Here is a 202,620-nt window from a genome sequence, read left to right on the forward strand (position 1 = left end):
TAGCTCGGATGACCACCACTGCAAATACTTGATAACTGCCACAGAAAACGATTAAGTTATATACATAGTATCTTTTCCTATCTCATTGATTGGACAAAATTTATTCACGCTATTCATTCATATTGCATAAGAAAGTGCAATTGAACCTATCTTTCCCCCTAAAAGATCTTGACTTAGAAATTTATGCAAAATAGTAGTTAACATTAGTTAAATTTGGCTAAATTAAATATTTATTTAAAAAAGCAAGGCTGTACCTATTGCAAGATACTACAATGGGCCACGGTGCGTTGCTGTAGAAGTATCCATGTTGACTGTCAGCAAGCTACGGTTTTGAGGCACAACACATGCACATAACGTAAACACGAATGTTGTTGTCAAAATATACTTTGCAAGAGTTGTTGGTTTCTGCTTGAGATTCTTCCATTTTTGTTCCAGACCAGTTCCCCTGCTTTGGTGTACAGCAGGGGTCAGCAAACCTTTTCAGCAGGGGCCAGTCCACTGTCCCTCAGACCTTGTGGGGGGCCAGACTGTACTTTTTTGGGGGGAAATGAACGAATTCCTGTGCCCCACAAATAACCCAGAGATGCATTTTAAATAAAAGCACACATTCTACTTATGTAAAAACACGCTGATTCCCGGACCGTCCGCGAGCCAGATTGAGAAGGCGAATGGGCCGGATCCGGCCCCCGGGCCTTAGTTTGCCTACCCATGGTGTACAGCAATGTAACCCATTTCCAGTCAAATCATTTGTTACAATCAAATCTTAAGTCATGTTCAGAGAGGAAAAGGGGTAATATCCAGTTATCGTGGAAGGAAGTACTGCATATTTGCAATGTCAAAAGAGTTGTTTTCAACAGCAGAGTGGACAAGGACAGGATTCCACACTTTCATCAATTTTCCGCAAGCAAGATTTGTGTCAGCGTGGATTTGTGTGCATGTTGGAGCCCTTTTGAAATGACTGAATGTGTCTTTTGATGTAAATAAGATAAAGGTAAAGGGACCCCTGACCTTTAAGGCCAGTCATGACCGACTCTGGGGTTGCGGCGCTCATCTCGCTTTATTGGCCGAGGGAGCCGGCGTTTGTCCACAGACAGCTTCCGAGTCATGTGGTCAGCATGACCAAGCCGCTTCTGCCGAACCAGAGCAGCGCACAGAAACGCCGTTTACCTTCCCGCAGGAGTGGTACCAATTTATCTACTTGTACTTTGACGTGCTTTTGAACTGTTAGGTTGGCAGGAGCAGGGACCGAGCAACGGGAGCTCACCCCATCGTGGGGATTCGAACTGCCGACCTTCTGATCTGCAAGTCCTAGGCTCTGGTTTAACCCACAGTGCCACCCGCGTCCCTTTGATGTAAATGGGGATGTACAATTTCTAGGCACACCTGCTAAGGCATAGCAATTGCTCACAACAAAGGTCTATGGAGGTGCTTCACTTTACTGAAAGAGTTTGAGTTGGACTGAAATACTCCCAGCTTCCAGTCTCATCAAATCTTAGGCTGAGTAAGGAAATAAAACCAGCTGTGAAGTAAATATATAGGACAGAACGTGGCTGCACTTTGATGATCAAATGTTCAACATAGAATGGAGCATTTGGCCCTAAGAGGAGCACTGAATGGGCCACAGTTCTAGCTACATGGTTTTTACAATAGCCTTTTAGCATAAAATACAGTTTAGGATATATTATATTATATCTTAGCCGGTGAGATTAATCTGAGGCATGCATGATTGTTGCTAATTGAAAACTTGGGAAGGCTTTTAATTGAGGATTTATAATTGAAGACTTATAATTAATGAACTTACCCCGACGAGTAAGAAGGAAGATACCTTTTTAAGTACAGGATTCCTATTGTGTTAATATTATGCTAATTGGGTCACACTGCAATCCTATTGAAATTAGCTGGATAGGTCAGGCATCTCAAATTTAAATGATCTCAGTGGGACTAAAGCATAGTTAAGTTATTCTGGATCCATTTCACCATTAAAAAATTATATATAAAAAAACACCTTAAAATTTATCTAAAGTGACTCTCTAAATCAAATATGCACTTACTTTCATTTTGCCATAAAAGCTGATTTCTTCATCAAAGAGCCTGCATTTTTTGTTGCACAGCATCTCCAAAATGCCTCTTCAGAAATGCAGTTAGCAAATACCCATAAATTGTCTCTTTTACAGCAGTACCACTTTTATCCAAGTTTAGATCTCTAAATTTATCATTGTACCACACGAATATGGTGTTGACATGTGTTCGCAGTCAAAATAATTTACATCAGGAAGTAAACACTTATACAGCTGGAGAATATATTTCAATATGCAGGAAGGATATCTGTAAAAGAACTGAAGACCAAATAATTCTGAACATCCTCACCTATTACCTGCCTTGTGTACCACAGTGAAAGGTCGTGATTAGCGCTGTCAACTACTGGAAGACAAAAATCTGGTACCTGGGCAGGGCTCTAAGGTCAAAACTAGAGGTTAAGGAGCAGATAAAATCATCATTAGCAAAAGATTCCAATGGAAGAGGGGGAAGTAATCAGTGGTAGAATTACTGCTATGTGTAATTAGGGCACAAGTCTAGAGACTCTACCCCATAGAGTTTTTTGCTCTCATCCCCTGTCCCACTGACACAAATCAGAATTGTAGAGTTGGAAGGGACCCTGAGGATAATCTAGTCCAACCCCCTACAATGCAGGAATATGCAGCTGTACCATACAGGGATTGAACTTGCAACCTTGGCATTCTCAGCACCATCCTCTAACCAACGGAGTTATCCAAGCTATATGCGGGAGCTATCCAACCTATGGGAAGGAGATTGACCGCGCCGACAGGGCTTGCATAGTTCTTGACCCTACTTTGGACACGGAGGGACGCAGGTCAAGTCCCACATCCATAGTTGCTCCCCACATGGGTTGGAGTTTTCCACAAGGTTTCTACCATAGACCTTCCCTCGACCATAGTAGGGGATCCTTCAGGACCAAGGTCCTCTCTGCTAACGTGAGCACCAGCCCCAATTCCCAGGCAGCTTCTAGCCATTTGTAGTTTTGCAGCCTAAGATGAGAGACAAGCCACAATTCCCAGAATTCTTGGAGGATGTGTGTGCTTTAAATGTATGGTGTGTTCACTAGTGGGCAAAATGTTGGAAACCTTTTGGGGAAAGTGCATTTCCGAGGTTTGATGGCTCATAACACCACTTTTCTTGGAGTAATACCATAAAATTATATATCAGTGGAAAGATAATATATGAAGAATTTAATGCAACAAAGTTTGTTCAATTATCTGTATTTTGTCAATAACCAGAAAAAATATCAACCTTGCTTAGGTTGATACATGCAGTAGCTTTCCTTCATTTGAATGTAGCCAATGAGCATGAGTATTTAGAGAGCCAACCAGGTGGTGGTGGTGGTGTTGTTGTTTAGTCATTTAGTCATGTCCAACTCTTCGTGACCCCATGGACCAGAGCACGCCAGGCACTCCTGTTTTCCAGTTGGTCAAATTCATGCTGGTAGCTTCGAGAACACTATCCAACTATCTTGTCCTCTGTCATCCCCTTCTCCTTGTGCCCCCCATCTTTCCCAACATCAGGGTCTTTTCCAGAGAGTCTTCTCTTCTCATGAGGTGGCCAAAGTATTGGAGTCTCAGCTTCAGGATCTGCCCTTCCAGTGAGCACTCAGGGCTGATTTCCTTCAGAATGGATAGGTTTGATCTTCTTGCAGTCCATGGGATTCTCAAGAGTCTCCTCCAGCACCATAATTCAAAAGTTCTTCATCAATTCTTCATCATAATTCATCAATTCTTTGGCGATCAGCCTTCTTTATGGTCCCCTTCATGGATCACTGCCTTGCCGTGGTGAAGGGGCTTGAATAACTCAGAGAAGCTATGAGCTATGCCGTGCAGGGCCACCCAAGATGGATAGGTCATAGTGGAGAGTTTTGACCAAACGTGATCCACCTGGAGCAGGAACCGGCAAGCCACTCCAGTATCCCTGTCAAGAAAACTCCATGGACAAAGACAACCAGGTGTTATGACTATTAAACCTCGGAAATACATTTTCCCTAAAAGGTTTCCACAGTTTTGGCCACTAATGTATGCAGAGGCTGTGAGATTAGCCTTGTGACCTGTAAGCACACATGTTGGGTTTTCTAAAGGGTGAAGATCAACAGTTGCTTCCCTTTCCCCTTCTCCACTTTTAGTCCTCCTGTTCAGGCAGAACCCCTAAAGTGGACCAGAGCTGTCTAGCTGTCTAGGGATCTGGTCCGGCAATGGACTCTTAGGGGACGGTTTTTAGTCACCACTGCACCAATGAGTGGTTTTGCACTACAAATTTAAAGAGAAAAAACAGGATTTAGGAGAGGAAATAAAAGTCACTTGGGCAAAAATTGCGAATATATGAAATGAATTTGGTATGTTGTCTTTGTCCTGTAACTACAAACTACAAAGGAAAGGGGGGTTATCCTGAGGCACAGAATTTTGGAAAACTGCTGCTGCTTAACTGCATTGTTGTACATAGGCTATTGTGGGACATTGTTGTTCTTTAGTCATTTAGTCATGTCAGACTCTTCGTGACCCTATGGACCAGAGCACGCCAGGCACCTCTGTCCTCCACTACCTCTCGCAGTTTGGTCAAACTCATGCTGGTAACCTCGAAAACACTATCCAACCATCTCGTCCTCTATCGCCCCCTTCTCCTTGTGCCCTCCATCTTTCCCAACATCAGGGTCTTCTCCAGGGAGTCTTCTCTTCTCATGAGGTGGCCAAAGTATTGGAGCCTCAGCTTCAGGAGCTGTCCTTCCAGTGAGCACTCAGGGCTGATTTCCTTAAGAATGGATGCGTTTGATCTTCTTGCAGACCATGGGACTCTCAAGAGTCTTCTCCAGCACCATAATTCAAAAGCATCAATTCTTCGGCAATCAGCCTTCTTTATGGTCCAGCTCTCACTTCCATACATCACTACTGGGAAAACCATGGCTTTAAGTATACGGACCTTTGTTGGCAAGGTGACGTCTCTACTTCTCAAGATGCTGTCTAGGACTGTCATTGCCCTTCTCCCAAGAAGCAGGCGTCTTTTAATTTCGTGGCTGCTGTCATCATCTGCAGTGATTTAGGAAGAGCTTTATTGGATTGGATTCTCGGATGGTGACCTAAACAGTAGCAGACAAAATTAAGGTTACCTAAGGTTATGGATATGGGACGCAGGTGGCGCTCTGGCTCGCCAGAGCAGCGATGTCACGCTGGCCACATGACCCGGAAGTGTCTCCGGACAGCGCTGGCCCCCGGCCTCTTGAGTGAGATGGGCGCACAACCCTAGAGTCTGTCAAGACTGGCCCGTACGGGCAGGGGTACCTTTACCTTTGCCTAAGGTTATGGATAATTAAGGTTATCCATAAAGGTTGCCTTTATGGAAGTTCTGATACCCATACAGACATGAGATAAGAACTGGCGTCACTGTGCTGGTCCCAGGGGGGATAAGGTACTATTACCGTAGGCCAAGATCAACAGGGAGCCGGGCGGGGTAGCAGGAACGATGGTAGGGCAGAAGCAGGAAGCCAGGCGAGGAACAGGAACACTGGTAGGGCAGAAGCAGGAGTCCAGGCGAGGAACAGGAACACTGGTAAGGCAGAAGCAGGAATCCAGGCGAGGAACAGGTACACCGGAGAGTCAGAAACAGGAAGCCGGGCGAGGAACAGGCACACTGGGAGTGCCGAACAAGGACTGGGTAAAGCAGATACTTCACAACGACGTTGCTCCCGCAACCTGGGACCGGGCTGCCTGACCTTTATCTTCTTCTAAGGCCGGGGGCGGTCCCGGCCCCCAGAAGCCCCGCCTCTCTTGGCCTTAAGGCGAGCACTCCTCCTGGGAGACACCAGTTCCCTTCGCCTCTCTGCCCTAAGCCTCTGCAGATCAGGAGAGGCCGAAGGGTTACTGGGCCCCGGGGGAGGCTCACCTGTAGCCACTGAGTCTTCCAGCACCTCTGGGGCCTGAATGATTTCACCTGGTGCCTGCTCTTGAGTTTCCTCAGCATCTAGGCCTTGCCCCAGTTCAGCCGGCCCTGGAGGCGGGGACTCCTGTGCCGGCTGGGATTCCTCCGGATCGCTCTCAGACTCGGAATCCCAGGCCATCACACCATCCCCCCTCCCAGGCCCCCCCCTCACTTGAGGGTCCGGACCCGGCTTGCTGGGGTACGCTGCATGAAACTCCCGGATGCAGGCAGGTGCGTGGACGTTGACCGCTGGTTCCCAGGAACGGTCCTCTGGCCCATACCCCTTCCAGTCAATGAGATACTGCAGCCTCCCCCTGCGGTATCGGGAGTCCAGAATGCGTTCCACCTCGTACTCAGGCTCTCCCTGCACCAAAACTGGCTGCGGTCGGGGACGGTCCGGGTGGAACTCGTCGGGTGGGGCCACCGGACTCAGAAGGGACCTGTGGAATACCGGGTGAACCTTCAGGTTTGCTGGCAACCGGAGACGGAATGCCACAGGCGAGACCTGGTCCACGATAGGGAACGGGCCGGTGAACCGGGCGTCCAGCTTCCGCGAAGGTCGAGAAGGGTGGAGGTGGCGAGTGGAAAGCCATACCAAGTCACCGACGTGAAGTTCCGGCCCCACCTGGCGGTGGCGGTCGGCCTGGACCTTGTACGCCTCCTTGGCCTGGCGCAGCTGCTCCATCAACAGCTGTTGCTGGGACTGGAGCTCCTGAAGCCACTCTGTCACCGCAGGGACCGCAGATGCCGGCAGCACATCCGGAAACAATCGTGGATGAAGGCCATAACTGGCTTGGAACGGGGTCTGCTGGGTGGACGCATTCACCGCGTTGTTATAAGCGAACTCTGCCAATGCTAGGTGGTCGACCCAGTCGTCCTGCTGGTAGCTGCAGTAACACCGGAGGTACTGTTCCAGCACCGCGTTCGCCCGTTCCGTCTGGCCATCAGTCTGTGGGTGGTAAGCAGATGAGAGACAGACCTCTGTTCCGAGGGCCTGGTGCAAAGCATGCCAAAACCGGGACGTGAACTGAACGCCGCGGTCGGACACTACACGCTCAGGTAGGCCATGCAGGCGGAAGACATGCTGAAGGTACAGCTGCGCGGTTTCCTTAGCTGAGGGTATGGATGGGCAGGGGGCACAGTGCACCATCTTCGTGAAGTGGTCGGAGAAAACTAGAAGGCAGGTGCAGCCACGAGACGGGGGTAACTCCACTACAAAGTCTAGAGAAACTGTGTGCCAAGGACGTGGTGGAACCGGCAACGGCTGAAGAAGGCCGGGGGGTCGCCCGGTAGGCCCCTTGGCCCGCCTGCAGACGTCACAACCAGCGACGTAGCGAGCCACGTCAGCCTTCAAACGGGGCCACCAAAACTCACGGCTTACCAGATGGGTGGTCCGATACCGCCCAAAGTGCCCCGCCGCTGGAGCGTCATGGGTCATCCGGAGAACCTCAGCCCGCAGCGGCCCTGGTGGGATGTACAGGCGCCCGTGGTGCAGCAGAAGACCCTGATGCGAGACCAGCCCTGGATACTGAGGGCATGATCCTTCGGCCAGTTCCCGGAGTCGTTCCTGGGCCCAAGCGTCGACCCGCTGCTGTTCCCGCACCCGAGCCTGCAGTGGCTCAACCTCCTGGGTGGCCAGGAATGCAGCTGGTGGTAGGATCGTGGTGGGTGCTGCTTGCTGAACCGTGTCTGCGTTGTCTTCAGGTTTCCGGGACAGGGCATCCGCCTTCTGGTTTTGGGAGCTAGGGATGTAGCGGATCCGGAACTGGAACCGGGAAAAGAACAACGCCCACCGGATCTGCCTTTGGTTCAGCTTGCGGGTGGTCTGGAGGTATTCCAGGTTCCGGTGGTCGGTTCTCACCTCCACCGGGTGTCTTGCTCCTTCAAGATGGTGGCGCCAAACCTCAAAGGCCACCTTGATGGCCAGTAGTTCCCGCTCCCACACGGTATAGTTACGCTCCGCTGGAAGGAGCTGGCGGGAATAGAAGGCGCAGGGTAAGAGTGGCGCTTCCGGTTCGTGCTGCTGAGACAAGACGGCACCGAGAGCCGTACTGGAGGCGTCAGTCTCTACCACAAAGGGTCGAGAAGGATCCGGATGTTGCAAGATTGGCGCTCTCTGGAAACAGGCCTTCAACCCTTGAAATGCCTCCTCCGCCTCCTTGTCCCAGGAAAACGGCGTCTTGGGGCGCAGAAGCCGGGTCAACGGGGTGGTGCGGTGAGCATAATCCGCAATGAAGGTCCGGTAATAGTTGGCGAACCCCAGGAAACGCTGTAGGTCCTTGCGGTTCCGAGGTGCCGCCCATTCTCGAACCGCTGCCACCTTCCCAGGATCCATCTGCACCCCACCTGGTGAGAGTCGATGACCCAGGAAGTCCACTGACTGCTGATGGAACTCGCACTTGCTGAGCTTTGCATACAGACGATGCTCGCGCAAGCGCTGCAGCACGGTCCGGACATGGCCCTCGTGGCACGCCGGGTCACGGGAGTAAACCAGAATGTCATCCAAGTACACCACCACGTACTTGTCTAGCAAGTCCTGGAACACATGGTTGATGTACCGTTGGAACACAGCAGGCGCGTTGCACAAACCAAAGGGCATAACCAGGTATTCGAACTGTCCGTACCGGGTCCCGAATGCTGTCTTCCACTCATCCCCGGCGCGGATCCGAATCAAATTGTAGGCTCCCCGGAGGTCTAGCTTGGTGAACACCTGCGCCCCTTGCACCCGCTCCAGTAACTCCGAAATAAGGGGCAAGGGGTACCGGTCCGGGATGGTAATTTTGTTCAGGGCCCGGTAATCATGGCAAAGGCGGAGCTCCCCACATTTCTTTTTAACAAAGAGCACTGGCGCAGCAGTAGGCGAGGTAGAAGGTCTAATGAACCCACGCTCCAGGTTCTTGCGCAAGAAGTCCTGCAAAGCCTCGCGCTCTGGCTCTGTTAACGAGTATAAGCGACTCACCGGTAGAGGCGCTCCGGGCTGGAGGTCTATGCCGCAGTCAAAGGACCGATGCGGCGGCAGCTGGTCTGCCCCCCGTTCCTCGAACACGTCGCGATAGTCCCGGTACTCAGCGGGGAGCGTTGCAGCAGCCTCCTCAGTGGGCGCAGCTGCTAGCATCTCAGTCTCAGCAGGAGAACTGGGGTCTGGGAAGTGTACAGTCCGTTTGACCCAGTCAATCTGCACATTGTGAGCCTCTAGCCAGTCCATCCCAAGCACCAGGGGGAACCGGGGCATGGAGGCAATATCCAGAGTTCGCATCTCACGGTGCTGCTGGAGGCACAGGACCAGGGGCTGGGTCTCTTGAGTGACGGCGCCCGAACGCAGTGGCCGTCCGTCGATTGCCTCCACCTGTACCGGTTCTGGCTTGTTCCGAAGTGGCACCCGATGCTGGGCAGCAAAAGCAGCGTCCATATAAGAGCGGGTTGCCCCTGAATCCACCAGAGCATGGGTAAGAATCCATGGCCCTCCTGGAGGGTATAGATGTACCGGAACCATAAGGTGTTGTAATTCAATTGGTGCGGCCCCATTCTGTGCTGTTTGGGACCCCAGGTAGCCAGGGCCATCAGCTACTGGGGTTGGCGGTTTCTCAGGACAGGACCGTGCATAGTGTCCGCTTCCGCCACAATAGAGACATAGATTCCCCTCCCGACGCCGCGACTTCTCTGCGGGGGAGAGGCGTGGCCGCACTGCCCCAAGCTGCATGGGTTCCTCCAATGACTCAGCTGGGCCTGTGGGGCTGCTGGTAGACACTGGGGCCGAGAACTGGAGGTGCCGGCGGCCCCGAGCCTGACGCCGGTCCTCTAGCCGATCGTCTATCTGTAGACTCCGCTGAATAAGGGCGTCTAGCGTGGTGGGGCGTTCCATTGTGGCCAGCTGGTCCAGTATCTCATCTGAAAGCCCCTCGAGATACTGGTCCCGAAGAGCAGAGTCGTTCCAGGTCAAGTCCTGTGCCAGCAGCCGGAATTCTGTGGTGTATGCGGCCACCGTGGACTTGCCCTGTCTCAACCGCCGAATCGCCCGGTTGGCTTGACTCCCCTTCTGAGGGTTGCCGAACGCGGCCTCCAACAGATTGCAAAACCCCCCGTAGTCTGCCAGCAAGGGGGAGTCTTGCCTGAGCAGCGGCAACGCCCACTTGGCCGCCTGGTCCTTTAACAAACTAATCAAAAAATGCACCTTGGTGCGGTCGTCAGGGAAGTTCCGGGCGCGCCCCTGAATATACAGCTTGGCCTGGGCAAGGAACATGGGAAAGCTGGCCGGAGCCCCATCAAATTTCTCAGGCAAGGCCACTGGGTACTTGCCAGAAGCCGGGGCGTCGGCCCCAGGAGCCGGTAGGGCGTCCAAACGCTGCTGTAGTGCCGTAACCACGTTACTGAGCTGCTGCACGGTGTGCCTCAAGGCCTGGTTTTCCTGGGCTATTGCCAACAGTCTAGCCGCTTGGTCGGCCATGGCCTCTGACTCTTCCCGAACGCACCCCAACAAAGAGGGAGTGCGGGTGTGGCGGGAGCAAACTGTGCTGGTCCCAGGGGGGATAAGGTACTATTACCGTAGGCCAAGATCAACAGGGAGCCGGGCGGGGTAGCAGGAACGATGGTAGGGCAGAAGCAGGAAGCCAGGCGAGGAACAGGAACACTGGTAGGGCAGAAGCAGGAGTCCAGGCGAGGAACAGGAACACTGGTAAGGCAGAAGCAGGAATCCAGGCGAGGAACAGGTACACCGGAGAGTCAGAAACAGGAAGCCGGGCGAGGAACAGGCACACTGGGAGTGCCGAACAAGGACTGGGTAAAGCAGATACTTCACAACGACGTTGCTCCCGCAACCTGGGACCGGGCTGCCTGACCTTTATCTTCTTCTAAGGCCGGGGGCGGTCCCGGCCCCCAGAAGCCCCGCCTCTCTTGGCCTTAAGGCGAGCACTCCTCCTGGGAGACACCAGTTCCCTTCGCCTCTCTGCCCTAAGCCTCTGCAGATCAGGAGAGGCCGAAGGGTTACTGGGCCCCGGGGGAGGCTCACCTGTAGCCACTGAGTCTTCCAGCACCTCTGGGGCCTGAATGATTTCACCTGGTGCCTGCTCTTGAGTTTCCTCAGCATCTAGGCCTTGCCCCAGTTCAGCCGGCCCTGGAGGCGGGGACTCCTGTGCCGGCTGGGATTCCTCCGGATCGCTCTCAGACTCGGAATCCCAGGCCATCACAGTCACCCTCCTTCACAAACAATAGCTTACTTAAATCAGTTCTATGTCTTCAGCTAATAAGAGCTTGCATTATTGTCTTCTCATCGTCGCCCACAAGGAAGGGTGGTGGTGTACAAATATATGCCATAGTTTCAACTTGCCAACATCCAAAATGTGTGATATGAGCTTTTGGAGGATGTGTGAAGGAGAACAAAAGTGAAAGATACAAGAATAAACTAGAAATGAGTTGAGTTTAATTTCTGGAACCAAAAAGGACGTCCCTGTTTTCATCGGAGAAATGTTGGAGGGTATGGAATAGGGCGTCCCTATTTTCGGAGAAATGTTGTGGGGTATGTACTTCAACTAAGAAAATGATTGCTCAACTGAGCGATTTGTGACTGTGAATGTTAAAAATCCAGAAATGGAGAATTTCTGTGGTGTCCCTCTTTCCCTTGATGGCCCTAAAGGTAAAGGTAAAGGGACCCCTGACCGTTAGGTCCAGTCGTGGCCGACTCTGGGGTTGCGGCGCTCATCTCGCTTTACTGGCCGAAGGAGCCGGTGTACAGCTTCTGGGTCATGTGGCCAGCATGACTAAGCTGTTTCTGGCGAACCAGAGCAGCGCACGGAAATGCCATTTACCTTCCCACCTATTTATCTACTTGCACTTTGACTTGCTTTCAAACTGCTAGGTTGGCAGGAGCAGGGCCCGAGCAACGGGAGCTCACCCCATCGCGGGGATTTGAACCGCTGACCTTCTGATCGGCAAGTCCTAGGCTCTGTGGTTTAACCCACAGCACCACCCGATGGCCCTAAGCACGTGCTTATTTTTCTCAGTAGTTAATCCAGCCTTGCCAATGGCTCCCAGCAAACTCTGCTTAAGTTATAGCTGTGGGAAATTCAGATGAGGTAAGCATGAGCCTACTAACTCAGAGCAAACTACTAACTGCTGCCTCCAAAAAATGTATGTGAAGCCGGATAGAAGAACACTTTCTCTTGATGTCAACGTGATCTGAAAGTTCACACCCACGTTAGACCTGGTTTGCTTTCTCTTGTTATCATAAAACAATTCCACCTTTGTTGGCTCAAAACAGTCCTGCTGGAAGCCAGAAGCTTCAGTACCCAGCCGTGTCAAAATCTCTCTTCCTTCCTTCTCCACCTTCTTTGACTGGCTTATAGTTTCCTGTTCAAGCGGCAAGCCACACACAAACCCTGCCGGCATCATGGCAAGATGCAGCGCTGTTTCGTGGATACAACTCATCTGCTTCTCAAGCGTGCTTTGCAAAGGAGTTTTGTCCTTGGATCATGTGCCAATGCTGCTCTGGTCGACACACAGGTGAGACTTTCTGATAAGCCTCAGTACAGTCCATTTTAGATCGCTGCTCCTTACCTTTAAAAAAGGCCTAAAACCAAGAGGTGAGAAATTGTGGTCCTCAAGATGTTGCTGGATTCCAACCCAACAGCAGCCCCAGCTGGCATGCCCAATGGTCACAGGTGGTAGGAGTTGGAGACTAGCATCATGTAGAGCAGGGGTAGGCAACCTAAGGCCTGGGGGCCGGATGCGGCCCAATCACCTTCTCAATCTGGCCCGCGGATGGTCAAGGAATCAGCGTGTTTTTACATGTGTAGAATGAGTCCTTTTATTTAAAATGCATCTCTGGGTTATTTGTGGGGCATAGGTATTAGTTCATCCCCCCCCCCCAAAAAAAATAGTCTGGCCCCCTACAAGGTCTGAGGGACAGTGGACCGGCCCCCTGCTGAAAAAGGTTTCTGACCCCTGATGTAGAAGACCATAGGTTCCTTACCCCTAGCCTAAACTGTTTTAAGGCCAGGATATTTGAAGGTCTTAAATCCCTTCCTCTGTGCTTCTGCCTACCTCGACCATTCAGATCCTTAGCACTGTTTCATGTCAAAGGTTTGGTTGGTAGGTATGCAGGAGAGGGGCTCTGCAATGGCATGCAGTCTCTAAGGCTATGCTGAGGGGGAATCTGTTTGCCCCCCCACCTTGTGCTGATGGCCTTGTTCTAAGACATTTCTATTATGGCATGTTTGGTTCTTGAGCCCTGATAATTTAGTATCTGTTTTGGCCAGATGGCTGTCCCGCCTCCACCTCCATTATGATATGTGTGTGTGTGTGTGTGTGTGTGTGTGTGTTGATTTTAATCTGGCACTACTATTCAGTCACTATATGCACTGGTAAGGCATCAGGTTGGTACCTTGGGTTAAGAACTTAATTCGTTCCAGAGGTCCGTTCTTAATCTGGAACTGTTCTTAACCTGAGGTACCACTTTAGCTAATGGGGCCTCCCACCACCACCACACGATTTCTGTTCTCATCTTGAAGCAAAGTTCTTAACCCGAGGTACTATTTCTGGGTTAGCGGAGGCGTCTGTAACCTGAAGCGTCTGTAACCCGCGGTACCTCTGTATATATATATATATTGCCTTGGACCCCATTTGTGAGCCAAGTCCAGGAAATGGTCTGAGCTATAGGATGTCCATATTTTCGTCAGAGAAATGCAACAGAACTGGAAGAACTGAACATGTGATTCCTGGAGGTTCTCCATTCTTGCAGTTCTTTCAGTGTGGGCAAGAGGGGTTCTGGATGTCTCCCAGAGCTCTGAGGCCTGTAAGAAATAACTAGATGGGGACAAAATGCCATGAGGAAAGGAGTGTTTTGCTTCTTCTTTCTGCCTCTGAAGAAGGACGCTTCTCCTCTGTGGAGAGCTCAAGCACAGTGTGTGCTCGCAGAAGGATACGTTTTCTGGAAGAACGCTAATCAATGCTTCCTCAGGATTTGTGGGGTGAGGGGCTTGGGTCTGGCACCTTCCATGGGACCCCCTAAACCTGGAACACAGAGGGCATGGCAACATAATTTTATTAAGCTGTATTGACTTTCCTTCTGTGGCACGTTTGGCTGTTAACCAGAATCCCATCATCTTAGATAATTTTCTGCAAAATTGAAATATTAACAACTGTTTAGGGCAATGTGCCCTCTGCTGGTTTGGGGGCCCTGGAAAATGGCCTACTTTGCTACCTGATTGAGCCAGCCCAAAGTTTGTGTGTGTGTGTGTGTGTGTGTGTGTGTGCATGTGTGTGTGTGTGTGAGAGAGAGAGGGGGGGGGGCTAAGTGCATTTTTTAAAAAAACCTAAGTTCTGTAATTTTGAAAGCAAATAGACAGTTGGGAAAAACAATAATGTATTCTGAAATAACACTGCTTATTAAAAATGAAAATGCTTTCAAGTCCCCTTCGCCCTTTATCCTTATCTGATAATGGCTGCACCTGTTGTCACCACAAACAGGTGAAACAGGAGCTCTTCTCTGTAGAAATAAGATGACCTAGAATTAGAAAACTTCAGTTCATGCAGGTAATAAAGCCAGGCTTCTCCCTGTAGAACAGCCAGAAACTTGCTAGAAACTTGCTTCGTGCGGTTTCTTTCTCCCCGATTCCATATTAAAGCCGGTTTATGTTTGTAGTGTGATGCACTCAGGAATCCGTGAACTTTGAATTTCAAGAATCCAACAGCCTGACCTAGGAGACGTTTGACAACAGGAAGGGGGAGGGTGAAGAAGGGTGTGGTTGTCCTTGAAGTATCTCCTCTATTATGGTGTCAAGAAGCTCTGCTGAGATAGGAAATGACTGCTGTGGTTTGAACTGTGATTGTGCATTGCACAACCATTTCGTGCATAGTTTCGATGTGCCCATAATGCAGGTCTGGACAGAGGAAGTCCATATGTCCTATTTCTATTTGAAGACATTAATCAGAAGTGGCCTGTGGTCCTCCAGATTCTTTCGGACTCCAGCTCTCATTATCCCTGGCCCGCCTGAAACATCTGGAGAGCCACATGTTCCTCATCCCTGCTCTGTTTGAAAGGCCAGTCAGTCCTAAATCTGGTTCCCTAGTTGGTCAGGGGGCAGATTGGGGCAGAGAAATCTTGTTGGGTCAAGCAAGGGAAAAATCAAAGGTTGAAGACCTGCCAGATTCATGTATCTTTCCTCTCTTCTCCTTCCATCACAGTTTATTTTTTATTTTTTTTTTAAAAAAATGCCTTCCAACGCTTCTAATGGAAGGGGATATTGTTATGCCAGCTCCCCAGCTGTTTGGGGAATGTGGCAGGGAAATTAAATAAGCCATACCAACCCCCCCCCCTCAGAGCACACTCACCCACCCTTGCTGTTGGTGCACTAACAGCAGAGTGGCAATAGCTGCAAGTCCTTTTCATGCTACCTGGGCAGAGGGATTCTCCCTCTACTGCCATGGCCACAGAGATCCACAACATGTCATGGCCCCTGAGGGACCACAGAGCTGCACCCTTAATTCCTTTTTTGCAAGTACCTTTCAAAACCAGCAGAGAGCATGCACCACCTGAAAAGAGGGAGAAGAGGGAATGCCTTTATTATTATCTTGCATGGTGAAACAAACCTGGTCTGCCATCTAACACAACAATGCAGGCATCTCCAGAGGCAAATGTGTGCAAATTCAATCAAGCTAAAACTCATACGGTTCATTGACTAAGGTCCCCCCACCCCAGTTAGATAGCAGCTCTAAGAAATGCTCACTACCACCTCTTGCTCAACCTAAAAAAGGTCAGTTTGTTTATTTTTAAAAATGCTAGTTTGCTAGCAGGGGCGGAGGAAGGGGGGGTGAGGTGGGTGTGGCCCACGACAGGTGTCACCACTGAGGGGGGTGACAAAATGATGGGTGGTGCTCATTGCGGGGCCTGCCGCACGCCCAAGCCACGTGTCTCTCCTGGAATAGATGTGGAGGCTTGGGCGTGTGCAGGCGCCACACTGCCCAAGCGGTCCGCCTGCTGCCTCTCCCCCTGTCATGGTCCGGTTTACGGGCAGTCAAAGTCCTGGCGGAGGACATCGGGACTGGGGGCAAGACAGTGGAGTAGGAGCAGGAACAGGCGTCTGGAAGCCAGGAAGCCAAGGGTCTAAGAGCCGGAAGTCAAGAAGCCAAGGGTTCAAGGATCAAGAAGCCAAACGTAGCAAGGCAGGAAGCGTGTTGCTGTGGCAAAGAGCCAAAGGGAAATGCTGACCTTATATCCCTTCCCGGCTCTTGCAGCCAGGTGCTGTGAGTTACCAATCGGCCTCACCTGTGTGGCCGCGCCTTGTCTCTTGAGAACAAACGTAGGAAAGCCCCTGTCCTGCGAAGCCCTACCGGTCACAGGGCCTGGCTTCTGCACGTACTTCTGACACCCCCAGCCCTATGGGTGGCTTGCGCCACCCCTGGGTGTGCCGCCCCAGTTGCCCGAGCAGCTTCCTCCACCACTGTTTGCTAGCCACAGAGTAAAGGTAAAGAGACCCCTGACCATTAGGTCCAGTTGTGACCGACTCTGGGTTTGCGGCGCTCATCTCGCTTTATTGGCCGAGGTAGCCAGAGTATAGCTTCCGGGTCATGTGGCCAGCATGACTAAGCTGCTTCTGGTGACCCAGAGCAGTGCACAGAAACACCGTTTACCTTCCCACCAGAGTGGTACCTATTTATCTACTTGCACTTTGAAGTGCTTTCGAACTGCTAGGTTGGCAGTAGCAGGGACTGAGCAACGGGAGCTCACCCCGTGGCGGGGATTCGAACCGCCGTCCTTCTGATCGGCAAGTCCTAGGCTCTGTGGTTTAACCCACAGCGCCACCCGCGTCCCTCAGCCAGAGAGTAGGTAGGAGCAATTTCCCTTTGGCTCTTTGCCACAGAAGGCCACATGCCTGTTCTTTTGAAATATCCATAGCGTTCAATCAGAGGAAACCTTTGACAGTTTGTATAGTGAGGGCCTGCTTTTGTGCCCAGATTGGGAGCGAAAGAAGCTCATAAATGATTTCCCCCAATTTGACAGTGCCACTCTGACCAATATTTCCCTCTTCCTGTTTAAAAGAGAGATGCGGGCTGTTTTATTTGGCAGATGGAATGATCCTGTGAATACAAACAAGGTGAGCTATCTGACTGCATGGGCAAGAGATTTTTCTTTGAGGAATCAGACGTACTAAATTTGAAGATGACATTTCATATCAGACCATTGTTGGGTTGCCACTCCAAATAAAATTCCCTCGGCTAGAAGTGAATTGGGCTGTCACAGTCATATCACTCAGCGAGATGCTTCGGTACCTGTTTGAAATTCCACTAAAGCAGCCGCTGGTTTTAATTATGTAGCTCCAACTGCCGCCGTCGGCAACCAGAGTATCTTCCGTCGGTTTCTAGCAGCTGAATGCAGATCCTGAAATTGTTTTAATTGGGGCATCTGTTTACATGAGACCGGGCAGGAGAGGAGTCTTCTTGTTTGTTGGCCTCCTCCTGGTTGAAAACCATACCAAAAATGACCAAAACTCAACAAATCTGCCACTGTTTGGGCTGATAGATAACTTGTGGACTTGCAAGCTCTAAATGTTTGGTTGGCAAATTGTTTGGCCGGAAGTGACTATGGATGGTTGCAGAGTGGGATAGTGATGTTCCTTACCTTTCAGCAGTTTTCTAGATGCCAAGAATAGTATTCCTTCTCCTTTTCTCTCAACAAAAGCAGGTCTGCAACTATATAGATCAGCTTTCCTCATCCTGGTACTCTCCATGTCTGCCTACAACTCCCATCAACCCCAGCCAGTGAAGCTATGCTCTCAATAGCCTCACCATCGCATGCCCATGCTTGCAGTGGCTCTTGGGCGTTGTAGTCCACAGCATCTCTCAGGGGTGGACTTTAGTAATCTTTCATAATATGGAGCCATAATTATGGATCTTCTCAATTTTGTATCTTCTTGGCTGGGCACCCTGTGGGGGGAGATCACCTGCACCACCCAACATCTAGAGGGCACCAAGTTGAGAAAGGCTGACTTGGAAATAACAACATGGGGGGGGGGGATGTTGGTAGAAGATTGGCTTCCACCATTCGTCTCGAAAATGCAAAACAGTTCTGAATGAAAACCAATTGTTCTAAGAGAAGGATTCTAAATAGGCCATGAACCCACGAGAAGTAAAATGAGCTGCATTTTAACAATGAATCCTAGCTTTCCAAAAGTTTTCTGTGGTCATATCCCTTCGAATGTAATGTCATTTATTATTTTTGTTACATCTAATTAATTCTGATTCATGTTTCACATATTATTTTTAAATTAATAGCAGATTTTTTTAATTAAATAAAAAACCCTTGGAAAAATCCATCTGTGAGTATTTATTTCACACAAACTTGTGCTATTTTCACACATTATTTAAAACAAAATAGATGGGTGTTTGTTCTCCACAGAATCATTTTAGGTGGTGTTTATTTATTTCTCTGCTCTGATGTGAACCACGTAGATAATTTAACAAAGCCAAAAAATGCTACCATGGACCCAAAACACCAATGAGCCCTCAGAGATTCTACTAATTAAATTAAAGGAAGAACTTACCTTGATTTAGAGAGTTTATCAGATTTATAAAGCCACTTACAGAACCTGTAAAATATAATTATATTATTCTAAATTATATATTTGTAAGACATGCAGATAAACATAATCCCATGTAACCACATATAATTAGCTCCTTCAACCTGAAATCTTATACACATTTAGGAGTAGGGATGGCTGAACTAATTTCAGTTTGCCTCCGTTTTTTTTCATTTGTTCATTCTTCATTGCTGTTTGCCACATTTTTACAGCTGCTTATTTTATTTTATTTTTAAAAAGAAACCACACATTTTCCTGCACATTTCTCCTGCACATTTCTCTGTCACAGAGCAAGCTCGCCAGTAAACCACACCGTTCAAAACTAGCGCTGACTCTTTATTAGCGAAAAATGATCACCACAGACTTGGCTGAGTGTCAGGCCTAAGGAACACAGCACCTCATGCCCTGTAGGCCCTACGCCATGAAATCAGTTGCCAAGATTGAAGGTCCCTGCCTCTCCACAGCCATCTATGTCTCCTCCTCTCTTTCCAAGCAGTCGGAGAGTGTGCCTGCATGCCTGTCTATGCTCCTCGCATTTCATGCCTCTTCTGGTTCTGGGAGTCAGGCAAGGAGGGGAGCTTGTCATAGTGGGGTGTGGGGAGACACCCGTGACTCTTCACCAGCCTGACTCCTCTCTGCTTCTTAACCTCCCTCCTTCCACTCGCCTGCTTCAGCTTCTGCCTCTGATTCTGAACTTCTCTCTGCCACAGGCTCTCCCAGCTCACTAAGCCCCGTTACCCCTTCAAGCTTCCAACACCTCCTCTTCCTAGTCTTCTCCCTCTTCTCTCTTTGACTGCTCATGTGCTGAATTCTTCCGGGAACAATGCATGGAGAATCAATTCTTCTTTCTTTTTTCTTTAAAGTACTGAGTCAGTTTCCTAGGTGTGACCATTTCCACCAAAAATCCAAAGGGTCACGTACAACAGAACTGCATTGACACGATATATTGAAGGAAGTCTATCATACAGTCCATTTTTGAGTGAAGGCCAAGAACCAGTGTGGTGCAGTGGTTAAGAGCGATAGACACGTAATCTGGGGAACCGGGTTCGCGTCTCCACTCCTCCACATGCAGCTGCTGGGTGACCTTGGGCCAGTCACACTTCTTTGAAGTCTCTCAGCCCCACTCACCTCACAGAGTGTTTGTTGTGGGGGAGGAAGGGAAAGGAGAATGTTAGCCGCTTTGAGACTCCTTAAAGGGAGTGAAAGGCGGGATATCAAATCCAAACTCTTCTTCTTCTCTTCTTCCTTCTTCCTCCAGCCCCGGAAAACAGCAAACTATTAAAACCCAAAGGCTTTATGTGAGCAAGCACAGATGTGAAAGCTGAATGGATTGTAAAGAGGATTATTTCCAAAATGAGCCCAAGTGTGTTGACATTCAGTGGTATCTGTGAATAACAGGAAGAGGACTTTGTGTGTACCATGCTTCTGTTTGCTGCTTTGATGATTACTCGTAGCCACGTAAGATTGTCTTCCATGAACACGGTTTTAACATTGAGTCTATAAGTGACTGTGGAGGCCAATTCTGAATCCACACGTCCTTCCACAGTGGGGACATAGGTTTCCGGGTGGGAGTTGATCACAGTGTGGGTTTGCCGAACGTGCCTTCCTCTTAGCACATTTCTCCCTTTTGTCCTGAGTTGAAGCGTCTTCAAAGCCCATGACAGCTTTGGTAAAGGCTGTTCTCCAATTGGAGTGCTCACTTCTGGTTCCCTGTAGCTTCTCTTCTCTCCATGAGGGAACCACCAGAAGACCCTCGGAGCTGGATCTCAGCATCCGGGCTGAATAATAGGGGGTGGAGATGCTGTATCTATGAGCTGTATCCAATGCGAGTTTGCCGAACATGCCTTCCTCTTAGCACATTTATCCCTTTTGTCCTGAGTTCGAGCGTCTTCAAAGCCCATGACACCTTTGGTAAAGGCTGTTCCCTAATTGCAGCACTCGCAGGCCAGTGTTTCCCAGTTGTTGGTGTTTATACTACATTTTTAAAGATTTCCCTTGAGAGAGTCTTTAAACCTCTTTTATTGACCACCAGCATTACGCTTTCCATTTTTAAGTTCGGAATAGAGTAGTTGCTTTGGAAGACGATAATCAGGCAACCGCACAACATGACCAGTCCAATGAAGTTGATGTTGAAGAATCATTGCTTTGACACTGGTGATCTTTGCTTCTTCCAGTACACTGGCATTTGTTCACCTGTCTTCTCAAGTGATGTGAAAAAAATTTCGGAGACACCGTTGATGGAATTTTTGAGTTGAAGATGGCCTTTATAAGTGGTCCATGTTTCACTTTGTGTGTGCCATGCTTCTATATGCAGAGGAGACCAGACTGTGTTAGAACTGCAATGGGTTGAGAAAGTTTGACTCTTTCCCCCCTGTTGCGGTCCCCCCCCCCAAAATTGTGTGTATACACACCCCAAAGCTGCTATTTTAGTTGGGGGTGGAGCCTCCATTGGCACCATGCAGTTAGTTTAAGAACCCAAAGTCAGCATCTGGCTGCTTAGTAAATGGTGAGATCAACAGGGCTTGGCAGATTGTACTAGCTGAAAAATTAACATCATTTGGTAGTTTGATCAGAAGGTTAATGAAGAGAAATCAGTTCATGGCTAAACTGTTCCCATTCACCACATGTAAGGATGAAGGGACAACTGAATGTCAGCCACCAACTTCTTTTGGGACTGAGTTAAAACAAGAATATATTAACCAAACTTACATATTTAATACACAGAAATAATGGTGCAGCCACAGGAGCACCTGTTATAGGGATTTTGTTTTGTTTTGTTATATGTTGTTATTGCTCTCTGGGCTTTCATTTTATACAAAGCTTAATTTAAAAAATCAGCTTGCTTCAGTCTCAGATTTGCTTCAGAGATCAAGAGATTAACCTAGCCTTTGTCAACCTGGTATCGTCCACATGCTTTAGACTACAATTCCCATCAGCTCTTGCCACCACCTGCTGGCTGGGGTCTACAAGCATCTTATCCAGAGGGTGGCAACACAAGAATGGGCCTTTTCTTCAATGGCTCCCCTTCTGTGGAATGGTCTCCCCAGGGAAGTTCACCAGGCACCAGGCAAAAATGTTCCTTTTTAACCAGACCTTTGTTTGTTTGACATCCTATGCCCTTTTAAAATGTGTGTGTGTGTTTGTGTGTGTTTTATTGGGTTGTTTTTCGTTGTTGTTTAGATTATGCATTTTGTGGTTTCATATTCTGATTTTATCCTGTGAACTGCCCTGACACCTTTGGGTATAGGGCGGTATACAAATTTAATAAATCACCATCATCATAGAGATTCCTTGCATTTTCCTCTGTCACCAGTCACTTAACTATCTGAAGCTGCCTCAAGAGTGCAATGAAGGAATGTTTTCCTTCATCCTCGAAATGATGGATCAGGAAGAACGCACAATGACCGCTCCCCGCTTAAAACGGGGGGCGCCCTTTGCGTGGTCGCGTGCAGCCCCTAGATCTGGAGCGGCCCCATCAGCATAGGCTTGGCTTTGCCTTCCCTCAGGTGGGATACCTGGAGGTCTCTGTCTACCTCAGTCAGTTGTCCAATCCCACCTGGGGGAAGCGTTGCCAAGGAGACCAGGCCAGGTAGGGGAGGGATTACCTGCCCACACAATAGAGGGAGGATCTTACCTGGGAATCCTCACAATAGCTCTCTGCTAGCAAAGCCCTGGTGTATTTTCTCCTTGCTCTCCTGTGCATTGGGGGTCATCCTTATGCAAATAAAGCTAATATATGGTTTGTACATTGATTAAGCAAAATGTGCTTTGCAATACCAGTTGCATAATGTTCAACTGTTTCTTCCGTTAAGAACAGAGAGCAAACAATTCAGAATTCTGATGGCTTTCTCTGGTGAGATTTTACAGGTTTATTTATATCTTCTGCTCTGAACACTGTGTAGTAGATGTTTCTTTGTCTGCAAGTTCTAGACATAGCTCTGAAGTAATTTCTAATCTCATGGGCTATGTATGTGCCTATTTAATGTCACCTTCAAAACACAAATGAATTTGCAGACGGTAAATGGAACATGTTTTAAAATGCTTATGGAAGCAGCTCATGAGAAAAGAGCTTCACATTGTGTTACATAACTCCCCTTGCACCCTCACATTAAATGGCTGGAAATCATTTCATCAACAGAATCAAAAGAAGATTTACAAAATTATATGCATTCATGTTTTTTTAATATTAGTTTTTCAAATATATAAATAGTTCTCAGCTTATGCATTTGTTTTCATGGATCCTGCCACAAAACTAGCCTACTTTAAAGTTGCATGCTGTGTGTGAGAGAGGGCGAGACATTCCTGAGCAGAGATGGAGACATGGATTGTGTGATTGCGCACAAGTGATGAGAAATAGGGACATGTATGTGTGTCTGCAGCCTCTGTGTGTATGGTGAGTGCATGTGTGTGCTCTCTGTGTCTGCAGGGGAGTGTGTGGAAATAATAATAATAATAATAATAATAATAATAATAATAATAATAATAATTTATTTATATCCCACCCATCTGGGTTATGCTGGGTGCTCCTGAGAATTGTGGGAAATTTAACATGGTAGGTGGTTTTCCGCATTCAGTTCATGCTCTATTTGGAAAGCACCAACCTTGTGAACTGCCCTGAGATCTGTGGCTGTAGGCATACATCATCATCATCATCATCATCATCATCATCATTAAATATAAGAATAATAATTTATTATTTATACCCCACCCATCTGGCTGGGTATCCCTGAGTGGCTCCCAACAGAATATTAAAAACACGATAAAACATCGAACATTAAAAACTTCCAGAAACAGGGTTGCATTCAGATGTCTTCTAAAAGTCAGATAGTTCTTTATTTCCTTGACATCTGATGGGAGGGTATTCCTCAGGACGGGCACCACCACCGAGAAGGCCCTCTGCCTGGTTCCTTGTAACCTCACTTCTCGCAGGGAGGGAACTGCCAGAAGGCCCTCGGAGCTGGACCTCAGTGTCCGAGCTAAACAATGAGGGTGGAGACGCTCCTTCAGGTATACTGGACCGAGGCCATTTAGGGCTTTAAAGGTCAGCACCAACACTTTGAATTGTGCTTGGAAATGTACTGGGAGCCAATGTAGGTCTTTCAGGACTGATGTTATGTGGTCTTGGCGGCCACCCCCAGTCATCAGTCTAGCTGCCGCATTCTGGATTAATTGTAGTTTCCAGGTCACCTTCAAAGGTAGTCCCACGTAGAGCGCATTTCAGTAGTCCAAGATGGTTGGCCATCTTGTATATTTTCTTTGGTACCAGGAAATGCTCCCTGTTGTTAATAGGTGACAACAGCATCAGTATTTTGTGATTGTGAAGGCCTGCAGGACATAGTACTGACTTCCCATGGTAGTGGAGCTGTGGCAAGCACCAATGACTCCCTCATTTTGTGCAATGCTCTACCCCTGTGACAGACATTGTGTGCTAGGCCACACACTTCATGGTGGCCATTTTGTGACTGGGACCCTTGGCACCGGTCTCAATTTTTAAGTCTTTATAGCTCAAAGTGATAAACATCATCTCTAAAATGTTGTAAATAATATTTTTATTGTGTAGAATTCAGTAGAGAAGCGGAAGGGGCAGCGGTAAGAAAGCCATTTTCTAATTTATCAACATGCAAGCATCTGCACCGCTCTCTCTTTTACGAAAAGGAATACATACACACGCACTTCACAAACATCACACACACGTACAAACTGCTGTGCGAAATTTTCGATCCCGTTAAAAGAAAAGTAAACAGCCCTTTGAAAAATTAATTTCTTTCAGATCCTTCCAAGGCTTGGCATCCACTTTACATGAAGGGCATGTTATCTCAAAGCAGGAGCTGCACGCATTGCTGAAGCAAGCGCTGGCTTCTCCAGACCCCAGAAACGTCGCCTTGTTTCTTCAAGATGCGGTAGGTGTCTGCAATTTGTCTTGTCTCATAGCCAAGGAGTGCAGCTTGTGTCTAATGAGCCGAGATGTCCCCCTCAGCGACCTATGCTATCTTTTTATTGTTTTTCAGCTTAGTGTGGATGACTTCACACGTTACGCCGGCTCCTCTGGAAATGAGACACCGTTTCGCAATGTTCAGGCAAGCATAACTATCTCATATGGCGTCTCCCAGCAGTTTTCAAAAGCAAAACAAAACGACGCCTGAAAGGAATGACAGAGACATTGCAATTCTGGTAACAGGCTGAAGGCTCTTTCCAGCTGGAGAAATAGTCATAAAATAAACTTAAGCACCTGAAATTTTCAGGAAAGTGTTTGAAGTTACCCAAGACTTGCTGTTTCTTCTGTGTGTGGATCTTTGGCAATGTGGGAGTTTCTCAACTTCTGAGGGGTGGTTCAGTTAAGGAGATTCTGTCAGGTTCAGGGGAATATTTTGTGAACTAAATTATAGGTGATAACCAAAGGTCGTATTCAACTTAATTTTACTCACGGTAGACCCATTGAAATGAATGAATTTACTCTGAGTTGAATACCTACGTTTCCACTGGAGTTAAATGAATGATTGGTAGAAGAATTCTCATTCCAGCAATAGGGCATATTTTAAAAAACAAACAAACCTGGATGATAGGAAATCTAAATGCTTTAAGGAATGTAGTGATGCTAATTATCCATTGATTTGATGATGCTCACATAGCCATTACCTGAGAGGAAACAGATGGCTCTTTGATCTCCTTTTAACAAAGAGTACTAATGAGTCTGTGTTTTGGGAAATGAACAATGTACTGTAACTAAAATACTTATAATCAGGAATGGGGAACCCCAAGCCACAGCCAGATTTCTTAGGGATGTATGGATCCCCTCCTGGCCATCAGTTGTACAGTGGGGAGCAGATTAGAAAGGAAAGGATTTTGCTGTTGTAGAATCATAGGATTGTAGAGTTAAACGGGACCACAATGGCCTGCAATGCAAGAACCTTTCACCCAACATGGGAATTGAACCCATGGTCTTGAGATTAAGAGTCTCATGCTCTACCAAGTGAGCTATCCAGCAATTGTGGCTTCTTCCTCTATAAGAATATCAGCTGCGATAAATGTCTCAGAGGTCTTGTGTTCCTTGTAAATGTGGAAAATGTAGTCCGTGCATTTTGCAAGTGCATGCAATTGCATCATGAAGCAAGAGGCTTTAAATACAGTAAAATAGGACCTGGGCCAGAGAGATGTGGAGATCGGTGTTATCACCTGAACTGCAGGTCACTTCACTGCCTGACGACTGTAATAATCATCGTGAGAGAATTGCGTGGCGAGTGCCCGCCTCCCCCCTTGGAAAATAAAGACACAAGACACAGCATTTAAGTTAATGGGCGAAAAAAGGTCACAACTTTATTGATTGCAGGAATTGAGCGGTATTGGCTTAGGCATTGGTTCTATCGACTAACCGGCTTCAGCCTGATTGCTTGAAGGGTTAACCGCCAGCAGGGAGAGTCCTGCTGATGTACATCAACTAGGAGCTCCCCTGGGGTCACTGCTCGGGGGCGTGCCTTAGGCCCATACCTCCATAGGCTTCAGACAGGGCAACGCCCCCCAGAATCCTTTACCGGACTACCCTTTGATTTGGGGGAAGGTGATGGCGCTTCCTCCCCCCCATCTGCATAACAATACCCTTACCAATGCCTAACCGTCAATGCCGAGGAAGTTGTGACGATTTGCTACGAGGTAGGTGAAAAACCAAATGGCTGGTGCCAATTTGCCAAGTGGAAAAAAATCCTACCAGGCCCCTTGATGGCGACCAACTGAAGTCCATAGCAATGTCAGAGAGCCAAACCTAAGGGCGGGCGGGGTGGGAAACTGGAGCGAAGAAGAGAGGGAAATCCTCGGCTGCGCTGGCCCTAAATAGCCCAGGCCGATTGGCTGGCCAGGGAGATGACGCGTCCGAGGATTCCCCCAGTCTCGCGGGGGCTGTGATTCAGCCCCCGCGCACGTGGGGAGGGCGTGGAGCCCACAACCCCATCTCCTCTCCAGCTCGGAAGTGGCCTTGTGAGGCTTCCTTAAAACTGCTAGTATGCCACATCATAGGACAGGACCATTCGTAGTTCACACACACACACACACACACACACACACACACACACACTATTTTAAACACAAGGTTGACTTTTTCATCAACCTATAAACTGCTTGCAAAACAGCCAATTTTCACATGTACACACAGAGATTAATTAACCTCCCCCCCCCAATAAAAACATTCAGAAAATTGTGAACACTTGAACATTTTTTTTTTTGTTCAGCTTGATGATGATGATGATTATCGGGTTGTTTATATAATGAAATTGCATGTCAAATTCTTGTTGAGGATAACAGAGTTTATTTTGCATAATGGAGGCTCTAAAAGACTGTAATCAAGCCTATCAGAGTAAAAAAGAAAAAGAAAGCAATCATTCCTGCTTTAATCATCCAATTCATAATTAACTGTGCTTTGTGCTTACTGCAGGGACTTCTGAGGACTTCATCATCTTCTTTAGTCTTGCCAGCTGTGGACTGCCATGCCGTGAGTCACCTTTCAGGGTACCTCCAAGAAACACTGAACTGGGCCTTGGTAAATGTAGACGCCAAAGAAACATCCCAGCTGATGGTTAATGGATCCAAACCCAATGTGTTCGTGATAAAGCTACCAGTGACCAGCAGGTATGAGGTGCTGTAAAGGCTATTACTATTATTATTATTTATTAAATTTGTATGCCACCTGTGGAAATAAGGATGGATGACATGGGAGTTGAATGCATGTGACCTGTGTAGGAGCAAGCAAGCTGCCGGCTAGCTTTGCAGAGCCTCTTTTTATTAGCAGAAATCAAAAGTTGGAAACAGTAGTGAAACCACTCTGAACTTAACAAATTTCCAGCAAGGCACATTTCCAGCGTTAGCAATTGACATGTCAAACCAGGTGCTTCCCCCAAATGTTTCCCTGATACTTGATAACGGCTGCCTTCAGCCAGTTTGGTGTAGTGGTTAAGAGCGGTAGACTCGTAATCTGGTGAACTGGGTTCGCGTCTCCGCTCCTCCACATGCAGCTGCTGGGTGACCTTGGGCTAGTCACACTTCTCTGAAGTCTCTCAGCCCCACTCACCTCACAGAGTGTTTGTTGTGGGGGAGGGAGGGAAAGGAGAATGTTAGCCGCTTTGAGACTCCTTCAGGTAGTGATAAAGCGGGATATCAAATCCAAACACTTCTTCTTTTTCTTCTTCTTCTTCACTCGTCATGCTCCAGCCAAGTGGAACATTAAGCAAAGCTTTCTGCGAGGGAGGCCAAGGGCAGAGACTGGGCATGGCGGCTAGACACGCTGTGGCATGTCTTAAAATCAGGTGGGGGGTATGCCCCCATGCTGCATCTGCCATCCTCACACCACCCTTCATCCAGAAATCTCAGGGAGTTCACAGCACTCTTGCATGCATGTACAAAACTCTTGTGGCTTTTTACACAGGCCTTATGGTAAGAATCATACATATAGAAGACTCACTGAAATGAATGAAACTAAGTTAGTCACATCTATAGGCGTTTTCTGTGTAGGACTTGCATTGGATACAGCTCATAGATACAGCATCTCCACCCCCTATTGTTCAGCTGAGATCCAGCTCCAAGGGTCTTCTGGTGGTTCCCTCACGGAGAGAAGAGAAGCTACAGGGAACCAGAAGTGAGCACTCCAATTGGAGAGCAGACTTTACCAAAGGTGTCATGGACTTCGAAGATGCTCAAACTCAGGACAAAAGGGAGAAACATGCTAAGAGGAATGCACATTTGGCAAAACCTCACTGTGATCAACTCCTGCCCGGAAACCTGTGTCCCCACTGTGGAAGGACATGTGGATCCAGAATTGGCCTCCACAGTCACTTATGGAATCACTGTTAAGATTGTGTTCATGGAAGAAAATAATACTCGGTGATGAGTGATCGCCAGATAAGAAGAAAGACAAGGAACCAGGCACAGAGTCTTCTCAGTAGTGACACCCGCCCTGTGGAACACCCTCCCATCAGATGTCAAGGAGATGTGTAATTATATAACCTTTAGAAGACATCTAAAAGCCCAGTATACATGAAGGAGTGTCTCCACCCTCATCGTTCAACCCAGACACTTGAGGTCCAGCGCTGAGGGCCTTCTGTGGTTCCCTCACTGCGAGAAGCAAAGTTACAGGGAACAAGGCAGAGGACCTTCTCGGTAGTGGTGCCAGCCCTGTGGAACGCCCTCCCATCAAATGTCAAATAAATTAACAACTATCTGATGTTCAGAAGACATATGAAGGCAACCCTGTTTAGGGAAGTTTTTAATGATTGATGTTTTAATGTATTTTTACTCTTTTGTTGGAAGCTGCCCAGAGCGTCTGTGGCAACCCAGCCAGATGGGCAGGGTACTACTACTACTACTATTATTAATAGTAGTTGTTATGAAGATGAAAGGTTTTGACCACCAGGTACTGCCTCCTATGATGTTCTAAAAGTCCAAGACTGCCGCACGTTATGTTATCACTTCTTTAATTAATGCCAAGGCACTCTGGTTTCTATAGCCCGGGGTGGAGAACCTGTAGCCCTTCAGGTGAAGTTTGATTTCAACTTCCAACTCCCATCAGCCAGCGTGACCTCTGAGCCAGACAACTCCCATCATTCTTGACCATTGGCCATGCTGCCAGGGGCTGTTTAGAGGTGTAGTCCAAAACACCTGGACTACAAGTTGAAGAAAGCTGATCAAGGATTTTGTGAACCATAGTCCAACAAGTTCCAGAGAGTCACAGGCTCCTCCAGTCTGTGTTATGAATTTATGGTGTGGACATGACCTTTGAGAATCATCATTCCAAGCTTCCTGGAGATGATGGGTATTGAACCTGAGTCCTTCCACATGCAAAATTTATGTGCTATGATTGATCTATGGGCCTTTCCCTAAGGGAAGAACCCATACCACTGAGGAACCATGTTAGGAAAAACAACATGCCAAACACATTCCATATTATTAAATTTTCCAAGTGCATCATTTGAATAAAGCTGGGAGGCGAGTCATTCATCTTGACTCCTATTGCCCAACACAAGAAACAGGCAAAAATAAAATAGGTGACACATTTGTAAATGATAAATGGATTTATTTATTTTTTAAAAAGGAACCCTGAACAATTCTGCAAAATCCAGTATCATCTGAGTAAACAGAAAAAAAGATATTGATATAATAAAAATGTTTTAGATGTGCTGTGTCTCTTTCATTATTCGTAATCTCCTAAATTCTGTTCACCTGATTTACGCCATCATTTGTTGTATGTTAAAAGTTAGCATAGAGCGATTTTTCACCTTCATAGTAATATGGTGAACCTGCCTTCTGAATATTTTATCCTCTGGGACAACCACAGAAAAATGAATGCACTCCAACCGGCAGGTAAAATTATTGCCTTATCATGTAGCACCATATTCAGAAGACAATTTCATGTTTCGCATTTTCTTAGGCGGCTTTTTGGAATGACTCCTGAGAATTCACACACACATGCATATATGTATGCACACACACATATACACAACTCTGAATGGTTTGAGAGTGCTTCTTGTGATTTTTATCCAAATGCACCACCTTGCAGTGCAAAGCAATCGCTTAAAAACCTCACCTATGCAAGCAATTCCACAGGTATTGCCCTCTAGTATATCCCAATGCACACGACACGCAGATACCATACAGCCAGTTTCCTCCAGAGACACATGTGTATCTAACATGTGTGCTGGAATTCAACAACATCCTGTGAGTGCACAGCACAGGATCCTCACCTCTGGTGGCACAACTTGAGAGAACCAGGTGGCAATTTAATGCATCTTTAGCATGAGGTCAACTTGGCTAAAGTTTGGCAGTTTTGCTCCCCCAAGCAGCTTGGCTAGACCTGGCTAGTTTTGGAGGTATGCTTGGGGATAGTTGCATTGTCCCTTTTGAACCATTGCAAGAGTTGTTGGGAAATGCGGTCCTCTATCTAAAGTCCAAATATGGTTTAAATGTAGAGAACTATAAGACAGGAGAGCAGCAGGGGCCTTGAGGTTACGAATCAACAGCACACCTACCCAGGGGCGGAGGAAGCCTCTCAGGCACCTGGGGTGGTGTGCTCAGGAGCAGGGCACACCACCCATAGGGGCGGGGTGAACTGCCCATAAGGACGGGGCGCATGGCACCCGAAGAAGAAGAAGAAGAAGAAGAAGAAGAAGAAGAAGAAGAAGAAGAAGAAGAAGAAGAAGAATTTGGATTTGATATCCCGCTTTATCACTACCCGAAGGAGTCTCAAAGCACCTAACATTCTCCTTTCCCATCCTCCCCCACAACAAACACTCTGTGAGGTGAGTGAGGCTGAGAGACTTCAAAGAAGTGTGACTAGCCCAAGGTCACCCAGCAACTGCATGTGGAGGAGCGGAGATGCGAACCCGGTTCCCCAGATTACGAGTCTACCGCTCTTAACCACTACACCACACTGGCTTCCTCTCATAGGGAGGGACAGGATGGGCAGCACCCATAGGGACGTACGGGGCACACGGCGCCCATAAGGATGGGATGGGACGGGGGTGCGGCGCCCATAGGGACAGGGCGTGCCGTGGAGCCTTAGCCATCTGAAATATACTCAGAGTCGCAAAGTGATTTCATGCTCTTTATTCAGCTCATAGTGGTGAGGAGGAATGAATGAAAGTCCCCTCAAAGTATCTGCTTTATATATATTATTTACACAATGGGCTGCACATGATTGGCTAATTCCGGATTTCTACTGTAAGCCAATCAGGTTGTGGATTCACTTCTATCTGGAGCATGATTGGGTAGTTCCTGCCAACCAATCATACTGCTGCATTGTTCTAGGACCAATCAGACTGCTGCATTCTGAATCCTATTGTTCTAGGACCAATCAGACTGCTGCCTTTTGGATCCTATTGTTCTAGGACCAATCAGACTGCTGCAGTTTGGATCCTATTCAACTCAGTACATAACACCGTCCTACAGCTGGGGGGAAGAGGCAGTGGGCAGACAGCATAGAGTGTCACGGTTTGGTTGGCGGAGGACGTCCGGACTGGGGGCAAGATGGCGGGGTGGGAGCAAGAATGAGAATCCGGAAGCCAGGAGGCCGGAAGCCAAGGGTCAGAGAGCCGGGAGTCAAGAAGCCAAAGGTCCGAGGATCAGGAAACCAGGAGTCAAGAAGCCAAGGGTCTGAGGATCAGGAAGCAAGGAGTCAAGGAGCCAAACACAGCAAGGCAGGAAGCGTATTGCTGTGGCAAAGAGCCAAAGGGAAATGCTGACCTTATATCCCTTCCCGGCTCTTGCCACCAGGTGCTGTGAGTTACCAATCGGCCTCACCTATGCAGCTGCACCTTGCCTCTTGAGAACAAACTTAGGAAAGCCCTAGTCCTGTGAAAGCTCCTGCCCATGCCCTGACATAGAGCCTGTGGGCACTGGAGAATGCCGCCCGCCATTTTGTCACCCCCCTCAGTGGTGACACCTGGGGCAGACCGCACCTACCGCACCCCCTTGCTATGCCCCTACACCTATCTGTTCAAGGGCGACTTCATGGCCCCTATTTTTCTTGGACTAGATAAACTAAAATTACGTATTATGCAAGATACCTAGATTGCATTGAATGGCTCTGTTGGACTACCCTCAATGGACTTGTTAATCTAATACAGACATTTCTGCATCTCTGTCTTGCTCTTCAAACATGATCTCTCATTATAGGCTGTCCTATAGGTGTTGTCAATAGTCACATTACGTAAAGTCATTCAGTGGAGGCATAAATTATTGAGTCTGACAAGGATCTGATTATCTGTCTTATCCAATACCAGCTTGTTCTTCTGTCAGTTTACCCATCGTTGGATTTGTTTTTTAATCAGCTTTTCCTTACTCAACAGCAAATTACTCTGAAAACATTAGATCTCTTAGAAAGGCAATCATTGTTAATAACAAATCTAAGTTTTAAGGGGCCAGCCTAAACACAACACATTCATTGTTTTTCCCCATGGAAAGTTTTATTAAATTTTTAAACAATAAAACAAAAATTGCAAGGCAACCATTTCACCAAAAACAAGAAAGCTGCTATACACATTTACGTCCAGTTTATATAATTTATGGGTTTTGCAACTCTTTCTACAATATGTTATTCATAAGAGTTATCAATGTACATATCCTCTCCATAGGCTTTATTGAGATAAGGGGGGAGAAAAAGACCCCCCTTATTAACATATGCAAAAAAAGGGAAGCCATAAGTTGCCAAAATTGCCATTTTTGGTTATCCCTTTCCATACCTTCCAACCAAACATAAAACAAAGGAAAATCAGGATGCACCTTTTTGGGGGCCGTGCTCCTGTGTAAGTTGTGATTTTTTGAGAACGCACCTCCCCCAATTGCTCACATTTCGGGGCTGAGTTCTCGCGGGAGCCAGGTGACTTGTGTGAGAGCACGCTCCAGACCCCAAAACAGGCATCTTGGAGAGCTGTGCTTTAACAGGAGACAAAACAAGACATCCCAGGATCCAATCAGAAGCCATCCTGGCTTCTGTAATTCCAGGATGTCAAAGTGCGACAGTTGAGGAGCATGCCTTTCATAGCTCTTCTATGTCACAATGTGGCATGAGGGAAAAGGTTAGCCGCTCTTCCCAATGCTATGGTCCCAATCTGGATAACCCCCTCCCCTCACTACATAGCCTTGGGACCCTGATGTTGGGGGGCAGGGGTCATTAACCCTTTATCTCTTGCCACTGTCCAATTCCCATTTTGTATTCTCCATTTTGCAATCTCTACCCAAGACAACTGGCATCTTTCGGAATTAAATTAAACTGCTGATTGAAGATTAGATTTCCAGCTCTGGAGTTATCCTTGCATTCTATATGTGATCTGATTTTGCAGGCTCCCCCCCCCCCCTTCTGGAATACTGTTCCCTTACTGAGTCCCCTGAATGATTCAGTTTGGAACATGCCCTGTCTAGCAAAGCTAAAGAGTCAGTGTGGTGTAGTGGTTAAGAGCGGTAGACTCATAATCTGGTGAACTGGGTTCGCTTCCCCACCCCTCCACATGCAGCTGCTGGGTGACCTTGGGCCAGTCACACTTCTCTGAAGTCTCTCAGCCCCACTCACCTCACAGAGTGTTTGTTGTGGGGGAGGAAGGGAAAGGAGCATGTTAGCCGCTTTGAGACTCCTTCGGGTAGTGATAAAGCAGGATATCAAATCCAAACTCTTCTTCTAAAATCCTTAAAATAAAATTTAAAAAATCACAGAGCTAAGTTGTTCGGTTGTTATATTTCTGTGCTGTTCTTTTTTCTTTCCTGTGTTTTCATTATCAATCAAGTCATAGTAGTCTTGTTGCTTCAACTGCAAGTGGTAGGCCATGTCAGTATTCTTCCCCTTCCAACATTTTCATTTTCTTTCTATGTTTCCCATTTAGGACGAATGATCTATCCACTCAAAAGCAGCTCCTGGAAAATGGTAAGTGAAACAATCCACAAGTGATCCAGGTTGTTATTAACAATTAAGCATGAAAGATCAGCATTCAGAGGGGAAAGAGGCTTCCATGCGTATTCCCTTGCTAGAGAAGGAATAACGTGTACAAAGTGAACAGAAATCTAGTTGCAGTGGATCCACTGTGATCCGCACCTACTCTGTGGATATGTGTCCCATAGCTGTCAACGTTTCCCTTTTTTAAAGGGAAATTCCCTTATTCCGAATAGGATTCCTTGCAAGAAATGGCAAAATGATGTGTCCTTGGATACCATGGTTCTTATAAAAATCCACTAAGTTCTTCTTGGGGTCATTGGCCAGTTGAGTTCAATAATAAGCAATTGTACTTTTATTTCATTAATTAGTACAGCAATATCTCCATCATAGAACTCAAGGCATGAAACATCACAGTTTCCCCAAATTCATGGTCAATGGTCAGTGATGTCAGAAGTTGTAGACCAACAACATATGGAGGACAACATATGGAGGAATACAGATCTCCTCTTATTGTAAAGCAATTTTCACATGTCAACCAAAGTTCACATATCAACCAAATTCATATCTTAGCAAAAAATTGAGCTGCCTGAATAGTATTTGGGCAGTGCTGGTGGTCTGCCTACTTAATCTAATCTTTCCCTCACTTCAACTTACTTTTTAATCACTTTCAATAGTCACTAAGCCTCTGTACCTTTTCTGAAACATTGTTTTGATCGGGGAAACTTAGATGTCTTACTTTGCTTTTGTAATTTGTCAAGTACATTGTTTAACGGTTAATATTTCAATATAAATGAGCACGGACACATCTTTACTGCCTGAGAATTGTTGCCTTCCAAGATATCGTAGCAATTTTGGGTGAACTTAATGACATTGTTAAGCAGTTATAATAAATTTTATGTCTACAGACAAAATAATTGGAGAGTATACTAAGTCTTTGCAGCAACAAGGAATTGAGTCTGTGGCCATTTATACAGCAAGGCGACCTTCAAAGGTGAGTACTTTCCAGAGCCTAGAGTCCTCAAATGTTTGGCATGTGGCAAATTAGCAGATATAGTGTTTGATTTTTCCCCATTTCACAAGAGTGTTATGTTTGCTTGTATATTATTTTGCTTAGCAAATGGGGTGCGACTCTGTGCTTAAAGTCAAAGCAACCAAGGCTTCTAGCAAGAAACTTAGAATATGAATGTTACTAACAACGATGAACACTTTAAATATAGCACTAATGTTCTGCCATAAGGATTAGGCAACTGTTACGTTTTGGGTGAAGGGACAGTCCCCACGTCATAACTTCAAACAAGACACAAGATTTGGTAAGAAAAATGAAATAAAATGGGTTATGTTTTTACACTGGTAGGGTTATTGGCCCCTGGAGTGCTCTCAGACAGAAAAACAGATGGCTTCTAATGTGAACACACAGCTGTGTGGAAACAGAAGCTGCTCGTTCATTTAAATATTGTGGAGACAACCATTCACTCATCGCAGTATTGTAATGCGACATTTTATGAAGTTAATTGGTTAGGCCAAGGCTGGGCTCCCTGATGGATATCCTCCAAATATTGTTGGATCACAACTCCCATCCTTCTTTACCACTGATGATGATGAGAAGTAAAGTTCAACAACACTCGGAAGACCAAAGATCCTTCAGCCTTGGGCTGGGCCCTGATCCTACAGAGCTTCCTGTGCTCATTATAATCTGCAGCATTCATGGATTTAGCAACTCTCCCTCACCCCCTGTTTTTCACTTGTCCTTCTGCAAACCTGAAGGTTTCCCAAAGCCTGCTGCTACCTCCATTTTGTACATGGATGGTGCTGTTTCGTTTTTCTACATAAGGATACACACTCATAGTGAATTAACAATTTGTATACAGCAGCATTCTCCAACCCACTGCCCTCCAAATGTTGGATTACAACTCCTATCAGCCCTAGCCAACATGGCCAGGGGTCAAGGATGATGGGATTTGGAGTCCAACAAAACTTTGGAGTCCATCAGGTTGGTGAACTTCAAAACCTGCAATGGATAATCCAAAGTAACACACAGTATCTTGTTTCAGAGACCTAGCAGTTTCTTAGCAGAACTCTCTCAAAAAAGGTTTGTGGTCCTTAATTTAATTTAAGGGATACTGTAATGGACAGAAACCAGAACCTGCATTCATAATCCATCATTGATGTACATATTTTATTTCCCTTTCCGATAAAGGCATTGTTCAGTGCCTGAACAATTGGAAACGCAAACTTAAACTTCAAGTCTTTGGTTAAGTGATCTTTACTGAGCTTCACATAAGTTAACCTCACAAATTTTATGTGCAGCTGAGGTCAAGATGGGCATGAATAGTCTGATTCAAGGGTCAAAGATAATGGATTAATTCCAGAGTAACAGAGTAACATCATGGAGAGCTGGTGAGGTGACTCTCTGTAGGCTCTTTGCATATACTGCAAAGAGTTCTGCAGGCATATATCTGCTGCTGGTGATATTTTCCCCAGTAGTGTGATATGAAGGTGGCGCTGTGGGTTAAATCACAGAGCCTAGGACTTGCCGATCAGAAGGTTGGCGGTCTGAATCCCCACAATGGGGTGAGCTCGGTCCCTGCTCCTGCCAAACTAGCAGTTCAAAAGCACTTCAAAGTGCAAGTAGATAAATAGGTACCACTCCGACAGGAAGGTAAACAGTGTTTCCATGCGCTGCTCTGGTTCGCCAGAAGCAGCTTTGTCATGCTGGCCACATGACTCAGAAGCTGTACGCCGGCTCCTTTGGCCAATAAAGTGAGATGAGCGCCGCAACCGCAGAGTCGGCTACACTGGACCTAACGGTCAGGGGTCCCTTTACCTTTACCTTTAGTGTGATATGAGACACCCGAACAGAGCATTCTGAGGGTTGATTGAAGGGAGGGCAGAAGTGGCCTTGGACCCATGGGGTTTAAAGCTTCTTCATCTCTCCAACAGGCCCCAAGATTGGGCTTATCACCTACATCAACTTGTAGCTGTCATAGTTAATTTATTAGCTTCAGTGGGTGTGAAATTTTAAAAATGAGATCTGCAGGGGCAAATAAGAAAATCCGCACCTTCCATCCTGGTTAGCATGACAGACAATCTGCCACTTCCCTTCCCCATATACCCCTTTGGTTTTCTCTGCCCATCAGTATAATTTAGTTCCCATCCAAAGGTGGGTGGGGAATCCTGACTTCAGCCCCATTGATTTCAGTGGGAACTATGCGCTTACAATCCTAACCATGTCCACTAAGTCTTATTTATTTCAGTGGGGCTCATGCCCAAACAGGTGGGGTTAGGATTTCAGCCTTAGTTTGGCTCCAACAGATGCAAGGGTAATTCATCTACTGTCATTTTCAATGCATTACGAGTGCTGGAGGGGGGAAATGAATGCACAGGAGACAGACGGAAGGGAACAAGGCTTTTTTACTGTTTTCATCTGTTTTCCTCTCCATTTGAGCACTGCTTTACATTAAGAAACTAAATTTTAACTTGTAGCTGTAGACAATATACTTAATGATTTCCCAGCTGGGTCAGCCAGAATCCTACATGCAAAACAAAGCAGAGTTTAAAATAATTACAGCAGAACTGCTTCAAGCTGGCTGAAGCTAGCTGTGCGTTACTCTGGGGAAAGCAAACATCAGTTTGACTAGATAGTAGACAGAACGGCGCAGAGACTGTGAAATATGCTTGTTAGTAGTGTCTTGTTATTCATTCTGTGCGATAGTCCTATATTTGGTAAAAGGAAGAGCACTAGTTGCAGCACTGGAATTTTGTTGTTTGTTTTTCTGCCGGAAATGAAATAGCATCTCTTTTGATTTTGATAGTACCTTGGTTTTCTTACAGTGATAAAGGGGGATTTTATACCCATTATGCCACCGTACTCTTATGAAGGTTAGAGACAAAGTGTACACAAATGGATAGGCCAGCGATGACATTTGTTCTCATTTCCTAGCATGACACCCGAAAAAAATCCAGAGCAGATACTAAATTGGGGAATTTGTCACTATAGCAAGGAGAAGGTTAGAGACAAGGTCTGCTTCCAGATGAGGGGCTCTTAGTTGTAAGCTACACACAGGATTGCAATTGACTTTCAACACTTTCTTCAGGAGTGGGGAATCTTTTTCAGCTCGAGGTCCACATTCTCTTCCGGGACAGGAAAAGTGGACAGGAAAATGAATGTAAATTGGAGCAGTAGGCTAGTTTTACACATACTCAGACAGCCCTCTCTGTCCAGGGCTGCCTTCGGGCGTCTTCTGAAGGTTGGGTGGCTTCTAGCACATATAAAAAGCATAATAAAACGTCCAACATTAAAAATTTCCCGATACCGGGCTGCCTTCAGATGTCTTCTAAAAGTAGTGTGGTTCTTTATCTCCTTGACATCTGATGGGAGGGTGTTCCACAGGGTGGACACCACTGATGAGAAGGCCCTCTGCCTGGTTTGCTGTAACTTCACTTCTCACAGTGAGGGAACTGCGAGAAGACCTTTGGAGCTGGACCTCAGTGTCCGAGCTGAATGATGGTGGTGGAGACATGCCTTCAGGTATACTAGCCTGAGGGCTGAAAAGGTCAGCAGCAACTATTTGAATTGTGCTCAGAAACGTACTAGGAGCCAGTGAAGATCCTTTAGGACCAGTGTTATATGGTCCTGGCAGTCACTCCTAGTTACCAGTCTAGCTGACACATGCTGGATTAATTGTAGTTTCCGGGCCACCTTCAAAGGACATTGCACATTGCAGTAGTGCAAGCGGATGATAACCAGAGCATGCACCCCTCTGACGAAACAGTCTGCAGGCAGGCTGGTAGAAAGCTTCCTTGGAACTGGTAGACAGCTTCTGTGGACACAAGAATTGACCTTTGCCTCTCTGGACAGCTCTGAGTCTAAAATGACTCCCAGGTTGCGCACCTGGTCCTTCAGGGGAACAGTTACCCCATCAGAACCAAGGAGTCCCCCATACCTGCCACCCAAACAGTATTTCTGTCTTGTCAAATTCACCCTCAATCCATTGGGGGCTGGGGCTGCCACTGTGATTCCACTGTGAATGTACATGGTTGTCTGAACCAGGTTGCAAGGTATTCCTGAAAGAATAGTACGTGGTTGTTTGGCCAGCTCATAATAAGCATGCAGAACAAGAAAAACCCAGACTGGAATGCCTCCGGATTCCAGTATTGAAAAGAAAATGATGGCATTGCCTCATGACGCATGGTGGAACAAAACTCTGCAGCCAGGAGCTGAAAGGGCATCATTATTGTGAGGTGTTCACATATTAAATAACAATTCGATCACCTGTAGACAAAGATGACATTCTCACAATGCAAAATTGCTTGGAAAAGTCATCATGCTTTCTGCACGCCAAGATTAAAATCTTGAGCACGCTGGCTCATGAATAGGCCTTGTTGGAGGCAGCAGAACTTTCTTCTGCATAAACAAGCTTAGACTCAGGTCACCAAAGTTGTTGACACAAACCATGCTTCCCCCACAACCCCCCCCCCAGGGTATAAAGCATGAGCTTTCCCTCAATACCACACAAAATTCTGTTTTCAAGGAAGTGATGAGAGGCACTATGTGTAGGCATGGGTGAAAGGATGTACTTCCCAGATACCCCACCTGAGAAAAGTCGCACTCATTTATTACTGCAGCAGTTATTTTTTGCAGCTTTACACAGTTGCAAAGCATGTACAAGCCATAGCGTTAGCCAGAGAGGCATCTAATGATTTGTTACCGGCTGTGCTCAAAGTCATCCATGAATGTGAAAGAGTGCATTTTTCAGAAGGAGCACATTTCCTGAAAGTTTCATTTCATCTTTGTGAAAAGTCAAAGAGCCCCTTCCAGTTTCAACAAGTTAAGCTGAATCCTGTTTTGAAAATACGCTGCCTGCTGTGCACTTGTAAATGCAACCACTGCCTCAATTTTCTCTACTTTCTTCTTGTGAATAGGCTCTAATCTAATGCTCGCCAGCATCCTCCTGGCTCGTTGATCCATACAGACTGCTGCGATTTCATTTCCTTGTGGCTCAAGTCCTCTGCTTTTATGGATGTGCGCTCTCGCCTAAATGCTGATTCCTATACATTGCAACGCCAATCATGTCTTTCCATGCAACAATCTTTTTATAAAAGGGTATCTTCCGCAGAATCTGGAGTTTTTAAGGCTGCATATTGTTAGCTTTAAGACCATACGCACATTTTTTTGAAGGGAGATATCAATCTTTAATTATTATTTTCTTTCATATTTTGAATGCTCTTCAGGTTCGGCTGTTGATTTTAACGGTACAAAGAGGTAGCTTGTAGGAATAAGAAGACAAACTTTGCATTCTGTTTGGCTAAGCAAAAGGAAATTGCAAGTAACTCCCCGGAAGACATATCCCTCTCTCTGTTTTAGCTGTTCAGTTCCCTCACCACAGTAAGCCACAGTTAACTTATCTGGGATATTTTACTTCTTTCCACTGGTGCAAGGAGGAAACAAACCTGATCCCTGGATTAGTCTTATATCCAAAACCACTGGTTTTGATTTGTTTCACTTTAACCAACAACAATCAGTTACAAGCCCAAAACAAGTCTTGGCTCCAGATCATGGTTTGTTGGGAGAACAGCAAACCATGATTCCTGAATCAGACACAATGCCAAGCCACTTCCCGTTTCTTCCCGTCTCTTATGGGAAGGAGCCAGTTGCTTATGCAATATAAGTAGGGATTGGTGAATAGGTCAATATCTCCCAGTTTCTCCTTTTTCTAACCTTCACTTCTCCACGTTTCTGTATCAGCTTGCAGTTTTTGTTTTGGAAGGAAAAAGATCTCATGAACATTCACCAGCATTTTCGTGTGAATTTCTCCTACTGTACACATTTTTGCATGCAATTTCCCCAAATATACACATTTTTGCAAACCAATTTCCTCTAAATACATATTGCCCTTTTGTATGCCATTTTTAACTACCATTTATGTACACACTTTACCATAGCATATGCACTTTCCTACACATTACTTGGCTGGAGAACAGCATTGCAAAATTCAGATAAGTGTTTCGCATTCGGATAATAATTTTGAAGGCTATATGTGTGTTTCGAATTGCAAATTGTTTCAGAAAATGCAGACTTGGTAAGTTTACCTTTAAATATGAACAGAATCAAATTTCTTCCCCAACTCTAATGTGGTGACATGTCCTCGTGTTCAAAAATCGTCATATAAAAATTATCAGCCAATATCCCTCCTCATTTCCACTTCCAGCCTTTCTCATTTCCTAACTGTTCTTGTTTTGGCAATGTTTATTTTTTACAGAAAATTTTAAAAAGCCCTTTCATATACAATGCTTTGCAGAGGCATTCTTTTAGCAGAATTTAGTGCTATATTTCATTTTCTGGTTACCTATTAAATCACCTATCCACCTATAACCCCCAGACAATGTCATGGGGGCACATGTCTAGTAGTGCACGGCAGTTCTTGATTTTCTGCATATATTTCAAAGACATTAACTCCCATCCCCTAGTTTTTGCTTTCAGCTAGCTCCAAGTAACATCCAATAATTATATGCAGAGAGATGAGTAGGTATTAACATCAGTTTCCATGGAACTAAGTCAGAGACTTTTCCCCCCACATGCTTTTGTTGCCCATATTTTTCACTCCTGTGCAAAGCTGCCAATAGGCCTGAAAAGACATGTTCTTTTGTGAAATGTTTTGAAAGGTTTTGTAACGTATAAATCTCCAGTTGTCATTCCATTTATTCTGACAATCTCCAGTCTTTGAAAGATAGGCTACATATAATTTGGCCATCTTTAACTATGCCCTCTCTCAATTTTAATTTGCGTGGCAAGTTCCCTCCCCCATGTGAAATGAAGACACTGGACACATTATTTAAGGTTAATGGGCATAAAAAGGCCACAACTTTATTGATTACAGAATTGAAAGGTATTGGCCTTAGGCATTGGTTCCGATCGACTACCCAGCATGGAGACTGGGAAGGGTTATCCACAAGCCGTGGGAGTCCTGTTGAAGTACGCCAACTAAGATCCCACGGGTGTCACCGCTCGGGGGCGTGCCAGAGGCCCTCACCTCCCTAGGTTTTGGACAAGGCAACGCCCCCCGGAGTCCTCTACCGGACTATCCTTTTCATTGGGGGAAGGTGATGGCGCTTCCTTCCCCCCATTCATTTGCATAACAATTACCCCTGCCAATGCCTAACCGCCAATACCACGGAAGTTGTGACGTTTGCTACGAGGTAGGCGAAAAAACCAAAAGGCTAGAAGTGCGCCAAATTGGAAAAATTCCTACCAGGCCCCTTGCGGCGACCAACCGGAGTCCATAGCAAGGTCATAGCTAGCTAAGCCTAAAGGGTGGGTGGGATGGGAAAACCGTTCAGCTGGAAAGGGGAAAGAGGGCGGTCCCCGGGCATGCCTGGCCTTAAATAGGCTAGGCCCCACCTCCCCAGCCCGCCGATTGGCGGGCAGGGTCGAAGGCACGCCCGGGGATTCCCTGTTCTTGCAGGGGCAAAAGGCCAGCCCCCGCGTGTGTGGGAGGGGGTAGCCCGCAACCCCCTCTCCTCCCAAGCTCGGAAATGGCTATCCCACTTAAGGTGTTATAACTGTTGCCCCTTTATCAAAACTCAAGGAACCACTAAAAAGAAAGAAAGATATAAACTATGCCATAAAATTCTCCCTCTTGTTAATTTTTGCATTTTATTGCTCACTCTGTGAATATTGTGTCTTCATTGACCCTCAGAATAGAAACCAGAAATTAGTGTATCATCAATTCCTGTATCATCATGATTTCATCTGATCTCAACAGCAAAGAAAAAGAAAAAGATAGCACCAAGAATGCATAGCCATTGATTTAACATGTGATGAAATAAAAGAATCTCCCTCCACATTTCTTAAAGGACAAAATTCTCTAAAGGGATGTAGCATTTAAAATGAAGGCTTCATAGTAGGGGTAGAAGACAGATCCAGTTCGGTTTGCATTTAAAGGTGAGCCTACAAAATTTACACTTTCTGAAATGAAACACAAAGCACAATCCTTCAACATACTCAGTTCCATGAACTTTGTAGTTCCTTTTTCCAGCCTAGTAATGTGTACAAAATCCCACTAGGGTAAGCTGTTGAGATTTCTATTCCACCTTAAGGAGCAGGCGTGTGGAACTGTTGCGTGTCACATGTCTGTTTACATTCCAGCACAGCTTGCTGGGAACTTCCGTTGTGTGTATAGCTTTTGCTTTTCCTGGTCTCTCGAGAAGACGAAGAGAGAGAGAGAGATGACATGTTTCTTTGTCCTGATTTATGATTAATAAATCCGTAGTTATAGTATGCTTTCACAAGCCTCACGCCTATTCTGTGTGCGCAGTTCGATCTGCTGATAGTGTGCCCTGGCTTTGAAGCCCGGGTTGCTGATTTACGTCGGAGCAGAGGCCGGTGGGTCTTCGCAGCGGACGGCTAGAAGGAGACGGCCCAGCTGGCCTCCTGGCCCTCTGCATGTTGACATAAACATGTATATATTAATAAAAAGGGCATATAATTAGGGAAATTGTTTTGTAAAAAATTGTATATCGGGGGGGGGATGCACTATAATGCTGGTGATTTTTCCTGAGGAATAATAATAATTTAAAAATTGCAAACAGATATGGAAGTGAATTTAGGATTGGAAAAAAGAAGCCGAGAGAAACTTAAATCGACAAAGTAACCCATGCCTACTTCGTAGCATTTCAGAGTGCTGCATGAAATAAAATTCTTTTTCTTGCTTTTGCAAAATAATGCTAATCATCCTCACTAGTTGTCAAATGGGGCTTCAGTATTGAGATGCATTGGGTTTACCTGCCTATGAAGAAAGCAGGGGTGGGTTTATAGACAGAGAGAGCACCCCTCCCTAGATCTGCAGGTAAATCCTAGCTTTTCTTTCTTTCTTCTTTCTTTCTTTCTTTCTTTCTTTCTTTCTTTCTTTCTTTCTTTCTTTCTACCTGCTCCCAAACTCTTTGAGGAAGTGATGCATATGGAGTGGGGAAAAACGTTCCCAAAATGACTGCATTTCATTTCTGTATTTTGCAGCCACAGGAAGGCCCCATCAGAACCATAGTGTATGGGTTAAGCCTTTCCTTCCCTGTGACCATAATGACTAAAATGATTGCCTCTCAAAGTTATTATTCCCTTCCCCCAGAAATGTTTGCTCCTAAATTTGCTGAAGATAACTCATGTTTGAGCAGCAGCAGCATCTTTATTGTGGCTTTCAAATGGTGTTAGTAGTTTTGTGCAACAGCCGGATTGTTCTAGAAGAGCCATTGTATACTGCAGCTGTAGGGAACCGGATCTGACTAGAGCCTTCGCTCCTCCACTCCCTGGAGTCGTGTTTGACCTACCCACCTGTCTATCACCTGAGGTCACCATGACACCTGATGACTTGTTTTTGCATAGCACTGTGCACAGAAGTCTGGATGATCGGCTGATAGTTGATCATATATGATCATATACATGTACGACTACCAGACTTTTAGAAGATATCTGAAGGCAGCCCTGTTTAGGGAAGCTTTTGATGTTTGATGAACTATTGTATTTTAATATTCTGTTGGGAGCTGCCCAGAGTGGCTGGGGAAACCCAGGCAGTTGGGCGGGGTATAAATAAATTATTATTATTATTATTATTATTAATTTATTAGATGTTAGGTGTAGGGCAGGTGTCTGTGGCATGGTCAAAATGGCCTCTTGGGAGTAATCATAAAGTCTGGCACGGTTAATTAGGCTTGCAGGATGGACATTCCCCACAGCTGATATAAAGTTTACCAGATCTGTGTGCATTGGTGTCCTCCTCTTCTGAAGAAGCATGTTGAAAACTGCAGCCATGATATGTTGTGCAGCTTAAATTCTGCTAACTTCAGTGAGCAGCTTGTGTGTGGGATTCCAGCCAGCACCGCTAGTTAATCAAAAGTTTGCCCGAGAGGCTGCATTTATCCCTTCGTAATCAAATAGCACAAATCAAAAAGAAGATTAAGCCTTGATTATTGTCATACTGTGCTTTGAAAATAAGTTTCAGTCTACCATTGTCTGCCTTGTTTTTGTGAAATCAAAATTACTGATTGCCAGCACAGCAGTAATGAAGATGGCAAAGAAGTACCGCTTATGTGTTACTCTGCGAAACGATGATTTTCCTAGTTTGACATAGTGAAGAACATGCAGAACTGCGCCTGGAACCTCTAGTTTGGGTACCTAATCACCACACGCACTGAAAACGATTCAGCAATGACGTGAACAGAGCTGCCATCTTCTCCAGTTGCTTGAGGGGCCCCAACACGACATCCTGACATCATGCTCATGATGTCATGTGATGTCACAAGGAGCCAAGGAGCAGAACTGAACACCCACTGAACATTGAGGGGGTCCACCCCCCTGAAAAAACATGAGGGGAGGGCATGAGCGAAAGATTCCCAGAGCAATCCTATATAGATTTAGTCAGGTGTCAATCTCACCAAGTGCAATTGGGAAATGTGCACAGGATTGCAGCCTTAGAAAGGAAGGGGATAAATAAAGACAAGACTTGGAGTCTGAATGGTGCAGCAAGACTTTTCCCATAGAAAGGTGCCAGGTACATTCTGCTTTAGGCAGCAAAATTCCTTGAGCGGGCATTATTTTATCTGGATAGGTTCAAATAGCAAGAAACAGTCATCTCGGTATTGCATATCCAGTTGGAGTGGCCACATAACCACCAAACTCTCTCCCTGACTTCGAATCAACCACTCTCACACACATACTATAGGACGTTGTGCTAAGTATTGTGAACATCACTCCTAAAGATGTGAGTAGCTTTCACAAGATGGATTCCTCTATCCTCCTCTCTGCTGCAGCCAATCAGAAAATTTAAGGAGAAAAAGTTTGTGTAGGGATGCAAAACACTTGGATTTGGCAGGAAAGTGCCCTTAGCAGAAATAGCCAAGAATTTAATCTCCTGCTTATTGATACTTCCTGCATAATCCGCACAGCTTTCACTTTTTCGAATGATTTGTTCCCTTAGGTTATACCTGTGCTCAAGGAAAAGTTGTGTTAAAACTTGCTCTCATTCTCTTATCTGGGTAGCTATTTAACCAGACTCTTCGTACTCAGCCAGGATTACTCAGTGTTAGCTATTGCAGAAATTTAAATGTGTTATCATATGCATTCACACATTTGCCAGGGATCTTATTTTAATCTGGTTAGGTGGCTACTCACTTCACTTTTGCATACCATATAATTCAATAAGAAGTTTCATGTAATTATTTTATGTTTAATTGTTTTATTGAAGGGTGGGATACTTCTGGCTAAACTTTGCTAGAGGAGTTGTGGCGCAGCTTTTGGATTCCTGAAAATCTGTTCTTGACTTTATTCTTTCTCCAAAATCAAAGTATTCCCCATAGCTCAGTCATCAGTTCCTCCTACAAAATCTTATTTCTGTTATTAGCATTACAATTCTCCCCAGACAACGTGCTAGCCCCAGTGTCCCTTAACATACAGACAATTGATTAAACACAGTATAATTTAGTCTTCATAACCTTTTCCTTGTGTGAAATAAAACGGCTACACTTTGGGAGGAAGAAGAGAGATTAATTTTTTTAATTAAAAAGTGAAACGCTTTTCTTTGCGATATATTGCTTTCTTAAAGGGAACTTTTTCTTCCTTCAGATACCACACTCTGGCAATAATAGTTGCAACTGTTGTTGTTGGCACCCGTCTGTCTCGAGAGACAATGCAGTGCACCTGCAGGGGTGAAAAACTGCTGTGTTAATAGCACCAAAGTGACCTCCCTGGCGCACAAGTCTGGGCAGTGCGTATGGAGGTCCTGGGCTGCCCAGATGACAATACCCCCCCCCCCTTTGGCCTTGCTGATGTGGTCCAAAGGAAAGCAGAGCAATGCGTTCAGCATGTGAACCACCAGCTTTGACTCAGTATCGATGTTTCACCTCAAGGTTTTGCTTTCTGCTGAAATAATCTGCAGAATTCTCTAGAGTGTGGTGTAGTGCTCAAGAGCGGTAGACTCGTAATCTGGGGAACCGGGTTTGCTTCTCCGCTCCTCCACATGCAGCTGCTGGGTGACCTTGGGCTAGTCACACTCCTCTGAAGTCTCTCAGCCTCACTAACCTCACAGAGTGTTTGTTGTCGGGGAGGAAGGGAAAGGAGAATGTTAGCCGCTTTGAGACTCCTTTGGGCAGTGATAAAGCGGGATATCAAATCCAAACTCTTCTTCTTCTTCTTCTTCTTCTTTTAGGTACCAGTGGGACCTGATGTAGCATGGCAGAGCAGAAGGCACCTAATGTCTGTTGAAAAACAAGAAGCTAATCTGTATGCCCCAATAAATGTAACCAATGGAACAGGCCCCAATGCCACGTGCATCCTTTTTTATGCCACAGATTTAAACTTTACAGCCGATGGCACTGTCATGAATCTAACCCATCGCACATTTGAATCTCATGAAGTGGATACCAGCAATTCCACTTGTTCGGGGACCAATGCCACGTGAGTAGCCTGACTTTCACTACTAATTGTCTTTCATGGTACATTGACTGATGAAGCTGATTTTTTTTTTTTGTCCCAGATAGCATTACCATTTAGCTTAGCCAAGACTTGAAATCAAAGTCCTAGAAAGATCAGATTAAGGTACAGTCATGAAATTGCATAGCTCGCATAGCTTTGGTTATCTCTATTCTTATGCATTTTAAGTGTCCAAAATGCTTTACAAGCCTGCTTATTAACTTACTCTACGAAGTAGGCTATTAACTACTTTGCAGCTGGAGAACTGAGGCTGTCAACTTGCTAAAAATTAGAGATGGACAAGCTTTCCCCAGCAAATACCTTTTTCAGCCCACTGACAGCCAGCCTTGCTCATTAAGATGTAGACCTTTTTGGTACAGCCTAAAGATATAAAACTTACAGTTAATGGATTTTTAGGGATGTGGGTGGCGCTGTGGGTTAAACCACAGAGCCTAGGACTTGCTGATCAGAAGGTTGCGGTTTGAATCCCTGCGATGGGGTGAGCTCCCATTGCTCGGTCCCTGCTCCTGCCAACCTAGCAGTTCGAAAGCACATCAAAGTGCAAGTAGATAAATAGGTACCACTCCGGCGGGAAGGTAAACGGCGTTTCTGTGTGCTGCTCTGGCTCGCCAGAAGCAGCTTAGTCATGCTGGCCACATGACCCGGAAACTATACGCCGGCTCCCTTGGCCAATAAAGTGAGATGAGCGTTGCAACCCCAGAGTCAGCCACGACTGGACCTAATGGTCAGGGGTCCCTTTACCTTTACCTAACGGATTTCCCCCCCTGTTCGGTTTTCAAGAGAAACAGAATTTTGGGAGGAGATGATAGTTTTTCAATATTTTACAGATCAAAAGTCACTTTTCCTACATTAGAAACATAGTATATATTATGTATAACTTGATTTGCCATTAAATGACCATCTTTGTTACATTTAAAGCACAGTTTATTCGGACAATATTTACAAGTTGAATTAATTGTTTTCCATTTTGGTTACAAATGGAACTACAAGCTGTAGGACTGGAAAGAGCCTAGTCTCTCATTGGTTTTGCCAGTTCATGAGGAACATGCAAAGCACAATAGAAGCAGGAGAAACCATCTGGATTATAGGAAAAGGAAAAGGAAACAATGTATTTTGGGGGGAGAATAATTCTGAAATACTCAGAAAATTATTATGTCTCCTCCAGTGTTCCATAATGCATAAGGCATTCATTTCCATAAAAGGGTCTGGAAAAAGAAGGGAGGAGCACCTGGTTTGTATGCAGAAAGTCCCAGGTTCAGTTTCCAAGTAGGGCTGGGAATAAAATCTGCTCCTGGAGAGCAACTCCCAGTTGGTGAAGACAATTCTGAACTCGATGGACCAATGGCCTGGCTTGCAATATTTCTATGTAGTAAACAGCTGTTGTTCGCCTCTATGGGAACAAATAAATAGGGCACGGTTTTGATGGGGAGAAGATTTATCCAACCCCCCTGACCGCAGGTGGTCTGACCTAATGGGATGCTGCAATAGGGGTGCTCAGGCCATTGTCTGTACCTCTCCCATCATTCTCACACTTGGTATGTGTGGAAAGGCTGTATGCAGATACTCACCTATGTCAGTATCCTATGTATTCCTACGCCATTCCTATGTATCATTAATATTTATTTATTTCTATACCACCCTTCATCCAAAGATCACAGGGCGCTTTGCAATATAAAAACACAAAAATTCATACCATAATAACAAACAGAAACAATAACTCCCATCCATATATATCAAAACACTGTAGGAATGACACCTTTGTCAATGTTGGCTTCATTTTGTTGATCTGGATTTGGTACCCCAAACGTCGTCATCCTCTAAAATGTGGCACCTCGTATTCTGAGCTTTTTGAAACCAAAACCAGAATTCCACATACATTCTGATACACGTCTAAACTTTTGTATGAATTGTGATCCTTATTCAGTGGCGTTGCGTCCTTTACTGGTGCCCGGGGCACGTGAGTGCACCAGGTGGGTCCAGGGGCTGGATGTGGAGGGTGAACAAAACCTGCTGAACCATCCAAACCCTAGCCGCTGCCACTGTCAGGCGGGCGTGGGGCACGGAGGGTTCTTGGGGCCACGCTGCGCTGCCGCCTGCCCACCAGCGCAGAGGGAACCTGACTGACTGATGTGGGCCAGGGGTGCAGCAGCAAGACTGGGCTCTGGGGCCCAGAGACCCCCAGTGGCAGGCAGGGCAGGGATTGTGAAATTCAACGTCTGGTACGCTTCCACTGTGACTCAGTGTTGTCCCAGCGTTTAGCAGAGACTGCGCACAGTGAGATATTTCAAGCATGCAGAAAAGACTGTACGCAGCTTCTTTCCTAATCTAAGAAGCGTTTATTTACAGCAGAAATTAATCAGTAATCCGGGAGAACACAGCAACATGCTGGCTCTCTCTGTCGAAAGTAATCTCACATAACAAAGCAGACAAAATCCCCGTATGTGGGCACACACCCCAGGACGCACACTCTGAGCTATTAACCCTATAAGCTCTGGTTCTCCTCACAGAGAACCCTGTGGGGGGGTACCTGACTCACGCCCTCTCAAAGCCATGTGCCTGAGGCTACAACCCCCTGGCCCTCCCGATGCTATGCCCCTGTCCTTATTCATATCAGTGCAAGAGCCAATTGCGCAAAGAAATCTGTACACGGACTACCCATTCCTCTTGGTTCAGCCAAGAAATAAAGGTAAAGGTAAAGGTACCCCTGCCCATACGGGCCAGTCTTGACAGACTCTGGGATTGTGCGCCCATCTCACTCAAGAGGCCGGGGGCCAGCGCTGTCCGAAGACACTTCCGGGTCACGTGGCCAGCGTGACAAAGCTGCATCTGGCGAGCCAGCGTAGCACCCGGAACACCATTTACCTTCCCGCTGGTAAGCGGTCCCTATTTATCTACTTGCACCCGGGGGTGCTTTCGAACTGCTAGGTTGACAGGCGCTGGGACCGAGCGACGGGAGTGCACCCCGCCACAGGGATTCGAACCGCCGACCTTTCGATCGGCAAGCCCTAGGCGCTGAGGCTTTTACCCACAGCGCCACCCGCATCCCATCAGCCAAGAAATACCATGCCTTAAATCTTGGGCCCTTGGGAGAAAAGCAATGACAAACCTAGACAGCATCTTAAAAAGCAGAGACATCACCTTGCCAACAAATGTCCGTATAGTTAAAGCTATGGTTTTCCCAGTAGTGATGTACGGGAGTGAGAGCTGGACCATAAAGAAGGCTGATCACTGAAGAATTGATTCTTTTGAATTATGGTGCTGGAGGAGACTCTTGAGAGTCCCATGGACTGCAAGAAGATCAAACCTATCCATTCTTAAGGAAATCAGCCCTGAGTGCTCACTGGAAGGACAGATCCTGAAGCTGAGACTCCAATACTTAGGCCACCTCATGAGAAGATAAGACTCCCTGGAAAAGACCCTGATGTTGGGAAAGATGGAGGGCACAAGGAGAAGAGGATGACAGAGGACGAGATGGTTGGACAGTGTTCTCGAAGCTACCAGCATGAGTTTGACTAAACTGCGGGAGGCAGTGGAAGACAGAAGTGCCTGGCATGCTCTGGTCCATGGGGTCACAAAGAGTCAGACACGACTAAACGATTAAACAACAACAACAACAGCAACAACAAACAAATCTTGGGCCACCACAGCTTGTCACTCCTCAAACCAAACACAGCCAGCAAGCCATTCCTTGCGTTCCATGCGCAGATAGTGGAGGGTGTGGCTATCAGGCATGCCAGTGGTAGGGTGTGCAGCTAAATCACAGATCCCTGTGAACCCCCGTGTGTGTGTGTGTGTGTGTGTGTGTGTGTGTGTGTGTGTGTATTCATCTGAATTTTTCTCTTGCGTCAGGGAGGCTTTGCATTACATTGGCCCAGGCCTGTCATTTCCCATTGAAACAAGCAGCATTTCCCTAGCGAATAAAGAGGAGCGTGTACTTCAAACACACAGGGTACTTTCCCTTCGCAGCACATACCGCATTTTTTCGCTCCATAAGGCACACCTGATCATAAGGCACACCTAGTTTCTAGAGGGGGAATTCAAGAAAAATATATATTTAAAGGGAGCGCTGAGCAGAGCCTGTATGCATCCCAGGCTCTGCTCAGCGCTCCCTTTCACAAGCCGCGTGGAGTGTGTGTGTGGCTCTTGGGGGCTTTTCCTCGAGGAGGGAGAAGGGCAGCCCGTCAGAAGCCCTCACCTCCCACAAAAGCCCACAGGAGCCACACACCCTTTAAAGAGAGTGCTGCTCTTGGGGGCTTTTCCCTGAGGAGGGAGAAGGGACTGACTGGCTGCGTCAGTCCCTTCTCCCACCTCGTAGAAAAGCCCGCAGGAGCCGCACGCTCTTTAAAGGGTGCGTGGCTCCTGTGGGCTTTTCTACGAAGTGGGGGAAGGGACTGATGCGGCCAGTCAGTCCCTTCTCCCTCCTGGGGAAAAGCCCGCAAGAGCCGCACGAAGCTTGTGTGTGGCTCTTGGGGCTTTCCCCGCCTGCCTCCCCCCTGCATTCGCTCCATAAGACGCACACACATTTCCCCTTGCTTTTTAGGAGGGAAAAAGTGCGTCTTACGGAGTTAAAAATACGATATCTCCTCCCAGAGAGCTGCTATTTCAGAGCAAAAAATACTGTAGGTGTTCTGACTTTCTCATCAAGTCAGATTTGTGTCCAGATCCATTATTTTCATGGAAAAGAAGAAGAAAGCTAATAAGCAGTTCAGCTTGTATGTATGCATGAGGTGCAAAAAAGAGAATTGTGCCAACATATAGCTGCTTCTTTTGTCTTCCTTTCATTGTTCCTTTCCAAGAGAATAATTATGCATGACTTCTATTCATCCACATGTCTTCTCTTACGGCCGCGCTCTCTCCTTGCCTGTGCCCTCATTTTATTCAACTGTCTTGGTCCCCACAACCACCACCACGATCAAAACTCCCATTAACATTACACGAGGCAATAATTTCATTGTAAGGTGTCGTTGCAGGGAATCCTTGCCACCACTTAAATTTAAGTGAGTTGTAAATAACTCCATAGATCAAGGTCTTCAATATATTCCCCCTTTTGTTTGAAAGGGAGATAAGGAAACAGCTTTCTGCTCTGCAATATTTTCTGTTCCGCCATCTCTTTGTCTTTACCTACCAATTTAGATGTGATCCTATTTTTAAAAAATGATAATGAAAAAGGTTCATATGAAAATTATATGATGTAACATTTTCTTGCATCTCTCCCTCCTCCCCGACCCCCTTGTCAGGTTGTCGTTAAGATACAGCAACCCAGTGAAGGGCATTGAGAGTCTGGAAATCAGGTATGTTTATGAATTAATTTACTTATACAATTTTTTTTAATGAATGTCAAGGTGCTTTCCACTTACAGAATGAGACGTCCTCTTATCTCCCCACAAGTCTACAAAATCCCAGGCAAACAGAAACTAATCGCGATAGTCTACCCACTATTGCTTGTATTCAAGTTTTATTCATGATTAAAACTTGTGATGATTAGTCCAAATATCATTGTACCGGTTGTGGAAACATGGAAACAAGGCTGTGAGGAGCACCTGCTGGGTGAGTATTTCTGCAACGGAGCCAGGTGATGTAGCGTACAAACAAATGCCTTGTATACCTGAAGGAGCATCTCCACCCCCATCATTCAGCCAGGACACTGAGGTCCAGCATTGAGGGTCTTCTGGCAGTTCACTCACTGTGAGAAGTGAAGTTACAGGGAACCAGGCAGAGGGCCTTCTTGTCAGTGGCGCACTCCCATTGGATGTCAAGGAGATAAATAACTGTATACAATGGTACCTCAGGTTACTGACGCTTCAGATTACAGACGCTTCAGGTTACAGACTCCGCTAACCCAGAAATAGTACCTCGGGTTAAGAACTTTACCTCAGGATGAGAAAAGAAATTGCGTGGCGGCAGTGAGAGGCCCCATTAGCTAAAGTGGTACCTCAGGTTAAGAACAGTTTCAGGTTAAAAATGAACCTCCGGAATGAATTAAGTTCTTAACCCAAGGTATCACTGTACAACTTTTAGAAGAGATCTGAAGGCAGCCCCATATTGAAAATTCTTTAATGTCTGATGTTTTCTTATGTTTTTATATGTGTTAGAAGCTGCTCAGAGTGGCTAGAAAAACCTAACCAGATGGACGGGGTATAATAAATAAAATTATTATTATTATTATTATTATTATTATTATTATTATTATTATTACCCAAAGCCAGCATAATCACTCTGAATAAGGATGTAGTTCACTTGACGTTAGTGCCGCTACGTGTCCTGGGTCTTCAACTTCCTCATAAGGTGCCTTAGCAAATGGATTATACGGTACTTCAGGGAAAAGACAGTTTGGGATTGAGGTCAAACTAGAATGTCTGGCTGGAAATTTGTAACAAGTAATAAAGACCATCTCGGGTATGAGTAAATAGAATAAAATGGAGATGATTGCAAATTAAAAAGCTTAAATCTTTCCTCACTGCGGTTCAGAGTGCTATTAACCGGGCAGCGAATGGTTCACCAAAGTAAGCAATGCCGTATCACAGCCTCTTCCACTAGAATAGCCTCAGGCACCGGGCCAAATGAAAGACTTGTAATCAACACAATACGATCCTGGGGAAAATAAGTAAAAAAAATAACCCTCTGCTGACAGACAGGAGAGCTTGTCCATTGTAGAACTCACATTGCAAAAAGTATCATGAGCTGTAAACAGGCCCCACTAAGCTGGAAAACATGATTATTGTGTTATTTATTACAAATCTGCTCTAGCTACCTAGGCTTCCAGTCTGCTGGCCAGGGTGGGGTGGGGAAGCAATACCTGCCCCTAGGTGCTCAGTCAAGTTATTCCCTTCACATTTAACATACAGTATATGCTCCTCTGTTTTCTGTGAAGATAAACTTGTTAAGATCATCCCATTTCTTGATTTGGTATAGACCCTGATAATTTCAAAACAGTTGGTGGATTGTGCTTTATTGCATACAATCTCATCAAGCCAGTTGAAACAAACAAACAAACAAACAAACAAACAAACAAAGACAGAGAAGGGGAGAAATGCAACGCCAAATGAATCATGCAACCAGTGTTGCATGTCTTAAAAACAAAGGAAGTTGCCTTATAGTAAATCAGACTATTTGTTCATTTATCCAACTATTGTCTGCTCTGACTGGCAGTGCCTATCCAGGATCTGAAGGCAAAGGGCTTTCGCAGCATCTCTTACCTGAACCTTTTACTAGAGGTGCCTGGAACTGAACCTAAGGCCTTTGCATCATTATCATCATCATCATCATCATCAACAACAACATCATCATCATCATTATTACCACCACCACCCAGCCAGATGGGCAGGATACAAATAATAAAGTTGTTGTTGTTGTTGTTGTTGTTGTTGTTGTTGTTGTTGTTGTGAAGCTGCAGGATAGGAGACGGGAAATGGGAATCACATGGCAAGGCCCAAATTGTGCTTCAGTTCTTGCAGGCTTATAAAGGGAGTGCATAAGTATTTTCCTCTCATGTTTGGTTCAGTGTTTAGAGGCACACTCCCGCCTCATGCACATGCTTTCTTGTGCTCGCCGCAATGGCTTTTCAATGAATTTATCCGTATTCACACATGGCCCCTTTCCTTAAGGAACTGAAGCCTCTTCTCTTCTTCTCAAAGAGAATCAGCTTGTTCCCTTCTCTCCATTGCCCGTCAGCAGAAGGCTCAAACCCAGAAATTCTGTAGCCTCTCTGCGAGTATATCACAGTATGTACCACTGAACTCCACCCTTGTATCCTTCATTTGCTGCGGCACGCGAGACAACCTTGGGGGTCTCATTTTCGCTGCTAAGCCGAATGGCATGTTTGAAGAGACATCTCTTAAACCCAAATGCGCCTGCTTAATCCTATCTCACGGCCACCCGGTAATTCCTAAAGGAAAAGATGCCACAGCAGAATGAATCGATGCATTCTATGTTTCTCCTTTCTCTAGTTTTTTGATGACCAACAAGAAGTACGTAGGCTCTGCTCGAGAGTGGTTCACTTTAGATTTTGTTCACATTCAACAAGACAACAAGGAAACGGCTATATTTACTGCCCCTTCCATCTCTGGTCCTGCGGAGTATTCATTCCATTGCCAGCTGGTGGGAACAAGCGACCATTATGGGGCAACATTGACTCCCAGCAATGCTGCAGCGAAAGAGTGGCAGGTTGTCATCTCTGAGTTCCAGGTGAGTACACAGTGCAGTTTCAGAGGCAATTCTAACAGCTATTAGTTTGCTGTCGGAGTTTCTGAAAGGTCTGTCTCACCACTTACTTTCCCCTTCAACCCTAAGAGAAAATTTTAACCAACACCCTTTCTTGGATCCCCAGTGAGCTCTTCAGTAATGTGAAGATGAAGGATTGACAGGGTTGGGGCAGCCTATAAATGGGGAGAACAAGGAAAAAAGAAGATTCTCCAGAAAGCTATCCATAGAAAGCAACAGACCAACACCAATCATTATCCATTTTTTATCCAGTCAAACAACTAAACAAATTATACTGTATTTTTTCATGTATAAGACGTCCCCATGTATAAGACAACCCCTATTTTTGAACCCTAAATTAAGAAATGAATATTTTAAACACCCAATATCACCCAAACTTGTTGAGTCCCCCCCCCCCAAATTTGCAGAACGAGCAGCTGAAGCTCTGGAACGTATTTTTCCATGTATAGGACTAAAAATAAAAATAAGCAAAAAAGATTGTCTTATACATGGAAAAAGATGGTATTTTGCCACTTCAGTGAATGGGGTCAATTTTGCAAAGGAATGATGTGTGAATCATGGCTTAGTAATAGAGTATATCCAATATACATGAAAAGCCATAATCTTTGTCAACTTAAAAGTACTTGGGGTGAGCTCCCCGCTTGAGATTCTAGAAAGGTGATGGCACAAGCCGGAATTCTTTTATAAAGACCTTGAAAAATCTTCAGTGAGTTACAGACAAAAAGAGAATATTGTTTTATAGGCTTTTGTTGCTTGTCAGCAACAGGATGTGAGGTGGCACATCTTTATTTTATGAGTGGAAGACAACTGCCCCCTACCACTGCTGTGGCAAAATATAAGCAAGGATATTGCCAAGAAATTACAATAGGTATTTTTAAAAACTAGAAAGGCACTTTGAGACAGTCAAACTTCCAGACCGAAACTTCAGAAGAGACATCTCAGACTGGCGTGTTGCAGGTTTATTTTATTCTTTAAAAAAGATCAATAATGCTGTACCCTGCAAACATTGTCTTCCTACCTTTAGCCTCCTCAGTCTGTTTCAGCTAAAGTGCTTTAGCAACATCAAAGCCTTGTTACATGCTTCAAGCACTTTGGCACCGAGAACGGTATCGAGTCTGTATTATTTCATAGTCACTCAATGCTCTGTGGGAGCCATAACAACATTATGCAACCTCACCATTTTGTCAGCCATCCATCCAGCCAGATAATGTGTGTCTTCCCTTTGCAACTTTTGCCTGAAGCCTGAAAAGAACAGACCCTCCATTTTCCATGAACAGTCCTGGATTTACAGAAGCTGCACCAGATTTTTATTAGATCCCAAAATGTCTCGCTTTTCCTTAAAGGTAAAGGGACCCCTGACCATTAGGTCCAGTCGTGACCGACTCTGGGGTTGCGGCGCTCATCTCACTTTATTGGCCAAGGGAGCCGGCGTACAGCTTTCGGGTCATGTGGCCAGCATGACTGAGCCGCTTCTGGTGAACCAGAGCAGCGCACGGAAACGCTGTTTACCTTCCCACCAGAGCGGTACCTATTTATCTACTTGCACTTTGACATGCTTTCGAACTGCTAGGTTGGCAGGAGCAGGGACCAACCAACGGGAGCTAACCCCATCACGGGGATTCGAATCGCCGATCTTCTGATCAGGAGGTCCTAGGCTCTGTGGTTTAACTCACAGCGCCACCCATGTCCCTCCACTTTTCCTTAGGACGTCCCTATTTTCATTTGAGAAATGTTGGAGGGTATGGAGTTATGCGACTCCAGAGCCAAGGAGATACAACCTTTAGAAGGTATAGGGAAGCTTTTAAAAAATGTTTAATGCTTTGTTATGTTTTTAGAATAAAGGGAGTGGGTGGGGCTGTGGTCTAAACCACAGAGCCTCTTGAGCTTGCTGATTGGAAGGTCAGCGGTTCGGATCCATATGACGGAGTGAGCTCATATTGCTCTGTCTCAGCTTCTGCCAACCTAGCAGTTCGAAAGCACACCAGTGCGAGTAGAGAATAGGTACCCGCCGTGGCAGGAAGGTAAACGGCATTTCCATGCGCTCTGGTTTCCATCACAGTGTCCCGTTGCTCCAGAAGCGGTTTAGTCATGACCCAGAAAGCTGTCTGTGGACAAACAATGGCTCCCTCAGCCTGAAAGCCAGATGAGCGCCACAACCCCATGGTCGCCTCTGACTGGACTTAACTGTCCAGGGGTCCTTTACCCTTTACCTTATTTATTTAATTAATTACTATTACTATTGAATAGAACATCCCTATTTTCACTGGAGAAATGTGGATGGTATGAGAGAAAGCAGGCAACGAAATGAAATGATGGTGCAAATGTAACCACGGCCTAAATATACAGGCTTCCCCCCCCCCCAACACACAAAATGAAAACAGAGTTGCTAAGCTGTGAGTAAACACTCAGCTTGCTTATTTCCTACCCCTGTTTGAGAGGGGCCTTAGCTCAGTGGGAGACCCCCAACTTTGTGTCAGATTCCAAGTTCAGCCTCAGGCATTGTCCTAAGGAGTCTTCCTCAGATAGATGAGACCTTTAGAAAATCAACGGAGCTGGGTTCAAAGGGCAGCTTGAACTATCACTCTGCGGGGCTTTTTTGTTTTGTTTTTGGTGGAAGAAAAGTTTTTTAGCTACGTGAAGGTGGCCTAGCAATGTCTATGTGCAGAAGTTAATGGATGTTGCTTTGCTGTTCTCCCCAGGGCTGTATCCTTAGAATACCCCTTGATTTTCCATCGTTTTAACTTACATTTTCCCTATGCTTCAACAAACAAGATGGGCGTGTGGTTAATGAACACATTGCGAGCGGACATAGGACATAAAGTACAGATTCCTGGCAGCTCAATCCTCTCCCCCCTCCTTCTCTTTTGCAGATTCAAGCGTTTAGCGTTGAAGGCCACAAATTTTCCTATGCCAGTGACTGCACAACCTTCTTCACCCCTGGAATTTGGATGGGTTTGGTCTCCTCGCTAGTCTTATTACTGATCCTGACCTTTGGGATCCACATGATTGTGAACCTCACAACCAACAATAGGTTTGATGACCCCAAAGATCAACCTCTGTCAGTCCCGCAAGGAGAATAGCAGGTGTGACATTTGTCACGTGGTTGGGCCCTGCTGTGGAAGCCATCTTCATCTTCATCATCATCATCATCATCATCGCCAGCTGCAGCACATCCAAACTGGATCAGGTCCATGGCATGATGGGGGGTGCTACTCTAATCCTTTTCTCCATTGTAGTGATGGACATCCTTTCCGTCTCCTTCCCATGGGAGAAAAGTTCCAGTAGCATCAAACTGGAGATTTTCTCCCATTGTGAATAGCAGGTGAGAGCCTCCAAATCTGATCAGACCACAGCATGGGGCAGGGGGAAAGGATTAAAGGCCCACCCTTCTTCGAATCATAGAACTGTAGAGTTGGAAGGGACCCACAGGGTCATCTAGTCCAACCCCCTGCGATGACGGAATCCTGCTCACACCCATTCCTGGGTGGGCTCAAACCACCAAACTTCTTGTTAACTGATGCACTGACCCTCTGTGACTCAGGAGAGCTCTGTCATGGCTGCAACCCAGCTAAGCCCTCCTACACCAGCTAATTCACACCGGGGCTAACCATGTGCAACATCTCAGTATCATACCACGTTATACAGTCATGGCTTTCGCTAAATAATACTGAGAGGTGTGCAGTCATACCTTGGTTCTCAAACAGAATCCATTTCGGAAGTCCGTTCGACTTCTGAAAACATTCAAAAACCAAGGCGTGGCTTCCGATTCGCTGCAGGAGCTTCCTGCACTCAGTCAGAAGCCATGTCGGACATTTGGCTTCTGAAAAACGTTCACAAACTGGAACATATCCGGGTTTGCGGCGTTTGGGGGCCAAAACTATTGAGTACCAAGGCGTTTGTGAACCAAGGTACGACTGTAGTTTGTAAAGGGTCTGAGAGTTGTTATTTGCCTCAGAGAGCTACAATTCTCAGAGTGGTTTAACAGTCAATCCCTCTTCCCAGGGCATTCTGGGAATTGTATCCCAGAATCAATTCTCAGCACCCATAACAGTTCCTAGGACTCTGTGGGGCAAGCCATGGCTGTTTAATGTGGTCTAATCTGTTTAACAGAGACACAGGTGGTGCTGTGGTTTAAACCACCAAGCCTCTTGGGCTTGCCGATTGGAAGGTCGGCGGTTTGAATGTGTGTGACGGGGTGAGCTCCCATTGCCTTGTCCCAGATTCTGCCAACCTAGCAGTTTGAAAGCTTGCCAGTGCAAGTAGATAAATAGGTACCACTGCAGCTGGAAGGTAAACAGCATTTCAGTGCACTCCGGCTTCCCTCACTGTGTCTCGTTGTGCCAGAAGCAGTTTAGTCATGCTGGCCACATGACCTGAAAAAGCTGTTTGCAGACAAATGCCGGTTCCCTCGGCCTGAAAGCGAGATGAGCGCCACAACACCATAGTTGCCTTTGACTGGTCTTAACCGTCCAGGGTGCCTTTACCTTAATGTGATATGAGACTGCTTTAAATGCATAGTGCATGTACTTAGGAGAACTGTGAACTTCAGCTATATTAATGCAGCAGGAAGCATCGACGAAATCAATAAAAGGTGTAAGCTTTTGTGGCAATGAAATCTTTTCCTGAAAACAGGAGGCTTTGGCAGCAGTGTTTATTCTGTCAGCTGTTCATTACTTCTTTTTTAATCACTGCCTAAATGAAAGCCCTCAGGTAAAGCAGAAAACAGCCACAGATGTTGCCAGACTTTAAGAAGACTGGTAGGTGGTGCCAGGAGCTTCACAAATGATTAAAAAACAAAATACTATTTTGGATACAGTTTGTTAAATAAAGCTTCATTAAGAAATTCCATATCCTTGTGACATTTTTAAAGGTGGGATAAAAATGTTTCAATAAATAGGGATGCCTTTTTTAAATAAAAAAAATCAGGCATTACCTACATCAGATAAAGTACAGGGAAATGATTCTCAGATTAAACAAAGGAACGGACAATATTGCCTAGTTTGGCTCTAAGAGAATATAATTAGTGCATGCTATGCATCTACTGGGACATGGGTGGCGCTGTGGGTTAAACCACAGAGCCTAGGATTTGCCAATCAGAAGGTCGGCGGTTTGAATCCCCGTGACGGGGTGAGCTTCCGTTGCTCGGTCCCTGCTCCTCCCAACCTAGCAGTTCGAAAGCACGTCAAAGTGCAGGTAGATAAATAGGTACTGCTCCCGCGGGAAGGTAAACGGCGTTTCCGTGTGCTGCTCTGGTTTGCCAGAAGCAGCTTAGTCATGCTGGCCACATGACCTGGAAGCTGTACGCTGGCTCCCTTGGCCAATAAAGCGAGATGAGCGCCGCAACCCCAGAGTCAGCCACGACTGGACCTAATGGTCAGGGGTCCCTTTACCTTTACCTTTATGCATCTACTAAACGGCTTGTGCATGAGAAAGTTGGTCATATATTACACCCACCCACTTGATTATTATAAAGAATAAACTACCGTATTTTTCGCTCTATTGGACGCACCGGACCACAGGACGCACCTAGTTTTTAGAGGGGGAAATCAAGGAAAAAATATTATTTTTATGCGCGCAGCCTGTCTGCTTCTCCCAGAGCTTCTCGGGGCTGCGGGGGAAGCCCGGGTTCCCCCACCAGCCCCAAAGAGCAAAGAAGCCAAGACAGCGCGCGGGATCCATAGCCGCGCAACCTCTCCAGCCAGGAGCTAAACCTCTCCAGCGCGGCTAAAGAAGAAGGCAAGGCAGTGAGCGCGATCCATCCCACTCGCTGCCCCGGTTTCCTCTTTAGCCTTGCGCAGCATCTTTAGTCTTGCGCAACGGGATGGATTGCGCCCGCTGTCCACTGGGGCTGGACTAGATGACTCCTGGGGTTCCCTTCCAACCCTGCAATTCTATGACCTCGGAAGGTGTTTGAGGTCTCCACCACTGGAGGCTTTTAAGCAGCGGTTGGAGGACCATCTGCCTGGTGTTCTTTAGCTGTGATTCCTACATTGTGAGGGGGCTGGGCTAGATGACCCTCGGGTGGCCCTCCCAACTCTATACAGTCCGACAGTTCTGCAGCAGGAGATCCACAGCCACTTCACACAATGCCCACTCCCAATTTTCATCTGAGAGACATGTGGCTTCAGTGTCTAGGTAGGTACCTGCCACACTTCCCCCACCCCACTTAAGCTGAGGGAATTCCTGCCCAGAGAAGCTCCCAGGTGAGGCAAGGGTTAAGATCTACCTCTGGTAGATCTCTTGCGGCTGGAGAGGCACGCAAGTCTAAAGAGGAAGCCAGGGCAGCGAATGGGATGGATCGCACTCGCTGCCCTGGCTTCCTCTTTAGCCTTGCGCAGCCTCCCCCCGCTGGAGAGGTTGTGCAAGGCTTTTCTAGAGGAGGGAGAAGGGACTGACTGGCGGTGTCAGTCCCTTCTCCCTCTTGGGGAAAAGCCCGCAAGAGCCGCGCGAAGCTTGTGTGGGGCTCTTGGGGGCTTTTCCTGCATTCGCTCCAGACTTTTCCCCTTAGTTTTTAAGACGGGAAAAGTGCGTCCTATGGTGCGAAAAGTACGGTACACATTGCACTAAATACGTCACGTGCGACTGTGTTTTTAATTTAATTTAATTTATTTAATTACAGATGGGAGGGAGCAGTATGTGGGGAGGGGAGTTTAAAACCTCTATCTAGTTGTGATCCTGTCAAAAATTGGGTCCCTTCTGTGATGATGAGGCTTAGAAAAGAAGTTCCCATTGGCCTGCAGGGGGAGGTTTTATTGTTGGGGAGGAAACGATTGAAACTGTTCTTCTTGCATACTGTGGGTCTGAGGAATGTCCCCTTGCGCCTGTAATTAAACAAAGCAAATCCTAGTTGCTCACTGCATAATAAAAGTAACTTTTGAATGGAGATTTCCACGACTGGGCTTTGTCCTTAACGATTTTCCTTAGCATTTTTGTCTATGCTGAACCTGTGCTTAATGTATATTGAAAATTCTGGTGTAAAAACAAAGTCATAAGCATCATAGCTGATTGTGTTTTCATGGCTTTGCACACCTTATTGTGAGTTTCTGCGAACACTGTCGGTAGAAAGAGAGGATAGAAGAGTTTCAAATGAATGAATCGTGCAGGTGGAAAAACCACATCTCACCAGTTACATGGAGAACCAGGGTTTTTAAAGTAAATGTAGAAACAAGCCCTGTTCGGTTGTTCAGATTTTTGTTAAATAAATGTGAATGGGGTGGAGGGACATTGCAGTGGAAGATAATGTCCCAGCTATTCAGTCATTCCATCCCCATGCATACATTTGGCTAAGCAAGACCCTTAAGGGAAAAAAAAAAGAAATTCATCATCATAATCATCTCTGTTCAGTAATTCAGTAGCTATTGGGCCTTTTGCTATACATATCTATAGCACACCACTCTCCTATGTGCATTCTCTCAATATTCTTCTGAATGACTGAACAGAGATGATGATGAAGAATTTCTTTTCTTAATTTTTATTTATACTTTTCAGGTTTATACATTTCATTAATTTTACAATCATTTTAACATTTCAAAAATTGACTTCCTTCCCCTTCTTTCTGCGGCTCCTTAAAGTTATTTTTTTAAATATCTTTTGCATATCCAAATTCATTTAATTTGATCATTTATTCATCTACTTTAAATATATACTCTCGTGAAACTGCAGGTTATTACAATAATCCTGCCCATGTTTTTATCTGTTTGCAATTTATCTGTGAATATTCAATAAACCATTTCCATTCTTTTATTTTAAAAAAAAGTTTGTTATCTTGATTTCTTATTCTTCTGGAGAGTGTCACCATTTCTGCATATTCCGTAAGTTTTTGTATCCATTCTTCTTTTGCTGGGACTTCTGCTTCTTTCCATTTGGTGATGATGAATTTCAGCAGCCTAAACAAGTTCTCTGACCAGTTTACACCAATGATAGAAATATAAAAGGTTGAATCCAGTGAAATTGCCCAGTTTGCATGACATAACTTTCCCTCCCTCTCCTCCCCATGTGCGTCCCTCAGATCTTTTCTGAAGGTTTCCCCAAGCATCTAGAGCAGATGAGGGAGAGGAGAAGGAGAATATCTGCCGCAGATGTTCTTGTGCGAACTGATGACTACACAAACGTATGACTTTGTCGGGTACAACCCAAAGTGCAATTCCCACTAAGAGTTCATCTATGTCACAGTTGTAAACCTCTTTAATGGTTGCTCCCTCTTCCCAGGTGATCCTGAGAACTGTAGTTCTGAGAGAGAGGTGTGTGAAGGATCTGGAACAAGAGAAGCCCGGCTGACTCACCAAAATACAACTGCCAGGATTCTTTTGGGGGAAGCATTAATGGCAAGTTGAATGGAATTAAACCAATTTATGTTTCTAAGCTCCCCAGGCTAGGTAAAATCAGAGCGAGAAAAAACTACAACTAATATCAGCATAGAACAATTAAAGGTAGCATAAAACCCAAAAGGAACTATATTGTATATACTCAAAACTATACTCAAATAAGCAGGGTCAGCTTAAAGGAAAGGAAGCTGTGGAAACCACGCCGGATGTCCGGCTTCTGAAAATTGTTCAAAAACTGGAACACTCACTTCTGGTTTATGATCGTTTGGGAACCAAAACGTACAAGTTCCAAGGCGTTTGGCAACCAAGGTACAACTGTAATAATAATAATAATAATAATAATAATAATAATAATAATACAGTGGTACCTTGGGTTACAAACGCTTCAGGTTACAGACACTTCAGGTTACAGACTCTGCTAATCCAGAAATAGTACCTCGTGTTAAGAAATTTGCTTCAGGATGAGAACAGAAATCGTACGGCAGCGGCGTGACAGCAGCAGGAAGCCCCATTAGCTAAAGTGGTACCTCAGGTTAAGAACAGTTTCCAGAACGAATTAAGTTCTTAACCCAAGGTACCACTGTAACAATAATAATATGGTATTTCTTATACCCCACCCATCTGACTGGGTTGCCCCAGCTACTCTGGGCAGCTTCCCTCAAACATATAGAGGGGAAGAAGGAGAAGAAGAAGAAGAAGAAGAAGAAGAAGAAGAAGAAGACAGAGAGCATGAAATGCTGCCCAAATCAGGGCTGCCTTCAGATGTCTACGAAAATGAAAGACAGCTCTCCCCTTCAGGTTTCTCTTTCATCTGACCTGACAGGGAGAGAAAGAGGCAGGCGACATGTCTGAGTGGCTGGAGCGGGTTGTGTGCTCTTTAACCTGACCATTAAAATTCCACATCCCACACAACCTGTCATTAAAGCTTCAGTGGAAACTCACCAGCCCATGCTTGTATTTATTATGCATCGGCAGAGCTGTGAGCGGCTTTGCCCTCTCACAGAGTCCTCTGTGTTTGTGAGAGGCCTGCAGAGTTTAGGCTTGGTGCAAGTGGCTGCAAAGTATATCATGTCGTGTCATGGGATCTCCTAAGAGTGCGTCTTAACCATTGCAGATTTGGAAGAGCCTGGTTGGTCACTTCCATTTGTTCCATGTCTAGAAAGTGTAGGTCCAAGCAGTTTTTTGCTTGCCTTGCTCCTTTCCCAGGGAAAACCCACTCTTTGGTGCTAAATCGGGGCAAATGTCAATCTGGAGAAAACCCACATTGCCGTTTGTTCCGACTGAATGCCGAAGAGCAGATTTCCCTGGGGTAAAGCAGTGGGAGAAGTAGTAGTAGTAATAATAATAATAATAATAATAATAATAATAATAAATTTATACGCTGCCCATCTGGCTGGGTTCCCCCAGGCACTCTGGGTGGCTGCCAACAGAATATTTAAAACACGATAAAACATCAAACATTAAAAACTTCCCGAAGCAGGGCTGCCTTCAGATGTCTTCTAAAAGTCAGATAGTTGTTTATTTCCTTGACATCTGATGGGAGGGCGTTCCACAAGGCAGGCGCCACTACCGAGAAGGCCCTCTGCCTGGTTCCCTGTAACCTCACTTCTCGCAGTGAGGGAACCGCCAGAAGACCCTCAGAGCTGGACCTCAGTGTCCAGTCAGAACAATGGGGGTGGAGAAGCTCCTTCAGGCAACATCAAACCATCTAGACTTTGGTTATCCACATCCCCACCAGTAGGTGGCACACAAAGAACACCTGTTATGGATACCTAGTTGATTATGCAAAGTCTCCTGCCAACTTTTGTCTCATGAGCTCAGGTTTGACAGAAGAAGAAATCCTTCAGATAACCAGCTCGTTCTGACGTGGAAACCTCTGCTGAGGAAGATGAGGCAGATCTTGTGCAAAGCATTTCCTGAGATGTATCTCAAACTCAAAGATGGCAAGAAAATTGGGGAAGTGTAGCGGCTGATACTCAGTGGTGACTGGAGCCTGCTGGGTCTTGGTAGGATGAAAGGCATGGAGCTCAAATGTAGGTGGTGCCAGAACCAATGACAGCAGACACCAACAAATTCTCATCTTGTCGCCTTCCTTCTCCCTGCTGAGTTCTAGAAGGGCAACACTGAGACTGAGAAGAAGGAAGCTGGCAGGTGGTGCCACCTACATGACTGTCTGTAAGTAAGGAGGCACGCAAGTTGACGCTGGCTTAAAGCAGATTGTTCTTGGTGGGGCAGCACCCCACTCATCCTGCTTGGCCAACCTTCAGTGTTGGTATGGTGAATAAGGATCCATTTTTTAATCTTGTTTTTTTTTAAATAAAAAAAATATCTGCTTCAGAAGATAGCCTATTCTCTCCAGCAGTGTTGTCTGTGAATAGTAGAACACTTGTAGAAGCTGAAGATTAGGAGAAGTCTGTGCATCTACAGTGGTACCTCGGGTTACATACGCGTCAGGTTACATACGCTTCAGGTTACAGACTCCGCTAGCCCAGAAATAGTGCTTAAGGTTAAGAACGTTGCTTCAGGATGAGAACAGAAATTGTGCTCTGGCGGCGCGGCGGCAGCAGCAGGAGGCCCCATTAGCTAAGGTGGTGCTTCAGGTTAAGAACAGTTTCAGGTTAAGTACAGACCTCCGGAATGAATTAAGTACTTAACCCGAGGTACCACTGTATTTAGGTGCCCGAAATTAAGAGCCTTTCCCATCTCTAGTTGGCCCTAGGATGGGGGAGCGCAAAATGAAAAGCAAAACGTATCGGACCCCATCCGTTTACAGAAAACCACAAGCTCAGGGTAACATTTAAACCATACCCTCCAACGTTTCTCCAATGAAAATAGGGATATGTTGTTCTTGTTGCATTTATACCCTGCCCATCTGACTGGGTTGGTCCAGCTACTCTGGGCTGCTTCCAGAACATATAAAAACATAATAAAACATTTAAAAAAACTTTCCTACACAGGGCTACCTTCAGGTGTCTTCTAAAGGTTGTATAGTTACTTATTTCCTTGGCTCAAGGGTCACATAACTCCATACCCTCCAACATTTCTCCAGTGAAACTAGGCATGTTCTAAGGAAAAGCAGGGCATTCAAGAATCAAACCAGAAACTGGGACAGCTTCTGTAAATCAGGTACTGTCCCCAGAAAATAGGGGCACTTGGAAGGTCTGTTAAACTAAGGGCCCCTTTAATTACAGTGGGTCTAAATAATCTTTAAAATCCAAGTAATCAACTTGAATTGCTATGTGGATCACGGCCAAAACAAAAGAAAAAACCACTCTGATCCCTTTTGCCTCATTGTCCAGAGCACTTGCGTTCTACAGTGATCAGAGTAAATTGGGCACAACAAGCCATTGCCTGTTATGAAGTCAGAAGCTGAAACAAAAGATGTACTTGTTCAGAGAAGTTGACTTTTGGAGGAAGAGAAAGAAAATGGAGCAACAACTTACCAATAGGTGGTTCCCCCTTGTCCTAGTTTGCCTCTACCACGCCTCTCCCTTGCCACATAAACCAACCTCCTATTTAATCTCTCTTCCTACGTGATGGGGACTTCTCTCAAAGACAGCCAAGGCAGAAGGACCTGCTCTTGGTTTACTACTCGGTGAAGCTCTTTTCATCACAGAACAAGCTTCTGTGGACATTTTATAAACCTTCCTCTTGGATCTAGCTCCGGATTGGGTCGACTCCTTTGCTGGTAAGTTTCTGAACTCTCTCCCCTGCCCTGTGTGGCTTCAGTAATCTGAATCCCAATGGCTTTCCTATCTACGGTCTTTTATGAGCTAGGAAAGGTAGTTTGCTTTGCGTTTTATAGTCTCTTTATCTAAAATATTGATTTTCTGCAAAATAGTTATAAGCGACTGAGTAAGAGCCAAGAAAGTTGTTCCAACTTCGAAGTGTTTCTGTTCAACAGTGCAATCTGAACCCTGCTTACACAGAAGTCATGGGGCTTACTCCCAGGTAAGGGGAATTAGGATTGCAACTAAAACTCAAGATCTCTAAGGGAAGCATCTTTTAAGATCAATGGTCATTCAGCTTGAGCACAAAGAGGATGCATGTGCTTGGAAAAGAACAAAAGAACCCTGTTTTCCTTAATGAATGGTGCTTGACCCTACAGAGTTGCTTCTGAAACAGGCTGAAGGATTCATAAAGATTTGTCGTGAGCAGGGTAAAGGTGAAGCACTGCCTCATATCTTAAAAGCCTCTCCAAATTAGAAATGGCTGCATTCCAGAATGCATACCCTGCAAGAGTCCCGGAAAAAGTGGGACATCCTGTTTTCCCCTGCAAGAGCATGGCGGCCATTTTGCGCTGAGAACTTGCCCCAGAAAAAGCACTTTTTGGGGGGCCGCAAACTTGTGTGGCAAAACAGGCATTTCAGGGGCCCGGGAAAAAGCGCATCTTTGGGGCTCCATGATTTTGTGTGCGTCATGTGACTTCTGCAGACAGGAAGATGCATGTCCCAGTTTTGGAACTCAACATGTTGGAGGGTATGAGATTGTCCATTTCTAATTGAGAAAGAGTGAGCAGAAACTGTCGACAGAGGTTATAAATCTTTGTCCACTACCTCTAAAACAGGGGTAGAGCCCTTTTCAAACTCATAGATCAGAGTGGTGTGCATTTTGTGTGAGTTCCTTTCCTGACCCCACCCTGTTCCGCCCCACACTGCCATTTTTGTGATGCGTTTAGTGACATTTTCAGGTTACCTCAGGGTTGGAGCTATGTGTGATTGCGGGTCATTCAGATGCACATTAACCAGTCATTGTCTATACTGCAATGGAGGAAGCCACACAGCAGCGGTGGGGAACTAAAGTCCTGGACCCTCAGGCCATGCCTTCACCAGGCCATACTCCTTCCCTCAGGTCACAACATTCCTCACCCCTGATCTGTACCTTCCTTTAATGCTTTCTTCCTTGAATGTTAAAATGTGTCCATGAAATATTGTAACGCCTGTTCCTTTCCTGGATGAAAGTGGAGGGGTGTTTGTAGCTGTAGAAATCTCAGGCATGCAGCCTGCCATACAAAAGTAAGAGCCATATCCATTGCTACACCCACTTTTGTCTGTGGTCAAACCCCCCCACAATTGCCTCAGGGGGGCTATAATGGGCCTGTGATCCCCTGAGAGTTCAGTTTAGTCTGTGGCTGAAAAAAGTCTCCCACCCAGAGCAATCTAAAGATAATTCCAAAGATGTATGTCTTTTTATGCACATAGATCCATATTTGAACTAAGGGCTAAAGGAGAGCATGATAATTTATATCTAATGTTAGGTAAAGGTAAAAGGTAAAGGACCCCTGGATGGTTAAGTTCAATCAAAGGCGACTATGGGGGTTGCGGTGCTCATCTGGCTTCCAGGCCGAGGGAGCCGGCGTTTGTCCACAGACAGCTTTCCGGGTCATGTGGCCAGCATGACTAAACAGCTTCTGGAGCAACAGAACAGAAACCAGAGCGCATGAAAATGCTGTTTACCTTCCTGCCGCAGTGGTACCTATTTATCTACTTGCACTGATGTGCTTTCGACCTGCTAGGTTGGCAGTAGCTGGGACACAGCAACGGGAGCTCACCCCAACATTCAGATTTGAATCGCCGACCTTCCAGTCCCCAAGCCCAAGAGGCTCAGTGGTTTAGACCACAGTGCCACCCATGTGCCTATGTTAACCCTACTCAGAAGAGATGATGGATGGATGGATGGATGGATGGATAGAAACTTTATTTGCAGTAGCCAATTGCCATAGCACAATGATAAAATATAGTGGGGATAGAGCTAAATAGTTAGCTACTCAGAGTAGACCCAGTGACATTAATTGACATGATTAACTTAGGCCCATGAATTTCAACGAACCTACTCTGATTAATGAAGAAGTTCTCTCTGCCACCTTTGAGAAATGTCCACATAAATATTACTTTGGAATTAGCTTCCGTGGAATGACTGGGCTGGCAAGCTACAGGGTGGATTACATTTTCAAGTACCGCATCAGTGTAATCATTATGAGGCACACACACTTACATGGCAATTTCACTGCAATCTGCCAGAAACCCTCCAGCTCAAGGCAAGAACAACCTTTCCTTATCACCCATATTCCTTAACATGTTTGCTAAAAACAACAACCAGGAAACGGATGCTGAAAGGCAATTAAAATTTGGCTGAGCATACGCCTACATTGGATCTGACAGTTCAAAGCTGAGGATTCAGGAAGAAGTTCCGAAAGAGAGAACCACAAGGCCTGAAATCATTTTGATATAGATGTGTCTTTGGCAAACCCAGTGCTGTTTTTCTAGAAAAAGAGGTGCCAGAACTTGCAATGAACGCCTCCCTTGTTCTCTTATAATGGCAAAGGAGCCCACCTGAGAGGAGCCGGAACTAAATTCTGGTGAGTTCCATTGGAAAAAAATACCTGGGGAAGCCCATGACTAAGATGAAGGGAGATGGGACTAAGCAAGCCTTAAGTCAGAGATTACTGTGAGAATGGTGAACGGTGGCTATTGAGGAACAAATGCAGCTGATAACAGCTCTTTTTCTTTTTTTTTGTAGAATTAGTGGTTAGGTTAGGGAACTTGTGGCCTTCCAGGTATGTCGGATTCTTGTTCCTATCATTTCATTAAAAAAAATTAGATACATTTCTATTTTGTTCCTTCTTATTTTAAGAAAAAAATTCCAAAGAGGTTTACAACCTACATCAAAGCATCAAATTAAACAATCTGAAATTTTTAAAAATACAGAAGAAAATCAGATATAGAGCATAAATTCAAAGCGACATAATTAACAGGAAACTAAAATGTTATCTTAAAGATTTCAAAATAAGACGTAACAAAGGAGGTCCAGTGTAGAGTACACATTTAACACAGCGAAGTTAACACAACTAACTTTTTTAATGTTTGATGTTTTACTGTGTTTTTTATATGCTGTAAGCTGCCCAGAATGGATGGGGAAACCCAGCCAGATGGGCAGGGTATAAATAATAATAATAATAATAATAATAATAATAATAATAATAATAAGACTTACATCTGTTGTTTGTTGGCATCCATCTGTCCTGGGACACAATGGGAGAGTGCACATTTTGGGGTGAAGAAAAATTGTTGAAAAGTTGCAGCACCATTTGTGGCTGTAGAGGGTCAAGTACCGGGGTCAAGTACAGAATACACATTAAATGCAACATAGGTAAAGGTAAAGGTACCCCTGCCCGTACGGGCCAGTCTTGCCAGACTCTGGGGTTGTGCGCCCATCTCACTTAAGAGGCCGGGGGCCAGCGCTGTCCAAAGACACTTCCGGGTCACGTGGCCAGCGTGACAAGCTGCATCTGGCGAGCCAGCACAGCACACGGAACGCCGTTTACCTTCCCGCTGGTAAGCGGTCCCTATTTATCTACTTGCACCCGAAGGTGCTTTCGAACAGCTAGGTTGGCAGGCGCTGGGACCGAACGACGGGAGCGCACCCCGCCGCGGGGATTCGAACTGCCAACCTTTCGATCGGCAAGTCCTAGGCGCTGAGGCTTTAATCAAATATTTCAAAATGAAACATTACGAAAGGAAGTCAGCTATAAAATACACATTTAAAACAGCATAATTAACAGGAGAATAACATATTATCTTAACCACAGAACATACCTGCTGCTGTTGCTGTTGCTACTGCCAGTGGCGGTTCGTGATGGCCAGTGGCTGTGGAAGTTCGGGCTCAAGGACCTGGGTTTATACTAAGAGACCTGGTACCTGACAGAGTAGCAGAGGGAATTCAGGGTGATGCTAAGAGTTGCATGTGGCATGTCACTATTTGCTTGCTTGCTTGCTGTCCATCTGACTAGGTTGCCCCAGCCACCCTGGGTGGTTTTCAACGAATCAAAACAGCCAACACAGTAAAACATCAACCATTAAAGGCTTCCTTATACAGAGCTGCCTTCATATGTCTTCTAAAAGTTGTATGGTTCTTTGACATCTGATGGGAGGGCGTTCCACAGGGCAGGCACTACTACCAAGAAGTCTCTCTGCCTGGTTCCCCATAACTTCACTTCTCGCAATGAGGGAACTGCCAAGAAGGCCCTTGGAGGTGGACCTCAGTGTCCGGGCTGAGCGATGGAGGTGGAGACGCTCCTCTGGACATACAGGGATACCTTTCACAGATACATCTCCTATTTCAACAACTCTGTACATTTCCCCTCCCTTCTCAACCATAGGACATGCCACTAGCATGTCCACTGCTCCACTCACTTGTTGCCCTGGCCCCCGCCCATCCCTGCCACGCAGCCCCCAAACGGTTACACAGAAGGGCTGAAAAAGGTTCTGCAGCTCTGATACGACTATAGCCACGCAGCGTATCCAAAAGCCGCCGCTAGAAATACAGCAGCAAAATAATTCAACGGGGAAAAGCCAGCAGTCAGCTCAATAAAAGATGAAAGGGTGGCTTTAGCAGCAATACTCATGTAACCCTCCGAGCTAAATAATAAGCAAGGCTACCAGTTTCCGACATCAATGACCCATCGTGTCACAAAGCCTTCCTTTCTTTTAAATCTATTTTTCATTGAGGAGTAAGCATTCTCTTCTCCAGCATTAGAGGTTTAGAGTGAACAGCTCCTAGTTCCCCTTTTACTGTAGTTACACAGTTAATAAGTTGGAGGGCAGCTTTAAAGCTTAGCATGCCTTGGCAGTTAAATGGTTTGGCCATGAAAGTGATATTGAATTTGTACGATTCTAGTAGGACTGAGACTTCTGAGTTCTTCAGTACAGAAGCTGACAAAGGGAAGGGGTAGAAACCAACTGGGGAGAGGGTTGAAGTGGTGTCCCTTTTTTCTGGAAATGCATCCTTTTCAAATAACTCATAGGAAAAGCTTTGAGTTGAAGTACAGCAGAGTTTCCCAAACTTGGGTCTCCAGCTATTTTGGGACTACAATTCCCATCATCGCTGACCACTGGTTCTACTAGCTAGGGATGATGGGAGTTGTAGTCCAACAACAGCTGGAGACCCAAGTTTGGGAAACCCTGAAATACAATGTTAGTTAAAATACAATGGACTGGATTTAATAGTGTCGATAATGTAATGAATGGCTCTTCAGTTATACATGAAATCCTTTAGTGGAAAACCCTCTTCGGGTTATGAAATACAGCAATCCCTCCTCTTACTGTGATGGCCTGGGATTCGGATTCGGATGCTGAACCTGAGGAATCCCAGCCTGCACAGGATTCCCTGCCTCCAGAACCAGCTGAGCTGGGGCTGGGGCATGAGACTGAAGGGTCCTCACCTGTGCTGGGTCCTCAGGTGCAGGCACCAGCTGAGTCTGGCACCTGAGGTGATGGAGGACCCATTGCCTGCAGGTGCTCCACTCTCAGCCCCATCAGAGGAGGCTGAGGTTGCCTCTGGGTCCGGTAACCCTCCAGCTTCTCCTGAGCTGCAGAGGCTCAGGGCAGAGAGGCGGAGGGAACTAAGTTCCCGCAGGAGGAGTGCTCGCCTCCAGGCCAGGAGAGGTGAGTCACCTGAGGATCGGGGCTGCCCTATGCCTCGGGGCAGATAAAAGCCAGCCAGCCCCAGTCCCAAGTTGCGGGAGCAACGTTGCTGGTTGCCAGATCCTGCCTGAACCCTGCCCTGCACCCAGCTTCAGCTTTTACGGACTGCCTCCATATTGCACCTTCGACCACCGACTGGACTTGGACCTTGCCTCTTGGGTAACCCACGGGACCAGCACACTCACACACATTTGACTTGCAGGATTTCAACCATACGTGGTTGAAGCTGGGCTCACTGGCAGAGGAAGGGGTGGGTGGGGGAGCACACCGCCCCTGGCAGCACGATCCTGGTGGGGTTCCATCACAGCTGTTCCCCCATCCCTGGGACTTGCGCCAGTCCTGCCCCCACCTGCTTTCCACCCCGGTTCTGGAGCATGAATCTCCACCACTGGGTGGGCTGGTCAAAATTGTACAAGTCAAGTCACAAGTGAGTTGTGGAGCTTGAAAGCTCTTTGCACTGGGCCCACCTGAGGTTACCTGCTACAGAGTTTTTAAGTCCTCTGCCTTGCTTGCCGGCTCCGGAAGGGACAATTTGACTTCATCAGAGATCTCACACCTTCTAGAACCTGTACACCAAGCAGATCTAACCCCACCAAAGCAAGGCTTTTCGTGCCAGGTCACCCAAGCAGCCCCAGAATCAAAAAAGCTTTTTCAAGCTCGTGGCCTTGCTTGCTGGGCCAGGAGCTGGTTAGATGCAGAGGATTGCTGGGAGGAACTTCAGCAAGCTCCCCTCCCTCCTGACTCCCAGAATCAGGAGAGGCATGAAATGGGAGGCACAAAGACAGGCACATGGGTGTGTGTACATGTTGAAAATATTATTTAAATTAAAGCAAATATTTAAAATGGCATTTCGGAAAATCACTATTTACTGGGAGGAAGACAACAAAGAGACAGGACGACAAAGATGCTTCTTGCCTAACTTGGGGTACCATTTGGTCTGGGGATGGTGCTGATTACTGGGCTACAGTTGCGCATCTGTGCTAGTGATCTTGCTTATATCCCTGTTAGATCTTTGGTTCCAATAGCTCAGGAGTGTCCAAGCTGGTGCATTCCAGATAGTTTGGACTACAGGCCCTATCAGCCCTGCTTGGCAAAACCTGCAATAGCTGGTGTAAATAAATAAAGAGTTTTGATAACCCTCCACAGCAACAGAATAAATTGGGGTCAGATACAATGCCACCTTTTGTATACCCACATTCTTGTGGCTACCTCCAACTCTTGGAATGAAAGCTGAGGTAATTCGAACCTTGTTGATGGAAGTGAGAGTGCTGCCAAGATACACATCCGATCTTCTATGCTTCCTTATTAGATTACGGAAAGAAGTTGCAAATAATTATTATGCTTCCTGGAAGGGAAGAAAGGGAAGAAAGAGGAGAGAAATGATGGTGATACAGTGGTACTTCTGGTTAATAACTTAATTCATCCTGGAGGTCCATTCTTAACCTGAAACTGTTCTTAACCTGAGGTACCACTTTAGCTAATGGGGCCCCCTGCTGCTGTCACGCCACCACCACATGATTTCTGTTCTCATCCTGAAGTAAAGTTCTTAACTTGAGGTACTACTTCCGAATTAGCTGAGTCTGTAACCTGAAGCGTTCGTAACCCAAAGCGTTTGTAACCCGAAGTACCACTGAACTTGAAATATCAAGAGGTTGCAAAAGCTCTTGCTTCTCTCTTCATGAAGTTCAGGCCATCTGTCAGTGTCCAAGTAAGTTATAAATGTGGTTTGATGAGATGTCTGGTGCAGTCCACAGATGATTCAGACAGATGAACCAGAAAAAGCAATTTGGTTCATAGCGATGTGAAGCTGAGGCTGCGTATAGACGGAAGAATTGGAAGATAACATTGAACTGGCATCGCGAGCAGCCAGAATCAGAAAGCAGGGAAGGAAATCACCCACCAGTGTAAATCTGTGATGGGAGAAATTGCACCAAAGTGACACCACCATTAAAGGTGAAGGTGCCTTGCTTTGAATTCAACAAATCTATTTAAAGAATGTGCCAGAAAATCCAATGTATTAAAGGAAGCACGAAAAGAGTCAAAGGAGTTTTTGAACAGTGTTCCGAGATCTGGGAAAATGCAAAGTAATCTGAATACTGCACAGGGAGAGTCCCATTACCTTACCATATACTGGTTTGTCATTCTGGTGCGATCAAATGTACCAATGTGGCTCCATGGCAGAGCATATTCCTTGCACCCAAAGATTCCTCAGTTTGACTCCTGGCATATCCAGGTATGGCTGAGGTAGACCCCCCATTGAAACTCTGGAGAACTGTTGCCGGTCTGGATGTAAATAATACTGAACCAACAGTTTGACTCCATGTTTCCAGGTCATGAGTTCAAGCCCGATGTTGGGCAAAAAAATTCCTGCACTGCAGGGGGTTGGACTAAATGACCCTCACGATCCATTCCAACTCTACAATTCTAGGATTCTAGGATTCTAAGGGTGCGTCCTACGTTCTTAGAGTTGCTGCATTTCACAATTCAAGAAGACAGGAAATATTTTCACGTATGTGACAACAGCAGCATGGATGCTATTAGCCCAGAGATGGGAAGAAGACAAATCTCTGCCAGAGAGATATGGCAAATTAAGCTGTTAGACTACACCGAAATGGCAAAACTGACCAGAAAGCTCAGGGACCAAGAATACAAAAATTTCAAGAAAGAATGAGGAAAATTAGATTATTACTGTAAGCAGATGAAAACATTAGCAGAACATTAGACCCAGTGTAAGCAGATGAAAACATTAGCAGGATTTTAATCTCACTTGTAATGTCACAAATACTATGGACAATATGGATAGATACAAAATATTGACTATGACATAATATGCAGTTGAAAACATTGAGATTAGAACCCATGGAGGGGATGGGCGGAAGTCTCGAGAAATATCTTTATATGGATATGTATTTGGTTTTGTTATAAATTTATATCTGTAAAATCAAATAAAAATGATTTTTTAAAAAAGAAGAAGAAGACGACAGGAAATAGACAGTGCCAACTACCCAGGCTGTTGGAGAGATTGGGTGCCAAAGACAGCCTTGTTTCTTTTCCCCGTTGTGGAAAAGATGCCTTCTTCTGAAGATTGTTGCTGTTGTTTAGTTGTGTCTTCGTGACCCCATGAAGGTTAGCTCAACCATAGATACATTCCTGAAGAGGTAGCACCATGTACTTCTAGATGGCTTAGAAACTTTTGGTCTGAAATCAAAGCACCAGAAACAGTATGGGAACATAATGAGACATAGTTACAATAATGAGTAGAAATAGTTTATTCACTGAGCTTTGTAGTACAAATTAATCTATCTAAGATAAGGTGGGAATGCGCAAGAATTCAGATGCTTGCTCAAAGTGAAGGAGCCTTTGAGTGCTTTCCAGGTGAAAAGTGGTGAAGGCTTCAAAGGCATTCCAAACATGGAGACTTTGACCGCAATCTGAGTTGCCTACCTCTGCCACCACCTTCCGCTTTCAGTACCCAAACCTATCCTGAGGGATTGGGAGGAAGCACTAGAAGGAGCAGAAGAGAAGGCCAATCCGTGAATCTGGGATCATCTAAGGAAGCTGAATGGAGGGGGGTCTCAAGACAGATTCAAAGGAAGAGCTTTTTCATAAAACACATAATTAAACTATAGCATTTCTACCTCAAGGTGTAGCGATGGCCGCCATCTTGGACAACTTTAAATGATTAGTCAAATTCATTAGGAAGAACTTCCTGACAGTAAGAGCTGTTCGACAGTGGAATTTGCTGCCAAGGAGTGTGGTGGAGTCTCCTTCTTTGGAGGTCTTTAAGCAGAGGCTTGACAACCATATGTCAGGAGTGCTCTGATGGTGTTTCCTGCTTGGCAGGGGGTTGGACTCCATGGCCCTTGTGGTCTATTCCAACTCTATGATTCTATGATTCATGGAGGATAAGACTTTCAATGGCTGCACATTACCTCCAGCGTGTCTCTGAATATAACTTGCTAGGATACATGACTGGGAGAATGCTATCGAGCTCTTGTCGTGCTTGTGGGTTTTGGATAGGCCTCCATTTGGCCACTGGGGGAACAGAACGGAACTAGATGGACCTTAGGTCTGATCTAGCAGGTTTCCTGTTATGAAATCACTTTCAGATGTTTTATAGGAAGCAATTCATAAATGGAGTCAATAATAATAATAATAATAATAATAATAATAATAATAATAATATTCTCATATCTTTTTCTCACTGGGCCTTTTCTTGCCTGGAAGAAGAGGTAAGGCATAGTCTCAGGCCTCAATGGAGCACCTTTGTCTACCAGGGATTGAGATTAGGACTACATCTTGCTCTATCCATCATTTATGCCAGGAAGAAAGCCCCGGAGGAAAGGATGCACATAAATTTTCTGCCAGGAATTTTATAACTGGTTGTCCCAGGCCAAGTCTCTGGTTGAGTCCTGAGACTGTACACTACTTCATCTTCCCCTCTGTGCTCCTAAGTAAGGTTCTGTCAAGGACTGGCTGAATGACAAAGAGCGGTGGGATACACCAGCCCAAGAACCCCACCCCCCCAGGGATGACACAGAGGAGGAAGACTTAGACCCAGGACAGTGGTTGTGGGACACTGAGCACCAGTCTGTGGAAGGGACAAGCTGGGAGGTGATAGAAGCAGGAAGTTTCAGAAGAAGAAAGCCATTCCAGGACAGGGTTGGGTGCTGAGGGTCACAGTGTGAGCACAGACTCTGACAAGGAGGAGTCAAATGATGCTTTAGTTGCTCAGCAGCTGCCCAGCTCCTCTTCTGCTAACTCTCCTCCTTCACTGACACTCAGATCACATTGCTGAGCCAAACAGGCCCTGAGTGGGATCCTTTCCCCTCACCAGAGTTTTTGGCTGCTTGTGAGAGTCCCAAGGGAGAGGGCTAGAGAAGGAAGGAAAGAAGGACCAGATGCCAATCCCAGCAACATCTTCAACTAGGGCAGATTAGCCTAGATGAACTCTGTTGCGTTTTTATTTTTGTGAATAAAAGCTGATTTCACTTCACGTCTTGAGTCCTCTTCCTGACCTGTGGATGAACCTTCATTCCTGACAGCCCCTTGATAGGTTCTGGGCTTTGGGACGGAGGATGCAACAGCAGTTTGTGAGCAGGACGGCATTGTGCTTGCTCTTGCCCATAAGTATTTGAGTGGGGGTGACTAACATATGTGAGGATGCTCCCGCCTGAATATTCACAACCCCCATAAGATAAGTATGCCTGTTCCCACACCACTGTAATGGTCCCTACAGGACCACAACAATATCTCAGGGGCACCTCTGCCCCACTGCCCTCCGTGATCCTTACTTCTAAGTAATGCATTTAGAATCAAACGTGTTTCATATATCCTTTGGCTATGAGGCCGCTGGTTCTTTGCCACACATGGCAAAACACTTGCTATTGACTTTAGCAAACACCTGCTTCCCTTATGCAAGATCAGGTGGCAGAACAGCAGTCCACTGGAAGCTGAAGCATAAACAGTTATGCTAATATTTCTGGCTCCTTCACCCTCCCTTTCCTCTTTTTGATGATCTAAGAGCTTAGAGTGGCCTAAGAGCTTAAGAGTCTGTCGCTCCAAAGTCACCAGGGGACACAGAGCAGGCGGGAGAGCTGCCTAAGTACCCTTTATACTCCCTTCACACAGGGATAAAGCTGCTTGGTTGCTTGGGAAATAAAGGTCAAAAAGTTTAAGTTGTGTTATTTCAGACATTTCCATGGCAACAGGCTCGAACAAACGGGGCCTGAATGCAAAACTGAGGCATTATTTTAAACACAATATTAATGGTCCATCCCCCCATTTGCAGTGTAATGACGTCCTTCTTTCAAGAATGTGCTCATTGTTGCAGCATTTGGGTTCCAGATCTGGGCTTCTTAAATCCTGCAGCCCATGGGCCCAGCGACAGTCCCAGATTTACAGAAGCCATCCCAGTTTCTGATTTGATCCCGGAATGTCCAGCTTTTCCTTAGGACACCCCTATTTTCATTGAAGAAATGGTGGGGGGTATGGAATAGGACACCCCCAGGGCTTTATTCCAGCCAGAACTCACTGGAACTCAGTTCTGGCACCTCTCAGGTGGGCACCATTGCCATTATAAGAGAACAAGGGAAGCTTTCATGGTGAGTTCCGGCCCCTCTTTTTCTAGAAAAATTGCACTGAACATCCCTATTTTCTGGAGAAATGTTGGAGGGTATGGAATAGGATGTCCCTATTTTCTTCTGAGAAATGTTGGAGGGTTTGGCCAAAACCAACTTTCTTCCTGTAAAATAGCTTTCCCCAATCTGGTGTCCTTCAGACTACAAAACTCTTACTGTCCCTTGACATTGGCCATGTTAGATGGAACTGCTTTGGAGTTCTGTTCCTAAACATATGGAAGGCACCAGGTTGTGGAAGCTCATTGGATGGGACAATCACTATTGAGGAGAATGTAGCACTGTGTGGGTGAGGAGTTACTAATTTCTTGACATTTCTGTTGAAATAAGCTGTCCCCAGCCTAGACAGCAAGCTCAGAATCTGAGATCTTGACCAAATAATATGAAAGGCTAGCAGAACTTCTCCACCCTCCAAGCCCCGATTTGCACCCAATCCAGCCTTCTTTAGCCCCAAACATGCTATCTGCAACTTTTTGTAACTTACTCCTCCAGACCTGTGTTTCCTCCAAAGTCTTTGCCTATCTTCCCCCGTATTTTTGTTTGTTTTCCCTTTTAACATAGATTACTTATTGATCCTACTTCAGCCATTGTCACCTGGAAATAATCTAATCTCTACAATGGCAGAGAAGAAGCATGACAAAACTGAGATGGCCATGGACAGGGAGTTACAACTTGTTAGCCAACCTCTTGACATAACACCTTGTGGAAACAACTTTTACACTATTTCTGCCATGTGGCTAGGTTTAAACCTGTGCTAATGCTGCTGCTGTTCCTGTTTCCTTTCTTTCAGTTTTCTTCTCTCTCTCAATATTAGTTAAATTTAGAAAAACTGCACTAACTGAATATATCTAAGTAAATGAGTAATGGCAATCGATTTTCATTTTCTCCTTGACATCCTTGGCGACTGAGATGGGCAGATAGCACAACAATGTTTTCAAAATGTGCAGACATGCCAAAAAGCGAGCAGTTAGGTCTTCTCCGTTCTGATTCTCCTTCTTAGCCTCCCCTCAAAACTATTGTGTGAATTAGTCAATATAAGCTGTAGCGATAACTTGAGTGGGAATAGATTATGGCAGCTTTCAGCAACCTGGGACTGTCCAAATCTGTGGTTCCCACAGGGGCCAATTCGATTTTTAAGGGGGGCAATTGGAGAATGAGTTATTAACAGTTAATGGCCTTTTAGGCTTCCTCCATGCGAATAGTTCACTTTTTGAATAATAAGAATTATATGTCACAGGGGGCGGGCTTCAGGATTTTAGAGATTCTTAGGCGGGGCATGGCCAAAAAAAGGTTGGGAACCACTGGTCCAAATGTTTTGGTCAGCAATTAGTTGCCTCTTTCCGGGCTGTACTACTTCAGAATTTAGGTGGTGTCTGCATGATTGAGTATTTTTCTTTATAGTTTAAGAAAATTATTCCCTGAACCCAGAACCATAGCTATCAACCGTCCCTTATTTGGCAGGAAAGTCCCTTATTACTGTGGCTGTGTCCCGCTGCTGTCCCTTATTGATGATGTCCCTCAAATTTCCTGGGTTTCAACGGAAGCAGCTCCTCTCCCTCCCTCCCTGCCAGTCAGGGAGGAGGGAGGCTCCAACTGTGTTGCTTGCCTGCGTTGCTCACCCAATAAGGAGTCTAAGAATGACTGGGGGGTGGAGCTTGCATGCCTTGTGCCGATCAAATCGGCTGCGTTGCCTGGGGACTCGCTTTTGCTCAGCGCTTCCCAGCAGAGAGGTGACGGTGGTTTTCCTTGCTGCATCCCCTTTGCTGGGTTGCTGCGCTGTGGGAACCACTGCTTGAGGCTTCATTTGGCTGCTGGCTGGGCTTTCTGCCTTTGGCTCGGAGGGGCTCAGAAGTTGAACATACCTGTGCTGGGAAAATCCCTTATTTTGGCTGCTGATCCCTTATTTTAGAGGCTGCTGGTCCCTTATTTTCAAATCTGTAAGTTGACAGCTATGCCCAGAACACTTGATAAAAAGGAAAGGTTTCCAATCTAACTCTCCCCTCCATGCTGTTTTTTAATATGCGGGGATTGTTTTTTGCCCTTGGGTGAGCTTTCTATCACAAGAACCTTCAACTGCAGTCAAAGGTGGTATGTTCCAGATAGAGCTTCACTATAACATCTGCTGTTTCTGTGATCTAAATCTAACGGACAGTTGGTCCTTCTCTAGCCCATACTGGGAAGTTCACACATTTTTGTTTTCTGTGTGGGCAACATACAGAGCATCTATCATGCTACTCACATCTTACGTAGGAATGAAATGGTACAACCATCTTGGGTTTTGTTTTTAGTAGAAAAATAATTGTTTTCTGTTCTTGTCGGGAGGTTCGAAAGGTCAGCCAAGGAAGACTTCAGGGGTGGTGTAAAAACATGCCTATTATGGGGAACTTAAACTTAGAAAAACTCTTATTGCCCTTCTGGTAGGCTGAGAGGTTAGGGTGTGTGTGTGTGTGTGTGTGTGTGTGTGTGTGTGTGTAAAAAGAGTATATAAGTGAAGCTAGCAAGCAGAGACAGTTGCTTGGGAATTCAATAAAGCATTTTAAAATCCCAAGAAGAAGCCAGGACAGAGAGTGTTACAGAGGCACCAAACTCCAGGGATAAAAGAAGTTGGGCCAGAAACTGCACTGCTATTAGACTAGGATGAGCTGAAATTGTGTTATTGGCTTAGGCAGGAAAGTGCCTAGATAGAAAAAAGGATTTTTCTATGCTACTTTCATATCCAAATTGCTTATTAGAGTTAACTGTATGGAAAGTACCTTCTAATCTTATGTTGCTTTCTTTCTTTTCCTTTTCTCTCGCTTTCTCTTTCTTCTCTTTCCTTTCCTTGTCTTTTCTTCCTTCTGACTTTGTTCCGTCTTAGAGGCAGAGGGCCTTCTCGGTAGTGGCGCCTGCCCCATGGAACGCCCTCCCAGCAGATTTCAAGGCAATAAGCAACTATTTTACTTTTAAAAGACTAGTGAAGGCGGCCCTGTTTAGGGAAGTTTTTAATGTTTGGTGCGGTATTAGTTTTAATATTCGGTTGGAAGCCACCCAGAGTGGCTGGGGAAACCCAGCCAGATAGGAGGGGGAATAAATAATAAATTCTTGTTATTATTAAAGTAGCTATTTTTTCTCAGTATATCATAAAAAAGATCCTTTGTAATGGGAATGTGTTTTTGTACATCTTTGAGTCAGTATCGATAAATAGATTTTTTTTATAAAAGGAAAAGGAAGCGCCTTCCAATCAAAGAAGAGGAATTGCAGATTTCTGCGAGAGGGAATTGATTGGCAAAGTCATTGTCCCGATATTTTATGATAAGCCATTATCTTTAAAAAGAACAATTACCAAACTGCATGGATGATACAGTCTTTGCTGGCTTCTGGTTACAGCAGCCAGGGAGTGCAACCTCTATATAATACCTTATTACCTGGTATTGGCAGTAGATATCTCCATCATAAAACCTGTATGTCAACCTCCCATTTTGACATTTTGCTGACCACTGTCAGTTGACGTAATTAAGTTGAGCTACCAGGAACATTGATCTAACCCAAAATGGCAGCTGACATGTCCCCAGCTATAATCCAGATCTGGAAAAAAAAAGTTTTGGCTCAGACTCTCCCCGACAGCAGATCCAATTAAACCAAGGGCTGAAAAATGTTCCATCAAGTTTATACCTTTTCTGAATTTTGCTCTGATTAAGGGAACATTGTTCTCTTTCCTGTTTATTCATCCTTCTTTATTACCTTTTCCCTCTTGAACTCCTGATTACTCAACACCTAAAGCCTCTAATATGCTTGTGTTGTTTATTCCCTTTAATTTGTTAAATGCTTCACTGCTTCTCAGGCAATGGATGTGAAAACTCAGTCAAAGCAACCCAAGGACTGCTTCTTTCCCAGCAGAGACTGGATGGCTGGCCAGATCACAGAATTTTAGATTTAGAAGGGACCCCAATGATCATCTAGTCCAACCCCCTGCAATGAGGGAATACGCAGCTGCTCCGTATGGGGATCGAACCTGCAACCTTCATGATCAGTGCCACATTCTAACCAACTGAGCTATCCACACTGACATGCATCAGCTAGCTTTCTATCAGGTTTCATATTGTCGCTCTTCCACATTAATGGAACTAGATGCTAATAAAGCCATACCAAAGGCTGCCACCGAAAATGACACAAACAGCCTTCGTGTGTTTTTCACATTTTGTGTCCTTTCCCCCCCTCATTCAGCAGCAGTAGTACTGAAAAAACCATTTCAACTTTCTCTTTGATTTTATTATTTCCCAATTGCCCTCTGCGCATCAAGATGGGCAGTATCAAAACATCCCTCGTAGCTCATGTTTTGTTTCATTTTCCTAGCTTAAGGCATTCCTCTTACGATACGGTTCAGTGTACTGTATCAGATAATGAATGAATCAGGGAGTGAAAGAGCATTTTATCTGGAAAGATCGCAGACATTGTTCAAGTGTGTGGAACATTTCTCTTGACCCATGAGAAAAAGGAGGCTGGGCAAACTGTCGTCGATTTAGCTCTGGCAGCCGCAAATTTATTTTTTTCTCCTTTTGTCTGTTTAGTACCAAAATGTGCTGGGATGAATCATAGAATCATAGAATCATAGAGTTGGAAGAGACCACAAGGGCCATGGAGTCCAACCCCCTGCCAAGCAGGAAACACCATCAGAGCACTCCTGACATATGGTTGTCAAGCCTCTGCTTAAAGACCTCCAAAGACGGAGACTCCACCACACTCCTTGGCAGCAAATTCCACTGTCGAACAGCTCTTACTGTCAGGAAGTTCTTCCTAATGTTTAGGCGGAATCTTCTTTCTTGTAGTTTCGACCCATTGCTCCGTGTCCACTTCTCTGGAGCAGCAGAAAACAACCATTCTCCCTCCTCTATGTGACATCCTTTTATATATTTGAACATGGCTATCATATCACCCCTTAACCTCCTCTTCTCCAGGCTAAACATGCCCAGCTCCCTTAGCCGTTCCTCATAAGGCATCGTTTCCAGGCCTTTGACCATTTTGGTTGCCCTCCTCTGGACACGTTCCAGTTTGTCAGTGTCCTTCTTGAACTGTGGTGCCCAGAACTGGACACAGTACTCCAGGTGAGGTCTGACCAGAGCAGAATACAGTGGCACTATTACTTCCCTTGATCTAGATGCTATACTCCTATTGATGCAGCCCAGAATTGCATTGGATGGTGGCTGTTGAGTGAAATATGTAGACAATTTCCTTATATATCATCAGGCTGATTTTTCAAGAATTGTTTTTTTAGCTGTACTTTTAGATTGGCCACCTGCATGGATTCATATATAATTTTTGTCGGGCCTCAGAGACAGGCCACACCAAAAACCTGATTCCAACACAGGTGGAAAGAGAGCCAAGCCTGATCAGCAGCATCTCCTGAAGAGATTGAGGGGAGTAGCAAACTTAGATGGTTGGATTTTGTAGGGCACGGTTTGCCAGTACCTCCAACAGCACCCACAAAAGAAAAGATCCCCTCAAAACTCCACGAGAGCCTGCTTTCTCTTCCTGCTCGGTTTCTGTTTGACCAGACTCAGCCTCTCCTACATTGAATTATGACCCTTAAAACATGGCAGATGATGCCCCCCCCCCCCCGTGATGGGGCAGCAGATGAGGCGGGAGGAATGCCCACTCTATTTTGTGGTCCTGTCTCTTTCCCTGCTCTTTCCGATGTGGCAGCCATTTTGTGTTACGCAACACACACTCCATGGCAGCCATTTTGTGACTGGCACCCTGAGGGGTGCCAACTTGAATAAAAAATGGGGGGGGGGCAGGTAAACGTCGCCCTGCATAATGTGGTGTGCACACACCTTTGAATGGCAATGGCCATCAACTGGGGCGGGGGAGCTGTTATGTATTGAAGTGCTCGCCCTGGCCACCAGGGGTATTGTGTATATAGTTTTCACTCAGGTCCACGTCAGTTAATTTAGGCGGGAAACCCTGGGGTGTTGTTGTTACAATGCTGCTACAAAAGCAAGCCGGCTGAGCTGTTCAGTTCAGTTCCAGCTTACTTATAAAGAACTACTTGGATAAATCTCTGTGTCATCTGCTTTGTCAACCCACTACTTGATAGGAGCCCTCTCAAATATTTTATTGGGGGGGGGGGAGTGAAGTGACCTCGGCCCCTAGGAGTTGGCTCCTATGGGTGCCCGTGGTGATTTTCTTCAAAATTCCAGCTGCGCCAATTGGTCCCAAATGGTTGGCGACCCCTGTATGTAGATTCAGGTTGGTCTTGATTAGTCCATGGGGTGATCTGCCAGTATGCAGGCTGAGGTATTATTGGGCCGTATTCTGCTTTGGCGTCACCTTTGCACTGCAGCACTTAAGCAGCATTTATGCTGTGAAACAGAGCAGCTATTTCACAACCCTCCCCTCACCCCCAGTAAGTCTATTGCATTTTCATTGCTGGGAAGATGAGGTTTGACTGTTGGAGAAGGCATTGTCAGGGGAGGCCGTCTGGTGTGTTGGGTGTTAAAAAGTAATTTGACCACTGCCAGAGGCGGCTCTTTGGCCGTAAAGCTTGTTTAAAGTTCATCTAAGTGTGGCAAACATTCCTCTCTGCACTTTCATGGGTTTTGGAGAAGAAAAGGACCTGCAGTAATAAAATAGAAAACAAGATGTAAAGTCTAGCTTCTGCAGCATAGCATTTTGTGAGCAAACAAGTCCTGGAATAAATAGGATGCATTAACATCTCTCACAGATTTTTGTTCCTGTTGCTGAGGATTTGTTTTCTTCGAAATTCAAATCACACTTTAGGCAGGGACACTTTTGCCGTGTGGAAGCTTAAAACTTTTACATCTCCATTTGATGCACATCTGTTGCGAAAATTGCAGGCGAGGACTCGGGAATGAGAAATGCAGAACGATTTTGGCCGTTTGTAAAAGTCGAAAACCAAACGGATTTATTGTTTGGCCTCTCTCTGCATTGCTACACCTGGGAAACATCTAGTGTAGGAACGTGTGCCATTCTGGAAATGGGTGACAAGCTGATCAGTGCTATATCTCACTTTAACATCTTGCAGAACAAAACAGCCTAATCGTGATGGCCATCTGAAAAACAAATAGTCAGCTCTTATGCCTTTTTGCTACCCTCTGATGAGATCCAGCTCGCCTACCAACCTCTCTCTACTAAATGAATATGACAGGAAAGCAGATCAGGGCAGGTCTGTCTGGAGAATTCCTCAAGACCCACACTCACTGCATAAGTTGATAATCTGAAATTTAGTACCCTCCAAGTGTTCCGATTTTCCAGTCCCGGAATTACGAAAACCATCCCAGCTTCTGATCTGATCCTGGGATGTCCTTATTTCCCCCGCCAGTGCCACTCCTGCCACAGTTAAAGAAGAGGGTGAGCCGGTGCTTATTCTGAATGGTGGCAGTGAGGGAGCATCGACTTGCCTCTCCATGGTTGCTGCTGCTGCCTCCCCACAACCTTGGGCAGTTCATGCCAGCCTCTGGAGAACAGGCAAGAAGAGTTTGGATTTGATATCCCGCTTTATCACTACCCTAAGGAGTCTCAAAGCGGCTACCAATCTCCTTTCCCTTCCTCCCCCACAACAAACACTCTGTGAGGTGAGTGGGGCTGAGAGACTTCAGAGAAGTGTGACTGGCCCAAGGTCACCCAGCAGCTGCATGTGGAGGAGCGGAGACGCGAACCCGGTTCACCAGATTACGAGTCCACTGCTCTTAACCACTACACCACACAGGCAATGGGGAGACAAGGCTGCTGCCACAACCCCATGTGATGCACCAGCTCTGAGGGGCAGGCAGAGGGCAGGGTCACTCTGGCCAGGGGCAAAGGGGGAACAGAGTGGAGCATGAGGAATCTTGATAATTTATTTTTAAAATGTTTGGTGAGTCCATGTCTAATCTTGCCCCTTTCTAAAATATATTCAGTGGTGTGTATTTTTCTTTTTATAATTTGAGCAAACCGGTCCTTAAATACCTACATTGGCTCCCAGTACATTTCCAAGCACAAGTCAAAGTTTTGGTGCTGACCTTTAGAGCCCTAAATGGCCTCGGCCCAGTATACCTGAAGGAGCTTCTCCACCCCCATCGTTCTGCCCAGACACTGAGGTCCAGCTCCGAGGGCCTTCTGGGGGTTCCCTCCCTGTGAGATGTGAGGATCTGAGGGAATGTGAGGAAACCAGGCAGAGGGCCTTCTCAGTAGTGGCTCCTGCCCTGTGGAATGCTCTCCCCTCAGATGTCAAGGAAACAAAACTCTCTGGCTTTTAGAAGACAACTGAAGGCAGCTTTTAATGTTTGAATTTTTATTCTGTGTTTAGTTTCTTTTGGGAGCTGCCCAGATCATAGCTGTCAACTTTTCCCTTTTCTTGCGAGGAATCCTATTCGGAATAAGGGAATTTCCCTTTGAAAAAGGGAAACGTTGACAGCTATGCCCAGAGTGGCTGGGGAATCCCAGCCAGATGGGCAGGGTATACATAATAAAAAAATTATTATTAAAATATAATCTGGAGTAAGAGGTTTTCTCAGAAGAGTGGAGGGTGCTGTGTCCCTGACGGGAAATGTTCTGCAGGAGGTGGGGGGGGCAGTAAATGCAGGGTCGAGAAGGTCAGTTGGGGAGGGCAGAAATGTCTCTATTTTCAACTCTGGAATGTTGGAGGGTGTGAAATTTGTCGATAAAAGAGCATGCAAATATATTCACAAATAGTTCCAAAGGTTAGTCTTGCTAAGCAAAGCTCCCTCTCAGATGTGCACGTATCTTTTGACATTGATCTTTTCAGAGAGATGTTGGCAAGACACGCTTGCTCTCACTTCCTGGATCTGTGAAATCTTGCCATTCCTACTGCAGATGCAGTCCTTAATGTAAAACCCATTTACGGGGGAAAATATATATTAAGGTTGCTGGCGATTCCCAGCAATGAATCATGCTGAGAGTTCCTTGAGGTGCAGTTATCTTTATTGTTATGGAATAGAGGAGGACACACGTGGATTATTTTGGCCACTAAGGCCCCTTTTAATGGCTATATATATCTGCCAGGGCCATTAACACATCACATTGTAGTCTCTCTAGCTTTATTAGAATTAACGAAGTGATCCTATGGAGGGGTGAAGATTGCTTGGTGGAGAAGCTGCCAGTTCATAAGCCCTGCCAGCTCACACCAGCCAAAGTTTTTAAAGCATTGATTTAAGCCAAGCACATGAACGTGAAAATCCCAGTTTCTCATTTTGTTCTAGCCTTACATTAAGTTCCTCACATTTCTGCATCAGTCTTGGGGAGGGGAAATTTACATTCTCATGGAAATCTGCCAGATTTTAGTGCACATTTTCCCCAATATACATGTTAGTTGTTGTTTTTTAAATACATTTTTATTAAATTTTCACTTTAAACAACAAACAATAAATTTCCATATTCATCTACACAGCTCATTTTCCACAGGTCTGCTAAGCAATGACTTCCCAACCTCCCGGCCACAGGCTTTCTTTTTCAATCTACATCTCACAGTTTCCTCTCCTTTCCACAAATCCATGTTGTAAGATTTATTTCAGTCCTGCTAATGTCTTCAAACTTCTACAGTTATTACTTATATAGTCAATAAATTTACTCCAAACTCTTTGGAATTTTGATTCTTCCTGGTTTTGCATCTTGCAGGTTAGTTTTGCCAGTTCCTCATAATCCATCATCTTCATATGCCACTCCTCCGACGTTTGTAACTCCTGTAATTTCCACTTTTGGGCTAATAATGTTCTCGCCGCAGTCACTGCATACATAAATAGTCTTTGATCTGCCTTTTGCAGTTTGCAATGAGGGTGTGGGTGGGCCAATATACACATTAGTTAATGCAATTTTGCCTGGTGTACACATTTTTGCAAGTAATTTCCCTAGCACAATGCATTTTAGGTGTTATTTTTCATGACTATATGCATTTGATTGGGTTGGAGAACTGCAAACACCAAATTCAGAAGAGTGCAAATTTCAAAGAATAGCTGTGCTTCATCTTGCACATTACTTCTGAAAGTGAGAATAAGGTAGGTTCACGTTAAAATATGAATGGAACCATATATCTCCCCCATCCATAGCATAGGTGCATCTAATGAAGTTGGAGGGCCATCTGCCATAGATGTGTTAGCTGAGATTCCTGCATTGCAGTGGGTTGGACTAGATGACTTTTGGGTCCCTTCCAACTCTACAATTCTATGATTCAATAATAATAATAATAATAATAATAATAATAAATTTTATTTGACTTTTATTTGTTGCCCACCCTCCCCGGCCAAAACCAGGCTCAGGGTGGCTAACACCAAATATATAATACAGTGGTACCTCAGGTTAAGTACTTAATTCGTTCCAGAGGTCCGTTCTTAACCTGAAACTATTCTTAACCTGAAGCACCACTTTAGCTAATGGGGCCTCCTGCTGCTGCCGCGCCGCCGGAACATGATTTCTGTTCTCATCCTGAAGCAAAGTTCTTAACCCGAGGTAATATTTCTGGGTTAGCGGAGTCTGTAACCTGAAGCGTATGTAACCCGAGGTACCACTGTACATTAAAAACACAAAATCAAACAATTGGTTAAAATACAGTTCCAAATCACATTTAAAATCAGAATAAAATTAAGTGGGAGTCCACAAATCACAATCGTAGGGGTAAGGAAATCTTCACCAGGAAATGAATAACTTGCCCTCAGAGTCTACGCTCAGCTCATTGTTTCTCATGGCCAGGTTTGATTGGGAGACTAGCAAAGCAAGGCACAAACTGGCAACAAGTCCCTGCAGCAACTTTGTTGTCACATCTCTCCAAACAGAACCAGACTGGATAACTTCAGCCATGCCATCAAGACTCATTCAGTTCCACATCTGTCAGTGTGATACTCCATCACCTGTCAGAAATACCCGTCTACTCTGTCTATGTTGATCAACAGGACAGGCTTTATGCAAGATCCTAATATGAATGCACACAGGCCAGACATTTTTTAAAAAGATAATATTCAGAAAACTGTGACATGGCATTTTGCTGCCAGCCTTGACATCACCATCATTCAACAACAGCATCTGAAAGGAGAGCTCCAGCATGAAGCCACAGAATTGGTATTCATTAGCACTTTTGATATAATGGAACTGGGGTTCAGAAGAGACTTTGGCCACATTCTCAACAAACACTTAAAGTGCTATGATACCACTTTAAACAGTTATGGTTCTCCACCCCAATAATTCTGTGAGTTCTGGTTTGCTTGTACATCTCACTAATTTTTAGTACATTCTACTAATTTTATACATTTCATTAATTTTACAATCATTTTGACATTTCAAAACTTGACTTCCTCCTCTTTCTGAGGTTCCTTAAATTTATATTTAATATCTTCTGCATATCCAAATTAACCTAATTTGCTCATTTATTCATCTTCTTAAAATATATACTCTTATGAAACTGCAGGCTCTTACAATAATCCTGCCAATGTTTTTATCTGTTTACAGTTTATCTGTAAATATTCAATAAACCATTTCCATTCTTTTATTTAAAAAAGTTTGTTATCTTGATTTCTTATTCTTCCAGTAAGTTTTGCCATTTCTTCATATTCCATAAGTTTTTGTATCCATTCTTCCTTTGCTGGGACTTCTGCTTCTTTCCATTTTGGGGCAAGTAACATTCTTGCCGCTGTAGTAGCATACATGAATAAGTTTCGATACAATTTAGTTAGTTCTGTCCCTATAATTCCCAAAAGAAATTGAGAATTACAAAGCTACAATTTCCAGAGCTGTTTAACAATCAATATCTCTGCCCGAGGAACTCAGAGAACTGTCACCCTGTGAGTGGAATAGTGGGGTCTCCCAACGACTCTCAGCACCTTTAACAAACTACAGCTCCCAGAATTCTTTGGGGGGAAGCCATGATTGTTTAAAGTGCTATCATAGTGTCTTAAATGTAAAGTGTGAATGTGACCTAGGAGTTAGTCTGGCTTTGAGGGGTGGGAAGCATTGCCCCACTTTAAGCATTTTGGTATTGATTTTGCAAGGACTATTTTGTCAGAAAGAGCTCAGAATGTGTCACACTGACTGCATTCTCCCTGCATGTATAAACTTAATATGAAAAGGTAAAGGTAAAGGACCCCTGACAATTAAGTCCAGTCACAGACGACTCTGGGGTTGCGGCGCTCATCTCGCTTTACAGGCTGAGGGAGCCGGCGTTTTGTCCGCAGACAGTCTTTTCAGGTCATGTGGCCAGCATGACTAAGCCACTTCTGGAGCAATGGGACTCCGAAACCAGAGCAGCACATGGAAATGCCATCTTCCTGCCACAGTGGTACCTATTTATCTACTTGCACTGGTGTGCTTTCGAACTGCTAGGTTGGCAGGAGCTGGGACAGAGCAACCAGAGCTCACCCCATCGTGGGGATTTGAACCGCCCACTTTCTGATCAGCAAGCCCAAGAGGTGCAGTGGTCCGGCTAGGCTAGGACCCTTTTCCTCTAGACTTACGTATGGAGGGGATCTAGAAGCACCCAGATGTGAGCACACATACCCACTCTGAAGCGGTGCAGTTCATGCAGAGGTTAACTTTCCTCAATGGAAATCAGAGCAGAGTATTTCTGAAAGGCTCAGACAGCAAACATGAGGATATTTCCATGTATTTTGCTCCATGCATCACTACAGTTTTCAAAGATATAAAAAGGGATGATTTTTTTAATAAAAAAAAAAAACTGCAGAAATATTGAGACGGCTTGGTAGAAAAGTTTTTTGTGGTTTCAGATATCTGAGGCCACAGAATTACTGTTCACCTCACCAGATGGATGACCTGCTCAAATTATGTTGGGGTGAGGAACATAAAAGGCTTTCCAGCCTTATGACAGCTCATATCTGACCTCCTAAGGCTTTTGCCCCAGACAGCAGAGCTGCCATGTGGTAACTTATCTATGGCCAGCTGTTCTGGGAGAAAGAGGTGGCTGGGAGACTTCTATTATTATTATTTCCATAGCCCTAGATGATTTTCGGGGGATTTGAGACGGATGCCACATATGCCAGGAATTATTGCCTCAGAATCCCCAAAAGCCAAGCCAAAGATTTAAGATTTCTTTCCAACACGTCCATCAGATCTGTTCGGGCCTCTTCCCCTCCATGCAAATATTTTTGGATGTGGGATGATTTACTGTTCAAACCAGCTGAGGCTAACTAGCTGCAGTTGCCATCTGGCCAACTTTAACCCAGCCTGAAATGGGCTGTGTGTGTTTGTTTTAAATCTTCTGGCTGCATCTTTTTAAAACATAGGCAGAAGAGACAACCTATCTGTAGCTCATAACCACCGCTTATGACACATGAGCAGGGCCGGATTCAGGTTTGATGAGGCCCTAAGCTACTAAAGGTAATGAGGCCCTTTATATGTCCAGCTGTCCTTGTAAACAACCAATTGTCACTGTTTTTTGTGTTGAATGTATGCTATATGGTAATTTATGGACCTCATAGGTATCTAAAGCCATTCACACATAACAAAATATGTATTTTATCAAAGTGCATCCAGGTTTTTTCCTTTACATTTTTTGGGGGGCCCCAAGAGAATGGGGCCCTAAGCTATAGCTTGTTTAGCTTATATGTAAATCCGTTGCTGCATGTGAGTTGAAAAGGAAAATGAGCAGATCAGCTTCTTTCCAAACCTTCTGCACAATAAATCAGTGGGATGGATTCACATACCTCCAGGTGGTGCCAAACTACAACTCCCATAATCCCTGGCAGTTGGCTGTGCCTGCTGAGGCTGATGGGAATTGCTGTTCAGCAAAACCTTGAAAGCCAAAGGTTTCCCGCAACTGATATGCAGTGGTGCCCCGCAAGACGAAATTAATTTGTTCCGCAAGTTTTGTCGTCTAGTGAATTTTTCGTCTTGCGAATTATTTAGACAAAGGAAACAAAGTCGCGAGACGTTTTCGTCTTGCGAAGCAAGCCCATAGGGAAATTCGTCTTGCGAGGCAACTCGCAAACGGAAAAACCTTTTGTCTAGCGAGTTTTTTGTCTTGCGAGGCATTCATCTTGCGAGGTACCACTGTACCTGCTTAGGGGCAAGTTCAGTCTTGTTGTTGGCATCTGTCTGGTGTGCGCCTCCAGGAATGAAGTCAAACCACTGTGCTAGCAGCACCAAAGTGACCTCTCCAGGGTGCAAGCCTGGGCAATTTGTATGGAGGTCTTGGGCTGTCGAGACAACACGACCCAACCCCCAACCTTGCTGATGTGGTCCAAAGGAAGCAGACCAATATGTTTGGCACCAGATTGGATGCAGGAGTTGATGGAAGGAGACATACAAGGTACCATCCAACTGTCTTAGGGCATCCTCTCTGGATTTTTGCAGGGCTGTCAGCCAATGCCCCCAAACAGTCAAAAACGAAATCAATTGAAAAGACTTTAAAACATGAGATAGACAAGGGTCCTTGATGCCACCAAGGGGAGTGCCTGAAGGTCTCATGGGGTTCATGGATGCCACGATGGGGGTCCCAGGTATATAAAATGAACTAGTCCACATATCCTGTCCATATTTGAAGTGAACTGTCTGTACTGCTATAAACCAATGCAAGCTAAAGCACTTTGCCCCCCTCTACATGTTATTTAGGGTCATCCTGCCAACTTAGAAGTACAGACCAGTCACAGAATATGAGGAAACCTTTATAAGAGGTGAGGATTACAGGGAGACCTGCAATTAGAGAGGCCAATAAAATTCCAGTTTGCTCAGACAAGTTTTCCATTCTACGAAATGTGGCTCTTTGACCTTCTAAGAGCAAAAGGTAGAAGGCAAAAATATATTTGTGCATTTGGCTCATCACTATTATTACTATAGGGTTCCTCACCGTTTCAGTGGAATTGTCTGTGCAAGGAACCTGTATAAATAATTCCTCTGAAAGCATGGGGAAGCTGAGCCTAATAATGACTTGCTCAAGAAGATGAGCAGGAAGTCAGCCAGAAAACCTGTATTCCCTGTCTGTTCTGTGATGCCACCCAGGAACCTATAGCTATCTCTGTGTATATCTCTACAGAGGGAGAAGCTGCATTGTGCAAGGCTATTCTTGAGCAAATGTGAGTTTCATTAATGTGCAAGCACAACGCTAGATTGTGCAGAGATATAGGGAATGCTATTCCAGGAATGTCTCAGGAATGACTCCCAAGTATTTGCCTGAAAGTCTCAGCAGAGCTACATGCATGCAAGTTCCTGTGTATAGTTCAGGAACTATAGAAAAACCAGTATCTCTCACTGCTTGTACAGTTTTATTTGAAAAGACTCAGTTTCACATCTTGGAAATAGGAACAGGGCTTGCAGTCCAAATCCATCTCCCCTGAATTCTCTGAAGGTCTATCTGCTCACCCAGGAACAATTTCACTGCACTTCCAGGCCACTAAAAGTTTGTGCGTTTCGGTGCAGATGCCTGAAATCTTCGTGCACAAGCTTTTTGTACACCCCCCCCCCTGCTTTAGATTCTTTGTTTTCATTCCCCATGATTGCAAATTACTATCTAATAAAAGAGTCCTCTCTAGGTTTCCAAGAACTGAACCATAGCAAAGGAACCCATTCATTTTCTATTCTGTTTTGACACTCCAAAATTAATGCTGCTATATCAAAATTATACAGAGGAACCTGTTACACAATACATTGCTGAGTTCATTCATTGTGACAGCAAGTAAAACAGCTCTGGAGAGAGGAAAGAGCAGTGTGATCTAGGTTACAGTCTCTGCTTTGCATAAGCAAGATTTCCCCCCTCTTTGGTGCCAACTTGTTTGCACAATAGCTCAAATTGGTACAGACAGCCCATTAGATTTTTCATATCACCAGGCTAATAGGAATCTAACTTTAGAAACCTTCTTATAATCTGGGGGATGGGGAGTGAATAGTTTAGTGTAGACATTTTCATTACCTGTTGACAATTTATACTAGCCACAGAATTGTGATCCTCTAAAAAAATATTTCGAAGGCAAAAATCTCTTTATTTCCCTACATTCTGCTCTAATTGGCTGCTTGGGTTGGCCTATCCTAGGAATGGAAATGTTCTATGAATGATATGCTGTGATTTCATTCCCACATCCACATTATAGGTTTAGCACTGGGAGACTAATGCAACAACAAACCACGTAGCAACAAATTGTTACCAGGAAAAAATACTGTTACAAGAACAAACAGTTCCTCCTTCCATTCTGCCTTTCTTTGAACATAAGGGGAGGAGTTTAGAAGCTTTTGGTTATTGTTTGTGGTAAACCATAGACTGCTATTTTGTTCAAAGTGACAGACTATGGTTTCCACTAACTTTTCCATAGTTTGCCTTCAAAACCAGATTCCAAACCATGGTTTGATCCTGATTTGACTCCTAGCTTGAGGGTGACCAAAGGTTAGCACAAACCACAGTTTCTGGCATTCTGATGAAATGGCAAATTAGGAGGCGAACTAAATCACTCAAACATGAAGGAAGGGAAAGAGGAAGAAGGAATTATTTGAGCTCAAGCCTTGCTGCTAATCATTCTTGGAATAGTAAACCATGGCTTGTCTTTATGTCTGAATTAAGTGTGATTTCCCAAAGTAACATAGTTAAGCAAAGCCATTCTTTTAGTGTATTTCTATGTACATGAGTTTATAATTTTTCAACCAGCACACTAGAGATATTTCCTTTGGAGGGATGCAGATAATCACTAAACACATGCATCTATTACCATGACTAAGAAAACATAGATTGGAAATTCTCATTGCAAAATGCTTTCTCTTTCACCTTCTTCAGATATTCTTATGGTAGCCAAAGCTATGAGTTACAGCTATGAGTGATAATATAGGAAGAGCCAAAATGTTGCATAGAGATCCCACAGAAGCCTTCGGCAAAAGACATGTTTGCTGCCGATGGCACAACCACCACCCACATTAATCAGAAGATACCAGTAAGACATGTAACAAAGTGTTGCAGTGTACCTCTGAACAAGGAAGGATTCAAAGAGTTTCCTCTGAGCCAGGAAGAGAGCAGGAGTATCTGTTTGACCTGGTGCCCGGGTTCAGATAACCTCACAAAGCAGGGAATGGGCTCCCCATGTTGTAAGGGTGTTTGAGGGTGGCAACGAGGAACATTTCGTCATAATTCTCTGAGCTGCGGAATCTGCTCTGGTCTCAGGTAGACTACAAGGGCAGTCACTTTCTATCTTGTGTGTGCGTTTGACCACTTATGGTGGTTGGATTTTATCTACTTCTTCATAACTGAGGGTTCTCCCTGGTATGTCGTGCCTTGTACGACACTGGCTTTCATCTCATAGTGACTGGCACAGGCCACTCAAGTTCAGTGCTGGAGTAATGTTGACATACCCTCCCGTATTTCTCCAATGAAAATAGAGACCTCCCCTCCGACATTTCTTCAATGAAAACAGGGATGCCCTATTCCATACCCTCCAACATTTCTCTGACAAAAATAGGGGCACTTGCGGGTGGCGCTGTGGGTTAAACCACATAGCCTAGGACTTGCTGATCAGAAGGTCGGCGGTTCGAATCCCCGCGACGGGGTGAGCTCCCATTGCTTGGTCCCTGCTCCTGCCAACCTAGCAGTTCGAAAGCACATCAAAGTGCAAGTAAATAAATAAGTACTGCTCCGGTGGGAAGGTAAATGGCGTTTCCGTGCGCTGCTCTGGTTCGCCAGAAGCGACTTAGTCATGCTGGCCCCATGACCCAGAAGCTGTATGCCGGCTCCCTTGGCCAATAAAGCAAGATGAGCGCCGCAACCCCGGAGTTGGCCATGACTGGACCTAATGGTCAGGGGTCCCTTTACCTTAAGGACCAGCAGGACATTCCGGGATCAAATCAGAAACTGGGATGGCTTCTGTAAATCCAGGATTGTCCCTGGAAAATAGGGACACTTGGAGGAGCTGCGTTGAATATTTCTCACATAGAATAACTAATTTTATTTTGATAGGAATCTTAAACACTTTTGCCTTTATCCATAGATATGAAAGATCTGGGAATTGAAGTGACCAATTCAGGCAAATATAACTAGTAGCGATGGCTATCAACCCGGATGACTTTGAAAGAGGATTAGACAAATTCATGGGAGGACAGGCAGGCAGTGGCGGCTAACCCTGCTGGCTATGTTCTTATGGCTCAGTGCTAGCTGCACCAGCAGAAAAAGGGTAGAGGATAAATTGACAAAACTACCGCGCAAGTGTTGGCAGCGGGTCAATTTACAGCAAACGTGTAAAACTTGGAGTGCCAGCTTCACCCTCCACAATATGATCAGGGGATGTTAAATATTGTCAAGTATCAAAGTCAAACAACAAACTGAAATATCATCAGATGTGCTATTGCTATGAAATATTCAGTGAATATCCTGCAAATGTTTGAAGATGAAGAGAACATCTGGCAAATGTTTGACATCCTGGTTTGCAGAGAGAATTTGGGGAAGCAAATTCATTACAGCTGTGGGTTGGGAGAGCGTAACATGAAAAGTGACTGTAGGTGTTTTTCGGTTCACACCAAAACTGAGGGAATGGCGTTTAAATACTGCCAGCAATGGCTGGATCTACGCCGACCTGTTCAGTGTTATTTCCCATTATTAGAATATTATTAGATATGTTGTTCTAAAACATCACAGGGCATACTTGCTAATTAAAACGTCTTTTACCTTTTCCCTCCCGTCAAATGTACCCAGGTAAGATCCTCCCCCTATAGTGTGAGCAGGGTGGTTCCTCCCCCTACCTGGCCTGATCACCTTGGCAACACCTCCCCAGCCGGATTGGGCAACTGGCTGAGGTAGGCGGAGCCCTCCAAGTATCCCACCTGGGGAAGGCAAAGCCAAGCCTGTGCTAATAGGAACTGCATAGGGTCCAGGGGGCTTCGCGCGACCACGCAAAGGGCGCCCCCGTTTAATGTGGGGAGTGGTCATTCCCATTATTAGACTAATATTAGATATGTTGTTCTAAAAGATCACAGGGCATACTTATAAATTAAAACGTTTTTTACCTTGTCCCTCCCATCAAATGTAAGTAATACCTGGCCACAACATTTTCCAAAACACTGTTTCTTTCCCAGCTGCTGGTCGCTGTTTGCTCTGCTCCACCCTCTGGTGTTACATTTTAATCCTCCCTCCCTCCCTGCTCGAATACCATAGGAGGGGGGGGGGGTCAGAGTTTGAATGCAGTAAAGAAAGGTAAAACACTACATAGGGACATATGAGCACTGTTTCACCGATACAGTCATAACTCGGGTTAAATATGCTTCAGATTGAGCGTTTTCAAGGAACGTGTTACTTCCAGGTTTCACTGCTCGCACATGTGCAGATGCTCAAAATGATGTTATGCACATGCGCAGATGCAGCGAACCGTGCAAGTGCTGATGCGGGTTGCGTTCACTTCAGGATGCTAACGAGGCTCCAGAACGGATCCCGTTCGCAACCAGAGGTACCACTGTATAGCTGCATAAAACAATTAACAACAATAAAAACAACAACAACAATTTATTACTTTCCCTACCCACTCTGGGTGGCTTCCAACAGGAGATTAAAAATACATTAAAACATCAGTCATTAAGCATTAAATTTATTAAGCATTAAACGATAAAAAAGCAAGGTGCATTGTGCACGTAAAAAGTAGGGCGTCATGTGTCCATGTACATTAGCAAAACCATTCCTTAACACCTCCTTAACGTTAAAAACCGTGAGTGTAGACCCACCCTATATACAGTGAAAACATTGTGGCTTGGATGCATGCTGAAGGAACTGCATGACTGTGTAAAACAGTGAGCGTAGAATCGCCCAGAATGGTACAACATGAGGAAGGGACTTTGGGTTGAGGCTTGTGGCATCGTTCAGAGCCCTTAATACACTGCAGGATAAAAAAACCCTCTCTCTCTCTCCCCCCCGCCCCCCGGCACCAACATCCTTGGCCCATGACCTTTCATGATCACGGGAGTTGGCAGTATGTGTCTGAATATCAGTTGTTGGGAGAGTTCTCTTGTGCTCAGGTCCTGCATGTGGGTTTCATGTAGTCACTGTGAGAACAGGATGCTGGACTAGAAGGACCATTGGCCTGATCCAGCAGGTGATAATAATAATAATAATAATAATAATAATAATAATAATAATAATAATAATTTATTATTTATACCCCGCCCATTTGGCTGGGTTTCTCCAGCCACTCTGGGCGGCTTCCAATGGAATATTAAAATACAATAACCTATCAAACATTAAAAGCTTCCCTAAACAGGGCTGCCTTCAGGTGTCTTCTAAAAATCTGGCAGTTGTTTATTTCTTTGACATCTGGTGGGAGGGCATTCCACAGGGTGGGTGCCACTACCAAGAAGGCCCTCTGCCTGGTTCCCTGTAACTTGGCTTCTCACAGTGAGGGAACCGCCAGAAGGCCCTCGGCACTGGACCTCAGTGTCCAGGCACTTATGTTCTTACATTGAAATCCGAAATCATCCGAAAGACCACTCGTACAATCTGTCCTGAGCAGGACTGGTCAGGTTAAGATGCTAATCCTATTAGCCTTGCACTTGTCTGGGTCATTGCAAACTACTGCAGCACAAGGAAATGGCTACCCTGGCTGGAATGGGCACTTAATCAAATTAATTAACTTTTTCACTTCCCACTGCTTTTTGTACTCACTGCCGTACATTTCCTTCAGAGGAGCACGAGAAGTTCAGCAGTACAAAAGAATATTACATCAGCGGCTATGGTTGGCAAGTAGTCGTGGGTCAGTGAGGTTGCATGTTTGCAGGGTAATTAAAATCTGGATCAACTGGCAGGCTGATCCAAAGTTTGATGACTGAAGCACAACTGATTCTGCAATGCATGACTGAGGGTGGGGAGAGTAGACTAGCAAGATGAGGAAACTGAAATCAGCTGACTGGCATCTCCTTTAGTTTGGGGTACTTGCCAGGGATGGTTTGTACAGTTTCTTTTTCTAGTTGTTGAACAAGATACATAGGCAACAAATCTACGTGACTCCCACATTTAAAAACTGCAAAGCGTGAAGCGTTTCAAGGATTGAAACCCGATATAATAATTAATTGTACAGAGGGCATGCTTCATGGGACTGATAAGAGTTATAGTTCAGCAGCATCTGCAGGACCAAATGTTCCCCACTCCTTATTAAGGCATGTCCAAAAACTTTGTCAGACTCTTCTTCAGGTTGGATCAAATATAAATACGAAGTGGGCTGTGGCCTTCTGGGTCAAGTGCAATGGAGTGCATGTGTGTGTTTCTTGGGGCATGGTAGGAAAAAAAAACCTCAGGGCCTGCCATGGCGTTGTTTCAGAAATGTCGAAAATGTCATTTCAGAGTTAGAACAGAAAGTTCCCTTTCATGACTCCAGAGAATTTCTGCATTGGGATGGGATTGCGATATATGTGTGGAAGGGGCCCATGCCACAAGTTTGTGTTGTCTGAGTCCCTAAACTATGACTCCCATCATCTCTGACCATTGACCATACTGGCTGAGTACAACAACATCTGGAGGACCACAGATTAGCCCGCGTTTCCCAAACTTGGGTCTTCAGTTGGTTGTGGACTACAACTCCCATCACTCCTGACCATGGGTCCTGGCAGCTGGGGATGATGGGGATTGTAGTCCAAAAACAGCTGGAGACCCAGGTTTGGGAAACCCTGGGTTAGCGGGTCCAGTTTCATAGGCTGGCTCCAGGTCTGAGGAGGTCTTGAGCAATGTGTCCCTCTTCTCCTCTTCTGTCAGTTGGCTGTGGTGAGCAGGAACATTCCTGGCTGCAGTGACAGTATTCCAAGCAGGGTTGGGCACCTGGGTTTAGCCACCATTTGATTTCCTGGCAACTCCTAAGAGGTTAAGCGTGTTGTAGGAAATGGTGACTCAATTCAGCTGCAGGAAGAGGGCAGAACAATGGGGCTGCACCTCCAGGAGGCCCTGGGTGCTGATGCCAGTCCTATGCTTTCATCATAGCAAGACGATTCCTGCACATCATGGGGATATTTTGATTGACTCAGCATTTCTGCCATCCTAGCATGCTTCATACATTACTCAGACAGCTGAACTCTGCGCTCCCCAGGCTACAGTTAAAAATGGGACCTGTCAACAAGCAGCAGGGTGAGAAAACACATATAGACATGGGAAGCAGCTAAAGACTGCCACATTATTATTTTTCATAGATAAAAAAAGTGCAGAATCGCACACGCCGGCCAGTTTCTCTTTTGACTTGAAATGTTCATTTTGCGCTTCTCAGAAGTACATGAAGGTAAGAAGAGGGCAGGAGAAGCTCTGGCCTGTAATGGCGCCTACCTGAGAGGTCCTGTGACTGCACTCCGGCACAGGTCACAACACTGTTGTGGTTCAGAGGCATCCAAGAACACTGTGCTTAAATTATCCCTTTCTCACCACTCACAGTAAGGAGGAACACCGGTATGGTGCTATCAGAGTACGAAGCAAGAGTTCTGAACATTTCCTTTCAGGTCACTTTCCACTGTACTTCTGAATTTAACCAAAGTAGCTTTGAAACTTGAACAACCTCCTCACGAGGTCTCAGGACCCAGAGAACACACGCCCTACCCAGCTTGTCTTCAGGGTTCATGAAAGGGCAGGGTGAAGAAGAAGGCTTCTCAACATGGCCTGGGTGGGTTCCTAGATCTCCTCCTGGTATAATGGAAGAATAAAAAAAGAGTGCAGTCAGAATAGAAAGTATTTCATATCTTCTCTGGGAAAGGCACCTCTTATCTAATGGTAAGACACTAAAACAATCAAGAGCTATATTTATTTTTAACTTGGCTTGACTGAAGGCTCTGTTGCAAAGGCTAAAGGTGATAGTTTGGAGAAATATTAATCAGACACTTCTACTTAAGGTTCGATCTCTCTTTTCCCTTTTGGTTTATGGTTTCCACAGAAAAGAAGAGCCTGCAGCCCACCGCCATGAAGGTCATCAAAACACTCTTGGTCTACCGACGTTTTCTTCTCATCGTCTTCACTCCCCTCCTGCTTCTCCCATTGCCTCTCGTCATCAGAACCAAAGTAAGTGAATAATAACTGCTGCCCTACATCTTTATGTTTCCAAAGCCTCACTGAAATGTTTCATCTTCCTCTCAGTTATTTTTTCCCCTCAGATTGGTCTCTTCACAAAACTCTGCTGCGCGATACAGATTGAAAGTGATTAAAAAAATCACAGAGAATCTTCCGCAAAGTCTTCCTGGTGTGTTCTTAGCAGATAAAATGGATAGGCTGTCACCCAGACAGTTTTAAATATTTTAAACATTTCACTTCCGTACCAAACCCTGGACACTGTCAGGAGTATAGCTTTAGTGTGCTTTGTCATTATAGATATGTACAAGGTGTCAAGAAGATCTATCTTTTAATTGCCTTTTTAATTTGAGAGGGAGAATCTGTGGCTAGCTTTATGGGAGATATAATTTCAGTAATGACAGTTACTTGCTGCAGTATTTGGAGAACTGGAACAAGAGAGGGAATGTCAACATTCCCAGCTGAATGGAATGAAATAATTGATAGGCTGATAATCAGTTACGTTCTTGCTATCATTTGCTCCATTGCTCTGCATTATACATTTAAACCGGTGCCATACCAGTTTAAAAAATTGTGAGGGGCACATGACAGTTGTGCTGCCAACAGATTAAGATCAATGTGTGTGGCAGCTTCCACATAGCAAGTAGTCATGAATCTTTTGTGTGTTTTAATAAAGGATCCTGTACTTGCACGTAAATTCAGTATTTCACATTAAAGGCCTTCGTGTTGACTAATCACAGAAGGCCAAAGTGAGCAGAAATTCATTATTTCTTTGTCACCGGAGAAACATGGCCTTTTATCTTGCTGCCTCATCAAGACGTGTGTCAGAAGTTAATGGTATTAATGGGTGAAGTATTGACTCCACAAAAGGCAAAGACAAAACTCTCGTTGATTTCAATGGATCTGCCGCCTTTCATCTTCTTCAGAAATGGTGCCAATTTTGATGTCAGTGTACTTTCACAGAGCTACTCTGCCTACAGATACACAGAATTGTATCCCCCCGCTCCCCACCCCTCATTTAGGGAGGAAACAAAACTCTTGTTACTATTGTATGGTTTCTTGTCCTCATTCAAGGTCATGTTCAAAGGAAGTATTTCTTTTCAGAACAGAGAATAATAGAATCTATGCAGATTCAAAGATGAACCTATGACATCCAATTGATTCCATCCTCTGTTGTAGCTCACACCACTTATAGATAGATACATGTCCTCCAGCATCAGTATGTGATATGTATTGTCTGGCACTAAGATACACACCACTGGAAAGCAATATTTATTTTTAAAGGTATGTGATAGTTGTCCAGCAGCACGCATGCTGATCTATACACAGACCAGCATACTTCGAAAATCAACACACATCCTGCTTTAACATGATAATGCACATCTAAATCTGTGTGAAGCAGAGAATCCAGTTCTATATTTGGGGGAAACTGGTGTTGTTACGTTGTTTGTGTCTCCAGCCACTGATTGAAATCATCTTAAGTCGAAAGAAAATATGACTTAGATGCTGTTGACAGGCTAAGCATGGATGCTTACAAATGGCAGCCACACCTAGGCTGGAGTTAAAACGTTTCGGTCTTTTTAGGTTACCCAAAAGATAGAAATTGGCAGGCATTTACGTACAATATGGTGAATGAAAATCGGGGTTCTTAAATGCACAGGGGAGCCTACACAAGTAGCGCAAGCTCCCTGCTACAGATGGTCGCCTCCCAAGTCACGGAGGACAACCAGGAATGCGACAGGAGAAATGGGATGGATATTCTAATCCTTGCACCATGTGATGGAGGAACAGAGAGAGCCAGAGAGCAAGTTTCTATTAAAGGGGGCTACCGTGAGCAGAACACTGGCCATTCTTGACCATTAGAAAGTTTTCCCCATTCTGTTTCTGATTGTGGCAGAGCTCAGGGGAAATGAATGATGAGATTTGTAAAATGGATGACGTTCAAGCAAATTCACCCTTAGCATTGCTTTTCAGTACAGCAAAATTATGGTTCATAGAATCCCAGTGCCGTTGCCTTACAACTCAACACATGAAAGTGTGTAGCAGATTTCAGGGCTGGTCACTGTTTGGCAACTCTCTAGAATTATGTGTGAATGATTACAAAGGAAAGGGAATGATTTTGAAACCTGTGAGACACCAGCATCTCACAGCATGGCTATAGCTGACTTTGACTTCACATCTAGGACAAGATTTGCGATAAGTTCACAGATGGCCTTTCTGTGTTCTCCTTTTTCTTCTTTGGCTATGTAACTGTGTGAGAATGTGGTTGAATATGAAAAGATTTGATGAAATAAATCACAAGCAATAAAAGCTAGAGGTGAATAAATTTCTCTTGTTTACAGCCTTGTTGAAATGTAGCCCTGCCTAAGAGATGGATAATATAGTTTCAGGCACAGAGAACTAACTCTGCTCAATCAGTTATTTTAATGACTAATCCCGGTGCTAAACTTCCCACCACCATAGGATATGTGCAATATGATCCTTTGAGGCATCCTTCAAATGGTGAAGAAAGACTGGCTACAGAACCTTTAATATGTATATAATGTGTCTCGGCTTTGCCTTGCTTGCAGTTGGCTTCTGACTTTAATGATAGCTCGAGCTGGGTAATAACGTCTTCTTTGTGATTATTACTCCATGGCAAAATCTATTCTGGATGACTCAGAACATTAAAAAGTAGGCAGAGCTGTCCGTCCCAAGCTATTGCTCCATCACACTCATGCCACACAGCTGTGGAGAAATCAGTTTCCCAGGATGTTAAACAGCTCTTGGAAGCCAGGTGATGATTGGATTGGAAAGATACATCATTAGAAAGGCAATGATCAGATGGAAAATGTTGCAAGCCATGAGGCTGCAGTCCACAACCAATTATGAACCCAGCTTGAAGAAGAAGCTCCCAGGTGACTGTGGGTGTAAATCATGGTTTCCCGAACGTGGGTCTCCAGCTGTTTTTGGACTACAACTCCCATCACCCCTAGCTAGCAGGACTAGCGGTCAGGGATGATGGGAATTTTAATCCAAAAACAGCTGGAGACCCAAGTTTGGGAAAGCCTGGTGTAAATGAAGAAGGCCTACATATAAACTGGGTTTAAATCAATGAACTTTTGAGGTTTCCAAAGTCTGAAGTTGGAAACACACAGTAATCTCTTAAACTGCAGAGCAGGACTAGCCACTGTGATGCCCTCCACATGTTTTGACAGCAACTTCCACCATCTCTGACCGTTAGCCATGAGGCTGATGGGAGCTGGAGTTTACAATATCAGCGGGGTACCATGAGTGGTTGTAGTCCAGAAACATCTAGAGGGCCACAGGTTTCACATCCTTGTTCTATGACTTTTCCCAAGTAGACCCTTCTTCTTCAGGAGACCTTTGGTGATAACATCTCTTGGCAACATGAATGGTTCTACACTGACTCTGCACTACCCACCAGGCCTGTTGCTGCTTTTGCTCTTGAGGGCCAGCTGGTGAACAGCAAGAAATAGTGGGGTCAAGGTAGAGTGCAAATAGTGATCAGAGAGGTTGTTGGGGGCCAGGTGAGAGGTTTATGAGACCAGCTTATTTGAGTTGTCATAGGACAAGAGCAGATTCTTTCAGGTTGCCAGTTGGGGGTTCTCTGTGGGATTCCATGCCTCTTCCTCCAAGGAAGTCTCCCCAAGATCCTAGTCAGACAGGACCCTGACATTTGAGATATTTGTGCAAGGATGGCCAAAGTGGTACCTCTCAGGTGTTGTTGGAATGCTACTCTTCATTATCCCTGACCACTGAAAATGCTGGCTAGGGCTGATGGAGTTGTGATGAAGATGGCTACCCTTGTGTTTGTCACAATCAAGATTCAAATCCAATGAATTGACCCAAACTGTCGTATCTCATCAACAAACGTACCTGTGATGTGGAGTGTGCATACACCTAGCAAATTTTTTACACTATATAGCAATGCATCTCCTTTGCTTCTGCCCTGCACATAGACTCAAGCTGCACCAGAAGTTTGAAAAGATCTTGAGAATTTTCCTCCATTATTTCTGCTGTGGTTCTGTGGACCACCGGAAGGTTCATTATGGATCATCAATGGTCCACAGAATTACTTTTTTATGACGATCAGAGAGTTGATGCAGGTTGTAAATGTGAGGAAGTGATAGACATTCCATGCACTCTGATATCGGATGGATCTGTTGCGCCTCTTTCCACCTGCTGCATCAGTAAAATAACAACTCAGAATGTTTCACAGTCTGAAAAATGCAGAGAAGAGCAAGATTAAAGATATGGCAAGTTTTCCATACGTCAAAGCTTCTTCAAAATAATTTTCACTAGATTGGAATGAACTGAAAAGGGCACTTTTCAACTATACGAAGAGGCATTTTTATTAACCTTTACTTAAGAGAGAGAGAGAGCTATAGCAGATATATCTTAATATCAAATGTTCATCATTTAAAGACGTTTACCACCTGCATTTTTGTTGTTGTTGTTTCTTTCTTACTCCTCCCTTCTGCACCACTGCTTTGCATAACATCAAGCCTGTTGAAAGGTACTGGGAAACACAAAAGCTTGATCAATATTATATGACAATTATGGTTGGTCTTAATAATGTTTCAATTACTGAGGTATGTGGAGAAATTGATGTGATCTATCTATCTATCATCTATCTATCATCTATCTATCTATCTATCATCTATCTATCTATCATCTATCTATCTATCATCTATCTATCTATCTATCTATCTATCTATCTATCTATCTATCTATCTATCTATCTATATCATCTATCTATCTATCTATCTATCTATCTATCTATCTATCTATCTATCATCTATCATCTATCATCATCTATCATCTATCATCTATCTATCTATCTATCTATCTATCTATCTATCTATCTATCATCTATCTAATCTATCATCTATCTATCTATCTATCTATCTAACTAACTAACTAACTATCTATCTATCATCTTCTTTGCCCTACAATGCAAATGAGGGATTTCTCCAATGAAACGGATGCAATAGATGGGGGAGAGAAGGAGTGATTTGGAATACACAAAGACAGTTTGCCCCTCAAAATATTTCCTGTGGCAAGTCATGAAGGCTATACATTCTCGATAAGAGCACAGCATGTCTGGGGGAGGTAATCGCATCCCTAAGGAGTTCTTAAGATTGTGATGAATCCATCACAGTAGGGTTTAAGCATCCCCAGTGCTTGAGTAAAAATAAACCCAACCTGAAATTGTCCCTGCCATATATGTGCTGGCTGGATGTTTTGTCTGAAACTTCTGTTGAGCAATCAAATGGGGAAACAGTGTGCAATGATTATGTGTCAGCAGCACAGCAAGTTGGCTGAAATAGGGTGGCTTTTTATTCCTCCTCTTGAAAGCCGCTCTGCCACAGTGCACCTCAGACCCTTCTTACATGAACTTGAGTGGTGTAGTGGTTAAGAAGGGTGGACTCGTAATCTGGTGAACCGGGTTCGCGTCTCCGCTCCTCCACATGCAGCTGCTGGGTGACCTTGGGCCAGTCACACTTCTCTGAAGTCTCTCAGCCTCACTCACCTCACAGAGTGTTTGTTGTGGGGGAGGAAGGGAAAGGAGAATGTTAGCTGCTTTGAGACTCCTTAGGGTAGTGATAAAGTGGGATATCAAATCCAAACTCCTCCTCCTCCGTCTTCTTGGCAGCCTTGCTTGGGTAGCAATTGCATTGCTTGGGTAGCAATAGTCTCAGACCACGCAGCCACGTAATAAAATGCTGCTGTTTAGGGGTGGGAAACGATGTTCATTCCCTTCTGGGTAACCTTTCCAGGGCCACATCCCAGTGGTGGGCAGAGTCAGAAGCCCAGGATATGTCCCTGTTTTTACCAGAGAAATGTTGGAGGGTATGGAACAAGAAATGTCAATTTTGCCTTACAATCGGCTAGTTTCTACACAAACTTACACACCATTTCCTCCAACTAGGCAATTGAGAGCAATGACCCAAGTCCAAGGGCCCATTCCAGCCCGACAAATAACGGTTTGTGTTATTTGTGAAGAGTGTGGCCTGGAAAGAGTGCTGAGGGCTAGGTAGAGAGGCCCTTGGACCATGGCAACCAAGGGCTTATCTCTTTACTCTCCTGCCACAAATGGAATTAAAATCTGCCCGGCACTTGTGGACTGAAGCCTGAGGGAAAAGTTCCCATTGACACCAAAGGGTGTCACCAAACCCCACACACATGAGGAACTCAGATGGGCTTCTGTGTACAGTGGCGGGCTTTCAAATTTCAGTGGCCCCCTGTACGGCGCCAAAATTTGGTGCCTTCGTCACCTCTTGCCTTCCATTCTAAGTCATTGTTGTGGGAAATTTCCTTTCTGGGTGAAGAGTAAAGAAATAAGTGTTTACAGTGGAATCACCTTCCCCCATGCCTGTTATTTAATCAACCAAAACTTAACTAAACACTGCACGTTAAGCACAGCGAGATGCGTAGTTTGGCCAAGACTCAATTTTAGTCAATAAATATCTTGACTTCCTTTTCTTTTTTTTCTTTTTTTTTTTGAAAGCCTTGGCCTGTAACAATCCACATTCCCAGATTCTGCCCCCCCCCCGCCCCGGCAGATGATCAAAATCAATTTTGCATTTAACACTGTGTTGGCTTCTGCATTTCATTTAAATATCTTCAGGCAAAATGTGGGGAAATGTCCCGCTAATTCAGAGATGGCTATGACAGTCTGTATGGTTGACCTCCACACCCCACCTTAAATAAACGAGTACAGATGGTTCAGGATCAGTAACTTTCATATTGATGTGCTGATTTGGTATTAATGAAATATATATGTTAATGGAAAACTTATACCTGGCACAGATTTTTCTAGGTTTGTGTGTTTGGCATGGATGTGGCTTTCACCAGATGAAATTCTGAGCATGGGATCATCGAGTTCTCATGTCTCTGAATCTCAGTAGAAAATTCCTATTCTAAAGGGCTGTCATCAGAGGGAAAGGAGGAAATAATTATTTTTCCAGCTGTATCAGCTGTACCAGCAACTGGACTGGAAACAGCCTCCAACATTTTTCTGATGAAAAGAGGAACATCCCAAAATTTCTCTGATGAAAATAGGGATGTCCTAACATCTTTTCATATTGTTTTAAAGTTTAATGGAGATGTCTCATTTTGGGTGAAAATATTGCTGATTCAAAATAAGCCTACGCATGAGTGTATTCACAAAATATTGTGACATTCACCCACCAGTGGAATTGCCAGTCTCCTCACAGAGAAACGATCCCTGCTATTATTGTTCTGAGGTATTCAGGTGGGTGACAGGTGTTGTGTTTCCCACCATGTTCCTCCAGAGGAATCTGAAGTAACATTTTTTTTGGCCATAAAAGTTGGGTGGAAGGAGAGTGGAAATGGAAATATAGCTTTTGACAAAGCGCCAAGACTCTTTGGACAAAGCACAGCCTTCCACCTCACGTGAGGCCAACGAAGGAATCCGCTTTATTCCGTTGCTCTATCTAGCTCAGTATTGTCTACTCTGTTTTCAAGCAGAGGTCTTTTGCTACCTGGTCCTTTTAACTGGCGGTGTCCGCCATCGAAACCAGAACCTTATTCATTCAAAGCACCCTGCTCTTTCATTGAGATGCAGCCCCTTTGCAACGCAATGCCTCTCCTCAAATGTCTGTTCCATTGACAGTTTGTGGAAAACAACGATTAAATAAATAAAACATAATATTTAGAATTTGAAAGCAAATGGCCATGGCAGATAGCTATTATTTCATTCTTCAGGTGATCCTTCTTGGAACATGACTCAAGGAACAGAAGTTTCTGCTATATCAGCAACATTGTGAATGTGACTTGGGAAATCTCTGGATTCTAGTTGAAGAGGAGAGTCTCCCCATTATATCTTATCGTCCTTTCCAGTCAGGGGTTATAATGTTTTCTGTCTGATTGCTCGTGTTGTAGTACAGAAGTCTGAATCTGATTTTCTTTCATTCTCTTTTCTCTTTTCAATTCTAGGAAGCAGAATGTGCCTACACGTTATTTGTGGTGGCCATCTTTTGGCTCACAGAAGCATTACCCCTGGCTGTTTCCGCATTACTTCCTGCTTTAATGTTCCCATTGTTCGGAATTATGGCTTCCAAACAGGTAAATTTCCTGTTGTTGTTGTTGTTGTTGTTGTTGTTGTTGTTGTTGCTGTTGTTGTTGTTCCTCCTCCTCCTCCTCCTTTCCTTTCCCTTCCACTACCCCAACTGCCCATATATTTGATAGCCCAAATATCAAACCATTTGATTGCTTTATTTGCTTTCTTTAACGGTGAATTTATACAAATCCTAATGCCTCAAGGTAGGGACGCGGGTGGCGCTGTGGGTAAAACCTCAGCGCCTAGGACTTGCTGATCGTCAGGTTGGCAGTTCGAATCCCCGCGGCGGGGTGCGCTCCTGTTGCTCAGTCCCAGCGCCTGCCAACCTAGCAGTTTGAAAACACCTCCGGGTGCAAGTAGATAAATAGGGACCGCTTACCAGCGGGAAGGTAAACGGCGTTCCGTGTGTGCTGTGCTGGCTCACCAGATGCAGTTGTCACGCTGGCCACGTGACCCGGAAGTGTCTGCGGACAGCGCTGGCTTCCTGCCTATAGAGTGAGATGAGCGCACAACCCTAGAGTCTGGCAAGACTGGCCCGTACGGGCAGGGGTACCTCTACCTTTACCTTTAATGCCTCAAGGCCTTGGACACACTCAAAGCATCCCTACTGAGCCCATTCTGGTGGGCTGGGGAGACTGGTGCTGTCTAAAGGTACAGCAAGGGAATCACAACCACTATGCCTCTTGCTACCACTTTGAAACACAGGAGACAGCAGTGATGAAACCTGAAACTTGATTTCACATCCCATTTGCCCCTGAAACCCAATACAATCTGGGCCAAAAGTTCAGCTTTTCCAACTTTCTTCAACTCTCTTTATGGAAATGGCCTGCTCCTTTGCAGAACCCTTTCTGCACTGGAGAAATTCGTTTCAATCTCCTCTCATTCTTCTGAATTTCTTATGGCCCATCACCAGGCTGGCTCCCACCTCCTATGCCTTCCACCAACTCCCATTAGGCCCATCCAAGTCCAACTGTTGCACCAGATTTGTAGACATCTTGACTGGGCAAAGCTGGAGAATACGAAGAGGCGGGTGAACTCCATATTTTGGGTTTGCTGCTGGGACAGAGAGATGGTGCTAGAATCCAGGTGTTCCTCAGCATGGTGCTGTCCATGCCCACCCCCCTTGAAACACACCCCATGTTTAATTTTAGTTTAATTTTATTCCTCTAGTAACAGCAACTCCTGGTTTCAAGAGCAATCGTGAGGATTGAAGTCCCTGTTGCTTCTCTTTATACATCTAGGTGGCTTCATTCGTTTCGATTTTCCTCCACAAATTGTACAGCTCATTATTTTCCTGAGATGGAATCATGGTAGCTAAATAGCGCACATTTAGCTAAACAAAATGAATTTTGCTTTTAGGTGGCATCTGCTTATTTCAAAGATTTTCATCTGCTATTAACGGGAGTGATTTGTTTGGCAACGTCAATAGAGAAATGGAATTTGCACAAGAGAATTGCCTTGAAAATGGTGATGCTGGTGGGTGTTAACCCTGCATGGTATGTAGCATACTGACAAAAGAAACTGATATACTGAAAACCCCTTTGGCTCTGTTGTGCAAGTAGACTTGCCAGCTCTTTTCTTCACCTATCCTTTATAAAACTGCACAATAAGAAGAAATTCCGCAGATGCTACACTCCCCAGCACTGTAGCTCCCTAGCAATAATAGCAGCTTCACCTGTTGGAATTTTCAGTGTTATGTAATTGTGATTGGAGCACAACAATTCAAGTAGCAACTTTTGGGCAAGTTGGGCGGGTTTGTGTGCAAAGTATCACAAAGTATATGGTGTGTGTGTGGGAGGAGTAGAGGGGCTGTTTCACCAGGTGCAAAATTTTGGGTGTGTGTGTGCAAAATTTCAAAAGAAAAATAAACTGCTTTGAGGGTGTGTGTTTTAAACCAATCAAGCAGTGTAAGAATTTCATGAACTAAACAATAACAATAAAATAAATGGCCACCACTGGTCTCCCATCCCCAGCTTTTCTCTCACTGCTGGGAAGACCCTTCCCCACCTCCATCACTGCTGCCCGGCCCTGATAGGAACCACAGGAACCCTAACCCTTGCCCCAGGCACTGGCAACCCATGCTACACCACTGCCATTTACAAGCCATAATTACAGTTTTATTTGGCTGCTAAAGAGATTTGCTAAGGCCAGCCTTTTGCCAAAATTGAATTATACATATCGTTGGGATGAGAAGACGAGTTTTACACGAAACACTTCTGTTATTGGCAATAGTGGCGCACGGCTCAGAACAAAATAGCAGATGAATTTGTGAACAGCTCTGACTCATACTTCTTAATGACTGGTATTAAGCAACTGAGAGATCTTTCGTACATTATCTCATCGTTAGTATTCCATCCAAAGCTGAGGTAGTGCTAAGCAGTTTTATTGCAGACAGATAGGAAGACTAAGCCCACCCCTTCCACCCCCCCCCCCAAATATTGCTGACAGCTGTTACAAACGAGAAGACAGGAGAAATGAAATGTCATGTTGTGCTCCTTTTTATTGTTCGTAAGGGGTCAGGTAGCCCCTGTCAATCCAATCAGCAAGACCAAAAGCAGTTTGCCAGCATTGCAGGCTTTTTGGTTCTTGAATTGTCAGATGCTGCTGTGAAAGGGGAAGCAAGGAGTTGTCAGTTTCTCACTTGATGATGGTAAATTAGCACAGTTAGGGAAAGCAGAATGGGTGAAACGGGAAACCTCAGTGAACCTTGGAGACCCTGAGGACCATGCTTGTGTGTACATCCCTGCCTGCAAGACTGATCACAGTTTTGGTTTGGAGTATCATTATTTCTTCACCTAATAAGATCTCATCATGATCGTAAGACGCCAAAGAGCCAAACCTGGCCATTAGGAGTAACTAGAAAGCTAAGATAGGAGATGGGAAAGAGATGATGAAGCCATCCATTCCGTAAATATGGAATCCACAAATATATCTTACCTAACCTCTTCATTGATAGTCTGGCTGGTTTCACAAGACGCAGGGAGGGCAGAGGAAAGCCAGAGAAAAGCCCAGCACATGAACAGATCAAGGCTGATTTCACAGTGTATGTGTGTGTGTGTGTGTGTTTTCTAAGCCCACAGCAAGATGTCAACAGTGCTGTGAGGAGGGTGTAGACTGTTGCTTCAGATTTTGGCACTGCAATTGAACGTGCCCATCAAATGATGAGTGGATTACCTTGGTTCCAGACTGCTCTCTTATGGGTTTGCTCATTCTTTCCTCTGATTTAACATGGGCATTTTCTAAAATTAATTCTGGAAAGGGCATAGTTTGCTGTAGCTTTAATTTTTTCCCCATTTGTTCCCATCGCTTTTCCATCTTTCTTACTGATCTGTGCAAGCAATCCAATGGATGAGCACCCCTTTTCACTGTTTTAGCAATATGCACAAGCGGTGGGTGGGGTGAGAATTAAGAAGATTAAAGAACCAACAGAAAGAAATTAAAACTGTGGCAGGCTAAGCATTTGCAGTGGCCTCTATGGAGCCTGAAAATAAAAATAGAAGATGGCAGCTTCCTTGGGCATTGGTGTGGCTTGCAAACTAGACCAGATGATTCAGAAACCCAGAAACCAGAAAGAAATTTGGATGGGGAGAATTTTGTAAGCATGCCTGCCTGCCACCCAGTGGTCACCTGGCCTCCTGTAATAATATATTGTACTTTAATACGCAAACACTGTTTTTGTTTTTAAAAAACAAGAACAGCAAAATAATTATCCTTATTACTACTTCATCAGGCAGGCCACTGTTGCCATTTGGCTTAAAAGGGAAAATGAAGACTGAGAATGTTTGTTATCTTCACCGCTTGCAAAGCCACCTGTGTGGCAGACAGCAGTTTAGCAGGTGAAGCTTTTCCTGAAATGGTGGTGCAATTAGTTTCACTTGATGTCATTCTCCTATAACACAATATCAATAATAGGTAAAGGTAAAGGGACCCCTGACCGTTAGGTTTAGTCGCAGACTACTCTGGGGTTGTGGCGCTCATCTCGCTTTACTGGCAGCGCATGGAAACGCTGTTTACCTTCCCGCTGGAGCGGTACCTATTTATCTACTTGCACTTTGTGCTTTTGAACTGCTAGGTTGGCAGGAGCTGGGACAGAGCAACGGAAGCTCACCCTGTCGCGGGGATTCAAACCGCTGACCTACTGATCGGCAAGCTCTGTGGTTTAACCCACAGCACCACCCACGTCCCTTAATGTTAAGCATACTGGAACCCTAAAATAGGCAACGGTACTCAAGAGTTGCCTCAGACTTGAACCAAGTACTCAAGTACCAAGTACCAGACTTGAACCAAGTACTCAAGTACCAAGTACTCAGACTTGAACGGTACTCAAGAGTTGCCTCAGACTTGAACCAAGAAGCAAGTCAAACAGCAATTCCATTAATTTAACATCTGCATGATGTTTAATGGCATGCAAAATATGCAATGCTGAAGTTAAATAGGCTGGTGGCTCCATGTAAATTCCTCCTACAGGTAATTGTTGACCCTCCAAAAGTACCCTTTGAGCTGGGTGTTATCCCAGTTGCACTGAAACAGCAATATTATCTTGACAGATAATATGTCAAGTTAAGATAAGAAAGTGTTTTCTATCACTTTCTGAGATGATTGTTTTTCGCTCTTTATAGCTGCTGTCCCAAACCAGGTGCTCTTCCTGTTATGGGGCTCCAACTCTCATAATTCTAAACCATTGTTTATGCTGGCTGGTGCACATCGGTTTTTATTGCCAAACAACATCACAGGCAGAGGAAGGCTGCTGTGTCTGTTCAGCTGGGTTATGTCATTTCATGTCATAGTGTCATTATAGCAGCAAGTAACCTGAGATGTGCACCCAAAAATTCCCTGCAGAGTCACATCATAATGGCATGTGATCCAAGAGGGCAGCCTCCTTCTCATTTGTGAAATAGCAAGAGATTTTGAGGGAAATGTCTCAGATCTTGTAGATGTCTTAGCCCAGTTCTGCTCAGAATTTACATCCAGCTTACCTGGGCCAACAATACTGAAACCTTTCCTAGTGATAAATGAAGCCATCTGCATGGATTTCAAATGGTTGTAGGAAGAGTGGATGAAGGGAAACTGAGGTGGAATCGTCTTTTGAAATCCGCTTTAGAACAAGGATCATCAGTCAGTTTTCAAACCGCAAATAATTTTACACTCTGTGTACATAATGATCATTTCAATGCTGGTTTATAAATTGTTTGCTATCAAAAAGAGATTGCAATAAAGCAAATCCTTTATTTCCCCTTTCTTCTTTTTTTGAAGAATTCTTTTTCTTCTCTGTAGGCAGTTTCTGTCCCTCCCCCTCCCCACCCTTAAAAATAAACAAATCAGTTTACAGTGGTACCTCTAGTTATGTACTTAATTAGTTCCGGAGGTCCGTTCTTAACCTGAAACTGTTCTTAACCTGAAGCACCACTTTAGCTAATGGGGCCTCCCGCTGTCACCGCACTGCCGCCACATGATTTCTGTTCTCATCCTGAAGCAAAGTTCTTAACCCGAGGTACTATTTGTGGGTTAGCGGAGTCTGTAACCTGAAGTGTATGTAACCAGAAGCGTATGTAACCCAAGGTGCCACTGTATTAGAATCTCCCATTCCACTATAGGACTGGCTAGCTAACAAGTGCATTCATATATCCGGTGAGGTTCCCGGTTCCTGTTCAAGGCCCTGGCCCCTAAAGGTCACTGAGGTCACTCTCCCACAGAGGCCAGACTGCTTCTAACCTCCCCACAAATGCCCTACAACTATCATCTACTGAATTGCAGAGACAAGTAGGACTCTGCTTTCAAAAAGCCCAAACCAGCATATGCAATGAGAAATGGCTTCCTAGAATCCCCCATTTTATGTGTGTAGGGGAAAGAACACAGAACAAGGCATTGCAGTAAAATAATAAATAATGCTTCTATTTAACACCTTTGCCCAGGGATGCAGAGCATGCAGGTGTAGCTGAACTACAGCTCCCATCATCCCTGATCTTTGGCCATTCTGGATGGGGCTGATGGGAGTTGGAGTCCAGCAACACCTGGCGGGCCACGGGTTCCCCATCCCTGACAAAACAAAGCACACTGATTTCCCTCTTCAGCAGTTATCCTGACCCACCAGTCTTTTCTCCTCTCTCCTTCCTATCCACTCACTCCTCTCTTTATGCAAAGTCTGGGGAGCCAGTGTGGTGTAGTGGTTAAGAGCGGTAGTCTCGTAATCTGGGGAACCGGGTTCGCATCTCCGCTCCTCCACATGTAGCTGCTGGGTGACCTTGGGATAGTCACACTTCTCTGAAGTCTCTCAGCCCCACTCACCTCACAGAGTGTTTGTTGTGGGGGAGGAAGAAAAAGGAGAATGTTAGCCACTTTGAGACTCCTTAGGGTAGTGATAAATTGAGATATCAAATCCAAACTTCTCCTCTTCGAGTGTCATTCTCAGATGACTTTCTCCACCTTTTACTCACCCTGACTCCACTCAGCATCTCAGCATCACAGCATCACATTCCACTACTATAAATCATCCTTGTCTTCATTCTTTTGTTACATACACACAGCAGTAGCGTATTTCCCCCCTCAAAAGAGAGGGGGAGGAGAAGTACAGAATTTGCCTTCTTATGAGATGTTTACATCCCCTATTCTTGCTTATGAAATCCGGTCATATCCAGATACCTACTAAAATTTGCAAAGTTGCCTTTGCCTAGTTCTAGAAATTACAAATCCCAGGAAGGACTGGATTTCATAACCTTTTTTTTTATATATATATAAATTTTTATTGATTTTCCATAGATAAAAAGAAACAAAACAAAAACATTAACAAACACAAAATCGACTTCCCCATACCACCCCTTTTCTGCATCCTTGTTTCAAAGTTTTTCAGCAACCCTTTCGTCATAAACTTATTTTATGTTTCATAAATTTAACTTCCTTAAGTTATTAAAACAGCTGTAGTTCTTTATCTCTTATTTCCCTGATCTTCTAGTTTTCATCCAAATTATAACAATTTTTAAGGTAAACTTTAAATTTACTCCAATCATCATCCACCGCCTCCTTTCCCCGGTCTCGAATTCTGCCAGTCATCTCCGCCAGTCCCATGTAGTCAATCACCTTCGTCTGCCATTCTTCCACTGGATTTCATAACCTTATCCCGAAAGTGGAAGAAGCATGGACAGGTGATCTGCCAATTTCAGCACCTTTGTGTTTCTCACTTTTCAAATCTTAAGTTTACACGATGAGTTTGTATTATATTTAAAGTATGGCTTTTTGTATGCCCCCCATACATACTTTTTGTATGCAATTTTGCCTAATTTCTGCATTTTTGCCATGTCCCCTGATAATATAAATTTTTACTTATTAATAATATACCCCACTTTTCACGTCATTTAGGTTTCTAAGTGGCTTTTAAAATTTATTTTTGCTAAAAAACAAAGAAGTATGAATTGTTTGGTTGGATAAATACATCATTTGGAGAAGTGAACAGGTTGGATTTCTCCCCCGTTCCTGGAAGAAGCAAGGATGTTGCCTCTGGCAAGATTTTGCTAAACTGGCAAAAGGCTGAGAGCTCTGTTCCAGACCAAAGTTTTTGTAGGAGGATTGAAATTGCCTCAAATTTATTTGCAGGACATTTTGACCATCACATTCAGAACTTCAGAATTATCATTAATAGTCTATGTTTAGTCTGACCTTAAAATAAATAAACTGGTTCAATTGGGCTCATCTAGAGCCTTTTGCAATAATGACTATCATCCATTTAATAAGAGGTAGGCATAATAGGCAGAAATTATCCAGAACCGAAATGTAACCTGATCACAATTTGGTGCCCCTATAATGTAGGAGCAAGCAGAGGAGACGAGATTTCATCAGCCAGGATGTGGGTCATGCCACCCAAATAACTTGTAAAGGCATTTTGCATTTTTCAAGGAGCCTGCCCTTACCTGAAGTAATCATTAACATTTATGCAATGCTTTCCATCCACACCGATTCCAAAGGTCTCTGCAATCTTTGTAAAAATTATCCATTCTAGGACCACTTGTTGCGAAGTAAAAATGGTGTAGGTGATGCATGTACCTCGTAGTCGTTTCTTACGTAGGCAAGGTTGTGCTTTCACAAGTTAAAGTTTGACCAAATCATTTTTCGCCATCTCCAGCACTGTGCTGTGGGAGCAACTTCAACGAAGTATGCAAGGTTACCAAGTTGGCAGCGTCAAAGAAATGAGTATCCCATTTGGAATGGTTTGGGGCACATGGCAGCAGAACGGAATTGGCAGTGAAATCTTGGTGAGGAAAGAGGAACGGATACTAATCTATCCAGAAGACCTAATAGCATTGCTGAAGATAGCTGATCCCTTTAATATCCACTTGAGTCTCTCCTGGTATGTTCACCCCCTAGATAATAAGGTGGAGAGCCTCCTCTTTGGTGGCCCCATGGTGATGGAATTCTCTTCCACTGGACCAGTGTGAAATTTCTACATTGCAGATTTTTGGGCTGGCCCTGAAGACCATCCCCACACCCCTTCCAAGATTAATGTTTATTAGATGGGTACCGGTCTGAGTTTTGCTGTTTCCAGGGTGTGTGTGTGTGTGGAGTGATTGTTTGAAGTTTTAAAATGATGCTCATTTTCTTTTGTTGTTTTGGAAGTTTGCCCAGAGAAGCAGCCTAAAAATAAAATAGAAATGGCTGGAGAATCTTTCCAGAAAAGGCTTGCTTGGATGGGGGTGCAAGGAGGAGAGAAGCTGAAGCAGCAGAGAGCAGGCAGAAGGAAAACAAAATAGAAAGAGAAACTTATACTGGGCTAAAAAGGTAAAGGGACCCCTGACCATTAGGTCCGGTCGTGACTGACTCTGGGGTTGTGGCGTTCATCTTGCTTTATTGGCCAAGTGAGCCGGCGTACAGCTTCCGGGTCATGTGGCCGGCATGACTAAGCTGCTTCTGGCGAACCAGAGCAGCGCACGGAAACACCGTTTACCTTCCCACAGGAGTGGTACCTATTTATCTACTTGCACTTTGACGTGCTTTCGAACTGCTAGGTTGGCAGGAGCTGGGACCGAGCAACAGGAGCTCACCCCGTCGTGGGATTCGAACCGCCAACCTTCTGATCGGCAAGTCCTATGCTCTGTGGTTTAACCCACAGCGCCACTGGGCTACAACAACCATAAATCCTAGTCATTGGCCATGCTGGTTAGCGATCATGGAACTCCAGCATCTTATGAAGGCTACAGATTCCCTACCCTGTTACACAGCAAGAACATGGAGTCAGTGAAAGTATAGTTCCAAGTTGCACATGTGGAGTGACTATTGCAAAGGAATGAATCAGGGCACTGGTTTGGGGAGTAAAGTAGATCCCCATTTAGCACTGTACTGCTGCCACACATACAATTGGAAACTGAGAGTGCAGATTCCGTGCAACTGTTTTTCAGTGCCTACCTGTGTGGAGATAAACTGTCTGTTGGTTAGAGAAGAAAACATCAGCTTACCTGGAAGGACTTTGAGCCAGCAAGCTAATTGGGAATCTGATGCACTGAACTAATTTAGGATGTTCTAATGAGACTTGTCCAAGTAGCCATGCATTTTACACATCATAAATCATGAAGACACAGCCCTGGTCCCAGAGTGTCATAATATACGAGAGGAGTCCATTGTACAACCTGCTGTCCTTCGAAAAGCCTTTTTCACAGCAAAAAACAACAACCATCAATTGGTGAAACTACAATTTTATAAATTTTCATAATTTGTTTTAATTATTGCCTTTACCAGAATGTACTCCATAACTATGCAGTTAGTTGGGGTGTGATCTAGGGCATTTTTACCAGAGAAAGTTTACAAGGCCGTTTTTTTTATTGTCTGAATAGATTGAACCATCTCTCCTAAAGATGAGCTCCATGGCCTGGTCCTTTGAGGTCTTGTCATCCATTTTCTTTGTAACGGTGCCTCTCTGCAGATGTTACTAAGCTAAAACTCCCAACAGCCAATGGCTAAGGAAGATAAGAGTTGTAGTTCAGTAACATCTGAAGGGCCAAAGGTTCTCTACACCTGCCCTACATCTTATTATATTGTTCCTCCCATTGTTGATTTTAATTGGATGGGTGCATAATCTCTGGTTCCTGAGTATGGAAGGGCAAAGAAGGTTATTCTGGAGCTTGACCATGTGAGCATAGGGAAGGGTTGCAGCTCAGTGAGAAGCACATGATGTGGAAGCACCCAGGTTCAGGAAAATACTCTGTCTGAAACCCTAGAGAGCCAATACTAGCTACTATAAACTCAAGACTGACTTAGATGGACCAGTAGTCTGACTTGAGATAAAACAGTTGTTCTAACGTTCCCTTACAAGACTCCTATGACACTGGAGTGGCTGAAAATGCTGTGTTAACACATGTATGTTGCAAGGAACTTGATAACCCTGCTTCATTCATCTGCTGTATGTGTGTGTGTGCGTGTGTGTGTGTGTGTGTGTGTGTGTGTGTGTGTGACAGCAACTGGTGGGCCTGGAGTATATTATTTACCCCTGAATCAACTTTCAGCTCAGTATAGCCTGTTGACTAAAGTAAGTAGCACAGGTGTGCCGTGTCTGGATTTATTTTCCGGGAATTATTTATTTGTGTATGTATTTTTACACCGCCTTGCTTATAGCATCCCAAGGGAATGCACATCAGAAGAGAGTTGATGATATTTTAAAGGAGTTAAAACATTTAAACAGTAATAACTTTTTCAAAAAATAATAATAATACAGCAGCAATCTGGGGCAAATTAACATTAATCAGGGACTAAGCCTCAGTGGAGGGACGCGGGTGGCGCTGTGGGTTAAACCACAGACCCTAGGACTTGCTGATCAGAAGGTCAGAGGTTTGAATCCCCGCGACGGGGTGAGCTCCCGCTGCTCGGTCCCTGCTTCTGCCAACCTAGCAGTTCGAAAGCATGTCAAAGTGCAAGTAAATAAATAGGTACCGCTCCGGCGGGAAGGTAAACGGCACTTCCGTGCGCTTCTCTGGTTCGCCAGAAGCGGCTTAGTCATGCTGGCCACATGACCCGGAAGCTGTAAGCCGGCTCCCTCGGCCAATAAAGCGAGATGAGCGCCGCAACCCCAGAGTCGGCCACGACTGAACCTAATGGTCAGGGGTCCCTTTACCTTTACCTTTAAGCATCAGTGGAAGCCTGAGAACACAGTTAAATCTTTGAAAGGCACCAAAACACCAGCCGTGGTTGGCACATGTCTGAGCTCAAGTAGTTCCACATTGTGGAAAACTTCATTTGGTAGCAAACTTGTTAACTCAAGCTCTTTCATGAAGATGATAACTCAGTCTCATTCTGATGGCAAAGAACCATTCCTTTGTTTTAAGCTGAGGGCTGATTGTAGAGTAATACACGGAGGTGCTTCTCCTTTCAGGCTCACCCTTGGCTTCATGATCAGCTGTGCCTTCCTGTCTATGTGGCTTAGCAACACCTCCGCTGCTGCTATGGTGATGCCCATCGTAGAGGCAGTGGCTCAGCAAATCATCAGTGCTGAAGCTGAAGTGGATGGCCTGGAAATGACTCACGCAAATGGAGCCACCAATCACGCGTTGGAACTCGATGGTACGCAGGGATGTTGGACGTTTCCCACCTTTACCTTCCCTGGGGAAAGACCAGCTAAACTGAAGCCCTCATATTCAACTTTTCACCTCTCTCCCTCTCTCTTTTAAAACAGAAGATATTGATGAATGCAAAGCGGTTGGCTGGAAAGAGAAAACAAAGCAATTTAATGGGTAAAATTTATTTTTGATCACGTATATTATATCAGTTTGCTCAAGCACAGCAGATCACTTATAAACTCTGCATGTTTCTTTTTTCCAGATACAGCAACGGGTCTGCTCATGTGGTTCACACTGTGTGCAAGATTGAGAAGGAAAAGGTATTTCATAAGCAATCGTGGCATTTTAATTTTGAAATTATGGTTTGATTTCAGCCTAGTAGGTCAGGGTCACTAATTTCTCTAGGTCCATTGACACATTTGGATTTTGGAGAGAGTGTTGTGGGCACAACCCTCTCTGGTCACTTCTTTCAGGTCCAACAGAATTAATTTGAGCCTTGAAAAGCACATAAAGCCGAAAGAGGAAACGAGAAAGAGTGCTACTCTTCCTTCCAATTTTTGGGTTGCAGCAACTGGTTTTCTCTTCAGGTCATTCTCTTTAGAAGGATGAGCTAAAGAAGAGTCCCTGCGGAGATCCATTTCAGACTGAGCAGCCAACATATTATATTGTTGTTTGCCCTTTTGGCCCATTCAGATGCATAACTTGTTTTAATTACTCCGGCTGAGATTCTCATTCTTTTGTTTTTTATTTTTTTACGTCCTGTGTCCGTGTCGGGCTGCCAGATGATTTTAAACAATGATCTCTTGCAAGAGAGAATCAGAGTCTCATAGAAGATTGTGGAAACTTTTCAAAACATAGTGTAATGGGTGCCCCTTATTACAGTCTCCACTGCTGCAAAATGTTCCTAAGTTATAAAATCCTGATTAGACATCTCCCTTTTTATGTAGCTTAATTCCTACTGTGAGAAATGTTTTGCTGGCTTTCCAAATAACTAAAAAAAAAAGTAGGTGGTTTTGTTGGTCGACTGGACAGAAAAACCCAAAGTCTACACATTTATTATTTCTTTATTAAAATTATTAGTATCCTGCCTTTCGGGTAATCTGCAATATGGTATAATACAAAATTGGGAGTGAGCTTTTGAAGTCTCCAAATTAAAGGAAAGGATGCAGCTAGCCATGCTGATGAAATCCAAAATCTACAGGGTGGTGATTAGGGACAAACAAAATGCCAATAAGTCAGGAGCAAATGTTAGAACTTGCTCATGACTTTGTGACTTTTCAGTTGGTCCTAAGAAAGGCATTGTCATACTATAAGTTTTGTTGGGTTTGACAGGTTTCTTGAGCCCTGCCTGCTACCCTTGTATCTCCAGCTGTTAATCCATCCTGCTAATGGTTCCTGCTGCAATATTCTCCACTGGTTTCTGCGTCCATGTTCTTCCTTGTCTTAAACTGAGCCAGAACCTAAGTCCATCTAGCTCAGTATTGTCCACACTGACTGAAAGCAGCTCTCCTGCCCTTCCTGGAGTTTCTGGGGCGTGCGATCTTCTGCACGCCAAACCAATTCCCTCCCACTGAGCTATGATCCTTCCCCTCGATCTTCCTCCTTGCACTCAGTTCACCCCTGGCCCTAGTCTGACTGTGAAGTTGCTGGCAAGTCTTGGAACAAGAATTGTGGTGCAATTTGTAACTCTGCTTTGTAATGATTACTCGTGAATTCTTATCTCGAGACTCGGATCAGCTTCATTAACCCCTGGCTCTAAGCCATCCCCCTGTAACGTGTCGCTCCCTGACACGTTTCAGTAAACGGACATGACAGGGAAGGAGAACTGCACTAAACCCAACTAATTATATGAATTCATTCTCAGAAATCCATGTTTGGTTGAAGTTCTTAGCCTGGGGGCTCCTCCCACTTTTCACTGGGCCCATTTTTTGATTGTATTGTGCCCCGATTAATTCCCCCTGGTCTGAGAGCTTCTCTCGTTGTTGCGCCTTGCGTAAATCTTACCTGCTGAATTGAAGCTCAGCGAAGGAAAAGCCTTCCCCGAATTCTCTGCACATCTGATAAGTTCTGGTTCGGTGGGATTTTCACAAGGCACAGCTGTGGAACGACGAGAAAACCTCTCGGACCCAGATGAATTAATCGGCACACGATGTGATCAAAATGCAGATCAAACAAAAGTGTGCATGAGCCCTGGGACATTAGTGGTTGAAGTCTGGGGATGGTGGTCTTAAAATTGTGTGTCCATACATTTTCCTCCTTCTCTTTTTCTCCCTGCACTCCAGGCTGCTGGGACCAAAAGTACAGCATCCACGAGTGCCTACCTAAGAGATCAATGCATTTTTTCTTTTAAATATACACGTCTGTCGCCATTTTGCTACAACCAAACCTGTCTCACCACCTGCAAACATGACTCTCTTCTCTTTCTATTTACCAGTATTCTGGTGTGAAAACCTGTACATCAGACAGACTTTTTAACAGACCTTAAAAAATATTTGATCCCTTCATAATTCAGTCCCCATGTGAGATCATTCAAATCAAACAAGAATGGGGTAGAATGGGTTGAATATCAATATCAGACCCCAATTCTCGGAGCCAAGAGAGATGTTGAGCTACAGTGAGCTAAATTTGCCTCAAGAACTTCCAATTACCATGCATGTATTTGAGCTGTCTTATTTTGAGTGATGTAGTTATTATTTTTGAATGCATCACCGAGCTTTTGAGATGCGGCAGAGGTATGTCAATGCTTCACTGATAAAAAGTATGTTTCAAGGTTGTTTTTTAAAAAGGATACCCCCTCCTCCTACCTATAGGTCAAGTAAGTTGGACCTGTTCTCATGAGGTCTATGGGGTGGTGGGGAAGCCATTTCACTGTGACTTCCAGCTACATGGGTTCATAATAAGGCCATCTTGAGGAGTTACAGGCATGCGTAGGATGCAGCCCTGGCAGGCCACCACTACACCCAAGCCAAATCCTGCACATAATGGCAGATGCTCATGGTGACAGCCTCGCACCACTCAGAGAAGGAAGAATAAGCCTTCTATGGTGAATACTTTTTCCATGTTGAATGCAGATTTTCATCTCCTGTGAGCGTTTCCCCACTGCCTGTGCTGGAGCCCACCACAGTGAGACTGTTCTTACGGATGAAGAAGAATTTTATAAAATGGCACGGTTTAGAAACTCTCGCTCTCTCCTAGCTCAATAATCCCCAAGGCATTCTGAGCCAAGCCCCCTTCCATCTTGCCTCTGCTCATTATGGCTCAGTGTCAGCATCTTCCATCTGCCTCTTCCCCTTCTTCTGTCCTCTCTCATGTTTTCACAAACTTACCAAGTCGCGGATATGGAGGAGGGGAAAGAGCAGCTGAGGCTGCTTCTGTTTCTGCAGGCCAAGCTGTTCTTGCCAACTTGAACTCCAGGGTGGATTATTTGCTATTCTTCCTGATTCATCAACCAGGAACAATAACAACAAGTTTTGAAAACCTGCACGCGTCAGAAATACACCATGGGTTATTTCAAAGAGTCTTCACTCCACAATGTGTTTTATCTAAAACCTCCAAAAAGATTTGCAAAAATCTCAGCCCCTTCAATTTCCGAACAAAGATGGGCAGGTTTCACATGTCGCTAGGCAAAAATGAAAACGTTGACTGTTCTTTTCATTTCTTATTTAAGGAGACTCCAGAACCAAGTGATACCGGAAGAAAATACCGAAACAAAAGGGACCACATGATATGTAAAGTCATGTGCCTGTGCATTGCCTATTCGTCAACTATTGGCGGACTGACGACCATCACAGGAACTTCAACCAATTTGATCTTTGCTGAGCACTTCAACACGTAAGAAAAGAGACAAAACAAGTTTCTCTAAATCTGAAACCTGTTTTCACTTCCTTCCTTTTATAAAAGCACTTCAAACAACAACTGGGAATAATAATAAAAACAGTTTAAAAGATCGACACATACATAAAATCAGTTCAGATCCAAGGCAGATACCAACTGGGTTGCGTGTCAAGACCCTCAAGCCAACCCCCATTAGAATAAAGTAATACACACAGACACAGAATTTTTGTTTAAGGTTATTGGGCACAATTTTTTGGCCACAACTTTACTGATTACAGGAAATGTCAGTGGTATTGGCTTAGGCATTGGCAAAAGACTATATCGGACGCCTGCCTCCTTTGCAGGAAGTCTGTAAGGGTAAACCACCCAAAGGGGAGCTGCTTCGGGAGAACCCGTCTGCATCTCCCCCGGTGTTCCCAGAGGCCTGGCATGGCCCTAGCCCCTCAAGCGGACTTCGGACAAGATCCAGGCCCCGGATTCCTCTAATGGAATACCCTTGGACAATGGAGGGGCAGGCGATGGCCGACCTCCCCTCCCCCACTCAACTATAAGCCAATGCCTAACTGCCAAACCTTACAAAGTTGTGATGATTGCTAAGAGGTAGGCAAAAACCAAGTGGTCATTGCCAATTTGCCGAATGTAAAAAATTCCTATCTGGTCCCTGTCCCAAGACGGGCCATCAACCGAAGTCCAAAGCAAGGCCAGAGGACACCTAAATTAAAGGGAGGGTGGGCGGGTGTTCGGCAGCTCAAAGCAGGTGCTTGGCACACATCGTGCTGCTGCTTTTATACTTTCCCCCATGATCACCCTGTTTAAATTGATTGGGCAATAGACCCAGGTAATCATGGTGCCACCCTGGTGTGAGGGCAATAGCTCCACCCATGCCAAAGTGGGGGAACTGGGTGAGGGCCTACCCGCAACCAGGACCATCTGTTAAGATGATCCCACATAAAGTTTTAATATCCCAATCCAGCTTTATCCCCCAAATATACTTAAGAGCCTACCCACGTGCTGGTATTGTAGAAATAGTAAACTGAAGCTGAGGGGAAGGGAATTTAGACTCAAAGATCCTTGTCCAACCGCCATGAACTCACAGGACAATACGGCATTCAAATAGACACAATATTACAGCTGGAACACTTCACACAGGCCAGAAATGCAGAATGAAAAAAAAGAAGAAAATAATGTCTAAAAACATTATTCTGCAGGTTTGCTCTACCTCCTTTTAACAAACTCACTGTCTTAGAAATGTTTTATAATTATAAACGATGGTGGCACAGTTTGGCCCCAAGAAACTTTTCTCACAGCTGAAGATATATGATGTTTAACTTCATGCTATTTCTGAGGCAACTGCAATTTTTACACTTGATACTAATTGACAACAACCGCAGTATCAAGGATCATTCTGTCAGTTTCACTCTGCGTCCCAAATATGTCTAATCTGTTAAAGCGATTTCTAGTTGCCTGGAATATTGTCTATCTGCCACCTGTAATTTGCTAAAAATTGCATCATCCTAAACTGCATTTTACACAGGAGAATATATCATAGTTACTATAAAGCAAATAAAATAAAAGCATACATATAATCAAATAAGCAAGGACACATTAAAGCCTTCAAACTTCATTACAAGCAAGGCAAGGGAATAATAACCATACCAGAGGAAAACACATCTCCAACTAATTACCTATGTGATTCCACCCTGAACAACTAACAGTGCAGCAGTGGCGTAGCGTGGGGGGTGCAGGGGGGGCCGGCCGCACCGGGCGCAACATCTGGGGTTAGGGCAAATCCACAGGTTAGGGGGCGCAAATCCACGGGTTAGGGGGCGCAAATTACTTGCCTTGCCCCGGGTGCTGACAACCCATGCTACGCCACTGCAGTGCAGGCTTTCTTCTGAGGAAGCATGCCTGGAATTGTGCTACAAAACTCTTTCTTGTTTATAGATGGGCATTTTGTTACAATCCCTGGTTTGATTACAGCTCCAGGATCATTTTGGCACTGACATGCAACATCATTGTCTTTGTTGGAGATCATAAGACCTGCTTTGCTGGATCAGACCAAAGCCTTTTTGTTGTTTAGTAGTTTAGTCGTGGATGGACGCGGGTGGCGCTGTGGGTAAACCTCAGTGCCTAGGACTTGCCGATCGTATGGTCGGCGGTTCGAATCCCCGCGGCAGGGTGAGCTCCCGTCGTTCGGTCCCAGCTCCTGCCCACCTAGCAGCTCGAAAGCACCCCTAAGTGCAAGTAGATAAATAGGGACTGCTTACTTAGCGGGAAGGTAAACGGCGTTCCGTGTGTGGCACTGGTGCTGGCTCGCCAGTGCAGCCTTGTCACGCTGGCCATGTGACACGGAAGTGTCTTTGGACAGCGCCGGCTCCCAGCCTCTAGAGCGAGATGAGCGCGCAAACCCTAGAGTCGGTCACGACTGGCCCATACGGGCAGGGGTACCTTTACCTTTACCTAGTTTAGTCGTGTCCGACTCTTCGTGACCCCATGGACCACAGCACGCCAGGCACTTCTGTCTTCCACTGTCTCCCGCAGTTTGGTCAATCTCATGCTGGTAGCTGCAAGAACACTGTCCAACCATATCGTCCTCTGTCGTCCCCTTCTCCTTGTGCCCTCCATCTTTTACAGCATCAAGGTCTTTTCCAGGGAGTCTTCTCTTCTCATGAGGTGGCCAAAGTACTGGAGCCTCAGCTTCAGGATCCAGTGAGCACTCAGGGCTGATTTCCTTAAGAATGGACATGTTTGATCTTCTTGCAGTCCATGGGACTCTCAAGAGTCTCCTCCAGCACCATAATTCAAAATCATCAATTCTTCAGCGATCAGCCTTCTTTATGGTCCAGCTTTCACTGGAGGTCTCCGCCTACCTCAGCCAGTTGCCCAATCTCTCCTGGGGAGGCGTTGCCAAGGTGGTCAGGCCAGGTAGGGGGAGGGACCACCCTGCCCACACAAGCAGGAATCTTTTGCCCAATGTGAGGCTCCAACCCACAATCCTGAGATTCCCCATCCCCAAGGGTTGGAGAAGAGATGGGGTCATCTCAGGGTCCAAAATTACCTAGCTGCACCACTACTCACCTCTCACTTTCAGGTGGTTGTGCATTCTCTGAGTTGTAATTAGAGATGAGTGGATCAGCCAACTCCTGTCAGTTTCACAGAGTTTCATTCATGCCCTCCCATTCAGCATCAATGTCAGTTTCACATGTTTTCATTCATAAGTTTATGCCCTCCCGCTTCTGTGTCCATCTCTAATTCTTCTTTAAAAAAAGAACCCTCCCCACAAAAATATGCCTGTTTGTATGCATTTTATTCCCTCTCCCTCCACAAAATAGGCCTTTCCCAAAACATGCATTCTAATCTAATATGTATATTTTTATATACACCACGGTAACATTTTTTTTTTTGAGTTGAGCACCATCTCGCAAAATTCAGAGTTGCAAGAAAGCTGAAGGATTACTGCATTCTGAGCTGCGTAATAGTTCAGGAGGTGTGAGTCAGGTCAGTTCACTTAGAAAATGTGGACTGAACCAAATCCCCGAGTCTTCCTAGTTGCAGCCGGCTGTCCATGGTATCTTTCAGAATCTAATAAACCACTTGAGTGAAGTGAAATGAAATGTGCAAGGAAGGTGAAAGGGAATCATAGAAAGCAGCTGAATTGGAGCCAGATGACGCAGCAACATGTGAAAAGGGCTATGGAATGCATAGCTCTCCAATATTTCTCTGATGAAAATAGGGGTGTCCTTTTCAATAACAACAACAACAACCACAACCCGCCCATCTGACTGGGTTGCCCCAGCCACTCTGGGCAGCTTCCAACATATATAAAAACACAACAAAACATTAAACATTAAAAAAAAACTTCCCTACAAAGGGCTGCCTTCAGATGTATTCTAAAGGTTGTATAGTTACTTATCCCCTTGGCTCGAGGTTCCACAACTCCATACCCTCCAACATTTCTCTGATGAAAATAGGGATGTCCAGTGCTTTTTTAATTTTAAGAAATGTTTAGGGGTACTCTCATTTTCCTATTCATATTGAAATTCTGCCCCTCAATGAGGTCAAACTTAGATTCACAAAATGTTTAGGGGTATGTGTTCCCCCAGAGGGGGGGAAGCACAGGGGATGTCCTAAGGAAAAGGGGACATTCTGGGATCAAATCAGAAACTGGGACAGCTTCTGTAAATCCAGGACTGCCCCTGGAAAAAACGGGGACACTTGGTGGGCATGTGAATGCCCTCCCCTCACAGATTCATCTAGAACTGACCTTGCAGGGCTTTGGGTGTCAAAGAACACATTGATCCAAGCCTTTGACCAAACTGGATGTGGATTTGGGTAGGCTTCCCGCTCTGGCTTGTACTGTTGTTCATTGTGATGATGAGTGTACTGCTTTATTGGTTTTATGTACCAGGATTTTATTGTGCATTATATGTTCCTGTTTAATCCTGCGCCCTGCTCTGAGATTATTTTTTAATGAAGAGCGAGCTAAAAATCCCCTAAATAAATAAAGGGAGAGACATAAAACATAAACACAAGCCAATCAACAGAGGGAACATGACAGAGCCCAGAGTAAAGAACTATCAAAAGGCAAAAGGCATTAATATCGTCAGCTTTTCATGTTACAGCTGCTCCTCTAGCCTTCATTTGGTTATGATTCAGAGTCACTCTCCATGGTGGTTTTGTGTGTTAATCTAACATAATATACAAAACCTTAAGAATGATCTTAAGATAATGAAAGCCCTGTAGCAGAGCAATAATCTTATCCCCAGGTCTGTCCTGATAAGCTTGGTCAAGGTCAGTACTGCAGGTATAAATCACTTAAATTCAAACATTTATTAATGCAGATTGCATGGCAGCAGCCATGAGGAAGAAGGTGGAGATAGAAGGGAGCTGTTAAAACAGGTTATGCAGTCTTGTTTTTATAGGATCCTATCAGTGTGATAAGGGATGCGGGTGGCGCTGTGGTCTAAACCACAGAGCCTAGGGCTTGCTGAACAGAAGGTCGGCGGTTCGAATCCCCGCGATGGCGTGAGCGCCCGTTGTTTGGTCCCTGCTCCTGCCCACCTAGCAGTTCGAAAGCACATCAAAGTGCAAGTAGATAAATAGGTACCGTTCCGGTGGGAAGGTAAATGGCGTTTTCATGCACTGCTCTGGTTCGCCAGAAGCGGCTTAGTCATGCTGGCCACATGACCCGGAAGCTGTCTGTGGACAAACGCCGGCTCCCTCGGCCTATAGAGCGAGATGAGTGCCGCAACCACAGAATCGTCCACGACTGGACCTAATGGTCAGGGGTACCTTTACCTTTACTATCAGTGTGATAGTCCAAATCTCTAAGGTCAAACAGATCATCTTCAAAGTGTGTTTTTCTTGGGCAAAGAGGCTGCCTGAACAATCCTAGTTTGGCTATTATAGTTACATAAGCTTACGATGCAAACCATCTTCATCACTGGGTAGCACAGCCTCTGTATTTTCAAGTACACAGGGCCAGTGAACCTCCTGATTTTGGGCTGGTGCATTCATTCCCACAACATGTTGTGCCTTCGTTTTTCACACCGTGATGAATATTTTCTCTGAATGCTGACACCTTTACTGTGCCCTAAAGGACTTTAGTTTTTGCTAGATCAGGAGGACACTGTAAATCTCTGATCCCACACTGCGAAAGCACATTTCAGAGGAAATGTCAAGCAGTAGGAGTGTTGGCTTGAAGTCACATGAAACGGTGAGCAATGAGGAAGGAAAGCAAATTATTTCCCCACCCCCATACCCAAGGAGATGTGACTTGCTTTGGCCACCTATGCGTTCACACAGCAAGGTTGGGCATGATCAATGGGCCCTTGTTACCAGGCCAACTAACGACAGTGAAATGAGTTTTTGTTTCATTGAAGGTGGAAATAGTATTAGCACAGACCAGACTTTTTCATTCCATAGAAGCTGCAGCCCGACGGTGGATGCTTTCAAGTTCACCTTGGTATGCTGGGTGATTTTGGCATTCCGGATGACATTACTTTTGCTATCTGTCCTGGGAGAATCACACACAGATTCTCTAAAGGAGCTGGGTCCCATCAAAGAAATTGCCTTGCCTATTTTGCAGCCCTCAAGTCAAATCTGACACCTTTGTCCCAGAGAGAGCTTAATAAAATCAAACAAAGCTCTTGTCTTAATGAAACCTTTCCTCATTATAGAAACTCTTTATGTTTGTTAAGCTGCGCATCTGCATCTGACTTTGACATGTGGCGAGTTCAGGCAATTGCTATGCGGAGAGGGTTCTGTCACTCAAGGGAACTTGCAATGTGTAACTTGTGTCAAGGTCCTTGTTTATACATCCCTGCCTCAGGAGGTTACACTGCAGATGTTGAGAGAACTGTAAAAGACAGTCAGGAACATGTTTTCTACTTTGAGCCCCATCCACACTATAAATTTAAAGCACTTTTATACCGCATGGTTGGCCCCCAATCACCCTGGGGACGGTAGTTAAGGGAGCTGAGAGTTGTTAAAGGTAAAGGTAAAGGTACCCCTGCCCGTACGGGCCAGTCTTGACAGACTCTGGGGTTGTTCGCCCATCTCACTCTAGAGGCCGGGGGCCAGCGCTGTCCGGAGACACTTCTGGGTCACGTGGCCAGCGTGACAAAGCTGCATCTGGCTAGCCAGCGCAGCACACGGAACGCCGTTTACCTTCCCGCTGGTAAGCGGTACCTATTTATCTACTTGCACTTTGACATGCTTTCGAACTGCTAGGTTGGCAGGTGCTGGGACCGAGCAGCGGGAGCGCACCCCGCCGCGGGGATTCGAACCGCCGACCTTCCGATCGGCAAGCCTTAGGCGCTGAGGCTTTTACCCACAGCGCCACCTGCGTCCCTAAGACGCGGAGTTGTTAGAAGAGTTGTAAGAGAGTTGTTAGAAGACCCCTATTCCCTCTCACAGAGCTATCTAATAATAATACTAATAATAACTTTATTATTTGTACCCTGCCCATATGACTGGGTTGCCCCAATCACCCTGGGTGGCTTCCAACATATATAAAAACATAACAAAATATTACACATTTAAAAGCTTCCCTATACAGGGCTGCCTTTAGAGTTCTTCTAAAGGTTATATAGTTACTCATCTCCTTGACATCTGATGGGAGGGCGTTCCACAAGGTGGGTGCTGCTACCGAGAAGGCCCTCTGAACTTCAAACTGTGGTTTATGGATTACTTAATTAACAAATACTTAATTATTAAGTAGTTTGTTCTGTTACATGGATAAGGTGGAGGAGGTCTTTTGTAAAATGCTGTAACATTAAATCCCGTCAGTTGAACATTATACTGCTCAATTAACTGAGCTCAATCAATTATGTACATGGAGCTGGTATGAAGCCCATTGAAGTGCTTCATGGTCCTGTACATTCAGCATTCATTGGGTAGTTTCTGATGACTAGAGCTAATTCCCTTAGCCAGGGTGGATCAGGAATTCATTTCATCGTCTGGACGGACTGATGTCTAAAAGAGCTATGTGAGTGCTTTGTGACAGAGTCTTATCCCATTCTTTTTGGGTATAGCAGTTGTGACATGATGGATCGCTTCATGCTCCCTAGTTGATTTGATTCCCACCACTTGGTGGCTGCAGAGGTCAGTGCAAGGGGATGCAATCCTAGTTGTCTGGTAGCAAACAAGAGCTCTAGACCAGCAGTATGGTGACATAAAGAGAGTAAACATCTCTTCAGTCTCTCAGTTCAGCCTCCATAAAGCTGAAGTTCCTCACACAATAAAAAGCTTAGACCATATTACAAAGAGTGTGGTACTCAAAAAATAAATACTAAATAAATTAGCAGAGTATTGTAATACTGAATATCTTGTTTAGTTTCAATTAAACAACACAGTAAATTGGCAGTTTTCTTCTTAGCTTCAGAGTTCATTACTGTTAAAGAACAATACTCTTCAGAACCTGGTAGAAACTTCAGTATGACCCCAATACAATACAATCAACTACCAGTATATTTGCATTATAATATTTGATAATTTTCTGATCTTGTCATGAAATAAAAACATTTTGGATAGGCATAATAAAGGAGGTAAAACTCAGAACAGGATATGATGCATCTGTTGATCCATTGGTTATATTGCATGGTTAAGTCAAAGAAGTGATTTTATCAGTGGATATGGAACTGGTAATTCACTTGCTGACTGCCACACAAATAGCCATATGCTATGGTTGAAGAAAAGATGGTGACCCAACATCAGTGTCTGGGTTATGAAGCATATAGTGGAGCTTTGGAAAGTTCTGGTGTAGTAAGACTCGAGAAAATATCCAACCTTGAAACAATGTCTGGTTTTTCAATATTTATATTTTCTTTTATATATCTATGTGTATATGTACATCTTCCTTGTGTGTATTTATCATGTAACTTTGCTCATATGACGGAACAAAAGAAAATTGCTGTCATTATAAGCCCTATTTGAGCATTCACTTCCTTTATGTGATCGTAATCACGTAGCAAAGAGGAGAGGAAAACTGGCAAGTCCAGCCCTTCACTGGTGTCTCACATTCCCCAACTGTACAAGCCATTTACAAGTTGAAGGGCAGACTTATGGAGTAGGGGGCCTCCTGTACTCATGCAAATCTCATGATTGAGAACCTCATTCGAATCCTTTGTCCATCTGGCTGGGGCAGTTGGGAGTTGTAGTACAAAACCTCTGGAGACCACCAGGTTGATGAAGGCTGAGGCAGCATATTATGAATAGCTCTCGGGGAACATTTTAACATGATTTCAAAACCTTCCAAAAGATGGGGGAGATCACCAGCTCCACCCAGAATCACACTAGATACCTGTGGTACTAATATGTCTCCCTCTCTTAAAAAAATAAGTGAGACCAAAAAAAAAAAAAAAAAGGGAAAAAAAGGAAGCCATAGGAAGTCAAGCAGTGAGACCAGGAACTCAGTGACACAGGGCCAGTGAGTTCACACTATTGTTGTTAAATGTGCAATAATGCAGTTGTCATTCAAATCTACATTTGAGGTGAAGTCATATTCCATCTTCATTTCCTGATAGAGCTGGTTTTCATATCTAAAACTGGACAGGGTGTGTGTAAGTGTATCAATACTTCAGCCCATCCCAGGGATCCTGTCTTAACTGGTGTCTTGGTTCTTATATGCAATAGTGATGTCTTAACCTCATTTTCTTTCTCATTTTTTATTCAGGCGGTACCCAGGTTGCCAGTGCATCAATTTTGGAACATGGTTTATTCTTTGCATCCCCATCACTCTTATCATACTGGTCCTTTCCTGGGTTTGGCTCCTGTGGCTTTTCCTGGGTTTCAAGTAAGTATAAATGCCCAGTACAATCCATGTGATGACAGTTGAGGCAGGGAGAATAGTATACTGTAGAAAATCATTTCATATTTTAGAATGAGAATGGGTGGTTTCATTCATGAAAATTCACCAGCAATTACTAGAGGCACCCTTTTCACTCATGAAGGCCAAAGGTAGCCTATGTGGTTGTGAACTTCAGATGTTGTGAACTACGACTCCCATCTTTCTGATCATTGACCATGCTAGCTGGGGCTGATGGAAGTTGGAGTCCACAACATCTGGATGGCATTACATTGGCTACATTTGGCTGTGACCCTCCAATATGGCCAATTATGGGAACTGGAGTCCAACAACTTTTGGAGGACACAGGTTCCTCAACCCTGTGGTATAGAAATAGGCATGCTTTTGGAAACTCAAAACCAGCCCAGTCCAAAATAATATTTGCATGTGGACTGATGGTGGTCATCATTCAGGACTTCTGCATATGCAACCCACACTCATAGGGTGAAACCAATATTTGTTCCGACACACCTTCGGGTGGAAAAGTCCTATTGTAAAGCTGCTACAGTGAATAATCTTCTCAATGCTCTGGGTTGATAAGGTTTATCCCTCAACTAAAGAGATAAAGATAGAGGTAGCTTGGACCCCAAGGAGGAATTATAATTCCAGATACCATTCCCCAAAAAGATGTGGTAATGGAACCATGGTTTGCTCACAATTCAGCCTTATGCTGAAGTGGGCCAAACATTTATAAACTGCTTGATTGTAATTAAGCACCAATAAGTCACAACAAATGATTTATAATAAGTGACATTCATCCTAACAGCTGGAAGTTGCATGGCTGCTTTTGTTTAATAAATAGCAGATACGGAGAGAATTGGTATCTGAATGAGGAACATATTAGAATATAGGTTTAAATCCCCTGCCCATCACGCCACAGTCCTGATTTGACCACCTCACCACCCCCAACCCACAGCTACTATTTACTAAACAAACAAACAAACAAACAAACAAAACCATGTAACTGAGAGTTGCACAGTTAACGTCACATCAGATTTGACCTTCAGCATAACATTGCTTTCCCTTTTCACATACAAATGTCACTAGGTGGTATAAATAATTTCCCCAAGAATAGAGAGCATATTTTCCAAGATTTTCAGCAGGGATTTTGCTTTTGAGGTATTCAACATGGTGTCCACTATCATCACTATCATCCCTCTTCATTGGTCATTTTGGCTGAGGGCAATGGGAGCTGGCTACTCTAGTTTATATAAAGGAAGCCCACCTGACTTCATGCCATTTACTGTCTCTGCTATAAAGTATGTGACCAAAACACCAAATTTGCCAATACATTACACTACACATACCATACATGATACTATAGTTTGACATAAAGCATTAGGTTTCTGAATTAGAAGGCATTGGTTATTTCTGTTCCAAGGACTGTGGCTTGGATCCAGAGAGATGTGTAACCAGTTCCTCCTGCCAAAAAGGAGCTTTGAACTGCATTTTCAAAACAGATCCCCGCATAGCAAGCCTCTTTTGAAACCAAACAGAATCTCCAAAGCAATTTGTGATACAAAATGGAGGGGAGTCGCCTCCTGGTCAAAGGAAGGGAGCCAAAAAAATCCCACTGAGTTCAGGCCTTTGGATCCAAGCCACAGGAAGAGAAACCCATATTTTAAATGTAAAAACCCCTTTACTGGTTATTCTTATTTCCATTTTAGTTTCAAAGAAATGTTCAAGTGTGGAAAGGAAAAGTCGCCCAGGGAAGAAGCCTCCGCACAGGTGATTAAAGAGGAATACAATAAACTTGGACCGATGAGGTAAGACAGCCGGCTGAACCACAGGCACAATGTTACAATGATGTCAAAGCAAACATACTGAAAGGGCAATGTTGACACTCGCTGTTCTTCTGTTGCAGCTACCCAGAAATCATCACTCTTGTCCTCTTCATTCTAATGGCCCTGTTATGGTTCACTAGAGACCCTGGATTCATCTCCGGCTGGGCTTCATTATTTTCAGCGTAAGTTCATAAGCATCATTGTCCAGTTCTGAGGTGCTGGCATTTTCTCTTGTTTGCAAACGAATCCTCGTTGATGGTATTGAAGATTTGTTTAGCTATCGTACTGGATGTGCTGACAATATCTGACTCCTGAGCCAAGGAGATGTAATTCTCCAACCTTTAGAAGACATCTGAAGGCAGCCTTGTATAGGGAAGGGTTTTTTTAAAATAAACAACAACAACAACAACAACAACAACAACAACAACAACAACAACAACAACAACAACAACAACAACAACATATTTATACCCCACCCATCTGGCTGGGTTTCCCCAGCCACTCTGGACCGCTTCCAACAGAATATTAAAAACACGCTAAAACATCAAATATTAAAGACTTCCTTAAATAGGGCTGCCTTCAGATGTCTTCTAAAAGTCAGGTAGTTGTTTATTTCCTTGACATCTGATGGGAGGGCAGATGCCACCACCGAGAAGGCCCTCTGCCTGGTTCCCTGTAACCCCACTTCTCACAGTGAGGCAACCGCTAGAAGGCCCTCGGCTCTGGACCTCAGTGTCCGGGCAGAACGATGTGGGTGGAGATGCTCCCTCAGGTTAAAATGCTTTATTATGTTTTCATATATTTTGGAAGCCGCCTCTGAGTGGCTGGGGCAACCCAGTCAGTTGGGTATAAATAATAAAGTTGTGGTGGAACAGGACACCCCTATTTTCATCGAATAAATGTTGGAGGGTATTCAATGCACCGAAACAGCACTGCAACAAAAATGGCCGGGGCCAGAATTGGCGGGGGGGGGGGCTATCCCATATTCTCTCTTGTACACACACACATTTATACAGCATGCTCACATACAGACTCCCCTGAGTAACAGAGTAGGAAGAGCTGCAAAATTGCAGAGCAGTGAGGAATTTGCGGCGGGCCCGAATTAGACATTGGCTACTCCACATTCCACACATGCATGTACATGCTCACATACACATATAACACACAGCACAAACACCACACAGAGGTATCACCCACAAAGAAAAAACCCCTAGTGGGCCTTTTTAGGCCACCCAGCACCACAATCAGTAATAGTGTTAAGTTGTGGGTGAACATATCAGATGACACAGTGATTCTTCAAACAGCTCTTGTTTATTCACAGGCCAGAACAGAACTGAACTGAAGGGTTCAGCCAGCCTGCTTATATAGAGCTCCACTAGAACGCAACAGTAACCATTTTCTATAGCTATCCAATCACTGAACGTCACTTTCAACCCCTTATTTGCATATGTGGACCTGAGTGAAAACTATCTACAGTACCCCCCTGCTGGCCCAGCGTGAGAACTTCAGTACATAACAAATAGTGCCTACCATTTTTACCTAAGTCAGCCACAGCCATGGTGGTTATATCTGATATCTGTTTCAGTCTATGCCATCCCCACTCAGCCTCACAACTAGTGCACCGCTTCTCATGGGGATAGATTTTTATTTATCCATAATGAACCCGAAGCACCATTATATTTCATTTTTGAAAACCCAAGAAGCCGTACCTCAAATAATGAACAGCGATGTGTGCCTAAGGCTCCACTCTGTACGTGGAAATCAGTTCTACTTCAAGTTAAACCTATTCAGGATTGGAGCATAAATCACACCTTCAAATATCCTCAGTTCTTGTCTCCTTGTAATGTTTGCTTGGGTAGCACACATAACTTCTTCAGTTGTTTCAAATACCTGCTGTTTAGGTATTACAGTCATTGGGCAGGACTGTTTTTGAGTGCTTCTGTGAGGAAGTTGCAGTACCAAATTTATCATTACTTTATACGTAGTTTGACTGTACAGTGGTACCTCAGCTTAAGAACTTAATTCATTCTTGAGGTCTGTTCTTAACCTGAAACTGTTCTTAACCTGAGGTACCATTTTAGCTAATGGGGGCCTCCTGCTGCCGCCGCGCCGCTGCACGATTTCTGTTCTCATCCTGAAGCAAAGTTCTTAACCCGAGGTAATATTTCTGGGATAGCTGAGTCTGTAACCTGAAGCGTCTGTAACCTGAAGTGTATGTAACCCGAGGTACAACTGTATTTCTTGCACTTACTGAGGACTCAGCTACGTTCGTCAAAAAACAGTGTTTTGAATGAGTTGTAAACATGCAACACAAGATGGCGCTGCGCAGCACAAAACTTTTCTGTGTGATTTTACATAGCATTTTTTACCTTTCGTTATAACGATTTACCGGTAATTTATGACTTACAGTATTTATATGTAAGTTCCCCACCCCCACCCGTGTGTAGATTCACCCTGAGTTGGCAGACCCTACAGTGCTCAAACATATTTGCTGTTCAGCATAACTTTCTAGCCACCTGGCCTGAAAAAGTTTTAACCTTTGAATAAGAGGGGAAGGCTTCAACAGTTTCCCCTTTTCTGCTCCTTCATGGCTGAAACTTTTCTCATCTGAGTCAAATGATTGGCTGGAGAAAGTGGCTGAGGCAGGATATAACACTTTGCCTAAGAGGTGACAGAGAAATAGCTCCAATTGTTCTTCTCCAGCTGGGCATTTTGATATTTGCTATATTGTCGGTCAGGGCAGACGCCAATGAATAGTTCAATCACCTCAAGAACTTCTGTCTGTGGAATAGAACTTCCCCTCATTCTTCTTTCCCCATATACCTCCCCCATGCCCCCTAAATACATTCTGGGTCCCCCCCAACCTTCCACAGCAGAGGGCAGGGGGCACAAGGAGAGGGATGGGCAAACAGAAATTAATGTATTTTATGGCTTGTTTCTTGGAAGCATAGAAGATTGTCTCTGTTTGTTGCCGTTTATTGCTACGCATTCTCTCAGTGGGCAAACCCATCTTCTCTTCAGTTTGCAATTGCTGAGTCTCAGGCCTAACAGAATGGATTTCAGCACCTGTTGCCATCTTATTTCTAAGTATCAGTGAAATATTTAGGGACCATAAAAAACCCCACACAGACTGGCGCATTGCAATTATTTTATCTTCTATCTTCATTTCTGCTAAGTAAGAGCAAAGCAGTATGGGAGGTGTACGATCCTCGCCTGTTATAAAGCAGAGCCTTTAGAGAGAAGTCCTAGTGATTTATTCTGAGATCGAAGAAGTCACTGACTTGGTCATCTCACATAACATTTGAAGCTGACTATGGATGCGAAAAGCTCTCATGGCAAATGGGCTTTAACAAAGCAGATGCTGCTAATATGAAAAAGCAGATTTTTTTTTTTATTGCATTCTGTCCATTTTTACCGTAATATATATATATATATATATATATATATATATACACACACGATCCTTTTGACTCTCCGCCAATGTTTTCCCCAAGTCCACTTTCATTTGAGACTAATTGTAAGCATGTAGCATTCTACTTTAAAATAAACCATTTTTATAGCATAATATATCCAGCCTAACCTGATAAAATCAGAAGCACTTAATTATAATGCTTGGGCATAGTCTGGAGTCTGGTCCTGGGCAGTGTTTGAGTTGGTATTCACCCAGAAAGCACATGTTTGCAGCCTTGAGATCCATTATAGATGGGGAATAAATGCAAGAGAATAAATAAATGATGCCAAGATATAACAAATGGACATTCCCTTTCTTTTTCGTTTTTGCAGTTTAGATTTTGTTTGCATCCATATGCCCGTGGTTACACTTAACATTTTTAATTTTCCTCAAAATATCTAAATGAGCTTTCATTTTATTAGCCTCACTGTGTAAATACCCTTTATATTTTGTCTGCAAGCTAAAGTTTTGCATGGAAATGGAAAGTTCATTCAAATGTTTGGCACGTTTCCCTATATTATTAAATCTGATTAAGAACATCACACACAAACATATCGTTTGCTGATTTCATTTTTAAATGTTATTTACATTTACTCCTGTAAAGTATAGAGTTACCATAGCAACACTTGAGATGGTAAGAACCTGAACAGAATAGTTCATGTGAGGCCCGCCACAACTCCTGTTTCTTGTGGGCATTTCAGATTAACTCATTAACCACAAATGCTTCGGATAACTTTATGTCACTGCAATAGACGCAAGATAATATCGCCAAGGCAACTATCTGTAAACAAACAATAAACGCCCATAAGATGGCAAAAGTTAGTTTCTTTCCAAAATAGGTTTTATCTTAAATAATTGCAAATGCAGTAAATAAAGAGTCCACTTGTGATATATCAGTGGTTCGGTGTTCGTTTTTCTCTCTTTCCAAAATAGATTTTATCTTAAATAATTGCAAACGCAGTAATAAAGAGTCCACTTGTGATATATCAGTTGTTCAGTGTTCGGACGCCACTCCAGTAATCAGACATTTCGTCCCCAAAAGTCTTAGTCATCAAGCTTTGTAGTAAATAATATACAGTGGTACCTCAGGTTAAGAACTTAATTTGTTCTGGAGGTCCGTTCTTAACCTGAAACTGTTCTTAACCTGAGGTACCACTTTAGCTAATGGGGCCTCCTGCTGCTGCCTTGCAGCCACCGGGCGATTTCTGTTTTCATCCTGAAGCAAAGTTCTTAACCTGAGGTACTATTTCTGGGTTAGCGGAGTCTGTAACCTGAAGCATCTATAACCTGAAGCATCTGCAACCCGAGGTACCACTGTACAACAGAAGACATTATATAAACGGCTTAAAGCAGGGTTGCATCTGTCCCCATCAGCATGTTTCCTTCGAGAGCAACATAGAAAGAGGACGGTGTCCTTCAGTTTGTTAACCCTCCTGAAGGTTGCATTTCATCACTTCTGTCTCCTGTTGAGCCTCAGAAATGGAAAGGAGGAGGTTTTTGACCTCAAGCCAGTGTCAACTACAGATATATTATGGGATGCAGGTGGCACTGCGGTCTAAACCACTGAGCCTCTTGGGTTTGCCAATCAGGGTGACCTCCCGTTGCTCTGTCCCAGCTCCTGCCAACCTAGCAGTTCGAAAGCATGCCAGTGCAAGTAGATAAATAGGTACCGCTGTGGCAGGAAGGTAAATGGCATTTCCGTGCACTCAGGTTTCCGTCACAGTGTCCTGTTGCACCAGAAGTGATTTAGTCATGCCGGCCACATGACCCGGAAAGCTGCCTGTGGACAAACGCTGGCTCCCTCAGCCTGAAAGCGAGATGAGCGCCACAACCCCATAGTCGCCTTTGACTGGACTTAACTGTCCAGGGGTCCTTTACCTTTTACCTTTACAGCTATATTACCTGCACAGGTGTTCTCCTGGAGAGGTTATTCTCTCTGGCCCACCCAATCTGATCTCAAGGAACACCCTTCTCAGTAACGCTACTCAGATAGGAATTCCCTACCAAGGAAGGCTCATGATGACCTTTCACCCATAGGCGACCCCTCATTTATTTATTTATTAAGCCACTGAGGTGACTTGCTTTTCTCAGCTGCTCTGTGCTTTGGTCTCATATCTTTTGCTTTTATTGTCTATTAATTGCCTGCCTTTTTTCCCCAGAATAAAACCTGCTATTATTTATTATTTATTTTTACATGGTTTTATTGTGCTATTGCTGGGTTATTTATTGTTAGTCAAATTGAGCATTATTTGTAAATGTGGAAAACAAAAATAAATAGATTAAGCATACTTTGGTTGAATTTAAACTAAGGCCATGCTTAATTCATGCTCTGTTAATCATTGCTATTTTAAAATATAATTGCAAATTGGCATATCATTTGAAATTAATGTTTGTATGGTTATTTTTAAAGGGGAGCTTTAATCTGCCTTTCTGCCAGATCAGTGCCACCCTACTAGACCATGGCTTAGAGAGTCACAGTGCAGTTCATCAGTCCGCACTGCCAATGGCAAGGAATTATGGGGGGAAATGCCCCACAATATCTGCAGGGCCAGATGTTTCCCATCCCTGCCAAATAGAAATTTAATGTGTTTACCGTCACCTCAAAATATCTTTCCAAACACTGGTAATGTCTGATATTATTGCTAAAGAATCAGAATTTTCTAGTGTGAGATTTGTGGACCAACTGAAACATTGGGCTCTTTCCCCAGATACCCAGGATTTGCTACCGATTCAACAGCTGCCTTAATGATTGGCCTCCTCTTCTTCATCATTCCAGCAAAAACATTGTCTAGAACTTCAAATGGAGAAAACAGTTGAGTATACATCCCTGACTTTTTCCTCTTTAGCACAAGTATAAAGGCTCGTCCACACTTCTGCTCAACCTGTGCCTAGAAAGCATGGGTATGCGCAATTTCCCCCTAGCCTCTCTCCCTTTCCTAGGGAAAAACCTGCTCTTTGGCGATAAAGTGGAACAAACTGAAAACCCGAATTGCCATTTGCTCCGATTGAACACTAAAGAGCAGTTTTCCCTGGGGGGAAGTAGCGAGACAAGAGGAAGTGTGGATATAAACCCGAAGTCAATATTATAACTGAGAGCAGATTATATAACATGGCAATATTTTGAGCTTCTTTTCAAAGCCATCCAGACTTCTGCTGTGGGATGGGTGGGCTTGAATCATAGAACTGTAGAGCTGGAGGGGCCCCGAGGGTCATCTAGTTCAACGCTCTGCAATGCAGGAATTTCAGCGGAAGCATTCATGACATGTGGCCATCCAACCTCTTCTTAAAAACCTCCAAGGAAGGAGAGTCCACCACCTCTTATGGAAGTCAGTTCCACTCTTGAACAGCTCTTACTGTCAGAAAGTTCTTCCCAATGTTTAGTTCTTGTAACTTGAAGCCATTGGTTTGAGTCCTACTTTCCAGAGCAGGAGAAAAGAATTGGCTTCCAGAAAACAATTACAGGCAGAATCCCCATGCATCCCAAGCTCTGCATACATTGCAGAGCAGACGTGGAGCTCTCATAAGCATGTAAAAGGTAAAGGGACCCCTGACCATTAGGTCTAGTTGCGGACGACTCTGGGGTTGTGGCACTCATCTCGCTTTACTGGCCGAGGGAGCCGGTGTACAGCTTCCGGGTCATGTGGCCAGCATGACTAAGCCACTTCTGGTGAACCAGAGCAGCGCACGGAAACGCTGTTTACCTTCCCGCTGGAGCGATACCTATTTATCTACTTGCACTTGACGTGCTTTCGAACTGCTAGGTTGGCAGGAGCTGGGACAGAGCAACGGGATTTGAACCGCCGACCTTCTGATCGGCAAGCCCAAGAGGCTCAATGGTTTAGACCACAGCGCCACCTGCATCCCATAATATAGCTGTAGTTGACACTGGCTTGAGTTCAAAAACCTCCTCTTTTCCATATCTGTGGTTTAGACCACAGCGCCACCCGTGTCCCTTTTTCTCATAAGCATGTAGAAGAGAGTTCATCATTCATTTTCCATCACGGTTACCAATTCCAAAACAGGAAGAGCCTGCTGGATCAGGCCAGTGGTCCAGCTGCTCCAGCATCCTGTTCTCACAGTGGCTGACCAGATGCCTATGGGAAGCCCAAATGTAGCACCCTCCCCATATGAACCAGCTCCTGCAATGCAAAGGCATGAGAGTCAGATGACTCAGAATAGCTCTGTGTGAAACAGTAGTAGAAAGACAATGCAATGGGCTTTCCCTCCTCATATCTTTACAGACATTCTTTTTTTTTTATTCCCCCTCCTCTAGTTGTTTTTGATTACACTCCACTGATAACTTGGAAAGAATTTCAAGCCTGCATGCCCTGGGAAATTGCCATACTCGTTGGTGGAGGGTTTGCGCTGGCAGATGGCTGCGAGGTAATACAGATTTTTGCAACATATTCAATCAATAATAATAACAACAATATTCTTAAGCTGTAGCTGGTTTGCAAGAAAATTGCAGAGGACGAGCTGAAAAGTTGTCCGGTGTTATTCCACTAGTAATATTTATCTTATAATGGAACAACAGTTAAGCGAGAAATGGAAGGGAATTGTTGTTCAAGAAGTTAGGGGGAATTCGGAGGGTTAGTTCCTTTGCTTGGTAAAATGTTGTCTCTGAAAACGGTTTTGTTTTGACTGTTATTATCACCGTTATCATTAAATAGATTCCTAGTCCACCTTCTGGAGTGTGTTGCCGCTTGCTACAAATTCATAAAATAAAGCATTAGCACGTCAAGATTTAAAACAGCTGTAAAAACAATTGGCAGCATTAAAATAAAACTGTTCTTAAATATGACCATAAAATTACCCAGGTGCTGATCAGGATTTAAAAAAAAGAAAAATTATGCACAGAAGGGTGGTGTGCTAAGCCTTATTCAATGAAGTCAAGAATAGTCTCAACTGCTTTGGGCAAACAGCTTTGGCTGTTAGTAGCTTAGAGGACCATCTCCTATACCGAAGGTGACTAAGTTTCACCTTCTGGATGTTGTTGGATTCCAGTTCCCAACCAGCCCCAACTAGCCTGACTAATGCTCATGGAAATTGTAGTTCAGCAAGCATTTGGAGGGTTTGTGCCTTGGTCCTACAACATGTCATCTTCTCCTCAAGATGAGTGTGTGTAGCGTGGACTTTGTTGTGGCCTCTTGCTTGGACCATGAGCACAGCACAAAGTTAGCTTCATAAGCCAAGAAGATGACAAGCTTCTTGCACAAACATTTAGCCCCTTTGCTCCCAGTTCACTTCTCCCTTTGTGCAACCAACCAACCAACTAGGCCTTCCTTGAAGCCATAGTCAACCATAACTATAAATGGCAACTATGGCTAATATGATTTGTGCTTATGATGTTTTCAGGGTGGTTATACACTTGCAATACCATCTGCTCCAGCAAAATGTTTTGGGGCAGTGACTGCTGCTTTTTTTTGCAGTAGTGCATGTCCCGTAGTTTCCTTCTAAAATCCGTTAACTTTTCTTCTTCTTTGGCGATCACTCGTAGCCGAGTAAGATTGTCTTCCATTAATGTGGTCTTAACAGTTTGTCCGTAAGTAACTGTGGAGGCCAATTCTGGATCTGCACATCTTTCCACAGTGGGGACATAGGTTTCCAGGTGGGAGCTGATCACAGTGAGGATTTGTCCCCTTAGCTCGTATCTCCCTTTCGTCCTGAGTTAGTGTTTCTTCAAAGTCCATGACACCTTTGGTGAAGGCTGTTCTCCAGTTGGAGCGCTCACAGGCCCATGTTTCCCAGTTGTCAGTGTTTATACTACATTTGCTAAGATTAGCCTTGATATTATAATTAAAGCTCTGTTGTTGTCCACCAGCATTGTTTCCCTGTAGTAGTAGTAGTAGTAGTAGTAGTAGTAGTAGTAGTAGTAATAATAATAATATGATTTATACCCCGCCTATCTGACTGGGTTGCCTCAACCACCCTGGGCAGCTTCAAATACATATAAAAACATAATCAAAAATAAAAAAAAACTTCCTAATACTTCTGTAGTGCAAGAGTGCCCATCCAGATGGAAATAATGTGGTAACATTGAGAAAGCATTGCAGAACTAATAAAACAGTCTCCACCATTAATGCACTATTATTCTGTCAAAGGCATGTTACAGAATACATCTGCAAAAGAACAACAACTAAAACACACACACAAATACCAGTTTGGAGGGCCCTCTTCTGAACACCCGCCTCAACTCTTTTGTCAATGGCTTGTGAATTCAGACACAACAGCAAACCAAAGCTGGCACAAACTCACCAGCTTCAGCCTGTAGCTTGATATCCTGTTTGGCAGCCCCTCACAAACCAACAGTAAGTTCAGACATAAGACTAAAGCATGGTTGACCATGAATGCAGCTTACTTATACCCATGGTTGTGCTACTCAGAAGCCAGCCTCAATTAGTTCAATGGGACTTACTCCATAGTAAATGCGTATAGGCTTTCACCCATAGCCATTTATATCAAGGGTAGTCAGATGTTGCTGGACTACAACTCCCATCTTCCATGCCCATTGGCCATGTTGGCTGGGGCTGATGGGAACCCAACAACAGCTGGATGGCACTATGACGGCTAGCCCCAATTTACATGGTGAAAATGTATTATCTGCCAGAAGTTGAGCATCTTGGCATGCATTTAATATGGAGGAAAACACATTGAGGGGGCCTGGAATCCTATTAGAGTTCAGTTACTTACAGGTATCGATCCTGTGTATTGATAGGCTAACAGATTCTGCAAATGCCGTACTTGTGAAAAAATATGTATGCATTAAATTACATTGGCGGGTAACTGTGCTAACGTTCCTTTTCACAGGTCTCAAAACTCTCAGAGTGGATAGGAAGTAAATTAACTCCTTTGGGATCACTGCCCATATGGCTGACTATCCTCATTTCATCCCTGATTGTCACCACAATAACTGAAGTAGCCAGCAATCCTGCCACTATCACAATATTTTTGCCTATCCTAGCCCCATTGGTGAGTAACTGGTTTGGTTTGCCCATTCACAATTAAAGTGGTTAAAGATAAGTAAAAAGATGGAGTTTCCACCCTTTCAAAACATGCTTTAATTGGGTGTCTGTGTGTTTGACTTAGTGAGCTGGGAATATCAAACCAGAGAGTGGTAGTTTAGTAAATTCTAGATTAAAGAGTATGATGTTGTGTATAGGTGTTCTATGGAAGCAAGGAAATAATAATAAAAGATGCATAGTTCCTATGGATAGCAATCAAATATAAAGCATCAGTAATTATGTCCCACTGCGTTCAAGGAAGCATGTGTCCCAATGCACACACCGTGATACTGCATGGATCTTTATGTGTTCAGGGATGCGGGTTTCTTTTCTGCGTGCCTGTACTGTATTCACTTTGCCTCTATAAATCCAATTTTATTTTTAAAGACTTTAAATCCCACAGATCATAGGGTCATCGTGGCTATTTTAGCTATGGGCTCTTGTAAGGTGCTCTGCTCCTCAGCCTAGTAAAGTGGAGGAATGTATGTATATATGTTCAGGGTCCTTTAAATACTTCAGTTAACATTATGTGTTCATGGAGGGAACCTGTGGACCTGCAGATCCAGCTCCTGACAGCCCCAGAAGCCATGGCCAATGGCCAGGGGTGACAGTGGATGTTGTAGTCTAGCACCACCTGGTTCCCCATGTCTGCTTTTGTGATCGCAGCCTTTGGCTCTAGCTTGCATTTTAATTCTGTCTCAGATATGTGCTTCTTTCCGTGAATGTGAACCATGACTTTCTGTTTCTTCCTCTAACAGGCTGAAGCCATCCATGTGAACCCCCTGTATATATTAATCCCCTCCACCCTCTGCACTTCGTTCGCGTTCCTTCTACCTGTAGCAAATCCACCCAATGCCATTGTATTTGCATATGGTCACCTGAAAGTTATCGACATGGTAAGTCGAGGGCAAATAACATAAACCATGCTGACTTCTTTTGTAATAATAAGAGTAATAATAATAGCATCCTTTTCCAGTGTGCTCAGAACCCTTATTATACATCATCTCACTTATTCTTAAGGAAGTAAGAAGAGCCCAGTAATCTTATCTTGTCCAGTATCTTGCTTTCCATAGACACCAACCAGGTGGGCTCTAGAAAGCCCATGAGGAAGACCTGAAGACAATAGTCCTTTTCTATTGTTGCTGTCCGGAAACTAGTATTCAGGTTCTGCACAGCCATCATGACTTACAGCCACTCATACACCCATTTTGTCTAATGTTCTTTAAAAACCATCTAGGATGTTTATTTACTTAACACACACCACCTTTCCTCTAAGCAACTCTAGGCAGAATACATGGTTCTCCCCAGTGGTTTGTGGTCAGTGGACTAGGCTAGTCCCCTAAAAGTTCCCGGTAAATCAGAGTAGAGAAGGAGGTGTGATGCTCCAAGGGGATCCAAGAGCCCTCCTGCCTGTCCAGCTTTGGGAAGGAGATGCGATGCTCACACGCAACATCTCCCCACCACCACCACAATTGCACTTGCAAGCTGGCACCTCTGACCCTAACTGTTCCCCTATGGAAAATTTCACTACATGCCACTGTTTCTCTCGTCCTCTTGTCACAACAGCCCTGTGAGGGAAGCTAGGCTGAGGTTTAGGCAGCCCAAGGTCACTCAGTAAGCTGCATGGTTGGGTACAATTTAAACTCGTTTCTCTGTAATACTAGTCCATCACTCTGATCCAGGGGTGTAGGACCTTTTTGGCTCTGTAGGACATCCTCTGTATCACATCCCTGCCTCATGAGAGACCTAGTGGCTTGTCTAAAACTGCCTGATGGGTTTGTGACCACTCTGAGATTTGAACCTGGAATTTTCTGGTTTGCAGATCGTAACTGTGGTGCGAATTGTAGTTTGCAAAATTTCTTGATCAAACTGCGGCTTTCTGTTTCAATTGGTAAAAAGATTCTCTCCTTACCCTCCCCCCTTTCTTTTAGGTAAAAGCCGGTTTGGGTATCAATATCATCGGAGTTGCTGTTGTCATGCTTGCTGTCATGACATGGGGGGTGCCCATGTTTGAACTCAATACATATCCTAGTTGGGCACCTGCTATTGCTAACAGAACCGGACTTTAAGAATGGAGTAGCAGCTTCTTTTTCTCGACCCACCTTCCCATGCCGTGCTTCTTGTTTACTCTTCCCAAGGATCGACACATCTGCACTGAAGACGGTAAACCAAGACTCTTGCAGTCTCGATACTGCAATGGCAAGTGAGTCTGTGCAAGTGTCCCATCAGTTTGGATTTCACTCATCAGGGTTGGGAAGTTTGCAACGGCGGTTATGCACATTCATTATGAATGCTGATTTGCCCCTGTTTTTAGGGTCACCAAATAATGTAGGTTTATGACTATAGGGGTGCTGGGATAAGAGCGTGGTGGGTGGGTGGACAGATAGCTAGATCAATAGATTTTAAAATGCTGGAAGGCCATTATTTCAAGCTTATGACCAATGTGTCTTCCAGTCCCAACACGTGCACTGAAGCATTCTATGAGTGCCTTATAAGTCAGAGCTACATGATCACTTCACGTGAAGCATGTTGTGCCATACACTTGTTCCACGTAAGCCTACTTGCCCGGGGATGGTTGCTGCTGGAATCTGATAGGAAGATCTTTTCCGAGACGATCAATGAATGACTGAAATTTCAGATGATCATGCTGTGGGAAGAACTACCCATCGGCCAGAGAAGAGGCAGCTTGCCTCTCTGCCTCCGTACCACTCACAGCTGCTGGGATATGTGGGTTTGGGAATCGTGTGTGTGCTCATTGCAATCTATTTTAAACTTTTTAAACTATTTTAAATGACGAAGACCTAGGTGTGGTAACTAGCATGTTCTGCACTGGAAGCTAGACACAGCACCCAGTCATGGGCATGAGATGATGAGGGAAACCATCATGATCCAATGGGGAGTTTATGTATTATTATTTTAAAACCAGACGAGCTTACCACATTGTATTGATTCTGCCTGAATTAGTTCTGCCAGAATCAATCGTAGTAATAAATGTGCCAAAGTGTGAGACAATAGGATCCTTATTGCTGTATTTCTTGAGCTAAATATTAAGCACCTTTTCTATTATTCCAGGGTTGTGAGACCTCTTTTAGCTTGAGGGGCACATTCTGCTGTGGGTAACATGTCAGTGAAGGGGGGGAGGGGGCCCAAAGTGGGCACAGCAATTCATGTGGCACTTACCCTTGTACTGTAGACTACATTCCAGCCACACAAAAGCCAAGTAGGGTAGGGCACACATACTGTATCTATCCATCACCTGCCCAGATATCATTTTTTAGACTGGTTCCCCTCTATTGCCTCCATAATGATGGAAAAGGGCTGTTGCTCAGAGGCAAAGGCATACATTACTCACAAAAAGTCCAAGGTCATCCCTCAACCTCTTTAGCTAGGGTTGGAAAAGACACCTGTTTAAAAGCCTGGAGAATAGAAAATATCGACTTGGTCCAACTTGGTGTAAGGCACCTTAGCAGAGGTGGCTGTTCTGCATAGCATTCATACAGTAGTATGTGGGGACATGGGAAATGGGATTGCTGGACCAGATTGATCCACTGTTAATGGGGCAGGCAGCAAAGAGAAGTGTAGCTTTCAATACACGAGGGTGTTGGCATTGCAGCAGATGTGAAGCTTCTCTGGTTTGAGGCTCTGCTCACCTGGATCAGAGTCAGAATCGGGACCAGCTTTTGTGTCCCCATAGGACTCTATCTGTGCAAGGCAGTCAAGGCAGGACTTCATATTGCAACTGATGTCAAGATCACACTGGTGTTTTCTGCAACAAAGATGTGGTGTGTGGGATAATGCATGCATGTGAATATTTTTATTTTTATTATTGTTATTGCTAATATTATTATTATTACATCTGTGTACACCCTGACCTCACTGTTTGAGAAGAAGTGGTTTGAATACTGTGGACTCAAACTGTTTTTAATCTTGCAACTCTCCAGGCTAATTTGCACCAGGTAAAAGAGTTCACAAACAACAGGAGCCCTTTATCATTGTCATCTTAGGTCATATCAGAAAGTCCTGTTGCATCACTTGGGCTTTTATAATGGACCAAACTTGCAACTTGCGATGGGGAGGATTTTCACAGACTGTTTTGTTTGGGTATGATAATGTTTTATGTGCCATTTTACCTTTATGAACAGAGCAAATTATAAATGACAATAAAAGTGGAAATTCAAGTGAAATGTGTTGTTACATGTCATTGGGTTTTGTGTATTATTATTATTACTATTATTGTGTATTCTTCTTTATTAAATTTGTATTCTGCCCTTTATCCAAAATCACAGGGCAATTCACAACATAAAAATACATAATGGGACACAAAATGCATAATAAAAACAAGAACCAAAGCAAAAACAAACCAATGAGTGTAACCCCATCAGGAACCCATCCATTTGGTCTAGGGAACCACCCACTAACAGTTTTGTTTGGAATGAGCTTCAGTTTGTGGGCTCTCGCCTAGTCTATTACTGGGGCAATACAATGGTCCAGCACAGCCACTGCCACACCTGCAGATGTAGAAGAGAAGAAGAGTTGTGTGTCATCAGCATATTGCTGACAACGTACTCCAAAACTCCAAATAACCCCACTCAGCAGTTTCATGTAGATGTAAACAGCATAGGGGTATCAAATTGAACCCTGAGGAACACCACATTGAAGGCTCCATGGAGCTGAAGAGGACTCCTCAAGCATCACCCTCCTGAAATGACCATCCAAGTAAGGCTAGAACCACAGTAACTTGGACAGCCACTCCAGAAATATATTGTGGTTGATGGTATCAAAAGCCCCTGAGAGGTCAAGGAGAATGAACAAGGACACATTTCCCCTGTCTCTTTCACAAGAGAGCTCATCATACAGGGCAACCAAAGTAGTTTCCATGCCTAAACCCCAATTGAAATGGATCTAGAAAATCAGTTTCCTGCAAGGGTGGCTGGATCTGGTCCATGACCACACCATCATCTTGCCCAAGAAGGGGAGACTGGCAATCCATAATCAGATCATGGATGAGAGAGGTCTTACTCTGAGTTGACCTGGCACTCAGCAACAGCAGCCGCAGACCTGAGAGCTGGCTGAAAGAACAACCACAATACCCCAGACTGGAAGAGGGGCTGTCACACAGCATAGTTGCCCCTTACCCAGCCTGCCCCACCCCTACCCGCACCATACCTCCCCTTGCCCAGAAGTACTGCGATCAAGGACACCTCTGATCACCTCTCTTCCCAGGAACATCCTACATCCCTTAATGTAAAAACAACTAAAACCCCAAATTTAAAAACACACAAGTTAAAAGAAGTTGAAAAACAATTTGAAAACAATGGGAAAAATTGTGGAAATAAGATATGAAATTCACTATGTGTTATATATTGAAAGAAAATTACCTTAAAATACAACATAGATGGTATTTAACACCTGAAAGAATAGCAAAAATGAATAAAAATTGTAGCGATGTCTGCTGGCGATGCAACACTGGAAAAGGTACTATGATACATATATGGTGGAATTGTTTAAACATCAAACAATTTTGGGAAACAATATATAACGAAATGAAAAAAAATATGTTTAGATATTCATTTAGGAAAACACCAGAAGGTTTTCTATTGGGAATAGTACCAGGAAGTCTAAAGGAAGAAGACAAGACATTATATATGTGTGCAAAAGTAGCCGCAAGGCTATTGATTGCGAAAAATTGGAAATGTGGTATTATACCAACAAAAATAGAGTGGCCTGCCAAATTATTGGAGTACTACAATATATCCAAAACAATGGAAGAAATTGGAAGGATCTCAAAAGAGAAGATAGATAGGGACTGGGCAAAACCATATTGAAAAATCAGAACTCCTATTAGAATAAACTGTGGGGTTTGGAACTTAACAAGTTAAATTGTTCCCATGATGCCACACCATTCTGACGTCAGTTTTCGAAGCTGGGAGGAGTTTCGTTCTGTTTCCTCTCGGTCTTTGAGAGAGAAAGGACGTAGTCTATAATGGCTGCAGTGAGTCCAGGAATTTTCTGAGAAATGTCGGAATAAAGAGCTGTAAATAGACAAACCTGTCTTTGTGTGTTTGTCTGGAAACTAAGCGAAGCCACGTGATAGTTCCCGCTGTGTTATCTCTGCTACGGCGTGACTGGAGCTGCTGAGAAAGAGCTGAGTATCGCAGGGAAGTGTGCCGGACCTGCCGGACCTGCAATAAAGAGCTAATTGAGGATCGTAAATCAATTAGCGGGGTCATGCCGGATCGATAAATCAACTTCAGAGGTTATGGATCCTTAATCACCGATCGTAAAGCTATCACGGGAGCTTTGAAGTTGCGGTTTAGAGCAACGGAGCTACGGCAGAAGGTGGTGAGATATTTGCCTGCTTCTGAGAGGCATGAGAGCTGCTGAGACACAGAGCTAAAAGCTAAGAAGCAGCTCGGAGCTGAAGAGCAGCTGGAAAAACGTTTCTCCACGGAAGGGAGAGCCAGAGAAGCTGAAACTGATTGTAAGTAAGCTTGGGCCCTTTGGGAGAACGGGAGAAGATGGCAGAGAGCCAGGACATACCAGTGGAAAAGCTCACTCTAAAGAGTTGGGCAACCTGGAGGCAAAGAATAAAGGGGTGGTTCCTGGTCCATGGGCTTTGGGGAGCAAGCCAGAGGGAGCCACTACCACCAACCCCCAGCGCCAAAGCGGCTGGAGACGTTGCAGGCTGTGACGCTACGTTGCCTGAAGATAGCCAGCAGAAAATGCAAAGAGAGCTGGATATGCTCAGAGCATGCGTTGATGCATCGCTGAGACCCCACTTGGAGGGTGTGAAATCAGCGTGGGCTGCCTGGAATGTGCTGAAAGGTTTGTGTGAAGCTTCAGCGGGAGGCCAGAGCCCTGCAGACGCTGGACTAGAAGCCCCTATTCCCCAATCAGCCTCAAGGAGCGCTGGTGCGCAGATCGGGGGGGCAAAGAGTTCCAAAGGCAAGTTTAAAGGACTTTCCACTTGTGCTGAAACGAAGAGCAGCTTCAGGGGGGGCCAGGCTGGTGGGAGGCGCCGTTCCAGAAGGAGGAAGGCCAGGCCAGCTGGGAGGAGCCCCGGGCAGTGTTTTTCCACTGGAGTTCAACATCTGCGTGGCGGTTGCCCCCACCGGAGCAGAGAGCCGAGGCAGGATGTTGCCAAGGACACTTCTCATGGGAACCAGGCGGGTTTCCATGGCAACAGGCCTGGGAAGACAGGCAGGCGTGGAACTGAACCAGGTGGTCGTGATAAACAACAGGAAGAGTTTTATCAAGTCTCTGCGAACATGGCTTTGTTCGAAGACAGCCGTGTGGAAAATTCCGAGCTCTGCTTCATTATTGACTCTGCAGCTAACTGCAATTTGATTCCAGAGACCCCTGCAGTTGAGATGTGGAATTGCAAGGCAGTTCCAAAAGGACAAACTGTTAAGTTCGCAAATGGACAAAGAACAAAGTTTTCTAAATTTGCTAATGTTTATCTTTCTGTTTTGCAGGAAACGATGGAGTTTTGTATTGTTCCAGAGGTGCATCACTGTTTGTTATCTGTGCCTTATTTGTTAAAAAAGGGTTTCCAGGTTTGTTTCCAGGGGGATTTCTGCACAATTTCCAGAGGAGGGAAACGCCTTGTCGAAGTGAAAAGGGGACAGAATGATCTTTTCATTCTCAAAACACCTCTGGAGGGTGAGGGGAAGGTTGGGAAAGCACAGGCTCTTCGTGCTAAAATCAACAACCACGTGACATGTGCCCACGCGTGGCACACAAGAACAGCTCATGGTTCTCTAGAAGAACTACAGGTGCTGCCTGAGGTTTCCAAAGGTTGTAAAATTACAGAATGTGGATGTGCTGTAAGTTGTGAAACCTGCAAACTGGCAAAGGTAAAGGGGTGCAGTTATCCAAACGTGAAGAGGGTAACCGCAAAACCTTTTGAACTGGTCCACATAGATTTGTGGGGTCCTGTAAGGGAAGCAAGTCTGGGAGGTGCAAGGTTTCTGCTAACGGTGCAGGATAATTTTACGCAGAATTCCTGGACCCATGGTCTCAAATCCAAGGATGATGCAGCACAGCTGGTCAAAGGATGGATTGAGGAGGTGGAACAAAGGTTTTCCACCAGAGTGCAAGCAGTCACCAGTGATAGAGGAGCTCAATTTACAGGGTCTGCTTTGCAGAAATTCTTTCACAAGAAAGGGATACGTCACACAGTGACTTCACCCAATCAGAGAGGGGTGGCAGAGCTGAGAAGTGAGGCTCTGGTTAAGGCTGCACAGGTGATGCTGGCAGATGCTGGGTTACCTCCAAGGTTTTGGCTGGAGGCAATCAAGTATGTGGGCTTCACCTGGAATCGTACCTACAATTCACTAGTAGGTGACACACCCTTTGGGTTGTTGCATGGCAGGAAACCCCAGATTCATTTTTTGCGAATGTTTGGTGCAAGTGCGTCTGTGCCGGTACCTACTGCTTTGCAGGGGCCAGATGGATCCAAGTTCCAGAAAATGATCTTCTGCGGGTATGAGCCAGCAGCACGTGTATGGAGGTTTGCATATCCATCAGGTGATCAGAGTAAGGTGCTGATCAGTAGACACGCTGAGTTTTATGAGCAAGATAAAAGGTCAAAAACTGCTGTCCAGCGTGATCTGCTCTCAGAATGTCTGTCTGATTCTGAGGAGGAAAGGGAGGCAGAGGCTGATCCCGGTGATGAGGACCAGGTCCACGATCAGGGTTCAGAATCCGATGATGAAGAGCAGGTCACTGACCAAAGTCAGGAACAGGATGAGGTTTCTGTAGCTTCTCCACAAGATGTTAAGAGAGCACCCAAAAGCGAGCCTAGTTCTCCTGTGAGTGTAATGGAGAGGATTCGAAAACGCTTTAAGTCAGAGGGGGAATCCCGTGATGCTGAGGACACACCTTCTGGTGGCGGTGAGTCAGAAGTAACATCTGAGTTTGTGCCTAGAAGGTCCAGTCGCACAACAAAGGGTATTCCACCTGAAAGATATCAGGCCACAAGTGCGTGGATAGGTTTCGCACAGTGTGATTCTGAGAGTGTTGAAGGGGTTCAACAGGTGCCTGGGATAAATGCTGGAAAGAGGCACAAGGCAAAGGGAAAGGTGTTGAACTCAAAAGGGTCTTGTCAGAATGTGCGGCAAAGGGGGGTGTGGGGTTTGGAACTTAACAAGTTAAATTGTTCCCATGATGCCACACCATTCTGACGTCAGTTTTCGAAGCTGGGAGGAGTTTCGTTCTGTTTCCTCTCGGTCTTTGAGAGAGAAAGGACGTAGTCTATAATGGCTGCAGTGAGTCCAGGAATTTTCTGAGAAATGTCGGAATAAAGAGCTGTAAATAGACAAACCTGTCTTTGTGTGTTTGTCTGGAAACTAAGCGAAGCCACGTGATAGTTCCCGCTGTGTTATCTCTGCTACGGCGTGACTGGAGCTGCTGAGAAAGAGCTGAGTATCGCAGGGAAGTGTGCCGGACCTGCCGGACCTTCAATAAAGAGCTAATTGAGGATCGTAAATCAATTAGCGGGGTCATGCCGGATCGATAAATCAACTTCAGATAAACAAGTTCCGTTTTAAATACTGAAATACTAAATAAGGTGGATAACAATGTGTAATAGAAAAAGAAGCATGAAATTAGGTTAAAGGTGTGTGAAAGAAAGTAATAGAAATGGAAAGAAATTGCAATTGAGTAGATTGGAAGTCTAACACAAAGGTGGGGTGAGGGGTGGTGGATGGTGATGGGGAAAGGAATTATCTGTGGGACTGAGTGTAGGTATGTTTGAATATTTTTAAGGATTGCATGAAATGTATGTTTGTATGCTTGTATATTCGCAATAAAGGTAAAGGTAAAGGTACGCCTGCCCGTATGGGCCAGTCTTGACAGACTGGGGTTGTGCGCCCATCTCACTCAAGAGGCCGGGGGCCAGCGCTGTCCGGAGACACTTCCGGGTCACGTGGCCAGCATGACAAAGCTGCATCTGGCGAGCCAGCGGCAGCACACGGAAACGCCGTTTACCTTCCCGCCAGTAAGCGGTCCCTATTTATCTACTTGCACCCGGGGGTGCTTTCAAACTGCTAGGTTGGCAGGCGCTGGGACCGAGCAGCGGGAGCGCACCCCGCCGCGGGGATTCGAACCGCCGATCTTTCGATCAGCAAGCCCTAGGTGCTGAGGCTTTAACCCACAGCGCCACCCGCGTCCCGTATATTCGCAATATGTGTGTATTAATGCTGAATTATTTTAACAATAAAAACTTTTCCAAAAGAAAAAGAAAAACAATTTGAAACATTTTAAATTAAAACAGGGCAATTAAAACAGCAACCCCCCAACAACAATGCCCTGTCAATCAATACCCCAACGCAAGAGCCTGTTCAGCCACCTAAACTTTTTGCAGCTGGAGTCAGTCATGGCCAGGGGTGCCAACTTGAATAAAATATTGTAGGGGGCTAGGTAATTGATCACATGACACAGTGCGCACACACCATTTGAATGGGAATGCCCATCAACTTTGTGGCCCCCTCAAATCTTTTATTGTGGGAACTGATGCCCCCACGGCCCCTAGGAGTTGGCTCCTATGGTCAGGGTTCTACCTTCCCAGGCCAGGTGGAAAGGGCCTGCAAAGCAGACAGCAGATCCTCAAAGACCCACAATGGGATGGTATAATGTCAACTGTTGTTTTTTTCCCTCCTGCAAATTATTCAGCTGTATGTTTATTATTAGGGACGCGGGTGGCGCTGTGGGTAAAAGCCTCAGCGCCTAGGACTTGCCGATCGTCAGGTCGGCGGTTCGAATCCCCGCAGCAGGGTGTGCTCCCGTTGTTCGGTCCCAGCGCCTGCCAACCTAGCAGTTCGAAAGCACCCCCGGGTGCAAGTAGATAAATAGGGACCACTTACTAGCGGGAAGGTAAATGGCGTTTCCGTGTGCAGCTCTGGCTCGCCAGATGCAGCTTGTCACGCTGGCCACGTGACCCGGAAGTGTCTCCGGACAGTGCTGGCCCCCGGCCTCTTGAGTGAGATGGGCGCACAACCCTAGAGTCTGTCAAGACTGGCCCGTACGGGCAGGGGTACCTTTATGTTTATTATTGTTGTTGTTTGTCTAGATAGTTCCTGGCAGTGAAAAATATAAGCACATCTCTCATCTCTTGAGTCATCACCCAAATGAAATCGTTATCTCAACAGGCAATCCCAGTGAGCAGAATTTTAAACAAATAACTGCTGATTTTTTTAAAAAAATGAGATTTGTCTGGCAGGGGAATAAAGTGTCCCCAGCTGACATACTGTCTTGCAAGATATACAATATATTTTCAGTGTTCCATCACATGAAGATATTTCCACATACATGGGCAGCCAGGTATTTTACTTCCCTGAAACAAATGCAGTAAAAAGTGGATAATGTCCGTCAGCTCAAACCCTTAGTGAGAATTTCAACACGTATTGCTTTTAAGCAGCTTGTGAAAGATGGAGTCGTTTGTATGGTGGATTTCTCATTTAGGTTTACTATCTGACTAATTTGGAGGCTTCTTTCAATCCAACGGATGAACTATTAACATGCCCCAGAAGATCAGAGACATACCGTATTTTTTGCTCTATAAGACTCACTTTTTCCCTCCTAAAAAGTAAGGGGAAATGTGTGTGCATCTTATGGAGCGAATGCAGGCTGCACAGCTATCCCAGAAGCCAGAACAGCAAGAGGGATTGCTGCTTTCACTGCGCAGCGATCCCTCTTGCTGTTCTGGCTTCTGAGATTCAGAATATATTTTTTCTTGTTTTCCTCCTCCAAAAACTTGTGGTCTGGTGCATCTTATAGAGCGAAAAATACAGTACTTAAATATGTCCATAAATGATACATTTGTTAATGTTTCCCTCAGTCTCTGACATTAGATTGTGTGGCCTCAGCAGAAAGCAGGGCTTTAATGTAGGTCTGTAGGCTCCTTTATAACCACTCTGATTGCTTACCCATATGGGAGAAATAATTGAGGCTCTGATGCTATCTCATTGGGAAAGGACAAATTAAACCACCATGATCAGCCACTCAGTTCCATAACTTCACAACTCAGTCCCTAAGCCGGTAAACTTTACTGAGCAAAGACTAGTTTTTAAATCGATAGGGAGTTTGGTACTCAGGAAAAGGTCAGCAAAGCTTGAACTGAAATTGCAGTAATCAGGGCTGCTTCCACACTGGGCATCAACTGTGCAATAGCCACCTTTTGCTTTCTTTTCTTTTCTTTTCTTTCTATGTCATTTTTCTTTCCAGCTACCCTTGACTTTAATCACCTTTCAAATGTCTTTAAATACCAAACTGTTTTAGATCTAGAATTTTCATGCTTTATTTTATATTTTTGTAAACCCCTTATAATCAAGCTGTATATAAAGTTTGTTGAAATGAATAAATAAATAAATACTCCCATGATTTCCCTGTTCAGCCTTGACTGCCCCCTCCATGTGTCCCCAGAACAATAATGTTAACAGATAAGGTAAAAAGGTAAAGGTAAAGGACCCCTGGACGATTAAGTTTGGTCAAAGGCGACTATGGGGTTGTGGCACTCATCTCGCTTTTCAGGCCAATGAAGCTGGCGTTTGTCCATGGACAGCTTTCCAGGTCATGTGGCCAGCATGACTAAACCGCTTCTGGCGCAACGGAACACCGTGATGGAAGCCAGAGCGTATGGAAACATCGTTTACCTTCCCGCCGGAGCAGTACCTATCTACTTGCACTTTGACGTGCTTTTGAACTGCTAGGTTGGCAGGAGCTGGGACAGAGCAATGGGAGCTCACCCCATCACGGGGATTTGAACTGCTGACCTTCTGACTGGCAAGCCTAAGAGGCTCGGTGGTGTAGACCACAGCAGCACCCATTGTATAGCTAAATGCCTAATCAGGAGCCCTCGTAGTTTTGCTTGGAATCACTCTGAGGAGGTGTTTTGAATCTGAACTTTTATATTTAGTTAGTAGAACAGTAATTTGCATTTCAAGTCTGGAAATGTTGTAGAGGTTTGTTTTTTAATACATGATTTTTCTTTAATATGGATACCTCTTTTCACTGCTTTCATAGCATCCCAATGGTTGGTAAAATTGGTGTTGTCATTGTCATTTCTCTTCAGATAGAATTGTAGGGTTTCTACTATGCTTTCTGTAAATAGTTGGTTGGTCACTAAAAAGCTCCTCCCTTTCTCAGGTCTTATAGAGAGACTCCTCGTATATTAAGGTGGAAGTTGCCCCCTAGTATGGGTTCTCCCTCTGCAAATTTAGGTGGAATCTAGACACATATAAGAAGCATTGTGAAAATGCTTTTCAAAAAAACTTTTTGAAAAACATATTGAATTTGCCATAGCTCACCATCGCCATCTAGTGTCACATTTGTATAATGTACTTAAAACATTTTATTTGCAGCTGCATAACTGAGTCCTTACTGAATCTACATAATACACTTTGAATAAAATCAAGTTGCTCCAAGTTTGTGGCATATACATGTCCGACAGTTAATTTTTTATTATCATTCCTTGTCCCTTTAGTAAAAATGTATCTACCATTCTTGTCTTTCAGTATCAAGTGTATTTTAAAATTTATTCCTTTGGCAAAAAGGAATCCCTGTCCTTTACTTGAACCTGGTGCTGTCACTCGGTGTTGAAACCAATTGTCACTGAATATTTTATTTCCCCTAGGGGTGGTGGTGCATCTCTTGTAAAAAATGCAATTTGTGGCTCCATTGCAAATAAATATGTGTTGCTTTTTTTATAGGACCACTAATTTCCCTCACATCTGCCACTTAATGAACATTAAAACCAATTTATATTATGTCACAATATTCTGTCCATTTTTAATGTGCTACAGAAATCTTTGTCATTTTCCTATGATTCAACAGTCATGGAAATATTAAAACAATACTCCATGTGTGTTTGTAGAGATAGTGATAGATAGATTATATCAATATATATACATACCTATTAAAGCCCTAAATGGCCTCGGTCCAGTATACCTGAACAAACGTCTGCCCTCCATCGTTCTGCCCAGACACTGAGGTCCAGCACCGAGGGCCTTCTGGCGGTTCCCTCGCTGCGAGAAGCCAAGTTACAGGGAACCAGGCAGAGGGCCTTCTCGTTAGTGGCACCCGCCCTGTGGAACGCCCTCCCACCAGATGTCAAAGAGAAAAATAACCACCAAACTTTTAGAAGACACCTGAAGGCAGCCCTGTTTAGGGAAGCTTTTAATGTTTAATAGGTTATTGTATTTCAGTGTTTTGTTGGAAGCAGCCAGATGGGCGGGGTATAAATAATAAATGTATTATTATTATTATTATTATTATTATTATTATTATTATTATTATTATATAAGAGTCCTGTTGGATCAGATCAAAAATCTTTCTCATCTAGCACACAGTGACCAATGATATGCCTCTGAGAAGCCTGCTAGCAAGAGTGCAAAAACCCACTCCCCTGTTGTTCCCCAGGGAATGTTATAAATACTTCTGATGTAATCTTGCCCATCCTTCAAATTGCTCTGTAAGATAGTCCAGTTTCATTTTTATCACAATATTATAGATCCTGGGAACAATGTAGAATGAAGCTGAGAGATTAAGTCTTGCCTAAGAGCCGAGCCTAATGACTGGAACAAGGCAATTATCAGCTTCTGGTCCGACCACTATACCAGCTGTGATCCTTCATCAGGGCTGTCTTAAGCATATGTGGTGCCAGGGTGCAAAGATCCGCCCGGTGTGCACCCCCCAGATTGCCCAGTTCCAGGTGCGCAGGAGGACGGAGCTGGCCAGCCACCTCAGTGTCTTGCAGGCTCGGTCGCCGCCAAACTCGCGGCACAGAGTTGCCCGCAGCAGAAGAGCCTGCCACAGCGCTCTGACCGATGGGTGGGCTCTTCCCCGGACTCAACTCTCAGGCCCTGGGCTCTCAACCTGGTGCCCCTGAGAGCCCAGCACCCGGGTGCCCTGCACCCCTAGCATCTATGGGTAAGACAGCCCTGCCCTTGATCAAAAGCTGTGTTTGCCAATCCAGGTTCTCCGGTAAATGTACTACCTAGCGGGGATAGTGAATTTGTGACTTCATATGTTGTCAGGCTCCCACCAGCCTCGGCCAGCATGGGCGATGGTATGGGATGAACAGAGTTGGAGTCCAAGAACATCTGGAGGGCTAGAGGTTCCCTGACCCTGTATAATACCCAACATTTTAAACACAGATTGGTGGTGTTCATGCATTGTGTTTCCATATATTCTATGGCATAAGGCAGGCATAGGCAAACTTGGCCCTCCAGATGTTTTGGGACTACAACTCCCATCATCCCTAGCTAACAGGACCCCTGGTCAGGGATGATGGGAGTTGTAGTCCCAAAACATCTGGAGGGCCAAGTTTGCCTATGCCTGGCATAAGGGAACAAAACATTTTATGGGTGCACCTAAAAGATCTCATGTGTGAAATGGCTTTGGGCAATCTGTGATATGAGAAGAAATATACCCCGGACCAGTGGTCTTTTTCTAGAAAAAGAGGTGCCAGAACTCACTATGAACATCTCCCTTGCTCTCTTATAATGGCAATGGGCACCCACCTGAGAGGGGATAGAATCAAGTTCCCACTGGGAAAAGCCCTGCCCTGGACAATGCTGATTAAGATAAGCTTTGCAATTCTGTCCCTTCCTTCATTTCTGCTCTTTCTATCCTTCCCTCTTCCTTCACTTGCCACTATTATTTCCCTCCCAATGCTTTTACAAAGAAAATGGACATTCAAACATACAACTGAAGTCATGGAAAACTTGTCACGCTTGCAGCCAAACACCAGCTCACGTTTAGGCTGATGAATATGAGGAACATAGAATTGTCAGAAATGACGGCTGACATATACTGCCCGGTTCTAATGAGTCAATTTGTACTGCAGCTTTAAAAAAAAGCCAAGCCGTTAAATTTGTTGGAAAGGTAAGAGAAAGAAATTTAGTAGCGGGGGCAGCATAATCCAAGGAATTTTAAGTTGCAAGTTGCACTCTGCACATAATTGTGTTGGAGACACAACTGAATCTCTTCTTTGGGCTGTCATGCAATGTTCGCCTCCACCTTCACAATTCAGACTTACAGCAGCATAATGAGAAACTATGCCAGGGTACACCAAAGGCACATGCCCTATTTTTATACATGTTTGACGGTGCAGCAGCAGCATTTAAAGGTGGAGAGGGCAGGACTGTGCAAAGCTGAAAATAGGCCCAAGCCAGATGGGAAATGTAAACCACATTTCAGTAATATTTACCAAAGGGTCCCCCTTTGCCTCTACCAGGGGGACTTGGAATAGGCCCCTTCAAAACTGTAGGCCCATGCCAGTTGGCCCACCGCTCCCCCTCCATTCTGGCCTAGGGGAGAGGACAACTTCCCAAGGGACACATGGCTGCTTCAACATGACTATTCAAATGAGCAATCCATTAGTGGACCAAAATGGTGTTATGACAGATCTGTGATGGATGAACGGGTAGAAGAGACTCACCAGGGAGCTATATGTTGACAGGAAAGGAAGCATGCCCTCCAACATTTCTTCGACGGAAATAGGGACGTCCTATTCCATAACAAGGATAACAACAACAATAAATAATCTCCTTGGCTCAGGGGTCTCATAACTCCATTTCTCCAATGAAAACAGGGGTCTCCTACTAGTCCCATCACCTCCTGGCAAATAGAAGGGGAAGAAATGGAGGCAGTGAGAGATTTTACTTTCTTGGGCTCCATGATCACTGCAGATGGTGACAGTAGCCACGAAATTAAAAGACGCCTGCTTCTTGGGAGAAAAGCGATGGCAAACCTTGACAGCATCTTAAAAAGCAGAGACATCACCTTGCCGACAAAGGTCTGTATAGTTAAAGCTATGGTTTTTCCAGTAGTGAGGTATAGAAGTGAGATCTAGACCATAAAGAAGGCTGATCGCCGAAGAATGGATGCTTTTGAATTCTGGTGCTGGAGGAGACTCTTGAGAGTCCCATGGACTGCAAAAAGATCAAACCTCTCCATTCTTGAGGAAATCAGCCCTGAGTGCTCACTGGAAGGACAGATCCTGAAGCTGAGGCTCCAGTACTTTGGCCATCTCATGAGAAGAGAAGACTCCCTGGAAAAGACCCTGATGTTGGGAAAGATGGAGGGCACAAGGAGAAGGGGACGACAGAGGACGAGATGGTTGGACAGTGTTCTCGAAGCTACCAGCATGAGTTTGACCAAACTGCGGGAGGCAGTGGAAGACAGAAGTGCCTGGCGTGCTCTGGTCCATGGGGTCACAAAGAGTCGGACACGACTAAACAACTAAACAACAACAAGGAAAACCAGAACATTCCAGAATCAAATCCAAAACCAGGATGGCTTCTGTAAATTTGGGACTGCTCCTGGAAAATAGGGACACTTGGAGGGTCTGCTTCCAAATCATCACACACTGAATCAGGCTGCATGCCACGTTCCCTTCTTGCAAGAGCGAGAAAATGCTGTTAGAACCAAGTTTCTCAGCACATTAAATTCCCAGTCAGTGAAATAAAGTGACATCTCTTTTTTCTGTCCATTAATTTGTTGTTCCATCTGTGTCATGATGAAAAGTGCAAGGGTTTTTTAAGTTTTATTTTTTTTTACTTAACTGCTTCAATTCCGCATTTACAAGCATCAAGCCCTACTTTGACATTTAAGGAGTGTTTTCATGGTGTTAGTGTTGGCAGAACATTAGAAAGCAAGAGGGCAAAATGGATCAAATACCCATAAAGCATTAAAACATCACGATGGATAATAATGCAGAAAGAAGAAAAGCTTTCATGTGATCGAGTCTTTTGCCTGCTGTAGAAAAAGGAGTCTACTTGTAGCCCCGAGAAATCTAAAAGACTGGATGCAGCAATGACGGGAAATATATCAAAGTTTTCGGCTGTGCAGAATTCAAATGAGGAAAAATATCTTGCTGTACATGGCAAATTCCCAAGTGGGACAGGTTCAACAGGATCTCAATAATTCAAAGCCCTGGAATATTTCAGGTTAGATCAATGTGAAATGAACAAGGCTTTGTTAATTGCCCACCTTGTTAAAATTGTCCATAGGAAATGTAGACCTTTAAAGTGGATTTGCTTTTAAGGCTGGCATAAATCAAATGGCGGCTTTTTCTTATAAAGGAAAGGCCTATGTAACATGGGACCTGGGGACCTAAAGACCAATTGCTGCCATATGAATAAAACTGTTTTTTTGCAATCATCCCAGCTATCTCGTGTCAGCGGCAGCGGGGGATTTAAAGCAAGTGTACATTTTTAAAACAAACAAAAATAATATCTAGAGAAGCCCTCCAGCCATCCCCACTTGTGAGCATTAGGTAAGTAACAACCAGGGACTGGCATTCTCACATGGAGGGCACCTGCTTTGAAACTCCCCACACTCCATGAGGCTGTTTGCAGTCCCTCCAACTGCCCCTATTTTCCAGGGACAGTCCCGGATTTTCAGAAGCCATCCCAGTTTCTGATTTGATCCTGGAATGTCCCACTTTTCCTTAGGATGCCTCTATTTTCACTGGAGAAATGTTGGAGGGTATGGAATTATGCTGCCACTAAGCTAAGTAAAGGTAAAGGGACCCCTGACTGTTAGGTCCAGTCGTGGATGACTCTGGGGTTGCGGCACTCATCTCGCTTTATTGGCCGAGGGAGCCGGCGTACAGCTTCCGGCTCATGTGGCCAGCATGACTAAGCCGCTTCTGGTGAACCAGAGCAGTGCACAGAAACACTGTTTAACTTCCCGCCAGAGCGGTACCTATTTATCTACTTGCACTTTGACATGCTTTCGAACTGCTAGGTTGGCAGGAGCAGGGACCGAGCAACGGGAGCTCACCCCGTCGCGGGGATTTGAACTGCCGACCTTTTGATCGGCAAGTCCTAGGCTCTGTGGTTTAACCCACAGCACCACCCACGTCCCACCAAGCCAAATAGAGAAGTATAAATACAACCTTAAGAAGGCATCTGAAGGCAACTCTCTATAGGGAAGTTTTTTTAAAAAAATGTTTGTTTTATTATGTTTTATGTTGGAAGCCACCCAGAGTGGCTGGAACAACCCAATCAGATGGGTGGGGTATAACTCATAAAGTTGTTGTTGTTTTTGCTGCTGCTGCTGAATAGGACTTTCCTATTTTCATTGGAGCAATGTTGGAGGGTATGAAATAAGAGCAGGACTCCTGTACCTTTAATGGCTGTGTAGGGATTTCATCAGGTGCAGCTGGTTATGCTGAAATTCTACACAGCTGTTAAAGGCAGAGCAGCCCTGCATTCTTTTGCATCTGGCTGCATTATAGATGGCGGAAATTGTTCTGCAACACCCACTGACTTTGCCTGCTTCGCTTTCCCCGCCTGCTGTAGAAGAAGGAGCCTACTTGTACCCCAGAGAAGAAGGGTAAGTGAATGGTGCCATTTTGAAACTTTTGAAACTATAGGCCCCATCTACAGTTAGAGACTGGGCATCCTCAGCTTGGAGCAAATAAAAAATGCATAAATGCAGCATGGGAGCATATTATTTGCTTTTTCTGGACGTTTTTTCTTTCTTTGTATTTTTCTTGTTAGCTGTACCAAGTGCTCAATGTCCCTAAGCATGAGACAATAACATTACATTATTTAAGAGAGCCTCTCTAGCATTATCAGGATACAAACCCGTCTCTGGGAATAAAGGTCAGTAAATATATTTGGGTCTTTGTCTGCTATCTTGCTGACATTTTACTATTCCCCATCCTCCCCCCCCCCACCCCCACTTTCCTTGAGCAATACACAAAAACACAAACATTAATTTAATGGCCGCCTTTGCCTTGGGTAATACTACTGATGTCATGTAGAGAGAATTCAAAACAACTGGTTCTTCTTATTAGAAGATGTAATAGAATACAGTGGAGCAGCAGAAAGTGATAGATCCTTAAATTTTTTATTAGCGGTCATTTCACTCCATGAGATTTGTTCTCATTTATCGCTTTTAAATCTTCCCTCTCCCTTTCACCATTTTCACCCCACCACTGTTCCTTTTGCAAAAGTAAGACTTGGGTAACCTGACCTATAACCGCTTACCTAGAAGAAAGCTCCATTCCACAGTGAAACATATTTCTGAGTAAACATACCTAGAATTGCATGATTTATTGTGTTTTTAATATTCTGTTGGGAGCTGCCCAAAGTGGCTAGGGAAATACGGTCAGATAGGTGGCATGGTTCCTCTTCATCCTGGAGAAGAGTGACTAGTGGGGTGCCACAGGGTTCTGTCTTCGGCCCGGTCTTATTTAACATCTTTATCAATGACTTGGATGATGGACTCAAGGGCATCCTGATCAAATTTGCAGATGACACCAAACTGGGAGGGGTGGCTAACACCCCAGAGGACAGGATCACACTTCAAAACGACCTTGACAGATTAGAGAACTGGGCCAAAACAAACAAGATGAACTTTAACAGGGAGAAATGTAAAGTATTGCACTTGGGCAAAAAAAATGAGAGGCACAAATACAAGATGGGTGACACCTGGCTTGAGAGCAGTACATGTCAAAAGGATCTAGGAGTCTTGGTTGACCACAAACTTGACATGAGCCAACAGTGTGACGCAGCAGCTAAAAAAGCCAATGCAATTCTGGGCTGCATCAATAGGAGTATAGCATCTAGATCAAGGGAAGTAATAGTGCCACTGTATTCTGCTCTGGTCAGACCTCACCTGGAGTACTGTGTCCAGTTCTGGGCACCACAGTTCAAGAAGGACACTGACAAACTGGAACGTTTCCAGAGGAGGGCAACCAAAATGGTCAAAGGCCTGGAAACGATGCCTTATGAGGAATGGCTAAGGGAGCTGGGCATGTTTAGCCTGGAGAAGAGGAGGTTAAGGGGTGATATGATAGCCATGTTCAAATATATAAAAGGATGTCATATAGAGGAGGGAGAAAGGTTGTTTTCTGCTGCTCCAGAGAAGCAGACACAGAGCAATGGATCTAAACTACAAGAAAGAAGATTCCACCTAAACATTAGGAAGAACTTCCTGACAGTAAGAGCTGTTCGACAGTGGAATTTGCTGCCAAGGAGTGTGGTGGAGTCTCCTTCTTTGGAGGTCTTTAAGCAGAGGCTTGACAACCATATGTCAGGAGTGCTCTGATGGTGTTTCCTGCTTGGCAGGGGTTTGGACTCGATGGCCCTTGTGGTCTATTCCAACTCTATGATTCTATGATTCTATATAAAACGTGTTGTTGTTGTTGGTGGTGGTGGTAGTGTGTAAACTCCTTGAGGCAGAGACCCTGAGCTTTTTCCCAAGCCCCCTTTTGCATCTGTTACTCTATGTAAATAGATATTTGCATCCCCTTTAGCATTTCACAGCTGCTAACAGGGACACGCCACTCCTCTCGTTGCCTCAGGAGCAGGGCTTTTTTTCCAGCCGGAACTCTCCGGAACTCAATTCCGGCATCTCTCAGGTTGGCACCATTGCCATTACAGTGGTACCTCGGGTTAAGTACTTAATTCGTTCCGGAGGTCCGTTCTTAACCTGAAACTGTTCTTAACCTGAAACACCACTTTAGCTAATGGGGCCTCCTGCTGCCGCCAAGCCGCCAGAGCATGATTTCTGTATCTATGTATAGAAATATAGTTACATGCTATCACTGTCTGGTTAGAGACAACAAAGAATCTTTCTTTCGGAATGATGCCGTTCCATTGAAATCTGTTTGACAAATAGCACAGTTCCCTGATGTCACCGTTTGCCCACATTTCCCCATATTTTGATCTGGCAGCTACAACCGGGATACATCCGAACTCTGACATGCTTCTGAGAGCAAGAGCATGGTGCAAATGGCCTGCCTTGACTCTTTTAAATGCCACTGTTATTAATCAAAGCTGCTAAGTAGTAGACTAGAGACGGATAATGAATGTGCTTGTCAGGACAGCCGTGTGTACCTATCAGAGTCTTTTTATAGGCTAATATTTTAAATAGGGAAGGTTTTGCATTGAAGCTCTTGTGTGGCTTATTTAATCACCCTGAAGAGGCATGTACAGATGGTAAAGTAGCAACACACCACTTTCTGATACTTGAGTTACGGGGATGGGGGCTGCCTCTGAAGGCTGTTTGGAAACTTAAGCTGGTGAAGAATTCAGCAGCCAGGTTGCTTATTGAGGCAAGATGGTTTGAGCATGAATTTGGAATAAGAGAGATATCATTTGCTCAGTTTGGAACACGAATTTGGAAGATATTATTTGCTCAGTTTGGATTTTCAAATATGAAATGACCTCTTTCCTTCAGATTTATAAACCTGCTATAATGTGGTTTCAATATGGTATTTTTTATTTTTTTAATCATCTTGGTTGTGTTATAGAACCATTTCAGAAGAGAAATGCCAAGAAGTGGTCCCATGACTGCAGGCTGCTCTTCACAAAGATCTACTCTTCTGTTTTTGTTTTTGTCTGAAGTTTTGAGGCAGCTACAGCACAGTTTATTCTTCCCTGGTGTTTTGATAGGTTTTATGCTGTTTCTGGTTATATTGTATTCCCTATACGCCTTTCATTGCTGTATTCAAGTTGGCCCCTGATCTGATTGGATGTTCACCCCATAATCTCAATTTGGGACCTTAGCTGTGCTAGGTAATTATCCATGGAACTAATTTTCATAGTCCTGGATAATTACAGCATGCCAGCTCTTCAGCTTGACATTTGTAATCCTATCATACAGCCTGCAGCACATTAGAATCATTTGCTTTATATTTATTGCTTAATATGCTGTTACTCACTCCTTTCATGGGTACCTAGACATTTCCTAATAAATAATACGACTAATAATTTATTATTTACATGCTGCCCATCTGACTGGGTTGCCCCAGCCACTCTGGGCAGCTTCCAATAAATTAAAGCACATTAAGACATCAAACATTAAAAACTTCCCTACACATGGCTCCCTTCAGGGGTCTTTGAAAAGTCAGATAGTTGTTTATTTCCTTGACTTCTGATGGGAGGGTGTTCCTCAGGGTGGGTGCGACTACTGAGAAGGCCCTCTGCCTGGTTCCCTTTTACCTCACTTCTCGCAGTGAGGGAACCACCAGAAGGCCCTCGGAGCTGGACCTCATTGTCCGGGCTGAATGATAGGAGTGGAGACACCCCTCCAGGTCAGTGGGTCCAAAATGTTTAGGGTTTTAAAGGTCAGCAGCAACACTTTGAATTGTGCTTGGAAACATACTGGAAGCCTATGTGGATCCTTTGGATCTATCCTATTTGGATAGTGTTCTTGAAGCTACCAGCATGAGTTTGACCAAACTGCGGGAGGCAGTAGAAGTCAGAAGGGCTTGGCGTGCTCTGGTCCATGGGGTCACGAAGAGTCGAACACGACTAAACGACTAAACAACAACAACAACATGTGGATCTTTTAGGACTGGTGTTATATGGTCCCAGCGGCCGCTCCCAACCAGCAGTCCAGCAGCCACATTCTAGATTATTTGTAGTTTCCAAGTCACCTTCAAAGGTAGCCCTACATACTGTGCATTGCAGTAGTCCAAGCAGGAGATAACCAGAGCATCTACCACTCTAGTGAGACAGTCCACAAGAAGGTAGGGTCTCAGCCGGCATGGTAGCTGATAGACAGCTGCCCTGGATACAGAATTGACCTGTGCCTCCATGGACAGCTGTGAGTCCAAAATAACCCCAGGATCCTTTAGGGGCATAGTTACCTCATTCAGGAGCAGGGAATTCTCCACACCTGCCCGCCCCCTGTCCCCCAGAAACAGTACTTCTGTCTTGTCAGGATTCAACCTCAATCTGTTTGCCACCATCCATCCTCCAACCGCCTCCAGACACCCACACAGGACGTTCACTGCCTCCACTGGTTCCGATTTAAAACAGAGGAAGAGCTGGGTCTCATCCGCATATTGGTGCACACCAAGCCCACTGATGATTTCTACCAACAATTTCATGTAGATGTTGAAAAGCATCTAAATGATTTGCTGAGCTTTCTGATCTGTTACTGGGGAAATTAAGCCCATCCTTTCACCCATTGGAGCGAGTGGGACTTTCAAATGCAAGACTGGATCATGTCCTCAAAGAATTTTGTGTTGCATTGTTGCAAGTCTGAAAATAGAACTTCTCAGTGTGTGAAGCAAAAGTATATTTTTACAGCTCACTTTTTCTGTATTGTAATAGAGCCAACAGCATTGACAGTGTTACAGTGCAGAGGCGCAACAGGAAATCAGACTGGATCTCTGGAGACAGAATCCATAAATCCATTGATATAATGGAGGAAAGACATCTCTGTTTTCCCAGAATTGTGAGCTATAATTTTAAAAGTAGGCATGACTCATTGCGTTGCCCATTTCTCCACGTTAAGAGAAAGCGCTGATTTTACCATCACTTTTCTGTCCACTGCAAAGATTAAACTAAAGAGACTTCTAATTGTGTTCCTCATGCCCAGGTTTTACAATGTGAAAATCATATGATATAGGGAAAATGATATTTTAAAGAGTGAAGGAGCAGAATTGAGAGCACATTTTAATAACCATCTGTCCCTAGCTTTAGAATTGTCCAGTCACGAAGACATAAAAAAGATATATAGATATAAAAATTAAATCTGCCAGCTCCCATTGTTGATAACCTTGCCATGAGCTCTTTTTCTGAAACTACCCGACATCGGTTCAAGGGAGGGAAAAGGAATGACATAGTAGTTAGGCTCCCTGAGCTCTCTCTTCCATCAATCTGTCCTCAATAAAATAAAATAAAATAAAATAGTTAGAGCTGGAAAAGGTGCAGAAAAGGGTCAGTAAACCTGCATATCTTGGCCCAGTATACCTGAAGGAGTGTCTCCACCCTCATCGTTCAGCCCAGACACTGAGTTCCAGGAGTGCCATCTTGCCCTCAGGATTGTGGGGGCACACCACCACAACAACACGGATGTGCGACGTCTCACACACACATGCCTGCACACACATATGCATGCTGCCGGCTCCTTTTCCTCCTCTACGCAGCCAGTGAGGCACCCTGAAATACAGTGGTACCTCGGGTTAAGTACTTAATTCGTTCTGGACTGGAGGTCCGTTCTTAACCTGAAACTGTTCTTAACCTGAAGCACCACTTTAGCTAATGGGGCCTCCTGCTGCCGCTGCACCGCCAGAGCCCGATTTCTGTTCTCATCCTGAAGCAAAGTTCTTAACCTGACGCACTATATCTGGGTTAGTGGAGTCTGTAACCTGAAGCGTATGTAACCTGAAGCGTATGTAACCCGAGTTACCACTGTATACTCAGTCGAGAGTGGATTTCATGCTCTTTATTCAGCTCATAGTGGTGAGGAGGAGGAATGGAAGTTCCCCCAGAATGTCTGCTTTATATACATTATTTACACAATGGGCCCCACGTGATTGGCTAATTCCGGGATTCACCTGTAGGCATTGGCTGTAGGCATAGGCATAGGTTGCAGATTCACTTCCACCTGGAACTGGATTGGGTGGCTCATGTGGACCAATCAGACTGCGGCATTCTGGACCCTATTGTTCTAGGACCAATCAGACAGCTGCATTCTGAATCCTATTGTTCTAGGACCAATCAGACTGCTGTATTCTGAATCCTATTGTTCTAGGACAAATCAAACTGCTGCCTTTTGGATCTTGTTCAACTCAGTGCATAACACACCCTTTTCTACAGTGAGAGGCTTGGATATGGAGGCAGACTCAGACACACACAGACACACACAGACACACACACGGAAAAGGGTGTCTCACTGGCTGGCTGCTGAGGGCAGAGCTGAACTGCTTCCCTCTGAGGCAGCGCCACTACTGCCTGCCAGCTTTTCTCATTGACTTTGTGGGTGCCCAGTCCCCACAAATATTATTGTGAGTGCCCCCGAACCCACAGCCCCCTCAAGTTGGCTCCTATGCTGAGGTCCAGCTCCGAGGGCCTTCTGACGGTTCCCTCACAGCGAGAAGTGAAGTTACAGGGAACCAGGCAGAGGGCCTTCTCGGTAGTGGCACCCACTTGAAGGTAGACCTGTATTGTGAAGCTTTTAATGTTTCACATTTTATTATGCTTTTATATGTGCTGGAAGCCGCCCAGAGTGGCTGGGGAAACCCAGCCAGATGAGTGGTGTGTGTGTGTGTGTGTGTGTGTGTGTGTGTGTGTGTGTGTGTGTGTTGTGGTGTTGTTGAATAGGACATCCCTATTTTCGTCAGAGAAATGTTGGAGGGAATGAGGACGGTATATAAACCATGTAAATAAACAAATACGATGCAACCTTGTATCTTTCCTCCCTTAGTCTGTGTCCCGTAGTTGGATCCGTGAATGTGCTCTTTTTCATTCCAGATTGAATCCCTTACTCTGCATTTTTCTAGACATTTTCAGATCTCATTTCCGAGAAAGCAGTTGACATTTTCTTTCTCTTTTTTTTTGGGGGGGGGGGGAGGGGAAGAAACATGAAAGAAAAGAAATTCCCTGAACTGCCAGAATGCAACAGTAGGAGGTAAGGCTTCAGCTGTCGGTTTGCTTCCTGGCATGCAATTTTAATTAAGGAGTCAGCATGCATGCCACACAAGCCCACAGGAGCTAGGAGCTAAAAATGAACGTGATCAACGGCTAGGAAACATTAGGGACAGGGACAACAATGAAGTGTTAAGTCTCAGGTGCCTAATATAATGTATACACGTCCAAATAAACAATAGCTATCATGGCTGGTCTGGGGAGCAAGATAAATGGCCTGACAAATGTACTTTATTTCACAAGCTACAGCTATAAGGATATTAATTATTGGCCGGAAGGCAGCATCTGAGAGGCAGCTTCATGTAATGAGTCAGCCTGGGCCAGGGAGAACTAAGTTCAAATCCTAATTCAGACAAGAAACTCCTTGGGTATCCTTGAACAAGCCACTCTGCCTTAGCTTAACTTGCTTTACAGGGGTGATGTGAGCACAATATGGGAAACCCCTATGTATTCCCTGAATTCCACGGGGGAAGAGTGGAATGCAAATGTAAGTTTTTAATGTAACATTATACATTCATTATGGGACATGGGTGGCGCTGTGAGTTAAACCACAGAGCCTAGGACTTGCCAATCAGAAGGTCGGTGGTTCGAATCCCCGTGCAGTGGCGTAGCGTGGGGGGTGCAGGGGGGGCCAGCCGCACCGGGCGCAACATCTGGGGTTAGGGCAAATCCACAGGTTAGGGGGCGCAAATCCACGGGTTAGGGGGCGCAAATCCACGGGTTAGGGGGCGCAAATTACTTGCCTTGCCCCGGGTGCTGACAACCCACGCTACGCCACTGTCCCCGTGACAGGGTGAGCTCCCGTTGCTCGGTCCCAGCTCCTGCCAACCTAGCAGTTCGAAAGCAAGTCAAAGTGCAAGTAGATAAATAGGTACCGCTCCGGCGGGAAGGTAAACGGCATTTCCGTGCACTGCTCTGGTTTGCCAGAAGTGGCTTAGTCATGCTGGTCACATGACCCGGAAGCTGTACGCCGGCTCCCTCGGCCAATAAAGCGAGATGAGCACCGCAACCCCAGAGTCGGCCACGACTGGACCTAATGCTCACGGGTCCCTTTACCTTTTTATACATTCATTAAAGCATGGTATTTATGGTCACACGCTTCTCCAAGCATGGGCTCAGTCTCTTCTAACTTCCAAACAGCTGTGTTTTCCCCTCTTTCCAGACTCAGTACTTTCAGCCTTCTGTATCTCAATTAAGCCATGCCTTGCCGTGCCTATGATTTCCACTTTTACCTTCTCCTGCAGTTTTGCTCTCTTTCTTTCAAGAAGAGAAGAAACACTCCAACACTCTGTTCAACTTAGCAGTGTTCACAGTGGATTCTAAAATACAGTCCTCTTGCTTCAGGTAAAATGCACTCTTTCCTTCACTAGATACCTCCCATGTGACCATCATTAGCCAATCACAAGAGAACTGCTAGGGAATTATCTAGAATTCAGTTAAAAAGGTAAAGGACCCCTGGCAGTTAGGTCCACTGATGAACGACTCTGGGGTTGCGGCACTCATCTTGCTTTACTGGCCAAGGGAGCTGACGTTTGTCTGCAGACAGTTTTTCCGGGTCATGGGGCCAGCATGACTAAGCCGCTTCTGGCGAAACCAGAGCAGCACACGGAAACGCCGTTTACCTTCCCGCCGGAGCGGTACCTATTTATCTACTTGCACTTTGACATGTTTTCAAACTGCTAGGTTGGCAGGAGCAACCAATCAAATTTCAACTCATAGTAATGCAAACAAGCATTTGCAATTTCAGTTAATGAAATTACTATACTTAACAACTTTTTATACACCTGTGTACTAGGAATGGAGGACCTGTTTAGATCGAAACTCCCATAACCCCTGACCGTTGGGCAATGTTGGCTGAGGCTGCTGGGGCTTTATTAGCTAAAGCCATTTTGGACCCTGAAGCAAAAAGGTAAAGGACCCCTGGACAGTTAAGTCCAATCAAAGGCGACTATGGGGTTGCGGCGCTCATCTCACATTCAGGCTGAGGGAGCCGGTGTTTGTCTGCAGACAGCTTTCCAGGTCATGTGGCCAGCATGACTAAACCACTTCTGGTGCAACAGAACACTGTGACGGAAACCAGAGCGCACTGAAACGCCGTTTACCTTCCCGCTGCAGTGGTACCTATTTATCTACTTGCACTGGCGTGCTTTCGAACTGCTAGGTTGACAAGAGCTGGGACAGAGCAGCAGGAGGTCACCCCATCGCGGGAATTAGAACTGCTGACCTTCTGATCGACAAGCCCAAGAGGCTCAGTGGTTTAGACTACAGCGCCACCCACATCCCCAAAACTAAAAGAGCTTCACCCAGCAATGACTCATGATACTTTACTACTCTGTCTTAAAGCTCCCTTAATCAGCATTAAATCCAGACAATTCTTTTGAGTGAAGTTATCCAATAAAGCAACCCTAAGATGGCGTTAGGGACGCGGGTGGCACTATGGGTTAAACCACAGAGCCTAGGACTTGCCGATCAGAAGGTTGGCGGTTTGAATCTCAGTGACGGGGTGAGCTCCTGTTGCTCGGTCCCTGCTCCTGCCAACCTAGCAGTTCGAAAGCAAGTAAATAGGTACCGCTCCGGCGGGAAAGTAAACGGCGTTTCCACGCGCTGCTCTGGTTCTCATGACTAAGAAGCGGCTTAGTCATGCTGGCCACATGACCCGGAAGCTGTACGCCGGCTCCCTCGGCCAATAAAGCGAGATGAGCGCTGCAACCCCAGAGAAGGTCACGACTGGACCTAATGGTCAGGGGTCCCTTTACCTTTTTAAGACGGCGTTAAATCACCTCCAATAATATCTCTCTCTCTCACTCACACACACACACACACACACACACACACACTGCATCTCCCCCCGCCCCCGCCACTGGTGTAATGAATCTCTCCTCTTTTCACAGAGCCAAACAACAAGAGAGAGGGGGAGAGGGGGAGAGGGCTGGTTCAATATCCTGAATTTTCCATGACCATTATTAATGATACAAACATCCTTTCCCAAGGGTATTGGGGGGGAGGGTACCTTTTTCAAAAATGGGGTGATTGGCTGTTGTTTTCACCATTGGGGGAGTGATCAGGAATAGCATTGGGATGGGAGCAAAGGAACGTCTGCACCTGCCTCCTTTTATATCTGCTCACATCAGTCTTGACGGCCTCGTACTAAAAATACCTTGTGAACGAGAAACAAATTAATCGGATGCGACTTAAAACGGAGAGCACCCAAGTTCGGGGGCAGAAGCAGCAGAGCAACTCCTACGTCATTGCATTCCCTATCTCCTATAAAGGGCAATTAGGAGCAAGATTGGGTTTAAAATGTGTAGGTTAAACAAATAGAAAACGAGACAGTGGGATGAAGAAGAAGTATACAGAGCTTTTGCATTAATTTTGAATCCAGTGCTGTAGCTTGTGGTTGGGATGGGCAAACCTGTCCATTTCGAGTTCACTGTTTCTCATTTTTCCTGTCTTCAGTTCTCCACATTTCCAGTTCACTATCTATCTATCTATTTAGCTCCTTGTGAAAATTCACCAGCATTTCAGTGTGAATTTCTACAAACACATGAATGCTTGCCTGCAGTTTTGCCCAATGCCCACATTTTTGCAGAGCAATTTCCCATAATGTACTGAATTTGTTTTGTCTGTTGTTTTCACTTAAAACAGGCCTTTTTATGAACACCCTGCCCCAGTATGCACATTTTTTCTAGGTATTTCTTGGCTGGAGAACTACATTTCAAAACGCAGCGAATTTTGAAGGAAGTCTAGCTTTTGGTTATCATATTGTTTCACAAACTGTGATTTAGGCAGGTGCTCCGTGAAATGCGAATTGAACTGAATTTCTCCCCATCTCTTATCCATTGCTAGACTGCCTGCTTTGCAGGTTTTATCACCTGGCACTTTCAGGTAGGGTCATTGAAATATACTCAGAGTCGAGAGTGGATTTCGTGCTCTTTATTCAGCTCATAGTGGTGAGGAGGAATGAAAGTTTCCCCAACGTATCTGCTTTATATACATTATTTACACAATGGGCTGCATGTGATTGGCTAATTCTGGAATTCTCCTGTAGGCCAATCAGGTTGTGGATTCACTTACACCTGGAGCTGGATTGGGTGGCTCCTGCAGACCAATCATACTGCTGCATTGTTCTAGGACCAATCAGACTGCTGCATTCTGAATCCTATTGTTCTGGGACCAATCAGACTGCTGCATTTTGGATCTTATTGTTCTAGGACCAATCAGACTGCTGCATTTTGGATCCTATTCAACTCAGTACATAACACCCCTCCCCTCTAAGTTCCAGTACTGCCTGGGAGGTTGCATTCAAGGTACGTCGGCGGCCTACATGTGCGTTGATCCTATTCAATTCAGTACATAACAGTCATGATACACGACTCTGAATTAGATGGATCAATGGTTAGATTCATCATGAGAAGAGAAGTAAATGTGTTGTGTTTCTCCCATGTTGCTATTCTGACAGTAAACAGAACTGGTGATCTGCTTGACAGCAAATATGGATGAGAAGTTTCTCTTTGTCATCCAAATGTTGCGAGCCATTTCCTTCACAGTCCAGGGTTCAAGTTTTGGTTAGAATGTGCTCCATACATCATCTTCTTAAGAAGTCAGACCAAGTGAGGTGACGTATTTATTTCCAATTCATGCAGTGTTGTCCTGGCATTTGGATATAGTGCTGGTCTTCCTCGGTCCTCATAATTGCCCGAGATACTGAGATAATGAAAGACAAGGAACAGAGAGGGATGGTGTGAGGAAGAGAAGTGACAAAGGTGACGTGTTCTAAATATAGTTGCTTCTCTGCAATGTGGAGCCAAACTTGGGGTTTTGTTTTTGCCCCATCTTGTCAGACTTCTACTTCAGTTACTACTTCCTTCCCTCAGACCCTCTTGGGTGTTAAAATCAGCAGAGGGAGCCTTCTTGGTCGTTTCAACCCCTCAGAAGAACAGCGCATGGCAGCATAGGAGTGGGAATTTTCTGTGCCAGTCCTAATGTATGGAATTCCCTCTCCACAATGGTGTGTCTGGCACCTTCATTGTTTAGTTTCCATCCTGTGCTGAAGATGTGCCTCCTTACCCTGGCCCAGGCACAAGCAAACTCGGCCCTCCCTATGTTTTAGGACTACAACTCCCATCATCCCTGTTAGCTAGGGATGATGGGAGTTGTAGTCCCAAAACATAGGGAGGGCCGAGTTTGTCTATGCCTGCCCTGGCCTAAGACACCAGAGATGTGTAAATAGAGAAGCCGCCCAATTCTTGGCAGTAATTTGTTTCAAACTGTTTTCGATATTGTATTCTTAAATTCCTGTAACCCATCCAGGTACATCATGCTGGAAATCAAATCATCAATATTGCCATTATTATTATTTTGAAAATCATGTTCCATACCAAAGAGTGTATCAGTAGGGTTTATTCTCCAGGAGAAATCCACCAGTTATTCATTCACTTAATTTGTTCATTGCTGCCAGCAAAGGAAAGACTCCAGGCACTTCCAAACAATAAAAAAATACCACAATTGCCACAAATCCGCCGTTTAAAAATAATACTGCAAACTAAAAGTGTTCCTCCACAAAAAAAATTAGAAATAAAATACTCTTTGCCATTCTTAGCAGCAAGATGATCCCTAAGATACAGCCAAAATGGCCACAGAAACCACAATGCTAAAGCTGCTGCCCAAATTCCAGAGAGAATAAAAATATCTTCGTCTGCTGCCAAAATAATGCATTGGCTCCAGGGAAGCATCCCTAGGGAGAGTATTCCAGAATGATAGCCCGTGGGATCTAATTCTGATGCTTCTGCTGCCTCAGATGATTCTGCTGTGCTGAATTCTGAAAAAGAACATAGCAAAAACATGAATATACTCAGCGATACTGAAAGCCGAGCTTATGCACTTCGCAGTTGAAGATTTATTCCCCAAATATGTGTCAATTCTGAATGTGTGTGCTCAGCATCATCATGCTAGGGGCTGGCATCTGACTATGTTTTACTCAGAATTAGACCTATTGAAATGAATGGGCCTCATTTAGTCATGGTCATTAACTTCAATGGGGTGAATACCACCCTAGGTTTCCAAAGCTGGTAGCCCAGGACAAAAGTTGATTACTTCATCCCCTTACTCTTGACTGAAATGGTCATTGATTGCTGGAACTGGCCTGGAATTATAAAATGGAAATGCATTTACAGAACCAATACTTTAACTCTGAGGCAATCAATTGGCTTGATTGCCAATTGATTGCTTGGGAATGCCACATGCTGTTTTGGGGTTGTGTGAGGATCTGTAACAGCTCTCGGTCCAGCTTGAGCCCTGCTACCAAGAGACTTTGTTGGAGATTCCAGAAAGGTTCATGTTTCATGGCTGCCTACTTTCCCTGGAGGCAATGTGATCAGCATTGCTGTCAATCGTCCCTTATTTGGTGGGAAAGTCCCTTATCTCCCAGCGCTGTGTCCCGCTGCTGTCCCTTATTTCAAAGGAAGCAGCTCCTCTCCCTCCCTCCCTCCCATACCCTCCAAGATTTCTCTGATGAAAATAAGGACATACTATTCCACTCCCTCCAACATTTCTCCAATGGAAATACAGTGGTACCTGGGGTTAAGAACTTAATTCATTCCGGAGGTCCGTTCTTAACTTGAAACTGTTCTTAACCTGAGGTACCACTTTAGCTAATAGGGCCTCCCGCTGCCGCCGCACTGCTAGAGCACGATTTCTGTTCTCATCCTGAAGCAAAGTTATTAACCCGAGGTACTATTTCTGGGTTAGCAGAGTCTGTAACCTGAAGCATCTGTAACCTGAAGCGACTGTAACCCAAAGTTCCACTGTAGGGGCATCATTCCACAAACAGGGAGCCGCTTGTGTTGCCACCCCCTGATCATGGAGAAGGCACATGAAGAAGGGCTTGAGATTATTATTGCAGCATCTGGGTTTATTGATATGGAAAGAGGCAGTCCTTGAGGTATTGCTTGTTGTTTAGTCGTTTAGTCGTGTCTGACTCTTCGTGACCCCATGGACCAGAGCACGCCAAGCACCTCTGTCCTCCACTACTTCCCGCAGTTTGGTCAAACTCATGCTGGTAACCTCGAAAACACTATCCAACCATCTCGTCCTCTGTCGCCCCCTTCTCCTTGTGCCCTCCATCTTTCCCAGCATCAGTGTCTTTTCCAGGGAGTCTTCTCTTCTCATGATGTGGCCAACATATTGGAGCCTCAGCTTCACGATCTGTCCTTCCAGTGAGCACTCAGGGCTAATTTCCTTAAGAATGGATGCGTTTGATCTTCTTGCAGTCCATGGGACTCTCAGGAGTTTTCTCCAGCACCATAATTCAAAAGCATCAATTCTTCGGCGATCAGCCTTCTTTATGGTCCAGCTCTCACTTCCATACATCACTACTGGGAAAACCATGGCTTTAACTATACGGACCTTTGTTGGTAAGGTGATGTCTCTACTTCTCAAGATGCTGTCTAGGTTTGTCATTGCCCTTCTCCCAAGAAGCAGGCGTCTTTTAATTTCGTGGCTGCTGTCACCATCTGCAGTGAGGTGAGGTATTGCAGTCTTGAGCTATTTTAGTATTGCTTGTGCCATATTAGGACAGAGGACTTCAGAGAATGAGACTGGTTCACTATGACTGATCCTAATAAACTCTGTGTTCTGCCATGTACTGATGCTCTGCATGTGTTTGTGTCCATAAGAGATTATTGCATCTGGCTACATTTGGGGGCTCTGTTTGGGTTGCATGGCTATGGACTCTCCTTTGCAGCATATTGGGGTTCTCCTGCTGAGCCCCTGCACTTTAAAAATTGCCACTGCACCACCCATTAGGAAAGGATCAGAGCATTTTCATGAGCTGCTACATCAATCAGCTTGTACCAAGTGTTTGTCTTGTGTCCAAAATGGTTCTGAGACAAGACAACAATTATCAGTCTGTTAGCAATTACGAAATAAGTGGAGGCAAGTCTGACTTCATTTCAACAGTGTCCGAAAGCTTTGACTTGGTGGAATGAAAATTGCAATCACGGGTTCTGTAATGAGACTTCATAATGTTTGGTCAGGTGCGCAGCCTGGGAGTCATTTTCGACTCACAGCTGTCCATGGAGGTGTAGGTTAATTCTGTGTCCAGGGTGCCTGTCTACCAGCTTCACCTGGTACGCAGGCTGAAACCCTACCTGCCTGCGGACTGTCTTGCCAGAGTGGTGCATGCTCTAGTTATCTCCCGCTTGGACTACTGCAATGCGCTCTACATGGGGCTACCTTTGAAGGTGACCCAGAAACTGCAATTAATCCAGAATGCGGCAGCTAGACTGGTGACTGAGAGTGGCTGCCGGGACCACATAACACCAGTCCTGAGAGATCTGCATTGGCTCCCAGTACGTTTCTGAGCACAATTCAAAGTGTTGGTGCTGACCTTTAAAGCCCTAAACGGCCTCGGTCCTGTATACCTGAAGGAGCGTCTCCACCCCCATCATTCCACCCGGACACTGAAATCCAACGCTGAGGGCCTTCTGGCGGTTCCCTCATTGCAAGAAGTGAGGGTACAGGGAACCAGACAGAGGGCCTTCTCGGTAGTGGCGCCCACCCTGTGGAACACCCTCCCACCAGATGTGAAGGAAATAAGCAGCTATCTTATCTTTAAAAGACATCTTAAGGCAGCCCTGTTTAGGGAAGTTCTTAATATTTAATGCTGTATTGTTTTTAACACTCGATTGGAAGCCGCCCAAAGTGGCTGGGGAAACTCAGCCAGATGGGCGGGGTATTAATAATAATAATAATAATAATAATGGTAATAATTTATTATTATTGTTATATCAAGTCAGATTTTTTGGTCCATAGAAACCCAATATGGGCTACTCTTGGGCAGAAGTATTTCCCATCACCCTGCTTCCTGAATGTTTTAGCAGAGATTGAACCTAAGACCTTATGCATTCAAAGCATGTGCTCTACCACTGAGTTTGAGTCCCATCCCTTCTGTTCTTTGCAGTCCCTACCTCTTCAAAGCACCTTGGAGGACAAGAAATAAACAGATCTTCAAAGCCCCTTAACTCCTAATCTAATAGTCATCTAATATTAAGTAGAGGAAGAATGCTTTCACTTGCACCTGCTTCTACAAACAGAAGTAGAGGAGCTGCCTGCACAACAAAATAAAAACAATCTCAAGCACACATCAAGAATCTTTGCTCTCCCATTCACTTGACTGGGCTTTGGCACCCAAATAAAAATATACAATGATCTTTAAACACCACCAAGCTGATAAAACTTAAATCGGGTTGTGCGCATTGTTTTACAATGTGTTTTTTACATGCGGCATAATTAGAAATGTGGCCTATGTGGTACATAATGATAAAAAATGCAATTAAAAATGAAGGTACACAAAACTTTTTTCAAACAAACAACAATTAATCTAGTATTGTGGGGAGGGGGCTGTTGTCGTGTCTGTCTTCAGCAACCGGAGTTGTCAGCGTTTAATCTTAGATGCTATTTTGTGCCTTAAGAAATGAGATGTAGAATTCAGCAGGCAGGATTCTCACCAGGGCAAGATGGCTTGAACATATAGCACCAATCCTGGCTAAGTGCACTGGCTGCCAGTTAGTTTCTGGGCACAATTTCAAGTGCTGGTTTTGACCTATAAAGCCTTAAGTGGATCAGGACTGCAATACTTAGAACTTAGAACTAATTCGAACTTTGAACTAACTCAGACTTAGAGCTATGAACCAATTTGAACTTTGAACTAATTCAAAATTAGAGTTTAGAGCTAATTCGAGATTAGAACTTCGAACTAATTCATAGTTAGAGCTTCAAACTAATTCAAAGTTAGAGCTTCAAACTAATTCAAAATTAGCACTTTGAACTTCACACTTTGAACTTCTCTCTGGAGCTTTAAAGCACAGATCCGTGCCTGGAAAGAGCAGGGCAAAAGGCAAGTCCAAAGTGCCACAGTGAACTGTTGCCGTTTCTTTTATCTCACCTTATTAAACCACAATATGTACAAGCCTTTTCCTCATGTATGCAGCCCCTTCACTCCTCCCTTTGCAGTGAGCTTCAATTTAAAAATAAATAAATCAGGAAGCCTTCAATTAACCACAGTTTCCCACCTGCACAAAACTATAGTTGCTAGCTTTGGAGCAAGCTATGATCTTAAGCAAACTGCAAACTATAGCTTAATATCCTTTTTGCTCTCTGCAAACCTTTTAAAAAAACTTGTCCAGAACTGCATATGGCTGACCAATCACTGTTTAGCCACCTCCCCTTCTATAATTATTATGCAATGGGCATAGCTGCTTCATTAGAATCACTCTTGCTTTTTCTGCAGCTCACAAAGGAAAAGATACCATGCAATCAGGGCTCCTAGTGATGTAACTAACAATAACCCTTTTCTAAGTTAACATACGAATAACACTGATAACACTTTTATCTGCGGCCTTTTGTAGCATCTATTGTTGTTTCAACTTTCCATCCTGTTATGTACTGAGTTGAATAGGATCCAAACTGCAGCAGTCTGATTGGTCCTAGAACAATAGGATCCAAAAGGCAGCAGTCTGATTGGTCCTAGAACAATAGGATTCAGAATGCAGCAGTCTGATTGGTCCTAGAACAATGCAGCAGTATGATTGGTTGGCAGGAGCTACCCAATCATGCTCCAGATAGAAGTGAATCCACAACCTGATTGGCTTACAGTAGAATTCCGGAATTAGCCAATCATGTGCAGCCCATTGTGTAAATAATGTATATAAAGCAGATACTTTGAGGGGACTTTCATTCATTCCTCCTCACCACTATGAGCTGAATAAAGAGCATGAAATCACTTTGCGACTCTGAGTATATTTCACATCCCTTATTGCAATGATGATAAACTTGATAGTTGAAATTAAACCATGGGGGAAAGGAGAATGAAATAGGCTGATCCCACTGGCATAGTTTTTTGTTTTTGTTTTTAATGATCTAAATAGTTTAAAATTAGATTTCCACAAGCTTTAGGTTTCCCCATTTATAACTACCGGTATTTTTTTATTGCTGCTTCTGCTGCGGTTTTATCAGCTGTGCTGATGTTTTATGGATATTTTTAATGCTTGTTTCAGGTTATTGATGGGTAGGCAGACAGGCTGTGGATGAAGGGATGGATAGTTAGGGAGAAAGAAAATGGCTTGTGTGAGGTGCGAGTGTGGTTGCTCACGAAGATAACAGCCTGTCGTTACAGGTTTTATTGAGTGCAAAAACTTATGTACAGTGCAGAAGTCCAAAAACCATGTCTGCCTTAATCACTAGAAGATTCCAGAAGTGCCTTCTTCCTGTTTGCCCTCCAGCATAAAAGCCCAGGAAAACCCCCTCTCCGCCTTTTTTCCTTACGTGAAATTCCCTGGCGAAAACTATAATAATAATAATAATAATAATAATAATAATAATAAATACTTTATTACTTATAGCCTGCCCATCTGGCTGGGCTTCCAAAAAATTTTAAAATACTGTAATACATCAAACATGAAAAGCTTCCCTAAACAGAGCTGCCTTCAGATGTCATCTAAAAGTCTGGTAGTTGTTTTCTCTTTGACATCTGGTGGGAGGGCGTTCCACAGGGTGGGTGCCACTACCAAGAAGGCCCTCTGCCTGGTTCCCTGTAACTTGGCTTCTCGCAGGGAGGGAACCGCCAGAAGGCCCTCGGTGCTGGACCTCAGTGTCCGGGTAAAACGATGTGGGTGGAGACGCTCCTTCAGGTTAAAATGCTTTATTATGTTTTTATATATATTGGAAGCCGCCCCAGAGTGTTGGAGGGTATTCAATGTACCGAAACAGCACTGCAACGGCTGAGGCCGTTTAGGGTTTTAAAGGTCAGCAGCAACACTTTGAATTGTGCTCGGAAACGTACTGGGAGCCAATGTAGGTCTTTCAAGACCGGTGTTATGTGGTCTCGGCGGCCGCTCCCAGTCACCCGTCTGGCTGCCGCGTTCTGGATTAGTTGTAGTTTCCGGGTCACCTTCAAAGGTAGCCCCATGTAGAGCGCATTGCAGTAGTCCAAGCGGGAGATAACCAGAGCATGCACCACTCTGGCGAGGCAGTCCACAAGCAGATAGGGTCTCAGCCTGCGTACCAGATGGAGCTGGTAAACAGCTGCCCTATGTGACGGAAGCGTCACATCCACTTCCCTGGGAGAGGTATCTTGGCTCCCCTCAGCCTGACCGAGCCTTTGCAAAGTCCCCCCCCCTTTCTGTCGTTGTCTGTGTCTCCTGAAAGCTCCCCCTCCCCAGACTCTGATGAAGTGCAGCTGCTCAACAGAGGAGGAGGCTGTCTGTACGTTCCTGTCTCTCCCCCCTCCCCTGAAAGCAGACCCCTGACAGCTGGGGTTCAAAGATTGCAAGGTGGAATTTTCTTTATTCAGCGGACTTTATTTTTCTTCTTTCTGTGCCTCTTGTGCCTACAAAAAAATCATCTCTTGAGGGTCACAAGTCAGAACCCACAAACATGCACCCTCCTTGCCAAGCCTCTTCCACTACTGTCCTTTTTGACTGCTCCAGTTCAGCAAATGGAGCCAAGCTACCCTTTCTCTTGGGGGGACGCGGGTGGCGCTGGGGGTTAAACCACAGAGCCTAGGACTTGTCGATCAGAAGGTCGGTGGTTCGAATCCCCGCAACAGGGTGAGCTCCCATTGCTCGGTCCCTGTTCCTGCCAACCTAGTAGTTTGAAAGCATGTCAAAGTGCAAGTAGATAAATAGGTACCACTCTGGTGGGAAGGTAAACGGCATTTCCGTGCACTGTTCTGGTTCGCCAGAAGCAGCTTAGTCATGCTGGCCACATGACCCGGAAGCTGTACGCCGGCTCCCTCGGCCAATAAAGCGAGATGAGCGTCACAACCCCAGAGTCGGTCACGACTGGACCTAATGGTCAGGGGTCCCTTTACCTTTACCCTTTCTCTTTTTTAATATTTGAGTTTTTATTTAGACTTTTCAAGTTCGTACATTTCACTAATTTTATAGATTTCACCAATTTTACAATCATTTTGACATTTCAAAACTTGACTTCCTTCCCCCTCTTTCTGCGATTCCTTAAATTTGTTTTTAATATCTTCTGCATATCCAAATTAACTTAATTTGCTCCATTATTCATCCCCATTTAAATATATACTCTTATGAAACTACAGGTTGTTGCAATAATCATGCCAATGTTTTTAATAATCCTGCCAATGATATCTCTTAGGCAGTTCAAGCAAAACTCAGGGATGGAGAAGACAAGCGAATTTCAGCATGATAATGGTCTGTCCGTCACTTTGCTTTGCCTTCCCTTCCCTATTAACATTGGGCGCAGGGAGATGTGGACCACTGAAAGGATGCAGACTTTTTGAAATAAATGGATAGACTGCACTTCCTTTCTTTACTTCCAGGGGGACATTTGGTAATTAGTCTGAAATTGACAGAACTATGTAATTAAAAATACTGTAGAACCTGATGTGCCTGATAATACCCTGAGAGATCTATTCCTCCTTCTATTGGGCCCATTAATATAACCATCTATTGCTGGGTTCTGTCTAACTAGTCTATAATTTAACTTACAGAAAAAGGATTAAACTGAGCTTTGCAAAGTGTATCTACCCCCTCCCCTTTTATGCCTATGCTACAAGAACCTCACCTAAGATTTAGAGTGCTAGGACTGCACAGGCCCTTAGAAAACTTCTATAGAGTTTTCAGTAATGTGAATAAATACATAAAATTCAGTTCCTGGTGCCTTCATGGAGATTCATGTTTCCTGCATAAATACATCCTTTGATTTCCCAAATGCTTCTCCAGAATAAATGTGTTTCTACATTTCTATGTGTCAGAATTGAAAAGGGAGTCATCACTAACTGCAGGGAGAAATACTTTATTTTTGGTACCCTCAAATGCCTCAAAGATGTATTTCTGCATTGACACAATTTTACAACGTAGGTCTATCTCACCTGTTACTGGGTAGCCAATTATTCAGCAATCTAATCCAATTGCATTCACTTAAAATAAAAAGCCACATCATTTGTTCTGTGGTTTCTCATATTTTCCCCTTCATCTGCCACTTTCCCCGTACATTTATATGTCACTCGATACCACCTCGCCAAAACAGCAGCCTTCATTTTAGAGCATCAAAATAAGATCTACTGCTATTAGAATAAGTTCCACATTCACGTCGCAAGCAGTATGGCCATCCATGAAGTTTCTCTTGCCAGACCTGAATGTTCCAGCTGCCATTTTATAATAGGATCTTGGTAGCACTTTTGCAAGTCATCCAGCCATATTACTGGTCCAGAAAGGCCGCATTATTGGCAGCAATACTGCTCAGGAGGATACTGCTCAGATTCGATAACCTAAATATTTTCATCATTCCCTTGACATAAAGCAGGCAGATCAAATTTGGCTGATATCTCTGCTATACTGGTAAGTCGTCAATAGCCCATTTATGTCAAAAGGGTATCAATTTTCACACTGAATACCAGAAAATTCAAAACAAGACTTGATATTTAGAGTGGTTCTAGGTTCATAGGAAGCTGACTTAGATGTACCCATGGCTTGACACAACCTAACTCTGTACTGTCTATACCAGGGTTTTCCAAACTTGGCTCTCCAGCGGCTTTTGGACTACAACTCCCATCATCCCTAGCTAGCAGGACCAATAGTCAGGGATGATGGGAATTGCAGTCCAAAACCAGCTGGAGACCCAAGTTTGGGAAACACTGGTCTATACTATAGTGACTGGTTGCATGTCCCCAGGGTTTCAGAAAAGAGTCTTTTCTCCTGAAGATGCCAAGGACTGAACCCAGAAGACACCTTGGGGTACCACTAAGCTATGGCCATTCACAAATAAATTCCCATTGCAATGTTTAACTTCTACACCCAGCCCAGCACTCTGATGAAGATGCAAATTACACCCTCCTGGTGGGGGAGGGGCAAATACTAATAGCAAACTCGTTCTCCAAGCATGGATCCTTGTATATTCAAGACAGTGCCATCCACACACAAGAGGGAGGTATCAGAAGTACACAAAATATTTAGGACAAGGAAAACCCTGGGGAAGTAAGCCGAAGAATAGCACAGGACTGAGGACTGAGCATGCTCAGTGAGGATGGAAAGATGGCTGCTGACAAGGGAATTGCCCTGAAATCTTCAGATGAAGGGCAGTATACAAATTTAATAAATAAATAAAAATAATTAAAAAGCTGGAGGGGCTAGAGTGGGGTATCCTAAAGGAAGGTGTGCTTGGCCAACTGGAACCCCGAGTAGGTGCACTCCATGCTCCAATATTTTGTCAGCAGTTTTACTTGAAAGCTTTCTGTTGTAAGATTTTCTGCAAAGTTCTAGTCTCATCATTTAACTGTTTTGAGGATTAAACACAGCATAATTCATAGGAGGTCAATTGCATATTGAGGCCCTGTGACACCCTCCCTTGTTCCCTAAGGCACAAATAACTAGGCAACATGTGGAATATTGGTTTGGGATCAAATAAGGCCACAACTTTATTGGTCACAGATGTGAAGGTTTGGCTATAGCAGGGGTAGGCAACCTAAGGACCGGGGGGGGGGGGATGTAGCCCAATCGCCTTCTAAATCCAGCCCGCAGACGCTCCAGGAATCAGCGTGTTTTTACATGAGTAGAATGTGTCATTTTATTTAAAACTCACCTCTGGGTTATTTGTGGGGCCTGCCTGGTGTTTTCACATGAATAGAATGAGTGCTTTTCTTTAAAATGCATCTCTGGGTCATTTGTGGGGCATAGGAATTTGTTCATCCCCCCCCCAAAAAAAAAAAAATAGTCCGGCCCACCACATGGTCTGAGGGACGGTGGACCAGCCCACAGCTGGAAAAGGTTGCTGACCCCTGGGCTATAGGTATTGGAGCAAGCAACTTCATGTCTCAGTCCAGCCCATCTGCTGGTAGTGTCACTAAGAGTAAAGCCAGCCAGAAGGGATGCCCTATGACCTATGTCAAATCGGGGCATTCCCCAAGTGGTCCTCATTGGAGGAGTGGCATGGCCCTAGTCCCCTCTGGGCATCAGACAGGACCCACTCCTCCCAAATCCTTTTAACAGGAAGCCATTACACATGGAGCTGCTGGTGGAGGCTACAACCTTCCCTCCAGCCACGACCTCAACTTACCCAATGCCTATCTGCCAATCGAGCCCTTTCTATTGTTATAAGATTTTCTGCAAAGTTCTAGTCTCCTCATTTAACTTGTTTTGAGGCTCAAACCCAACGTAATTCATAGGAGGTCAATTCTAGAAGAATAAGGTGGGACGCTAAGTCCTTCCAAAAGCAGTGGTCTTCCCATTTTGTATGTCATGAAATCCTTATACAAAACATGGTGGTATCGCAATTTACGGAAACGGCTTCATCACTGCTCTTTTCTGAGGCGACACTGCCCATTATATAGATGCCACAGATGTTCCTGACCCATCTGTGTTGTTTTTCCCCAGACCTACTAGCAGTGAACACATTCACAACAGAGCTCCTCTGTATATCTAATTTATAATTTCTCCTCCTCAGACATCTGGAGAATTTTATCAGTGTCTGTGGTGTCAGTGCAAATTACCACCTAATAGCTCAAAGCTGCCCGCTAGGCTGATCTACCATGACTTGCCTGCAGTTTGCTTAACGGGGATTTTGTGATAAGGCAGAGTCTAATCTGCTCTCTTGCTCTTAAAAGGTGTTATCTGTGCCATGGGAAGGCTGATATTGTTGCTTTATGATGCCTTTAGCTCTCTTCCAATTTGGGCTGTGGGAGGGAAAGGAGTGAATTGTTTCCTGAATTCCAGTCAATTGGGCTGCCTGCTGAGCCACCATTTTGAGGTTTCAGTCTCAATTTTCCCATTTAATGTAGCCTCAGATGTCTGTGTGATCTCGTTGCTGGAAGGCCCAAAGAATCTTTCCTTTCAAAACTTTCCTTTTGAAAAGTTGTATATTTCTATTACTTATTTTGCAGCCTGAGCGCCAGTGCCTTCTGGGAGTTGGTTATGGGTGACCCATGTGAACATATCACCTCAAGAGACAAGACTTGGTTATTGAAAGGAGACTCAGGGACCCGGAGTGTGGACTCCAAGAGGGAGAACAGGTTGTAGAAAACTAAAGCTGTTTTTAGATGCTGCTTTCTCTATGTGAGTAACATGGGGAGCACGCAAACCCAATGCTCATATTAACATTTGCATCACAACAAATAGCAATGCCAACTTTTGTGCTTTGTTCCTAAAGAGCCAAAGAGACACTCTCACAAGTCATAGACAGTTGCAAGAACTCTTCTCCCATTGGCGGCTAGCCCATCTGCAGAAGAGACCCTGCTCATGATTCTACCACCAAATATAGCTCATAGGGTGGTACTTCTTTGAGGGATGCTGGTGGCACTGTGGTCTAAACCACTGAGCCTCTTGGGTTTGCTGATCAGAAGGTAGGCAGTTCTAATCCCTGCGACAGAGTGAGCTGCCATTGCTTTGTCCCAGCTCCTGCTAACCTAGCAGTTCAAAAGCACACCAGAGCAATTAGATTAATAGGTACCGCTGTGGCGGGAAGGTAAATGGTGTTTCCATGAGCTCTGGCTTCCATCACGCTGTTCCATTGTGCCAGAAACAGTTTAGTCATGCTGGTCACATGACCTGGAAAGCTGCCTGTGGACAAACGCTGGCTCCCTCAGCCTGAAAGCGAGATGAGCGCTGCAACCCCATAGTCGTCTTTGACTGGACTTAACTGCCCAGGGGTCCTTTACATTTTACCTTTACTTCTTTGAGGAGCAGGGGAAGGTAGCAGGGGAAGAGTTGGCTGTGGGTGCCCCAGAGATTATAGGAAAGGGTGATTTTGCACACAGGGGTAGGGCTACGTTTGTCATTACCTACAGGGAGAAGGCCCACCCACATCTGAAGTCAGCCCTGCTTAGGGAAGGTTTTAGTGTTTGATGTCTTACTGTGCTTTAATTTATTGGAAGCCCCCCAGGGTGGTGGTTGGGGCAACCCAGTCAGATGGGCGGCACATAAATAATAAATTATTGTAATATCATTATTGGCTAAAGTCAATATAGGTTTGTTTCTTAATGTGCTGGTTTTCACCAGCTGGGTACCAGGCCTGTGCACATTTATTCCTAATATTAAAGTTTTCCATTCTGGTTATGATCAGCAATCATTTTCCATCTTACCAACGAAGCAAAGCCCATTATATGAAAGCCCAGCTTCCATAATTATCACATTTACCATGCGCAAGAAGCTTGTCAGCAGTTCTGAAATTTCTCATAAGTACAGAGGAAGAAGATGTAGCAGATTAGCTGGATGTCAATTACTGAAAACTCCAATTAAGATTTCTGGGAGATGAAACCCCCTTGGGGTAGAGCAGTCCCACATTGAAGTAAGGCTGATCATCAGATAGCTCAAGTTTCTTCTGAAGAAATGAATCCTCTGAGACAATGAAAATGCATAATGAAATGGAAAGTTACTCATTCCACTGCAGTCTGGGATGTTGAAACTACATGTGTAAAATATCAACTCTTTGATGGTTGAGTTTTGTCCCAGAGAGGGATAGGGCAGAAAATTGATTTGGTCACTGTGGATTTTGGGATGTTTCTTAGGGGTTTAACACATCTACTTTTATTTTTTTAGTTAAGGTTAGGTGCTAGCAGCCGGTCTGTCATCTTACACAGGTGGCACTGTTGTCTAAACCACTGAGCCTTTTGGGCTTGCCGATCAGAAGGTTGGCGGTTCGAATCCCCGTGACAGGGTCAGCTCCTGTTGCTCTGCCCCAGCTCCTGCCAACCTAGCAGTTTGAAAGCACACCAGTGCAAGTAGATAAATAGGTACCACTGCAGCAAGAAGGTAAATGGTGTTTCAGTGCGCTCTGGTTTCCATCATGGTGTCCTGTTGCGCCAGAAGCGGTTTAGTCATGTTGGCCACATGACCCAGAAAGCTGTCTGTGGACAAATGCCAGCTCTCTCGGTTTGAAAGTTAGATAAGCACCACAACCTCATACTCGCCTTTGACCGGACTTAACCGTCCAGGGGTCCTTTACCTTTTTTAAACTATCATCTTAAGTTGTATGAAAAGTGCTGCTAGACTATTGACCCTTTGGAGTGGAAGGCCTGTTGAAAGTAGAGAAGTGCAGATGTTTGTTCTTGACCTTGCTTTTGGGTAAGGGAGAAAAATTGTACTCTTCCCACCTAGAAATTGAACCTGTATGTTTTTGTTTCTCATTTTTCCAGTCATAAATTTAGTATTCTACATTTCTGTATCAGTTTGTGATTTTTATAAATTAAAAAAAAAAAATCCTCATGGAAACTTTCCAGCATATTTTAGTGTATGTTTCTCCTAACATACAAATTACTTTTATGAAATGTAGCCCAATATACACATTTTCACAAGTAATTTCTCCCAATATAATGGAATTCAGCTTTGCACTATTATGAAAGTTCCGTCAGCCGAAGCATTTCAGCCACACTGAATAATCTCCGCTCTCCTTCTGCACTCTGTTCTGGTCTTACTCCTGTTCTCCCCCCTCCACCATAAGCCAACTTTGAGAGGTGTAGGGGGGTATGTGTGGGAAAAGAGGGAGGGAAGCCCCATTGCATTAGCAGGACTCATTGCATTGTACACATTATTTGCTTTGAAAACTGCTTTACAAAATTCAGAGGGCGGTGAATTTTGAAATATAGCTGTGTTATGGTTTGTATATTGTTTCTGAAAGTGTGAATTATCTAGGTTGACATTAAAATTCTAACTGAACCAAAGTTATTTCCCATCCCTTGTCCCCCCCCAAAAAAACAAACAAACTGTTGGGGATTTTTTTTCTGCATCTGAGGAAAATCAGTGAAATGGTTCCCACCCAACCCCCAAAAAGGGAGGTAGATAATTTTGGGTGCCATTTGCAAAAAGCTCTAACTGGAGATGCTCGGAGACTATGATACCACTTTTAGCAGTAATGGCTTCCCCCAAAGAATTCTGGGAGGTGTGGTTTGTTAAGAGTTGTAGGAGATCCCTTTCCCCCTCACGGAGCTACAATTCAAATGACTGGTTGTTAAATTGTTCTAGGAATTGTAGCTATAGGATATCCTTGGGGTTGCCTAACATCTCTCAGTACCCTTAACTACCACTACCAAGAAGGCCCTCTGCCTGGTTCCCTGTAACTTGGCTTCTCGCAGTGAGGGAACCGCCAGAAGGCCCTCGGTGCTGGACCTCAGTGTCTGGGTAAAACGATGGGGGTGGAGACGCTCCTTCAGGTATACTGGGCCAAAGCCGTTTAGGTCTTTAAAGGTCAGCACCGACACTTTGAATTGTGCTCGGAAACATACTGGGAGCCAATGTAGGTCTTTCAGGACTGGTGTTATATGGTCTGGGCGGCCACTCCCAGTCACCAGTCTAGCTGCCGCATTCTGGATTAGTTGTAGTTTCTGGGTCACCTTCAAAAGTAGCCCCTTAGTGGTATCATAGTGCTTTAAATGTTTGATACGAATGTGGCCTGGGTGTTGCATACTGCTAGAACTGGATGTCCTCTTTGTATAATAATGGTATAGATGGCAGTTCAGTAGATCATGGTTTGGTTGGTGGGCAGAATGCATTTTAAAATATGGCAATAACTTTCCAACCCCTGGGTAGAACGAGACCTGGAAAGAGCCTTAGAACCCCTGCCCCCAGTGGTATTTTAGGCGAGGAAATGTGGGGGTTTTTATCCACTGGGGTTACCAGCTACTTGAAATGCAGTCATATTCCACCACTATTAAAATGTTTAAATGTATTTTACTTCCAGAGAGAAAGAAATTGCCCATGTTGTTTGAAATGTTTTATGGGTCTATATAGACTATTAATAGCTCTGCCAAACTCCCAGAGCAACTTTTCCATTATATATATTTTTTTCTTTTTAATAAAACTTATGAAAGAGGTCCATAATGGAAGAGAACATTTCAGCTAGCCCTTTTGCTGGTGATATATTACAATAATAGCCTGTAGGAGTGACATGCAGCCCTTTTTTTAACAACAACAAAAAGTCTTGCAATGAAATAGAATAGCGATGGCTGCCTGGTGAAAGATAACCCCCCCTTTTTTAGGCTTCACTTTTTAATATATAAAAAATAAAAGTAAAAAATAAACTTCAAGGTTGAAGGTAATAAAGAGGGAGATGAATTTCCTAATACGTGGATATTATCATCTTAAACCATAAATTTAATACTTCACACCTCTGAAGCTGAAAGCAGTGCCTAAATCACTTTTAGATTAATGGAACTTTAATTACCAGTGGATGTGCTGTTTCCTTTATTTTTGAAAGAAAAAACCCTTTCAGTCAACATATTTTCCCCATCCCCACGGTTTCTATGATTGCATATGTGAAAATAAGTTATGAGAATGGTGTCAACAAAGAAACCGCAAGATAATGGTCCGGGGAAGAAAAACCCTTACGTTTACAACGGAAGGTATATGGAAGTTGGTTATATTTAGGTGGTGTTCGGTTAATTGGAGAAATGATGGCACAACTTTTTTCCCCCTAAGGTTCCATGGACTATTCAGAAAACCACCATTCTGCTTCTCAGTTTTTCTAATATCACAAAAGAAAGGAATACCATCTCTTTCTGAAGAGAAGTGGGAAAGGGGTCTATCTCTTAATCACGGCCTCTCTTATTGGTCATTTATTGCAACAGAAAATGCCATCTGAACCAAGAAGATTGGGAACAAAAGATAAGTGCTGAAACTATAGGCTTGATAGCTTTACCCTGTGTGGCTTCAACCTGTGGGTTAATTCTTGACATCATTCACCTACAGCAAATGCCACTCTTCTCCGTATACCATCCTCGGTGTTGTGTAACTGCTGCCTTGACTACAGCATCTACTGAAAAAAGTAGAAGCTGAAATGTTTTGCTTTAAGAATTTCCCATCTCCAGTACTTTTTTTAAGGGGCACTCCAGGGTACGCAGTACCAGCACCTCTTCCTTTGTCATTAAAAAGTATGGGACTTGCTGTAACAACTTCATGGTGAGTACATACATTCTCCTGGTATGTCCCACGGAGGACCTTACGGTCTTCAAATAAAAACATCTTGCAGATCCCGGGCCACAGGGAGGTTAGGCTGGCCTCAACCAGTGCCAGGGCTTTTTTGGCCGTGGCCCCGATCTGGTGGAACGCTCTGTCACAAGAGACTAGGGCCCTGTGGGACTTGACATCTTTCCACGGGGCCGGCAAGACGGAGCTGTTCCACCAGGCCTTTGGCCAAGGCACAGCCTGACCCCCTCCTTCTGTAATCCTCATAGAACTCTAGCCCAATGGTTGCCATTAATTTGACTCTGAATTGAGTTTAGAATGTATTTCAATTAATTGATTGTGATTTTATGTAAACTGTGTTCTTTTTACTGTTGTTAGCTGCTCTGAGCCTGGCTTCAGCTGGGGAGGGTGGGATATAAATAAATTTATTATTATTATTATTATTATTATTATTATTATTATTATTATTATTATTTACAGGCACCTGTTTTTCTAGAGGGGAAGCCCTGCCTGTCTCTATTATATTGCCACCATAGTTTGCTAAGCCATTTCCAAATCAAAACAGAGGTAAAGGAGAATCACATTTCACTACATTTCTCTCCAATGTGGAGTCATTGGAAGCAGGGAATCAGCAGCATAAAACTGCAGCAAAAGTCAGTTCTGAATGGTGCCATCTGGCTAGAACCCGTGTCATTTCCAAAACATGCACCATTCCTGAAGATATTTTGCAGCCTGCCTTAATATATATGTATATATCCAGGTTGTTGGGGGCTTTCTGATAAAGGGGAGGGTGATGAATGGGCTCATATATGATGCTTAAAAATAAAATAAAAATAAAAAGGCAGGCAGCCCACCTAAATCTTGACACAATTGCATGAAACAGCATTGGACTTGATAGAACTTGCATGTGCCATTGCTTGTCAAGGCCCCGGGCCTCACAGGTCCCTTATATAATAAAGGCACGGACATGAATATTTTAGGTTAATGGGATAAAATAGGCCACAGCTTTATTGGTTATAGATGTAAGCAGTTTGGCTTAGGCATTGGGTGAAACCAGACTATATCCCGAATCCTGATCATCCTCAGGGAGTCTCACTAAGGGTAAACCACCAGTAGGGGGAGCCCTATGACGTACGTCAAATTGGGGCACCCCCAGGGTCCCCTATGGGGTCGTGGCATGGCCGTAGCTCACATCCAGGCTTTGGACAGGATCCATACCTCCAGATCCCTTTAACAGGATACCCTTATCAAGGAGGGGCAGGTGGAGGCTACAACATCCCCTTCCATAAACAAAGGCTTACACCAGTGTTTCCCAACCTTGTGCCTCCAGCTGTTTTTGAACTACAACTCCCATCATCCCTGACTAGCAAGACCAGTGGCAAGGGATGATGGGAATTGTAGTCCAAAAACAGCTGGAGGCACAAGGTTGGGAAACACTGGCTTACACAATGCCTGACCTCACAATTGCTAAAAGGTAGGCGAAAACCAAACGGCTGGAGCCAATTTGCCAAGTGGAAAAATTCTTACCCGGCCCCATCAATATGGCAGCCAACGTATGTCCATAGCAAGATCACTGTCATAGCAACCGGGTGGGCTGGGAGATCCGGTGAGGAGGCGAAAGGAGGATGTCCCTGGCCACACCACAGTTTAAACAGACTGGGGCCAGGTCCTGGCATGTCGATTGGACAGCCGGGGACGTGACATGGCGGGGAGTCCCTAGGATGCGGGCGGCGTCCCTCCACCCTCCAGCTGGGTCACTGGAAGGTCCCGGGTGCCTGGCCGCAACATCACCCACCAGGGAAGGTGAGCAGACAGGTTCACACCAGTGGTGAAAACACTCGCCAAGAATATTACATATGTTTTCAGGGTGGAAAGAAGGAAGCCTGAATAACAATTCTAAGTAGTTTCCATGCATATAGTGCACAAGCTTCAAATATAGGAGGTAAACCAACAGGGTGACCTCAAAACAAAATGCAATTTTGCCTTTTAAAAGTATGCTTTGCTGGCTGCTTTATACTATGAGCTAAGTGGAACTTATTTCATTTGGCTAAGATGAGTTCATGAGATGACATTTTAAATTCGACGATTTTGCTTTAGAAAATGTTCCCGATAACAGACAAATGGCAGATTATGTAAATAACCATTTAAGGCTCCGCTCCCTCTCCCCTCCCACTTTCACAGCCAGAGCACCCGAACCCAAATTGCTTTATGAACATTTTCATTTAAAAATGTTTATCTTTCTACAACAAATATGTTGAAACTGTTAGCTCTAAAGCTTTAAAGTAAAGAGCTACAACAAATAAACCTTTTTGGCTGTGCAGCAAGCATTCCCCAGAAAGGCGGATGCAAGATTACAAAAGGAACCATCTGCTAAGCATGACAGAAACATCAAAAAGTGCAGCGGTGGGATGCTAATGTCTGAATTGAACTTACTATCCAGCACCACTACTGAGATACATCAAAAAACGTTGAGTGTCAGGTCATTGGGGCAATGGTACCTTTATGGATGCTCTGCTTGGAGCTTCATAAAATTCTGAGCTTGAGCTCTCCATCATGTTGCCTGGCAAGAAATCATTTTGTGTGGAGAGTTCAGCCGGTGCTGATATAGAGCTGAGCATTCTCCTTTAGTTGAAAATCCACTGAAATAAGCTGTGGCACACAACTGCTGTCGGTTATGAGCGTGGCTCCAAGTTAGGCTTTGAAGGGAAGCTTAGGAAGGATCAGTGAACCTCCCAGTCCTAAATGCCAGAGATGGTGTGGTAAATTTTGAAGCGGGGGAGCTTATTGTGATGCCCCCGCAGTGATACGCCCAAAGAGAATCCATAGTCACAAGCCTTTTGCTTGCCTGACTGAAAGATGCAGAGAGTTTTGGATTTGGATTTGATATCCCGCTTTATCACCACCCTAAGGAGTCTCAAAGCGGCTAACATTCTTCTTTCCCTTCCTCCCCCACAACAAACACTCTGTGAGGTGAGTGGGGCTGAGAGACTTCAGAGAAGTGTGACCAGCCCAAGGTCACCCAGCAGCTGCATGTGGAGGAGCGGAGACGCGAACCCGGTTCCCCAGATTACGAGACTACCACTCTTGAGCACTACACCACACTGGCTCTCAGAGATGTTGGGGGGGGGTATGGGGAAGGGCTGTACCACTGAGCCACAGTCTTGCAAGAGCTTTTCCAAGAGTAAAAAGAGTGTATTTGGTAAGCTGAGATTGTTTTCTTCTTCTTCCTTTGTTGCAGAATGATGATAATTTGGAAGGAAGAACTAGATTGCTTTGTAGAACAGCCTCTTTGGCAAGGCAAAACAAAACATCTCCCTGTGTTCTAGTGGCTTTAAACTTTGCCAAGCCATTGGCACTCAACCTCAGTCCCCATGGATAATATGGAGATTACTAGGGTAAAGTGAAACAAATTGAGCATTTTCTGCCATATAATTGCAAAGTAATATTGTTATGGTGGTTTGTTTTCCCCAGCCTTTAGATGACAGACTGAGGCCTCAGCCCTAGGCATGCTTACCAAGGAGTAAACCCCATTGGATTCATCGGGGCTTAGTTCTGAATTAGATTGCATGGTAAATGTCTTTAAAAGGATTCTGGTGAAGTTAATCCAGGAACAGTACGGCATTATGCTGCAAAATGAAAAAGACGAAGTAGGTATAAAATTGGAATTCAGCTGACTTGGTAATATTGAGGAATCAAGCTAAATTGTCATATTCTGTAAGGGCTATAAGGAAGTTTCCAAGGTGGGATCAGGAGGGCATTGATTACCTCCTCCTTTTGGTAGTCACCAAGTTTGTCTGCAAATATCACGAGAAATTAAACCAGAAACACTGGTATGGGCAAAACAATTTCACAGTCAGAGCCAAACTTTATGCCATGTACACAAAGGTGAATGGAAGCTCCAACAGCTTTGCCTTTTAAAGAGAAGCATCTTCAGGAGGGCTGGATTTGAGGGGAGGAGCAGCCTGGAGGAAGGAGGCGCTGCTTAATCCTTTGCCTACCCAGTACTTTCTCACGCAAAATTGTCACCTTCGGCTGCTTTCCCCTTTATAGCAGCCAACATGGTGTCTTTCTCCTGGTATGTCCCACAGAGAAATTTACGGTCTGCAAATAAAAACATCCTAAAGATCCCAGGCCACAGAGAGGTTAGGCTGGCCTCAACTAGAGCCAGGGCTTTCTCGGCTGTGGCTCCAATCTGGTGGAACGCTCTGTCACAAGAGACTAGGGACCTGCAGGACCTGACATCCTTCCGCAGGGCCTGCAAGACAGAGCTGTTCCACCAGGCTTTTGGTCAGGGTGCAGCCTGACCCCCTCCTCTGGCAATCTGCACAGAATTTTGCTTGATGGTTGCCATTAATTTGATTTTAATTTGATTTAATTAATTTTATAATGAATGTTTTTAGAATGTTGGACTATTTTGATTGTTGTTAGCTGCCCTGAGCCCAGCTTCGGCTGGGGAGGGCGGGATATAAATAAAATTTATTATTATTATTATTATTATTATTATTATTATTATTATTATTATTTCAGACATTGAATGACAATTATCATCTTCCCTGGTTGGCTTCCATGTTTTTTTTTTAAAAATCATTTTTTATTAGTTTTACATAAAAGTTATACACCATAAACACAACATTTTCACACGTTAAAAAAGGGTTCTTTCGAACTTTGAGACCTCCTTCCTTCCCTCCATGGGTTCCAATTCTAAATTTTATTCATGCATCTTTCTATCTGTTATATAATCATAGCATCCAAAATCCATGTTACGTTACAAATGTCCTTGTATTCCTGCCAATGATTTCAACTGTTTACAGTGATCTCTCAGCTATGTTAGAAGGTTATTCCAGTCTTTTAAAAAATACTTGGTCTTCCTGGTTTCTGATCTCTCCTGTCAGTCTTGCCATTTCTGCATATTCCATGAGCTTGGTCTGCCACTCTTCTCTGGTCAGTCCTTCTTCTTCTTCTTCTTCTCTGGGCAAGAAGCATCCTTGGTTGGCTTCCTGCTGGCTGGGGCTGATGGGAGTTGTAGTTTGCAACATCTGAAGGGCACCACATTGGCTACCCCCCCCCCTGCAGTGTTTCAAGAGTGTGTGTGGTGGTAAATGTGCATTTAGAACCCTGCAAGCCCAAACACAGCTTTGTCTATTTTGAACAGAATGCCTGGTGGGGAAAGGATTAAGCACCCCCTCTTGCTGTGACACTCCTCTGCTCAAAATCACTCCCTCCCAGAGCTGCTTTTCATTCCCCCCCCCCCACTTATTCCCAAGTATGTGATTTTAAACTGTAATTTGCCTTTTGTTGTTGTTTAGTCGTGTCTGACTCTTCGTGACCCCATGTACCAGAGCACGCCAGGCACCCCTGTCTTCCACTGCCTCCCACAGTTTGGTCAAACTCATGCTGGTAGCTTCGAGAACACTGTCCAACCATCTTGTCCTCTGTCGTCCCCCCTTCTCCTTGTGCCCTCCCATCTTTCCCAACATCAAGGTCTTTTCCAGGGAGTCTTCTCTTCTCATGAGGTGGCCAAAGTATTGGAGCCTCAGCTTCACGATCTGTCCTTCCAGTGAGCACTGAGGGCTGATTTCCTTAAGAATGGATATCTTCTTGCAGTCCATGGGACTCTCAAGAGTCTCCTCCAGCACCATAATTCAAAAGCCTCAATTCTTCGGCGATCAGCCTTCTTTATGGTCCAGCTCTCACTTCCATACACCACTACTGGGGAAACCATAGCTTTAACTATACAGACTTTTGTATTTGCCTTTTAGGTTTACATAATATGCAGTCTCCAATGTCGCCATGCATCTTCTATTAGCAAGATATAGGAAAATGAAGTCGGATACATGTTTAGTGTTCTTAGTGCTGTTCAGAAATACAGTCATTTGTATGTACAACATAGGAAATGGGATTGAATAAACTTCCTTTGAATTGCTGAGGACAAACTCAAAAGCGCGAGGTAGCTGAAATCGAGCATAACAGTTCAAAGGACAATAGCTTCGCCAATATATGCACAGGGCAATTATGGTGTCATACTGCTCTGTGCTCTGTAAATGAATTTGATTTAGACTGCGAGCTATAAGCCATGAATATTAATTTAGGGCGGAAATGATGGGATTGATTAAAGGAGAAAGTGTACTTGTGGAAGGGACGTGTCAGAGAGGGGTCGATCTGAATAGCATTGCATTCTGTTTGAGATCCATTAAGGCAGAGCTGTGGAAGGAGCATTATCCTAGCTGCCATGGAAAGGAGTTTTCTAAAAATGGAACAAAGAGCCTTCTTGCCAGAAAAGTTGGATTGCGTTAATTAGGATGTCTCCTGTTTTGAAAGATTGCAAGGAATTGCATGTGTGGTTCATGTTGGCTATTACAGTTTCCTCAGAGGCTGCTTCTGAGTTGCTGAATCCAAGCGGCTCATGCTTTAAATTCTAGAAGTCTAGGGAGAATGGGGAAGTAAACCATGCGAAGGATCCCTTTCCCCTGACCTTTGTACAACAGAAAGTGCATGTAAACTTTATGCCTAACACTGTGAATTGTTGTCCTGAAGAGAGTATTGACTCTGAAACAGCAAACAACTAAGAAAAATAATGTGCTTTGCAATAAGGACTTGGTTTACAGCAGAGGTAGGCAACCTAAGGCCCGGGGGCCGGATGCGGCCCAATCGCCTTCTCAATCCGGCCCGCAGATGGTCCAGGAATCAGCGTGTTTTTACATGAGTAGAATGTGTCCTTTTATTTAAAATGCATCTCTGGGTTATTTGTGGGGCCTGCCT

The 202,620-nt window shown here is 44.6% G+C and overlaps 2 protein-coding genes across 2 annotated transcripts; both read left to right on the top strand.

Annotated features, from left to right (window-relative positions):
- Nucleotides 1-12,244: 12,244 nt before the first annotated feature.
- On the top strand, nt 12,245-60,244 carry LOC114605943 (V-type proton ATPase subunit S1-like). Its single transcript, XM_028747663.2, has 10 exons — nt 12,245-12,471; nt 24,316-24,445; nt 24,554-24,622; nt 26,968-27,161; nt 33,896-33,936; nt 34,851-34,936; nt 47,139-47,386; nt 52,660-52,713; nt 55,369-55,606; nt 58,513-60,244. The coding sequence occupies exons 1-10, from the start codon at nt 12,359-12,361 to the stop codon at nt 58,720-58,722; spliced, it is 1,383 nt and encodes a 460-aa protein (XP_028603496.2). The 5' UTR covers nt 12,245-12,358; the 3' UTR covers nt 58,723-60,244.
- Nucleotides 60,245-66,481: 6,237 nt separating this feature from the next.
- SLC13A1 (solute carrier family 13 member 1) lies at nt 66,482-151,717 on the top strand. The gene is made up of 16 exons (XM_028746955.2): nt 66,482-67,654; nt 102,373-102,497; nt 110,469-110,597; nt 111,952-112,088; nt 121,940-122,127; nt 122,240-122,297; nt 122,386-122,443; nt 125,791-125,954; nt 135,133-135,252; nt 136,971-137,069; nt 137,168-137,269; nt 143,247-143,350; nt 144,812-144,921; nt 147,346-147,507; nt 148,298-148,435; nt 149,471-151,717. Exons 2-16 carry the CDS (start codon nt 102,399-102,401, stop codon nt 149,606-149,608), a joined length of 1,806 nt encoding a protein of 601 aa, XP_028602788.2. The 5' UTR covers nt 66,482-67,654; nt 102,373-102,398; the 3' UTR covers nt 149,609-151,717.
- The last annotated feature ends 50,903 nt before the right edge of the window (nt 151,718-202,620 follow it).

Source organism: Podarcis muralis, chromosome 10 (assembly GCF_964188315.1).
Source record: "Podarcis muralis chromosome 10, rPodMur119.hap1.1, whole genome shotgun sequence".
Taxonomy (NCBI): Eukaryota; Metazoa; Chordata; class Lepidosauria; order Squamata; family Lacertidae; genus Podarcis; species Podarcis muralis.

What these genes read in the sequence shown, in the direction of transcription:
- LOC114605943 (XM_028747663.2), top strand. Translation starts at nt 12,359, where the DNA reads ATGGCAAGATGCAGCGCTGTTTCGTGGATACAACTCATCTGCTTCTCA. An exon ending in TGTTCGGGGACCAATGCCAC is followed by an intron (nt 47,387 to 52,659) that starts GTGAGTAGCCTG and finishes CCCCCTTGTCAG; the next exon opens with GTTGTCGTTAAGATACAGCA. An exon ending in TTGTCATCTCTGAGTTCCAG is followed by an intron (nt 55,607 to 58,512) that starts GTGAGTACACAG and finishes TCTCTTTTGCAG; the next exon opens with ATTCAAGCGTTTAGCGTTGA.
- SLC13A1 (XM_028746955.2), top strand. Translation starts at nt 102,399, where the DNA reads ATGAAGGTCATCAAAACACTCTTGGTCTACCGACGTTTTCTTCTCATC. An exon ending in CTCTCGTCATCAGAACCAAA is followed by an intron (nt 102,498 to 110,468) that starts GTAAGTGAATAA and finishes TTTCAATTCTAG; the next exon opens with GAAGCAGAATGTGCCTACAC. An exon ending in TGGCTTTTCCTGGGTTTCAA is followed by an intron (nt 135,253 to 136,970) that starts GTAAGTATAAAT and finishes TTTCCATTTTAG; the next exon opens with TTTCAAAGAAATGTTCAAGT.